Source organism: Cheilinus undulatus, linkage group 6 (assembly GCF_018320785.1).
Source record: "Cheilinus undulatus linkage group 6, ASM1832078v1, whole genome shotgun sequence".
Classification (NCBI taxonomy): Eukaryota; Metazoa; Chordata; class Actinopteri; order Labriformes; family Labridae; genus Cheilinus; species Cheilinus undulatus.
In genome coordinates this window covers 26,920,507-27,204,273 of record NC_054870.1, presented here as the reverse complement: position 1 = coordinate 27,204,273, position 283,767 = coordinate 26,920,507, and the positions used below count along the sequence as shown (strand labels likewise).

The 283,767-nt window shown below is 38.2% G+C and overlaps 7 protein-coding genes across 33 annotated transcripts in view; 3 read left to right on the top strand and 4 right to left on the bottom strand.

Moving 5' to 3' along the window:
- The first annotated feature begins 8,333 nt into the window (after positions 1-8,333).
- Positions 8,334-25,923, top strand: cfap36 (cilia and flagella associated protein 36). 3 transcript variants are annotated; one of them, XM_041790139.1, is made up of 12 exons: positions 8,334-8,663; positions 9,132-9,196; positions 9,331-9,432; positions 13,452-13,566; positions 13,661-13,748; positions 17,336-17,495; positions 17,737-17,826; positions 19,945-20,035; positions 20,246-20,430; positions 20,680-20,850; positions 24,972-25,076; positions 25,494-25,923. In XM_041790139.1, exons 1-12 carry the CDS (start codon positions 8,558-8,560, stop codon positions 25,575-25,577), a joined length of 1,362 nt encoding a protein of 453 aa, XP_041646073.1. In that variant the 5' UTR covers positions 8,334-8,557; the 3' UTR covers positions 25,578-25,923. The 3 variants fall into 3 exon arrangements, with proteins under 3 accessions (XP_041646073.1, XP_041646074.1, XP_041646075.1); XM_041790140.1 differs by lacking the exon at positions 17,737-17,826; XM_041790141.1 differs by lacking the exon at positions 24,972-25,076.
- A 3,604-nt stretch (positions 25,924-29,527) lies between these two features.
- LOC121510984 (serine/threonine-protein phosphatase 4 regulatory subunit 3-like) lies at positions 29,528-40,660 on the bottom strand. 2 transcript variants are annotated; one of them, XM_041789434.1, is made up of 16 exons: positions 40,216-40,660; positions 39,580-39,635; positions 39,209-39,307; positions 38,417-39,040; positions 37,389-37,466; positions 36,795-36,911; positions 36,592-36,708; positions 34,797-34,928; positions 34,017-34,119; positions 33,888-33,929; positions 33,474-33,632; positions 33,212-33,381; positions 32,083-32,222; positions 31,840-31,991; positions 31,607-31,746; positions 29,528-30,840 (listed from the first exon to the last, which is right to left on the bottom strand). In XM_041789434.1, exons 1-16 carry the CDS (start codon positions 40,355-40,357, stop codon positions 30,736-30,738), a joined length of 2,376 nt encoding a protein of 791 aa, XP_041645368.1. In that variant the 5' UTR covers positions 40,358-40,660; the 3' UTR covers positions 29,528-30,735. The 2 variants fall into 2 exon arrangements, with proteins under 2 accessions (XP_041645368.1, XP_041645369.1); XM_041789435.1 differs by having other exon boundaries at positions 31,840-31,988.
- Positions 40,661-41,048: 388 nt separating this feature from the next.
- Positions 41,049-53,408, bottom strand: LOC121511585 (polyribonucleotide nucleotidyltransferase 1, mitochondrial). Its single transcript, XM_041790354.1, has 28 exons — positions 53,207-53,408; positions 52,885-52,945; positions 52,219-52,293; positions 51,884-51,989; positions 51,707-51,756; positions 51,533-51,596; positions 51,400-51,447; positions 51,158-51,271; positions 50,244-50,430; positions 50,002-50,053; positions 49,710-49,767; positions 49,467-49,563; positions 49,264-49,366; positions 48,746-48,816; positions 48,489-48,525; positions 48,333-48,399; positions 48,135-48,224; positions 47,932-47,985; positions 46,367-46,476; positions 46,119-46,190; positions 45,603-45,666; positions 43,967-44,050; positions 43,659-43,742; positions 43,420-43,526; positions 43,225-43,280; positions 43,017-43,095; positions 42,863-42,910; positions 41,049-42,775 (listed from the first exon to the last, which is right to left on the bottom strand). The coding sequence occupies exons 1-28, from the start codon at positions 53,323-53,325 to the stop codon at positions 42,620-42,622; spliced, it is 2,313 nt and encodes a 770-aa protein (XP_041646288.1). The 5' UTR covers positions 53,326-53,408; the 3' UTR covers positions 41,049-42,619.
- Positions 53,409-63,847: 10,439 nt separating this feature from the next.
- On the top strand, positions 63,848-145,860 carry LOC121510878 (girdin-like). Of its 7 annotated transcripts, XM_041789206.1 has the most exons (39): positions 63,848-64,520; positions 64,657-64,757; positions 77,206-77,314; positions 100,233-100,302; positions 107,481-107,539; positions 108,034-108,117; positions 108,315-108,455; positions 109,343-109,515; positions 118,207-118,288; positions 118,839-118,997; positions 119,714-119,860; positions 120,040-120,184; positions 120,788-120,966; positions 123,786-123,923; positions 124,750-124,933; positions 125,038-125,168; positions 125,319-125,612; positions 125,974-126,156; positions 126,726-127,004; positions 127,126-127,250; positions 127,477-127,615; positions 128,296-128,472; positions 128,596-128,757; positions 130,491-130,768; positions 131,012-131,155; positions 131,334-131,520; positions 131,840-131,985; positions 132,118-132,210; positions 132,706-132,908; positions 133,215-133,262; positions 135,298-135,375; positions 137,021-137,233; positions 137,426-137,479; positions 138,433-138,510; positions 139,120-139,209; positions 140,923-141,194; positions 141,743-142,187; positions 143,941-144,044; positions 144,714-145,860. In XM_041789206.1, the coding sequence occupies exons 1-38, from the start codon at positions 64,458-64,460 to the stop codon at positions 143,994-143,996; spliced, it is 5,709 nt and encodes a 1,902-aa protein (XP_041645140.1). In that variant the 5' UTR covers positions 63,848-64,457; the 3' UTR covers positions 143,997-144,044; positions 144,714-145,860. The 7 variants fall into 7 exon arrangements, with proteins under 7 accessions (XP_041645140.1, XP_041645139.1, XP_041645134.1 ...); XM_041789205.1 differs by having other exon boundaries at positions 143,941-145,860; XM_041789200.1 differs by having other exon boundaries at positions 141,743-145,860.
- Positions 145,861-149,877: 4,017 nt separating this feature from the next.
- Positions 149,878-245,046, bottom strand: camk2g2 (calcium/calmodulin-dependent protein kinase (CaM kinase) II gamma 2). 18 transcript variants are annotated; one of them, XM_041789155.1, is made up of 23 exons: positions 244,864-245,046; positions 242,265-242,359; positions 200,899-200,958; positions 195,603-195,657; positions 194,173-194,238; positions 189,903-189,975; positions 186,120-186,222; positions 185,521-185,604; positions 185,289-185,383; positions 182,595-182,717; positions 177,806-177,889; positions 177,676-177,718; positions 176,784-176,843; positions 172,075-172,115; positions 167,614-167,688; positions 164,873-164,917; positions 162,705-162,759; positions 157,039-157,143; positions 156,488-156,613; positions 155,362-155,437; positions 155,066-155,160; positions 153,196-153,446; positions 149,878-152,177 (listed from the first exon to the last, which is right to left on the bottom strand). In XM_041789155.1, exons 1-22 carry the CDS (start codon positions 244,926-244,928, stop codon positions 153,214-153,216), a joined length of 1,857 nt encoding a protein of 618 aa, XP_041645089.1. In that variant the 5' UTR covers positions 244,929-245,046; the 3' UTR covers positions 149,878-152,177; positions 153,196-153,213. The 18 variants fall into 18 exon arrangements, with proteins under 18 accessions (XP_041645089.1, XP_041645090.1, XP_041645095.1 ...); XM_041789156.1 differs by having other exon boundaries at positions 162,714-162,759; XM_041789161.1 differs by lacking the exon at positions 156,488-156,613.
- Positions 245,047-257,970: 12,924 nt separating this feature from the next.
- Positions 257,971-261,482, bottom strand: si:dkey-174i8.1 (arylsulfatase I). The gene is made up of 3 exons (XM_041788988.1): positions 261,211-261,482; positions 260,142-260,474; positions 257,971-259,051 (listed from the first exon to the last, which is right to left on the bottom strand). The coding sequence occupies exons 1-3, from the start codon at positions 261,480-261,482 to the stop codon at positions 257,971-257,973; spliced, it is 1,686 nt and encodes a 561-aa protein (XP_041644922.1).
- A 16,594-nt stretch (positions 261,483-278,076) lies between these two features.
- The window catches only part of synpo2la (synaptopodin 2-like a), a 10,913-nt gene continuing 5,222 nt past the window's right edge, over positions 278,077-283,767 (top strand). The window contains exons 1-3 of the mRNA XM_041790361.1: positions 278,077-278,461; positions 281,909-282,060; positions 282,216-282,934. Of these exons, the coding sequence (XP_041646295.1) occupies positions 278,360-278,461; positions 281,909-282,060; positions 282,216-282,934 (973 nt within the window). The 5' untranslated portion in view covers positions 278,077-278,359. The remainder of the gene's footprint in view (positions 278,462-281,908; positions 282,061-282,215; positions 282,935-283,767) is intronic.

Here is a 283,767-nt window from a genome sequence, read left to right as displayed (position 1 = left end):
GCTTCACAGCAGATTGAAGCATGAAGCGATCCAAAATCTTAAGATGAAGTATATACAGATAATGTAACATTCAGTAAAGGTTACAATAATTAATGGGTTTTTTTCTAACTTTGACATATTTGGTGTGTTCAGGATTATAGCACTGGTTCTTCTCATTTGTTATTGAAAATTTGCAGTTAGGAGTCAAACAGAAACACACTAAAAGAGCAAATATTGCCATGAGTGCATTTTTTCCCCAGCCCACAGTTGAGGAATAGTGGCACCAAAGATATTGATTCTGTCCTCTTTTATTTATCAATATCCCAGGATTTAAACGCTGTACAGAGAGTGGTTACATAATCCCTGACATGAAACATCATAAATCTCTCCACAGCAGGATGGTTTATGTTTCATTTTATGGTAGTCATAATTGGATTACATGATGTCACCATTGTACTCTGTTTATTACATAACACTAACCTACTAAAGCCCGAATTTTCAATTAGTTGCTACTGACAACCAATAGCTTTCATTAGTTTAAGTCAAATGTTGGGATTTCTCCCTTGAGTAAAGGGGGATATTGATCCTAAAGGGACCTTATTGATATCTATTTCAGTGTCCAATTCTAAAAGTAAAAGAAGTGAATGATTATCTATAGTATTCTACTAAATGCAATGTTGTGACATATTGAACAAATACTGAAGGAACATTTAGAAGAAGGGGCCAGAGGGTCTGTGCTGTCAGACAAATCAATGCAATGAATTTTTAAATGAGCCTGACAGTTGCAACTGCAGCAGTTTAACCCTCAAGGACAGACTGGTCTGTAATGTCATGCTTGTGACTGAATATATACATCACCTTTACCATGTGAAGATGAGCTAAAAAAAAAAAAAAATACATGATTGTCAGGGGCTTGTTTATCCATGTGCTTGATGGAACTTTAATTTGCATGGTTAATAATTGCATGGCACTAAAGAACTTTGCACACCATTTACTGTGTGCAACCTTTTGTATGTAGGTTTAAAATGAAGTGGTGTATTTAAAAAATCTGAAACCATTAATCACAGAGGCAGAAGGTCACTTCCAGAGAGAGTGGCAACATATGATCTTATAAACAACATGTATGGTGTAACTGTAAGTGTTTTAACATGAAATCAGCAAAGATTTAAACTGAGGTCACTCTACTGAAAGAACCATTTAATGCTTAAACTATGAATTTGTTACATTAAGAATGATGAAAATGAAAATTTAACTATCATGTAGGGTGGCCTACAAAGACAAAGATTTAGTAAACAGCCAAAACATGAAACAAGGAATTCTAAGCATTACATGTTTAACAGCAGATGCTAATGTCCAAAACAAATGCTACTACTTATGTGATGTGGAAAAGAAAGAATCAGCTGGAAAATGATTAAACAACTGCATTACCAATGAAAATAATGCAAATTCATACACTTAAAAAACCAAACAAGTTGAAAATACTCAAAGGTTTTGTTGAAATTGATTATGTCAAAGGTTTTAAGTAGTGGAAGCAGGTATTGGGTTAACTTGGGTTAACACCTTTTCAGTGAGACTACACTTTAAAGTATTTAATACACTTAAGTTATGTTTAAAAAAAAAACTCAAAACGACATGTTTAAGCATTTTTCATAAAGCTGTATGTCCTTCCTCCACTGCAATTTTCCCATATTTCTATCACATACTTTAAACTTGAACTTTAATGCCACTCAAGGTTGGCCTATGTAGGTGACAAAAAACTGAAATGTGCACACTCAACTAGGAAGCCCCCTTCTAATATGTTCAGTATAAGTCTTCCATTATATATTGTGATTGTCCTTTTAGGGTGGGACCTCTCTAACTGAGTCAATAACTTCACTCGTGGTGCAAAAGTGTCCAAAGGTATTCTGGGAAAACACTGCAGATTAAGGGATGATTGTTAAATAATTTGAGTACAGTGACAAAAAATACTAAAAAAAAATAAATAAAATGATTGAGTACTGTTTACTTCAAGCTAAAAATATTCTCTATAAACTCAGAAAAATAAAGTTGAAACTGTTATTTTGGATTTTAAGTTAACACAAATTTTTTGAACAATCTTCTGCTGTTTGGTTGTACAATGTAGACTGTTCAAAATCAGAAACATAGATATTCAAAACTAACTCCATTTAGAGAGACACTGCAAATCCATCCATCACAACAGAGTTTGAGAGTTTGAGACTTCTTATTTGCATCATCTCTGATAATGCTGCATACTTTCTTTATATTCCTTCTATTTCCAATGTACTCTTAAAACAATTACGAGGAAACAACAAAAAATATTTAAGTAACAAGTTTCACAGCTTTTTGAGTTGAGTGGCCCATCTTAATACTTCATATTGCCATTTAGTTGACATAACATGCTCATAGCTAAAAATCTCAAGATGGCAGAAAATGTTCCCATTAAAAATACAGATATATTTCAGCTGGCTCTACTATAATAGTTATAATAGTTATATAATTTGTTCACTCAACATTAATCACTTTGGATATTTTACTGTGTATAGCTATTGTTTCTGCCATTCCTCAATGTTTGCCCCTGTCAGTTACTATAGTAACCAGACTTACAACTAGACATGGTTACAACTAGTGGTGTAGTGCCGAGTATAAGCAGGTATACAGAGTATACCCATTTACTTTTTGTCTCTATAGAGTAAAACCACCTCTAAATGAACAGTATAATCAATGAAGACTGCAGTATACCTACTTCTGCGTGGTCTATAATGGTTGAGGAATAGATCTCACGATGCTTCATTGGACACCACAAGTATTTTACTTTTCATTAAATGTGCCTGCTCTATTGTGCTATATCAAAAAGTAACAGAACAGATGAAGAAGTTCTGGCATACATACATGAGCAGGTCTTGCACGTGTAGCTGAACCCTTAAACAGCATTAGAAGTCAAAAACATTTTACTGTGGCATTTGGTGTGATGGAAAAATTCTGCCATCTAGAGGACAAAGGCAGGCAAAACATTGCAAGACTTATTTTTTTTATTATTATTATTATTCAGCCTTGAACAACAGTACCTATGGATCCAAAAATATGTCTATATATCAACCCTTGTGAATTAAAAGAAAGAGGCATGGGAGTTTGAGAGATTTTTGAACTGGAATCAGTATTTTCTGATATGAAGTGAGCAGAAGAATGCTGTTTTTGAAAACAACAACTATTATACTCACACTATATTAAGGGGATTTGTTATATTAATTTTTAAAGCAAGATTAATGTAGTAATAATGTATTAACAATGATATATTATGAACATAACATGCAAAAACAAGAGAGTAGTTGCTGCTGTATCTGTGCTATTCATCTATAAACTAACACTGAAGTGAGGTAAAAACAGACATTTTTCCAATGTTTTCCCACATAAAGCTGTAGAACTTGACCACATACTCTCTTGTGAAGCACTGCATCACCACACTGTAACGCTTGTTATCTGACAGCTGGTCTGGAGTCAGATTTACTACCTTACGCTGCTATAATCAATGATTGTTTTAATAAGAGGGGACAGGGTGCTCCTATTATTTATGATATTTCTAGGTTCCTGGTATTTACTGAATGACTTGTTTATCTATTCTAAAAGTATTTTGGTAATTTTAAATAAAAGTGATACTGTTTTTCAGTTAGCAGGGACTACTAGACTACACCTTTAATGGCATATTTTCAGACTACACAGTTCACAGATGCCAAGGTTCAAGATCAACAACAGTTTACAATCTGCTAGCAAAAAAAGCAAAAAAATAGCAGGAATGTTTTGGTTGAACGCTGTCTGTCTGTCCCACAACATTAATGACAAATTAAACATTTTTACTGTGTGAGAGATGTGTTGTTCTTTTTCCATACAGATGGAGAGAGAGCAGAATGAAGCACTGCTGTATGCTCAGTGTAAACGCTTTTTAATGTCATCTATCTGTTTTTTTTTATATTCTTCGGCATGATCGCTGCTTGCATGCCCTGCCTTTATGAACTGTGCACATTAGAGCCTTTCTAGAGAGTATGATGATGTTGAAATCTTATATACCTTTAAAGAATATAGAAGGAATGTATATTTATTGAATCCTCTTGTCAATGCACACTTCTAAATTACCTGATTACTAAGTTTTTACTCTTAATAAAAAAAATGTATGTTCTCTTAGCTTTGTGTGTCAGTGTTTGAGTTTAAGAATAATTGGCTTTTGTTTCCTTATCACAAAGGCTGTTAATTAAAGCACAGAGGCTTACCTCAGAAGTTAATCCTGTACATCAGTGCATGGTGGCTGTCACTCAGGACCTATATGCAGCCTACATGGCCAAGCAGAGTTGAAAGAGTTCACAGTTGGACTACTGACATCAGCATTGTCACTGTGTCTTTTTGGTTTAATCTGAAGCATTAGCCAATATTTTGAGAAACATTTCACTCATCAGTATATTTACAGGAAGGTATGGAGGAATAAACTGCACTTACCTGCCACTTTATTAGGTACACTTGTTTAACCAAGGATCTAATCAACCAATCATATGGTAACAACCACTACATTTAGGCATGCAGACATGGTCAAGATAATCTTTGACTGAGAGAGACTGCTCTATACTTTGCTAAACTTGTCCCAGTAACTCAGAAGTGCTGTTGAAGTAATTTTAAAAGAAGTAACGATATAATCGCAGAAGAAGACATTTTTTCTTTCTATGTGTACCTTCTTATTGGAGTTTATCTTACTCTGCCCCTGCTGTCTTCCTGCTTTGTATTCATACCATGAAACTTTATCTGGGTCCCCGCAGATCCTTGTAAAGTCTTAAATAGCCTTAACCCTTTAAAGCCTGATCCCTCAAATAAAAGCCAGACAATCCTCTCTTCTTTTTTGTTGGAACTTATATGTTTATTAAGCCTTCTACTAGAATCTAAAGAAAGCAAAATTACTGTATAATTTCACATTAATATATTTTTTGTATCACATTTGATGCATTAGGCATTTCTGGCAATTGATAATCAACAGGGGGCAATTTTATTATTTATCAGATAAATAAAGTTTTTAAGGAAATTATTGATCATCTTCATTAGAGAGATGTCTCACAAAATCATGTATCAAATATGATAGGATTGGCTTTAAGAGGTGAAATTGCACATTTGAAAATTAAGGCCATAAAAAAGTCAGATTTTTATTTATTTATTTATTTATTACTGATGAGAGGTCTTAAATTTTAGAAGACACACTGACTAAGACATGGCAGGTGGCAGTCCTGCATTGCATTGCATACCTGTGTAGGTTTTACACTGTCCATGATTGCTGATACTAAGCTTGATCCAGATTTCAATGGGAGGAAGCCAAAACATGCAGGCTACACAGAGAAACGCCTTTGTAATGGTTTGAGCCAAGAACAATCTTGCTGGTACGTGACAGACCACCACACTAACAGGGATTACATGTGTGGTGTAGTTTATTTACCTTCCAGTTCACTGTGGGGTTTTTTCCAGAATGTGTCCTATCCTTCATTTGCTAGAACAGTGCTTCCCAAAGTGTGGCCATTTAGAACAAATAAAAATCACAGGGAATAAAAATAATCTTTTAATTTTCTGTAAAATACTTGATTACTTTTTATTATTTTAGCCTTGAGATTGGCAAACAGTCTATGATGTACTCTACCTCTTGACCAAGGGCAGCTGGGATAGGCTTCAGCACCCTGGGACCCCAAAGGTGATAAGCGGCGTAGAGAACAGATGGATGTCTAGGTGTTATTATCTTAAGTCTCAGGAGTAACAAAATAGAAGTTTTAACTCATGTCCCCATATTTTGTCTGATGTAAACAGCTGGTGTCCCAGTGTAACTGGTGTTGGATTAACTGGAGAGACTTACGTAAAAATTTACCAGGCCACTCGTCTCCTGATTTTAAGAATTTATCAGTGTCTTCAGAGACATCAATGTTACTTGTAAAGATTTTGCTGGGCCACTAAGTACATTTACAGAAATGAATATTAGAAAAGAAAATGTAAGTGACTTTGCGGATGCCTAATTAACAAAATTAATCGCAGTGGCTCATTAATGTACTTCTGACCCCACAAACACTTACTGATTAATGTGAATGTATCAGAAAGGAAAAACATTTGCATTGAAATTCCCTGTTTATGATGAGATCTATGAAGGTAAATATTTGAGTCTCATGTTATGCTTGTATGAGGGTTTTGATAGTCCTTAGGAGATTTTCAGGTCAGAAATTGGGCCACAGTGTACCAAAGTTTGAGAAAGACTGAGCTAGAACATTTAAGCTACATAGGAGCAGCTGTCTACCAGGATTTAAAACCCTGTACAACTCTCTGAGAGGTGGCAGTCCTAACCACCACACCACTGAACTGCCATGTAATGCTTGTCTGTTACAATGACCCCCCCCCACCCCCATTCCATTCTCATACATAATTTGATCTGAAATAAATGGTTCAAACTCTATTGGGATAAGGTCAAACCATTCAAACTACACAGTGAGTGGCTCCTGCTGGGATTTAAACCCTGTGAACCTCATTGCCCTGATACAGCAGTTCTAACACGCCACTGTCCCAACTTGCCCTACTAAACTGGAACCTGTTCCCTGAGAATAAGGCAGTTCAAAGTAGTGATCCAACTTACCACCTTGCAGAGTTTTCTTGTTAAGGTTTGTGTACTTTCAGGTACATTTTGGTAGTTTGAACATGTAATGAATACTCCAATGGGCAAAGACTGCATTATGCCCACACAAGAAATCCCATCCTAGAATTTTAACCAAGAACCGAGGTGCTCTGAGGTGATAGACCCAATCACAACACTAATGTTCCGCCTTGCAGCCTAACAACAGATTTCAGACTATATATATATCCACTATACATTTAGTGGATAACTTTCTTAAGGTTAAAGATCTTTATTGGATCATCTTACCTGACATTAAAAACAGAACTGACTTAAAGGTCACATATTATGCAAAATACGCTTTTTCAGGCTTTTCTAGCAACAATATGTGTCCATAGACTGTCCACAATCCCCCAAGAATCAGTTGATTTTTAATATTTATTCACTACTTAGGTCACACAGTTTTGACCCTTTTTGTCTAGTTTTTCACCTCTGTAACTCATTGTTGCCAATTTTCACCAATTTTTAAAAAACAATTTTTGCCCATTTTGACACATTTAACCCTTTAGCCTTTTTAAACTGCTTTCTGCCATTTTTCCAACCACATTGGACTGTGTTTTGCCTTTCTTAACCCACTTTTTCCAAATGTTACCCATTTTTTTTTCAACAAATTTTCTGCATTTTTTTTTTTTTTTTGCTACTTTTGGGTATTTTTTTCCATTTTTAACCTTGTTTTTTTGTTGCATTTTAAGGTCCATTTTCTTCTTTTGGTGCTCATATTTGCCTCTCTAACCCCTACTGCCACTTTTCACCCATTTTATTTATTTTATTTTATTTTATTTTTTTTGCCACTTTTACATTTTGTTCTGCTTTTGACCATTTTTACCATCCTAATCTCATTTTGCCATTTTTTCAATTTTTGCCACTCTGTTATTACTTTACACCATTTTTGGCCAATTTTTGCTGCTGTGTGACCCATTTTGTCAATTTTCACTTTTTTGCCTTTATATTCAATTCTTTTATTATTAGTATAATACATTATTTCAGCTCCTTGTACATTTGTGCAAACCATAGCTTAGCTTCAGCATTACTTTCCAAGTGGTTTTAAACATTACCAAAACAAGGTAGGGAAAAGAGTTTGACATTTTGAAAAAGGTTATAGTTCACTGCAGCATAAATCAATAAAATGTATTTTTGTTCTCTGATCTCTGAGTGGTTATTATTCAGGTAAAATATGAAATATTGGTATTGCAGAATAAGTAAAAGTGGACCATGATTTTCCATGGGGCCCCTATCTGGCTGAGCCCCAGACAGCTCTCTCCTTCTGGTGGCTATGCCCTGTGATCCTGGATAGTAAATCCCACTTTACCCACTCAATCAGAGCCAATTCTGCATTAAATGCGGATATTCTTTGTAATGTTTATATACCAAACCCCTAACCATACCTACAGTGGTGTTTTTGTAGGAGCACAAAGGCGGATAAGCCTTTGTTTACAGTGGGGCCTCACCAAAATAATTACGGCATGCCCGTCTGAGCATAATGATGTTGCATGAATATAACATAGCGCTGACGGCAGATAGAACTATGAACTATATAGTATGACAAGAATTGAAACTAGGAGACACCAGCAGGGATTCCCGTGTCTAGTACCTGCCTGGACCCGAGCTCCTACAGCAGTGGGATGACGTTACTGTTACCTTAGCAACCGAGTAGGCGTCACCACTCTGTTCTGCAAATTCATGAGTGAGCTCTTCTTAACGAGGTCTATCCCGTCCTGTCAGGAGAGGAAAAACAGCCTCTGTGATGCGCCATGGGGACCAGTTTATAAGGAGAAATAAACCAGATGTGTTTTTCCAAATGTCTGAGTTGGTGTAATACTGGAGGTGGACGCGCAGACCTGAGCAACATCGCTGTGTTGTTGTTGGAGCTGTTGTCGCTAACATTACCCAGCAGCAGCAGCCAACATGGCTGAGGATGACAGCGAGTGGGTGATTGAGAGCATCGTTGGCTACCTAGGGAGCCCGGAATGGGTCATCCCTGTCACGGACTTTATGGAAAACAAATGCACAGGTAAAAGCAGGCTGTCCACCATGTTCATCCATGGATATCTGAGTATGCTAAAGGCAGCCGTGAACTGAGCGAGTTGGCTAAGCTAACTACAGAGGCTAACGTGTGACTGCGATGCTTATGTTGACCTAAATATGTTTACAACGTGACACTTAACCGCTTTATAACTCTGCATGTCATTGCACAAATAGTATATCGAGTTCATCCAAATTTCTGAACAGTTGTCGTTCTTTGCAGCTATAAAGACAATAGATTACGATAAAGACAGTGAATCCTAGCGGAGTGTGGATCATAATAAAAAAGTTTTTACATTATCTACGACAGAAGTGAGCACCTTTTGAGTATAAAACAGTATTATTGGTAAGGACAATAAGTATACATGTGGAAAGTATAATAGGGGTATTCTAAATGCCTTAATGTTAGTCTGCTGTATCATTAACATGTAGATGTTATTGACTTGGCCTTTTTCAGTTTTCGATGACGAAGATGAAAATAAGTTATCTTACACAGAAATCCACGTGCAGTATAAGAAACTGGTAAGTACTTATTTTTAAACATGTACCTGACAGATGTATATTATTCCACAGTACATGCCTCATCATTACTCATCACTGGCTTTATGTTGTTGACTCATTAAATAGATCTCATGTAAGCTGCTTTTCTTTTGCAGGTGGAGAAGCTGTTAGAAAATTACATGCAAGAGGTAGGCATCAACGAGCAACAGTTTCTGGATGCATGCACCTCTCCTTTTGCCAAGTCCAAAACACTGCAGGTATGTTAAGCTCTCTGTTGGCACAACACTGTCAGCCTTCAACTTAACCTGAATAGAGAATCAGGGCTAGGATTTGCTTACATAACTGCAGCTCTGCCGCTCTTTAACCATTGACGAGGTTTGCTTGTCTCTGTCTCTTCTTTAAACGCACATTTGCGTTCTTAGAAGAATTCATACAGTGAAAATCCAGATTCTCTTCTTCAATTAAATTTCTCTGCCTGGAGTACGGTTAGACAGGCTCCTGCACTGCATTTATTTTAAACTTAGCAGAGGAGAGTAAAGAAGATTTTCATTCTGTTTTTATCAGCCTTGATGTTTCAGTACCATCTGTCCTATCAGCCATACATCTTTGTTTCCATATGGCACATTATCTACAACTGTTTTGGTAAATAGACAAAACAGAACTGGGCTTCCCACTGTTTTCAGATTTTTTTTCCTTCTAGCTGATGGTGATGCCCTGTTTGTCTCCTCGTAGCTGGAAGTGTTTGATTATATGACATCAGTTACTAACCTTAATGTCATGTTGCTGATTTGCTTACAGTAATGAAAATCAAGGCCATAATTAAGTTGCAGGGAGATTGTGCAGCCCAGTTTTAACCCCCTAAATTTAGATGGTTGTTGTGGCTATAACAGACTTGCAGTTGATGAGATTCTGACCAGTTGGAGAATAAACTTTCTGATGAAAGGTCATTGGTAAACAGATGTACTCTTTCCCTCTGTGTTAGGTGCATGGCATGGAGAAAGCATGCCCATGATTTTGTATAGCTACTGTTGACAAGTAATGCACTTCAGAAATTCAGGTGCTATTACATTTAATTTCTGTAACATCAAATGCCTTTGGATAAAAGCTTTGTTTTATATGTGTGTGATGTTAATCTGTAATTTTACAAGTCGTAACTTCACACAAAATATTTGAGGAAAGAACTTGCAATAAAGAGGACAGTGGAGGCAGAAACAAACACTTGAGAGTGAGGAGTGACAAGCAGGGGAAGGAGCAGCAGACTGGACTTAAACCCAGGCACAAGAGTAGTGGGCTGTGGGCTGTGACCTAAACGCTAGGCTATCTGTACCCCATTAACATGAATTTCTAAGATTGAATAAGGATGTTAAGATAAAATTTGTTGCAGTTTAAATGATAGCATCTAACAATAGATCCTTGGCCTTGATCAGCACAGTTGTGTTGCAATACAGCATTGGCATTAAGGTAGATCCGGATAACATCACAGTATGCAAGAGACTCTGATCTCATTAATAACTAAATTTAGTAGTAGTAATAGCTACAGCCACGTGACAGCCGAATCAAAAGTGGCCATCCAGCATTGCAATTATGAGTTATATTGAAATTATTTTGAATTTTTGGGGGTGGGGGTTGTTGAAAGAATTTTTTGAGGTTTTGCCTTTATTTAGACAGAACAGCTAGAGGTAGACAGGAAGCACTGGGAGAAAGAATGGGTCATTGCATCAAGGACTTAAGCTCTACTGTATGGGCACCAGCTCTACCTGCTGAGCTAAACCAGCACCCATTTTGAGGGGAAAAAAAAGACATTAATCTGAAACTCAAAATATTTTCAGCAGCTGGAGTTATCCTTGATGGTTGATGATCATTTTTTTTCTTCCAGGAGAGTGTTTGTGTTTGTAAACTACTAAAAATACAGTTCAATCATATCGCAGTGCATTCATATCTTTGAAAATAAACAGGGTGCTAACATTGCATGTCTGTCTCGACTGTCTGTCTTGACAAGGCAGACAAATGCTAATAAAAATACAAACTGCCATGTCCTAAGACGAACCCGTAGACTGACACTGACACTGAGCTGTACTTTTATCAAGGTTTTAGAATGGTTATATGCTTATTTCTCCTAATATTGTCATTGATGTTATGGAGTTGCGTAAGATGATTATATTTGAGTTTTTTAAGTCAGCTTTTTACAGGCTTCAATGTCTGTACATTCTCCTGTTTTATGGGTTAGCATTTTTAAAAACAACAGGTAAAAGAAGATGCCTGCATAAAAGTTGAACAATCATTTAAGAACAAAATCTTTTTTGCTATGTAGTTACAGTGCTTTCTTCAAATTCCTTGTTAGATTTTTGCCAGTGTGTTATTTTCTTGCTTAAGTCTGTATATGGTAAGACTACATTTACAATCAATATCAGAGAACAAGAAAATAAAGGGATGTATTTAAACTTTTACTCTTGGTTCTCCAAGTTTTAATGCATTTTATAGTTACTGTTTATGACAGCAGGTTTGCCTTGGCGTGGTGTGATTTATGTTGAGGGAACATAGAAAGGTATTAACTGTAGTCCTATCTATACTTTATGTTTTGGCAGGCACAGGAAAAGGAAAGCTGAGCATTAAGAAGCTTCATCACTAAGAAGCTGGTGACACGGTTGCAGTTAGAACACTCAGCATGTATTAAAATGTGGTCTAAAAGATTTTCAAGCATTAGCCTAGATGTTTGACAGACCATTGACTACAGGCTGGAAGCTAGTATAAAAGGTGAGGTCTAAGAGCTGTATCTTAAAGCTTGGGGCTACAGGTGTGTTTTACTTTCCTTTTTCTTAGGGATGAACCACTTGTATCCACATTGATGCCCGTGTTTAAAATAACATTTAGCATCTGCTATGCATAAAATTTCTTATTTGATTCAGCACATAGGTGCCAGCATTAAATTGACTGAACACAAATAAACATCAGCTACTCGTATCTCTGCATGCTATATTATTTGCTGATGTCCGATGTTTGGGAACCGGGGCGATATCAGCTGCACAGATATTAAACCCTATTTTACTGTAGAACCTGTTGGGTCCCTCAGGGAACCATCCTGGACCTCTTTCATTCCAACCATATATTCTCCCTTATTGAACATTAGATTTATGACATACCCTGTCACTTCTATGCCGATGATTCACAAGTACCATCTAAAATACTGTGTCCTCTTGGATTTTTAAGTACAAACGACTACCTTCATTTAAACCAGTGTTTCCCAACCATTTTTCCCCGGAGCCCCCCTACATGTACCTAAGAAAAGTGGAGCCCCCCAGGACCCAAGAGAGAAGAAAAAGTGACAGACTGCCACCAAAAATCAACATAGATTTTGATTGTTTCACTGATAAAACCCTAATAAAGGCCTATGCATGCTTCTCTTATCAAAAGACCTTTGTATAAAATACTAAATAACTACTTTATCATAGTTTTAGTCAATATTTGGAAATGTAATTTTGGCAACCTCAGAGCAGACAAAGCCTCGGGCCCCTCTAAGATCTTTGGTGTCTCCCCCCAGGGGAGGCACCAAAGAGTCCGGATCCTCCAGGATCCCGGACCCCAGGTTGGGAACCAGTGATCTAAACAATAAAAAATGATGTCATTATTTTCATATCCCAAAAAGTCTTGAAGCCAGCCCACCTCTTATATGCAGCCAGATGTAGAACAAATTGTTCAGATCTTCAACTTTGAGCTTGAGAAGCTAAAATTGAATAAACTTTTATAAACGTAAGCCAGTTTTGTCTTTCCATCAATCTGAAAAGGTGAATTACACCTTTATTACATCACAGCTGGACTACTGCATTTATTTAGTTGGCCAAAAAGGCAGCTCAAGGATGCTGACTGGTTCTGTAAAGTGTGTGTTTATATTTTGTTCCTTTTATTCTTCATTGCTGGTAGGTTTTGTTTTGCTTTGTGTTTTTTAACTTTCTATTTTATTGAGAATTTTAGCCTGCTTAAAATAAGAACAGTTATATAGATATAAACTTAGACTGTGCTTTGGGCTATTAAGTTGATTCCAATCATTTGTGAACCAAAATAGAACAGCTTGTACTTCTTTTTTAAATTAATTCACTATTCCTAAGACTTCAGTTAGCTTTAAAATAGTGAGGTTCAGTCTATAGGATACTTGGAAAAACTGATTCAATGTTTCAGACAATTTTCTCTACTTTTTCCTATCACAACCCATTCATTATTATATAGTACAATGTGAGGTTTCATAGTTTTATGTAATAATTTTGTTTGTTTTGCTCTTTAGACTGTGTTTCAGCCTGTCCTGGCTACAGATGACTTCCAGATTTTTCGCTCTCTAATGGTCCAAAAGAACATGGAGCTGCAGCTTCAAGCCCTCAGGGTCATTAAAGAAAGGAATGGTATATACGCACATATATACAGCCAAACACAAATTCACAAGAAAGACGACACCTCCCTGCCCAGTAACATGCCCTTGTGCGTGTCTTTGTATAGGGGCCCTCCCAGACTGTTTGACTGATGGTGTGGATGTGATGACAGAGCTCCAGCAGCAAGAGATGAAAATTCTGCAAGAGGTTCTCAAGTAAGTCATGCATTCTCTCTTTCCATTCCACACTCTCTTTTCTTTAGTCCTGCACTTTAAACTGGTGGTACTCATCCTCGCCTTACCAAGGACACAAATAGACAATATTTTTTGCAAGAGTCAGTATCGTGCCCTTCATCACGCTGTCTCTTTACATAGCTTTTTGCATGGTTTTTTGTGTTTCTGCTCTTTTTTCATTTATGTCAGCAGTTCATTGAAGACTCTCAAATAAGATTACCTGTGTTTTAACATTTTTCCCCTGATAGTCCATTATCATACCAGGTGATCCATGAATGTGGAGTGTTGTTGCTGTCAAAGCATCACAACAATCATACAGTATGAGTGCAGAACAGCATCAGCAGCTATCAACTGAAAAAACTGAAACAAAAGGCATGAGAAGCTTCAGTTTTAACATAAGACATCACCACTCAGTCAGTAAAGTTACTGTGAAGATGCTCTTTCTTGCTCCCTCTGGCTGTCTCAGCCAACACACAATGGCAATAATACATGGTATAAAAGAGGGAGGGCAGTTTTACTTGGGTAGCCTAAGTATTGTCAATATGTGAGAAACAGACTGATTGATGTGACTCTGCTGACAATACTTTCCTTTTGATTTTAAATATTTTCTGAAGCCTTTTTAGACTTTAAGGAGACACAACTTGTCACAAAAGAGCTGCATGTGGCTCTAGAGCCACAGGTTATGTACTACTGCTTTAAACCATCACCTTAGACCTTTGGGAAGTCTTAATTTATTGACAATGCTTCATTAAATTTTTAAAAGAACCAATTCCTGAGTAAAAAAAAACAAACTAAAAGTCATAACAGGAAGTTCTAGCTTTCTGTCATCAACAGGAAATTGGCCAGTTGTTTGGCTGTGACGACACATGAAGGTCAGTAGCTCGTAGTGAGAGAATGATTCCACATCCCAAAAAAGTGTTTGCATTTCACTGTATTATAAAGGTCTGACTTTATCTGAACAACATGGCTTGGGATCCATATTCTCATGTTGTTATTGACAATACAGAAAGATTATACTTCATTGTACAATTCATGAGCAGCTTCCCAGTGTTTAAAGTAAACTTCAAAAGTAATACTTTTAATTTTTACTGGAATGGATTTAGAGGCCAGTAATTTTTACTTCTTCTTTAATACATTTTAACCAGAGTAATAACTACACTTTTACTTGAGTACAGTAGTCTTTCCCTTTAACACTTATGAAAATGGGATTAATATTATGACACCTAAGTTACAGACTTGTGGTTTTATGGGTAATAATGTTGAGTGAGATCTTGTGTTTTTACTCTAAATCCCAACAAAAAATCAGCTATATATGATGGCCCTCATTTATACTGTTTATGAGAATCTGCCTACTTGGTTGTTCTAGTCCTCAACTTAATACCACCCTCTTATATAGATGCCATTATATTCTCCATCTTTTCCCCTCTTAATATATAATACATTTTTTTGATAGCTGAAATATCATATAACACCCTAACATGGAAAAGTGCTGTTATAGTTAAGTCTTTAGATGTGTATTTTTTATTTATTTAATCAAGTCTTCATTTAATCAAACCAGATTTTATTCCTGATTATACTCTCCTCACATTTCCAGATTTTCTTTATGTGCACATTGGCCATGTGTGTCCAGCTTTCTAGAAGCTCCTGCCCCTGCTCCCTAATGAGATTTTGCAGGCAGCCAGGCCAAGTAGAGCACACTGAGTCTATTGGGACTGCAGTTAAGCTTCTTAGGGTTCAGCTAATTTAGGCTGGAGGGATTGACACTAAACAAGCAACTGAGAAAAAAAGTATTTTATCCCCTTTGTCTTACCAGGGTATGCTGGCTGCTAATCACCACTGTCCTGCATTTCCTCCCTTAAGGGTATACCTTCACTACGAGGTTTCACTATAATCACCTGGATGCACCATGAAGGAATTGTTTGTTTGTTACGAATAACTTACCTTGCAGTAGAAGCATCCCTTGAGAATTTAAAGGCAATGACATGTTTGCTGTGATGGATTAGGATAAGAAATCTTCAGTCAATTTTAGGTTTTCAAGTTGATATTCACTCTAAACTGATGGATTTATCCCCCTGTGATTTATGGGTCTGTGTAAATGTTATGCCCCAAGAGTAAGTCTGAGTTTAGGTTAAAAAAAGTCTTCTTATATGTTACATGGAGAACTTGTCTACAGAAACTGAAAAGTAGTTGTGCTTTTTTGTTCAAGCAATTTATTATTCAAATTCTTTTGTGCAAACGTTTTCTGTACTTTTCTATCGTTGAAGCCACATTTTATGATCCAAAGTAATGAAATATGCCAAAGAAAAAAAAAGAAAATACAGATCTTTAGTCCTATTTTTATTGGTGAACAAATTTTTATGTATCAACCAACATATTTGCACATCTTCGACACTATGAAGGTGTTTGACTGCACATAAATTACCTTATATTTGTGGCTTGGGGCTTCTATATTTGTCACTGTGGTATTAAAAGTGATTCTTATTGTACTGGAATTATAATCCCACTAAAGTTTAAAAATTTGGTGTTTTGATGACCCTAACTATGACAAAAAAAATCTGCTATCTGCTTCATAAGCCTGCAAATGATTTCATAGCTTACATTTGTAGATAATTGAGTAGCATTGAAAACAAAGAGGTTACCTGCTTCCTCACAAGGATCTGCAGCAAGGGTATACAGATGTGTCATTATCAAATGTCTGATGATGCCTCATCATTTAAGGGATATCGGATTAAGACATTTAAGTAATTGCTTTAAGCTTTAGTAGCAGAACAAATGTATTACTGCATTAATGAATATGTCAGTCAGTCCCCTTAGATGCAAGGTTTTTGTTAGGCAAAATAACAGCTTGAATGTAATGTATTATTCCTGTTAATCATTCAGTTCTGTTATGGCTTGTATTTCTTTGCAAACAGACAAATGAGAGTCAATAAAAATATTCTCAAACAAGCAGACAATTCTAATTGAATACTTTGGCATGGCAATTCTCTTCTGAAGTATACTTAACTAGTCACATATGATTAATTGTCACAAAGTCATTAAATCACTCTGAGTAATGATCACATTTCTGTCTAATTATGGTGCAGTTTATCTCCATATTCTGTTATATTACTCATCTATAATAATAACTTTTTAATTTTATATACTGAACCATGTTTAAGTTGCTTTATTACAATCTTGCTATGTATGTGCCAACTGGTTAATGCGTTCATGGAAATCTGATTTAATGCAATTTAAGTTGTTGAATCAATCAAATTAAAGGATCTGTGTGTGGTGCCTGGTGATCCCTTTGAGCTAGCTAGGCCACAGCATTGTTAAAGGCTAACGAGACAATGGAATCTGCTTCTCTATAGATTAACTTGGCTTTTATTACACCTGGGCTTCTAATCATACCCTACTCAGCCTAAGTTAGCTCCTGCATGCTAAAGAGCATGAGCTGTTAAGGCCTTTTAGACCTGCAAAGGTCAGAAAAAAACACATGCTTGTGTTTTTTTATGCAAATTGAACAATGCATTTTCCAATTCAAATAATCTGCCCTGAAGTGATCTCCTCTGCTTCTACTCTCTCCTCAGGAAATCAAAAGAGGAGTATGATGAGGAAATGTCCAGGAGGCTGCGATTAGAGGAAGAGGTTGGTTCCACCTCCAGCAGCTGCTCTGATAAACCAATGGCAGAAACCAGGGAAGCCCATAATGCTGTGCCTGCTCCCAGCCAACAGAGCAACGCTGCCAAGGTTAGGCATGATGAGATCAGGAGCTGAAGGAGCCAAATTAGACTTTTGGACAAGTCCAATTTAGAGCCTCAGGAGAGCTCTGTGAGACTTTGTGTAAGCAACAAAGTACCTGTAAAACCCACAGGCGATGCATTTAGTTGAGTTTTATTTAATATCCAACAAGGTAGACTTTTCAGGTGTAGTTCCTTTAAACCCCATCTCTGTAACACTGTCTTCAATGTGTTATTTATTTCATTTAAAGGCCAAAACCAAGGGGAATGGTGACAGCAGCAGCAGCAGCAGTAATGATCACCACATCCCTCTTGTGAACGGACACATTGAATCAAATCTGGTAACTGATTGATAAATTTAGTGAGATTTTACCCATTGTTACTGCCCAGTCTAAGGATGCATTCATACCCAAACAACATACCATCATAACTCTACGTAAACAGGTGCCTGAAGTGGAAGACAGAAAATATGGTTACACTCACACTGCAGTTTAAAGTGATCCAAATTTGATGTTCTATTTTTGCTCATGTCACCTTTATCAAATTTTTTTTCTGACAGTGTGAACAGCACAAGTCACATTGAATCTGACATTTTTAGATGAGTAAAATATGCATTTGAGATCATATAATTTACTCTTGCAAGAAAGTTTTGAAGTTAAATAAACTAAACGAGAAGGTTGGTGCATTTTAGCTAAAATGCACAATTTTTAGATGCGCTTCTTTTTTTTAATTTACCTAAAAACTATTTGTGATCTAAGATAAAAGCTAGCATGGACATTATTCTTAGGCCTCCATCTAACTGCATGCTAAGTGAGAACACATTGCTTTTTACATAAAGTAATGTCTAAACCTAGGTATTAGTGCATCCTTTGGGAAAGTAGAAAAGTGTTGTTTAATTTCATGCAAGCTGATCATGTAGCAGCTTTGTAGTTTTAAGTCTTATTAATTAGGTGGCCTGTGTGGTATCAATAGAATAGAAATATCTGCTGACTGCAGGGTGACAAATACAGTAGTAGTAGTAATAGCAGCAGTAGTGGTTCAGCCCACATGGACTCGTAAACAAAACAAACAAGAATGACAACAAAAGAGGAAAACAGTGCTACTTTCGTTAACTATAAATTTGACAAAAAAGTACATTCTTTCCACAAGGACAGCGAGACTAAGGCCAGCTAAAAATAGATATTTGATCATAGAAAACACACAAAAAGTCATTTTAGGTCTTGTGAGGCAGACTGAAATGTAAGTGCTAGACTGCTGGCTGTTCTAAGTCCATGATGTATCTCCACTGTGCATATAATCAGTAAAAATTGTATGCAAATATTTTCTTCAGTTTATTTTGAATCAAATCATTGACAGTTCTTTAATATGAGTGTTTTACATTTACTTTAATTTGATATGTCTTGTGCTTAACAAATTTATTAGACCGCCTGTCATAAAACGAGACAACATAAATATTTTAGAAACTTTTCAAAAGCTTTTTTAAAACTAAAACTAAAAACTTTTTACCATTTTGAACGGGAATGAGGAATTTCAAACTGAATTCACTTTTTTATACCCAGATTTGAGCTCGCTCACTGAGCTTCTCTGAGAAGTCAGGAATTAATCAACCATAACATTCAACCACTAAAACTATTTTTTCTGTTTGGGAATGCAAGTAAACAACTATAATTTGACATATTAATCAAGAAATAATAATGTGCTTTACTATGTTTTCATTTTTTTGTAAATCAGTAAATTTGAAAATTCATGGATAGCAATAGTAATAATAATTCTATTTTAGCATTATAAATATCATTTGGGTTAAAGAGCTTCTACATATTGGTGTATTAACCATTGCAGAAACATAAAAAATGAATTTGGTAATCAACAATGCTGTTAATTTAGGGCAGCTGTGTTATAAACCTTTCTTTGGGTGGTGGTCTAATAAATTTGTTAAGCAATATATATATATATGTATATACCACATTATTACATAATATCTTTTCAGGAATGCACTAATATGTCAATTCATTTATCCAATGCCTTGTTGGTGGTGCATCTGTAGATTTCCAATTGATTCGGATGTACCTCTTTGTTGCAGTGCTAGAAAGTAAAATGAAATATTTAATAAAAATGGAACTCAGATCTCCTAGTGTCCATATTTGTATGTTTCAAGGTTGTTTCTATCACAGCACACTCCAATACATGTGAATATGAATTCAGAATTCATTTTAATTTAAAGAGACTAGCATGGCTCCACTTAGAGTTTCAGCAGAAAATCTTTCCCAAGAACCATGGAGAAACATATGAGGGAGTGCTTAAGTAGCTAAGGACAACTAGTCAAAGATAAAGGGGTTTTCCCTCACATATTGAAATCCTTATTAGGATTTTATGCTTATTTTCTTAGAAATCCTAAAGGCAACCTTAGCCTTTGTGGCATTTCAATAACCTGTATTAATGCCTTGGATCTCCTCTTCCAGGTAAATGGCAAAGCTTTAAAAAAAGAAGAGAGCAAGACAGCTGCTCCTGGAGGTGCAGCTAAGAGCAGATCCACCTCTAAAGTCAAAGCAGGTAACTCAGAAGAGCTTCCAATGCTGAACTCCTCCTGCCTTATTAGATCTCTTCAGCAAATTCTGAGAAAACAATAGATTCATATCGTCAACACGTTAAGCTCTGAATGGAAATATGGGTTACAGGCTTCTTTTTGACAGAATATTGCATTTTGTGCCCTGAGAAAGCCACAAGTCATCACACTGACATAAGCTTGTATTTTGTATGCAGACAGTGACAGTAACGGTGTGGAGTCCCGAGTCCTTCCGGCAGTGAGAGCTTCATCAAAGCCCTCTGAACCCTCTGTCAGCCTCAGTCCTGAATCCAAGCAGCAAAGCAGCAGCAGCAGCCAGAATGCAGCTGAGATGTGGCTAGAAGAGGCACACAGGGAGGCTGGCTTCTCTAAACCATATACGGTGAGTCTGTGAGCTTCATACATACTCTACATTCAGATTGAAAGATGGAATACGGGAAGATAATGAGTACTCAGGGTGTGTTTAGTTGACCTGATGTGAAAAAAAATATTAGATCATCCAACCAAATGTTTGCTTTTCTTTTTAAAAACTGATACACTCCTATGTATTCAGCAGGTTTGTTCATCTCCTCTTCTGTCATTGAGTTTCATCATGACCAATTAAAGTCTCAATATGTCCTCCTCCCTGCAGGAGTTAACAGCGTCTCAGCAGGAGCAGCTCCAGCAGAGGGCGACATATCTCCGTCAGCAGCGAGACAAGCTGCACGCACTGAAAAAAGAACAGCAGAAAAGCAAGCAGAAGACGACCCCAGAGGAGATAACTGCCACCACCACAACAACCACCACAACCAACACTACCCCGGTAAATACTACCTGCTTCTGTCATTCTTTACACATCCATTCACAAACAGGTCAGGATCAACTGCTGTAGTCAGATTGTAGCTCATATTTGACTTAACATACCTAATTATACACTTTTTTAACAATATGACCAGTGATTTTACATTTGCTTATGCAAAGCCCCTAAAAGAGCATGTAGACTCCCTTTAAGGTCTCCCACATCACACTACTCTCCACTTAAAATAAAGGAGGAAACAAAGATGGCTTTGAAGATGAAGATGGATTTAAGCACTGCATATGTTTGTGTCTTTTCTCATTAAATAATCTACAGTAATGTAGAAATAGCAAAAGGAAGTTATAAAACAAATATAAAGTATAAGCATTTTATTCAAGGGCATTTCTGAAGTCGAATAGCAGTGCACAGTCTGTTAATTGTCCATCAGTGTCTTCCCCAGGTCATAATGCTCTAGAACAAAAAAAAAAGGTCTCTACATGTTGTTCGATCACTTTGTCTCTAAATGTGTTTGCAATTTGTATCCCATAGCACCTATACTTTGTCTTTCTGTTTTATTTGAAAGTTCCCACAGCTATTTAGTGTGCAGCGAGCATATCTAAGACATGAAATGTCTTTCTTAGGAGAATTGAGCCTTAAAATAATTGTCTTTGGTTCCAACGGCCCCTTTACAGACAGTGTTTTGTCAATCTTAGACATCACGTTGGCCTCCAAAAGGTCTTACCTTGTAAAGCCCTCAGGGTTTTATTTGTGGTACTAAGTATTATAGTCTTTGAGTGGGAAATGCAGAATGTTCATTACCTTTATAATATTTCTCATGTAGACTGCAGTCTGATGAAAGAGAGACAAAAAAGCCTCTTGCACATTTGTTTCTGAAGATCCTTAAGGTCTGGCCATGGTTTTTAAACCATATTTGCCTGGCGGTGGTCACTGGTTTAATCCAAAAAGGTTTAATGTTTCATGCAGTTAGATCTGATAGAGATTGGTTAATATTCTTACTACAAAACAAACCACATCAGGGTCTGAAAAATGGAAAGAGACCTACCTTTTCAAGTGGTCCTAGTTCTGTTGTGTAGTCCACACCAGAGTTTGGTTGACAGCTTTCAGACCAGCACAAATTTACTGCACTAACTCTGCAGACTGACTTGGTTAGGGTGCAAAAAAAAGAATAAGATTTTCTTGTGATTCACTTGTGATTTTTAGGGATTAAGGTAGGAGAAAATGACATGATGCAGATTTTAAAATGTAAAAAGTTAAGCTTCCTCATATCTGTCCTCTAAAGGAAGTGCACAATTATGAAATGTTGATTTGTTGAATGGAGGTCAAAACAATGACTTCTACTTTTCCCAGGTAGCTGAAAAATCAACACGCTGATCGACTTTCAAGCCTGAGCATCAAGCAGATTTGTTGCTCAATTTCAGAATATATGCAGGGCCTTAGGAAGTATTAAAAATTGACAGATCAACTAAGGAAAACCAAGGCTTTTGAAAGGAATTAAAAGTCTTGACTGCAATACCACAAGGTCTAAATTTTGAAGCTCTTTTCATATTTATATCAAAACCTTTTCATAAGAGGTTCCGTGCTAGTATTTCCACTTTTGTTTTTACATTTAGTTTAGCACAAATGAGATTCTGTTGGACACCACCAGATCTGAAATCAGCCCGCATGCTTGTTTATGTTCTTGCCTGTTAAACTTTCAGTGCATCCTTAAAGTTCTGCTCTGTCCCTAGCAAGTTATTTATGTGATAAAGTGATGTGTGCATATAAATGTAGATTTAATGTAAATGAGAAGTGGTCGAAGGAAAACGTGTTAGAGCTGAGGCCTCTGTGCTGGAATTCTACGAATAAAAAGCAGCTTCATTGGAGCTTTTGCCTAATGTAATACTAGCATAGAGTCTGTTCATGTTAGCACTGCTAGCATCTATAAAAGCTTTATTTGTATACTACAAGAACAAAAACCTTCTGCATTTTCTTAACTATGTTGTCACATTTTTATCTTACAATTTGCACAAAACATAGACATAACTGTGTCTACTGGGCCTTAAAAAGATCTTAAGAAGTATTAAATTTGATCTCAGATTGTCTTTATATGCCCTGATTTAGAAATGTTTGCTCTACAATGGATAGTGGCTTTCATTTAGATATCCATTACTTGACAAAACTCATCAGAAAACTGCCTATGGGAACAGGCATGTCATTAGTGTGTATTTTTGATCTGCCAGATTTTGCTGTCACCAAAAACGGTTTCTCCTGCATACACCAAAGTCTGCTTATATATGACTGTCCAAAAAGCGTTGACCATGAATTTACTAGACTGAAATCAGATAATTTCCTTGGTATCTGTAAATAGAGATTATAGTGTAGGCTACTTTGCTGTAAATTAAGTAGTTAAATCAATTCTGCACTATTTCCTCAAATTTTACCTTTTTCTTTTTCTGCAGCTGTCTCACATTTTACCTTCTTCCCTGTCTTTTAGTCTGACACTTTGGAAGTTGATATAAAACATGGTACCATAGAAATGTTTATGTAGAAAACCCACAGCTATCCTGACCTTAAATAGTTCTCTTTAAAAGGCCACAAAAACTGATCAAAACAACTTATTTTTCATGTTGGTTGGCATGGCCGCCCATTAGAGGGGATAATAAGTAGAGCTTTCTGGGGCCCAGGCAAGTTGGGGGCCCATGGAGGTCAGGAAAATTATGGTCAGAAAAATTATGGAAAATTATGGTGGAAAGTCTAATCTGTGTTAACCATATTTCATATTTAACCTGAATAATAACCACTCTTACCAAAGAAACAATAAAACACATTTTATTGATTTTTGTTGTAGTAAAATATAATCTTTTTCCAAATGTAAAACTCTTTTCTTAAATCCGAATGACCTTTTTGGTCACATTTAAAATATGGACGGGCAGAGAGAAGAAGAAATTGAATTAACTTAAAGGGGAAAATAACAAGTAATAGCAAAATGGCAAACAAAAAGGTTGCACAGTAAAAAAAATGGCAGAGAAATTGGTGACAAGTGGTAATAGAGTGGCAGAAATTTATAGAAGGTGGCAAAAATATGTGAAGAAAAGCAAAAGGGGTCAAAAATAGGTAGGAAAAAAAATGAAAAGCAGTTAAGAGACAAAACAGGGTGAAAAGTGGCAACAATGCATTACAAAGCCAAAATGGGCAAAAAGGTGGCAAAAATGGGTGGCCAAATTAGTGTGAGGGTGTTAAGCAGCAAAAATAGGTTAACAAGGGCAAAAAGTAGCTAAAATTGGCAGGGAAAAAAAGTGGATACACATTGGCAAGAGTAGTTAATATGTGGCAAAAATGGATTCAAAGAAGCAAAAATTAGATAAAAGTGGGGAAAAAGCTTACTAAAGGCAAAACAGGGTCCAGAATGGGCAGAAACATGGTGAAAAGCAGTTAGAAATGGTAAAAAGGGTTAAATGTGTCAAAATGAGCAAAAAATAGGTCAAAAGTGACAACAATGGGTAAAAATGTGTAAAAAATGGGTGACTTAAGGAGTGAAAAGACGTTAAAAAAGCAGCAAAAACAGGTTAAAAGAGGTAAAATGGGTCAAATGTGGGAAAATGGGCAGAAACAGCAATGAAAAAGGGTTAAAAAGTGGCATGGGTAAGTAATTTGACCATCAGAACCCAATAATTGCCTGACATGCTTTTCAGCTCCAAAGTGAAGTAACTGTTAGCCAGGATTCTAGCAACAATGCTACTGATCCTACACACATGCATTGATATCAATAGATCACAGATGTGGAGGGTCCATTCTCTGGGTCTTTCAGCGGCCCAGCCAATTCTGTGGTCGGGCCTGGTGGCAAGTAATATTAAATATTGACCTGCCTCAGCCAACTTTAAACCTGCATTCAGCAGGTGGCTGGTTGTTATTTTCTCCTCGTGTTTAGAAGTTCTTGTCATTTCAGGTCAACTCTGTTGTGATGTTCTCACAGTTGCCATCGTTTTCATCTTGGTCATATATTTTACCCTTTTAATCCTCAACTGCATTCTTTATTTCTTTGTCTCACATTTCCCTGCCCTGCCCCCAATAATTCATCTGACTTATTTATTGCCTTTTTGTTTTTCATTTCCCTCTGTCCTGTTTCTAACATGGTCTTGGCCTATCAGGATGCAGTGGGGCAGTCCCAGAGGAACGGGGCCTGTACCCCTCCTGCTCCTCTTCCTCCTCTCACTCCAGCACAGCACTCAACTGCTAACTCCTCCAAACAGAAGGTGATCCATCAGCAGCCCTCCTGCCTGGTGTGAACACGTGTGCTCATTCGTGTGGGGTGTGCTGCCTAGGTTGTGCTGTGTAGTGCTCTCTGGGCTTTGTCTCTGCCTTAGACACACACTCCTTTGTCCTGAGAAGAGAACAACACTGTTGACTCCAGTGAGAGATCTGTAGAAAAATAAGGCTGTGTAAACGTTTGATCATGCTGTGAAACCCCTAAAATTGTAGATAGAATCCCCAGACTGACTGCTTTTTCTTAGTAGTCTTACTCTTGTATTTGTACACGTGCTTTGTTAGTTTTAGAACAGTTTCCCAGTGCTTTTTTACTCCCTCCATTTTTTGTCCTTGTCAATGCTAGTGTTTATTATCTTCTCTATCTGGATGTTGACCCTGCTGTCTGGTCTGTACTCTTTATACAGGAGATATCTGCTGAGGAGAAGAAGAAGCTGCAGAAGAGAAAACATCTGGCTGACAAGCTGAAAGAGGAAGTAATCAAGAAATAACTTCCTGCTCCAACTGCAATATTCTCATCTCTGTCCTATCTGTGTACTTTGATAATCAGACATAAAGGCTTCCTTTACACCACCTCCTTCAGCCAGATTACTCACTCTATAAGGGAGTTTTTTTTTCCAAAGAAATAAATAGTACAAGGTCTTCCTTCTTCAGCATTCTGTACATTGCTGTCTTTGTCGGAGGACAGTGCATCTCCTTTTACCTGTTCAGTATGCGTCTGTCTTCTCTCATAAGGGACCACTCAAGTATTGTAAGACCTTTTAGACTGTTGCACATGTCACTTCAACTCAAAAGCACAAGAACTAGTCAGGTAACATGCTGACACTATTGAAAGCTGAAAAAAAAAGCCCCAATAAATGTGTCCAAAGCATAAAATCTTACAGTGCAGTGCTTCAGTCTTCATAGATGTACATGTTTATTATGCAACACTACACTGGTCAGTACTTGTGTGAAATCATTACTCATTTTCAGCTCAGTATAGAGTAAAATATTTTGTAGAGAACGGTGACTGAAGGATTGGTTATGGACTCATCCCTCACAAAGTTTCTACAGACTTAATGTCAGGCAGGCTGGCCTGGTTTAGGATCAGTGAGTTGAGGGTTAAATGCTGAGGGAGGCTCCTATGTTGACATGTGGTAATGTTAGCTCACACAAGTGTAAAGTCTTGTTTACGTTAGCATTCTGAGCGGGGCGAGTCAGCTGGTAATCATAAAGCTGATAACACGATAAGAAAGCCCTGTGGGAAGATGATCATAATGAAATGTGTTTGTGAACGGGGCCAAGAGAACAGTGTGGCGCTTTCTAAGAGGAACGCAGTATTTCCTGTACGCTGTTCAATAAATCACGTTTTATAGAAATGACCAGAGACTCTGTGTTTGTTTAATACTCCAACACTGTCTATATAAAGTGGTGTCAGAATTATCTTCTCATTTTAATACAAAAGTTCAGAATTACTTTATGTTCTTACAATATTGGGAACTTTCCCGAGGTCTTAAAAACTCTGCATGTCCTTAAAGGCTGTCTAGTACCAGATTATTTAACTTTTAAAATAAATTCTTATTTTCAGTCAAATATTGCTAGGAAACTTCTGACCACTTTTAAACTGAACATGAAAAAAGGAGTGATATATTGAACATTTAGGACAGTGTACCCTCTCTACCCAACAGCTGGTCAAAAATTGGGCTGTAAGATAATTACAATTTTTTACTGTGATTGATCTCATAAGTTTAAATAATTGCTTAGTCTTCCCTTTGTAATGTATTGAAATTCAACTATTTTGTATTTTAAACCATTTTTGATACATTTCAGGATTTTTTGTCTTGTAATAAAGGTAATACATTTACTATTTGGATACAAAGCTGCTTTTTTTTAAATGAATTAAGGAACTTTGGGTAGATTGAAGATTGTGACATAAAATTGACTACAAAAAAAGGAACTTGTTATGGATCTAACAGGAAATACCTGAACAGGAAAGGGAAATATTTGACAGCACAAGGTGGGGATGACTTTTGATTTGTCCACTAAGCTGAGTTTTTTTTAATCTGAAATGACATATTAAGGAGCAATGGTGTTTTTATTTATTTCACTGGCTAAAGGGATATGCAGTGGCTTAACCAAAGTGTCCTGAAAGGAACAATATGTCATGCAATCTTTAAAAGAAATGCAGTAATTATGGACCTTAATTAGTCATGATTGTATTAAACCTCAGAAGTCCACAATCATGCACTATTAGTCACACAATGACATGTAAAAAAAAAGCCAAATTTTGCACTGGAATCATTTTGTGTTGAAAGAGTGATTCTTAAGTGATCTTCTTTCAGTTTCGTTTAAAGTCAGTAGGTGAATAAAAAACAGTAAATACGGTTGTCAGAATTTGATCTTAAAATTAATTTTACACACAAAGTGCAGTGTTCCATGCGGTACAGGGCTTATGCTAGTAATTTTTTCCTAGCTTTGGCATTTTGGAAAAAAGTCTCCTTATATTTTTATCTGTTTATCACTGATTCTGTAAAAATGAAATCCTTGTAATTTAATTTACCTTGAATTTGTGTTCATAGGTTATTTGTACAGTAGGACAGTTAATGAAAAAAAATCAATGTAAATCATTTCTTTTAGCATTTAGCTTGATTTTGGCTCTCTTGTTTATCTTTGTTTTTAATTTGCACTGCTTGGGAAACCCTCCTCTTGGAATGTAAAGAATACCATATTGATGTCTGTAAACAGAAGTACAAACATTATTTTAAACTGGGGCATTGATAAGCTGGCAAAAATGTCTTTAGATACATATTGTTAGCCTCATAGCATAAGTAATTTTGTTTTGCCAAATTGTGGTATCTGCCTAACTTTAATCTAGCGCTGCTGACTTATTGTGCCTTATTTCTCTAAAAACCATAAAATATGACCTAGACAATTATGCTGTGAAGCTAATGATATTTATTCTGTGCCAAATATTCAATTATATCTTGATACATGTCATTTTAACACTTTATGTAACTTTAAGATTGTAACTCTTGAAATGAAATTATCATATTTTTATATTCTTTTAAATAGCAATTTAATTTTGTGTTTTTTGGAGGTCTTATATCTAATACAGTAAGCTCAGTTAGTGTGCTAAAAAATGAAACCAAACCTGAGCATGGTAAATATTTTCTGTGGTTTAAATTGGCAAAAGAAAATAACTAACAAAACGGTAAAAAATAGCCTGTGGACTTCGAAGGGTTGATACTGACAGCCCTATTTAAAATGTTACTGTAGATCTCACATTTTTTATAGTTTAAGAATTTCTAAATACTAACAGTTAACATAGCAGACTTTATCATTTTAAAACAAGACAAAATCTAACCTTTGTCCCAATGAAAAACAAAAAAAGGAGTAAAACATCCTGCTATAAAATGTGCAAGAGTGGCGACTGCACAAAAAAAAAAAAAAAAAAAAAAAAGTTTCACTGTATAGATTTCATAATAATTTTACTCCTTAGTGTCTTGTATCTGAAATTTCTGAAGACAAGTGTGGGTAAATAAATGAAAAGCAACCATATTTTGACTCTTCTAGCTCTTACTGCCAAATCAGTGAATTGAAACAGCTAGATTCAAAAAGTTCAAAGCCAGGGTCACATTTAATTTCAAAACTTATCAAATAAATTCATACAAATGTTAAGAATGGATAGTGGTAGTAAATGCACTCGATACAAATTCATCAAGGGAGAGCAAAAACAGTCATTTAGTTTGATGTGATGCCGACAGACCATGAAAGAGACAGTTGCTGCTCATGTACTGCTGCACTCCTGAAATGCACACTGGACATAATGAAGTCTTGTGCTCTAACTCTGCTGCCTGTGGTCTGTCTGTGTATTGTTGTTTTTAGCTGATTTTGATTCCCTTCCTCAGTTTCTGTGTGAGCTTGTGGTGTGACCAGGAGAGAGGAAACAGGAGAAATGACCACACACTGATATGTGATAGGTGGCTCTTCATCAGACCTGCGTTGTGTCACAATGACTTCAACACAGTTTGATTTTAACACTACTGGGAGCTGGGGCTGTAATTAAAAAGTGTATCCAATCGATGAGATTGCAAAAAACAAAGTTCTTTGAGTTTATTTGAAGCAGCTTTTTAATTTAAAGACAGGCCAAATGCATCTTTAATTTAGGCAGCTGAACACTTGTGAAATAGATCATTGGGCTAAACTGGCACTTCAAGCTCTTTATGAACTCGCATCAATAATTCTCCATGGTGAGATGTTAATGTTGGGGGACTTTTTCTTTCTGATGCTGATTGAACTCTGAACCTGAGATCTGTGGGAGACAAACTGAACCTCCTGAAATGAAAGAGTACAGAATCTGCTCTGAAACACATTGACAGCTCAGGTTTTTCACTCAGTCACAATAATGGGGCCAATAAATTCTTGAATCCATTGAAATACAAACTCAGACATCCTCAAAATGTTGGCTGCAAAAAGGACTTTACTGCAGTTTTTCTATGTTGTTTAAAACCAGCATTTGCAACGCATCTGAATTTTACATTGAATCAAATGAACTGGACTGAAAAGGGTGAACAGTGACCCCACCTTTTGTGCAACAACAACAAAAATACACAGGTTGGTAGGAATTTGTCTCCCCTTTGAAAATCATGTTAGGGGAAAATGATTAAAAAGAAAAAAAAACATCTGTACAGTACTTTTTAACAAAGTCATGAAATACAGGATTTCTGGCTGATGCAGTCCTTTGTGAGACTGTGTTTGTGTGTTATGTAAGCCTTGGTCATACTGACTCCACGCCTTCTAAAGGTTTAAGTCCTGCTCCTCTGGATGTAAGCCACATTACGGCCGAGTTTTCATCCTGGTACATTTTGTAACCTCTCTCTTCTCTGAACAGTTTGTTAAATTCCTCTACGCTGCCTGTATCGCCGGCTACAGTGAGCAGTTCTGTGGCAGGGTAGCCCCACACGCTACTTCAGCCAGTCAAGCTTTTTTCTATCACTACGATGGCTAGTCCTGCTAGCCTGACTGGCCCGCTCATCAGTTCATATGCTGGCTGGTTGTGTTCTGGCTCCCTCAGTCTCTGGAGCTCATTGGTTCCGGTTTGAGGAGGATGGAGAAGAGAGTTCAAAAGGAGGACACGCAAGGGATCCTGTGGGGCTGCTGTAGTACCGCAGCTTTCCTGCTACTGTTGCTATAGCAACAGGGCAGAGTTGGGAACTGCCTTGGCACTGTTACTTCCAGTGCAGCCTCTCTGGCTGGTACATAGAAATGAGGATGAGGAGGATGAAGTTATTAAGAAGGAGGTCAAACAAAGACAGGAGAGATACAGAGGAGCAATGAGATTAAAAGACTGAGTTTCTCCTCAGGAGAAAGAAAGGAGAGTTTGTTATCTCCAAGAGGAGACTGCCAGAGAAAAAAGGGATAAAATCATTGAGATGAAGAAGGAGACAGATGTGTCTTCATCTCTAAAAGAAGGCTCTCATCTCCTTCACTGAGGGAGAAAAGAGGAGCAAAGATCAGGTGGGAATGAGTGAGGTGGGAGCTTGTGCTTGTGCATCTCCTCAGTGAGACAGGTGGCACAAGCAGGCCAAGGACCAATGAGACAACCAGAGGAGGGAGGAACTGAGGGACGTAGTGTCCACCCACAAAGACCAAACAGACGACAGTTAGCCTTTAAGAGCTCAGTCGGGGCCGCTTCCTCGGTGACTGCTCTTCTTCTTCATCTTCTTCCTCGTCATCTTCATCATCAGGGTAGTCCACCAAACCCACCAGAGCCGTCTGAAAAGAGGCAACCAAAGGATCAGCAAAAACACACGACTGGCATGCACAACAAATGCAAAATACAATGATATTGAACATACACTGAGGCTTAACAACATTTGTATCTAAAGACTGTCCATCATGTATGGTTCTCATTTCTACATTCAGAAGAAACTAGTTTGCTGCATTGGCTGAAAAAAATCTTGGTTAAATCTGATAACTCACAGCATATACTTACTAGATGAATACTGCACATTTAACATTGTTGCAATTGCCTGCAAAACCACAGACAGTTAAGATAGTTTGAGCATTTTGCTTATACCGAACAAAGTATGGATAAAAAATATGAAATGCAACAAGTGTCTCTCCACAGAATTGCTATTGCGTTAAGTAAAAATCTTATCTTTCAGGAAAACAAGCATTAAATATGGCAGGTAAGACAGATCTGGATTCACTGTAAATCTATCTCTAAGAAAAAAATAAACATGATCAGTAAAAAAATAGTTGTTTTTTTGCTTGTAAAACTGCGAGGTGTGTTGCTGCCATCTGTCTGAAGTGTTAAGGACAAATAAGCCTAAAATGTAAAGGCAGAGACTTGCTGTGTAACAAATGGAAACTTTTGCTTCTGTTTTATGCTTACAGCAGCCCACAAATATGGATGTTTTTTCCCAAAAACTTTTTTTTACAGTCCAACAGTGGTGATGATGCCGACTGTATGCCAACAGCTGATTTTAGTTAATAACTTGATTAAACAGATGCAATCCAATCTATAGAGATATATTACCTTCACTACAGGTGTGGCAGGAAGAGCAACAGTTTTGACAGAGGAAGTTGAACTGCTGTTAGGAGTGACGGCTGGTGAGGCAGGCGGAATTACAGCAGCTTTCCCATTATTATTGGCACCATTAGCTCCATTGGCAGCTCCTGTTGCAACAGAAAATATTAAACTTGAAGGAAAGTTTCAAATGGGGAGAGAAGCCCAATCAAGAGACATATGGTAAAAGCAGAGCAGCATACCTTTTTTGGCCTCCATGTACTTGCCATAGCTGTCAGAGAAGTCATCCTCCATGCGGCTCTTCTCCACAGCCTCCCCATCATCATCATCATCATCATCATTGAACCACAGCTCTTCATCCTCATCCAATGATCGTGCATCTCTGCGATATCTACTGGAAAGTAACAATGACATTGTATTAATAAAAAGGTCAACACAATGACGGCTCACAGCACAGATATGAACACTGTGTTTTGTCCACTCACCTGTTGAGTCTCTGACTTTGTCGATCTTTCTCCTGCTCATATCTGCCTTTAAGGCCCTTGAAAGTCTGGACATACTCAATGGATTCAAGTGCTTTGTAGAAGTTATCCACAATGTGAGCTATGAGAGACTTAATGTCCTCCTGCAAAGACGAAAAACAAAACATTGTTTATCAGTCACAAATAACTCTTTTGCACGGTGGCCCTGAAGGACAACAGGATTAATATTTCAAAAGTGCAAAATACATTTCAAAAATCAAAAAATATTTCACATAACACAATATATTTCACAGAGCACAAAATGTACCGGATTTTCCGGACTATAAGTCGCACTTTTTTCATAGTTTGGCTGGTCCTGCCACTTACAGTCAGGTGTGACTTATATATCAATATATATATAATTTAACATGTTTTTAATGTTAATTCATACTGACTAACATGCACAAGGAGTAAACATTACCGTCTACAGCCACGAGAGGGCGCTCTAGGCCTGTGACAACTATATGCTATATGCTCCTGTACCACTGAAAAAATGAACAAAAACGGTTATCGAACAGCAGAAAGAAAGTTTGGAGTGAGTGAGAAACTTGTGAGGGACTGGCAAAAAGCGATGTTACTCTTACTGCAATGAAGAAAACAAAGAAAGCTAATAGCGGGCTGAAAGCAAGATGGCCAGAACTGGAGGATCGAATTCCCAGATGGATGCTTGAATAACATGCTGCTGGGAGAGGCTTGTCAATGGTGCAGTTACGTCTCCACACCCTGGTAGTTGCCAAAGAGAGGAATATAAATGATTTTGCAGGCGGGCCTTCTTGGTGTTACCTCTTCACGCAACGCAACCACCTCTCTATCAGAGCGCGGACAACGGTGTGTCAGTTTCTAAATAAATGCGACTTACAGTCCAGTGTGACTTATACATATTTTTTTCCTCTTCATGACGCATTTTTGACTGATGCGACTTATAATCCGGAGCGATTTATAGTACGGCAAATACGGTATTTGTGTTTTGTGAAATGTATTTGTGCTCTGAAATTTATTTTGCACTTTTGAAATATTAATCCTGTTGGCCTTCAGGGCCACCGTACTTTTGCACCTACGCAGACTTTTAACTCAAGTCTTTGTGTTTACGCACCACTTTAATGAACTCAAAGAGCTCAATGATGGCTGAGTTTAGGAGGTTGTATCGGGTGCCGTTGTCCAGCAGGGCATTGATGACAGGCTCAAAGAGGTTCCCTTTGATGATGTATCTGTTGTAATACTCATCCTTCAGACCGATGATCCTACGCATGAAACGCAGGGCACCTTAGACAAAAACAGAGAAGATGGTTCCAACCATTAGAAAATGCACAGAAAAAAGGTGAACATATGAACCATTTGCAAAGGTTGGGACTTACAAAGGGCAAGGAAGGTGTGTTTGGAGTTCATGAGTACCAGCACTCTCCTGAGCAGGTCTTTGTTCATGATGTAGGTCTTGATGTGATAGGTGTGGTGCTCCACACAGAAAGTCAGTAGCTCTAGGATCAGAGCCAGCAGCTGAGCTGTCTGGAAGTTGTCTACACAAAATAAACAAAGTTTTAAACCTAAAGCAACATGTATGCGACAGTCCCAGAATTTACAAGAAGGTGCTGTCTATGCCCTTCAATCAAGTCTTTATCTAAAGGGCATAGTCAGTTGTAAGGTTGTTGGTTACAATCTTTGTTGGAGCATGTGACAGAAATGATCAAATAAAGAAGTGATGCCATCATCTGATGGACAAAGTTCTTGACTGTTGAGAGTTTTACAGTAAATGCTGAGAATTTTAAACTGACCTGGACAGACTGGGTTGATTTTAGTAGATCCCTCTTGCAAATCTGAAAGGCCACAACAGAAAAATCAGCCAGAAAACTTCTGTATCAGTTTTACAATCTGGAACTTCACAGTATAGAAGCACAGCTCACCCTTAGAGTTTTTGTCATGTGCAGTGTTTGCCAGAAGAGGAGCAGTCAGGACATGCATGCAGTACTTGTAGAAGAAACTCAGGAATTCTGTCTTCTCAGTTTTCTAAAGTGAAAGAAATGCAGAGAGCTTTTAAGATAAACTGATGTCTGGGGAACAAGTGATTTGTACTTAAGTGAGTCTGTTTTAGAAGTAGGGATGAACAAATAACAGGTATCGGTATTTATACAAAGCCCTAGTACTCATACTCAAAACATCACAGACACTGTACACAATATCATTTTAGAGCAGGATGTTCACCTCTCATTAATTTCAACAATAAAGTTGAAGCCAGCTCTGCCGATATTGTGTTTTTTTTTTTATTTTTTTCGTTTTTTTACAGAATTGAGGGTGAAGTAGAGCATGTTGCAGACTATGCATTGATAAATTATCAAAAGAAGAGGTGATAAGATTAATAAAATAAAATTTGCTTTCAAAATCATTTTAAGAACTGTAATGTTATCAATATAATGGTATTCTCAGTGAGTACCCAAATAAAAGAACTTTGGTCTGAATAAAGTGGCCGTAATGCATCCCTTTATAGAAGCATTCTGAATGTTAAGAGATCAAACCAAGAAACCATATTTCACAGACTCTCGGTTTTTCTTAGCAGATTACTCTGGACTAATAAACCTGGCATTCATATTACAATCTAAGGAAAATCTATTACAATCTAATCATTTCTTTGTTTTTTTTAATGGAGTCGGTCTCTATTAAAATTATTCTGTGTTAGCTATACTCACATTCGTTGAAGCCAGCATGTTTTCAGGGTCAATGAGCGTCCTGAGCAGACCCATCAGCTGGACAGCTCCACCTAACTCTGGGTCAGAGTCACAAATCATCTGCTTGATCACAACATTTATCAGCAGAACATCCTGAAAAGACACAGGAAAAGACTGAGTCAACTACAGAAAGTTTATACCTGACTGTACATTCCAACTTGAAATGAACAAAAACTCACAGCTAGAAATGCAAAATGATGAATAAAGACCACAGATTCTCAGATCAACTGATTATTTTATTAATTATAGTGTAAGTGTAAAGAAAAGACCTTATTGGTAGGCACTAGGTGAAATAAATGCAGAATTAAATGCTTCATTGCCAGTTTTAGGACTCCTGGCCAATTTCTTATGAGCATCATTTCATTCCATTACATATCATAGACTGAAGTACTACATAAGGGGCTTTTCCATTACATGGCGCAGCTCAGCTTGACTTGGCAAGGCAGCCCAGCGCAGCAGGGAATCTGCTTTTCCACCACAACCGAGCTACCCGTTTGAGGGTGCATCTAGAGGTGATGACGTAGTATTTTGAGCCCTCCTCGATCTCGCTACACTGTCTGGTCTGATTGACTTTACATTGTTTTAAAGTAAAAATCAAACTGTAGATGGACAGCGCTTCACTGCCCTTTTTACTTTCTTTCTCTCTCCCCGCCTGTCTCTCTCTGTATCTGTGATAAGTAAACAAACAATAATTCACACTTAGCATCAAAAAGAGAATTTTCCTGCATACAAGTTAAAGAACAGTCCACTGATGATTAATGTGTGGGCCTCTAAAGAGCACAAAATAAACACAATCATAGTTTTGGATTGGGCGGTGAGAATGGCGTGATTTACTAGCACCAGTTAATAAATTTAAGACTGACTCTGTCATGGGGTAAATGTTACGAATATCTCCAGCATTTTATTATTCAAAAAGTCTAGAATTTATTTGTCTTTAAGAAGGGAAAAGGGTAAAAGTTTTGTTATTAGTAGGTGCAGAAAAAGTTGTAATCCTGGATCTGTGCCTGGTCCTTCCTGATCTCACTCGTCAGTGTGAGAAGCCGTGCACAACAATCAGGCCGTAGTATGAACAAAAATCTTGAGTTTTGCTCTTGTGTCATAAACGTTTAAGTCATACAGGGAAAGCTGACATTAGACCACAGCTGAAACAGTTGTGTGTGTGTGTGTGTGTGTTTGGGGGGGGGGCAGTAGAAGAAGGGATAAATCCTCCCAACAAATCGGACCCTATGAAGCGCTTCGACGTCAGCGCAGCACACTTGGAGGTGGGGCTGGCTTGCGTTGGCCACGCTCTTGAGCAGAGCCATTTGAGCACCACTCAACGCAGCCAAACTGGTGATGGAAAAGCAAATCAGCACAACTTGGTATTGCTCGGCACAGCCAAAAGCCGTAGTGGAAATGCCCCAATAGGTCCCCCTTTTACAGCTGAAGTTTGCCTCCATGAACAGGTAGAAGCAATGCTATACAGCCCATCTGACTCTACAAGCTCAGGAATTATAGGAAAAATTAATTCAGTGCATGACTAAAACATCGGTATGGGGAAAAGGCTGTAAGTCATGAATTAATTACTGTGTATTTTATTTTATTTTTTAAAGCATGTCATGCACACAAACTTGGGGACAATCTTGCATAGTTTTTATCTTTGATTCTATCACTCTTTTAGTTTGTTACTAAATAGATTAGACATGTAATCCTGTATGAACCAGATGACTCCACAACATCAAGTGCTAACAAGCGTACAGACTGTTTATGTTCTTACATCGTCTGTCTGCTGTGGTTCCTGCATCACAAACTCCCTGACCATGGAGGGGCTGAATTCCACCAGGTAAGAAAAAATGTCTGTAGCTGCCGCCCTCACCTGCAGGTCATCCATACCCTTAAAAAGAAAAAAAATCTGTTAAAACCTGTTCCAAAGAAGCAGGGAAAAAATTGTCAAACCATGCTTTCACATACAGCACTCACCATGACTATTTCAAGAGCAGGTAAAATGCCTAGATTTGCCAAAGTTTTGAAGAAAGCATCCCTGTTTTGAGGCTGCAAGGTTTGTGAAAAAGCACAGAACTCCTTGACAAAGTTTACCTGAGGAGCAGAGAAAAACAGAACAAATGCATCTGTTGTTCAATGTTTGATAAAAAAAAAAAAAAAAAAATCAGTTTAAGGCAAGTGACAAAAAATGACAGCCCACAAGCATTATTCCTTACATGAAATTGTAAAGCAGGGAGACCTTTTTATCTGTAAATGGTCATTTTTTCCAAACACTAAACATTAGGCCTTTCAGAAGTTGAAAACGCATTAATAGAAATTATTTGTATGTAAGTTGCCTAAGTTGTTGTAATGTAAACCAACTGACAAGACAGTGAGCATCATAATCATTTAAAACCCTGAATTCAAAAGGTTAAAACGTGAGCTCTTCTGGGGAAAAAAAGAATGCGCTCCATAATAATACACACATTTTGTCTCAAAGAAATGACTTCAGATAACAAATTAGGTTTCAATACTGTGAATTATTAAACATCATCAGTCTCTTACAGGACAAACTGAAACAATTTAACTTACAAGTTCTCTTCTTTTACTGTCCTCTGTGGCTTCATCTGTAAGCTGTGCGAAGACCTCTGTTAGGAATTTTTCATCCTCCTGTGACAGGGAAATAACACGGTAAACAAATCAAGCTATCAAAAAAAGGGATTGAATACAAAGAGACAATGGGTCAACAGTCAACCATGTCATGGTAAACAGTGAAACCTGAATTATCATTCTTATTATTTTCATTCTAATTTTTGCAGTGATAAGAATCATGGCATTACATCAGTTAGCTTCTGTGTTGAACACAATTTTCAAATAACCCATTTTTACATGAGTGTCATGTAAAAATATTACTATATGCAACATGTTCAGGGCAGGCTAGCACAATACGTCACCACAGAGATGCATGATATTCTCAGCGTGAACTTGGTGTAAGCACATATCTGCTGAAGGAATTTTGGTTAGCAAAAATTCGGCAGATATTTACAATGAATATAACAGCTGTAAATGTCTGCCACATGGAATTATTTTATGGAGTATGAGTCGGGACCAACAGACCCATGTCTGAAGTTTTTATCTTTGGTCATCCTCATTCTTTCATCCTTACAGTGTGTTATAGGGACTTAGTTTTAGGTCTGAACTATATTAATAGTAGTATGGATATTGGAATGGCCAAAATGACTTTTTAAACATCTGCTTAACAAATATGGGCAAAAATCCAATATCATGCACCCCTACTTCAAATTACTGAACAGAAAAAAAAGCCAGCATCTACAATTCACAGGTAGGAAATAAAAACATGTAATGCTGTGATGAGGGTTATTCATTTTTTCTAAGTCATGGATGCACTGTGTTATATCCTGAAGACAATGGGACAACAAAATCAGCTGCATGTATGAAACTTTTTCTTGTCTGTAGTTACTGAATGAAGATTCTGGCAAACTGCAGATTTGACACATTCAACAAGAGAGACAAGGAATACAGAAAGAGCTCTTAAAGTGATGGTTTACAGATTCATTAATCCATAAAAATAATGCAGGTTACCTGGTTTTGGCCCTTACCTGCAACATACTGACAATCTCCACCTTGTTGAAGAAGATAAAGGAGGTGAGTGTGGACAGAAAGTTCTCTTCAAAAACAGATGGTGTGGGAAGGATGATGTCCTGGATGTACTGCACTCGGTAAGTCTGGTGAATCTTCTGCCGTAACTCAGAGTCCGTGATAGGGATCACCTCCTTAAACTTTGCCGTCTTGGTCAAAAATTCCCGATGTCTCTTTGGCTGAACCAGTGCTGGGTCATACTCTAGGCAGCCCACCACATCCATGATACAGTCATCGGAAAACATAACCTCAAAGAGGGCTGCTTTATTGAGGAACAGGACTCCCCGGACAATCTCATAGAGGTGATGTAGACCTTCCCTGTTGTCCAGGTCTTCACATACTCTGAAAAGACCTAGAAGTTTCTTGATATAGCCCTCGCTCATTAAGGCCAGGGCCAGCTTTTCCCTCCGGATTGGCGAAGACAAAACAGAGGTGACCAGGTCTGCAATCTCCTCCAAACGACTTAGCTCGCAAGGCGGGAGCTCCACCAGGTGACTTGTCTCTGGAATCTCCTCAAAGCGCTCCTCCTCTGACTCATCTATGGGGTCCTGGGTGATGTCCAGGGCAGGATCCTTGCCTTGAACCTGGAAAGCACATATTAGGTGGAAATTTATTTAACTGCAGCTATCAAAGCACTGCCTGCTGATGCAACATCAATGAAATTTCTACACCAGCTTAATGGTATTTGTGTACTCCTAGTAAACAAATTTTTTAGAAGATACACAAAATTGGATAAACATTGTTGACTGTACCTGGCAAATCTTCTCCCATATCTCATCACAGCCAGCCTTTTCCTGGAAACTTAGGGCAAGGTCATAATTATCTGCTTCAGACCAGACGATCAGTGTGTCCTAAAAGAGGGAGACAGAAACCTTAAAGTATGCTCAAAGTAATGCTCACATTAAAGGATGCACGCAGGAAAGATCTTGCAGTCATGAACGAGACTGGTGGTTGAAAGAGCAGATGCTGGTTTATTGTCTGTACAGCCCCATTGTTGAAGCAAAGGAAAAGCAACAATTCTTAATGTTGCTATAAACCGAGCAACACAGTCTACTTGAAATGCTGGGAAATTCAATCTAGCGGGTTTACAAGTGCATGGCCTGTGTAGCTGATCGGCTCTTACCTGTTGTTTCTGATATGCAGTATTCGGACTAATCTTCGACTCCAGCAGAAGAGATCCTAAAATACAAAGACAGATTTGACCTCTACTTCCAAACGTATGTAAATGAAAACAAAAGATATAATCCAAAGAGAACGTAGCTATCTCCCGGGGGTTACCGTCGTTTAATCAGTTAAATTGAGAGCAATTATCTTACAGACAAAGTAAAATGCTTAATAATGCAAAGTTTCTGGAATAGAAAGTTTAAGTAATAACATTGGGGGTAATAAAACACCACTTGCCCCTTAGAGTTATTCTGAACAACTTAAAAAGTCCATATACAGACCTACTTTAATGAACAATGAGAAGTTAGTGCGTTTCAGACTAGTCTTCAAGGCCCCCCATGCCAAGCTCACGTCGCCTGCTACAGCAACAAGCTTGCTAGGAAAAGCTACTAAATAATTAACTTTTATCCGAGGACAGTGCCAATATTTACTTGACAAAATATATAAAACCATTGGTTTACAAAACTGCAGCAGGGTCAGTGCAGTCAGGGAAGTAAAATTTCACAGTGTGGCGAATTGAAGCCTTCTATCCGAACAACCAGGAGGTAGCATGCAAAAGCTAACGTCAATGTGGCTATGCTAACTGAGAACTTACCATCTGATTCCGCCCGAACTAACAATGATATTCCCTTCAACCGTTCAACAAAGGTAGACGAAACGTGTCCGGTACCCCGATCATCCCACTGTCGGTCTTCATTTAGCGTATAAACTTTCACTCGCCGCCGAGTGTCCGACATGGTTAACCGAGTCCGAGCTAGCAGGCTAGCTGGCTGCTAACAGGCTATCACCTCACCCCGTCTGGTGTTTTCCTACCCTCGACCTGTTAACTTGGTTCCCAGCCGCATGTTATAAAACATGCACTTCCAAGTTAACTTCTCAACAGTAATAAAATACGTCTGTAACTATCTCATAAACACATTACGTGTACGGTGTTAAACAACTTCACAAGAGGCCTGTTTTCAAACAGTAAAATTCACAGAAAACACAACAACTCTAACGGCCTTCTTGCTAACGTCCACAGACCGCCATCTTGTAATCCGATCTTGTGTTCTTTTTCTTCTTCGACGTCAATCAAGCGCTAGCTGCCGCGGGGTCTCCTCCTCCGAGCAACGTTGTCCAATGGCAAACCTGCAGCTCAACGAGCTCAGCGCGCCACCTAAGGGCGAGAAAAGTAATAGCAGTAACAGTTGTTTGCAGCTGGCATGATAAAGACGTGATAAATGCCACTTACTGCATTTTGATTATTCGATATTAAACTGACAAAATATGTTTCAATAAATCAATAAAATCAGATATTACACAGTAAACAACAGTTGCTAAGCGATAAAAAGAAAATGACATACATTCAACTTTCTTTTCCTTTTTTTTTATTTTTTAACAAAATTATTACTGAGACCAGGGAACTTGACATGAGCTGTACAACTTTTTTATTTTTGCATATTTTTTTCAGCCCCTTGAACCAAAGAGCCACAAATATTTATATATTATCACATTCATCACTGCTGTAGAACAATGATGGTGTTTTTTTCAGCACTTGTTTCAGCAGAAAGTTCACATTATGTTCTACATGGAAAGTCATTTCCCTTCATATAGTTATATTAATAGAACAGAATTATCTCTAATGTTTTGCAATTTAGGTCACGTACTAACTCAGTGCATATTTCTGCAAGAGGGTTAAGAGCCATAAATGTTATCTCCTATTTTTTTTTTTACCAGACTGAATTATAATGTCCATATACAATAATCATGGTAGTAATAATAATTTAAAAACTACATTATTATTATTGTCATTATTTTAATCAGATAAGCCACCAGTGGGGTAGTAGGTCTAGCTTACGCAGCAGCTAAAATTGATATTTCCTTTTTTATCTTGACCCTAAGATATTGTCTTCGTTATTGTTATGGAAAGTTGTAGTAAGATCTTAGTGTTTGTTCCTACTTTAGCCTGAGAGACGTGAATTACAGACATTGTGCATAAAGTCAGCATTTTCTGCTCTGTATCGTTGATGGAAACATCATTCTTTAGGGAGGGGAGAAGTTTGCTTCAAACTCAAAAATAGTGTGACCCCCTCACTGGTGGCAAGAGAAGAGTGTATACCTCAGATGATGTAGCACATAATGATAACCAATCTATGAAATATAATTGGTTTATGTCCCCAGTATATCTAATATCCATTTCATAATTATTTGTCATTTATGTGGCACGTGACACACAGAAATAAACCTAATGCCACTTGTTTTAACTGTTATCAACTGACAATAGACTATTATACCCAAATATTATACCAGAATCAGGTTTGTTTCTTCCTATGTGCATGCTTCTTTTTCAACAAAAGGCGAATATTTACCCGAAAAACAGACGGCTATTGTTTATTTGAAGATGACTAACACATACTGTCAATAAAACATACAAATGACAAAAAAAAACTGTACACCTTGACCAAATTTATAAATCAATTTTCTTGATTCTGAAGCCAACAACACACACAGGACTGCCAATAAGAAGAGTCATATCAGGCAGTTTTATCACATATTTAAGAAGGAAAAGCATTGTTGGGCTGCACTGTGTTGGTCTGATATAAGCAGTTTGGTGACTGTGTTTTGGGGAAACTCTTTTCTTGATTTGGACATAACAAGCAGAGGTGGATTCCAGCAATAATAAACACCATAAGAGGGGATTTTTATAATGAAAATTGATTCATAATTCTTGAAATTGTGTGACTGCTACTCATTACTACTGGAGTGTGTGCTCTATATCCAGTGGAGCACAAAGACAGCAGGATGCTGTTGATGAGCTACAGTTCACTCAAGAGCAGTTTAGCAACCTCTGTGCACACAACAGGAGGGTAAAACACCTTCATGTGTAGCAATGTGTCAGTTTGGACAACATCAGATGCTCTTGATTTGGCAGCTTTCTCCACAAGAGTGTTTGTAGCCAAATCTCCTCCGTTTAAATCCACTCTGATGGCAAAGCCAGACATTAGTCTGTGGTTTTTGTGTCACAAATCCGAGCCGGTTGTGTGGCTGTGGATAGATCCCATGGAGATGCTCTGTTTGTCACTCATTGTCTTGATGACTGTTGCAGCAGGAGACTGGAGCACCTTCCGTGAAAGTCTCATTCTGCCGTCTGTTGGGTCCCGTCCAAAGTACTTGACCTGTTAGCATGATATCAAAAAGAGACAAATAAGCCCTGAGCATTAACAGAGGAGATTACTTCAGAGTCTGCAGTTACCAACATTTACCTGAATCTGCTGTCCCACATCTAAACCTAAAGCACTGGGATGCTTGATCTAAAGGAAGATAATGCAAAGAAATTAGTAAATAGTAGTGTAACTGGTAAAATAGCATGGAAACATGAATGCAAGGATGAACACAATGCACAGTTTATTTACTGACCCTTTTGTGGTCCAGTTGTGAGTTGTGAAGCAGAACGGCAGTCATGTTTGGGTAAAGTTTCACCATCACTCCAATATCCCTAAAGACAGCAAAAGAAACATAATAAGCTGTTTGAAGACTAAATATTTGAACTATCTGCAGCTTTATGACATATTTCTCCTCTTATTGAAGACTATTTTACAGTCCACATGGCATTGTGTAAGTTCACCTTATCTCAGTGATGGTAGCAGTGTAGACAGCACCAAACTCTAGCTGCAGCTCTTGCTGCAACACAACACAGAAATATACATTCACACACTTGCAGCATTGAAAAAGCAGAGGCATGTATCTATGTAAAATAAGTGCAGTTTTTACTGAAGGTTTTTATTGAAATGCATTTTTTTATTTGTTCTTGTAGACTCACATCATCTTTGCAGATTTCACTGATGAATTCCTGGGCTTCATGCATGGCTCCAGGAGTTGGAGCAAACACAGAGAAAGTCTCCTCGTCCACCTGATTTATTGTCACACCTTAACAGAAAAAAAATGCACTTTTAACTTTATTTAGTAAAGTCAGTGTACAGAAAGGATAATTGCTCTTCATTTCATGTTCCAGACTGACTTTTTGATTCTCTTAGATATGACTTAAATGCTGCATCGCACCTGTTTGAGCCTGCAGCCTGCGAAGGTTATAGCCTCCTGGACCAACGAAGCGTGCTCGCTTTGAGACAGGCACCCGAACATTTTCTGAAGACAAAACACTCTCACATCAGTTATCACTACATAGCATAACAAGATTTAAGCAAGTATACTTATAAAAGACCAGTCATCATGCCAAGAATGTCAATGCGTTTAGACCTATTGCAATGTTGGCAGTCTGTATCAGTGCATCTTTTACAATATGTAAACATGCACTTCCTTTTTTGTAATAGAAAAATAAATGTACAGGATGTTCCTAAACACAAACTTACCAACTAAAGGTCCATTGTCTTTCCGTGCCTCCCTGGGTTTTGCAAGACATTTGCTCATGATGCCCAAGATCTCCTTCTTTGCCACTGGAACATTAGATTTGTAAATCGCATATTCTATTTTTTGTATTAAGTACTCAATTTCATGGCAATGCTTCAGTCTAGGGTCCACAAATGATGAATGAATCATCATCATTTCCATTCATACATTCAAACATAAAAAAGGATGAATAAATACATGGATTCCTGATGAAATACATTGGTATGGTATGGTATGGTATGATGTATGCCTGAATACATTTAATAATGGTTTTGAAATCATCACGTCTTATTAGGGGCTGAACGGTGGTGCAGGGGTTAGCTCACAACAAGAGGGTTCCTGGTTCGTTTCTCAGCCCAGGGCTTTCTGTGCGGAGTTTGCATGTTCTCCCAGTGCATGCGTGGGTTCTCTCTGGGTACTCAGGCTACCTCCCAATATGCTCGTTTGTTTAATTGGTGACTCTAAATTGGCCACACGTGTGAGAATGAGCGTGCCTAGTTATTTGTCTCTACAGTGCTTAACAAATTTATTTGACCACCACCCAAAGTAAGGTTGATGCCACAGCCACCCTAAACTAACAGCACTGGTGATTACCAAAATCATTTTTTATGTTTCTACAATGGTTAATACACCAACATGAGGAAGCTCTTTAACCAAAATGATATTTTTAATGCTAAAATCTAATTATTATTGTTATCCATGAATTTTCAAATTTACTGATTTACAAAAAACTGAAAAAATAGCAAAGCACATTATTATTTCTTGATTAATATGTGAAATGAAAGTTATTTACTTGCATTCCTGAACAGAAAAATGAGTTTTAGTGGTTGAATGTTATGCTTGATTAATTTCTGACTTCTCAGAGAAGCCCAGTGAGCCAGCTAAAATTTGGGTATAAAAAGGTGAATTCAGTTTGAAATTCCTCATTCCTGTTCAAATGGTAAAACATGGAGAGGTCACTGAAAATGAAAGAGTCCGCATTAAAGCACTTCATGATGCTGGATGGTCTCTGAGACAAATATGACAGGTGGTCTAATAAATTTGTTAAGCACTGTATATGTCAGCCCTTTGATTGACTGGTGTGTGCCCAACCTTGCTCAGTGACAGCTAGAATAGGCTCCAGCCCCCCATGACCCTGAACGGGATAAGTGGTGGAGAATATGGATGTATGGATGTCTTCTGAGTTAGTAATGATGTTCATGATCACTCTAGTATTACTGTCCCTTTAAATGCTGAATTACATATAATGACATCATGAGGTCATTAATCTACTTTGTTGTTCATCAGTTTATTCCATTCAAAGACTAAATAAAACAATTTAATCCAGACATTAAATCTCTAATTTTGAATAAAAAAGGAGCAAAAAGAAGAATTATCTTGTGTAATCTGCTACTCTTTCACAAGACATTAATCAACAAAGCACAAAGACAAACAACATAACTCATGAGGTCACAATGATCTAATCACCATTAATTGGTTTACAAAATCATGCATTATACCATCTATCATTTTGTAATTTTTCCTGCATTAATTTGCTGCTAGTTTGTGGACCCTTAATTAAAATGTTACCAATTTCATTGCCATTTCAGCTCACTGTACCTGTGGCCTGTTGGATTGCCTCCATGACCAACTTCAGAGGAAGACCTGGGATCTTCACATCGGCCTGGAGGTTTATAAAAGTGTGTTAAATATCAACTAAAAGAACTTAAAATAGCTTTTAGAGCATAGCTGTGATATCTGTGTGCTTCAGTCTGGATAGGATAATAAGCCTACATATGTAAAGCATCAAAGATCACTTAAATTCAGCAACATTGCAGTTTGCCATTTTTGCCTGTTTTTTTATTGTCCATTTTAACCATTATCATAGTATTTCCAGACATAACCATTTATAATAAAGATGATTCAACGCTGCCTGGTAGTATCTTAAAATGAACAAAAAACCTAAATATATACACTAATCTCCTTTGTTGGTATTTGACACTATTTATCAATACAGTGAAATGGGACTTGTTTTTCTATGCAAAGGTGTTACATTACTTTGACTTATTTTCCAACTATGGGAGATACCAAAACATTTATGAGACATACAGAAACATAAGACAACAGAAACATCACCTGTAGAGCTGTGATACCCTTGTTTGTGCCAGCTAACTTGAAGTCCATGTCTCCAAGGTAGTCCTCTATTCCCTGTTAACAAAGTAATAAAGTCATATCAAACATTAGTGTCATTAAATGGATGGAAGCGGTGGCTTTTCTGAAATAATTCATTTTATTTTCTTGAATGCACAGTTCTCAGATTTTCTGCAGTAGTGTGATAGAGGGTTTTACACACACAAGCTACAATTACTGTAGTCATTATGTACCAGAATATCTGTTAGTAGTCTGTAGTCCTGGATCTCCGTGGGTTTGTGTGCATTAGCTTTAGAGATGAGACCAATTGCTACGCCTGCCACAGCAGAAGAGATGGGAACACCTGGGAGACACACATTTACCAACATTAACTGTACATAGAAATAACAAAGCTAAAAATACAGCTGCCTCTGTTATCTCTACATTTTAAAACAATGAGTGTTGATTTACTCTGTGTGCAAATTGGGAATGTGTTGGGAAATAGTAATTTGATTTATTGGGCTTGGATATTGTGTTCAAGCTTTAATATTACAACTGACTTCTCCAAATTGAAATCAAACAAAAATATTAAATACACACATAGAAGTAATTTGAAATTACTAGAATGAGTTTGACTTATAACATGTCCTTTATAAACAAACTAATAATTTTCATTAAAGCTCCTTTAGGACCATTACACTGGAGCTCTTCCTGTGCTATCAGAGAACAGAACCCAACTACAAAAATCTAAGTATAAAGAATAGTCACATTGTGACTGCAATATTTTTAAAAGGAGTGCAATAAGTGACCTTATCATTGGTTTACAGGCAGTGCAATACTGACAATCTATGAGTTGCTGAAATCTTATTTGTCTATATTTTCAATCCCATGTGCTGCTGAATGAAGATGATTTTGTATGGTAAAATGCACTACTAAGGAGAAACACCTAACACTGTTGTATAGCTGTGGACTCTCATTCTGATTTTTAGATAGAATTTATTGGGTTATTGAGCTATCTTACTGATAATCAGAAGTCATAATGCTATTGTATGTATTCCTGCATGTATTCATTATAGTTATCATTGTAGTTGCTAATGTTAATATGAGAATGATTGGTCATTATCATACATGGTTGTTCTTGCAAATACCAAACAAACTATCTGAGACAACTATCAATATCAGCCTTACATCGACAACATTATCATTAGGTCACCCCTATTGTAAAGTGTCTTTAAGTTAACCTGACATGCCAGGTAGACTTTTTCATATATCCATTGCAAGGGACAAATTTCACATTCATCTGGTAAACCTTCTATCCAAAGTGTTTGGAAGGACAGGACTTGTCGCAGGTTGCAAATGGCAGAACTTGTTGTTAGATAAAGGTCATGCAGAGGCCAACCAGGAAAAACGCAAAAATATCTTCTCGACCAAGAGAACCTTTCAGTGTGGCACTGTGCTCTTGTTTTAATAAATAAATGTGGCCCAATTCTAAAAAACTGCCACAATACTATAGCTACATCCAAGCTAACTGCTACACTGGCAGCAGCCATTGCTGTCAGCTTCCAGTACAACTAAACTCCACCTGTAGCTACCACCTCATTCTCCTCAAATGATGCTGATTGGTCAGGCCTGTTTTCAGATCTGACACAATCAATTCAGACTGGAGCTTTGCGAAATGGAGTTGCCTGGTGAAAGACATGGAATCTGTCCAATCATTCTTCTTTGCAAGGTTATCTGGAGATAACATTTATTATGAAATCCTGTGGGTGAAATCTGCTCTATAGACAAAGTTTGACATGACCTGACTGCACTGCCATACCTGCATCCATTAAAGCAAGGCTGCCTCCACATGCTGACGCCATGGATGAGGATCCTGATAGGAGAGAGAAAGAAGGGTAAAAACAGCAAAGGAATTCAGATATCTTACATTTCCTCATCTGAGATCTCATGTCAGACAATATTTACATTTCCTGTGTTGATCAAATAGTTTCTGCATTTTATAAACTGTGTCATCACTCTCACCATTTGACTCAAGCACCTCAGCAGTGACCCTGATAGTGAAAGGAAAGTCTTTTGGAATGACTGGTCTCAGGGCTTTCTCAGCCAGAGCCCCTGAAAGAACAACATAACATGAAAAAAACACCAAAACACATTCACACAGATCTTTGTCAATAAGACTCTTGAAAGATACATGTCAAGGATACACATTTTAACACAAACCATGCCCAAGCTCTCTTCTGTTGATGCCCCCAATCTTCCCAATCTCATTGGTTGCATATGGAGGAAACTGGAATTAAGGTTGAATTGTAAAAGTTTAGTGTAAAATCTAAACTATACAAAATATACATTAGAAAATGAGAGAGGGATTTTACTCACTTCGTAATGAAGCATGAAGTTTTTGTCCTTTATGCCACTGTAGACAAGAAAGGGATAAAATTGTTGTTGTGAAAACTTTCAAAACCATTTTTTAGCTTGCGTAGGCCAGTTAGGACACAGCACTATGAAACAACATTCAGATATAGACAGAAAGGTAGACAAAAAAGAGGTTTCATGCTCAAAGGAAAATAATCTAGGACAATCTAATTTGCTAAAAAGTTAAAGGATGTGTTTTCATTTAAAATGAGAGCTCATACCTTAAAGCTGTGGTGATAATATCTGCTTTAACACTTGATTCCAGTGAATCAAATGTGACACTGCACAAAACCTGCGCAAAAGCAAGAACATAAAGAATAAGCTTGCAATTCAAAAAAAGAGCATAAAAGCCATTTTCATAAAAATCTGAATTTAGACCCTTATTTGTTGCAATTCTGCCTTTTCTTTTTTATCCGTGAAACTTGCAGAAACAATCCTAAAAGCACAATGTAATTTTAAATCTGTTTTTTCATAACTTTAATTCTGTTTGATTTTTGTAATTACCTGCCCTAGGACTGATCAAATTTATCTATTGTCCAAATTCCAGCATCAGCGTGTATTGTGGATATGTTAATTAAAGTGAGTTGTCCTAATCCAGTAAACTTCATAAATAGAAAAATTAGAAACAAAAGAGGCCTCACAGTATCTCCACATAATTCATCACAGTCATATTCTTTTTTCTCTAATAGTATGTATTCATGAATGAGCTTTAGAGGTCTTTCTGCCATCCTGTCCCCACCTGTGTTTGTCCTCTCTGGAATACAGCCGAGCCATGTAGAGGTTTAAAAAGGTCTACATCACAAGAAATGTTCCTCAAAGCAGTCAAATCCCTCCCATCACATCTACAGAAAAAACACATTTGTTGAATTAAAAATAAAGGTTAATCAAGGTTAATCAAGTGACATAGGAATACTCATTCAGTTCACCACGGATGCTCCTTACCTCCTATACTCATGAAGGACTAGGTTGCGAAAGATATCTTTGCTCACAACGTTAAACGATTCAATGATTTCAAATGGCTCAGCTTGTGGAAATTTCTCTGCACATAAAAGGTATCAAGTGACACAGTTCAGCTGACAGAGCAAAACAGATTATGTACATAGTCTCTATCTGAATCTATTATTGTGTGAACCACTAATTTATTTTAAAATTAGTTCCAAAGAACAAAAACTGAACAAGATCTACCTTTAAGGCTCTCTTCAGTTTCTAGTCGAACTTTGTTGATAGCTTCATCTCTTGAAATCTAGGACAAAAACGCAATGAGATTATTAATCTTGCTTATCTGTAGGTGACGCAATCTTCTGAAATCCACAGACATTGCCATTTCACAGAGGGGAGAATATCAGTGGTTATCCCCTCTGTGTTGGCACAGAAAATGCCTTCTATTACAAGTTTACGTGGTCATTTTAAATCCATCTTTCTTAGAATCAAACAAGAAAACTTCAAATCAATATTTGGTGGACACACCAATTTTTACCTTATCGTGGGTGTAGTCAGTGAAAACAGCATAGATCTGCTCAGAAGCTAACCTGCAAGCAAGAAGAGGAAAAACTGATTATTACTACATGCTAAAAAAATTAAAACATATATTTTCATGACTATTTTTATTGATGATTTAAACCCAAACCATGTTAATTAGGGCTTCTAGTACATATCTCATAATCATTCTACTTTATATAACTCCTAAACTATGAAAAATGGTTTCATAACCGGACTTACTGTCGAACATATTCCACCATGTCAGCCGGGGCACAAAAAAGTTTGGCTGGGGTACGCTTGGTGACCTTCTGTTCTCGCACCAGCTGCTGAATGCCCAGAATGATCTGCTGGGTTTGTTTGACTCCCATCTTCACTGCCTGACAGAAGTCCTGCTGCAGGATGTTCTCAGCTGACGCCTCAATCATCACTAACAGATATACAAGAACATCAAAGAAGTTTTTTAGAGTCAGTAAATAGACAGGAGGAATCAAGATTAGTTATTAACCTGGGAAACGATGCCTAAGGTTTTAGATGCTTACAACAGTTATATTGAAACTTTGATGGCTTTCTGCTATCTAGCTCATCATTTCAAACATCATGACTAAAGTATAAGAAACTATCATAAGGAAATTAGAAGCATCTTCTAGTCATTAAAAATGTCATGAATTTCATTTGGCCATTATTGCATGAACTTACTGCCCATAAATGTGGCTGGCATCACATTTGTATAATTAGCACTGGATTTCAAACTGTGACTTTTCCATAACATTCTAAACAAGTGCTTATATATATTATTTTCATATTTACACACAGCTTCTTAAACATATTACACTAATTTCTAAAATGTAGATTAATAACCTAATGATGTATACCACTAATTAAGTAGAAGTTATTTTGTTTCATCTACATCTTTATACAAGGATGAGGATTTGAAACCCCAAGGCTTCTACATTGTAATATTTGTATATTCAGATGTAACAACTAAAAAAAATCCCGAGTCTTGGGATTACAGCAAACTTATAACCAATTTCATGAAGAAGTCACAACTTGTATAATTTGACATTTTACTGCATTACCAACCACATTACATTTGTTTTGCTGAATTTCTATTTTTAGTCAATGAACATCCAAGTTTCTTAGGTTGGCTAACTTACCCACTTGACTGCTTGGGGCTCCAGCAACAATCAGGTTCAGACTACTAGACTGCATCTCTGCCCTGGTGGGATTTACCACAAGCTCCCCATCGACCATACCCACACGCACAGCTCCTGAAAAAAGGAGTCCCAGGCTACAATTAAACCCACCAGCAAGCATATAGCAGATAATAATCTGAACATAAGTATCATAACCAGGATTAAAAGTCAGCATGAATAAAAAGGCCTTAATTTGATTTTACCTATAGGTCCATTCCAGGGGATGTCAGAAAGGGCCAGAGCAGCGGACGCTTTAGAGAACAGAAATCTTGTTTCAGCTTAAGATCAAAATTGCTATACATGATGAAAAAAAGACACTGTTGGGCATGAACTAACCTGCATTTATAGCCAGCACATCTGGATCATTGACACCATCAACTGCTAGAAGGTTACAAAGGACCTTGCACAAAAAAATAATAATAGACTAACATCAACACCATCTTTCTTCATAAAGAAACAGAGGAAAAACACTGCAGTAAAACAGTGATAACAATTCCAGTATGAACTGACCTGAGTGTCATAGAAGTATCCAGGAGGGAACAGCGGCCTTATCGACCTGTCTGTGAAACAATGACATGAGAAACTGTTACTGAAAGCACTCAAGTAAACAACATACACAGTGTTGCATCAGTTACTAGACCTTGTACACCGAATGCACAATAACATCCCCTCTTTGTGTGAGCTCACCTATTAGTCTGCTGGTGAGGATTTCGTTGTCTGTGGTGCCAAGCTCTCGTCTCAGATAGTTTGTGGGGATTCGACCTGCAGCAGCTGCTTTCTGTCTGTAATCCACCTGTAAGAGTGAGCACCTGTACTCAAGATAACCTGGAAATATGCAGCCCTAACGCTGTTCTGTTGGGTATGACTCACAAGGTCATTAAATGACAAAGATGCAACAAGAAAAATACATCTGAATGGGACTAGTCATAATGTGAAGAATGAATAATTACAGATTTTTTTTTTTACAATTACAGTCATTAAACAAAAAAATGTGTTTTTTCTGTTATGTTAAAAAGGCATACCACAAGAGGCATGAACTGTGATGAAGTAGCTTTTGTCTTGCTCACAGCAGTCACCATTACAGAGGTCTCTCCCAGCTTCAAAGAGAGAAAAGGACAGAATATGTTTGCAATAGTATCTTATAAAATCCCTCATTTGAATACCAAAGACTGGGTAAAAAGTCAGCAGGGGAGATCAAAAACGGATTAAATTTTCAATTACACAAGCTTCATTTTACCAAGGATGTATTGTCACTTAAGAACAATATAAACAAAGATAATAATAATACTAGTTTGTGTTATAATCTGCATTATTACCTGTCTTTCTATATAGAATGGGTAAAAAAAAGTGAATGGTTTGTATTTTTTCATCTGTGTGTAGTCCAACACAATAAAAAAGGGACCAGGGCTTTCTATGTATGGACTTTAAAGGGGTTTTATAAATAAGGGGTACACTGCAGAATAAAATCTGTAAACTTAGAAAAGTCCTTCCAAAAGTCCTTGATATAGCTTGTATAAATACATTTATTGACTTTAAATATTAGACTGTTATCTGCTCATGCTTTATATAAATGGAATACTTAGAGTCAAACCATGTAAAGAACAAACAGGCACAACATGGCAAAAACGAATCAGTAGGACCCTGTTGCTTAAGCATCCTTATTGAAATTGTTGTTAACTTTTCAGTACCTTTACTACAGCAGATCCATCAGCAAATCTAGCAAACTTCCCTGAGGAGATCTGAAGTTTCCTGTGAAATCATAAAGAAAAACATGGAAATGTCTGAGCTGTTTAACTGATGTCATTTTTTTACATAATGATACTCTGTGTTGGATATATCCCCGCATAAAAGTTACCGGTTTGGGGTGTGATGCAGAGCTACACATATAAGAATCAGAACTCAGACGCTATGTTTACATTTAAGTAGCAAACACAGACACCAGACTGGGGTTAAAACAACATTCATTTCTGGGTAATTGAAAGTGAATGAGAACTGGGAAAGTCAACTCACTTTTCCCCAAGGTCCACCACCAGGCTGCGTGGTGCAGAGTGGCTGCTGTAAACACTCTGGTGACATAGACGGACATGAAGGCGGGCAAATGAATGCCCCAGTCGGAGCAAATACCTCATATCTAAAAACTACGAAAACAAAACAAGAAACGGTAAGGTATGGGAGTTTACGGCGCTGATATGCGCGTGGGGGCTTCCATGACAGTTGGTAGCAAGTACGGATTGACGTTGCAACTGCGCGGCATCTGATTGGACCCACTGAGTAGATGTGTAACATGAAATAGGTCCGTTCATACCTATGCGCAATAGTTCCACTTCGGCGGTCTGTTAATTTGGGGGATGTTGCCTCTTTTTATTGTTATTTGAAGTATTATTTTACTAGAAGCGGGGTTCAGGCTGCCTTATTTCGTTCATCATCAAAAAAAATGTTTTAAGAGAATGCTAACAAGCCCAAAATGAAGAGGTTCCCCAAAAATAGCATTATTATTCACTATTATCATCATCCATATTATAATAACTAACTCTCTCTGGACTACATGTTAAATGGTGGTAAGGTTTAACTTTATTTTCATTTCATCTTCACCTTAATGTCGTCTTTAATGTCTGGTGTGGATGAACACCACACGTTGGATGTTAGTGTCATTTCCCTGGTATCTTTTTGGGGATAAGAAGACAGAAAACAGATATTGCGATTCACAATTAATGTTACATGTTACACATTTACCCCAAGGGCTACCTACCAGTAGTCCAAGCTTGTTTTTAATTGCAAAAAAAACGTGCAGGTATTTTGGCATTGGAACGGAGTAAACATCTTCAACAAAAAGGCACAGTAGTGATAAAATACTGTCATGGAAAATTAAATGCCCAAACTTTTCAGCATGTAGACGAGTTAACAGCAAAGTCAAAACAACGTCAGAGCATCACCGCTAGGTGTCAGGCTTGCATCATAAAGGTCATACCTTGGTTCGGCCAATGTTGTATTTGAATGAAGAAGTTCACTTTGATTATGCACACGTCTATGTACAGTTAAAAATGCTGGAGAAAAATACCTTAGAAATTAAGTTTATTTTGGACTTTTACCCCCACCGGTCTGTTTTCCATTTGATTAACCTCTACACACTTTTCATGTACTGTACGCTGTATAGACAAATGTATTTGGCTGCCTGACCATTGCACCAACAGGGATTGTGATGACATTGCATTCAACTACATGTACTTTAATAGGGAGTTGGTCCATCAGGCTTTCCATGAGATCGGGGTGTTTCTGTGGAAATTTAGAGCCTGATAATTCTGTTGAGCATGTATGAGGTCAGGCACTGATGTTTGTCAAGAAGGCTTTCTCACAATCTCTGTTCCAGTTCATCACAAAGGTGTTGATGGGGTTGAGTTGCAGTTGTTCCTAAATGCTCCCACTTTCTTATCTGGCTTAGTTGACTGTGGAATATCCAGCAGGGATGACATTTCATGAGCCATCTGATTGCAAAGGAAGCATCCATCACAGTAGCACGCTTGAAGTCACTGAGCTCTTCAGAGGGACTGACTTTGAATCACAAATGTTGGTAAATGGAGACTGCATGACTAGGTGCTTGATTTACACCTGCGGCAATGGGTGTGATTGAAACACCCAAATTCAGTTATTAACAGGTGTGGTCAAATACTTTTGTCCATATAGTGTATATTATTCATGATGTTTACAGCTTCAAAAAGAAAACAGTGTATCTGTGCATTTTTTTACATTATCAACAGACCCTTCTTCCCCAGCCAGCTATTTCAATTGTTATACGATTGAAACTGCATGTATTCCAACAGCCTGTTTGTTTGTGTCAGTACATCAGACAGTCTGTAAGTGGGTGACCTTGCTTCCTCAGTCTGAGAGTAAGCTTTCCATCCAGAGAGCCCTCCTGTCAGCCAGTGAGCCAACTCACTAACAGTCAGGCTGCCATGGTTGTTATGGCAACAGATGAGCATTAACACCACCTCTAGCACTCTGGATTACTTTTGCACATGTACATACTTACACATCCACACAAACACACAAGTGCACACAGAATCACACTGACACACTCCTGTTAATTGCAGGGAGGAATAGCAGGGCTTCACATGAGCTAACACACACTGAATAAGAAACACAAGCACTAGGCTACACATTGCTATTATTACAGAGGTTTCTAGCTGTATAATCGTGTTTCCATGGCTCCAGGACACACTGAGATCTCATTATTACCAAACAGAGCCGGGGTCTATTAGTGCATAATGGACCAGTCAGTGTTTTGAGGTAGACTACAAGGATCATCAACAGCTCAGTGGAGAATGCTGTGTTAGTTTGTGTTTGGCTTTTTAGGGAATATTCTTGTTAATCAACAAACATTGACATCTATAGGTTTTATGCAAAAAGTCAATCTACATATCAGTCCATTGTGAAACCATCGTCTACTCAACCATTACAGATATCTCTGATAATTGAAATTAATTGCAAATACACAAGACCTCCATGTTATTTTATTAATAACCTGTTGATGTTAATGGTTGTCCACTGCTTTCGTCAGTGTTTTTTCCTTGTCACTTTTTTTTAGCCTAAGTTTAGGAACAGTGCCAAAGATAAATTTGTTGCGTGTTTGTGCATGTTGTTTTCATGCTGCAGTGTTTCAGGAGGTGACAAAAGTAAAGCCTGCATGAGTGCAGCACTGATCTCTATTGCACACACATGAACACACACATACAACCAGATTTAGTGGGATTTTCAGCAGGGGTTAGCCTCTTTTTTGGCTCCTTGGCAACCAGACATGACTGTGTCTTTAAAGGGAGATTATCTGTCATCCTAAACGTCCAGTAACAGCTCTGCTGAGCAGACCTTTTATACCAGTAGAAAACCTGCAACAAATGGAGTTATTTCAAGTAGTTTTTGCAAAAATGTTTATGAATTTAGTATCAACAGAGAATCTCATCATCCTTCTTTGTGGTTAAAAGACTATGAAGAAAACTACAAGTAATTTGATCAATCATCCTCCGGCGAATATTGACATGCAAAAGGGTACCCGCACGTAGACGGCTCATAATGACTTGAATTACAAGATATTTTTTCTCTTACAAGCAGGGTAATTACATTTAGGTACGTGGCTGGGTTTATCAATATTAATGGGATGGCATCCCATTCTTAAACCAGCATTTGTTGCTAGTCAGTCAGTGTGGTTGTGTTGGTCACTCTGGCATGAACAGCACATCCAAGCTGATCCCACAAGGGTTGAGGTCAGGACTGCTAGCAGGCCTTTCAATTCTCTCTGCTCCAACATTCTGGAGGTAGTCTCTGATAAATCCAACTCTGTGGGGGTGTGGGTTGACATCTTGGAGGATAGAGTTCAGTCCCAGACTGTGGAGATATGGGATTTCCACTGGTTGCAGAATCTCATCTCCATCTCTCTCCACATTGAGATTGCCTCCAGTGATGACAAGCCTCATTTTTCCAGTGAGGGGCACCATCATACCTCCACCAAAGATGTTACTCAGTATTTAAAAGAGAAATAAACAGGCTTTCCAACACTGTAAGATTTGATTTCCCAGACACATTGTTACAACAAAGAAATAATATACCAAACACAAATTTCCTTACTTTCTGTGCTAGTTTTAGAAAAGAATCTCTCCATGCTTTGACAAAAGGTGAGCACTTTCAGTACAAGGCTACTCTAATATTTTTACGGTACTAAATTAATATGATGATTCTTTGTGTGGAGACTATATCGAACGAAATTCAAGATGAGGGGTTTACCATCTAAGCCTGCATTATATATGCTCAGAATCAAGCTGATATAGAGCTAATCAATCAAATCAGAGTACAAGTCCTCATAATATCTGCGTCAAATGCAATGAGTTGACCTTTCTATGTCCCCCTATGATCTGTTTCCTGAAACACAGTGATTAAAGTTTGTTTCATTAAAACTCAGACCCCTGCACTCCCAAATATTGACCCCCTGCAGGGTTGTTGAGCTAAAAGCCTCTCAGACAGGGGCCTGATAAAGTGATTTAAAGTCCTTGGGCCTGGAGTGCAAAGACCTGATTACTTTTTTGGTCTCAAGGCTTGAATCCAGAGAAGCCATTAAGACTCATCTTGAGAATCTCTGATCCTATCCCTCAGCAGTCTTGATAAAGCAATGGAAGAAAACAACAGATCTAGAGAAACCCTGAAATGTGATGCAGAAATATGACAAGCCTTGATAATGAAATAAATAAAAGAATTGGGTTATGTAACCGAAAATGAGTCTTAAGTTTGCTGGCAATGTTTTTTTTTTTTAAATCTCTATTGTATCTTGGCATTTAAAAGGAAGTGAATGGAGTTGAATTAAACTGCTTTTAAAAAGAAATGAATGTGGTGTTTTTCTTTGCATCATACAGCAAATATTCTGTATGTTTATATTTAATGAAAGCATTTGAATCACACACTCATCTATTTATTGTTTTGTAATGTAACTAATGAAGCTTTGACCACACCGTTGAGGCCTCAATCATTCAAAGAAGATAATTGAATTGATTTCCCATAGCAGCACCACAGGGCAGAGCCAGACTAAGACAGAGTGGACGGTCTGAGTGACCTCCAATGTGATGACAGAGGTCAAACCTTTAAATCCCTGACGATCTGAGGAGGCAGATTTAATGTATGGCAATCTATGTGGAGGGTGTGTTGTTTTTCTGCTCATGAAAATATGTTTATAGGTGTCATATTCTGGATTTAAGTACACATGTGGGATAAATTTACTATGGGGAAATTCACCTAACCATATAATTAGCAGTCAACAAAGGAGATATTTCCAACTTTTTCAGCAATGGATTGCAAAACAGTTGAAGCAAAGTAATTCTACATCTACTGACCATTACAAAATAATGATGCATTGTAAAATAATGATATTTTTTTTGTTTATCCTTAACATACTGTTGAGCAAGGCCTTGGCTAGTGTGACAAAACACCAGGGTGTTGCCAGGATGTCTGGGTCCCATGAAGAAATGTCACATTGTTGCCCCTCTGTCTCAGTCAGCCCTGCAACATTGTTATAACCACACATCCATAACACAAATGATGTATTAGAAGCATTGAATTCAGGTTGAATAAGGCAAGATTTCCTCCTTCATGAATTTACAATAGTGGGTGTATAATATTTCACACTGTCTATTGCATAAAAATGCTGAAAGCAATTTCATGCAAGTGTTGCTGTTGTATTTATGCAATTTAGACAGTGTGCAGGTGTTTGCCTACAATTTTGGTAATTAAAAACAAGAAATTACCCAATAAAGGTTGTCAATATCATTAGCACTATGACTTTTGTAGTTTTGGTCAAAAAATATGAGTATTATCTCTTTTGTCCTCCCTGTTCTAGTGATCAGCTGATTATGGGTGTTTGCATTTACCTATCAAAACAGCCATTTCTAGACACAATTTTTATGGACAATCATCTTGCTGCTGCCAAACTTTATATTGAATCTCCTCTTCATTGCTGGCAGTTTTTCTATGGCCTCCACAGTCAACATCTGTCCAGATCTTCAGTGTCCAGGTCCTACTTTTCCAGTGCAACTGTTGACTGCCAGGACTTGATCATCAATGCTCCAAGTTCAGCTCTTCTGATGGCCAACCTGCATCATGTCCTGTGTGCTTTTTTTCATCACCACCAACACTGTCTAGACTCTACAAGGGGGTGTCTTATCCTGCTAGGCCTCACCAACCTTTTGACATACAAGGACATCTCAGTGAAGTCTAATCAACAAAGATGTTGCACATTTCTAATTCCTTCCTGAAAGTGAACTACTAATAATGGTTAACTAAAACTGAAGTCGTTCTCAAGTGATTTTACTCTACTCTAGAATAACAACAACTTTCTAAACAACTTATCAAACTAAATTTAGTACAAAAAGTAAAGAAATGTGTGTTTGATAGATTATTTCTTTGTTGTAAAGATACTTCTTGGCAATAAATCTTATACTGTTGGAAAGCCTGTTTATTTCCCTTTTAAGTGTTGCCACATTTCTAAGGAACATGCGAACATGCATGTGTGGGATGAGCAGCAGAGCTGAGTATGTGGGTTGTACCCATGAAAATTTTGCCAATCTTCTTCCTCTTCTTCTTTCTTAGAGCTTAATCAGTCACCTGATTGTCAGCACCTGCGAGCATGGGCCCTGCTACAGTGTCTGCTCCAAGAATTGTCATGCCACGTTTGACTGATCTGGATAGGGCCCATGCAATAGGGCAACTTCAGGCTGGTTTTCTGCAAAACCAAGTTGCAGCATTATTTGGAGTGGGCCGTATTACCATCTCCAAACTGAAGGCCAAGTTCCATATAACAGGGATGTCTTGTTTCTCCAGATTTCGATCATCAAATCCACCAAACAACAAAAATCAATGGCAGAATAACCTGTTTCGGGTTGGCAGAGAAAATTTGGCAAATTTTCACGTGTGCAACCCACATACTCAGCTCTGCTGCTCATCCCACAAATGCATGTTCCTTACAAATGTGGCTCCATTTAAAAGGGAAATAAACAGGCTTTCCAACAGTATAAAATTTATGACCAAGACACACTGTTACAGCAAAGAAATAACCTACCAAACACTAATGTCCTTACTTTTTGTGCTAGGTTTATGCATCTTATGGCTCAGAATCGCCTTTATCTAACGGGTTTTTACACTACTTTCTCTTTTTTTCCAGAATAAAGAAATAGTTCAGAAGCATGTCTGTTTGTTGAACCAGTGCAACTGTTACTAGGAGTGTTATGACTGAGAAAAAAATCCAAAGACTCCTGCTTGGTTTTGACCTGTGCATGTTGTCTGTTATATGTATTACCAAGAATGAGGTACATACATTTTTCTCACCCACAAATACTTTGCTATAATACAATTCATGTCATCTGATTATTTGGGATTATCACTATGAGTGACTTTAAGAAGTGAAAATGGTATTTGCTTGAACAAATGTGTCAAGCATTAGTCAGACCATGCTGCATTCAAGGCCACAGTACAGCTCCAAAGGAAAATGTTTGTGGTCACTTGTAAATTCCAGTGAAATAACTAACAGGAAGCTGCATTCATACTATGAAGTTGAAGAAAATATAAGAAGCAAAGAGCTGAAAAAATATATATAAAGCTGTTGAAAGAAGGAATTTGTTTGTTTCCGCTGAGGAATTCTGAGAAAGAGGGAGTAGAATTTTTAACCCTGAGCTAGATTAAGGACACATTTCAATGTGTTTCCAAGTGTATGCTGGTTCTGTCGAGTTTGAGCCAAAAGAGGCGGGTGGTGGGCGTCCTCTGGAAAGGTTTGCGTGCTTTCATAGCCGAGTGTGTATGAGTGAGGAATGCTGCTTGAATCACTGAGTCATTAGGTGGAGGTGGATGCTGCTTTGTGACACAAAACTTCTTAAAAGCGTCATGAATAATGGATGGTTAATGAAACACAGAGGAGCACCCTGTTCAATCCAAGGTTAATGAATCCCACGCGGGCACAATAAGTGCAAACAGATAAACAATCCCACAAAGCAATATAAAATATCCATCTAATCCCCTGCTGCAATTGTGTGGAGTATAATTGTGTTCAGGCAGCTGTGTGGGTAAAAGCACCATACAAGTAAAGAAAGGTTTCATTTTCTGCATCAGCATTGAACTTGCTGCTGAGGTGATTTCATTTGAAGTAGATCTGGAAGAAAATTCTGTTTTTGTTCTACTCCATTGAGATTATTTCCTGGGGTACTTTTGGGAGCAGAGATGGAGGTAGGATCTGTGAATATAAAATTTGGTCTAAAAGCAATAGAGTCTAACATAAACACAAGTGGTAGTGTCCCCATGTACAGAGGCTGTTGTCCTCAAAGGAGGTGGCCTGGGTTCACATCCATGTCATTTCCCACAGTCTCTCCGCACTCTTCAATCTAAATAAGACCAGATAAAATTTCTAAAATCTCATTCATTCTAATTTTATGATTCTTTGGATAAGGCTATTATAATTTCATCTCCCTGTTTTGCCAAAACTTGATTTTATAAATTCGTGAAATCAGAGTTTTAAGCCAGTTGGCCACACCCACATGTTAGAAAAAGGATGGAGGAGAGTGCAGCCACACTTGTTTTTTGCCTCTATCAGTGAATTGATTGTTGCTTCAATTTTTTGTTAAACGTGGAAATAGGAAAATTTGTACCACCTTTTGTTGTTTTTGAAGTAAAATTTTTTAACCTTTTCCAGTGGTTCTTTGTTGTGGATCAAGGCGAGGGAATCATCACTGGAGCGCCAAGCTAGATACTTCATTCGGTGGACCCTACAGAAGCTTTCCCAGATGAAAAATATTCATGCAATGGTTATATGAAACAGTCTATCTGGCGTGTCAGGTTAGCTTATGTTAGCTTATGCTGGCAAACTCAAGAAAGATGCTGTAACGTGCAAGATTTGACTTCATGACTCCTCTCAGTTTGTGGCCCTTTTATGTTACATTTTAACTAGGCTTCAGAATTTAAACAATATCAATGCTTTAATGTAAGTGTAGTTAAAGCTCCTGTGAGAACCTTTCAGATTATGTCAAATCTGGCACCCCCTCTGGACAAAGCATTACCTTTTAATATTTTGCTGATCTTGATCTGCATGTGCAAGTAGTGTTTTCTTTTTGCAAAACACAGTAGCCAGCAGGTAAGTAAAATCAAAGCCTGTTTCTATAATCCCCTTGTCTGACACCTTCCCTGCTGTCAGGGTTTCAGGCTTCAGAATTAATTCTATAGAAGAGCTATCTTTGTACTGATGGTCTTGATTGGCATTGTCTTCTATCATTGAAAAAAAAGAGTTTAAGGCTAATGAAATTTGCCAAAAATGAGCCTTTATACTGAATTAAAATATGGGAATAATCAACTAAAAGAAAAAGGGATTTTACATCCATAATAAATCGGTTCTCTATTTTCAGTGTGATGGTTTTTGCAGGTTTTTCTGGCAAACCTACCCTAGAATCTGGAAAGGCTGATATTCTTGCTGTAACCTCCTCTTGTGCACTCACTGATCTCACATCAAACATGTTTTGCAAAAAAACAAGACACAGCAGGTCTATTCAGGATACTCATACTGTATTGCCTCAGGCTGAAGCACCCACCGCAGCAACCGTTATGATAAATGCAAATGAAAGCCTCCATTTGCCTGACAGACCTGCTGTTTCTGCTGAAATGCGCTTATTCAATACTCACAATTATCTATTCATTCTAACCTAAAAGGTGACCCAGGTCCTTGGCTACCAAATCAATTGGCTGTTTTAATTAGCTCTGTGGCCACATCGCCTTTACTCCCCATTTACACCATCCAAGCCATTCATCAGTTGTTGATTAGGTGTCTCCTACCTTTGTAGTGAAAGAGTTTGGGTCTGGACTTATCATTCAGAGATTACCAAAGTACTGACAGAGAAGCACCAAAATGCTGTGTGTTAAAATAAATGGTTGCTGTAGGGATAAACTGAGGTCCATCATGTCCTGTTTTGTTCCAAATTTGAGGTCAAAAACTGCAATTTTTTACAGAGCATCCCAGTTGTAGAGTTTTATTCTGTAAGACGTTGTTGCGCGATTTGAGTTTGGTTTTACAATTTTTCTGTGAATTATTTTAAAGTCTTGATTAATTTCAGCTTGCCCTGATTTAAGATGGTTTTTGAAGACAGCTGATTGTTTCCCTTTTTAAACCTTTAGAGACAGGACAGTTGGTAAACTGGGAAACCAGGAAGGAAGAAAGTGGGTAATTAAAAGCTGCAAAGACGCCACAGATTGAACTCAAAGAAGGGCAGCTGCTTCAAGGACAACAGTCAGCCTCTGTACATGGAGTGCATGAAGTGCAACCCATGCCCCTGGCCATAACTGATTATTTTCCTACAACATAAGTTCTTTTCTCCTTTCACTGGTGGTCACAAAATGTCAGATGACAGCAAATTGTACCATGCATTTTCCCAGACTAAAGGTTATGTCTACAAATGCCTTTTAATTTTTTTCCCCAAAAAATCTTCAATCACCAAAACAATGAAATGAACCTGGGAGTATACAATATCTTTGAGTTGTGAGCATACCCAGAAAATTGAGGACATTCTATTTGTCTTTAGAAATCATATATCGATTTTTCACCTCTATCTGATAATTCTTATTTTACTGTTATTTTTTACCCTGAATCGTCCATCTATTCAGCTATTTGAGCTATTGTAATTTCACAGTGGTCTCTTACATTACCCACCAGGTGTCAGCAGCCTCCTACTTGCCCCTCTGATCTACTGCACTCAATGCAGTAAATGCAAACAAAGGTATGCATGAAACCCCAGAATTCCCCTTAAACAGGTATGGAATAAGGATTTTTGTTAAGCATGCATAAGCATGAATAATCACAATATGGCCTTAAACTGAATTGAGGCCTATTAACATCCCGCTTGTATGAGAATTATTCATAACCCCCTTATGGTCATACTTGTTCAAACAACCTACTGTTTCCTAAGAATCATGATGGACTCATGGACCTTCAAATAAATCAAAAAAGAAAGATATGCTGTGATCAGTGCCCTATTTTTCTTTTAGAGCAAGGAGGCGGAGGGAGATGCACATGCGAGGCAGAGAGGAGGCGGTACTAAGTGTCCTCCAGTCATCCTCTCTATTCCCTCTATTCATTTGAATACCGCATTTGAAGGGAGGCAGACAGGGCTATGAAGGGTAAACGGTTAAAACAGTTCAACTAGTAATATGATTAGTTAGTTTTTTTCCAACAAGGACCTCAGAACCGCTGGATTTTTCCATACTGGATATCTTTTTTTATTTTTATTTTTTGTCGTGGCGGAGGAAAGTTTGCCGTTAAAATTCCCTCTCTCATCTTTTGCCAGTAACGGTTATGTGGTTTTTTCCAGGGGTAAGCCGCTAGCATAAACGCATACCTGGCTCAGGTCTGATGTAGTCCGGTCTATCCTCGCCTTCGTAGATAGCTAGCTAAACGCTGGGACGCTCAAACAAAGAATACTTTTTTTTTTTCAACAAAATGTAATTTCTCGTCCTCCCGTGGTAGCCAAGCCCAGCAGTTGGCATCTTGAAACAGCTGGGTCGTGTCGAGAAGATTGTGGATTAACGCTTTTCTCCCCCTGAAGAAACCCCGGACGCGTTTAAGTGGCCGCTAGCCAAAATGAGTGTCGTTTTAATTGTATCAACGACATGAGTGGAGCCTAACCAAACACATATTTTTCCCAAGGAGTGCGCTGTGGTTCTTTTTCCATATCTGCTGAAAAAAAACGGTTCCCTGGAAAATATGGAAAGCGAGGTTTTCACTCCTTTACTGGAGCAGTTTATGCTCTCGCCTCTGGTCTGCTGGGTAAGCGCCCTTTGCTAATTAACTATTCAAATGTAGATTAAGCTCGCTAATTAAACACCACTGCCATGTGAAGGCATTTTTTTGAGAGTTTATTGATTCTAGTAACGCTTATTTGTATTGTCCCATTTATTTTCAGGTAAAGACTGTCGGGCAGCCAACAGTGACCGATGGCTCCAAACTATCGGAATATGTTGAATTAGTGGATGGGATTTACCTGAATGAGGTCATGCTTGAGATGTGAGTAATTCAGAGATGTTACAGACAAATCAGACCGTCCCCTGCCTGTACCACAACAGTGCAATGTCCGAATAAGGGCATGCAGACCCTATTTGGACATCAAACTCAATTAAATTCGTGTTTACATATACCAAAACTGTATTATTGAGAAGCCACTCAATAATTAGACATAATTCACTGTGTTCCCTATTTTCTGCCCAACTCACAAATTGCCTGCTGAAGTGAATGTAGGCTAAGCACAAAGGGACCTTGTATTGGGGGCAGTGATGGGTCACACAATAAGATATCTCTGATATCTCAGCAGACAGTTATTGTTGGCATCCCTTTGAGCTGTGAGGTTCAGCTGACCACAAGCAACCATGGTTGCAAGGAGGGAGCCCCACTGCTTCCAGTAGCTTTTTTTTCCCCAGTCACCCCTACTGTCATCTGCAGCAGACTGTTCGACACCCCGCCCCAGGAAGCTACAGCATTCATGTTTCCCTGCTGTGCTGAAGCTTAAACCAGAAAGAGTAGCCATGAGAGGAGACATTTGCTAGTTGTAGATCATACGGCAATGCAGATTCTTCATTGCAATAGCACAAATACATTTTGTATGTTTATAGTGAATCAGAAGAGAAGTGGATGCTTTGGCAGAGTGGTTCTTGAGGAAGATGAGGCTTTATATAGCAAATCTTTCCAGTTTTCTGACTTAAAGCATTCCAGAAGAAGGGTTTCCATTCTTTTGTCTGGCTTATAGCTGCTGCTTCCCACTAGCAGGGTGGTTTTTAATATTTTTCCACTAATACCACACTTTACACTGTCAGCATTTACTCCTCCATTTTGCCTGCAAAGCAGTGCTTAACTGAGGATTATAATGTGTTACATTTTCATGAGGCAACTCGAATAGCATCTTATTCTGAGGTTGGATTATCAATAAGAGGAGCAGAGGTTTATTTTCTGCACCAGGCTATCTTTGCCTTTCTGTTTCTGGAGTTTCTATATGTAACTTGATGTAAGATGGTTAATCTATTTCTGTGTTGCATGATGAGCTGATTAATCCTGACTTTCCGTTTCCTGTCTTGGTTTGTTTTGCTCTTCCTTCCTCTCTGACCTCATGCTGCTTTGCTGCATCACCCTACTAAGCTGCCTACCTTCACATTGCTGCTATCACTTCCACCTCTTTTCCCATGCTTGTTTTTCTTCCTCTTCTCCTCCTCCTCCGGGCTGAATCCACAGTCTCAGAGGAGTCCTTTTAAAAGTCAAATATTTAGGGAGGCCAGTGCAGGTTCATTTGGCCAACTTCAGTGGCCTTACTCTTCCACACACAGCCTCTGAAAAATGATGAAAAATCCAGCAGTATTTTTAGAGAATCTTCCCCTTTGGGACACAGGCTACTGGATAGACACCAGAAAGATGTGAGGGGGAGGGGTTCGAGGAGTGAGCAAGACAGAAAGTGATTTGCCAAAATCCTTAAACATGACAGAAGAGGTGAGGGAAGGAGCCAGAGGGTGGCACACAAAACTCAAATTTGAGACCTCGGTTTGCAGAGGGTGACATTACTAGGCACTGAGTGAAAATTCTGTCTGCAAATAAATGGAATGAGCTGGACAGGGTTTGTCCATGGTTGGTTTGGTGCTTCTGCAAAAGGGGCCAGTGCTGAGTTGAAATGAACTGGCCTAGTGATCGCCTGACAGGATGTTGGGGATTGCCAGTCACAACCAACACTGTGTGTTTGTATGTATGTGTGTGAATGTGAGCTCTTTTCTGCAGGGCTCATGTGTCTGTGTGGGAGTATGTGTATCTTGGGTGTTTTCTTGTGTGAGGCAGCTGTTGGTAGTTGTCTTGCCCAGCCACCCTCCCACACAGAAGGCCTACAGTACTGGTCAGATGTTATGTTAGGGAGACTACTCTTTGTCTGGCTCCCCCCGCCTACTAAAATAGATGGTATCATCAGCTTAAATACATATAAAAGCTCATGATTCATCCAAACACTGCATCAGTAACAGGGAGGATTGCAGTTGGTTGTTAATGTAAGTCATTTTGGCATTAATAGAATGAAATGTAGTCACAGTGGTTACTCTATCTGAGGTTTATGCACATTTGAATCTGTATGTTGAATAGATTTACAGAACTCTTTGATAAGAAATCCTTTCCTCTCCCAATAAGAAGGGTATCTTCATTAAAACTAGCTAAAACCATGGATACATTTAACAGACTTTTTCATGTAGGGTATGATTATCTATGATTGTATTCATTCCTATTTTGTGACTTCTTTACTCTCTCTTTTCAGACAGTTCTAAATAAATTGTATTGGCTGCTGGTTGGCTTTGTGCAGCGTGTGATTGATCCAGACACACTAAAATGTGTCTGCTGGTGAGCCTCCAGCCAAAAGGAGCTGCTCTTTACACCTCAAAAAACAAAACTCCCCAACTCTGGCACTGCTGAAAAATGTTACACCAAAAACACACCATAGAAACTCGTATGTAGTAGATGAAGGCCAGAAAACTCCTGCTTCCAGTACTCTGTCTGAAGAAATTGAGCTTAAGATATTTGCTGGTGATGTCAGTTGTTGTACTGTAAGCTGTATGGCCTTACTTCAGACATGGCAGACATGCTGGCAGCAGTTGTCAGGACACCATGGGAGAAAGAAGGAGAGAGAACCAGGGATTATCTAACGGTTTGCTGACACCCAGATGGCACCATGTCACCTCCCCCTCTGCCCTCTTGTGACTGACATTACCCAGCCAATTAGATTGCCCTCCTCTGCACTGTCAAACCAATTAGTTTTCCCACTCAGCAAGTGGGAGCCAATTAAATTTTTGTCAGGGTGACAAATGTCCAGTTGAATTCTCTGTTTTGTTGCCAGTCCTAAAGACCCATACGGACTGGTTGGCCTGTATTTATAAACGGTCAGTCTGTCCTATGTGGATTGCTGGGAAAGTGAAATGTAGGTGACATGGACACTTTCAGCGTTAAAAGCAGGGATGTCATGTCTCATACATTTTTGTAGGGCTGTCAAAGAATTAGAATATCTTTAGTTAGTTGCAGTAAATCACCCATTTTGTCACACAGAAAGATTCCACTATTTTGAATTTAAAACGTTTTGTCTTATTTAAGATTTTTGTACTGTTTTAAACTAAGGATAATTAGGCAGTGAAGCATATGTGGGTATGAATGGAATGCTGTTGTATTTGGTAATGTTTCTCATAATTTAAGTATTCAGACAGATCCATGCATGTCTGTTAAACTATGTAAGTAGTCACACATAGAAGGGTAAGAGTGTAAAAGCAACCTATAGCATTTTCAGCTACATATTTTTATGAAGACCACATGAAGACATGGGTGCTTAGAAAGCACTAAAGATAAAAAGCAATATAACTAAACTAAAACACATTTAGAAGCCATTCTGTTTTTTTCTGTCTGTGTCAAGGCCACATTACAGTAAATCCACTGTGTAAGCTATTATACACAGGATGTAGTCCTCACTATGCCTGTCATCACTACTTTCAATGCTGTTTGCTTTTCAACACACCACAAAACACTAGAAATTCAACCAGTGGTATTGAAGAAGAGTTTTGGTTTATTGGGGTGAAGCTAAAGCTGTGTTTGGTTAGAGACTGAACTTAGTTGGTATTTTGTTGAAATGACTTTCTTTTGTTGTACACTATCAGATCCATCATTTGACTTTATTTAATTACCATTGCAACGTATTGAAGCACTATTATCATTTACTTTTGATGGTGATTGTGCTACTGCGGTATATTCTAAGGTCGGAAAACCATCTGGTAACATTTTATTATCACAGGCGGAATCTAGAAAAGGCAACTTGCAAAGACAGCTTTTTTCAATGTCTTTTAAGCTTTTTGATTTCACCTTATAAATGTATCCATTTTACTTAATTAAAAATGCAGGACTCCTGGCTGATTGAGAAGCCTAGATTATAATAGAGGGAGCCATTTTAATGTAAAAACAAGACTAGGTTAAAACCTAGTATATGGCTGACCACAACTATCTGGGATGCCTGTTGAAATGCCTGACTGAAATGTGTGTTCTGGCAGAGTGAATTTGTCATGATTGTTAGTAGTTTATTATTTTTAGCCAAAGTTAAGTGGTCACTGAAATGTAAAAAGCTACATGTTGCCCTGTCTCTCTATCTGTCTCCTTCTGTGTGTGACGAAGCCCAGAGCAGTGTCATCCCCGCTCCCCTCCTGCTTTTCTTCTACTGTTTTCTTCTGTGATATCTAAGCTAACAGTTAACGGTGGACAGCACCGGACAAGCCCACAGCCATGATCGGAAAGCCATGCCGAAACAGACCGGAGAAGAGCAAGAACATTATTTTCTGTCACAGAAAGCTTTCAGTGTTGCTTTCTAAGCTTGTTTGGATAAGACTCGTTGTCCGGTTCAGACAAATGCACCGCTGCGGCTCAGTCCCAGCTAATGACAGGCCTGCTAGAGTCATTAGCTGGGACACAACAACTCATTAACTGTATACAACAACTAACCCTTTCCCTGTAACGATCACATAGTCATGCGAAAGCAGAATGGTAGAAGAGCGTTTTTCTGTCGCAGAAAGCTTTCAGTGATGCTCTCAGCGCTAACTGATGAAGAAATGTGTTGGTCTGGCTAAGGCTAAGCTAACATTCGACTAGCAGGCCGTAGATACAAGCACAAAAAGTAACCCTTTCCCCCTTTAACTATCACACACTAATGCTGAAGCGGTTTGGCAGAAGATCAAGAACCCCCTTTCTGTTACAGAAAGCTGTTAGTGGTGCTGTCTTTGCTTGTTTTAATTAAGAACTTTCCAGTTTTGACTAAGTGCTGCTGTGAATAGTTCAGAGCTAATCGCTCCTCGAGCAGCCAGCGTATACAAGCATTTACAAGTTACCTTTTCCCCCTCAACTATCACAGTCATGCCAAAGCAGGTCAGCAGAGGAATGAAAACATCTTTCCAAACATGAGAAGCTGATAGGGTTGTCTTATTCTTTGTCATACAGAAATGTGGCCCAGTTCTAATTAAACAGAGGCCATGCTAAAGCTATATCTGCGTATTTAGAGCAGTGGAGGGAGTGATTAGAGGGCTTTCAGCACAAATAAACCCCACCCATAGCGCAACTCTGTATGTATGGCTCTAGTTAACACAGTGGAGGCAGCCATTACTGCCAGCATTGAGTACAAGCAAACACAACTTTGTATTCTGTGGCTTATAAATTAGCGTCACTCACTCAGTCAGTTACTTACTGAGTTAGTTACTTACTTACTCAGACACGGACATTGCCATGACCTCAGTGGTCAGCCAAAAAATCTTTAAGCCCTGCATATATTATTGTGGGACAAAAATCAAGCATTTTTTCTCCTTGTAGATCCAATCAACCACATGTAACAATTGATCATTAAAGACCTAATATTCACTAGATATTTTTAAACCTGAAGTTAACTCAAGAAAAAACTGGTCAACTGAAATCATACCCCTGCTCCAACCAATAAATTAGTTGTTTAAAAAACACTGCAGGCTATCTCTTGGTCAACCTCATTAGCAACAGTTTCCTCCTTGCACTCTCCTGATAGTCTTTATGCAGCATTAGAAAGGTTTGTAATCACATTATTTTATACTGAAATAACAACTGATTTATACTTACTTCATTTGGCTGCACGAAAGGTCATCTACCAACTAACTGACCATCTGATTGGAGAGTGCCAGACCTAGATATCTGACATCCCCACTTGAACAAATTATGAGAATTTGTTCTTTTTTTTTTTTAACAATGTGGAAGTTAGTGGGCCATTTAACATGTAACACCATTCTAAAATTGTATTTGTATCTGTATTTGTAATATTTCTTCCCTTTATCTTATTAGATCTGTGATGCTACACATAATGGTTTAGCAATCGAAGAAATATAACTTGACTGATTACCCCTTTGTCATTTAAATTACATGTCGGTGAGCTTTCTACTCCTTTGACAAAGATATTTGAAGAGGATATAACTATTGGTTCCATTAAACTAGAATTTCATTGACTAACCAATTAATTAGGCCAAAAAACTGTTGTCATAACAATGTTCAAACGTTGTTGCCCTGGATTGGACTCCTGTTTCTTGTAAAAACCAAATGGTTACCTGTATTTTCTCCTCATCTTTCTCTTTTAACTCCCTCTTATCCTTCTTTCTGTCATCATCCCTGTTTTTCATGAAGTCTCAAGAGCAGCTCCCTCAGCACCTCTTGCTTGTCCCCTCTTTCTCTCTTTCCACCTTCTTCTTAAATCATTTTCTTCTTTATTGCTGTCCTCTGCTTGCTGTTCATGCCTGACCTTTCCCACTGCTCTTGCCCTCCTCTGTTTTCTTTGAGCAGCATGTTGAAGCCTTTGTTGGCTTTCTCTTGGGCTCATTACAGCAGACATAGCTGGGATTCCAGCTGAAATAGAGAAAGGAGATGGGCAGAGCTGCTGCTGGGTTGTTGGTGTGTGGGCTCTGCCTGGGTTGTGGGATCTTCCCTCATTCACATCAAAGTGTAGAATTAATCTGGCACCTCTCATATACTTCTTCATGCCGTGCCACACTCTCTCTGTCTTTCTGGCAGGAGGATGTATATCGAGTCAGACAGGAAACGGCAGCTGTGACCTTGAAAGGACAAAACTTTAACAAGGCTGTGTTAATGTGAGGCACTAAAATCCCAAAATTAGAATCTTGTGTAGGATTTTAGATACACTGTCCAGTTTTTCAGCCCTAACAGCTTAAAGTCAAATTGATTTGAGGAAATCAGCTTTCAAAGAAATGTATTTGTAGTAGTGCTGTCAATTGATTAAAAAATTAATCATGATTAATCACAGCAGTTCTTTAGTTTTAGTAATTATTAGATTTTTAAACTTTCTTATTATCAACTGTTTATTTTCATTATTTTAAATTTATGTACAGCTCATTGAAAGCGCTTTTTACGAAAAATGTATTATTATTATTATTATTATTATTATTATCTATAAATTAACATTTGAAATACTACCATTTACTTGTATTTTTGGTTGAGATAAATGAGATAGTTTAGACAATTTGTACAAGTATGGTGTTTAAATTAAGAAATATTAAACAAACTGGAGTTTTTAGATTTATTTGTGGTTTGTAAATCAGAGTGTCTTAATTCACTGAGCAATGATATTTATACACTGCAAATGAGCTCAGAAGACAAACACATCAGGTACAAAATAACTTCTGCTGTAAAGTGAATGATCAGGTGTGCTGTTACCCTGAGGTGGCTGAAGTTGCTGACTGATGTCCAGTGGTCTCTCGTCAGAGTAATAAATGTAGCTCAGGCCAGCGGCTCCACTTCAGTTGCCTTTTTAGCTGTTATACAGTTCACGGATTCTTGTGACAGTAGTTCTCGTTGGTGCTCTGTGGTACAGGTCATCCAAGGCAACATGGATGATGTCTTGAAGCCCCTTGCTGTCAACGCTGTTGATGATCTGCAGTCTCTGGTGACCCATTAGCGATTGCAGTAGTTAGGTTAGATGTTGTCATTTGGGGGACAAATCTGGGTCTGATGGACTGCGCAGGTGTAGCTTGGCATTACGGCTTGATCCCGTGTTGCTGTTATCGTCTTTGCTAACATTAGAAAAGATGCATTTTTCCTGGAGTTGGTACTTCAGACTCATTGTACTTCGGAGTAAAGACAGTTCATCACTGCAGTATGTATACACAACTTTTGTTTCATCCAGACTTCTGTTAGGCAGCTTTTTAAATCGAAATTTGCTGTGAAGCAGACTTGGGTCTGTCTCCTCACTCATCACTGCTCGCTGTGTTTGACCCACCTTTAACCTTTTCACCCCAGGGATGTAAGCATCTGCGCAGGAGGACTGCGGGAGAAAGTTGTGGTCAAACTTAGTCATATAATTAAATTGTGTTATTTTTTAAACGCGTTAAGCTTTCCAGATTAATCACGAGCATTAACACGTTCATATTAACAGGTCTAATTTGTAGATTAAGTCAAACTGCTCCATATTCAGCATATCACAAAATGGAGCAGCTTACCTGTAACCTGACAGTTGTGTTGAAATGATCTGTCTTCAGTTAAAAATGACAATTGTTTTTTGTATTGGCTTTTGGCTCAAATAGTTTGACTTCTTTGTTTGTTTTAACCTAAGGGTGAAACATGCTTTTAAAAATGGGTTTTAATACAAACAGGAGTTTGTAATGCATTTTCCCTGCTTTATATTAGGTTAAAATTGATCAAATTTGTCTGATCAGACTCCATTTTCGGGCAATTTGCTGTTGCGGTGGCTCTAATTGATGCTAACTCAAAGTGAGCACTTCCTCCTCCTGTTTCATATTACTGGGCCCTTCAGAGGCTCAGAGGACACAATCCCTTCTGTTCTCTTGAAAGTTGTAATCTGTGATACATCATGTGTGTTGAGTTTCAATAGGAGCAACTTTCCACTGAGATTAAAATTTTCTCTTAATAATCTGTCACCAGCTATACAGTTTCCATTTTAGGAGGAACAGCTAAGAATTGCTATGGCTAAGTTGTCCAAGGAAGAGAATCGTTTACTGTCTTCCATTTTCTTAGTGTGTCATTATGATGCAAGCATTTTTTTAGATTTTCTATGAAAAGCCAAGACAAGGAAATAGGATGATGCGATACACATTTCAGCTGTCAGATTTTTTTTGGCTTGCATATACAGTTCACATGGTGGGAGAAGGTTAGGTTTGCATGATGACAAAATATCTTGGAGAATTAAAATGCATGTGATATGGACATGTGAAATTTTTTAACATCTCTGTAAACTGATGCACACTAATAGTTGATGCTGTCCAGTGTTTTACAAACCAGTGTTTATTAAGTCCGATACTAGAATAAAATGTTGTTACTGCACTCACAAATGTCCATGGTCAGTATGTTAAAACGTAATCCAGTATAACAAGATTTTACTTTAACAGGATCAAGGCAGGATTCTAAGTATTGCAACTGTCAGGTGGACATTTAAACAAAGATGTCTGGCTTGTATTAAGGCTTTCTGTGCACATTTTAGAATTGGATTTACACAGCAAAATTAACAGTTGCTCTCCTGAATTACTCTTTCATGTTTGTACAAATTTTTGAGTTGAATCATCACTAAGAGTGGTACTTATTTTTCAGGATTTATCCTTATTGGTCTTTAAGCTGACAGGAAACCTCACAATAAAAATCTAGGCACAGCTGTGTTGGTAACAGTCATATGAATTGTTAAAAAGGTATTGATCTTGGTATTGAATGGTATAGTTATGTGGTGTTTTTGGAAACAGTTTACATTTTAGGAATTTTAACAGTCCTGCCTGTATTTCCTTGTATGATGATGACTCCTCATGATTGCTGTTTTACTTGATAATGAGAATGTTTCAGACACTGACCTACAAACATATCCTGAACTGAACTGTTAACCTTAGCAAGACTGCTAATAAGTGCTCATCCCCAGATTTGTATTACTGTTAGCGGTTTGGCTTCCCCCGAGTAGCACAAACAGACGCAAACACACACGCTCCCCGCTGTGTTTGGACTGTACAGCTTATAAGCTCTTAGCCCTACACGTGGCTGAATGTAGTCTGTATTTTTGGGGTGGATGCAATCTAGCCTACTTTGCACGTGTGTGTGTATGAGCATTTGCCTGCCTGGCTGCCCATGCTGACTGTAATGAAGCCTGTCATATATAGGTTAGCACTACTCCCCAAGTTATCCAGCCAATCAAATCCAGGAGAAGAGAAGAGAAAGCCCAGTAGCCCCAGGCACTACGTGAGGCTGCAGTGGCCATCGACAACACCAACGGACGGTCTTATTGACTGGCTGTCTGGCTAGCTTGCTCCCTAGCAGTCTGCCTGTCTATCCATAATCTATTTGTTTAAAGTCTCAGGTTTTCCATATCAGCGGGAACTGGGAGGGAGTCAGTAAGTAGGATTTTTGACCCCGGTTGCCGTTTAAAGTCGCTCTATTTATTCTCCTGCTGATCCACGGGGGGAGTCAGCCTGTCACACGCTTGTGCAGGGGGAATCAGAGACAAAGCTAGAGAAATCAGGAGTGGACTGTATGATGTGGTCATGCTGTTTTTTGCTGCCATGTTCTTGGCTGACGCTTGTGATGGAATGTGTGAATGGGTTGAACCCTTTCTTTTCTGTCTTTCTCCCTTTCAGCCTCCTTCCATCCCTCAGACAAACCCTTCCTTTCTCCGTATCACTGTCCTCACCCTGACAGGATTACAGCCTCCTCTGTGCTTTTTAATTAACGAGTTAAATAGACCCCCTACTATGGACCTCAAAAGAGGCTAAATGTGTGTGTGGAGGGGGAGATGGGAATGTCACATGACTGTTCATTTAGACCATTATTGAAAGAATCCTCTGTCCTTCTGATTAGCATGATTGTTGCGTGTGTGTCAGGGTGGGGGCCTAATCAAAGGAATAATTAGCCCATCCACACTGCAGCAAGTTAATTTAGAGACAAGCATTTTGACTTTTTCTTGAAAAGTGAACTTGATGCAGCTGCATGTTGTAGTGATAAGAAGATGCCATTCCACTAGAATCCCTCCCTAAAAACATGGTCCATGAAAGAACCCTGCTCATTTAACCTCTATCTGAAAAAGACCAATAAAAATCCCATCTCTATTATTTTCTGTTTGTAACATTTCAGTAATAAGCTTCATGAGCTGTTGTCTCATACAGACAGGGCTGTGCCTTCAAGACCACAGATGCAGACACATGCATGACTACACATGTGCTACACACTACATGCATGCATGCATACATTCATAAGCAGCCAGGACTCTCCTCCCCCATACTTAGAGCATGTTGACCCCCTTATATAGGTCATGCTATGCATGCTTTGAAGTCTGAGGTGCATATAATGAAAAAAGAGCTGCCTTCAACAGAGTTGATATCAGGCTCTAAAAATCTCAAGTACACAAGAAGTGTTGTTTTCCCAGACATTCCCAGGGCAAATGTTTCATAAATTAATTACAGGAGTAGTTTTTTAGGAAGAGAGTGGGTCGAATTTTACTAATTTTCTCTCTCGAGTTCTATGCATGGTAGACACAAGGATGCCACTGTGCAAACATCCTTCCTGCAATATGACAAAGCAAATTTTGTAGCTAATGGTTTTACAGATAGTTTTGGAATGTCATTGAGATAAAAGGCATGTGCTTGATTCATTACTTAAAATATTATTATTTCCCTAAATGTAAGGGGAAACAGGGCCTTTATTATGTATGAGCATTGTTAGCCTGTGTTAAAGTAATGGTTTGTTTGAACCATATCTAATACACAATCAATTTGATTAGAACATTTTATCGGGATCTCCTGGGAGGTAAGACATCTTAATTTTAGGCTGAATGAACCCTAGCAAATCTCTATCCCATGCTTCTAGTCTTATTTCAGTGAACTGTATGAGAACATTACAGATTCACCTGAAAGATAGATGAAGTTCAAAGTCTCGCCTCTGCTGTCACTTACTACCTCTTTTTTTTAAATGGGAAGCATTGGTAAAATAGGAATTTCCCTCAGGGGATCAGTAGAAAGCAGTTAAATAACTTGCATGGTATTAGTATAACATCTAAGTTCTCCTTTATACTTCTATTTCAACAAGCCTTTATCAGTATTGCTCAGGTTGAAAGGTAGTGGCCTAGAAGCCCTGACTTACAGGCAATGTGGGAAAGTAATTAGATGATAAATACTCAGATTGCTGATAAGTACTACTGACAATATGCCTGACAGATAGTTGGGATGTCGAGCATTCCACAGAGTCAGATAAAGAAAACACAAATTGTCTGGAAGCTCATTTTTTAATGCATCGACTAGTTACATAACTTGTCTGTAAATTTTATTCAAAAATGGCGGCGAGAGGAGAAGTTTGGTATAACAGATGAAATTGATATGCAAATGTTGGTTTTGTAGATAACAGTGGCTGGAGGGGTGGTGCTGTGTGAGTTTGTGGAATGTCTATGAGCCTCTCTAAAACATGTTGACACCTGTGATAGATCAGTTGTTGTGCATGCTCTTTCAGTGTTCATTGGGCTAGACAAAGCCTGATAAAATCCCACAGGCTCTCTGTTTATCAATCAGTTACCACTTTTTGTTGAGGCAGTTGAAAGATATACTAGCCATGGCTTGAAGACAAGGAATCATTTCAATACTTCAACTCTATATTAAATTGAATTTTCACTGTCTGAAGCAGATGGGCCTTCAGTTGTATAAGGCCACATGTTTGGAGTCTTTCAGTGCATGGTTTCTTTAACATGAGTCTAGGACTGATCCTACTCAAACAAGGGTTCTTTGTCACCATGCTGTTAATATCTTTAGACAAACACAGACACGTTCCTTCGTATGAAAGCTAAATGGTGTCAGACTGAAACAAAGAAACCATCCAACCACCAGAAAGAAATTTAATTTTGAATTGCTGCTTTCACTGATATTTATCTTTCCTACAGAAATGATACTGTAACATTGTGCTGTTTTTTTCACAGAAATCCCAAATCCACAGTGCAGAGGACCAACAAAAAAGTCAACAATGACCCTACACTACGCATTCAGAACCTCTCGATACTCATCAGACAGATCAAAGGCTATTATCAGGTAAGATATCTTTTTGCTGAGTGAGCTGGAAGTTGAAATCACTTTCTCAATTTGCTCTGTCAAAACTTAAAGTTTCTGTACAGTGTCAGGAAGTCCTCTTATAAAAGTGGAATCAGATCTACTGATATAGATCAAAATAATTATGAATAACTTGTATAAACACGTGATTGTGTGGTTCAGGCTAAGAGAGGCTAATGCCAGGGTATGGTTAGTTCCCCAGCTATCCTATGCCTGAACTACGGTGGTCTGCCTTTAAACAGTGGCTTTTCCCCTAAGGTTACAGTGAAAAATATGCAGCCAGAGAAATGGTTCTCACTCACACATTTACAGCACTAAATTTGTCCACACATGCACATGCCACATGAAGACTTGGCAATGTAAACACACTTGATTTTCCAATGCCTATGTGTGCCTGTGTGTGCCTGTCTGTAATGTGGAATCATGATCCATGGCCAGCTCTCCGAGAGGGCTCTGTAAATACCCACATGAGGGATGTTATCAGAAAGCCGCAGATCTGTCTCTTCATTCGAATTCAAATTCACACACTTTGCGTTTTTTTTTTTTTAGCAATTATCTTGTACACTAATACTGATCTTCATATGTCAGCCTTGGTAGTAATAAGGTGTCCCCAGAGAACAACCCTGCATAAAGCAGTTTATGGCATTGCTTTAATGCCTACAAGATAGATTTGGCAGCTTTAGTCAGAGAGCTGTGAAGGTAGTTGAAGCCAAGTCACATGAAGCCTTTTCTTCTGTTTAGTCTGTGTTTACTGTTTGGCAGTTTGCAACTCACCCAAGATAATCATTACTTTGAATTGAAGGAAATGATTTATACTCCTTCTGATCTGAGCTGAAAAGAATGCTAGAGAGGAAGGGAGTAAACAGTGGAAGAAGGTGAAAGACAAAATGCTATGTAAGACTTCATATAGTGAGCCCAGCATTTCTGGAAATGATTTTGGGTATCAGATTACTTGTTGAATACTGTAATAGCAGGTGAAAATTGTGTATTAGTACGCATTAATGTGCATCTTGGACCACCTCTTGACTACTCATCACTATGCACATACTGCATGCAACATCTTTGATTTGCCCGTGTAAAACAACTTTGACAGAGTTTATAGTCCATATCAGAGGCTAGATGCCAATAGTCTGTGTAATCCTTATCTATAATCCATCTCACTCTGTGTGCGTATGTGCAAATTTGTTTCAGTTGCTGCCAAGTATTGCACACAACTTTCAAAGGCAACATAAAAGGGATGGAAGCCTATGATGACTTCAGTCACTCTCAATTAGACCTCAAACACTGTGACTACCCATAATTCAATGTAAATTAACAGAAATAACATGCAACACAAATGGTCTTAACACAAAGTCAGAAATAGTCGAGCTAAATATCTGCTTTTTGAGGAGAGCATGTGTCTTTAATGTTGTTGCATTGTACGGATTTAGAGCAACCAAATTACCAGCTATGTTAATTTGACAGCAATCCTGAACCTTTTTGAGCATGTGAATCTTAATCATGAGAGAAAATCTCAATACATTGGAAGTGTTACACCAAAAGAAGTAATGAAAAACGATCGACATCAGCTGAATTGTCATTCCTTGTCGGATGGTTTTTGAAATGTCTGGAGAAAAAATGGTCCAAATATCTGCTTGTATGCCCTATAAAGGTGACTATAGCACAGATGGAAACAGAAAATGTAGACACAACCGACTGTCATATTGCTGTGCCTATGGTGCAGGTCTTTAAAATTACTTGAAATTTAAAGTTTTTGTTATGTCTCAGTCTTTATCAGTCTTTAATTTTATAATGCAAATTCATAACCAGAGTTTCTTAAGGCACTTCACAAAAAGGAATTGTGTGATGTCAGGTATTGCTTGAAAGCACAATGTCAGTTCCTGTATGTAACTGTAATGCCAATTAAGAAACTAGTAGGCAATACAAAGTGAAAGAATCCAGAGAGAATATGATTCATTACATTGCTTCAACAGTGTCTCTGCTGGGTTTATTGAAGGAATTGAGCGTGACCTAGCATGCTTTTGCAACAATGCAGTCAGTCAAGGAATGTTATCAGGGCCAAGCAGTTGTACAGACAGAGACAAAGATTTCCCACACTCTACTGTGACCCAAATTCTTAGAAGCAGTGGCTATGCATGGCTTTTAAATAACCTCACTTATCATGCAATTTGATGTTAGTTGGATAATGAATTAAATGGACAAAAGGTTAATTTGAAGCTTATGTAACAGTATCCTTACCCGCTTTCTTTCTTGCTGGGAATAAAGCTATCCATTTTGTAGTTAGTCTTTTTGTATTAAGATGGTAAATGGACTGTTTCTAGGTCTTAAGTTTGATCTTTAATTTTGCCCCAGAAGTCAAGTAAAGAGTACAGCTGAGTAGTTAAATGCTTTGTTAGATCTGGTTTGCCTTGATTCTAAACATCCTGTCAATCCCTCCTGGATCATCTTATTTAAACAGTCAGCCTATTGTGTAGACTTTGATGGTTTAAGCCCACAAAAGCTCAACTAGGCTGCCTCAAATGGCAGCCAACATAATCGCTCTCAGTCAGTCATTAGGTCAGTGACCACTTTGGTTAAGTTGTGAACATGGAGTATGTATCTGATGAGATAATGGGAAAAGTTAAGGACATTACCAGAGGGCTGCTTAGTGGCTTTGTTGGTGAAAAGACAAAGCCTGTATCTTAACTATCCCTGTGCCAGCTTGTTTAATCTAATCCCATTCCCCTTTTTTATTCAAGAAAAAAAAAAAGATTTAAATAGTCTTTTTGCCATTTTAATTGTTTGCATACAACACCCTGTAAAACCAGAGTCAAATCCAGTCCATCTGCATGATTTCCTGTTTACTTATAGCTCCATTTTTAGTCCTTTTGGAAGGAAGTGAGGTCACCTCTGCTCAGCATTTCGGCAGATATTGAAAATAAACTGAAATTTACTGCAGCTGAGTTGAAGTTGAGTCAGCTTTGGTCCATAAGGTCAGTGTTTAATTCATGGACATGAGCAGAGTATACACATTTTCTCCAGGTTTTTTGTATTCACTTTAAGAAAAAAATTAAACCTTTGAATAACATAAGGCTTTCCACTCGTATCTCACATAATACATTTAAAACTTTTTATAAACACAATGCCAGTGATTAGCTGTTTTTCTGGGTTAGTACAGGGGAGTAATTAAAGCATTTATTAATTTCAGTTCTGTAAACATATACCATAAGGTAATCTGTTAGCTTTAAGAGGATAGGGTAAGCCAAGTATAAAACTCCTGTTAGTCTACAGGGTTTTTGTTAATCTTTTATTTGTCCCTGCATTGCTCTTTTAACCTGCTGCCATACCATTGTGCAGCCAGTTGTGTCCTTGTGCTCACAGAGACCACCTACAAGCTAAATGTATGTGTTGTTTTAGTTGTCCTTTCTACAGAAAGTTTGTAGTTGGATGGCAAAAGCATGAATGTTTCAGAATCTGTTGATTGTTTGCACCTTGAGTCATTTCCATTCTTCAAAGCGTTTCTCTTTAATCCTCTACATGCTGATTTACTGGTTGTAGACCATGAGTTATGAGTCTTTTTGATGATTAGCTTCTGCAGTAATTGTATTACTAAAAAGAACTACTCACAGTGTAGTGAAGTTGATTGTGTGTATGTCCAGACTAACTCACTGACTCACAGGGTGTGGGGAAAATTTTGAGGAAGCCAAGCAAGAGATGGCAACACCTTAAATATACAAATATACTGTTGGGGGTGTATTATGATTTGGGGGGATATGTTACATGATAAGATGCATGATTAGCTCCTGATTTACACATGATAATACAAATGTAAAACTTGCACACACCACATTACACTCATGGTACCAAAATAGCAGGCTTTCTCTCTCTCTTTCTTTTTATCTTTCTTTGCAAGTTACACGAAAGTAATCAAACACACAAACCTTGTTTCAGCACTCAACATGCTCAAGTAATTTTAGGGATGCATGATATTATTGGTATGATATCGGTATTAGCAAATATTTGCTCAAATAGTGAATTATCATATCGCAGCCCTAATAAATTCAGACTATTTAAACCACCAATATTTTGGCTATAAGAATCTTTCTGTGTCAGCTGTACATATTGGCTGCACAAACAAAAAAGTTGTGTAAATAAGTTAAAAAGGTGTTTAAGGACTGAAATTTGTGAATTTAAACTTTAAATTGTGAACTGAAGTTTTAGGTCTGAACTACATTTTAATATAGGTATCAGTATTTATAATATATATTTTTTCAATGGGAATATAAACTAAAAGCACATTAATATTGTGCATCACCAGAATGTGGTACCTTCTACTGTCTGCTTGAGGAGAAAAGATGCTGCCTGCAGATGCATGCAGTCATATCTGCCTGCGCTAAGAGTAACAGGCTCTCATACCCCTCTCTTTAGCTGCTTCAGGACTGTTTTCTTCACTTGCTCAGATAAATGCTGAAAAAGGCTTCAAAACTTGTAGCAAGTCCTGTTTGTTAAAAGTATTAATCCAGGGGGCGCAGGTGGCCAAGTGGTTAAGGCGCGCCCCATGTACGCAGACGGCACAGGTTCGAATCCGGCCTGAGGCCCTCTCCCATGCTCTCGTCCCTGTTTCGGACTATCCACTATCCTCCTCTATCAAATAATGGCACAAAAATGCTCAAAATAAACCTTTAAAAAGAACTGTATTGTATGTTTTGATGTGTTCAAATGTCTCATAAAAATGGGAAAATTTACTTTTTGAGAAACCTTAATAAATACAGTTGTAAATATGAAGAATGTGCTTGTATTTGAGGGATATAAAATAGATGTTACAGACTGAATCATAGCTTTTGAACTCAAGCACTACTCAGCTAAGACCACTTAAATGTAAATATTTGTCTCCATTTTGTTTTTCAACCAAACTAGGGGTGTAAAGGTACGTGTATTCGTACCGAACCGATTCAATATGGGCCTCGGTACAGTGCAGACGTGTACTAAACGAATACATGTGGAGCCAAGCTCATACACAGAAGGAAAACCAGAGAACAACTTACTGTCACACTGTCCTGACAACCACACAACCACAGCAAACGACAGCAACAGCATGAATATTCCCAGATAAAAGTGTCTTGTTTAGGAACACTTTGTTTCCCAGTAAAATACAACAGTGGACAAAGACAGCGACATTAGCTCTGACATTATTCAGCAGCTGTGTCGCTAAAAGTACGTCGTCCAGCGGACCAATCAGGGCATTTGAAAAAGCACCACTCAAACAAGAACGTCACTGTAAGAGGAGGAACAGCAAAGTCTCACCAGCCAGTTATAAATTTCTTATTCCTCAAGATTGTTGTTATTGTAACAATGGTGCTCTGGCTCTGTGAATCAAATTAATTTTATGTTTGTATGTCAGCCTCGGAGGAGTGAGAGAGGTACTCTGCAGCTGCGTCCTAGGTAAAGTTATCCTCAGATTTCACACAGTGCTAACCTCTTTATCCCGCCAAGATGGGCTGTGAAAAGTTCTCCCAAACTTTGTAGTAGGTCCCGTTGATTAAAGAAGTAATCCAGCGCTGAAGTCCATGTTGAAATCAGCAGGAAAGACGCTAATTAGCATAGTTAAGCAAATGCACGGTAGTATGATGATGCGTTGGCTGGGAAATTTTAGTGTTTGAAGAATGGGTATAAATATGTCAATCTATCAATGAAAATAACCTAGTAACTCAAAAATATATTTATTTAGTAATATTTTCAATTATTGAAGAACTTTTGAAAGGAGGCTGCAGCATTCTAAATAATAAAAATGTAATTTTTAATGCCTATTTATTTTAATACACTTTCATTTAAAAATCAAAATTACATTTTATTTATTTGCTTCAATTACCGTACCGAACACGTGACTTCAAAACCAAGGTATGTGCCGACCCGAAATTTTTCTGTACTGTTCCACCCCTAAACCAGACTATAGAAAAGTAAAGATAGTGGTATCGATAAGTACTTGGATCAATAAGAAGTGTTGATAAGGGTATCATATCAATAGAAATAACGATCCCAATCCCTAATTGTCATCATAGGCAACTTTACCTGAATCTGGTCATTTCTGCACACAAACAACCACGGTAACCACTCCCCTCTCTTCACTGCAGGACAGAAAGATTTAGAAGATCTTTCATACCATCAGCAATAAGACTATATAATTCTACCATAAACAGATGAGACTCCAGACAAATGAATTTCCCTTTGGGGATAAATAAAGTCATTGTATTGTATTGTAATACCACTGATACAGTAAGCTTAATATCACAGACAGGGAAATGCAGACGAGTAAATACAGCAGTTCAGTATTCCCATAATTCTGTCATTAAAAGTCAGCCTCCCTCCATGTCTCCTCTTCGCCATCATCAGATTTATTTTTATTTTGCCGTCGTAGTGGCAATGTAGTAAAGTTCCTATTTAAAAAAAACCCTATCTTCTGCCTTTGGGCCAATGTTGTTATTGGCAGTCTGAGGGCAGTCTCCGGTTATTTCAGTCGTCACACTGATGCCATGCTGTGATTTGATTGGTGTAAAGCCAGAGGGCAGCTGGCTTTCTTTGGCAGAGTCCCAACTAATCACAGTGTGGCAGCATCATCAATATAATTGGCTGATTTTCAACATTTCTTTTACAAAGGGGTGCCAACTTCAACTAGCTTCCCCTGATATATAAAAATTGAAAAAATATTCACCACCTTAGCTTCACTACACATCAACCATGTAACATTTAGAGGGATGCTGTTTCACACATAATTGATAAACAGGAAATATATGACGTGGGAGCAACAAAAAGGTAAAGTCATTTACACTGCCAAAGAAAGTTACCAAGAAACGTTCACAGTGTGAAAAACCTTTGGAAGCAGTGCTTCTCTTGGCTTCCGAGAGGAAAGGTCACTGCTGACTCAGGTTAGTAATAATTGCTAGATCACAAAGACAGACGGCAAGAATGACAGATATATTTACTAAGTGAACGATTGATTAACCATCATATGCTTCTCATTGGTTAATAAGCCAGAAGCACACAGGGCAATGTGCTGAAATGAAGGGCAAAAAACGCTAAATACTCTAAGCAACCATAAATGGTCTATATGGATCAATCAGCACCTACTCAAACTGGGTTTCAATTAAAAGTGAGAAGCAACAAGTTCTTGTTTTGGCTACCTCTCTTTCCTGTGGTTGTTTTGAGTCTCTATAGCCATATATAGACGAGGCTGCTCAGGCCATAGGCTAATGCACTTAGCAGGTTTTCAATATACTGTACTACTCAGCACTTTGTCTGAGGAGTTTGTGTGAGTGGGTGCTTTGTATGGTTGGTTGCCTCACCTGAGTCAATAAATTGATCCCTCTTAAAAGTCTTTAAATTCAATTTTAACTGCAGTCTCAGATTCGAAACGGTTCATTAGGCATGGAGATGGATATGTAAATGTTTACCATGTTTTCTTCATTGTGGCATTAGAAGGAAGGAATATGTAATGCATCACCATAAAGTGGATTCACATAAATTTAATGTAAACCCACACATGCTTTTAACACCCATGCAACACTCTGGGAGGAAGAAGTGGGAAGACATTATCGCATTGGAGCACTTGCTGACTCGCCAAGAATCCTCTGGTGTCAAGAGATGGCTAATTCATTAACCTTTTTGAACTACTGAGGTTTAACCTCCTCCTCAGTCTTTCTGCCACCATTTTTCCACTGCTCTGTCTTGCTCCTTTACTTCTTCAAAAGATGTAACCCTAGCAGCATGTGTGTGTACGATTTTCACATGGGAAAAGTGAGGAGATTGAATTAATACAAAACTTGTGATGAAAGAGAAGAAATTCAGTAATAATTGTTTTCATTTCATAGCTCTCTTGGGCTGAGCTAACATAAGAAGTGTGTCAATTTTCATGCTTGTGTATGCGTGTTCAAAGTCTGTATTAATGTCCTGGTGCAGTAGATTGTGTAGGAGGAGGTCAGTGTCTAGACAAGCAGACTTCAGCATCTGCAGAACAGATCAAACAGTTTAGCATGAGTGTGCTTGCCTGTTGTAATGCACTTAATGTTTTTATTGTTGGATTCAAACAGACATGAGTGCAGTAACATGTTTTTTTCACATTTCCATTCTCTGAGAAGGATATTCACTTTTTCACTAATTGAGTCAATCTTCATTCCACTGCAGGTTTTGTTTCTCTTCTTGTCAGTCTAATATATGCTAGGGCCTTTTTAATTTGTTGTCCTTGGTTTGGCATTCTTAAGCTATGCAGCCTCGGCCAGCTGAAGCAATTTTTTATGAAAATCCATCTCATTGAACAATTGGTTCCACTGGGTTGAAAAATTCATTTAAACAGGATATGTGATATAATTGTTTTCCAATGAAAAAGTAAGCATTTTCATATTCTTATAAAGATATGCATGCTCCAGCAAAGGGAATTTAATGTTGACTTGTTTTTTTGCAACATTTTGTGCATTGCTTTGCTGTTAAATGAAACGGTTGCTCTCCTTCCAATGCTTCTTTGAAAATAAAGGGAGTTCTGTCCTCTCTTTGCTTCTGCTTTGGTTTGGGGTGTGGTGTTAAGGCTAGGAGCTCTGGTTTGAATGTTTAAAGGCTAACAGAGGCCACCATTCATACTGGGTCGGCCTGCCCAAAAGTTTTCCGTGTTTGGGCTCTGTAAATGGAGGACATATGATACGTTATCAAGCCTCCTTCAAGAGAATTTATTTTTCCATTCTTGAATGTTTGTCTTTTGTTACGTGGTCACAATCTGCAATATCTTTGGTAGCATTAAACCCATAAAACATGGTATCACTACTTGCTGTCTCACTACCTCAGCTTGTTTGCCAGACAGCGGGGACACATTTGTTTAGCACTGACGTTAACTGGTCTTCATTACCACCTACCGGCTAAATCACATGAGTTATTTTGTGTTATTTATTTTTTGCAAATGTACTCCCTCATACAGCATTCTTAAACTTGAGGAAGAATTCAAGTAACCTGAGTAGTGCCTCCTTTGGGGAGAGGGGCTGTTTTTCCCTTGTTTACCTAAGCCTCACAAAGATGCTCTGTTACACAGCCACACTGTAGCTGAATCACAGACTCATACATGACACCCTCATTCACATGCATGATCTGCTGCAGCATTCTGTAGAGATATGTTTTTTTTTTTGCCTGTTTCTGAGTTCTTTAGAAGGAATTCTGTGTCCCTGTTAAGACAAATACGTGCTTCAAGCCAGTGCTTCTTTCTTTAACTGGAACTTGGTCTAAATAATAGAAATAACATTTTTTTTGCTCCTTCTCTCTGTTTTTATGCTTCTGGAATTCCCCAGTCATTCTTTGGCTTGTTGCTTCTCTCAGCATCAGTCATAAGCAAATCTGTTTATTAGGGCATGTGCTTCTAGCTGCCGGCTAAATTTGTGTTGTCATGCAGACTCATATGCTACATACTCGCATCTGAATTTCCTGTTGGTAAAGTAGCATCTTACTAGCTATAGAGGATGTTAACAATGATATGAGCATTTGGCAGTCGGACATCTCTTAATAGAGCTGAGTTGTAGAGTATGTGATTTAATACAGAAGTGAATAAGATTGCCATGTAAGGCTCAAGCTATAGAATAAATGTCTTGCCTTTGATTTGGTTGCCAAAAAATTCCTGTGCTGGGTTGTTAGTTTAATACAAGCTTTGACAAAAGATTAGTAATGGCTTTATTCAATACCTCCCTATATCTAAAGATGATCATTTATGCTTACCATGCAGGGTTCTGACCGTTTCTGTCTTGTGACCATTTTTTTTTTTCTGTTTGAGGAGAACCATAAAAACCAAAAGGCAGGCTACACTATTTAAGAAAGAAGCTGTTTCACAACCCATTCAAGAGATATTTATGATTAATGACAAAACTAAAAGTATAGCTCTGCTCTCAGAATCGGTTTTCTTATGTGATAAATCTTCTACGGTCATACTTTGTTCTTGTTCTGCTTGCAGTCAACAACATGGTGTATTGTAGTAAATGTCATCCAATTCCATTTATTGCTGTTGGCTTTCTTCTTAACCTCTTCCTGTAAACACTCACATATCTTGGATATATTTGCACACAGACATCCACACTTTTTGAATTTATAGGCTGTCATGCTATCGGGTGTTCCCTCTTATACTCTGAACAACTTGCCAGTCACATCATGTAATGACAGCCTTGAGTAGCAGCTTTACCAAAATAACACAGGGTTTCACTTACTGTGATTGTTTAAGCATTTGCCTGCTAATGTGAAAGTGTATGTGCAAAGGAGAATTTTTGCCTGTGCTGGTGTAGAGTGGGTTACCATATGCTAAAAGGGAGCTATTTTTAGACACAACAGTACTGTATTAAGGGAAGCTTGAAGCTAGGTTCTTGTTTTCAAACACTGAATTAGAGCATATGAAATGTAGTTGCAGCAGTCATAGCTTTGTGATAAAAAACACAAATGACATGAATTCTATCCTTAAATGCCATATGAAGAACTTTGAGATACAAAACATGGATAAGATGACACCTATTTCTAATCCTTTCTGCTTTTTTCAAATTCTAGTGCATAAAACCTTTTTTGGAGGTTTTTCAAACAGTTTGAAAAGAGCCCTAGGGTTATTTGGGCTTGGTTGAGAGGTGGTGGTTAGGCCTCCCCAGCCCACCTGCTTCCACCTTTTTCATACAAACAGCAGGATCAGCCCAACCACTGGTTCAGCCTCGGGGCTCTGCTGTAAAAAGCACTCTAGCTGATAGATAACACCAGAGAACAAAAGAAACTGCTAGTAATGGCTCGTTCTCTCCTCCGCCTCATGTAAAGAGATGATCTGTCCATCTGGCTGACAGTAGAACCAGACTGCTGTTCTTTTCAGTTGAATTTACTTTTGAGCCAAGAGCAACAGTTCATTTCTTTGTCAGGGCAAACAGAATTATTTAATGGTTCTATGTCTCTTCATTTTTTTGGATCATGTTTTCACAAAACAAGGAATTGGTAGAACAACAAACACAAGGCCATGCTTAATTCTCCATTATTTTCTCTATCAAATACAAATCTTTCTCATCACTATGTAATGTATGAAAGACAAGTTTCTATAAACAGTCCAGTGTTTCCCTTACTATTCTATTGCCCCACTCCCTCAATGGCACCCCCCCCCCACCACCCCCAACCCCTTTAACATCAAGTCAGTTTTATTTAAATGTATTTTATATACAGTGCCAGATCACAACAGAAGTCATTTAAGGACATCTTTCCTGTAGAGCAGGTCTCTACCTGGTCCCTTTTTTAAACAAACTAAATAGCCTTTTAATTTATTTATCTTGTTTACATGAATGTATTTAATTTCTGAGTCCTGGTTTTCTGCTCGTTCCCTCTGACTCCATGACCAGAGCTGAGCAAACCCACACACTTACTGACCAGAGAGCCCTGCCCCTCCTCCCCATGTCAGAGCTGGGTCTAATGTTTGCTAGGATGCTTTGACTCAGTATCACGAGAGAGTTCTCCAATGCAACTGATTTATCCTCTAAACTTGCGTATGAACCAATGCCCTGCTTGTTTTACGTCTGAGATAGTTAAATGAGCACTGGATTTCTGTACAAGATTGTAGCAATTGCGCACATTTTATTAAACATGTTTATTTTATTAAACAACATCAAACAAGTCTGACACATGTAACGCAGGAAAATCCTGCAATCCCCTGTGGGCTATATCATGCTGCAAACCGGTGGGAAACGTGGTTAAAATCAGCAACAGTGGGCCATGTGACATGTCTGCACTGGCTCCCTCTTGATCTTCTCACCACAGCAGGCGGAAATACGCAAAGTCCCTCACAGGTGTGTTGGGGGCAGGTGTGCGGTGAATACTGGGGAGGATCAGTTCATATACAGACTATGACTGAGCAGCTCCTCCGTGGGTCACATGATGATCATTTTATCATTTTTAACATTCATTCATCAGGGATCAATAAACTGGTGGACAACCCCTTGTGTCTTTTTATTCCTCGCATGCATGTTTCTCATAGCATCTGGTGCTATTGGCAATATTTATGATCGTTATTTACGCTCGTAAATAAACCTCGACGACATGCAGATTACGACAGGAACTCTTCATCCTTTATAAACGTAGGAGTGTTGACAAAAGAACGCTCGGGAATACAGACAACAGGAGGAGACAGAGACATGCAATGTGCGCGGATAATAATAGTGAAGAGAGAGAAAATGAGTAGATAAAGTCAGTAGAGGACAATCGATCATCATAAAGAACATTTACCAAAATACATAATCTTTCCTATTATAAATATGTTATATGTTACAATAAACGAATTCCTAAATAATTTTTTGGTTATTTATTTGTTAAATCTTTCAGATGTCAGACTCATTTGCATGTGGAAAGGCTTTTTTGACAGCATAGGTCAACTTTACACTTGATACTGGTATCATACAGTCCTAAAGTTACTCCTGATGTGGCAGGAAGGCAAAAAGGGTCGTTTCCAACCCTGTCATTCATACATGCATAAATAATGATAGATAGATACATACATACATACACACACACATACACACATACACACATACATACATACACACATACATACAGTTGAAACCAGAAGTTTACATACACTATATAAAAAGGCACATAAACTTTTTTTTCTCACCGTCTAACATTAAATCAGATTAAACTTTTCCTGTTTTTGGTTAATTAGGATTACCAAAATTATTTCTTTTTAGCTAAATGCCAGAAAAATGAGAAAAGGTTTTTTTTAGACATTTTTTATTACTTTCTTCAAAGTCAGAAGTTTACATACACTAAGATTAGTATGCCTTTAAACAATTTGGGAAAGCCCAGATGATGATGTCATGTCTTTGGAAACCTCTGATAGGTTTACTGACAACATTTTAGTTAATTAAAGGCACACCTGTGGATGTATTTTAAGGCACACCTGAAACACACTGCTTCTTTGTGTAACATCATGGGAAAATCAAAAGAAATCAGCAAAGGTATCAGGAAGAGAATTGTGGACTTTCACAAGTCTGGTTCATCCTTGGGTGCAATTTCCAGATGCCTGAAGGTGCCACGTTCATCTGTTCAAACAATTATACGCAAGTATAAACACCATGGGAATGTCCAGCCATCATACCGCACAGGAAGGAGACGGGTTCTGTGTCCCAGAGATGAATGTGCTTTGGTCCGAAAAGTGCATCTCAACCCAAGAACAAAAGCAAACCTTGTGAAGATGCTGGCTGAAGCTGGTAAGAGTGTGTCATTATCAACAGTCAAATGAGTCCTGTACCGACATGGGCTGAAAGGCCACTCTCCCAGGAAGAAGCCATTACTCCAAAAGAAACATAAAAAAGCCACATCCCAGTTTGCAAATGCACACAGGGACAAAGACCTTAATTTTTGGAGACATGTTCTGTGGTCTGACGAAACTAAAATTGAACTTTTTGGCCATAATGACCATCGTTACATTTGGAGAAAAAAGCGGGACGCTTGCAAGCCTGAGAACACCATCCCAACTGTGAAACATGGGGGTGGCAGCATCATGTTGTGGGGTTGTTTTGCTGCAGGAGGGACTGGTGCACTTCACAAAATAGATGGCATCATGAGGAAAGAACATTATGTGGAAATACTGAAGCAACATCTCAAGACATCAGCCAGGAAGTTAAAGCTTGGGCGCAGATGGGTTTTCCAAATGGACAATGACCCTAAGCATACTGCCAAACTGGTTACAAAGTGGCTTAAGGATAACAAAGTCAATGTTTTGGAGTGGCCATCACAAAGCCCTGATCTCAATCCCATTGAAAATTTATGGGCAGAGCTGAAAAGGCATGTGCGAGCAAGGCGGCCTACAAACTTGGCTCAGTTACACCAGTTCTGCCAGGAGGAATGGGCAAAAATCCCTGCAAACTATTGTGAGAAGCTTGTGGAAGCATATCCAAAACGTTTGACCCAAGTCATACAGTTTAAAGGCAATGCTACCAAATACTAATGAAATGTATGTAAACTTCTGACTCTCAAGAAAATAATAAAAAATTGTCTAAAAAAATGATCCCTCTCATTATTCTGGCATTTAGCAAATAGAAATAATTTTGGTAATCCTAATTGACCAAAAACAGGAAAAGTTTAATCTGATTTAATGTTAGACAGTGAGAAAAAAAAGCTTATGTGCCTTTTTATATAGTGTATGTAAACTTCTGGTTTCAACTGTACATACATACATAGGTATTTGCCCCCTTTCTGATTCCTGAGTTTTTTGCTGATTTATCACACTTAAATGTCTCTGATCATCAAACCAATTTTTATATTTCACAAAGACAACCCAAGGAAATAGAAAATGCCCTGTTTCAATGATTATCTAATTTTTTTTGGGGGGGGGGGATCCAAACCTATCTGGCCCTGTGTGAAAAAGTAATTGCCCCCTGAACCTAATAACTTGTGCCACCCTTGGCAGCAATAACTGAAATCAAGCATTTGCGATAATGGGTAATGAGTGTTTCTCATTACTGTGGAGGAATTTTGACCCACTCTTCTTCACAGAATTGCTTTAACTCAGCCATATTGGAGGGTTTTCCAGCATGAACTGCTGTTTAAGGTCACACCACAGCATCTCAGTTGGCTCTAAGTCCGGACCCGGCCACTCCAAAACCTTAATCTTGTTTTTCTTGAGCCATTCAGAGGTTGACTTGCAGGTGTATTTCGGGTTGTTGTCCTGCTGCATAACCAAGGAGCGCTTGAGCTTGAGGGCACATACTGATGGCCAGATGTTGGCCCTCAGGATTTTCTGGTAGACAGCAGAATTCATTGTTCCATCAATCACAGCGAGTGGTCCATGTTTGACTATTGGCGTGATGTTCTTTTTATCAAATGCTGTGTTATTTTTACGCCCAATGTAACAGGACTCAAACCTTCCAAAAAGTTCAACTTTTGTCTTGTCAGTCCACAGAATATTTGTCTAAAAGTCTTAGGGATCATCAAGATGTTTCTTGGAAAATGTGAGACGAGCCTTTGTGCTCTTTTTGGTCAGCAGTGGTTTTGGCCTTGGAACTCTCCCATGGGTGCCATTTTTGCCCAGTGTCTTTCTTAGGGGTGCACCGAAAATTTGGCCACCGAAAATTTTCGGCCAAAAATGGCCCAAAAGTGCATTTTTGGTTTTCAGCCAAAACACTTTTACCACCGAAACAACAAGGCCGAAACACAACGTTGTGATGACACAAGCAAAAACCGCGGCCAGCATGCGCTTGGATCAGTGGTTCTCAAATAGGGGTACATGAAGGCACTCCAGGGGGTAGGCGAGATTTTAAAATACATGCAGACTATTTAAGAAAAATAGCGCCTTTCTTTGCATGTCAGGAGCGACACGGTTTTGCGTGTGTATTACATTCTAAAATCACATTTGTGCTGCGAACGTCTGCGGTGTGTTTTCTCTGTCCTCTGATAAACAGTGATATTTATTGAAGCAGAAGATAAAAGGAGGTTTGTCCCTCTCTGTCCTTCACTCCGTGCATAACGTGGCACTTTTACGCACAGCCAGGATGTCAGTGCCGTTTTGTTTCACGGTTTCGTTCCCTGTGCCAGCCAAGTTTGTAAGAGGAGGGACTGACTTTTCATTCATTCCATGTCAAATATGATCAATAAGAGCTATAATATTGCACAGCTGAGGCTCACAGTGAGAGGAGTTAACTCTCTCCACAGCTCACAGACTGGCTCACCTGTTTGTGTTCCAGACTGTTCGGAGAGTCATTTAGCTGGTTGATAAGGGGGAAATATAAGTCGTTTGTCTGAGGTCAGAGGAGACTGTGTTGGTAAATATTTCACTAAAGGCCCGTTAGTTTAGAAACAGCTCCAGCTGTGTGAGTTTCGCTCCAACGAGCGCACGTGGTGGTGGTGCCGATTTTTAAGGCAGACGGAGGAACAAAAACGTCCTCCTCTCCAACACCACCTGATGTTTGATATCTCCTCATACCTGTCTGTATCAGTGCTTGTGTTTTTGCCTCTTTTTTTTAGCCTGGTAGAGTGAGAGACAGGCAACAGGCAGCCTGACATGTCCATATGAGCACAAATGTGCTACTTAAATATCCGCAGTAATGTTAAGCTGCGAAATGATGTTGCAGGTGTGGAAACTTGCTTTGACTCGCTGCAGGTGCTAAATGTAATTATTTTGTGTAAAGAATTTGCATGAAAAAATTGCGTATAGAGTGTAAGGACCTTAAGTTTATAAACTGGAGTTAATATTTTGTAGGCTCTTTAATTTAATGACCCAAAAACCTCCTGAGTCTCCCCCCATGGCAGGATGGTTTGACCCACACTGGCACATGCCTGTCAATCACTGTATTTACAACCTCTCCATTCATAAAACGGTTAATTATTTATTTTTTGTGAAGAAATGCTGATCTATAACTAAGTTCACTAAGTCTTTTTTATATTTTTTTTATTATTTACAGGTTTTAAGTTCTCTCTAGGTCTATGTTTTTATTTCCAAATTGTTCCAGAGTGACCACTGCAGCCAAGCAGAGTTTTGCACACTTCTGGGTTTAAAGCCTTTCCAGTCACTGTTTTCATTAGGTACATTAATTTGAATTCCCACATTTAGAGATGAGAAGATGTTCCATGACTTTAGTCATGCATTTTTGATATTTAAAATGTATAAAAAAAATTCTAATATTTGTTACTTGAAATTGTTTATCAGTTACAAAGTTTGATAAATCAGACAGCTGTCACAGCACTCTTTAATGTCTTTCTTTATGGCCAAACAGCTTTGCGCTGTTTAGGGGGTACTTGGCTGAAAAAATCCTTCACAGGGGGTACATGACTGAAAAAAGGCTGAGAACCACTGATATAATGTATACATGAGTGCAGTCAATTTAAACATTTTATTTTGTATTTTTTTTTTTATAATGTGTATTGTTGGAATGAAGTGCCTAATAAATATTTACATAATTTTGTAATTGATTTATTCTTTGAAGCATTAATATTAATTTTTGCAATTGCAATTGAGTTTAGTGAGGTTGGTATACAGTCATAGCCACAAATGCAATGGTACTAATAATTGTCATAATAATTTCTTTTGGTGTTTCGGTTTTCGGTTTTCGGCCTTGGTTTCCTCAATTCGGTTTTCGGTTTCGGCCAAGAATTTTCATTTCGGTGCATCCCTAGGCTTTCTTATGGTTGAGTCATGAACACTGACCTTATCTGAGGCTAATGAGGCCTACAGGTCTTCGGATGTCATTCTAGGTTCTTTTGTGACCTACTGGATGAGTCGTGGTTGCACTCTCAGAGTGATTTCAGTTGGCCAACCACTCCTGGGAAGGTTCACCACTGTTCCTTGTTTTCTCCATTTGTAGATAATGGCTCTGACTGTGGTTCACTGGAGTCCCAAAGCCTTGGAAATGGCTTTGTAACCTTTTCCAGGGTGATTAATTCCAATCACTTTGTTTTTTCATTTGTTCTTGAATTTCTTTGGCTCGTGGCATGATGCATTTCTTTTTGAGATCTTGTAGCCTACTTCGCTTTGTCTGACAGTTTCTATTTAAGTGATTTTTTGATTCAACAAATCTGGCAGTAATCAAGCCTGGGTATGGCCAGTGAAATTGAACTCAGCTTTCCAAAAACTGTGGTCAATCACAGTTAACTCATGATTTAATGAAGGGGGCAATTACCTTTTCACACAGGGCCAGAGAGGCTTGGACCCCCCCCCCCCCAAAAAAGTGAAATAATCACTCAAACACTGCATTTTTCATTTATGTGGGTTGTCTTTGTGAAATATAAAAATTGGTTTGGCGATCCAAAACATTTAAGTGTGATAAATCAGCAAAAAACTCAGGAATCAGAAAGGGGGCAAATACTTTTTCACACCACTGTAGATAGATAGATACATAGACAGATAGACAGATGGTTAGATAGATATTGATAGCTGGAATTTAAAGAATCCCATGAACACCATGATTCCTTTAAGTGTTTGTGTTGGTGTCCCGCTGCAATCCCCCCCTCCCCAAAAGCTGTAAACCTAGGGGAAACACTGCAGTCAGTATTTGAAATTACTCGAACCTTAATGATGTCAACATTTAAGCACCTATGGCCTTATTCCCATTACAAAATATTGTTGTTTGGTTGATAAAAATTCCAGTGAATGTGTCTGAAATAAAGAGGAGAAAAGGAGACCACAGATGATGGACACCCATCCAATAAGCTGCTGAAAGGATGCTGCTTTGCTCCCTGAACTGCAGCGTGCAAAGCTCTTTTGTGTTCTCATGGCTCTGTTACAGTGTTGAACAGTGGGAAAGGCTCAATCTGCATTGATTCTGTTCATGAGGATGCATTGAGATCTGGTTTCAGTGTGTGTGTGAGGGAGTCTGTTTTGTTCGATGTAAGAGGAAGAGGAAGCATGCTTCTTCCTATTGTTGGTGCTAATAACCTTTTCAAGTTGATCATCTCTGCAGTTTTTCAGCAGGAGAGAAGTCCGCAGTGCCAGGCCCAGGAGAGAGCCTATGTGTGTATGTGTGCGAGCATGTGTGTTTGAACATTAACTGTACTATGTGTGGCAGACTTGCTTGCATGGGGGAAAATAAACCCATCTCCTCGTTTCTATGGTAACGCTCCATGTCTGCAGAATGGGTGTGAATCAGGCTTTCAGGGTTCAGACAGGATTTTTGTGCACATACGCACCATTCATAGACACACGAAAATGCGGTGGTACAATTAGCCCCCTGTTTAAGCTGTGTTGAAGCGGAACTTGTGCTCGGTCGGAAAGATGGGGAGGAGTTTTGAGGAGGTGTGTGTGCATGCGTGTGTTAGGGAAGCCTCACCAAACAGACGAGGCTCCTGTTAAATACAGAAACTCAGCATCCTTAAAACCTTTCCTCTGACATCATAACACAAAATTACGCAAATACCTTATTTACCCTTGCATCGGTCCTAGTTGTGTATTGCAGTTGCAGCTTGTGTGTGTAAAAGAATCATCTGCTCAGCCGTGGGCAGATCAGATTATTATTCTGATTATTTTTGTTATTATAGTCATTTAGATTGTGTGTCTGTGTCTTGATTAGCTGCAGCTGTGTCCATGAGCTTCACAATGCGTATTTGAATTAAGTTATTTAAAGATCTACAGAGCTAACTTTTACTGTTGCTTGCATGTCTTTAAAGGAGGATACTCAATAATGACATTCAGACAAAATATATTAAATGAGAAGATGTCATTTCGTTAGGAACTCTCCCTCTGACACCTCATTTGGTCAGTCTGTCTACTTGATCTGTGGATGGAGGTTGAGCTGGTGCTGAAGAGCTGTGAATCCTGTTGGAATCAATAATATAGCAATATAGTGTCTGTACAGGGAACTGGGGGATGAATGGAAAGCTATTGCAAAGAGGAAAAAGCGAGGGGGGCGGTGGCTCAGTCCTGCTTTCATGGGTTGAAAAGTGATGGAATCAAAGCTACAGTTGCTCTGAGTGTTTTCGGTACAGTGACCTGACCTCTCCGTATTTCTTTTTTTGTCATTCATTCCCCTCCGTGTGAATATTGTCTCTTTTGAAAAAATATAAATGAAGGATAACGTTCTATTTCTCATGTATGATTTTCACAAATACAAAATAGATGATGCATATTGAATGAGTAAGCCAAGGCAGTCTGCTGTTAAAGCTATAGTGAAGGAGGGAAAGCTTTCCAGTTTGAAAGCCTTTTTCTGGGTGTTTGTGCATCTGCAGGCTTCTGTGTTTGTAACCCATCACCACGACATGATAGGCATGGTTGTTGGTCCCCCTCCTGCAGTGTCCATCATATTTTATGTATGTTAAGCCTCACCAGCTAATCCAATAGACATACTAGTCTGCTTGCAGCTAATCCCTAAACCATATTATTGCCTACATCTTTCAAAAAGTCCTTTAATGTGTGCACACTTCTGGAAATGCACCAAAATGAAGTGTTCTTTTCATGGTTTATTTCTTAAATGTGATAGAAATTAAGTTGCAGTTACAGCTTTTAACATGGAGTTGGTTTTACTGGTATTTTTTTTAACCATTTTCCTCTATCTCCAGCCCCTGCAGCAGTTAGAATCCTACATTATAATTGGAGAATAAATATCCCCTTGCCATATGGTGAAACATTTACATGGAGTAGCACACTACTCTATGCCTTATAAAGGAAGAGATTAGATAGTGAAACTTCCATGTGCTGCACGACACAGTGGTTTTCGCCTGTCTTAACATCTCAAGCATATGGTCTGCAATAGTTCAGTAACACTACAGTCTTTCCCTTTTACGTGTTATAATGTCAGCATTAAAATAATAAAGAACTAGATTAAAGTTCCAAGCAGACACCCGGTTAGAACAGAGTGACATGTAGCGTAAGGGACCCTTGAAAATGGAAGCAAAGGAAGGAAGAGTGTTGCTAAACAGACAGTATTGGACTAAGCTCACGACTTTGTAGTGAAGTATGCACATTTTTTTGCACACTGACAAAAAAAACGACAAGAGTGGTGGCATTAGAAAAGTCTTACCATCAGAAAGGAAAGCACAGCGTTAATGTTGTCTTGTCAGCCAACACATGCTGCTGTTGAAGGGGACAGGTGTCACTGTTGGTCAGAGCAGTGGTCAGAAGAATGACAGGTGCTGGTACAAAAGTAGAAACAGGTGTGTGTGCATTACATTGCTACTACCAAAAGATCTGTTCATGGTTTTCTTTTCTGGGGTGACCAGTTTTATTTAAAGCTTAAACTGCAAGTAGCAGTTTGTAGAAGGCCCAAGAGATATGTGAAAACAGTGCTCTTTCACTAGTGTTTGTCACCAAAACCCAACAAGCTACGAGAAGCCAGCCTTTTTTTGGCCAGGCCTACAGCAGTGTATTAAAGCAAATCTCTTTGAAGAACAAAGCTCAGCAGATGTCTCAAAATTCAAAAGTTGTCCGTGATGATTAAGATTGTGGATGTTGTTGCCTGTTTATGTCTAAAAAGGCTGTCAGGAGTTTAACACTTTGGTTTGGCTGTTGGGCACGCAAAATGCCTCTCAGTGACATGCCAACTGTGGCTGTCTGAGTCATTGTGACTATTCCGACTGTCTCACATGTGGGGAATCGTCTGTCTCTGTCTTTAGATGTTATGAATGTTTGGTAACTTCTGATTGAATAAGACTGATTTCATTTGTTATCTGTATAGGGGGTCTCCATATATCATTACATTTATTAAATGTATCATTTTTGTTTTGCTGACATCATACCTACTGTTGTCCTAAGTTGGAGGAACAGATTACAGTAAAGGCTGAGTCACTTTCAAGACCAGTGTAATCCAACCTTGTTAACACCTAGTAATCTGTAAAGTAAATTTCTTATATGTTTTCTGTTGATTAAAAAAATGGCTTTCTTGTTTCAGTAACAGAATCAAGCACAGATATGGACAGACTGGGCAACTTGGGTCAATGATTTTGCCACCACTTAAAAATAGAATGGTCGTAGCCATACTCCTGACTCTAACTATGATTGACAGACAGTCTGACCCAAATTTTGACCTCCACCTCAGGTCAGAGAAGCTTAATTAATTTGTTAATTTGTGTAAGTCAAAGCATGGTTCTGTTCCACATTAGTTTTGTCTACCTTTGTTCTGACCTGTTGTTAGAACTGAAAATGCATTATTGCAAAAATATGAATCACGATTTATCTTTTTCCTTGATAACGAAAAATGAACTATTATCCACAGAGCCAAACTATTCCCCATAATGTCATATTTTTAACTAAATAAAACCCCCAATTGTCAGATTTCCTGCCCCCTTTCCTCCTCATATGTAAAATGTATAAGACAGATGGTTGCGGCAGGAAAGGGTAGGGGGTTGAAACCTTTCACTTAAGCATCTTTTGCATGACATCAGCAGTACCCTGCATAAAACAGTCAGATTGTTGGGTCAGATGAGCTCAGACTTGCTACCATCAGGTAAACATAAAATATTCAAGTTACTTGACCTTCATGCCCTTTCTGCTGAAGAAATCAGGTGTTTCTGCCTTACCACAGTGTACAACAACTTTGGAATTAGTGCATTCTTTTCTAAAGGATAGGATTTCCAAAATATAACGGCAAATTGTTCATGAGTCGTGGTCTCCGTGTATGGTGTTGAATACATCGGTAAAACAAATGTCTGTCCTGGTTGTGGTTAAGTGGCCGAACTTAGCAGCATGTCAGCCATGGCAAATGCTAGATAATGTGTATGAAAGGGTTTATAAATCCTTGGATGTTTGGAGCTGTGATTTACCAAGGACCTAGACAACAGTCAACAAATTCTGCCCATCTTTACTGATTGAGTGTCTGCAAATGTGGAGGTCTGTTGTGCACATGGTATGGATATGTCTGCATGAGGGCTGTAAATTACAGCTCATGGTTTCATTTTTGGTTTAGTGATTGACGTGTGAAAGGAGGGGGCCCTGCAACAAAGCCCACGCCAGCAATTTAACCCACATAAATACCACTGTCACTTGTATCCTCTCACACACATAAACACAAACTCATTGGATAGTATCACAAGTGAACATAAGACAATGGCATTTGTCTGCTATGGATGATCATGAATGTTAATTTTGATGTCCCTTAGGCTATGTTAATCATCCTTTGAGTTTAAACCATGCCTGTAATCTAACATTGTTACTTGTCTTAACTTCTACCTCTGCTGACTGCCTTTAGGCTTTCACATTGCCAAAGATGTGAAGGCAACTGTTATAATTTTACAGTCTAAATGTGTTACTGGAAATTGACTAGAAGAGGGATGTGATTGAAAATTCTGCATAATCCTGCCTAATCCTTTTTATTAGGTAACAATAATTCAGACAAAAAGCAATTATTTCAGTTTTCCCTGTACCTTAAATTTCACTTTTGGCCTGGCTAGAGTTGTGTGTTAATTGGGATTCCTTCTCATATCTACATATTTTAACCTGATCAAAGACTTGTATTTCTTTTTGTTACAGGAGACTCTCCAGCAACTGGTGATGATGCCTTTACCAAATGTACTGGTGCTAGGCAGGAACCCTCTGTCTGGTAAGTAACAATACACTTAACAGCATCATTACACAGAGCAATATATTCACCAATCAAAAATGATTTCTACCTGCTTAAGAAATACCTCGGATTAAATTTGAACAGAAATCATGCCGTGATTGTTTATACTAGGGTGTAACGATCCATTGATGTGGATATATACATAGATTGATTTATCAAAGATTCAGTCAAATCAATGCAAAGTCAAACCATTTATCTTCATTGTAATCTTTAGGATGTGTCTTTCATGGTAGACGTAATGTTGTCCAAGGTATCAGTATCATATATCGCATCTTATTGTGTCTTATTGTATTTGTTTATATATTAATTTGTTCATTTGATTGGGATTCCCATTAGGTGTACCTTAGAGCATTGGTTCTCAACTGGTCCCAACCCACCAGTTTGAGAACCAGTGCTCTTGGTAGAAGTCCAAACTGCCTTATTTTTCTTTAAAAACATTTCAGTATCATTGGAAAATGTAAGTATTTAGGGCGCGATTAGTAATTATCGAGGTAGTGGTGGATCCTGATGCTTAATCAGTTGAGAATCACTGCTTTAGAGCACGGCTGCTCTTCCTGGGATCCATATGTTGTGTTGTGCTGTGCTGTGTTGTATATCGTCACCCTAGTCCATACTTCCCGTTGTTAGCTTTATATTTGACCATATAGACCACAACAGGCAAAATCTGCAGACATCTGGATTGTTCAAGTAATTGTCCCTTTCCGTGGCAGAGCCTTGACCTGCTGAACCCAGCCATGCTATTTGATATGTCTGAGCAGCAGCCTCCAAGCAACAGTAGTGCAGTGTCAAGTGTTAGCAGTTCTTAAAAAAACATTTTGAATCAACTTGACCTCTGCAGCCCCAAGAGCCACTCAATACCTTTGTGTGACCTTGATGATGCCAGGAGAGAAGATAATAAGTAGCAGGCCCATTTAAGACATTGTGTTTTTGTTGTGAAAATAATAGCTTGATATAAATTAAAGAACTGTGGGGTGAAAAAAAGTTACTAGTTTTGCCTGATGAAACTTTTAAACACAGCCCCTATGGCAAGACTTGGTTAAAACTGCTACAATTCATGTTTTGAATATTGTTATTGGAAGTGTCCTCACAAATATTCATAGCATATGTGCTTTGTGTTCAGTTCTGTAACTGTTATCAGCTTTCTAGAGAATGGTTTTCAGGCTCAGCTGGCAGAGCATGTTGAAAGATATCTACTAACCTTAAAAGCAGATGATGTCCCTTCTAAAACCCCGGTTCTCCCCCAGCTGCTTTTGTTAGAATTTCAACACAGGTATTGCTATTATTTTGAGGTTTTCAACACTTTTCAATGGTCCTTTAATAAAACCTTTAAATAATTCACACACTCAAGCATGCATGAGGGGTAAATAAATGAACAATGAGAGGCTGCAGTAAGTACACACGTTCTACACCAAAGGCTTTCATTGATTGGCAGGGGTCAGGACAGTGCTAGTTGTTCTTACCCTAAAGTAAGTCAATAAACAGGCTATCTGTGTATGAAAAAGGGCTGAAGTAACAATTAGTACAAGTTTTAATCATTTTATAACCATCAATTACTTTGCCCCTTGTTAAATAATACTCAAATTTTATCAAATGAAATATTCAACATGTTTTTCAATCACTTTGGATTAATACTTCATTTCTCTTCAACAGCCTTGTTTTAGCATTACATTCTTTCCTTTAAATTCTTCTTCCTGAAGTGAATCAACATGAACATGAAGAACATGAATCACTTGATGCCATTTAATCAGGTGCAGAGGACTAATGTTTCAGTCAAACCTTCTGATATCAACCTGTTTGACTCTGATGAAGACACAGTGCGCGTCGAAATGTTAGTCCTCTGCACCAGATTAAACGGCATCAAGTGATTTTTGTGCTCCAATTTCTTCCTTGGATTTACCTGTTAGGTAGATCCATTGAAACACCCTTGTATGGAATAGAATGCCTTCATTGTCAGTCTTCATTGACCTAAACAAGTTGCTGTGCTTCTCCATAACAAAAAGCAAAGAAGGAAATACAACAGATTCAGTCATGTACATATTTTAAATACTGTATTAAACATGGCAGAAATGGATATTAAGTGACTACTTAAGTAGACACAAGGCCGACATGAATAGAGTGTTGCTCAAAGCAAGTGGCCCAGGGCAGGCATAAAACATTACACTGCATTCCTCAGGGTTTTTTTGCCCTTTACCCTGTAGCTGGTCAGATAATCATTAAGTCAGTCTGACCAGTGGTGGCTGTGGAGTCTGGCTATCTGGCTCAGCGGCTGCCAGCTGAAAGTCATTGGCCATGTGGCTTTTATTGTGTTCTCATTAGGGGGCAGGGGATGACTGTGTGTGTGAGTGCATGCACGTGTTTGCATTTAGTGGCAGTTGGGGGAGGGGAGTCTCCAAAACAGTCAACACTGGGAAACACTGTAGTGCTCCCATGTTCTGGTTTGCCTCAGCCTCAGTTTTCGAGTTGTCACGATACCACAGTTTAGCTTTTTAATTCCATATATTAAAAATCAGCAACAGTACCGATACCTTTTTTTAATGCTAGAAAAATTATTTTGTAGACGGCCAACACGGGTTAATTTATTTTTGTTCATTTCCAGTCTGCACATTAGAAATGGTCACTGAATATTATACCCAAAATAAAGTATTTCCTCTAATTTTCATATATAATTAAGAAGAAGTACATGCCTTATGCTGCATTTTGTAATATCTAATAATTCTTATTTTGGCCGTTTTATGGGGCTGTGTGTGCGGAGAGGTAAAATTTTCTTTAGTTTTTGGATGATCTTCCTTTTGCTCTCTGCTGGTACTGGAAAGGATTGAAGTGTCAAATTTTGACAACTGTACTTCCCTGTTTTCAAATGCACTGTGAGATAACCATGCACATACAAGCCTGTGGATTTGCTGTCATCTTCTTTTTTTCCGTACAACTTATTGCTTCTTCACTAATTACCTGAAAAAGTCTATTTTTTTCAACAGTCAAAATACATTCCTGCCAAAAAACAAATACTGCACAGCTGTCTGAGTTGATGTACTGAAATTGCTAGTGCAATCAAGATTTTGAAAATCCTTCTACAATATAAATAACTCTGGAATCATTTTACATCTTGGAATGACAATAGTCAAAACATAGTTTAAAACTACCTGATATTAAACAGAAAGCAAACAGAAAGCTGTTGACAGATTACAGAAAGCATAAAATGGAGGTCTTGACAGTTGTATATGTTTGTGAGTCTTAAGGATTACATTTAAAAAAGTCATTTTTTTAGCTGAACAATTCTAAAATGTTCTGTGCATTGACAAGTTTTCATAGTGTTTACACAGTCTATTTTCATATTGTTGTGGTGTCAGGTGTCTTGATAAGATGTATTATGATGTTCAGAACTCTGTGTTTGTGCATGTGCTAGGTTACCTGAAAGGTAAGGACAGTTCAACATTATGAATGAACTGAATGAAACACCTATTTGACCAGTATCATTCTTTTAAATCATGTTTTGACAGTTCTTTGTTTAAAATGCAGATTTGCCCAGCCTTTGTCATCCAGGACACAGACCTTTACTTCTTGGTGAATGTCTTTGATGGAATCTGACACTGTGTAGTTGTGGGGCGAAATACCCGAAAATAATGTGAAATAAAAAGCTTAAGTCATATCTGTCCTGTGCTCAGGAGGATGGGTTGAATGCACTCTGGCATGCCATCAAAGCAATATCAGATTGCTTGTTCCATTTTCCTAACTGACATGTAAGTCATGGAGTCCCCGGTGACTCTATTAATACTGACAGGAGTGCTGAAGCAAATAATTGTACATGCTCTGAAACACAAAGTTTTTCCTCATATACTCTCACATCCTCTCACAGATTAACAATAGCATCACAGGAAGAAGGATTGCTCACAGTCCCTCTGACCTTTTGTTTCCTGAAAAACGGGTAAAGCATGGAGTGGATAAAGGAGGTGGAAAAGGAAGCACAGCTAAGAGAATGCAAACACTCAAGAGGCTCACATGATTTGTCACAGTTTTGAAGGAAGGAAGGGAGAAAGAAAGGATGGCTGTATGCATGCTACAGAGAATAAATGGATGAATGAAGCTAATATGAGAAAAAGAAGACTGTTTAGAGAGATGGGCGGCACCTCCTTGAAGCCCTTCTTGCTACTGCTGGAGGGAGATTCCTCTTTTCTATTTTCAACCCTGCCTCTTTGCCTTCCTTCTTCTCCCTCATTTTCTCCTATTCTATCTATCTTTTCCTTGTGTTGGTGAGGATTTTGCTGTTTTCCCTCTTTCTCCTTCTCTAGATGTATTAATTATTTATTCAGTGAGGTTCCTTATCTCTCCTACATTACTCCAGTAGGTTTGCAGAGCTAAATCCTTTTCGCGACTGGAAAAGGTTTCTACAGATTTAATAGAGTACCACTAAGCCCTGCAGCTGTGGGAATTAAGTTTTATCTGCCTTCATCCTTCAAAGTCAGAATTTGCTCATATTCCCTTTATATTTCGTCTTACACGGTATCATGATTGCTGATGATTCTTATATTTTTAGACTGATTATCTACTATGATGGATATTTTGTGCATATGTGCATGTTTAAGAAAAGTAAAATTGATTTTAAAATAATCATTTCTAATATTGGAGGAATAACATGAAAGAGAAAAAAACTGAGCTTTTCTAACATCCACATCCTTTTATGTCTTTTTGGTTCTTCTCCTAAGAATTTCTCTATAGGTGAAGGTATTTAATAAGATAAATAATGGCTTAGTTTGCATATTTTCTTGTTCACTGCCTGAACTAAAAATGATTGCTTGTTTGCAACAGTAGGCTAAAGTATGATGTTATGGAGTAATAAAGGTCTTTGCTGAGCAGAAGTTTATGTACTGTTACGCTAATACTATGTTAACATTGCTGCTGCAGTATACCAACCTGTTGACATAATCTTTTACTCATTCTGAATTTTCCATCATATGTGGCTGGTAGATAAAATTGATGAAAGTACAAAGCTAGTGTCATGCTACATTGAAGTACAACAAGGCCAACTGAATTTAATGTCATCACCCAAGCATACAAGTGAGAGACGGGCTCAGTTGCTGTGCTCGAGGTGATGATGTTTAATGGTCCCTACAAACACTGTAGTCTTAGTTAGCTGCTTAGCTAGCAACCACCTGTATTAAGATGTGTGACGATATAAAACTAGAAAGTGGGACACTTTTCAGATGTTTTTTATGTTGTAGAAAAAAACATTAAAATCCAATCAGCGTGTGTTCACCACAGGCTTTATTTCAGGAATTTCACCAAATACCTCAAAAAATACAAAGACATCCAGAAGAGAGAGCCGGACATGGTAAAATGCTAGCTCACTTCTGTGTTTAAGGACCACCTGCAGCATTCTATTTTATCAAACCCAGTGATGGATAACACGGTATCCCCAAAAAGTGTAGCTACAATATGTCAGCCGCCCTCTTTGGGCTGGTTGCAGTAAAGGTGGTAGGGATTGATATTACTGATGATGCCTAAGATTTACTTACTTTTTGAAGGAAAATGAAAGTACTAATACAATAATGTCTTAATTAGACCAAAATATTTATTTCAATATTCAGTTTAGTGTAATTCTAAGTCTGGCCCCCACAGCATCTTCAAGACAACTACACAAATGTAGTTGATGACCCCTGCCATAAAACATGAGCTACATCCACTTGCAAATCTGCAGTAAAATCCAAACAGGAGAGAATGGCTGCTGCAAGATTTTACTTTTCCAGCAGTTGTGGAAATGACCTGTTGTTGTCACAGAAAACATCAGAGTGCCAGTCTTTACAGAACAGCATGTCAGCAAGATTTGGTTTGTCCTTTTGAATGAAAGAACTGCAATTACTTTACCCATAATCAATTACTAATTGTCATTAGTAAGATATTGGACTCCCACTTAAAGGATGCTTCACCACGACCGCATGGACACCTCTGTGCTCAATAACAGATTGACTTGTGTAACCATATTGATTGAAGAGAAATGAGAGAAGGGAGACTGATTTGATTGTGTAAAGTTGATGGATGAATGCTGTCAATGGGATGTTTTCTTTTGGCACACTGAGCTTCCTAAGGGAACTGCCTGGTTACATGTTTGTCGTTCTTGAAACTGGTGCTCTACACAGACAGTTATTCACGTTTCAAATCAAAGGCTAAAATCAAAAATAATTATGGCCTGCCTGTGTGCCTGCTGTTTGGCTGGCCCTGCTGTGATGACTGGCTCTTTGAACTGAGAGGCAAACAGACCACCACCCAACACAGAAAACATGCTGTCACTAATCTGGATTTATTATTATTAGAGCCGGACAGTGTTAGCACTAACTACCCCTGGGCCACATGATGAGCTGGCTTATCACACACACACACTGCTCCAATAGGAAGAACGCACAGTCCCAGTATAGAAACAGACTCAGACTCACACAATTTGCATATACCATACGGATTAGTCACTGTAACACACACTCATACACCACCTGGATTACTATTATTCATCCCAATTCTGACAGATGAACTCAGACCTGCTAAGCACTCCAGCAGCTGGTTGTCAGTTTCAGCAGTGTCTGATAATATGTCTTGACAAGTGAAAGAGTACTGGATGCTCCTCCAGTCAGTTCATGACACTGTGCAACACATTGTTGCACTGTAACTAAAGTAAGGATTTTTGGAGAATATCATTAAAACCTAAGAGTTAAGTTCAGGGGTAATTCTGAATATTTGTGTATCCAGACTGAAAAGAAGAAAACTGTGCCATTCAAACCAACAAAATCTTGATAATAGGAGATTCAGTATGTTAAAATATGTTAGAGTAGGCACATTTAAATGACATCATTATCTAACAAGCTTCTATCAATCACCAGATAATTTTTTTCCTGCACACAACTAGCGGTAAAGGGTACCCCCACTATCAGTTAAAATAGTCTGAATTTATTAACAGTGTTTTTTTTTGTTTGTTTTGTTTTTTTGTTTGTTTTATTCCTGTTTAAACAACAAATTGTGACAGAAATAAACAACACAAACCAGTTACAAGAGAGTGATGGACTGGTTCCAAGTGACCTTTTTCTCTGCTTTTCATTGACATTTTAAAGTTGGGCATGCTTTAAGTGGTTTGGCTGTAGTCATAATACTCTGTGTCTTTGTGCTTCTCTCTGTAGAGCAAGGCCTGGAAGAGATGAAGAAACTATTGTTGCTGCTGCTAGGCTGTGCTGTCCAGGTAAGAGTGCAATATGTGTGCTTCTAAATCAGTGTTCAATCAGTTAATCCAGGATCCAACAGCAATCCAAATCCATCATTGCGTGCCTATGCTTTCTGATTTAAATCATCTTTGTGAATCCTTATTGATAAAATGAATTGATCAGCATTGTTATACAGCTAATACTGTTCAATGAACGGTGTAGCAGGCATTTGCAGTCTTGTGACAAAGCCCTATTCAGCTCTTACTTACTACAATTGTAGTGTAAAACTGTACTTGCCTTCACTAGCAGTGTTGTTAAAGGAAAAAGTCATTAATGCTTGTAAATCTGACTGAATTATTAGCACATAAGAAGGCTTACATACAGACTCCAGTCTCGTTTGTATTCCTAAATGCACCTGCTGATTCCAAAAAAACTTTTGCATCAGAGCATGGATTTTGATCTACTAACCTCATCCTAACCTCCACTTAAGCTTTAAACATTACAAAAATGTCTTTTACCCCCCCCATTACAGTGTGAGAATAAGGAAGACTACATCGAGCGTATCCAGACTCTGGACTTTGACACCAAAGCTGCTATCGCATCCCACATTCAAGAGGTACTTTTACTCAAAAGTAAATAAAGCTAGGGAAAAAAATTAGTTTTGTTTCCTTTATGATCAGTCATTTTAAGCTCAGAGTGCTTGTGAGGTTGAATTTTAAGGAAATGTCTAACAAGGTATTAGGAATGCTAACTTTTGATTGCAGAAATTAATTTCAACACAGCTTGGTATTAATGGTTTAATGTTTCTTTTAGGTGACTCACAATCAGGAGAACGTAGTGGACCTGCAGTGGTTAGAAGGTGGGGAAATGCCTCCAGAGGACACAGAAAGCCTCTCCAGAAACCTGGCTTTTCACCTTAAACGCCTGGTGGACGAGAGAGACACACAGTTGGAAGTAATGACACACTTTAATAAAGCTTTGTGTGTGTTTGACCAGTTTTTGTGTGTGTTTATTGAGCTGTGCTGGGATTTCCTGGAACAACATGCCAATAAGACTAAAGTATTACTTTTAATATAACAGCACAACTTCAAAGCTTTTTTCATACCCTGTTTTTTTCAGAGGCATTGTTAATAGTGTGGTTACTAGTGCTTATAGTGTACTTGTATATGTGTCTTTCAGTTCTACCAACAAAATTTTCTAATGGAATGAGGGAAAACTTCTACCCAGCTTAGGTGGAAACTTTTCTCTTTTTATGCTGTAACCACAAGAGAGCAGCCTCAGGAAGGAAGGGTTGAAACTGTTAACTGTCTCATGGATGTGGTGTGTGTGCGTGCCTGGGTGTGTGTGTGTGTATTTGCATACATTTCTATGGAAGTTTGACTTAGTTTATACTTCATTAAATGAGTTTCCAACCCGTGGATGCAGATGCCCACCACAGATGTAACTGACGCTTGTGTGTTTGTGTATGTCAGGGGTTCTAATAGCCTCCAGATTATCATTGTGTTGCCCAGCCGCTCTCAATTAAAATCCCATTTCCTCTCACGGACCATAGATCAAAAAAGGCTGTCTGTGGAACAGAGGATCTGTTTCTTTGCCCTATTGCATGTGTTTCTTGCTTTGGGTAATGTGGTGCCCTTGAAGAATCCATGGATCTGCTATAGTTGTTAATTCTTTTGTATTTATTCAAATTACACAAACAAAGTTTTGCTCTATTTTGTGTGTATTCACGCTTTTTAAATCTGGCTTTGAGGAGTCAGATGTTTACTCACATAGACTGACTTCTGCTAAAGCCCCCTTGAACTCTTGTCCACTTGATGCCCTTTTTCCCTCTTTCCATTCAGACTATAGTGGAGCTAACTCAGGAGAGAGACTGCGTGCAGTTGTCTCCTCTGGCTCCCTGTCCAACCCAGTCTCCTGGTGACTCCCCTAGTATGAGGAGGACTGAAAGCCGACAGCACCTCTCTGTGGAGTTGGCTGATGCCAAGGCCAAAATCAGACGCCTTCGACAGGAACTGTGAGTGCCCTGGCTTTATCTGCTACATACGTTTTTACTGAAATAGGGTAAAGAGGTAAAAAAAAAAAATTGCTTTTTTGTCTGTTCAGGCATGTTAGATTGCCCTTAAAAGCTGGAGAATTACAGTAAAAAACTTGTTCTTTGTAATAAGACGGAGAATTATTGACTGTTTAGCTGAGGTACCCAATATTGCTTCTCTTTTGTCATGTGTGTCAGTTTGAAATGGAAAAATAAATTTGCTATGAGTTTGTTGTTTATCGTCAGCTTTATGTTAACTAAGTTTGAATGACCTTACTAAAGCCTCAAATGCAAGCTAACAGTACAATTAGGTTACAGAGACCAGCAACCGATTTCAACAGTACATCTTCATTACTCAATCAAATCCAGCTAGTCTGATGCTCAACTATAATCCAAAAAAACTGGCATATGCTCACTACTAGTCCTGTGCCATACCACATCATCCTTGATACCAGTTAAATTTTTATGATTTAGTATCACATCACAATATCTATGATAAATCCCTGTTATTAACACCCGCTAAGCGCCAAATGTAGGTAGATTTTCCATTTTCTGATTTGAAACAATTCAGCCAAGAAGAGTGTTATTGCTGCCAAGGGTGGCACAACCAGTTATTAGGTTCAGGGGGCAATTATTTTTTCACATAGGGCCAGATAGGTTTGGATTTTTTTCCCTTAATAAATAAACTCATCATTTAGAAACAGCATTTTGTATTTACTTGTGTTGTCTTTATGAGATATTGAAACTGGTTTGATGTTCCAAAACATTTAAGTGTGATAAACATTGCAAAAAAGTCAGGAATCAGAAAGGGGGCAAATACTTTTCATGGCACTGTATGCGTGACATGAAAACACTCTATATCATTAGGGCAGATCAGCCTAAATAATCTGCTTGGTCGGTGTATTTTGCGATCCACTTGCCACTTGGACTTAGAAGTCAAAAAATCAATTTAGGACCCTGACAGATGTGATGATGCATTTACATTTCCTCACATGATACAAACCCAACAACAACAGCACATCCTAAACATGTCTGAGGTTGAGAGCAGCTGATCAGCCTATTTAAATAAAGAGAATCTACATGAGGTCAGATGTCTAACAAAACAGTACTTCTACAGTACTTCTGCTGCACATTGTAGCAATAGATTTACACTGTGAATTTGGTAGTCTCATCAATAACAGTAGCTTGTTAAAAAAGAAGGATGAAAAATGCCCTATGTTTTATCTGCTCTTGTAAATGCTGTTGCCTTCAAACTGCAATCTCCAGTATAATGCTCAACATTTTTCTCTATCCTCATATATGTTGTTATTGCAAACTCCCTTGAAATATTGTGATCTTATTTTGAGGCTGTATATTGCTCCCACTACTGTGAACCTTAGTGAAGCGTTTTAAAACTTCTGACTTTTTTAACGTGTCATACTCTCTTGGCAGATAAAGGTTTAAAGAACAAGACAATCTAGCTAAAAGTTAAGTAACCTTCTCTTAGGTGAGAAAGTATTTTAATTTTGCATACTAATAACATCTGATGTTACAGACTGTCGGGTGTCATGGGGGTAGATTCTTACTGAATACTTCATCTGGTGAAATAAGAAAGCCATCATGACTATCCTAGTCATTTTTAAGATCAAGTCCTAATTGTAAAGAAACTTGGATAGGATTTACATGGTCTCTGTCCAGCCAGATCACACAAATCCAAATTGAAGTCCACCATCATCTCAATAGCATTAAAACGAAACAACCACTGCATATCAAGAAAACGTCTGACTTTTGTCTGAGCTGTTTAATTGACACAAAAACATGCCAAACTTGGAGCCTAAGATAATATGTGAATGCTTGTGTTCAAGCCCTGTATTTTGCAGAAGATATTGTGTTACCTTTGTTGAATAGGCACGACCATGTGTGAAGGATGAATGTAAACACAAGCTATGGTTTTTCAACAACTGGCCATGACTCAGGATGATAAAGTGCAGGTCACCCTCTGCTTGGTCTCATAAAAATAGTGCAAAGCACTTCTGCTTTTCTTGAGAGAACCTAAACTCAATCACAGTGACTCTTGTGTTAAAGGTCTGACATGCATCACACTAGACATCTGTTTTTATTCGTTTGACCTACATATGAACATTTCCTGAGCAGATCTAAATAGTGCTACAGAAAAACATCCAACAAGCCTGTGAGTTGTTTTGTTTGTTGGTTGCCATGGTTTTGTGTACTTTGTACTGCAATCTGTGGCCATCACATGAAAATATCTGTCCATCACAGAAGAGGAACAAAAAGCTTTGATTCTGTCCATGAAGAAGTGTTCTGGTCACATGGTTTAAATGTTTGCTCTGAGGCATCAGAGGAGTGTGCTTGTGTCTGGATGCATGCACAGATATCGTCTCTATTTGCAAACTTAGATGTGCCTTTTTACAGTTGGGCCTAGTGGTGTGTGTGCGAGTCTATTTGGGGTGTGTGTGTGTCTAAAGGAGACCAGGTCAGAGCCTGGGGTTATGGTTCAGTATTGCTGTAGTGGTCTGTTTGTTAATTTTTCTCTTTAGCTACTGTGTCTTGGCTGTTTTTTCTCAATCTGTTCAGTCCCAGACACACTCTGAGTTTAAAGGTCACATATTTAACCCCTTTAAGACAAGTTTATATTGGTCTCAGAGGTCCCCAAAACATGCCTGTGAAGTTTGTTGATGAAAAAAACACTTAAGTATTGGATTTTTGCATGTCTGAAAAGCCCTCTGTTTCAGCCCTGCTCAGAACAAGCTGTTTCTGTCTGTGACAATAATTTTGTTTAGGGGTGGGGGAGAAATAGATTCAGCATAGTATCGCGATATTTTGTCTGGTGATATATTGTATCATCTCGTCCACCAAGTATAGATTTTTTTCAAATGAATTGCTAATAAGAACTGAAGTCTATGATAATGGAAAAATAAAATCAATTATTTGTCCAGTGAGATCGGCAGAGGTGACGGTCATAGAGCAGGAGAAAAGTTAGTACAACAAACAAGGCAGCACCAGGGGAAGGACTTCAGAAATAAAAGCAGGCCACAAATGAGATAGACATGACATATGAGGTTTGCAAGCAGTGCTACATGAAAATAAAATACTGCGGAAATACGACAAACACTAGGGCAAGACGAATGCAGAATTAGCTACACAGTTAAAAACATGGTTTATATCGCAGTATATAGTATCGCAATACTCATTGCATTGCAAATGTTTAAAACTGCAATAATATCCAGTCGTGACCCAAGTATCATGAAAATATTGTATTGTGGGGCCATGAGTGATTCCCAACCCTAGTTTTGTCATGTGCCGTAAATGTTTGTGTTTCTTTTTGTATTTCTGCAACAAGAGCACATCACCAGTGCTTAAAAATAGTTTATTTGTTTTTATATTATTATTTTGTTTTTTCTTATTTTTATGTATTGCTTTTCCTTTGTGTTCTGAAGGAAAAGAATGTATTTGATGTAGATGTTGCAAAATCACTGAGTAATCTTGTTTAACAATCATGATCTCAATATCAGTCAAACAAACATAATTATCATTTTTGCCATAATTGAACAGCCCTACTTATTACTCATCAATGTAGTGCCCTCTCCACACTGATGAAATAAAGGTGAACATTTCATGAAGGGACCACCTCACAAAATCCCTCAGCACTTGTCACGTTGGAGCTACAGTAGCAGTTCAGTTTTGCTATTGTAAGCATTAGCTAGCTTGTTATCACATGGCTAATGTTTCTGTGTTGGGCCACATGCTTGTGCAAGTATACTTGCTTTAGCTATTTAGGCTCAAAACAGGAGTTAATAAGCTCCATCTAGTGCAAGCAATGTCTAAATAAACTCACTGAAGAGGCTGAAGTGAATTGCACTGATAACAATTTTCTTTGTACCCAGATAAAAAGGGATAGCAAGACGGAGCCCAAATAATCCAGGCTGATGCACCTTCACTGGTCTGTCTGTCCTGTATGTAGGGTACTCTCTGTTTCTGCTGTGTGACACTGGATGGCATTGTAAAGATTATTGTAATTTTGTGCAGGATTTTCTGTAGAGATACAAAATATTGGAATTTTTCCAAAACCAATATGCTTATGTTCAAAAAATATTTTAGCTGATCTTTAAATGGATGTAAGATGTAATACTTCTGTCCTCAAAACATACATTTTAAAGTTTGAGGATGAAAAAGTTAACAAATTTCAGTCCTTAAAACACACTTTAAAGTGTAAGGAATGATAATGAATAAAGAAAAGACTTAAGCTGATGTAGTCCCTTGGTCCAGCCCAAACTTCCCCTAACGTACTTGATCATAAAGCCAATTTTTACAGCTGATATTGGCTTGTTTATATAGCCAAAATATTGGCTATATATATCATTAATATTGTACATCCCTAATTGTCTCGTATGACATGTGCCAGTCATAATGGTAGAACATCTCTTCCTTTTTCTTATCTGTTAGGCTAAATGACAGACAACATTCAGCGTTTTCACTCAACATTTGAAAATCATGTAAAAGTTTAGAAAAAAAAATCTGTAAAAAACCTTTTGTAAATGCTGAATAATGTTAATTATCTGTTGTGGCAAATGGTTAAAAAGCATAACAAACTACATCTTAGTTTATGCATGGTATGATTTAAGCATGGCTGAACAGAAACCTTTACTATAGCAGTGACTAATTATTAACCTTTTACCATTTAGACTCTAAGTTTTGAGTTGGACATTTAAAACTAATTTGATTGTCAGTAGATGATTTACAAATTCAAACTAAGCCTCTGAGATACTTTGAAGGAATCTTGTTCTAGCTCAAAAAGGTGATCCCTACTCTTCATGTGCACAGTCTCTGCGCTGGGTTCACACTGATCACACATTTTTATAGTGGGGTAGTAGCACTAAAAATACATCTTTAAGACACAGTCTCATTCCCCTTTTCCTTTAGAAACTATTTTAATTTACAAAAAGATACAGATGAAATATTTGATAATGTGGACACAGATGCTGTGACTGTATGACCACTTAGTCTTGAATAAAATGAGGAAAAACAGTTACTCTGAGACCTTGGTCTTTTAAGTATAGCATACAAGTGTCTGTGTCTGTGCCTGCGCAGATGCATTGTGGGCCAAACCATTAACATAAGCAGCAGAGCCAGCTGCATTCATAATATGAGCCCAAAGCTAATCTGTTACGCTAGAGTTGACAGGTGTTTGTAATCTGGAGATGGGGAGGTGAGGGGAGGAAGGGGAAGGGGGGCTGTCTGATGAAACCAAAACAGAAATGGGTAAAGGAAAGCCCTGAATGCATGTTGTCTCTAACTTCCCGCTTATTTTTAGCTTTGTGATAAAAGATGCATAGATATAATGGGAGAGGAATATATTTTCAAAGGGACTAATCATGCATGCCTTATTTTGCACTAACAAGAGTTCAAAAGGTGTCTGCAGAAATTGTTTTGTGTCTTCAGCTTACTTTTTAGTAACCCTTTTTAGTGTGTTAATGTTTCAAAATTAGCATGATAGTTGATGAATAAGCAAGAAAATAAATCCAAGATACTCTCTTCAAACATTAAAAATGCCTTTATTTTCATGGCATGGTCACAAATAGGCCTTAAGGTCTCTAAGATCAATTTGTGACCATGCCATGAAAATAAAGGCATTTTAATGTGCTTTGGAGGTTTTTTTTTTTTTTTTGCTTATTTATTAACTAAGATATTCCTTTATTAGTCCCACAAGGGGGAATTCCAAAAAATGGGGTGCATTGTTACGCTTTGTCTCGAACTCGGAAGCCTGGGATCGAGAGACGAGTGGCATAGCCACCCAGCCACTTTGATTGTGGCTCAATGAATCCCGTTGCCAAAGAGCACCTCAAACTAACTTTTGAGCCCATGAGGCACTCCTTTCTATATTATTTTTTTATTAGCATGACAGTTGTTGATCACTTATTATAGTCACAGCAGCATTAATTTTTGCCATACATCTTTTCTACCAGTAGAAACGAATGATCAAAAAGATAGAAAACTGAAGTTTATCTCTCACCTCCTTAGAAATACAAACCAAAAACTCTTTAAGGATTTCTTTTTTATGTCTACAGCTGACTCCTCTATTCAGCTCGGTCATATATGTCAATACTATAACACAGTTTTATGTTCTACTTAAACTCTGCTCATAGTTGCTTTACTACCCCACTTCTAAAAAAGTTGGGGCACTGTATGAAATGTAAATTAAAACAATGTGATGATTTGGAAATCTTAGAAATCCATATTTTATTCACAATAGAACACAAACAACAAATCAGATTTTGACACTGAGACATTTACCATTTCATAAAAAAAAATATTAGCTCGTTTTGAATTTGGTGGCACCAACACATCTTAAAGTAGGGACAGGGCCATGTTTACCATTGTGTAGCATCCCCCTTCTTTAAGAAACAGTCTGTAAATGTCTGGGAAGTGGGGAGACTCTGTGGTGTTTTGGAAGAGGAATGCTGTCCCATTCTTTTTTGATGTATGATTCTAGCTGTTCAACAGTCCTGGAACTTCTTTGCTGGGTTTTTTATTTTAAGATGTGCTAAATGTTTTCTTTTTGTCAAAGGTCTGGACTGTATGCTGGCCAGTTCGGCACCTAGACTCTTCTACTGAGAAGCCACACTGTTGTGCTGGATGTAGTATGTGGTTTAACATTATCTTGCTGAAATATACAAGGCCTCCCCTTAAAGAGATGATGTCTGGATGAGACCATATAGTGCTCTAAAACTGTTAGATACTTTTTTCAACATTGATAGTGTCTTTCCAGATGTGAAAGCTGCCCAAGCCATAACACTAATGCAACCCCATACCATCGGAGATGCAGGCTTTTGAACTGTGCTCTGATAATAAGCTGGATGGTTCCTCTCCTCTTTAGTCTGCAGGACATGACATATGTGGTTTTCAAACAAAAATAAAAATGAAAATAAGATCAAATTAATTCAATTGGATTGATCTGACCACAGAACAGTTTTCCATTTTGCCTCAGTCCATTTTAAATGAGCTTTGGACCAGAAAAGTCTGCAACAATTGTGGATCATGGCCTCATCTTTGCATGATACAGCTTTAACTTGCTTTTATGGATGGAACAACCAACTGTGTTTTAGGGGTGGGAATCACTAGTGGGCCCAGGATACAGTATTACGATACTTGGGTCATGAGTCGATATTATTGCGGTTTTAAAAATTTTTTGCAATACAGTAAGTATTGTGATACCATATATTGCGATATATTGCAATCTACACCACTTTTCAACTGTTTAGCTGATTTAGCCGTAGTCTTGCCCTCATGTTTGTCATATTTCTGCAGTATTTTATTTCCATGTAGCATTTCTTGCAAACCTCATGTCCTTTCCATGGTGTTGTCATGTTTGTTGTACTAACTTCCTCTTGCTCTATGACCGTCACCTCTGCCGACCTCACTGGGCAATCAATTGTCCAAGCAGTTGATTTTATTTTTCCATTGTCATAGACTTCAGTTCACATTAGCAATTAATTTGAAAAAAATCGATACTTGGTGTGTGACGATACGATATATCACCAGACAAAATATCGCGATACTATGCTATATCGATTTTTTCTCCCACCCCTACTGTGTTGATAGATAATGAATTCTGGAAGTGTTCCTGAGCCTATGCAGGGATTTCCATTACAGAATAATGCCATTTTTTTATGCAGAGGCCTCTGAGGGCCTGAAGACCATGAGCATCCAATACTGACCTTTGACACCGTCCCATGTGCATAGAGATTTCTCCAGATTCTCTGAATATTTTGATGATAATATGTACAGTAGATGGTGGGATATTCCAAATTTTTGCAATTTTATGAGGAGGAACATTTTTTTTAAATTGTTCCAAAATTTTTATACACAGTTTTTGGCAGTTTGGTGAACCTTTGCCCAACTTTACGTCTGAGAGACTCTGCCTCTCTAAAATTCTCCTTTTATACCCAGTCATGTTACTGACCTCTTGTCAATTAACCAAATAATTTTGAAAATGCTCAAGCTGTTCTTCATTAGTGCCACTAACTTTTCCAGCCATTTGTAGCCCTGTCCCTACTTTAGTGAGATGTGTTGCTGCCATCAGATTCAAAATAAGCTAAAACACAGTATTGAGTGAAATGGTAAAATGTCTGAACATCTGGTATATTGTTTATGTTCCACTGTGAATAAAATATGGTTTTATAGGATTTGCAAATCATTGCATTTTGTTTTTTATTTACATACTACACAGCCTCCAGAGTAATTATAGGACACAGTGTAATGATAAGACTTACATTACGAATAAAACGTACAAAATGCCAAGCTACTAAAGAATATCAATAGTCTAATATACTAAAAACCGTATCAGGATGGGTGAGGTTATGCAAAGTATAACTATTCTATGCAACAATGTATGTCAATAGTTTGCTGCAATTAAATGATTTATCTGCAAGCTTTAAAAGGGAAACAGCCCTACAGGAATGTCCCTAATAGACTGAACTGACACACGCATGCACACCTAAAAACATTTGCCAAATGATTTTTTGATATAGTGCACCAACCTGATTATATAAATCTTGATTAAAAAGGTAATTTCTACTATTTCTACTTCATTCTGACATATCTCTCCCAGTGTTGCATCTTACATTTTTTATGTTATTTACTTTTCATGTCCTCTACCCTCACATCTCTTTTCAGAGAGGAGAAGAGTGAGCAGCTGTTGGATACCAGGCAGGAGCTTGAAAACATGGAAGTGGAGCTCAAAAAGCTTCAGCAAGAGGTAAAAACACAACAAGCACTCTCTTTTTACAACTACACACAACTGCATCCATATAATGTACATTATTTGTATCTGCAGCACTGCCAGTCTTTCTTTTAGCCAGCTAGTGACTTAGCTCATTAGGAGCTATTAGAGCTATCTTTAGTCCGGCACATGGCTTTTGATTTGGACTGTGTGGCAGGCTGTCTGGCTTGCTGCCAGACTGGATGCTGTGAGCAAGGTGGATAAGTGCAGGGCAAGGAGGACAGTACGTGTGTGTGAGTGCAGGTACTTGTTTGTGATAATTAAGAGTGTGAAGGGTTTGTTCTATACTTTATCCCTTATGTAACAGGCACCTCTGAGGCTGTCAGTTGTTCACAGATAATCAAGTAGACGTACAAGATAACAGTCACTGAACCTACTGACTTGGAAAAGAAAGTTTGTGGTTTGGTTCATCACAGAACATCTTTGTGAATTTGATTTGTTATTTAGAGATGTGCTTTTATTAATCTTTTTCAGAGAGGTTGAATGCATTCTCTCATAATCCTACTCTTTATTTCTCTCTCAACAGAGCTTTCAGTTGCTGTCAGACGCTCGCTCAGCTCGGGCCTATCGTGACGAGCTGGACGCACTCAGAGAGAAAGCAATCCGTGTGGACAAACTTGAGAGCGAGCTGAGCCGTTATAAGGAGAGACTTCATGACATTGAGTTTTACAAAGCCAGAGTGGAGGTACACAAATGCACATGCAGAGGGGTATTGCATAATAGTAGAGAGATAGAACGTGTTTGAAAAAGTTGCTCCTGAGAATGCTTATCTGATTGAGGAGAGGAACTAGCTCTTAGTCGTAATTATGTTTGATCAGATTGAAATGTAGTTAACAGCATTCAAGCAACACGTGACAAGCATTTAAGACCTGTGTCCTCTGCAAAATGTGGTATAGTTATAGTTGCTTTGTCATACAATGCAAATGCAAGTTTTCTTTCATCAAAATTTCAGCATTTGAAATAATCAAAGTATTTACAATTGTTTGTTTGCTTTGTATACAAAGCATTAACACAATTTAAATTGTACAACTGACAAACACTTTATTCAAGACAACCAAATTGTATTTGGTGAAACATAATGAATTAATATTAGAAATGATGGTTGAATTTGTACATGTGTATATTATGCATTGTATGTGCATGTATGTTATTTGTAAATTGTTTAATAATGTCTGAGCCCCTATCTACAAGCTTCACATAGCTTCTGAGGAGTCCCATTTCACGAATGAGTTTTTTATGGATTATTATGATGGATTGTATTGCATTTTTTATTGGTTTGTGAATAAATGGATTGATAGATTGATTGATACTGTATTAGGTTCAAACCATGTACAAATGTACACATGGAGTGTGTGTCTTGTTGTTTATTTTTATTATCTGCTGATGTGGTTGTCTCTGTAGGAGCTTAAAGAGGACAACCAGGTAATGCTGGAGACTAAGGCAATGTTGGAAGAACAGCTGGAAGCTAGCCGGACCAGGTCTGACAAACTGCACCTCCTGGAAAAAGAAAATCTGCAGCTTAAATCAAAGATTCATGACCTGGAGATGGTGAGATCAGTTTTATAATGTTGAGTTCTGACATGTCATTTACATTTTTTGATGAAGGATAGAGCCAGATGAGTTGTTTTCAGTTGTAGATGGAAAAGAAAATGTAAAAGGGATAAGGATAGTCAAATGTGTCAACTGTTTGTTTATCTTATCATACCATTTATGTGTGTTATCTTTAGGAGAGAGACATGGACCGTAAGCGCATGGAGGAGTTGTTGGAGGAGAACCTTGTGCTTGAGATGGCCCAGAAACAGAGTATGGATGAATCTCTGCACCTTGGCTGGGAGCTGGAACAACTGTCCAAGACACCAGAACTAACAGAAGGTAAGAAGGTGATGGAGCAAAACAAGAGAAGATATAAAAATATTATTGTTTTGACTGGTTGTAAGATAAACAAAGACAAGGGCCTAAAAAAGCAAAGAGAAAGGGTTATCCAACTAGCATTCTTTATAGCCAATAGTTAGCTTAATTGAGCCAGTTGAAGGCTGCAAAGGGCCAGCAAACCATCGGTCATTGGCTTTTGGCCCTGGCATCTTCCCCATGGCATTTACCAGCCTCCACTGGGTTTTCTTTCCACTTGGTTAAGACCTTTAATTAATATTCAATGGCTCCTGGAGGATAATCTGTGCGTTTGGATCATGAAAGCTGCTAAGAGGTTTAAGTAGCCAGGGATCTGTATAAAATCATTTTTGTGTGTGGGAGGGGTTTGTTTATTAAATGGCACTTTAAAAGCTTCAACACCTACTGAATAAACCCCAGGGCTTTGTATTCATTAATTCTGATGGATTTATGGTTATCTCAGAAGTATTATGTTTCTTTCGAGACAGTGGCACCTGTTAATTTCCTCTGTGGTCTTAAACAGCATTTGTTTACTGATGTATTTTTTATATGTAATGTAAAATCCTTTTTTTGCTGTCATTTATTCAGTCCCTCAAAAATCTCTTGGTGAAGAAGTGAATGAGCTGACCTCGAGCCGCCTGTTGAAGCTGGAGAAAGACAACCAGACCCTGCTGAAGACAGTGGAGGAGCTTAGAGGAGCAGGCGGTCAAGATATTGTGTCGAAACTATCAAAAGTCAGCCAGGAAAACCAGAGATTGACCCAGAAAGTACGTAATGATCTTGAGATGTGGTTTTTTTATATGGTTTAATAAGGGTTGTAGTTCTTATTTCCTGTTTTTATCTCAGGGAAGACATGACCCATATTTAATGGAAAATCACACAAGTATATACTAATACTTCCTCATTTTAAAAGTCATCCATTTAAGGAAATCATTTTTTGTCCTCAGATTGCTTGTGAAATAAGTGTGCACCAAAAGAAGTACAGTACTTGCAGTTTATCAATCGATAACACTACTGACTACTGCTGTAATACAATTTAACTGAACATCAAGATTTTTAAATGTCTCTCTCCTTAAATCGCCTCCTGTTCTGCATTGACACATCGCTGCATTCAGGTCTTCCACTGATCAAAACAGTGCAGTAGGTCTTCTTTGGACAGTTGTCTCAGAACCTGTGAACTTCTTTTCTTAACTTCTAACACAAACTCAAACACTGAGCACAAATTTGGTCTTAGTAAAAAAGAAAAAGTCACACTAGATCAGGGTTTTCAAGCATTAGGATTTGTTTTTGGGCTAGAAACTGCTCTATCGAAAGCACAATGTGAGCTGGCGCGTTGTCTTAATGAAGAAATAAACTATTTTTCTTGATTTGGGTTCTCCTTCCTCTGACTTTTTCTCACATTTTTCTAGAACCTGTTCGTAATAGTGTTGATTCATTGCTGACCCTTCTGGAACCCTCTCCTCCAAAATTATACCCTTAATGTCAAAGAAAACAGTCAACATGGCCTTGAATTTGGACTTGCTTTGTCGTACTTTCTTCATCTTTGGTGATGATGGTGTTTTCCAATGCATTGACTGCTGTTTTGTCCTAGGATCACATTGGAAGATCCAAGTTTCACTGCATGTAATCACTCCTTCTAAAAACAAATTGGGTCTCCTTCAGTTTGTACCAAAATATCTGTACAAATTTACTGGTGTCAGACGTTTTGGGACAACTTGGGCACACACTATTGTCATGTTCAAATTTTCATGCACAATTGGCTGAACTGGCTTTTAATCAATAGCAAACATTTCTGCTATCATCCCTATACTGAGTCGTTGATCATTTTGGGTGATTTGCTCAATTTATTGGATGTTTTCTGAAGTTTTGATGGGCACGACCGCCCAGGATGTTCATCGTCTTGAACATCCTCTCTGACTTCGCAATATTTTTGGTGCAACTCTGATTCATGTGCACGTAACATGCAGTGTTCCTCATACACCTCAGTACATGGGATCTTCATTTTGTCTATTATTGATTATGGCAATGTTCTTTACATGCATGCTACCTTATCCTCTATGAAAATGCTGGACTTAGTGTACCATGCTGCCTTGTGATTTGTCACGCGTCTGGATTTTCGGACCCATCATTGTGTTTTGTATGAAAACTTGAAAACTTCCCTATACAGTAGAAGTATGTAACATTAGCATATCTTTCTATAAGGCTATTTTACGTGAATTACCGTCTTATCGTTGTTCTTTAATAACTCCAGAAGCTGTCAGTAGCTGTAATCGTCGTTCTCATGGATTTATCATGTATGATATTCCTCAAACTCACTTTGTCTTTGGTCATGAGCTCTTAATGCTTTTGCTCCGTCGCCTTGGTCTGAGCTACTGGGCCATCTCAAACTTGAGCGTTGTATTAGTTTAGGAGACCTCAAAGCTAGAATTAGGGAACACATGGCCGGTGTGTGTGCATGTTTTTCTGCTGAGAGCTGCTGATTTGTTGATTGATGTAACCTTTTGTTCTTATGTCCCGTTTAATGTCATATGTGTGAAACTTATCATGCTGTCTTGGCAAGGACTCCCTAGTAAAAGAGATATTTGTATCTCGATGGAAATACTCCTGTTTAGATAAAGGTGAAATATAAAAGTAAATAAATTTTTAAAAGTTCTTAAAGAAGTTAAAGAAGAATGTGTGCACTGTGCAGAAATACTGTAGTTTACCAGCACTCTGTCTTTCGTAACACAATTTACAGCCTCAAATGCAATTGCAGTTTAATTTCCGGTCCCCATTAGGGTCACCCCTGAGATTAGCATGTTGCACCAACACTCCTCATGAAATATATCTTCCTAAGACTTGACTTTAGGTCTTTCATGCAGTGACAGTGAGAAATAAAAAAGAGAAAGAGGGAGAAAGAGTATACAGGGGGTGGAAAGGGGATGAAAGCAAAGCTGTAAATCCAGGAAGCCCAGCACTGCCTCCTCTTTCCCAGTCTCTGACACTTGAATGCCCCTTGCTAAGAGAGGTCTCTCAGCTATTTTCAGAAACATAAGCCTCTCTCTGTGTCCTCTGAATAAAACCTCTGGAATTGTGTTTTCCTCTCACAAAGGAGAAAGCCCAGAGAGAGAAATTTATTTCTGAGTTACTTGAAGCCTTAAGCTGAAACACAATAGAAGGTAAATGCAGCTTCTGGTAGACTTAAACAATAGAAATCCTCTAATGTGCATTTGTGCATGTGTGTGTGCATGAAAATTAACGTGTGTTTTCTGCTAAGTTGAGAATGAGATGCTGTGTTATGTTTGTGTTCTTTGATCAATAAATGTACCAGCCTCTTTGTGAGAGGAAATCACAGGGTATCTCACACACTAGTTCTTCACAACAATAATAGCATCACAATTGAGATGCAATAGCGAATAGGATATGATACAAGAAGAATATCTGCTGGGAAAACAACCCTGAAATGACTCACAAGAGCTGACAGTAAATATTTCACAGCCATTACAAAGCTACTGTCAGTGTTCATTATCAACACCAACCAAAATACGAGAGAGAGAAAAGAATTAAATGTTGTTGTTGTTTTTTTTTTTGTTTTTTTTTTTCCTAGCTGGAGCAGCTGGAGAACGAACTTGCATCAGACAGAGAGTCACTCCGCAGTGCTGAGTCACTCAGTACGGACCTAATGAAAGAGAAAGCTTTACTGGAGAAGACTCTAGAAACACTAAGAGAAAACTCTGAGCGGCAGGTAAGCTCATTATTGATTTATTTTAAACATGAGTTGGCAATTTTAAGAATAATTATACCGTATCTTTTGAGGAATAACTGCTTTTATGCCTTTTCCTGAATACATATATGCTGAATGATACATAATTGGCTGAACAGGCTTGTTTTTATCAAGATAAAACACATTAAAGTGCATATCATTCATCACATCAGAGAATCATCCTCTTGTTTCTGTGTGATTTCATGAAGTTTATTCCAGGGAGCAACCTGTCTGCCGTATATTTGCATTTGGCTTAGTAGACTATTAAGTGGAGCTGCAACTTTGTTTTATTGACAACACGGATTTCTGGCTCTCTAGCCCAGATGCAGTCTTTTTCTGTGTGTCTGCTGGGATTTGATAACTGTTAGACCTAAGTCTTAAGCCTCTGATTAGTTTAACCATCTGATCTGTAAATTATGGTCTTGATGAACTTCAGAAGCAAAGGAAACAAAAATGCCCTTACAGATTACTGTGGGGAAGTTTTTTTTCCTCTTCATTGTGAACATAATGAGATGTAACTAATGCAGTGTTGTTCTAAATTACAAAGTATATTTGAATGACCCAAAATGTGGGCTTCCTTTTCAAGTCTTTCATCTTTCTTTGAGCATCATATATAAAAAAAAAGTGTTCTTGCATCCATTCTGTAACATCTTTTTCATCACCTAAGTAAAGATGTGTGAGATGCCTGATCTAAACCAATGCAAAAAATAATTGTCTTTCTTACGTAAACCTGATGACATTGATGGAGAATCCTATCTGCTAGATAACACTTCATAATGAAATTAAAACTTCAATGCTATCTCTACAGCTGAAGGGTTTGGAGCAGGAGAACAAACACCTGGGCCAGACTGTGTCATCTCTGCGTCAGCGCTGCCAGGTCGGGGCTGAGGCCCGGGTCAAAGATGTAGAGAAAGAGAATAGAGTTCTCCATGAATCCATCTGTGAGACTACCGCCAAACTCAATAAAATGGAGTTTGAAAGGAAACAAATACGTAAGTGTTGACTTTTTTTATCCTTGTTTTTTGATCTAATGGACTCTAGTTTCTTTGCATTATTCTCCTTTAAATTAGCTATAATAGTTTGTCTTTTCATGCAGGTAAGGAGCTTGAAGTGATGAAGGAGAAAGGTGAAAGAGCAGAAGAGTTGGAGGTTCAGATACAAAAGCTGGAAAGGGACAATGAAAGCCTGCAGAAAAAAGTTGCCAGCCTTGGAATCACCTGTGAAAAGGTGCTCTTTGTTTCCAGCTTTCTCTGTGCATAAAGATGTCTGTTTTTCTATGTGCTCCTTAGTTTGTGAGTGTCAGTTTTAGTCAGTGAAACAAATTAAATTATAATCAATACTTGGTGCTTTGTTATTTCTTTTGCACTTTTTGTGTAGGTGTCTTCCTTGGAGAAGGAGAACTCTGAGCTGGAGGCAGAGGGACGTCGTATGAAGAAGAAGCTTGATTCTTTGAAGAACATGGCTTACCAGCTAGAGGCGTTGGAGAAGGAAAACTCACAGCTGGAGCAGGAAAACCTGCAGCTTCGACGCTCAGCTGAGAGTCTCAGGTCTGCGGGGGCTAAGGCTGCTCAGCTAGAAGCAGAGAACAGGGAGCTGGAGAGCGAGAGGAGCCAGCTGAAGCGCAGCCTGGAGCTGCTGAAAGCCTCGTCAAAGAAAACTGAGAGATTAGAGGTGAGACTTGATGACTGCTGTGGGTAATTTTATGACTGAAGACCAGTAATACTCAACTAAAAGGCAACCATTCATAGCAAGAAGCTTTTCTGAGAAATAAGAAGAGATCTTCAGCTATTTTTAAGGTTTAAACACATCTCCACCACATATTACCTGGTCCCTAAGACAACAACTGTCTTTACACAAGGTCATACAGAACAAAAGTAGAGTTAGAGGCAACTTAAAGATTTTTGCAATTACTAACTCCAATTAAAAATTTTACAGGTGAGTTACAGGGGCTCTAGCATATAATAGCATCAGGGAACAGTACAACTAGTTCATGGATGCTTTTAATATCCCAGTCTGGCTTTTTCTCTCCCAGGTGAGTTATCAGGGCCTAGATACAGAGAACCAACGCCTGCAGAAGGCCTTGGAGAACAGCAGTAAGAAGATCCAGCAGTTGGAGGCAGAGCTGCAAGAGGTGGAGACTGAGAATCAGACCCTACAACGCAACCTAGAGGAGCTCAAAATCTCTAGTAAACGCCTGGAGCAGCTGGAGCAGGAGGTTGTTCTTTAAGCTTACTGATATGCCTAAATTCAGTAGAAAAATGTATGTGTTCTGATATTTGGGTGATGGCAGTCTGAGAAGTGCCACCTTAATTGTGAGTCAGTTCTAGGAGGGCAGACTTGCCTTACCCAAGTCTTTCCTATAGCAGAGCAGATACAGTATCAAGTGGGATGGCTGTAAGTGGTCACTTCTTAATTTTTTTATTTAGATGAAATTGATTCTGCGAATCAGATTGGCCTAAAAACCACAGACCAGTCTGACTGGAAATTGTAGTTTGGTTGTAGCAATACAGTAGCGGAAAGAATATAGAATGTTAAATAAATAAAACTTTATAATATTGTTATTTGGCAGTAAACAACAGAGCTGCTTTTTGAGTTAATGCTGATGAAATGCCTGAATCTTTCCAAGCAGAGTGTGGACTGTACAAGTTATTTGTCCAAATTGATTTTGTCTCCTTTGTGTAAGTCTGTATCCACTTAGAAACCAACATGTGTTTGGCTGTTACACTAATTGTAAGCCTGTAAAGTTGTCTTTCAACCTAATATTTTTTATCACATCTCCACCAGAACAAAACTCTTGAGCAGGAAAGCTCCCAGCTTGAAAAAGACAAGAAACTTCTAGAGAAGGAGAACAAGCGTCTGAGGCAGCAAGCGGAGATCCGTGATGCCAAACTGGATGACAGCAACCAGCGGATCTCTTCTTTGGAGAAAGAGAACCGCACTATGGGCAAGGAGATGATCTTCTTCAGGGACTCCTGCACAAGAGTCAAAGACCTGGAGAGGGAGAACAAGGAGCTGGTCAAACAAGCCACCATCGATAAGAAGACACTAACAACACTCAGGGAGGTAAGAGGAGCCCTCACAGTGTCAAAAGCCTACAGTTACTACTTTGAAAAAAACTTACTAGTAATTGGAAGGTGGCATTATGGTTCAGTTTTACTCTTTGTGTGTTTTTTATCGTGTTCAGGAGCTTGTGAGTGAGAAGCTGCGGACTCAGCAGATGAATAATGATCTGGAGAAACTGACCCATGAGCTTGAAAAGATTGGACTGAACAAGGAAAGGCTGCTGCATGATGAGAGTTCAGACGACAGGTATTATCTCACAAAATGGCCAACACAAGCCAAAATATTTCACTGTTCTTTGATGGCTTTTAAAGCCATCCAACCTTAGGGGAATTTCCTAAGCCAAAATCTTCCCCCGTTGCTTCTTTACACTCCTGCCAAGATGTCAGTTGGGCCTAGCTGTCATTGCTAACTTGACACACAAAGAGTCAAATACACACACACATAAAGTGCTAACCTGAGTGTTTATTTTCAGGTTTAAGCTCCTGGAAACCAAACTTGAGTCAACTCTTAAATCATCATTGGAGATCAAAGAGGAAAAGATTGCTGCCCTAGAAGCCAGGTTGCAGGAGTCTTCAAATCTCAACCAACAACTTCGCCAGGAGCTCAAAACGGTCTGTAACGTATAAGACATTACCAGGTTTAAAAGGCAGAGATGCATGCACATACTTATGCTATTTTTGTGCTGCATACGTATTCTTAGGTTACCTAAAGTACAGATAATTTGCTATAAAAACACATTCAACCCCCCAGCAAAGCCAAAACATCTATATTCCCGCCCATCAACGCAGGAACAGTATGTCCCAAAATCTTTCTCCAGCAATCTGAAACACTAGAAAGCACTGAAAACACTGAGGGCATCTCAAGGCCGATGCATTATTAATTCATCCACTCTTCCACTTCTATCACCAGTTTATCTATTTATGAGCTGGTAGGAGTCAGCGAAAGGGATGGAGAGGTGTAGAGGATGTCTGCTTTCCTTTGGGGAGGTGTTTGTGTGCTGAACATGCCAAAACAAATCAGATCCTAAACTGTTGGGTTAAGGGGAAAAGTTGAGACATCTGAATTGAGTTCAGCTTTGAATCTATAATGGATGGTGTCTGCTTTGTACTTATTTTTCAATGACTCCTGTCATAATCTGCTTGCGTAGTATTTTGTTGTTTTGGAATTTTAAAGTCAAGCCTGAAGCAGTGCTTCAGTCTCAGAGATTCTGAATGATTATGTTGTTGAATTCATGTTCCTGCAAAACAGATCAAAATTTTCAAGTTTTGTGTTGATTGTTATGTCTCTCTAGGTAAAGAAAAACTATGAGGCTCTGCGTCAGAGGGAGGAAGAGGAGAGAATGGTGCAGAGCTCGCCTCCAAAAGGAGGGGAAGACCCTAAAGCTGTCAGTAAATGGGAGAAAGAGAGCCATGAAGCCACCAGGGAGCTGCTAAAGGTCAAAGACAGACTCATTGAGGTGGAGAGGAATGTAAGTTAGCTCAATTGAAGGATGAATAATGTCATTTTTCAAACACACAAATTCTGATATTGCCTTTTCAAATTGTATTATAATATGTCAGATTTGTTTATATTTTGTTTGTATTTTGTCTAGAATGCCACACTGCAGGCTGAGAAAGCAGCTCTGAGGAGCCAGCTCAAACAACTGGAAACTCAAAGCTCCAATCTGCAGGCTCAGATAGTGGCTGTGCAGAGACAAACTGCTTCTTTACAGGAAAACAATACAACGCTTCAGACACAGAATGCCAAGCTGCAGGTAACCCCCCACCCCAAATCTCTTCTTTCTTACCACCAAATGATTAAAACATTTTTTAAATGGAAAAGACTATCTACCAATCTATCCATCAGATTAAGCTATGCATAGCTGAAATCTAACAAATCATGCAGCTTTCAGTATAAATTTGAGGGTCATTTTAGACCGCGACTCCTGCAGAGACCCTTGCACTGTTTTAAGTAGATAGTCCAGATGTCACACTCTACCTTCACTTAATCCATATTGGATGACTTTTTTTACCCTTTTGAAGAAGCATTTTAGTCACAAAACAATCTCACCTTAAGGTTCCTTTAAAAGCGGTTGTGAAATTTGTCTCAAGTAGCATCTTTCTTTGTTGTTGTGAAGTATGCAGTTTAAAGTCTATTTTTAGTCTTGGAAATAAGATTTTCAAATTAATCTCACCTCAAGGTCTACATATTGTATTTAATGGAACTTTTAATCAGATGGCATGATCTCTATCAGCAGTAACATGAGTTACCTTTATATGCTTTTTGAAATACTGAATAAGATGTTTTGTGTGTTGTCTTATCTCCAGTGTTTAATGATCTGTTATTTTTGGCTACATTCAGTAAATAAAGGGTCAGTGCCTTTATACCTTAACTTCTACATACATACTTAATTTGGCTTAAAAATGAAACTATGCAGGTTATATGAAGTAATTATGAAAACATCAAATGGATAATAAAAATCAAGAGGAATCAGCAAACATCAGAACACCTAATAGTATCATAAAATGCTACCTTAAATATTTCATCTAACTGTGAACATCACAAGTTAAACATTTCTTTATCACAACATACAAGGCTGTCTTGTCCTCTTTTAGCATAGCTGTATTTATACAGTTGCCTTGCATGGCTGCTTAGCTTCCTGGATTTGATTTGTACTCCATGTTTGGCAGTAATTCAACCCCTGCTTATGAGTGACAGGATTTACACTGACCATACACACTGACCAGCTTCTAACTGTTTCTGCGGTTGTTTATATGTCTGTTTCTTGATGTGTGTGTATTGTTTCTTGGCTAAAGCATGTATCAGTAGGTTATTTGCTGAAAGATTCAAGTAGTTTCTTTAAAAAGGTACAGAACATATTGCCAAGTTTTGTGCGCATAGGAAATTAATATTGGGTCTTTGTAAATTATAAGTACTTGGTCGAGGTCTGCTCTTTTTGTAGTGTCTTAAAATTCCATTTGTTAAAATTGGCACTATACAGATGAAGATTAACTGGTTGACTGATCATCTGTCAGCACAAAGGCAGAATGCTTTTGCGAATTCACATTTTCAGTACACATGACTGAAAAGGAAACTCAAACTAGGATATTGTTACCACAAAGGAAACATGAACAGGATCAGTTTTAGTGCTTTATAGATGCAGCTGAAAGCAAATGGGGAGAATGATCTAAACAGAGACACAGTGCCCCCTATAGACAGCAACAGTGACAACCTGTATTTACTGACCTTTATTTTCTTGATTGGAGGAGCTCAGTAAGCATTAAGATCATGGTAGTTTACGCTTAATTTTTTTAAATCAATTTCACAATGTTTAAATTGAACAGAAAAATACCTTTTTAAGTATTTCCTTCCAATACATTTCACCTGTTTTGCCATGTGTATAACCTCATCGTCTTTCTCACAGGCTTGTCTAATTCTATTTATGGTATACCAAAGTATATCTTTACACCAAGTATAATAAATAAATCTCCACCATCCTTTCTTCAGGTGGAAAACTCCACCCTAAGCTCACAGAGTGCTGCCCTCATGGCCCAGAATGCCCAGCTGCAGACCCAGCAGACCAGTGTGGAGAGTGAAAAAGAAGGAGCTCTGAAGGATAAAGAAGAGCTGAGGTCCACCTATGAACTGCTGCTCCGTGATCATGAGAAGCTGGCAGCACTCCATGAAAGACAAGCGGCAGAGTATGAAGCTCTGATTGGGAAACACGGAGGCCTGAAGAGTTCACACAAGAGCCTTGAGCAGCAGCACAGGGACCTGGAGGACAAGTGAGTTGGCACATAAGGTTTACAGTTCAAATGCAAGTCATAACTTTACATACCAATTTGATATGATTTTTCAGTTAGAAAAGTATTAGGTCTTTACATAATTTGGCACCATGAGAAACTAAAGGGAAACTGTAGACCTCATGGGGTGATGGTAATACATGTGCTTTGTTTTACTTCTGTTTTAAGTTAATATTTCTTACTCTTTAAACAAAATGTAAAACTTATATGTTTGTTTGCATGAAGGTACAAGCAGCTCCTGCACAAGAAAGGGGAGCTGGAAGAGCTTGAGAAAAATTTGAAGGCACAGCAGGAAAAAATGGCACTCGAAAATGAAACGCACCAAGCCACAGCTGACCAATGCAAACTGCTCAAAGAAGAGAATGATAGGTAATCCCCAGTTTGTATCAGTCAGCCATCTTAAACACTTTGCAAATGTTCAACCTACATGTCGTCTTAAATTCTCAAGGTTTTTACTCAGAACAGTCTAATTGTAATGCTTCTTGAATTGAAAAAGATGATATTTTTGGAAACCTTTATAAATTGAGTTCTACTGCCTTTTCCTCAGACTAAATTCCACCTATCGTCAGCTGTTGAGGGACAATGAAAATCTGCAGCAGGACCATAAGAACATAAAGACCCAGCTGAACAGTGCCAAGCTGGAGCAGACAAGGCTGGAAGCTGAGTTTTCTAAACTGAAGGAGCAGTACCAGCAGCTGGACATCACCTCCACCAAGCTCACTAATCAGTGTGAAGTAAAGAGACACAGATTTCTTTCATCTCCTGTTTTTCTTTGTATTAGAATGTCACGTGTAATACCAAGTGTGTTTAAAGGTCACATTATGGACAGGTCAGGGGCACAAATTTTTGTTAGAAAAGCCAGAAAAGGTGTATTTTGCATAATATGTGACCTTTAATGTGTCATAATTGAAATTACTCTTGAATCCATCTGTGTTGTGGATTCCCAATCCCCTTTAATGTATTTTGCTTGTTGCTGTGTCAGGTGTCTAGTAAAGTCTTTGATTTTTTTTATATTTGTGTGTATGTGTATGTGTGTGTGTGTGTGTGTGTTAGTTATTGAGCCAACTGAAAGGAAACCTGGAAGAAGAGAATCGTCACCTGTTGGACCAGATCCAGACTCTGATGCTACAGAATCGCACACTGCTAGAGCAGACCATGGAAAGCAAAGACCTGTTCCATGTGGAACAAAGACAATACATGTAAAATCCTGATGATATTTGTTGTCTTAAAGACAAGGGAAAAAAATCTTACTTGATTATTTTTTGTATTAGAAAAATGTATGAATAGTCACTCTTGTTTGTCTAATCATCCCTCACCTCTTCACTCATCAGAGACAAGCTAAATGAGCTGAGGAGACAGAAAGAGAAGCTTGAAGAGAAAATCATGGACCAGTACAAGTTCTATGATCCCTCTCCACCACGCAGGTAAAAATAGATACATAAATAAATTAAATGGATAAAGGAAATAAATCTCTCAATTTTGCTATAATAATAGAGAAGTAATTGTGTATTATAGAGGCTCTTGAATATGTGAATCATAATGATGCAGACAAGTCTTATGTATCATAGTAAATTTTAAAATTTGATATTCTGTTTGCTTGTTTGCTCTTATCTCTGAGTTAGAAGAATGGCAGCAAAGCACTCTCATTGCAGCTTCAGGAAATGATGCATCAAATATTAATGGTCTGCAGAGCTTTAAACAGCTGTATACTGCAACAGTGTTTGTATTCAGTATCACCAATGAGAAGACCTCAAGCTGAAACAAAGCCTTAAAATGAAAGTTACAAGTCAAACAACATAAAGCTAAAATCCATTTTAGCTTCCATATTTGTTTAGCGTCGGTATATGTTGACTATATACCCTGTTTTCTCCACTCTTCTTAGTCCTTCTGTCTCTCTGTCTGCCTTTACCCCTATATAGGCGCGGCAACTGGATCACTTCAAAGATGAAGAAGCTGATCAAGCCCAGGAGCAGGGAGAGGATGCGCTCTCTTACTCTGACACCTTCTCGTTCAGAGTGTGGTGATGGTTTCCTCAGTTTCCCTCAGGACAGCCAGGACAGCTCCTCTATCGGCTCTGGCTCCAACTCGCTGGATGACACACTTACACAAAAGAGGAGCAGCAGTGAGTACAAAGCACCTATACAGACACAGGGGTAGTACCAGTAATCCTAAGTAGTTTAGTCATTGTTTCAGTCACAGATGAGTCACTTATGTAGCCGCAAAGACATTGATAACCAAAAAGATGCCAGATACAATAGTTTTTATACTGACATATGTTCATACACTCACAGATAGACATACAGTGCAAAAAAAAGACACTTGCTGGGTGTGTGTGATTGAAGGTTTGCGCGATATCTTCTGGTTAAGTGGTTGAATTAATTTTTCCCTCCCTAACTGCTCCTTTGCTTCTTTATCTCTCTCTGTGAAGGGAAGAGAGGGCAGCAGTCACATGCCCAAGGGCAGGGGTCCACCAATGGTATGCTTCGGATGGGGAGGGTGGGCGGGGTTTGTGAGCCGACTGTCCCGTCTTTCAGGGCATGTTTTCGTGAGTTCATTGTCTATGTCACTCAGCTGTTCAAGACATTACAGTTGAGCTGCGCAGCACTCCAAGGTTTACTGTGAACCTGGATCCTGATACAGAAAGTTTTTACTGTTTGAGATGGTGGGAGCACTTGTTTTTCTAAAAGTTGTGGTAGTTTGCTACAAAACCAGTGGCAAGACAAGAATCTTTGTCCACAGTACAATGACTGTTTTCTGTCTTAATAGACAGGGCATTGATATTAGGGCAACACTACAGATTTTCCATCTCTATTTGTGAGAGCACTCCTGGACATATGAAAATTGCTCTTTTGTGGTTCTAGCAGGAACCACAAAGGCTCCAAAATCAATAATTGCCCCAAGTGATGTAATCCTTGAGTATCATCTGTTGGGCCTGAAGACTAGAAATGTCAGCCTTGGTGTGTAGATTAAAAAAGAACTGTCGCAGTCATTCTTCTCAAACTCAGCTCTCAAAAGTCCATCATAACTCTATTAATGTTTTTGTGGAGAAAATGAGGGCAGAACTATTTTAACTATAGCCTGTGTCAAGCTAAATCAAGCGCATCTCATGTAGTTCAAGCTCCTTGGGACTCTTTTGTGACAGGTCCAGTTCACTGTTATTTTGTCTAAAAGTGCATAGAGGTTTTCAGGTCTCACTCACAGTCCTGCCAACCTTCTGATCTGTGCAGTTCATCTGTAAAAAACCGAGAAATGCCCTCTAATGTAGCGTCAAAGCTATTAAAAGGTGCAATGTTGTTCGGATGACTTTTAGTCAGTACAAGATGTTAATAAACGATTGTTGGACTTGTAGTAAATATTGAAAAATGTACAAATCTCAGAAACAAGTAAATATTTTACTTCAAATGCAATCATTGTCGGCACCATGTTCACCATTGTTTTAACAATGTGAAGGAAAAAAAATACAGTATATGCATTTTACTTTTATTTTAAACAGCAATACAAGTATTTTAAGTTAGCAAGTATACAAAGGGGGTTAATGTAATGTCAACTTTGGGGAAACCAAGAAGCACAGAAATGTCTGACCTACACACACATACATTTTTTAAACTTAATTTTAACTAAGCAATAAACACTGTTAGGATAGATGCCTTCAGAGAAGTCTGTAACAATGTTGTGACATGTAAACTTAGATTTAAAAACATATACATCTATTGAAGAAAGATTATTACTGCATGTACATTTTAGGACAATAAAGTTATCTAACAAAAACCTGCTCAAATGTAATGCAGTGAAGTTGATTACATCACACAGTCCATGCTGATGGTGATAATCCCCGCTTTAAACTTTCTAGCCCTTGATTGCACCCTTTAATATTCTTCATCCTCTGTGTTTCATGTAGGAGTGATAATGTGACACTTGTGATGTGGTGTACAGTATGTTTTACCTCGATGTCATTTGCAGAAAAAAAACCCCATTTCATTAATATAAGCGTGCCTGAGTTGTGTTGCTGTGAGCAGGTTAATGTATGGGAGTGTTTGTGGGTGTATCTGTATTACATTTCTGTACTTGTTTGTATTCCATGTCTGTGTCCAGAAGTCTGCCCTTAAAATCTAATTATAGTGTGTGGGAGGACTTGTAGTCCACAAGAATATCATTTGAACAATTTTTCATAATGAAATAAAGAATTCATGGCCAATTTTTAAGAATTCTAGTAGCAATCACTGGGGCTTTGTGATACCACAATCCACCCCTTCTAAGCAATATTTTGTAGTTCTTTTGTCTATTGCACTGCTGTCTGATGTCCAGTTGTGTGATAAGGGGCTCAGCTCTTTCTGCGTCCCTTCCCTGGCTCTCTGTTAAAATGTTAATTACATCCCTCTGTTCTGCCCCCCTTTTTCTTTTGTTTTCTTTTCCTCCACCTCCCTTGGGCTTGTTCTGTCGCTCTCTCTCCCTTGTCTGTCTATCTGGCCATCTCTCTGTCTGTCTGTCTGTCTCTGGCTGCACTCCGACAGCTATAAAAAGGTTGCCTTTCATGAGGAACAGATCCAAGGACAAAGACAAGGCCAAGGCCATCTACCGGCGCTCCATGTGTAAGACCTCCGTTAGCCGCCACTCTAGCCTTCTAGCCGCCCTCCTCTCCCTCTCATAGTCACTCTGGGAGAAACAAAGAAGGACCAGTCACTGATGTCAGGGTGGCTGCAGTGTGGAAGTATGACAGTTTCAGGTTTCAGTCAGAGCTCTTAGGCTTGCAGTCATTAAGTCAGAATTGTTTTTCAGATTTCAGGCTTAATAGTGATATCTGACGTCTCTCTCAAGACGTTGTTCTGAAGATTCAAGTTTAAAAAGAATTATTCAGTCACCTTACTGTTATGCTGCATCCATTAACATCAGTGACCTGTCCTTTTCTGAGATTTTCCTAGTTACTCTCACCATCCTTCACAAGCTCTGCCCTGTGTGCCACCTCCACTTTCTCTCATCGAGTGTGTTCTCTTGGCTTTCACCAGTGTAATCTCATTTTGTTCTCAGTCTCTGCAGATAAAGAAAAATACAAGTTTCACTAACCTAAGCAAAAAGAAAAAAAAAAAATATATATATATATATATATGAACATGGGAGTTTTGGTTGGAAGAAAAATCAAGAAACAACCTTAACAATAGGACTGTTGTTGAGAGCATTGACACTAGTGATGCTCGCTAATAGACCTTTCCTTCTGTAGTGTGGTGCAGTTTGATTTTCATCCCACCTTCAGTTTAGTGTTTGTGGAAATCACTATGCATCGGACAATTTATTGGGCAGCTTTGTCATGTGCTCTGTGGTCTCATTTTGTTTGTATATCTCGAATGAAAGGCTTGAGTGTGTGTAATTGGGTGTGCAAAAGTGTGTTCAGATGAGATGGGGAGAGCGACTGCAGATTTGCCTTTCATGCGCCTGGGGTATTTTTGCTTCCGTCTTTGATTGCAGCATGACTAAATAAGCATCACCAACCGCCTGACCACCGCCATTCGCACTCACCATGGAGGACTTGAAATGAAGCCGTTTCTTTTTGTCTCTTTCTGTCTCAGCCTCTGTCTCTCTCTTTCTCTCCCTGTCCCAGTCTGTCTCTCCTCTGTCAGCGTGCTGCATTTCAGATCTTATTCTGCTGACATGGACTTTGCCTCGTTCTGATTCCGGCTCTGATCTTTTTGTGTGCAGCGCTTCTTCTGCTGCTACAAGGAGCTCTGCATGCCGTCATGCTTCTCTGCCATGGCATACTGAACACTTAAAGTGCATAAAGACAGCAGCCTGTTATGTTTTAATATATTACGTAACCCCCAAATTATGAGAGATGAACCACACATCAAGGTTACAAAAAACAACAAAGCTGTCATCTTTATGTACTTATTATAGTATCTAATGACCATTCTATAACACGGTGTAACTGCATGTGCTCTTAAGTTTTAAAAGGATGTTTAGATTTTTATTTTGGAGATGATTTTAGTACAAAACTGAGCAGAGTGAAAAACAAATCAACCAGTAAGAAAGGCTTATGCAACCTTTACTGACCTCAAATACATCTTTCATCTTTGCAACTTTGTATCTGTCAGTCATATTGTCTAAGGTGATAAGAAATAGAAGAAAACTTTCATATTTCTCAAAAGTAGAAAGATTGAATGACCCAGTTAGCTAATGAGTAAGATGCAAAATATCATAATGTTTCAGTACTCATTTCTGTCTTTCTGTTCCGTGACGATTCAGCCATGAATGACCTCCTGCAGACAATGGCGGTTGCAGGCAGCATTGAGAACCTTGATGGCGTTGAGCCTGTGGATGATGGGATGACTGGTGGAAGCAGGCGCAGCGGGCAGCGCATGAAGGAACTCGCCTTTTCTACTAATGCCATCGACTGTGCCACTCTCACACTGCCCAGTGCGTGTCATAGCAGGGCCAAGCAACGCCTGCGGGTTAAAGGTCTGAACCGTGTTTCATTCTTGTTTTAAGTAGAGACAGGCAGGTATATTGAGTATAACATGACAATTCAGGTACAAGCATGGATCTTTGATATGTTTCCCTGCTCTACATTTATATGTAGAGGATTTAACTTATTTAAAAGAAGAACTTGAAGGTTAAGTCATTACTTCTTTTTTTTTTGCATCTCAACAGAAAATACTTCTTGTGAGGATGTGGTCAGCTCTGTAGACGAACCAAAGAGTCAAGGTAGGCTTTCACAGACCTTAACCTCAAACTAATCAAACTGTAGACCCCTCATAGAAGATGAACAAGGCTGTACAAAGTAGAGATGAGAAAAGATAGCCCTCCTAAAGGGTCATGTCCTCAGGAGTCCCACTTCCAGTCTCTGGGCTTTTTTTCCTGCTCTTCAGTTAAGCCTGATCCACTGGAGGAAAAGCAACTTTAGTGATGTGCAAAAGAGGCAGAGATGTGCCACCATTGAACAGGGGATTGACTCTAATTCAGATTTTCGGATTGTATCCAGAGCTTTCATCTACAGACGGGCAACTATTCATTAGTTCTGTGTCGCACTAATGTAGATGACCCAGAAACTACTGACACACATCTCCAGCCCCTAATCTAAGTTTACACCCTATTATCACCAGTTCTGTGTAATGAAAATACATTTTTCATTTGTGTTTTTTATTTATTTATTTATTTTTATTTTTTACATGAAATTTGCTTTTCTGTAATTAATGACAGTCATACTAATGCACCATGTACCACACTTACACACTATTAAAGTTGACCCATAGTTCCAACAGGTCATTCAACTACTTCCCCATTAATGCCCCACCTGGAGTCTACTTAGCTGATGAGTTTCCAGAGTGCACTCATTACATCCAAACGTTGTTGTGATGTGACCCATTTTCCGGTATGTCTCTGTAATGGCTGGAGGAAGTACACATGCACTCCTGTTAATGCAGCGATCATAGAGTAATGTGTTGCCCTGTAGGTCATCTAGTAGAGTCGTTATCGATTTTTAAAATGGGTTTTATGGCTTCCACAATGTTTCCACAGTTTACTTCTCTCTTTCTACCTGTGTTTGGAGCCACTGAGAGATATTAAACTTTGCTTGTTTTGCCCACTGGGCAGCAGTGATGATGACTGTGAGGTAATTTGTCACAATCAGGTGTGTGTATATGTGTGTTTTATATCAGGCCTGCAGGTGAATAGCAGTGCTATGTCTCCTCCTGCTGAGTCGAGTGTTAGGTGCAGAGTGCCCTGTAGCATCTGTAGTAAGTGACTACTACTCTGCACTGAATGTCACCCTGGGCTGTTTCACTACATTTGAATAGGAACTTTATTTAAAATTCTAATTTAGTGTCAGCCTTGTCCTAAAAACCAGTTTGATATGATTTCACGGTTGTTGGTTTCTAGCTGAGCTTGTCGCTACAAATACAGTCAAGAGCAAGGTCACATTTTAACCCCTCCTCTGCTTTAACTTCCTTTCTTTCTTCTAATTTCTCTCTTAAGTTTAATTTCTTCTTTCAATCACAAATTAAGTCAGTCTATCACCCACTGGTGTTCAGTATTGTCTTTATCAGCTCTCCTTTCCTCTGAGATGGTATGGTTTTTGGATTGAGGCATCCTGTTCTTTCTGTCAGTAGTTGCTTTGTTTGTTTGTTGGACATGTGGCTGAAGCCTGGCACTAAGCCCTTCCTGTCCCTCTGCCTGGCATGTGCCATCTGCTGCCCCAGCGGGAGACTTTCTGTCACACTGTTAGCGCACATAGGTGTTACTCTTTGTTGTTGTGCATGTTTGTGTGGATACATACTCAGTGATATATATATCCTAACTGTCTGTGAATGTATACTTGTGTGTCTTACCTCTTGTCCATTACCTAGCCTCCAGACCCTCCAGTCTCCATAGCAACAGGACCACCAGTAGTAATAGTAACAATAACTCCCACCTCACTTCTCCTCTGGAGGGCAAAGGTATGCTCCTCCTTCCCCTAAACCTCCCTTTCTCTTCCTCCTCCTCCTCTCAGCTAACCACTTTGTTCTTCCTTTTTGATCCCTTTGTTGTTCTTTTCTTTTTCATCCCCAAACTTACTGCACTGTGTCTTCTTGTTTAGTTTAAAGATAACTCCTCTGTCTTGTTCAAAGACCATTTATCTGTGTGAGCCAGCGCTCTGCACAAGATGCTACTCCCGCTATAGTTACATTTATTATAATGTTTTTAATCTAGCAGATCCAAACGGGTGCCAAGTCTCCTTTGACTGAACCATGGTGCAAAAATAATGAAAGCGTAGTAGGTTTGCTATGCAATGCTATTTCTTAAATGTACATTATTATTATTATTATTATTATTATTATTATTATTATTATTTATTTGTTTATTTGTTTGTTTGTTTAAAAGGGACAATTGCACATTAATAAACAAACGTAAAGAATACAATTCGTAAATGTGCCAGAGTTAGCAGAAATGCTAATTTTTATCTTTAGTCCCTTGGCAGGTCACAAGATTAAAACCAAACATTAATTCATAAGGCTTAAAATACACAAATACAAAACAATCAATCAATCAATAACACAAAATGCTACAGTTAAAGTGCTGGAGTTAAAGTGCGTATTGCCAGTATATGAGTTATTTGGAAAAATACAAAGAAGAAAAACAATAAAGAGAATCACATAGATAGCTTATTGAAATTTAATTATGGTTCTTAATAATTTGGGCAGTCTTCCTCTACATTCCAATTTTTGATAGTCAGTCATGGGTGGATAGTGTGAATGAGCGATTTTAGCAACAACAAGACTTAAGGCGTCATGAAAATGCACTCATAATTACGATTTTTATGAGCAGTCTTTATTGAAAAACACAGGATGTACTTAAGTAAACGAGATGACTTCTTCAAGCCACTCCTAGGCATATATGGACTATCCCCATATTTTATGTGTTTTTAATTCATGATATGCTGAAGAGTCTTAAGCCGAGGTTGGACTTCACAATTTTTCTTCGCGAACAGCACTGACTCCCCTGGCTGCTTAAGTGCATCTGCTATTTCTCTACAACATTAAAGTCCTTTGTATCATTGCTCTGCAATGCCACAGAGGCATGGCTGTTGCTGTCAAAGCCCGACAAACTTTTCCTCTTTCTCATAGTTCCATATTACCGCGCAAACGTCATCACTCTTTCACTCTGCAGTTTGGTTTGTTTACATTTGTGAATGCTCCTCACACAGAGCGCTCTGTGCTCTTATTGGTCAATGTCACTGACATTATGGAGCAAACCATAGAAGGCAGGTCAAAAAATCAAACATGAAAGGTTATTTTTAGGAGGTTGTGAGGTGTCTTAAGACACGTTCTTAAATGTCACCTACCGTGACACACCTCACAAGATAAAATAACAGAATTTTGGGGCCGAGAGGTCTCAAGTCCCTGGGACTGCCAGGTCAAGCATAATCATGCTGAAAATGTGTAGTCTGACCTCGGCTTTACTTGGTTCCATCCCCATAAAATAGTTTTTGAAGGTTGAATAAGCGTGGTTAGGAAGAGATAGAACTGTTTTGTAGTTATCTTCTTTACTGTTCATGTTTGATGGTAATAATGCCTAGGAGCATAGTGTTTGATTAACACTGATGCAGTTTCTACCAGTTAGAAACATCCCAGAATAATGCTGAGTCCTCATGGTTACCTTTCCTCCCAAAGGAACGTTAAACGGCAGCCTCAGTAGACCTCACAGTGAGAGCAGCGGAGAGTTCAGCCTCAGCTTGGACCAAGAGGTTTGGTCCAGCAGCGGCAGCAGCCCCGTTCAGCAGCCAACCTCCTCACGTTCCTCCCACCAGAGCCCCCTGCAGCTGCGGAGGTCCCTTGATCCGTCCACTGTAGCTGGAATCCCTGGCCAGGCCCAGACCAAACCTCCAGGGAATGAGGTGCTCTCCCTGCAACAGTTCCTGGATGAGGGTATTGATCCTGCAGAGGTGAGTTCTCTAACTCAGTTACAGTTGATGTCCCACACTGTTGTAGTGTGATGTTTGATTATGCAGATAAAAGGGATCAGATTTTTTTAGAAACAGATCAGGTTTATTTTTCAAGTTGCAATAATTTTTAAATGAGTCTAGAAAGAAAATAATGATAGAGTTTTAAAATTTTAGATATCACATCTTTGAGATTCTTTTTTTGGTTGATCAACATTTATAAACACAAACAAACATGTTTGATTTAGAGCAGTTTCTATCAAAAAGAGGCTGTAATCAAAGAGTATTTGTTCATGAAATAAGTGAATTTATCAGTGTAAAATGATTAGCTAAGAAATTTCACAACAGTGAAGTGACTGACCAATCCGTTCAGCTCTACATCAGTTTATGTCCTGCTAAATAACTTTGCATTTTGAGAAAAATTGAAGATGATTTAAAGACTTTTTGATCTACCAATAAAGAAAATCCCCTTTGATTAAAACAGCTTTTCAAACATATTTTTTTTAATTTTATTGTGTTATTGATGGTATTATTTGCTCTGTGCTCTACAGTCTGGCAGTCAGGAGAACCTCACTGTCGACTCTCCTCGCCTCTCCACCCCTTCTGAGCATGGGCAGAAAGAACGCACTGCAACAAAAGGGCGGGGCATATTACGCTCCTCTAGTGGGAAAGCAACACTTGTTAGCTCTGATCGTCCACCAAGATCTGCTGGACAACCAGGACGCCCCACCCTGCGTAAGGCAGAGAGCACCCGTGTGAAAGGATCCGTCCCAGTCCGCTCCAGCCTGTCCTCACAGGGTAAAGCTACATCTGTCTCTGAACGTCTGGACTCTGCCTCCTCCACGCTGCCCAGGGCCAGCAGTGTCATCTCCACTGCGGAGGGCACCACACGGCGTACCAGCATCCACGACCTGCTCTCAAAAGACCAACGGCAGCCAGTCTCTGTTGACCCCACTCCTCCTTCCAAGGCTGGGGTCCGCTCCCAGCCTCCACCCAGTGAGTACCACCCCAACAGCACCAACCTAAAAGGACCCCTTACCACCACAACCACCAACCCCCCTCTGCCTAAGTCCCTCAGCTTACCATGCCATAGCCTGGAGGATCCTGACCTCTCCACCCTCGAGTCTTTCCTTGGCCCATCTTTCACTGTAGAGTCTGTGTTTATGGACTCCATCTTTAGTGAGTCAGCAGGCAAAAACCTCCCCTTCCTGTCTCTAAACCCAACCCTAGTCAGCAACATCAGTGGGCCTCCTGTTCAAAATAAAACTCACCCTCCTCCTGCTTCTAACCCACATCGCATTCCCTCACAAAACCAGCCACCTCACAGCCAATCAAACAGCCAGATCAGATCCAGTCCAGCCAATCTGACAGAGTTTAATGGGGGCGTTGATCCCATTGGAGTGAATAATTCAGAGCAGTCACTCAGCCCAGAAGAAAACCAGTCCCTGTGGTATGAGTACGGCTGTGTGTGAAGGACGGGGAGGGGCTGGCTCAATTAAACAAGGAGAGAGAGTGACATAATGATTCTCCTTCTCTGCATGCATTTATAAGAGCACTGTCTATCTCTGTGGGGTGTTTTTGTTTTGTTCTTTTCTGTTGGATTTGGTGCTGAATTTCTGTTGTGATTTTTTTTTCCTGACTTTTTCTTTTATCTGAGGTGGGACTATATTGAATGTTCTTCCGTCCAACGGCCTTGAATATGTTTTTCTTTTTTTTTAATTTCATCAGTTTCCCTTCTAACACTATACTATTATCTGCACCTCAGGGTTCATGTGGGCTTTGGCTATTTACTTAAATGCTAAATAAAAGAGACACTACGTATGATGATTGAAGATTCAGTGGAAGTGTCACAAGAACACATTTCAGAAATAGTCATCTATGACAAGAAGTAAAGCACTCTGGGGCTGATGCTCTGGTAGCAACTTTCTAATAACAAATAAGTTTAGGAATTTTGAATTTGCCAGATAATAGATTCACTTTACTCTTGTTTTGGTCTGATGTTTGGATGTATCACTGCTTTGACTCAGGTTGCACCATTAACTGAGTTGCATGGCTTTTTTCTTCCACATTAATTTTGATTGCTGCAATCAAAATGGTCTTTTTGTTTTTTTTTTCCTGATGGTGTGACTTTGGTTTTATGCTTTACCATTTTATTTTACATGTGATGATGATGATGGGTTTTTGTTTGTTCATGGGATGGTGACAAAATGATGAAGCTTCATTCTCAGAACGATGTGAGAGGGAGGTTTAGTGGGTGAAGAGAAAGTTGACAATGAAGGTGGTGGAATATGACCAGGACAGGACTGGGATATCTCAATGGGATAATTTGAACAGGGAGTCAAACTAGTAAGTTGTTTATATTTTTCTGATTGTTTTGAGAATGAAGCTAACATCATTTCCTCTGAAAATGTTATTAACACTTTTTTTTGTCATAATGGATTTGAAAATGACCATGGGAAATATTTAAGATAGGAGATAATATTTGATGATGTTTAGACTGACAGGTCTTGTACAGATTGTAGTAATCTTTAAGTTATAATCAATGACGAGCACTGCTGTATGTGCCAACACTAGTAGTACTTTCTGCCTAAAGCTCCTTATTTATTTCTGCTTTTGTAATCTTTTCTTGTTGTTTTGATGTTTCTTTATTGTATTTATCTTAATCTTCAGTACATACTGGTATAAACTAAATGAATATGTTTTTGTCACAGTCTATAGATGTAACATAAACATTGCCTTTGTCCTACAGATGTGGAGGGCAGAAAGTCTAAAAGCAGGAGCGGGGAGCCGCAGCAAAGCTGCTAACCTAACCCCCCCACCCTCGTCTATCTACTACCATGCTGTGAGCGCGTGGTGAGTGAGCGCTGCTTGAGCGGGAGGAAAAGGGATCGGGGTGGAGGGAGGGGGCTCGGTCTTGTCTCCATGGGAACCTAAAACATGGTGTAACAGATGTCATCCAGCCTGCCATGCACTTGCCTCCCCTGCTTCTCTAAGCCCACACCCTCCTCCTCCTCACTGTCCTGTTTGTCACTTTGACATCCCTGTGGTGCCAAACACCCGTTCAGAGCCTGATGGGACCCTGGTCTGTTTGACATATGGGCCGTTTCACCATTGGAGTGGATGAACGCTTTGCCTGTTTGTGTCCTGATATCCCCCCTTTATGAGGAGTCCTCAGCAGCCGTACCCTTTCCTCTCTGTGATGCTTCTTATTTTGTTGGCTAAATTCACAGCGAAGTGTCAACTGCTGGAGGAAAAACCCAGCACTTTGCTGTGTTCAGGCTTTGTTGTTATTGCTGCATGGCTTTGGTGTAGCGCTGAAATCCTTCCCTCTTCTTACTCCCTTGACGGTGCATGTAGATTCAGGCTGCTTCCTCTGCCTCCTCTTGTATATCACTATCTGCTGATGAAGTTTCTGACTTTTAAATTTCTTGTTTCTCTTTTCTCTCTTTTGTTACTTTTAACTCTGCCTCTTTACTGTCTCCTCTTTCTTCTTTCCATTTCTCTTTGCTCGCCTGGAACCAGAGAGAAAGGTGGCCTTGGAGCTGTGTGTCTGAAGCCTAGTAGATTTAATCTGCTGAGACTGTCTACAGTGAGAAAGATTGTACATCCCAGTTTCCCCCTTTTTTCCCCTTTTGTTTCTGTTTAATCCAGGACACTTGAGTAGAGAAAAGTGGCTTCCTTCTCTGTTTTGTTTTTTTCCTTGAATCAAGGAAACAACAGAAAAGACTTAGAAAATGGTGCATTGACTTTTTTTGTTTTTCTATAAAGAGTAATTTGTGGCAGATTGCACTGCCATGTGTCCTTCTGTGTGACAGACAGTAACATGTGCACTAGTCTCTGCAGACTTAAGATTTAAGTGCCAACGTTCACACAACAGCCTAAAGGGGCAATCTTAAACTAGACTGAAGACTCATTTTGGATCGTCTGTGCAGCCGGACCCTCTTCTATTCATAAAAGTGAGTCTTTTTATAAGCATGAACATCTAGAAACAGCTTTCAGCAAGTCTCGAACAAAACATTCTCAAAGCATGTCAGCACCAACCTGCAATCAGACTCAACAATCACAATCTGCATGGAGCAATCAATCAGCCAATCACCCCACTTCCTGTATCCAATCAGAGAGGAGTACAGTGTTCAGTGGGGAACACTTTGCCTGGATGCCAAATGGACTTGGACAGGAAGCCATGACAGCTGTGAGATATCGGCATCTGTTGCCTGCCAATCATGGGCGAAGGTTGACCTTTCCTTACCTGAGAATGAGAGGAATCATGGGAGGGTTCCAGGTCACCTATATGAAAGTTGGCCTCCACAGACTGACTCCGTGAAACAAACCCTACACTCTGTTCTACTTATCTTCAATCATTTATCACAGATCACTCACCAAACTGCTCTATGTATCAATACTCATCCTGCTCTGAGAGAGAAAAAAAAGGTAAAAACACACTTACTGTACAGTTCGTTAACAAACATCCCAGTGTTGTGTATGTGCTTTCTGAGGAGACACTCAGAGAGTTTCTGTTTGTACATCTGACTCAAGTATAGGTGACCTGTGACCTGTCCAGTGCAAACAGAACATGCAGATTTCTGTTGCTGTGTTGAACATGATGCTAATGATGAGACCCAGTGTTTTCCTTCTTTTCCACTTTTTACATAAACCCATTTGATGTAATTAAAATTCATCAAGATGAAACTGCTCTTTTTCTTTGTTTTTTTAAGAAAAGAAAAAAAAATAGACACAAATGCCAGTGTTTTTTCAAGAAACAAAGGGAGAGGGGTCTTTGAGTTGAAACAGGGCTTTTGTAAGGAACCTGCACACATGTGCCAGACTGAAAAATGTGGAAGAAATCACCACAATCCCCCAGTATCCCCCACTTTGACCTGAGCACTGGGGTTAGGGTCTCTGAAAAAGAGATATAGATCTGGAAGTAAATTTTTTAAAGAGTGCATCCACTATTCTAGCTGTTAAACTGAAATAAGTCAATCATTACAGTGAAAACACCATAGTTGTTGGTAGTCTGGCAGGTTTTCATGTTGTTTGAGTCTAATTTTGATCCATTCATATGTTGTAGCAGAAATCGAGATTCCTCAGACCTTTTTCCAGTCTTCTTTTATCCGATTTTGGTGAGCTTGTTTGAATTGTTGCCTGAGTTTCCTGTTCTTAGCTGACACCCACTGTGGTCTCCTGCTGCTGTAGCCCATCAGCTTCAAAGTTCAACATGCTGCGTGCTTAGGGATAATATTCTGCATGGTTGTAATGAGTGGCTATGTGATTACCTGTTGCCTTTCTATCAGCTCACACAAGTCGGATCATTCTCCTCTGACCTCTGTCACCAACAAGGCATTTTAGCTAGGAGGACGGCTGCCCACTAGATCAGCCTTCACTGAAATACTCAGACCAGCCTCTCTGGCACAAACAACTATGGCACTTTCAAAGTCACTGCAAACCACCTTTCTTTCCCATTCTGATGCTCCATTTGAACATCAGATTATTATGAACATGTCTACATGCCTAAATACATCAGTTGTTACGTTGTGATTGGCTGGTAAGATATTTATATTAAAGCAATAAAAAAGTGTACCTAATGAAGTGATTGTTGAGTATCTAATCACGTTAGGTATGTTTTAATGCTCATAAAATTCAATATTCTAGTTACTGAAACTCCTGTTGGGGTTGGATAGTTCTTTCAGCCTTTAAGCCAAAAGTGTTTGTTGTTGTGTGCTGATGTGCATCACTTAAAACTGAAAAAGTCAAATTGGCTTTGTACAACTGTGGCTGTAAAAAAGTTGTTTTAATCTCTTGTAAAAAGAGGTGAACACAACATAGATTAGTTGATTGGTGGCATCTGGTTCAACTTCAAAACTGTCGCAGTTTCCAGTGTAGTCTGTGCAGAAACATCCTGATCTTACCTCACAACCTTGATGGTACAGTTTGTGCACATCCAGATAGCTGGCTTAAAGGTGAAGACGGACAACATAATTCAAAGGTATGAAAACAATCCTTGCATCATTGACACCAAACTGATAATGATTGATAAACTATTCACTGTGTGAAGTTGTCAATGCGAAAAAAACAACTTCTGCTCCTTTCCTTTAATCCTACTGAAGCCAGTCATCAGTGGCCCCTTTTAAGCATAAACTAATAAGTAATGAAGTTATATTTAAAGCCCAGTAATATTTACATTTATATTTAAGTGTCTATAAAATGAATTCTCCTTTTTCAAGCATTTACATGCTAATTGTATGTAAAAACAAAAAAAAGCAAGAAAACTGAAATCAGTTAAACTCAATATTTCATTCCTTTAAAGTAAAAGAAACAAGTCAAGGTTTTTTAGCTGAAAATGCAAGTGGAAGTTAAACAACAACTCAAAAGGAGGTTACAAACCTCTAAATGTTTTTCATGGCACTCATGAGGACAAATCCTCTGATGAATACTATTTATGTTTAGTATTTCAGACTGCTGTGTTCTTTGCTGTGGGAAAAATGGACAATTAAAAATGTATTTTTCCACAGGAGAGTGGATTTTCCAAGTCATTAACAATGGAGATAAGCTTTTCTTGGATTTGACTGCAGCTGGTTTGATGAGTTACCTCATAATTTTTTTTATTTTTGAATAAAACAACACAAGGTCCAAAATATCCAATTTACCCTGAAGCTCCCCCTAGTAGATGTCATCAAAACTACAGTTAAAAAAAAAACTGTACATGCAGTCACTTTATTAATGGGAACCCAGTCTCAGAAGGACAGAATGTATTTAATTTTCCAGCATAAGCAATATCTCAATGTGCCTGAGCTATGTGGTTACAAAAATGCCTTTTATATTTTGCAGACACTTATAAATAAGACATGTAGAATTATTTCACCAGTAACAGTACTCTAAATAAATAGTCTATACAAAACTTTAAATACTTAAATGTTTGTAGGATGATAAAGCAATGAGGAACAACCATCAAAGCAAGAGTTTTAAATGTATGATGTTTATTAACTGTATGGTCATGCAAAAAAAACAGCATCCAATTGAACTCAGAGTATAGACACATGTAGCCCCTTCGTAGAATAAGGTTACAATGCAATTAATTGACTTACATACGAGCTTGGCTTTTGCTATCTTTTCTGCTCTTTAATGTGAGAGCATGTCAGCTGATTCTCTCACATGGAGCTCTTTCATAACCTGGAGGATGCAAGTAACATAGATTTCCATTTCTCTATCAAGTAACAGTGAAAAATTACCAGAAAGTAGACATGCATATTTCTTCCATTTGTAAAACTGCATATATAGTGCTGCTGTTGAAGATTGTGGTTGTTCAGTATCCCTTTGTTATCTGTTTGAAGCATTTCTTTGAACTTCTTACTTTAACTTCAGTCTGGTGCTTTTTCAACCCATTAGGAGACATCTATTAATGCACAAATGTCTAATTAATGGGAGAAAAACATCAGACAGAAGCCTTTAACCACTGATGAATGCTCTCTCCTGGTAGGTAGTTAGTGTCATCAGCCCATTTGTGTACAGTTTACATTTGGTCCCATATCCTATGTACAACTTTATGACTCTAAAGTCCATACCCTGTCTTATTAATGACATCGATTACATTAAAATGGATTTTAATGATGCTGAAGCAGGGAGTTCATTTTGTAGCACTGCTGCAGAACAAATCATTTACTCTCAATATCTAGGACATATAATCAATGCTTGATATTAAAGTTCCAATTTAGAGATCTGGCAATTCATTCAGACTTTAAAGCTCCTATGAGAAGGTTTTCTTCTGGCTATGAAATGCTGATAAGGTACATGTTGGGGAAGCTACTGGTTAAATTTCCACAGCAAATTCTCTCATAGCATGCCAACTATGACCATTAAAAAGCAGGATGGGAGTACGTCATTAGAAAACACTTCTAAGCACATATGGGACAAATCAGCTACAAGGTAAGACTTTGTCTACAGAAGGCGCCAAATCAACACAAACTGAAAATCTCACAGGAGCTTTAAAAGGTCCAGAGCTGACAAACTTTGCCCTATTCACTCTTGGAAAAAAAAAAAAACCTGAAAACGTCCTGAATTTACCTGACAGAACTGCATGTGTGAAATATTTTCTGCTAGTCGCTTAAACTATCTCCCCTCCTCTACATCTCCACTGACTGAGCTGGGAAGTCATGAAATCTTCTTGGTAGGCTACCCTGGGTGGAAAGGACTCATACAAGACTTCAGGATAAATTAAGAGAAATAGTGCTATTAGTGATGAAACATGTAAACTAATAATGGATCATACCTAGATTTCTGTCCTTGCCCTTCCTTTGCAACGTTGTATTGTGGGAGTTGTATTTGTATTTATGCTTTCTTTTTTTTAAATTCTAATTTTAAAAGACTTAATCACAGTGAGGCTATTTTTGGTTGGATAAATATTAAACATTACTGATAGCCATGCTCCTCTTATTGGCCATATCAAGATCATTGAACCAGCAAACTGAATAGGATGTATCTTTTACCACTGTCATAGCTCACACAGCTGCATTTCTGTATTAAATCAAACTGGTAGACTTTATAACACTTTAAATATATGTTTGTGAACTGTTCCTTCCTTTTAAGATTTACTCCATCTCACTCTTTCAAACATCCCATGACTGTGTGGCACAGTGAAAGAAAAATGTCATCAGATCGCACAAACAGATGACAAGTCACGACAAAAATCACATATTTTCAGCTCTGGTTTCAATGCCTCTTCATCATCATCATCATCATCATGGTGGTGAAGGGGGCACAGTTTTGATGGCATGTTGGATATGTCACAAAAGCACAGGCAACTGAAACAGGAGGGTAGGTCTCACATATGATTCACAATGAGTTTTTAAAACCTGGATCGACTGCGTCAGTGTACGCACAAAGATGACGGTGTCAGATGATTCAACGCCTCGTCCTGGTTTTAACAGGAGTCACTATGGAGCAGCATAGCACACAGGACATACAACAAGCCTCACTGCTCCACTGGTACAAGTCACACACTCACAACGTTTACACGACACAGTGAAAAAACAGTGCACTGACACACAGATATGTTTGTCCTCTTTAAAGGGAGAATCTTTATGTGCTTTTACAGTGCTGTGAATCCAATAAGATCAGCCACTGGAGTGCTGGGTGTTTTCTTCTTTTAGCCCCGATGTGTGCAGCTCATTTTGTACGGGTACACTAAAAAAAGTGTTGTGGCAGTTTCAGCCTCCTTTCATTTTAGTGCCTCATTTTAACAGTTCTGGCTTAAAAAAGTGATAAAAATATCAACATCAAAACACTAACAGCTACGACATTTACAACAAAAAACCATGACAAAAGGGGATAGAATCCTTTGATTGCCATCAGCGATGGTCCCACAGCCCTTTAGCAAGTAAAGCCCAATTCCCACCATGCCATGTTTTTTCAGTCCAATCATTCGGCTGCATTCCCTTTTAAACATGCTGTTTTTTTAAATAGTGCCAGGACGTCACACAGCAAGCCAAGACGGACGACATACAAACTTTAAGAACATGACCAGAACAAGAGACAGGCATAAAGGTGACATCATCATCATCATCATCATCACACGACAGGGTGCTACAAAGACTTCAACAAGGAGGCAGGAATGATGGAAGTTAAGGGACAGAGGTAGTGAGGAAGGGAAGGATCTAGGCTCACTTATCCTGAAGTTGCAAAAAGTTTTGCTCCTACAGAAGGGCAAACACAACAGCACTGAGTCTTAAGTGTCTGTGCAGAAACAGTACAGCCATTAGAAGATTGGATTATTCATGCTTCACCACAAAAACACACAAAACGGATTGAACAAGTCTTAAAATGTTGGTGTGGGCGTGTCCGTGCTTTCAGATTAGGTAGTTTTAAGATATGAAGAGCTTTGGCGCCCTCTGGTGTCTGACTTTAAACACTGCCCAGTGGACAGATAAAGGGCTTCTGCAACTTCAGGATGAGCTGGCCTCATGTTGTGTCCAAAGAGGCTCAACCTTGGACAGAGGATGGAGCACAGGGCCCTTGACTATTTATATGTGTCTGTGTGAATATGTCTCTGTGTGTATTTACATCTCAAGACAACAAAGCAAAACAAAAACAGTAACTCTCATGCTTGAATCCCCCTCCCAGCCCCCTAAAAGTAACCCGTTTTCCCCTTTTCACCTCTATAAATATCTGTTTATACACAGTTCTATTAAATAAAGTCCCCGGTAGATTAAAAATGATCTTTTTTCAACACAAAGTTATTTAAAATACATTATTCAAGAGATAAAAACTTAATAACACATCATACAAAAAGAAAAGTAAAAATAAAGGTCCCTTCAGTAATGTATCACAACGTCTAAACCCCTTTGAAACATTGTGTGCATATGCTCAAACCAGACACAAAAATGGCTGTTAAATTATGATAGTAAGTAAATAGAAGTTGCTCCCAACCCACGCAAATAAATCTGCAACTATAAAATGAACAATACTTTTAAGTAGACTTCCTGCTTAAATGAACAAAACAAAAACAGAAAAAAAAAAAAATCACACTTCCATGTGTTTGACTTGCCGCTCCATTCTCATTGACTGTGTGTGTCAGAGTATTTTTTTCTGTTATATATATATTTTTTCTTAAACAAGTTAATACTTTTCCAGACAGCAGACAAAACAGAGACAGGGAAATAAAGGCCATGGGAGACAAGAACTAGGACAGCATCACCCCTGTGTCACCCCAGAAACATGCACCTTCAGCAAGAAAGGGGCTGACATCAGCCGGGCCCCACCCTCCTCTAGCCAGGGTTCAGACTGGATCAGTGTCGGTCGCTGTGGTCCCTCACTCAGTCAAGCTTTTGAAATAGGCTTCTTTTTTTAAAGTCTGTTTATCTTTTTTTTTTTAATTTATAATATGTTTTCCCCTCTTTTGTGTTGTTTTCAAGCAGCCTCTTCCCAGCCAGGATTCAGGCACCAATCCGACCACGGAGAATAAATGCTCCAAACAGCTTTAGAGTTCAGGCAAAGCTGGAGGAGGGAGAATACAAAGGTTAGTGTGCAAACTGGCAGCGTGAAAGAAATAGAAGAAAAATCATCATTCCCCTGTCTTATAACATTAAATGTAATGCAGGCATTTTCTGATCATTAACCTGCCTTTAAGAAGCAATCCCAACCAAGCTGCTTAAGGATGTATTTTTCCTTGGTAGCATTTCTTTACTAGGCATGGTTAATATCTCTATATTAACAGGATATGTGTAACAGTCTTTTAAAGTAGCTGAAATTAAATCACACTTCCTAAAAAGTCCACTCTTGATTCAGGCATCTTGGCTAACTATAGGCCTGTATCAAACATCCTTTTGTGGCTAAGAAATGGGACGCACCTGAGCTAAGTTTCAAGTGCTTCTGCAAAGGATATTTCAGGTTTTTTAATTTCTAATTTGCAAACATTTCTATAATTCTGTTTTTACTTTGTTATGATGGGGTGACTGGGTGAAGATTAGTCAGAATAAGAATGAAGTGGAAATTGATACAGAAATCTGAGTACTCTCTAATGCACTGACTCTATGAGCAGCTCTACTTTAATTACTATTCTCCATCATCATCCTAGCTGCTAAAGCTTTTACCAGACTGTTCAGTCTTTTATCAAACAGGGTAATTATTGCTAATTCTTCACACATTGTTACCATCATTCTTGACATTATAGCAATATTCAAGACAATTCTTTTTACGATGGGTTTGTGGCCTTGGCAACCATGAATGTATCTGCTTGTTTTTTTGCTCTCTGTATTTCCTTCCTCCCTTTCTCCATCCCCTTTTTCTCACTTTCTCCATTGCCTTCTTTTCTCTTTCTGCACCTGCTTCTTCTCTCTTTCTGCATTTCCCTCTATCCCTTTAAAACCTCAACAGGTTCAGTAAATCACTGTTCAATGCAAGTCTGGTTCTGTTTAAGGTTTCTGCCTGGTAAAGCGATGTTTTTCATTGCCATGGAAACTACGTTAATACCAGGCTGCAATAATGACGATAATAAGGTTTTATCAGCCAGTACCCGGGCCTGGTTTTCGGTTCACTGCAGGGGTGCAGCCGGTGCTCCTGAGCAGTGGAAGTGCACATTGAGCCATTTAGCATCCCTGCGATGCCACACACGCGTCTCCTCTGACTGGCAGGAGCGTGGCCGGCCCTGGCTGTCAATGTACTGTGTCAGGCGGATGTAGGCGATGCAGGCGGCCTCCTCTCCGATCAGATGGACATGAGGGTTGAGGATGGTGGTGTGCACAGGCTTACTGTTTTTACTCAGTACTGTTGGAAGAAATGTGGATATCAGCTGTTTGTTAACAGACAGGCGCAGAGTCAGCATGAAACTAAGTAACAAAAAAAACAGAGGTTTATCATATTTACAACTATCTCCAGTGTCACACACTGGCAGCTTCAATCAGCAAGAAGAGAACTAGCCATAACTGAGGGATATGTGAATAAATTATTAATCACTTTGGATGGACATAAATGCATTCTGTATTGCACAGATGTTTTATCTTGATTACTAAGACAGTTGAAATGAGTACTTTACTAATGTACAACAGTTTCATGTCTACTTTTGTCTTTGGACAGCGTTATTGTCAGCAAAGTGTTGTGCAAGTTTACACTAAATGAGTAAGCACAAAATTCATTTCGCACAAATTAATTCATTCAATCAACCTTTACCTAAATCTCCAAGAATCACTGTGATCATGCTCTCAACTGAAAATGAACTAGTTAATTTAATAACTAGATCAGTTTCTTTGCTGTTTAGTTTGTCTGCTAGAGATACACAGCATTAGTGGCATGATATCAGTATTGGGATATATTAGCTTAAAAAGTCAAATATCAGCATCAGAAGATCTGAAAATTTCTGCCAGTATTTACAGAAAATATATCAACATGGGCAGCAGGAAATTGTGATGAACTTCCAAACTCATTCCTTCAACTAAGCTCTCTCAGAGATCTGTATGTATTTTTTCTGTATCTTTGAAGAAAAAAAACACCCACAATGTAAATTGTAAACTGAACTTCACCACCACTATCGAGTGTCTAAGGCAGGGGTCATGAACTACATTTGTACAAGGTCCAGATTTTGTCTTGATAGGCGTGTTAGTGGTCAGACTTTCAAATGAAGTAAAATAAAATAAAGATTTTTGTTTAAATAACATATTATTGTATAACTATTTTAAATACCTTGTAAGCATCAATGTAATGTAAGCATTAACAGTGAGATCAGTCCCTATCACCCATGGGAAATCTAAATATTTTTGATATATATTTCAAGGACTGCCATGTTGTTCATCACTGGGTTTGTACTAATGTCATGATTGGTGAAAAACAAATGGAGGAAACGGCTCTTTTGTTTTGATTCTCAGGCAGAAAAATCACACTGAAATGACACAGAAAACTGCAGATTTAATGGCCTGAACTCAGAGGTGGGAAGTAACATAGTACAAATACTTTGTTACTGAACTTAAGTAGATTTTTCCAGTATCTGTACTTTACTTGAGTATTTATTTTTCTGACAGCTTCTTAATTTTAGTCCCTACATTTGAACACAAATATCTGTATTTTCTACTCCTTACATTATCAAAACAGACATCAAACATCAAGTCATTCCTGATAAAACTGTCACAATCTTGCTTATTCTGTGGTTTGATAGCCACAGGGATTTAAAGACAAAAGATACCCTAAAAACCACAGCACCCTTTTTCCTCCTCACATTTTCTGAATTTAATCATCTTTTTGGGGCTGGATGGAAAGCTTTGGGGGGTCTGATATGGCCCCCGGGTTGCCATTTGATGAATCACTGGTCTATGGTTTCGGAGAGGACAAAAGAGCGCAATTGTCAATGGATGAAAACTGCTGTTATGAAACATACAACAAATTGAATTACTTACAGTTTTCAAAGTAGAACTTGTGGAAGTCCATGCCCTCCACCAGGTTTCCAAGAGCTTCTGGCTCAAAAGATGTCAGCCCAGGATCACAGATTCTCCTTTCAAGGGATAAAAACAACAATAATAAACATTAGCTTAAGAATTTATCTTGTGGTTAAGAATGAGGAAAACTAAATGCTGAAGTTAAGATGGTAGGAGTTAAAGTTGTTACAAAGTCAAAGGCGAGGTGGACCAAAACTAAGTATTGTGAGAAAGGAAAAGTGATGGCTATTCATTTTAGGGTGCATATGAAAACTTACGTGTAAGCCTCAAAGTCCCCATTGTTAATGGCTTCAATCAGCTGCTCTGTCATCTTTATGATCTCCTGTTTACGAGCTAAAAATACAAGGAAAGGAAGAAGAAGGGGACAATAGGAGAAGTTAAAAACTGTCAATATAGATTTAGAGTTAAAAATAAGACACTTCATGCTTTCCCTGAACTTCCTTTAAACCTCTGACATTTGACGTATTATGAACACAGCCAATGGCAGTAATAGCACTGACATTTGAAATCACAAAATCACAGCAAACACACTGTACACACGCTGTGTTCAGCACACAATCAAGAGGATTCAAAGCTATATATAACATGTAAGTCACTGAAACAAAGGCATGTTCTTTTTTTTAGTTCCTTTGTATAGAGCTATGTTTTTTCTATTTAAATCCTCTGTGATATTTTACACTTAAATCAGTCATTTCCATCAGTCTGCAAAACAAAAGTTCTCTATTGTTGTTGCACAGCAGAACTACTGACACAAACTGTTTGTTTTTTAAAGGGTAAGAAACAACATCAATAACTCATATCTAACATATCATCCTCTTTTGAACCATTACTGGTAATATTAGAAATTTCACCTTATATTCAGTCAAAATATTTCTACAAGAAAGATGTCAAACCTGAGATGGACAAAGTGCATGCACCACACTAACGATCAACTCAGAAGAGACCAGCAAAAAAATAACTCTTTATTAAAGGCTCCAGGCTTTGTTTACTTTTTCAAAAACATGTTGCTGAATGCTGGTAAAGCTCAGCGGTAACTGCAGGCGCCCTTAAACAGACTCACAGTCCTCAAAACACTGGTTGCAGGATCAATCCCTGGTATCGGCGCTGTTTGGTGCATGTCTTCCCCCCACTCTCTCTCACCATGTTTCCTGTCTCTCTTCAGTTATCCTATCTAAATAAAGTCAAAAATAATCTAAAAAAAAAAAAAAAAAAAAAACCACACACATGCAGCTGTAAAGCCAAAAAATCCAGCTGAGGAATTCCTTCACACCTGTATGTAAGTTATAGAATTAGTATATCCTCCAAGTTCCTGAAGTTTAGACAGAGTTGAAGCCCTGCTTAGGAAGCAAAAGCAGCACACTACACAACCTGCCTGACACTTACTCTGCTGCAGTTTGCTGCAGCTGCCTGCAGGCGGCGACACAACAGACTCTGGTTCAGGACAGGAGCTCTGAGGAGGACTGGTCTGAGGGACAGCAGGGCTGATAGCAGCCTCCTGCAGGGGACGAGCTGCAGGCAGTCATCCCAGTAAAATACAGTTATATTTAGCAAACTGAGAGGCCATGTTCATAACTATTCACATGGCATTAAATGTTGCTTATTCTGCACAGAGTAAATCAAGAAGTCATTAAAGGAAATCAGACTCCAGACTCTAAAATATAAAAAGAGGACAGCATCTTGTAGTTAGGCTTTAGTGCCAATAGATGGCAGCACAGGAGGGCAGAGGAGACACATGCAGTGACTTGGTGAAAAATGGAAGTGAAGAAGTCAAACCTTAAATCCGTTTAGTGTGAAGTTTTTTAATACTAAAATGTCTTGCTCTGCTTAAAGGGTGGATTTGTTGCTTAAGAAACAGGTGCTGGGTGTGAAGAGGAAAGGTGAACACACAGCGGTCAGAGCAGAGAGGTGAGTCAGATAGACTGCTACTGACTTACAGGTGGCTGGTATGCTGTGAGGAGACAGGGTCTGGGTCTGCTCCTCACCAGTGCTGCACAGGTTTACCACAGCACTGTCGCTGCTGGTAGACTCACAGGCAGCCACTGCACCGTTCACAACACAAAAACATACACTGACAGAGTGCCTGTGAGGATGTGTCTACCACCAAACTATTGACTGAATAAATTAATAAACACATAAAAACATAACATCTACTGTTATATATATCACATTACATATTACATACATATACATACATACAAATTAAGTCAAGAAAACACAAATAACAGCAAAAAAATCAATTTAACTTTCAACAGAGAAGGGGAAATATTCTGACAACCAGGCCTATGAATAATATTTGATAGTAAACACTACACTAACGTGATCACTACATTTTTTTGTGATTATCAGTAATAAGACTAGCTCAGGAGTTTAAACTAATGGATACGATAGTTTAAAAGAAAAAAAAACAATAGATTTATTATTTATTTAAATAATTTTTTGGTGCAGCTAAGACAGTGTCAAAAATTTGTTGCCACAGGCCAGCAAGACATCTCAAAATTTTAAGATAAAGGGTCAAAATTAGATCACACTTTTCTTCCAACAAGACAGTCTGGCTGCAGACCGTACATCTCTGATGTCCGCTCTCACAGATCGTTTATCTGAGACGCAGACTATTTCAGAATGGAACTGCTGTAATTTGCCGGTAAAACATTTTAGATTTTTTCTAATTCAATGTTTTATTCATAAACAAAGTCTGGCAGTTACATTCATGAAACAATCACATTGCAAACATTACAGACTATGCAACATTTCATAAATAAAACAGAGAAAAAGGTCAGAGATCTGATCCAGGATCAGATTATGTAGACCTGTAGATAGACGTATAGTGGCTCGCTTTAGCTTCTTTAGTTTTAGATAGCTACATAGTGAACATTACTATAGCCAATGTTTCTAAGTTAGCTTTAGCAATATGAGCTTTAGCAAACATGGCTAAAGCAAATGTAGCTACAGGGAGAACCTAGATAGTTTACGTAGCTGCTTTTAAAGCTTAGCTTTACCTATGATAGCCGCATTAGCTACGTTATCTATGCAGCTTACACAGCTAACTGAGCTACATGGGCTATGTTTGCTGCATAAGAATGTTTTCATGGAGGAAAAGCTTTTTTTTCTTGTGAACAGACTGTTTACCCGGCTTTATGTAACGTTTTGTTATTAGTTTTTGAGGGTCAGGTTTTTCACATTTAACTTTTGGTATCCTAACAATTACACTAACCAAACCTTAATAGAAGTTTATAATAATTATAATAATTTTTTCTTTAAAAAGTTTAAGCTTGTATTTCCATTCTGAGACATATGGCTTCTCTGATAAATGTTTTGTGAGAGTGGCAGTCAGAAATGTATGGTCTGCAGCCTGACCCCTCTATTTTGTTCAGAGAAAACATGAAGAAGTAAATGTTTCACTCGTGTTGTTAATTGCCCTTGGATAACAAGCCATATAAAAAAAAATCACAAACTAAGAAAAAAACAATAAGATGAACAAGCCACAGACACAGCCAAACCGTTCAAGTCACTTGTCCTCTAAATTAAATGACATGCAAGAAGCTTTATGCATAAGTCCAGGAGCACAGAGGGATCAGTGACCTGCTGCAACAACTACTGTCGTTAATCTCGAACACTGCTTAAAGTGAAAATGTTTTGGCGCTCAGGTGAAAGTTTACACACAACTTCACATGCAGCTACACCTCTACGAGCAGGTTAAAGAGGGACAGAGACAAACTACAGAAGTCTACAGTGCTCTGCAGAGCCCTTTTCAATCTTTAAACCCTGCCAACACACAAAATAATACTGTTTATGTACTTGACTGACACTGTTCAGTGATCAAGAGAAAAACTGTATTAGATAACTTAAAGAGCAAATTGCAAACTGATGGTTGGTGTTTTTGGGCTCCTCCGCCCAAATCACCACTGATTGTGGAAACTTCACACTGGACTTTAAGCAACATGGATTCTGTGCCTCTCCACTCCTCCTCCAGACTCTGGGATCTAGAAGCGTGGAGAGGCGCAGAATCCACGTTGCTTGAAGTCCAGTGTGAAGTTTCCACAGTCAGTGATGATTTGGGCTGCCATGGCATCTGCTGGTGTTGGTTCACTTTGTTTTCTGAAGTCCACAGTCAACACAGCCATCTACCAGGACATTTTAGAGCACTTCATGCTTCCCTTTGCTGACAAGCTTTATGGAGATGCTGATTTCATTTTCCAGCAGGACTTGGCACCTGCCCACACTGCCAAAGGTACCAAAAGCTGGTTCAATGACCATGGTGTTACTGTGCTTGACTGGCCAGCAACCTAGCCTGAGCTGAACCCCGTAGAGAATCTATGGGGTACTGTCAAGAGGAAGATGAGAGCCACCAGACCCAACAATGCAGATGACCTGAAGGCCGCTATCAAAGCAACCTGGGCTTCCGTTACACCTGAGCAGTGCCACAGGTTGATCGCCTCCATGCCACACCGTATTGATGTAGTAATTCATGCAAAAGGAGGCCCAACTGAGTAAGGAAGGCATAGAAATCAACATACTTTTAAGAAACCTGACATTTCTGTTTAAAACATCCTTTTTCAATTGATCTTATGTAATATTCTAATTTTTTGAGACACTGAGTTTTGGGTTTTCTTATCTGTAAGCCAAAATCATCTAACCTTGCAAAGCAGATGGATACGCTCGTTTCCTTGTTTTTCACTGGCGAATCCATCTTGCAAAGCTCCATTCTGAAACGTTTGGGCCCAGTTAGAAAGTGAGAGGACCAATCAGCAACAAGGGGCAGTACTTTCAGGCGCAGCAGAGTCATGATGTAAACAAGCAGCAGCAAGAGCTGGTGCAGTTATGGAGGAAGAGATTAGCATGGATGCTGCTAAAGCGCCAGTTTTATCAGAACTTGACGACATTTCTTTGTTGAAAGAAGAACAAAGAACAAAAATGAGTTGTTTTCTTTTCAAAAACGACAAAAGTCGAGTACTTACATGTCTATAGTTGCCATGTTTCGCGTTATTCCTCAGTAGCTGCGCACACGCAGCTTGATAGGGGCTATGTCACGTGTTTTGTTGCTCTGATTGGGCCATAGAGATGTGACAGACAGAATGTTCACCCAATAACACTCCGAGTTTTTTTAAATCATCTGCCTTTTCTCAAACGTTTCCTATTGAAGCTTTCCCAGATGGATGTGAAACAAATCCATCTGGCGTGTCAGGTTAATAATCATCAACATTTCAAGAAATAAAGGATTGAAATATTTCACTCTGTGTGTAACAAGTCCGTACAATATATGGGTTTCACTTCTAAAATGAGTGACAAAAAAAATACTAAACTTATCCATGACATTCTAATTTTTTGCGAAGTACCTGAAGTTATGACCAGTATTGCTCCTTCTTCCATTGTGAGAGCAGTAAGATACTCCCCTGTTTAAGTCTACTGTATTCTGGTTGGTTTGAAGGATGATACGCACATGTTTTTTGATTACTAAAAGATACAAAGCCTCTTGTGTTAATTCACACTCATTTGTGGGACTAATCTTGCTATCAGTTGATGCAGCAGGCTCTTTAGTATTTGGTGATAGTATGGAAGCTTCTGCATACCAGTCTGTGCTTCACAGTTGTAACATTTCTTATGTTGACCATGGGAGGAGGAGGAGGCCATGGAGGAGCTTAATTATTCTATCAGTTTAAGTTTGTATTTCAGAGCTGACAAAAATAATTACCTCATGTCAACAAAGCCATAAGCCTCAGAGAATCATGAACAACAACCTTTCTGTTGCATGTCAGCCTTGAGCAGCAATAAGATCGACTGCTGGTAAACCTGCAGAAAGCTGCCTTCAGTAACTGGATTAACTGTGTGCTGGACCGCTGCAGGTAGTGCTGTCCTACTTCACTCAACTGAAGACACTGAGGGTCATCTCTGACCTGAAGACGACTAATTAAAGGCTTAGGTGGAACATGTTTCTGTCAAGCACATGCTCACATACAGCAATAACCAGAAGTAGGCACTGGTAGACGCACAGTACAGTACAGTGTGTCAAAGAGAACCTCAAACATCTCAAATTAAAGAGATACAGTTTTAAGACTTAAAGATTTTCAGATAAATAATGTTTAATAAAGGTTTTATACAATCCTGGCAAATTTGCCAGCTCCTCTCTGCTAATGCCATACTGCTTATTTTTCTGATGCTATCAACACTGGTTATGAGTTTCTGATACCTCCAGGTGCTGACAATCAGGTGCCTGATTGGAACCTGATAGTCAGCACCTGTGAACATGGGCCCTGCTACAGTGGACAGTAGGTGTCTGCTCCAAGAACTGCATGCCACGACTGACTGATCTGAATACAGCGCATGTGACAGGGCAACTTCATGCTGGTGTATCACATAACCAAGTTGCAGCATTATCTGGAGTGTGTACCATCACCACACTGAAGACCAAGTCCATATAACAGCCGCAAAATGGTGGCCCCAAGAAGACCACACCCCAAGAAGACACTTTCCTCACCCAGTCAGCACTTAGGAACCATAGACTTTATTCTACAGTCAAGGTTTGCAGGATGATATGGCCGACATCTATCTGACCAGACAACCAGAACAGACTGCACGCAGCTAATGTCCTGTCTCAAAGGGCTGCCATGACTGCCCTCTACAATCAGGCCCATTTGCACTGGTGTCAGCAACATGTGCACTAGAACCTGAACACGGGAGGAACGTTTTGTTCAGTGATGAGTCCTGATTCTGCCTACAGTAGGGAGATTGTAGGGGTGAAGTGCAGAGAAGACGGAGAGAACGCTATGCTGATTGCTGCACCGATAGAGTAATATCTTTTGTAGAGGTAGTGTGATGGTGTGTGGGGGCACCTCCCTCACTGGAAAAATGAGGCTTGTCATCATTGAAGGCAATCTCAATGCAGAGAGATATCGAGATGAGATTCTGCAACCAGTAGCAATCCCATATCTCCACAGTCTGGGCCCAAACTCTATCCTCCAAGATGACAATGCTCGCCCCCACAGACCGGGGTTTATCAGAGACTACCTCCAGAATTTGGGAGTGGAGAAGATGGAATGGGCTGCCAGCAGTTGTGACCTCAACAGTTGCGGGATTAGTTTGGGATTAGCTGTTTGTGTCACAGTGACCAACACAACCACATTGGCTGACTGAAGAATGGGATGCCATCCCACAGCAGTCTGTGACCAGGCTGGTGACTGCCTTAGGAGGAGGTGCCAGGTTGTCGTTGCTGTATTTAGTTCTCCCATATGCTACTGACGGTCCTGTTTGTTAAATGAATGGATTGTTTCTTAAAAAAAATAGAGACTAAATTCTTTGAGATACTTACAGTGTTCACGTCCAATTGTTCACAATATATTTGTCTTTTCTGTAATACTTAAAGGCATCTGTCATCTTTCACCTGCTAAATGCTTTGTATCTCCAAGCTTTTATTAGCCTAATAGGCTCTCTTTTGGAGCTGACAGCTGCCTGAAGCCTCCTCCAGCAGGCATGCATTACCTTTAATATACAGTGAAGAAACAAAGCGCAGGACTTCTTGCTGTATTTCTCTGTCTTGTCAGGAGTTAGACTAAATATATAGTGAAGGTAAACAGGCATGCAAAGTAGGTGAAAGTTGGACAAGTACCTTTCCTACCTTTCATCTCCTCCTCTTCTGTGTTATTGCAGCTCTCTGTAGAGCCCTGTCAGACAGAGAAGAGGGATGGAAAGAGAGAAAAGAAGTTTCGAAAGGAGAGGGAAAGAAGAGGTTAGATACATCATTTGTTAATTTTTACGTGACACATTGTTGGGGAAGCCTTGGGCCCTTTGCGCATACAAACGCACAGACAACCTCACAGACAGATGGATGGATGGATGGACAACTCCCTCCCAGGAGCACAAACCAGCTGGGAAAGCAGCGCAGAGAGCCACGCGTATCAGAGTGACGATGTGTGAGTATTTACTTATCCTGTGGCTTATTCTAACGTAAAGGAGAGTGTTTGAGTGTAAGTGCTCCTCTAGAGGACGTACAGACGTGAGTCTTAAGGAAATAGTGAAGCTGTGTTGGGAATTAAATATTTAGTGATACTAGCAAAGCAGGCTAATAAACTAAAATAACAAGCACAGGCAGTTAGTAATTTGGTAAAAAGTCAGATAGGAATATTTGAAGACACCATTGTTAAGAGTGCATTTATGCTTTTGAAGATGCTACGTGCAGGATTTTCTGTGTCATTTAACATTAAAATCTGGAAAAGTATAGCAGGTTTACTGCAGGGTGCCACCAGAATAACTGCACATTTCTACTGTATTTTTATCAATGTTATTCTAGTATGGTATATGTTATAAGCTATGTTTCCCTTAACATTAACGCTCCTTTGAGGATTTTTTAGCTGGTTATGAAACACTGTTGACATAAGCAAATGAGACCAGTATATAAGGCTATTCCTTTATCATTTTAATGCCTGAAACTTCCTGAAGGTTTGGTGTCCAAGTTATTTACTGCATATTGGAATGGGATTTAATCTAATAATAATTCAAACATCAATTAATTGCCCAGCCCTGATTTCTATATTGGTATCAATGGCTACAATGAATTTGTAAACATCCCTAGTTGAAACAGACTTACTAGTTTCTCATCTAAGCTTTACAGAGTGCTTTCATAACTAGAGAATATTACCACATGTAAGGCTACATCAAAACTTTGACAGCTCTTACAAAGTTGAAGAGAGTTTAAAGTTAATCTTGCAGGGGAACAGATAAACTAAAGAGCAGAGGAATCAATACACCTTAAAATGTAATTTGGGGATTTGGATCATAGTTTTTCATTATCAAACTCAAAGTTAAATACACTGCCAGACCCTCCAATAAATCACTATTCTCTTCTACAAGCCTCTGAATGGCAAAGCCTTCATTTGAATTTTTTATTAAAAACTGATTAATAAGCTGTCCCATTTTCAGTCTTTTAATTTCTATGACTTCCATTTTATTTTGTTAGACAGTTTTGGTCAAGATAGTGAGCCCTATGGCCTACTACGGAGTTAACTCAACTATTTTCCTGTTTTTTGTCCTGTATAATCTTCTGCCCTGTTTGGCTTCTTGATTATGTTTTTTAATTAAATTGTCAGTAAAGCTTGAGAAATGCTATTTTCACCTCAAATCGTATGCAACATTCCTGTTGTCAGTGGTTTATTTGTATTTGTATTAACTGTTTAAAGAAGCCACCACAATCTGAAGCAACAGTTTTGTAGTGAGCCAAGTCATTAAACAACTGGATAAGAAGTGTCAACACTTTATGGACCATTAACAGCAGCTCTGATTGGTCAGGTCTTTGGTGTTGAGTAATTGTAGGTAAGACCAGACTAATTTCAGTCCATGAATGAAGTCATCATTTAAAACTATAAAAGTATAAAGCATGAAATTTTATAAACCTCTTGTTGAACTCATTCATGCACCTTATATTAAGGTCAATGTTTTTTCTGCATAAATTTATAACAATAGAACAGTGATATTCTACATTTATTCCAGTGGCACCATAAAAGCCTTTACTACAAGCAGAAGCTGTTCTGATCTGCCTCCAGATTTTAAGAGTTCACAGGATTTAATTCTCCAGTGAAATCCCTTCTGGTAATCAGGAAGAGAAATTACAAAACACGCTAACAGAAGCCAGCTCCCATTAGGTGCACAATGAGGCATAAAGAGTCGTTACAGTCATTTTTGACAGAGATGTATGGAGTAAATTTAGAGAAAATCCTCCACATGTTCCCTGCTAGTGTTAGTAGAGGCTGGTGGCTTGTGGTGGGAGAAAGAAGGGCTTACCTTGGTGCCGTCAGCTGGGTTGTGTACAACAGTTGTCTGGGCTTCCTGGAGGGAGGTAGGAGACACTTTACCATGCAGGGAGGGGATGAATAGATGGGGTTGGGGCACCGGGAAAGATGCCAGGGAATACCAATGTATTCCATGACAACAAATACACAAAACATGTGCGCACACCAAAACAAAGCGACGCTACAGAGGCTGAGAAGCACTGATAGTGATTAAGCAGATGAGTGTAGAGGGTGCTGTAGAGGAGAGTTTTTTTTTTAACCTTTCACCAGCACTGTGGCCTAAAAATGTCTCCAAAATGCATGAGTACAGGTCTGAACACTTAAAGCTGCTAAACACAGATTCTCCAATCAGGGTCAAGACTGAGAAGAAGGTAAGTGAGGGAACACACACTATGCAGGTTTAAGGCAGATTTTAAGCAACCTTTATGTCACATTAAAGAGTCAAATGCAACATCTGCTCACTCCAGTGATTTTCAAGTGACGCTGTAGGTACTCTTGGATGATAAGTGGAAATCGAGTTATGCAGTGTAATTGTCAAAATGGTAGGGGGTTGATTCGTTGAAAGGTCCTTTGGTTTTGTATTATGTCAGCATATCCTCATCAGATATGCATTTAATGAAAAGAAAAAGTAATACGAACAGCCATGGACACACGCACAGCAGAATTACCTCTCTAAGCTAGGTAGTCATGGATATTTGTCTCTCTGCAGTAACATTAACAGATTGATTAGATATGGAGAACTGTGGACTAAGGCTGCCCACAAACTACATAGTTTCAGTCTGATTTAAGTCCAGATTTCCCTCCCTGCTCATAGGGGTGTATGCCGAACGGAGGCTCATCGCAAATGATTATTTGTCTGAATAACCCTAAACAATAATAAACAATTATTCTATTGCTCCAAATTGCGTCACAGCCTCCGAGTCCCTGAATTTTAAATATCAAACATCTTAAATATTTATGGTTTGAGGTTGTAATGCCTCTGACAGACAACCCACTACAACCAATGCAACAAGAAGACCAGCATCATCACCAGCCAGGTGTATGTACTTTCACCATACACAAACTTCAGCACAACTGTACATTAATTTCAGTTTGCTCAGAGGATTATAAGACAAAAAATCGTTTGAATTTGTCTTCATGTCTGTGGTCTCCCTCGTTTGTAAAATTGCTTAAGATTTGAGGATCCTCTAGTGTGAGGCCTCAGATGCAGATGCAGTATGGCACGCTCCATACTGCATCTGCATGGTGCTCATTTTTGAGGACGTGCACAGGGGACAAGTCAAACCAACGTGTAGGGGGTGTATCATACTGTGAGTTCAAGGCCAATAAACAAGCAATCATGTTTTATTAGTTAGGAGTGAGAAGGTGTCATATTAACCCTTTCTCAAAATTTAAATGCAGAATGTTTTAATATTTAAGTAGTACTTACAAGTTGAAGATAATGATATATTCAATTTGGTGCTTTATAATGAGAAAACTGACCCAAAAGTAATCCAGACATATATATTTTCATGAAACAGCTGATTTGTTTTGGCAAACAAGTGTTCACAGAGGTATGGCAGCTGGGATGCCTCATTTTATCCTTATTCTCAATTTTGACCCTTAACCAAAAACATTCAGCACAAAACAGTTACGGAACAGCAAGTTCTGCATATTTGAAAAAAACAAATCCACCGTAATACTTAAGACTTACACACTCAAGCTTCAGATACTGATCAATACTAGACCAAATATCCAGGAAACACAGCGATAGAAAATGCAGCCCCTTTAATGAAATTCTGAATTATGTGGAAATGTGTCTTGGATTTCTTTTTCTTACTGGCATTTTAAGCCTTCAAACAGTGAAGATATGCAAAGTTGTTACTTTGCATATCTTCAAATTATTACATTTTCATCACTCCCATCTTTGCTACTTCATCTAACGTAAGAGGGACTGATGGGCAGAATTAGTACAATGTAAAAAATAAAGGGAATCTACTTCGCTTCTCGCATAGAGTAACAAGATGAGAAGATTGCTACCTTTCCAAGTGTTTTACAGCATGTGCTTCAGTGTGCTCTATATATCATGAAATGACATGATAGGGGCTGCATCTTCATACAACAATGGTCTCTCCTTGTTACCCATCCCCTCCTGCCCCTGTTTTACCCAGAAACTTCATCATTAAGAGGTCATAAATAAAAGTGACTTCTTAATGGCTAATGTCTGATGCAGCCAAGGTTTAAGTTTGTTCTGCTTTAAAATACATTGCAGAAATCCTTCTCCTTTTAAAGACAAACCATCAACAAATCTCACGAGACACATTTGAACACACAGGGGAGTTGTCAGGATCTGGCTGAGCAGAACTTGATTGAAGTGTCTGCTGTTGTATCCCAAAATGAAACTCATTTGTCTTCCTGTCAGAGCTGTGCATATAAACCTGTGTGGCTGCAATACATCTGGGTAAAACACAAGCTATGAGAGACGCTCTAGGGCCCAAACCAGCAGTTCAATTTCAACATTGTCAAATCCACCAGCAACATCACAGTTTGTGCTCAATACAGAAGCAGAGAGGCAGATGATGAAGCATGAGAGAGAGTGAGAGAGAGAGAGAGAGAGAGGTGGTGACGTACAGGGAAGAGTTCACTGAACATGGGATGTGACAAAAAGATGAGGAGGAGACAGAACTAAATACTAAAAAGATGAAATGATGCCATTAAAAGCAAAGTGAGAGAAAACAAATAGAGATGAGATACCATTGGTGCTGTAGATGACATGCTGCTGTCTTTGGTGCTGCTGCTGCTTACTACACTGTTATTACTGTTGTTCCCCTATGACAGGGGCAAAGAAACACAACACAGATTGACTCCTATAAACCGTCCTATGTAAATCCAAAGAGAGCAGGAATATGGCCATTACACAGCCATTATGAATGAGCAGGAGATAAAGCTACACAGTCTGGGAGGAGAGTTCACTACTAAACATATTTCAACAATCTGCTCTGTTCTGCTTTCTGCTTAGATGTTTGTATATTCTCTTCTATGTAAAAAAAAATCAAAGATAATCTCTTTAATCTGTAACATGATCCCTATTAGAAAAGCTTTCTAAATTGTTAGGTGACATGAGCCCCTTTTTCTCTAATAAAGCTCTTCATCAAGGGTTTAAAGGGCTTTATGAGTGTAATATTCTCAAGTATGCCTGCATTTAGAGTCTATTACTTTTCAGACATTGCAAAATATAAAAACATGGAAATAAAAATTAGCTCAACTACAGAAAATTAGAATGATTTTTTTTCAAATTAGTTTCCTAGAACTTTTAAAGTCAGTTAAACAAAATCATCTTGAAAGGAGACAACCCAGCCTTTGTATACGACACGCAGTATCCTGGCAGAAACATAGCCAAAGCATGAATAACTGAGTACAAAATTAATTTCATGATTTTGTTTCCAGTCCAGGTCTGTGCATGCAGTGAAAGGCCTTGATGACAAGTTTTGACTAGTGGAGTACAGCAGTATGTGCGTGCAAGGGTATGCTCTGTACTTTGTTATTTCCTTAATTTTATCTCATGCAAAGCCATAACTAAGACAAAACGTATGCCACTTAGTCCCAGAACTCTGAACAGTTCTTTACTGCTTTGGCTTAAATTTGATGATGCAAGCTTTAATCTGACCACTAAACTAAATGAAAACTGGATTTGTTTCACACATCCATCTGGAAAACCTTCAATACTAAGTGTTTGGGAAAGGGCAGAGGCTTTGAAACGAACTCGGAGTGTGATTGGATGACAATCTGTCTGTCACATCTTTACGGGCCAATCAGAACAACACGTGACGTAGCTGTGACCGAGGTCCAACTATCGAGGAATAATGCGAACCATGGTGACTATAGACATGACAGTTCACGACTTTTGACGTTTTTGAAAAGAAAACAACTCACTGCTGTTCTTTGTTCTTCTTTTAACGAAAAGTGTCGTCGATTTCTGATAAAACTGGCGCTTTAGCAGCATCCACGCTAAGCTCTTGCAACATAATTGCACTCACTTTAAAGAAATAAAATGTGTTTAATATGGTCTTGGTGCACAACTTCTCTCTGTAGGTGCAGCTGTGCTAAGCCAGACTGAATCAATATATTTTAATTCAAACATAATGCCCGGTGAATCATCTGCACTCATCCATTTGAACTGAAAACTGCTGAAAAAATGACCACACATTTAAAATATACATTATCATCATGTTGATTCCTAGTCCGGATCTTCTCGAGGTTTCCCCCTGTTAAAGGAAGTTTTCCTTACCACTTTAACTTGCCAAATGTTGCTTAGTGCTCTGCTCATGGTGGATTAATGACAAAAACAATCTAACAAAGAGTACGGTCTTCACCTGCTGTTTTTGAAAAGGGTGTTAAGATACTGTTGGTTATGAATTGGTGCTACACAAATAAAGATTGATTGATTATTGATTGAGTGTATGTGTTTAAATTGAAACTATACAATGAAAATAATACTCATCTACCACTCAGCCTGAAGTTCAGTCTGGAAGAATAACACACGGATATCTGTGACTATTCTCAACAAAGAGTGTTTTACACGCTCTTTGTTGTGTAGAGTTTAAAATAGATGGGCATGTACGTGGAACAGGTAACTTTAAAACACAGATTTTGATATGGGGGTTATATTTTAATTGTTAGTTCGATCACAACTAGGAAAAAAGCTAGGATATCTGCCTCTGCAGCCTTTGATCATTTTTAATCTCCTGCAGGTCTCTTTATTTTATGAAAATGCACCAAAACTACTTGAGTTCTTTTTTTTCATTACTACTTGGTCACACAAAAACTAATCATAATTTTTGTTGGAAAATTTAAGCTCAAATAGAGATTCAGCTGCACATGTCTGTGATCTAAACAAGAAAACCCAGTTTGAGCTGGACTCTCCCTTCAGCTGACCAGAGGGAAAAGAGAGACGCTTCTTCTTGAATGCAAATCAGTTTTCCCAAAAGAAAGTTAAGAGGTGTGGATGGATTACATCAACAATAGGTTAGAAACAAGCGCTGCAAGCTTTTGGGCTGTTTTTCTGCAACTTTAAAATGAAGGATTCCCCAGCAGGGATCTGCAAACTATTTTGGTAGTCTCTGTGGCCCTAAGCACATCTCCTAATGGAAAAAGTAATGCACAACACTGAAAACAACAAGCAAAACGAGTCTCTTTATGAATAGGTGGGCTTTATATTACTGAGATTAAGCACAATTGTAAAAATCTGTCTGCGTTGAGTGAATCAGAAGTGAAAATGCTGTGCATGATTTTTGTTTACTGCCTTTATCTTACTAAGGACAACATGAGAATACAAAACAGTATTTTCATAACAGCTGACCAATCAATCCTTTTCTAGTTTCACAGGAATATTTAAGAGAATGATGAATTTATTTATCTTTCCTTGGTTGATCAAAATAGTATGATTTGTCACAGCACAGGAGTTCTCAGACATTGGTGCAGTTTTCTGAGGGCTATAAAAATGTTAACATGAACTTATATCTTCAAAGAAAAATGTTATTTATAGCTGGGCATCAAAAAATAACCCATGTAAGCTCAAGTTTGAGAAGTGCACTTTTAAATCATATTTTTATGGTATAAATAATCTATTTTCTTCAGAGTATGGCACATAAAAGTGCCCTTTTGGTACCCATACTTAAACACAACTATAATATGGCCTCAATAAGGCTTCTTGTTATTCTTAATGAATGGTGGTTACTTGATTACTTTTGTAAAAAAATGCATTTACTACATGTGTTGTTTTCTTCAAACATTGCCAAATTCTAAAATAAGAACAGATATTTTTACACCAAAATGTATCAGTGCCTAAATTTATTGACTTCATGCTCTCTGAAGTTTTATATATTTTGGGAATAGACTGTCTGTTGTTTAATAGCTTACTTTCAAATAACCAAGACAGCTTTTTACAAGGAAAAGTTCAATAAAAGCAATGATGGCACAATAAATATGGCATAAATTACAAAGAAAAAGGGCTGTATTTTATGTTTTTTTTTTTTACAACTATAACAGCCCTTACTTCCATGGTGGTCAGAGGATGGCTTTGGCACAGAGAGAAAGCCAAAGTGTCTGATCTCATCCAAATCACAGCTGAAAGGCGAGGATAACTGGACATGTGTCAGTGTGAGTGTGTGTCATTTGTTGAGAGCTGAAATGGTTTTGGTGGCGTTTATGGCAGAAGGAGATGCGGGGATGTTGGATGGAGCTGGGAAATCCAACAAATATCAAACAAGATGACAAAAACTGTCATAGATTATGCTTCAAGCATCTCTGCCCATTAAAAGGAAAATAAAAGAAACAAAAAGGAGGGACGGGAGGGCTGGGAGGGATACTCAGAAAAATGGGGAGAGAAGAACAATGAAAATGAACAAAAACAAAACAAAAAAAAAGACGAAAACCGATCTCACCATCAAACAAACACTCGAGCTGGACTTCCTTTTCTGACAGACAGCAATGTAAAGGAGGAGGAAAAATAAGGGGTCATCGGGAAACAAAGAGCTAATCAAAACAGTAAAAGTGAAGCTGCCAGAATAATCCCAGATAAAGAGAGGAGGAACCAAAGAGCTGCATAAAGAAACAGAAATGAGGCATAGGGATACTAAAAAGGGTTTCAGAGAAATACTAAGAACCAGCAAGAAAAACAGTCAAGGGAGTTTTTTTTAACAGACGAGCTGAAATTGTTTTAATGGATGTGTAATGTATTTGATTTTTTGGGGGGTGGGAAGGGTCTTAATTATTGAAGGTAATTGATACGTTGTTTTGGCTCTTGTTGATCATGGCGCTTCACTGCATGCATTTACACTGACTGTGGGCTTAAAAAGAAAAAAGAAAAAAAAAAAGAGTTAACTTAGTATCGTATCTCTTAAACCTGCATTTAACTGCAAAACATAAGAAAGCTTTTACTTTTTCCTGTATTTCTTCAAGATCATTTCTTTCTCTGACCAAATAAAAAACATGTGATAGACAAAATTTACACTAATAAAAGAGCACCAAAGCACATGGGTTATTAAACACAAAAACATACTGCTTATTATACACTTATATCAAATAAAGAGGTTAAAACAGAGTAGGTCTGACAGGTGACAGACTTAGAAGGAGGAAGCAGAGGACAGGAAGAGTAAGACAGTCAATAAGTTAGACGGAAAAGTCAATAAGTTCCTTATCTGTGAGGGAGCTTACCTTCACTCCGTCAGACTTTTTGTTTAGTAAGGTTTTGCATGCTGAAAGAAAGAAAAGATGGTAAGGGCACAGCCTTAGACAGTAACTTTTATATTTTTATTTAGTGTCAAAAAACAATTCTCTTGTTTTTGACCAAGATATTATAATTTCATGAAGTACATTTCAATCAAAAAACAAATTATAAAATAAAATTAAATAATCTTAAAGCAAGTCTAATGTTTTATTTAGTGGCTAAAAAAAATAGATCATATTTTATAAATCAAAATTAATTGAAATACAAAATCTCAGAGCTTCAAGGGCTGATCTAAAAACACCACCATTAACTACAAACAGAAAAAAATTACAATTTCTCACCCTCCTCCTAAAAAAGTATAGAATCATTTTCATCATTTCCCCCTTTCAATCTCTTCTTCATTTGAATATTGTTGTCTAAAATGTTTATAAAAGTATAAACCTTTCTAAGACCAGCTGAAACACTAAACATCGATAGCAGTTTAAAAAAATGAATTCCAGTGCCGTGTAAAGCATACACAATATGTCCAAGCTTTGCCATAAACAAGAATAAGTTGATCTTTGATCTCTGTCGAGTGAGCTTTAGTCTATCTTGAGGAAGAATGGATGGATGAATAAAAAAATCAATTCACTGATCGAGTTACTGACACCATGAGCTACTTCCATCCAAGACAACCTGTTGCTTATGTCTCTGAAAATAAAAAGTGACTTTTTAAGTGTGATTCAGCTAACAATGTTAACTGTGGCATGAAGAGAACACATTAAAAACCTGCTGCTGCAGGTCTAACACCACATACTTTAATCGTACAAGTTCATTTCAAGACAAACTCTGGTAGCCCACAATGATCACAAGTCATCTGCATGCATCTGAAAATCTGACCACACACACACACACACCCACACACACACACACAATAAAATAATTATTTACAAGTGACAACAACACACACTTTTCACAGGAAAGTAAAGGGAAGTGTCCAAAAGCATGCCCACCAACAAGCAAATTACAAATAATAAACCGTAGCATATAAACCCATAAATATAAAATCACATAATAGCATAGTTGTGTTCCATTGATCCTCCCTTACCTTCCATTTATAAAGTAGGAAGGAGGGCAAATAGAAAAGGCAAGAAAACAGCACTGCTTTTAACATCTGCATCTTAATATCTGAACTGACAAATGATGATGACAACTGCAGACACAAACACCTGTCAGGCTTTTAGGTAAAACTAAACAAAACCTTTAAAGCTCTAAACTTTATCTCAAAACCACATTTTGACCTTAAAATGTATACAACATCATAATCCTTAGGTTAAAAAAGTCCTTATCAGAATCAAGCATATGAGAAAGTTGTCATACCCAGCATGGTGTAGTAACATCTATTTCTAGATAAAAACAAAAGGGGCATTAAGCTAGCAGCTCCCCTTGTCACATCTTTTATCAACCTGTAAAGGGCTCAGTATGCTTCAAACCATCTTAGGAGTATGACAGTTTAGGGTCCACTTGCACTGACATTATTAAAGAGTAAAAACAGAGCACAATGGATCAGACAGCTCAAGGGAACAAAGTGTGGTACCTATTTAAAATTCTCAATTCTTTTAACCACCCAACAAATGGGTAAAATAATCAGCATAAGGAGTCCCTCATACATAAGTCCTAAAAGTACCCATGCATTTTATTGAACCCTGTGAAAATGCAATAAAATATAAAGATACTTGCATTATTTGGGCTTCCATACCAGTGCATACAGCAGCATGGAGTAATATGTCATTCTTATGAGACAGTTCCCATGGAGTAAAAGCAACAGAAGTCCTTCCTCTTTATGAGCCAACTATACATAGTTGATCATGGTCAATACAATAATAATTTTCTGCAAGCAAAGAAGAAGCAGTGCAGATTTTCATGTGTTAGTTTATAGCTATGAATCCAGAATCATAGATTTAAAATACTGAATATCTTAAGATTTAAGATATGTAATATTGTAATAAGGCTGCTTGAGAGAGAGGAGAGTCCCATTTCCTTAGGGCTGCAGACAATGAATACATGCTCTCAGGGCAAACATTTACTTTCTAATCACATATTTTTTGTCTAATCTATCATTTTGCTGTTTTTGTGTATCTATAAGAGTTCTGCAATAACTATATATCACTGTATATAAGATTTGGCCAGCTATGCCTCTCAAGAGTAATTCTGTTACATAAAGTTTGGTAGGTGCCTCCTCTTTACAGACACATCTAAAAAAAATAGAATATAAAGTATAAGTTCATGTTTTCTGTGATTTACTTCATAAAGTTTAATTTCTGTGTAAACAAGATATATCTCATACAAAGTAAAACTTTTGTTGTTGTTTTAAGCTTGATGAGTATGACTTCCAGCTCATGAAAATCAAAAATCTACTATCTTAGAATAATATTAGAGTATTTTGGAAACATCCGATTTGCAAAGGTTTCCTGAGCCTTCATTCTCTCACTGTGGTTCAGTTCACACAATCACAATCATGGGGAAGATTGCTGACTTGAATCTTGTCCAGAAGACAATCAATGACACCCTTCAAAGGAATGGTAAGCCACAGAAGTTGACTGCTGAAAGGTCAGGCTGTTCTCAAAGTGCTGGATCAGTGCATATTTAAAGGAATGTTGACTAGAAGGGAAAAGTGTGGCAAAAAAAGGATTAAAGCAACAGGGATGAGCTCAACCATCAGAGAACAACGCAGATTCAACAACCTAGAGGAGCATCGCAAAGAGTGGACTGAGGCTGGAGTCAGTGTATCAAGAGCCACCACACACAGATATGTCCAAGAGATAGACTACAAGTGTTGTGTTCTTAGTCTGGAGCCAATCCTGAACTACAGACAATGTAATCAGTGTCTCACCTGGGCTGAGGAGAAAAAGAACTGGACTGTTGCTAGGTGGTACTACGTCCTGTTTTCAGGTGAAACTAAATGTTGCATTTCTTTTGGAAATCAAGGTCCCAGAGTCTAGAGGAAGACCAGAGAGGCACAGAATCCAAGGTGCTTGAAGTCCAGTGTGAAGTTTTCCCAGTCAGTGGTGGTTTGGGGTACCATGTCATCTGCTGCTGTTGGTCCAGTGGCAACATTGTCAGCCGTTGATTAGTACTTAACATCTGCTGAGAAGCTTTATGGAGATGCTCATTTCCTTTTTCAGCAGGACTTGGCACCTGTCCACAGTGAAGCCCAAACTGCCAGAAACTGGTTTGCTGACTATTCTATTACTGTGTTTGATTTGCCCGCCAACTGGCATGAACTCCATAGCGAATCTCTGGGGAAATGTCAAGAGGAAGAGGAGAGACACCAGACTCTACAATACAGATGAGCTGAAGGCCGCTGTCAGAGCAACCTGGGCTTCATAAAAGCCCAAAAATGCCACAGACTGATTTGCTCCATGTCACTTCACATAGACGCAGTAATTTGCGCAAAAGGAGCTCCAACCAATTACTGAGTGCATAAATGAGCATAATTTTCCAGAAGGTCAACATTTCTTATCATAAATCCTGTTTTTGGAATGATGTTTGGGCATATTCTAATATTTTCAGATAGCAGATTTTTGATTTGTGTGAGCTGTAAGGCATGCTCATCAACATTTAAAAAAAAAAACCTTGAAATATTTTTCTTTGTAATGATGGATGTAGAACATATGGAAGTTTCACTTCTTGATTTAAATCACGGGAAAAAAGGGAACTTTTCATGATATTCAAATTTTTCGAGATACACTTGTACTGTGCATCATGAGGCTCCTCCCTGACCTCTGCAGTGGTTTAGAAATATGATTAGTCTGAAGCACCATGACAATGCTGGCTTCATGTTAAGACATTCTAAAGTGTTGCTCTAGTTTTGAATTCTTTGGATGTAAGTTATGCATAATGAGAATCCAGTTTGAATACAGCCCTCCCCTAACTTTATGTTTGAAAGGACTAAAGGAAGGTGGGTCAGACACTCAAGACCATGCTAGCATTTAGCTTAAGCATACTGACACTTTCAGATTTGGTCTGTTTGCACACATACATTAAAAAAACAGAGCAGGCAGGAGAGAGGAGACAGAAAAAACAGAGATAACACAAGACACTTTACATTCTGTTTATCCAGCTTCCCATGCAGGTAAGCATATTGTGCTGTACGCTCATACACATGCTTGGCTGGCTGTTAGTGCCAGAGCCATGCGGTTGGAAGGTTGAAGCGATCACAGGCAGGCATCGACTGGGCATCCGAATACAGAGATTGTATGTTGATGTGTCTATTTTCATTTACTAGATAAAAGGTTAAACTTGCAGAGGCTTGTTGTGCTGATGCAGAGAAGTGTAAACAGAGCTTTACTTAGTGGCAGCTGCAGTCCTTGGAAGGAGCTTGGAGGGTCATGCTGGGTGTCAGTTAAATGGTTGTTGTGTTCAACACAGGAAATTAAATAGCCCGTCCTGGAGAGGAGCTCAGTTCATTAGAGCATCAAAACACTCAGCAGTGCTGAAAGGTCAAAAATGGAGCTGCAGTTGTGGTTTCTATTTACATGTTTATGTGTGTTTGTGTAGGATGCCCCAGTGCAATGACAACCATTCAACAGTGTTCATCACTGTGCAGTAGCAGCAGGCACGAGGTGGAGGGGTTCAAGCAGCCCAGGCTGCATGCCAATAGCCTGAGTCTGAAGTTGGCAGTGCCCGACTCCAACACCCCCTCGAGCACACGTACCTTCCTGTGCCATTGCGGCCGTGCTGGTGGTAGCGGCAGGGCTGGTATGCTGCCGTCCCACTATTGGACAGAGAGGGATTCAATATGGAGGCACAGGTGGGGCAAGAGCCTTACTAAAGCTCAACAGCTGTCAACAAACTTTTGGACAGGAAAGATAAAGATGGGGTTTCAGAGATGCAGCTGCCAATCTGATCCTAAAGATGGGAAATCCTCTCTGATACACAAATCCTGTACCTTGAACTTCCTAATCTTGTTTCTAAGGAGTTTCACTCAAAAAATATGCCTACAGTTATGAACAAAGCCATATGGAGGTCTGGCCCCTCTTGATTCTTCAGCCTATGTTGACAGGTTGAAAGCAGCTGGCTGTTATCCTGAGGAGCTGAATGGCTTCCATGAAAGCACAGAAACACAGAACCAAATGCATTAATATATTGTATATAGGCCATTGTATTCCCCACAAATTGGGTGTTCAATCAAAAAGACTCAGTGATTGAACTGCTTACGAGAAAGAAATCCAAGCCAAACCCCTGAGTAAAAAATCAAAACTGCGGATGAGGCTGACAGGCAAACGTGAACAGGAATAAAATTCTGTGGTTAAGAAAAGTAGATTCAGGCTAAAGAAAATATTGATCCCAGACAGGAGGTAAGTAGGAAATAATCAGAGGTATCTATTCCTCAGCCTCCATGAGAGATCAGATCAGGAAACAGTGTTCTTTCAAGTGACACATAACGAGAGTCTATTTTTGCACAAACTAATTCAGTTTCTTTATACCCAGCTGCTTCTTTGTGTTGCTTTTAAAATCCTTATAAGAATAGCACAGGTGTTGTTTGAAGTAAAAGGACCAGATTAAAACAGTAGATTATGTGTAATTAGTATCAATGCAAAGCTCACCTGAAAAGTTCCTGGACACCAGCATCGTTGTGAGGATAGCTCCCTAAAGGGACAAAACAAAATAACACTATAGGGATTTGTGTCACATGACCATAGATGTTTGTGTGTTTAAGTACGTGTCCATACTCACTTTAAGTTTTCTCCTAGCATTAAACTTGCGCAGACACTCCACAGTCTCTTGGCGGTGCATCATGGAGGCCACAGTGGAGCGTTGCTGTTTGTAGGAGAGGAAATCACATTAACTATGGATGAAATTTCATTTCAACATCATGGGCATGCTTTTCAATTCATATATCACTTCTAAATGACAAGTCCTGATTAGATGAATGTTTGTAGATATTAAAATTGCGTGGCTTTATTCAGACATGGTAACATCACCATAATTTAACACTGACTCTTACTTTGTTTTTGAATAAATTTTAAGATTTTACTGATTACTTTAATCCCTTTGATGGCCCTTTATTGCCTTATTTTGAGCTCTGAATTCAAATTAATTTACAGCTACCTAGTTCAATTTACTGGCTTATTTCATAGATCATATAAAAATTCATCTTAGTGATCTCACATTATATCTAACTGATGTTGCAGTCTGGACATCAGATGGAAAAAACATAACTGAACAAATACCCACAACAGAACAAACATGGTTTAAAATCACATCAATACAGAAGCTCTGAGAGGACAAAATGCATAATGCTTTGTTATTCCGATAAAAAGGATTAAGAGCTACGTCAAAATGTAACGAAAAGCAAATTTAACTAGGGCTTCAAGCAGCACTGAAGAGCCCTCACACCCCAACATATGTCCGGGTGTGTCTCCAACGCTGGTATGTGTGAATAGTTGGGTGAGACATCCTTTGACGAGAAATCGAAATATTGAGGGTGTTCTTTCAAAATCAGAGCTTTAAAGGTTAAGTACATAAAGGATGAATGAAGATATGACTCATTTGTGTTACTTCCCATTGCCAGTAGAGGGCGCTTTGTATGTAGTTGAGTTCATTGTGACACTGCTATCTTTCCACAGAATGTTGAAGAACATAGAATAAAGCTTTTAAAAAGTAAGAAAGAGTAAACTAATAAGAAACCATGAGATTCTACTTATTTTGAAATTGCGACGAGGCTGGTGGACTTCCTGTTGGGTTTTGGGCATGGGTCTTTGAGGCTTTTTTGTTGGTCTCATGATGCCCTATACCCACACCAAAATTCATAAACCTGGGTTGAACGGTGTGCCGGGGCTAATTTTTTGTGGTAACACATGAAAAACACATTAAAAATCAGTGGTGCAAATGTTCAACTGGCAGAAGGGGGCGCTGTGAAAAAGTAATGATACTGATGCATGGATGTATTCAGGACCAGTGTGTAGAGGGCTGCATTAGGATTGTGTCCCACCAGTTTCCTGTGGGACCCAAAGCAAATCTCGCGGGAGTGGGCGGTTTGAACTTTGCTCTGGGCGGGAACGGGCGGCTGAAAAATAAACACTGCGGGATTTGGATGCAGCCGAGCGACAGGATGATGGAGTCAACAAATTATGTAGAAAAGAAGCTCAAACAATGTCTTTACAACAGAAAAAGAAAACAGAGCAAGTCTGACAAGTTTTGTTTCTGCAGACAAGCTCTGATGGAATAACAGATTAATATCTACTACTAAATACTAAATGGCGAGACAAGTACAGTTTCATAAATAATTATTTCAACTGAAAAAGCGGGTTCTTGTGTTGTAAGAAGTAGTAATGTTTATGCTGAGAATGGCTAAATGAGCTGCCCTGGTGCTGAAACGCGGCAGATTTGACTGACAGCTGCCGCTCAGAGAGAGAGAGTGAGGGAGAGAGATGCTCTCTGTCGATGGGCAATTGTACATGCTTTTCTGCAGCTGATTCTTTTTTTAATCGTTTAGATTAATAGGTTGTTTGCACTCGCATGATCTTCTTGGCTCGTTTTTGCCCAAAGCACTGTTTTCGTTTTTGATGTATTCCTTGACACTTTTGTTTCCCCTTTACCGCCGAAACAACACCTGGTCTGAATCTCTATTAATGGCCTATAAAATGATGTGTTTTCTCCTGCGGGACGGGAGAAGACATAAAATCAATGCATCTCTATTATTGTGCAGGCATGAATTCTCAGGGTTTTGCAGGTGCGGGCAAGAGTGGACATACACATTGCGGGTGCGGGCGGGAGTGCAACACACACATTGCGGTTGCGGGCGGTAATGGTCAGAAATTCAGTGGGAGTGGGCAGGAGCGGGATGAAGAACACAGTCCCACGCAGGGCTCTACCAGTGTGTGATTATCCTTGTGGAGTTTGGTGATGATTGAAATAAACACCAAAAAGTTCTGAGGTGATGTTTGTGTAATTTTACAGCCAAAAATTGACAAAAACGAAGTTTAAGTTTGTGCTCTGATAACGACTCCGCCCTGTGGTGAAAACTCACAGTTCGCACAACTTTGGGTCTCAAGGTTGTCTAGTTTGGGTTAAACAATTCTGGAGTCAATCAGATAAAATCCCTCAGACTAGTTTGTTCAAATTTGCAAAGTGTCAATCAGTAAAAAAGGCCCAAAAATGCTAAAAGTTGACATTTCGCTGTCTGTAGTTTGGTTCTTGTACAGTTTAAAGGATGGTCATAATGTAGTTTTTTTGTCACATCATGATACATATGTGTACTGAGTTTCATGCATGTACGTCAGGGTTCCTATTGGTTTTACCCGAGGGCCAAAATATTTCAAGGACAGGAAGCCGAGGGCCAGACATGGATTTTTTTTTTTGGACACCATTAAAGTTTCTTGGATGTTCGCATATATATATATATATATATATATATATATATATATATATATATATATATATATATATATATATATAAATACACACACACACACATTTATACACATATGTGTGTATGTATATGAATATATTAGCTTCTTCAGACAGAGGACTTACTTGCAAGTAATCTAAACAGTTCAATCATAAATATGCTGTTCTTGTATCAGGTGGCAATTCTTTTTTGCATTTTTAATGTCTGTATGACCCACTGATGCTAAATTTATAAGACTTGAATATTTATTATAAACATTCATTCAGCATGACTGTTTATGGCTTTAAAATGGCAAACTGTTGTCCACAATATCAGATCTGACCCTGAGATTATTTTACCTGACCTAGGATCAGTACACAGCGTCAAGAGAGATAGGAGGATCCTTCGGAGATGTTTCCCCAACTACTGTGCTATTACTGCTCAAAGAGCTACAAACCCTCACCTACTGGTTGAAAACTTGACTTATAAACAATGTCTGACCTACAACAGTCATTCCTGTGCATGTCTGTTCTCTCTGAATCCCCCTGACTTCCCTGCGCGCGTCATGCAGTGGCGCATCTCTCTAATTATGTCTTTTTGCGCTGCATCAAGACTTAAATGCCGACCTCTCAAGTCATATGACAGCCTGTGTCCAGGTTAGCATTAAATGTTCAGTTATGAAGAATTTGTTTTATCATTATGAAGGTAATTTTTACCGTTTAATGCCACCTGGGGTCAAATACACCATAAGATTTACAATGTCCCGTTAAAACGTAAGTGATCAAGACCATAATTACACGTCTTGTTGACATAAAATGAAATTGTATGTAAATAAATTTAATTATTAGTTTGGCATCACACATTTTCATAATGAGGGGTTAAATCAGGCTGGAGTTTGAACTAAATCACTCACCAAAGCGAGATACGATGTCTGCATTTGGGGCTGACGGACAATTACGCAGGGAAAGTGTCTGCTATCCTGAGAGCAGCTGTTTTAATCCCCCATGGGAATAGATGTTTGGTTTTAAAAGGCAAAAACCTCTGACATTTGTTATGGTCTGAGATGCAGAAAAATTATCAGAGGTGAGGGCAGGGCTGGATTCAATGAGAGTCTGTGCAGCTGCGCACTGTGGTTAAATTCTTTATCTTAAAAACAGAGAAATCAAAATTAGACCAAATAATCCCTCTCCTTCAGTCTTAAAAATCATGCAGTCTGTATCAGACTCTTTTTGGGCAACATGTTTGAGGAGCTGGGGTGAAGCACTAGCGCTGCTGCTGCTCTGCGTCTTTTTCAATGTTCCTCCCTGCTCTAAAGAGAGTTCAATATAGCATATCCAATTTATTTATTGCATCATATCATAACCTTTCCTTGCTATAATTGTAGAAAGATCATGATAAATGTGTGAAAATTTGTCTTTTAAACACCCAAGAAGCTTAATATTGAAAATGAATATACTTTTAAAAAATTCTGTCTTTTTTCTCAAATGTCTCACGGGCCAGATGACACCTGATGGCGGGTCAGAAGTGGCCCACTAGCCGCCATTTGGGGATCTGTGATGTACGTGTTACCCAGGGCCCTATCTCACTTTTGGCACCCCCTAGAGGAAACTGTCAATGGACTGGACTTACACCGTTCCACCATCAGATGGCTATTTCCGAGGGGGACAATTTTTGGGAGAAAAAAAAAGAGAGTTTTCACATATGTTAAGGCCCCCAAAACATACCTGAAAGAGGTGAAAAAAATCAAACAAAGCAAAAATACAACAGGGCTCTTGCACTGGTCAGTGCTCGGGCCCTAATTATTTTTATGGGAAAACAGAGTAGAAAATAAAATATGGCATATGTCTGCTTAGGGCTTCTGTACGTACATCAAAGTTTTTCTGCCACATTTTTTTTTCCTCAGGCACACTTAAATGACTAAATGACATCAGCATCAGCAGTGACCTACTTTTAGGTCCTGACCCACCAGTTGAGAACCACGGTTCAGGAGCGAGGTTTTATATTTATTCAACTGTTTCTGGTCTATCACTGAGCAATAAGGTTTCAACATGTTGCTGTTTGAATTTATTATACAGTTTTCTGTCAGGGTGTGCAAGCTCCTGGCTGGATGTGAAGAAGAGAAGTGTGACTTACGCAGACCCAGGGATGCTTAAGCGCCTGGTCGGCAGTGATCCGTTTGGCAGGGTTAATTGTTAACATCTGATTGATCAGATTCTTGGCCTCAGGGGTCACTGTGTCCCACTCTGGAGAGGGAAACTGGGAGAAGGGAAATAAAAAAGAAGGAAAACCCATATACCATATCTTTAACCAGTCACTAATAACAGGCATACTTCCCTTTGTCAATAGACTTTATCACTTCACAGAGAATCACAACTTACTTAACGAACATCAATATGGCTTCAGATAAAACCGTTTCACATCAATGTCAATCATAGACCTCACAGAAAAAATAGCCACAGCAATAGGCAATAAAGACTATACAGTAGGTATTTTTTTAGATTTTAAAAAAGTATTCGACACAATAGATTGTTACTGTCTAAATGACAAAGATACGGAATCAGAGGGATAGCACACAAATGGTTCAGCAGCTACCTGAAGAACAGACATCAATACATGCAAATAAACAATAACAAGTCTGACATGTTACAGGTCACTTGTGGGGTCCCACAAAGGTCCAAATTGTTTTATATTGGATATTAATGATATTCGTGATGTGTCAAAATTGTTTACTTTAATTTTGTTTGCTGATGACACAAACTTGTTTTGCTCTGGTCAAAACCTTGATTAGCTTCTGGATACAGCTGTAAAGGAATTGGACGTTTTGAAACGATGGTTCAGTGTCAATAAATTATCTTTAAATTTTAATAAAACTAAATAAAATAAAATAAAATGATATTTGGAAATCTGAAAAAATAATACTAAGGTAAAAGTCATGATAGATGATATTGAAATAGAACAAGTTTATGAGAATAAATTCTTAGGAATTGTCATAGATCTCAAACTATGTTGGAGACCTCATGTTAAATGCATTAAAACTGAATTCAAAGTCTATTGCTATATTGTATAAAACTTAAGATGTTCTTAATTTAATTTCATTGCCATTTGAAAAAATTCATTCAACAATCACAAATCCAATTTTTTTGCTTCAAAAGAAAGCAATCAGGCTCATAAACAAAGCTAATAATTGAGAACCAACAAAGAAATTATTTATAAATCTAAAGGCTGTCAAATTTTGTGATCTTGTAGGTTTGGGAATAGCCTAACTAATGTACAAAGCATACAATAAGATGTTACCAGACTGTATCCAGAGGTTGTTTCAGATCAGAGAATGTGAGTATGAACTGAGGGGGAGCTGTGTTCACAAAAACAAAAAGCAGAACTAATGTTAATCTAAGATGTGTTTCAGTTTATGGAGTTAGTCTGTGGAATGGATTAGAAACAGAAATGAAAGACTGTCAAACACAAAGTAAGTTTAAAATTTATTTAAACTAAAGATGATTGTAAAGTATAGAACCGTAGTATGAACACGTGTCTGAGATTTTGGATAGACAAAGGGTCTATATATGATGAATATGTATTTAGTTATGTTTATCTTATTGTTTTTATAAATCTAAAGGGAGTTAAGTAAAAGATGAGTTTGAAAAGGGTAGGTGAAATAAGTGAAGGCTTCAGCCTACACCTTTTCAGTCCCATTATGTTATTTCTTTATGTTGATTGTTTGGTGTTAATGTAGAAATAGCATTAACTTAATGTTTGTTTGCTTGTTAATTTTCACCTTACCAGTTTAATTGAGTCTACATGTTTACTGCCACTTATATCCAATTCCTTAAGTTAGATTAACATGATAACATGATTTCTGCTTAATAAATATACAACTTGACATGCAACATGCATTTTAAACATTACTAAGCAGCTGCTGACTGACAGAGAACATCTAAAAAATTAAAGTATCTGTATGACAGTGATAGCAGTGTAGATTATAACCATCACAGTCTCTTCATAACAATGATCATAATATGAACATTTATTAGATGTGGCTGCTTCCAATTATGGAAATTAATATGGGCACTAAGTTCTCATCTCCCAGAGGGCTATGCCGAAATCTGATGAATAAACCTGCTCTCTGATAGTGCATCAACTTTTTTACAGCATGATGAAATTTAAAAAATAAACAAATGGCAAGCAAGAAAAAACACTTAAATCTTCTCTCTGATCTCAGGGTTTTGTTTGTTTTTCTTGTTCATTTTTTTATTCTGATTGAGATTAGGTATTACAACTTAAGTTTCTTAAAGTGGCTAAGTGTTGAACATAGAGGAGCATTAAGCAGCTAAAAAGCATCATATTTTCCTCAGCAGGTGGAGAAGAAAAAAGAAAGGAAAAACAAACCTAAAATGGAAATGAATTTCAGATTTACATTTGTCAAATGGTCATAGTGTCTGCTAAGAGAATAAATAAGCAACATTTTTCTACAACTTTCACTATATCCAAAATCATTTCAATGATATGCACGCTATTTGTTCAGCATCTTATGGGAGCCAAGTTACAGAGTATGTCTTGTGCTAAAACAACTGTGATTGTTAACTTAAAGCTTTCTAAAACAAACAAAAACTTTCCCCTACAAGGGAGAGCTCTGTTGGCTAGGAGACTGAAGTTTGAGGGCTTCTATCCCTGCCATGATGCAATACTTAACTTCAACAGCAAAACTGTGGGCCATGTTACTCCTCATCAACTGTTTTTTCTAGTTTGCTTGTTTGTCTGTATCCTTACAAAGCTCAAATGTACAGAAGAAATGGAAGAGGACAACAAATCTATCAATGATGAACTTACATCATAAGCACCAGCCTTGATTTGTTGGTACAATTTATGTTGGTCCTCGTCCCAGAAAGGAGGGTAGCCCACCAACAAGATGTACAGGATCACACCTGATAGACGCACATAATCCAAATTAGCACAGAGTTTGCAAATAAAGAGTAAACAAAAAGCAAACTGAATGAAGCTTTATAGACACATCGGTCCTTATTATTCATCGTGAGAATATCATTAGTTTTGAATAACTGACCACATGCCCATATGTCCACTGGTTTGCCATAAGGGTCTTTTCTCAACACCTCTGGTGAAAGATACCCTGGAGTTCCTGCAAAACCTGAATAAAAATAAACATACTAATGTGAGCTTTACTTTCATCTTAATGTTCGTCATTTAATAAAAAAGCAACACAGAGTCAACTTCTATTTTCAGTTTATGTTATCATTCAAGAAGAATAATGGGTTCAGAGGCTTTCAGAATTGTATATCAAGGATTACAAAAATGTTAAATGTGCTATACATTATTCATTGCTACTTTGAATATATAACAACATTACCTTAATGTAACAAAAGTTAAACAATTTAAAAGTTTATCAGCTGGAAAGTCTTTCAAAAGACTAGGATCAACACAGAGCAACTATAATGCTAAACAGTTTTTGCAATAACTTAACCAACAAATCTATTCATTTCCTTGTGGGCAGGACAGATAAATATTTTCTGAATGATGTATGCACTTATCACTTTTATTCAGAAGTCTAAAAAGATTATTGTCTCAGCATATAGGTTGTTCTGCCTTAAAGAAATAAAGTGATTAAGCCTAACAAAGTTGTAAGCATATTTTATTATTTCTTACCAAACCATGCCTGTTGGTCCCCCTGCACCTCGATGGCTAGACCAAAGTCTGCAAGCTTCACTGCTGCTCCCTTCATTTTGCTGGCCAGGAGAAGATTCTCTGGCTGCAACACACAGAGAAAAAAAAAAAGAAGATACAATATTTTTACTCAGGCTACAACTTAAGACTATGTGAAATGTTCCATTTGTTTCCTTTCCCATAACAAGATAGTTCTTGGATTAAGTTTAAAACACCACAAAGAGTAAGGGAATAAAAGACAGGCAGCTCTTTACATGAAAACATTTAAATATTAGAGTATATTTAATTATCCCGTTAGAAAACAATACTTCACAATCAAAAACTATACATACTATACAAGGAGGAGAACTAACATTTAATTAAGAGCAAAAGAGATCAGCATGGACATTGCTTCAAGAAACCGTCCAAATATCTGCATGACTGGATGAGCTGCAGGATCTGATGACATCTACTGTAATGAGGCATTTGGTCAAACAGGCTTCAAAGGGTTCCCCCAAAGGAGAAACCTTTTCAGTGAGCTGTCAAATTTTGAAATGATCCTTCTGATAACAAATCATGCAAAAAGGCAGGATGTCAAAATGGTAAATGAAAACTCATGCTCAACTCAAATCCCCTTAATAATATAGAACCCCAAATGTTGTATTTAGGATCGGGATTCCTGAATATCAGAGATTTAGCCCACAGATGCTTTTGGCTATCTGTAACTCTACTACTTTTAATTCACTGGCTCATCTTGGAAACAGAGATGAGAGAGTGGGGTGAGACATGCGGGAAAGGGCCACAGGCCAGACTTGAACCTTGGCCGCCTATGCCTTATTCACTAGGCCATCTGCAACCCATGACATTAGCTTCTGTCGACAATGCAGGTAGAATTGGACCATCACAGTTCTTGATCAGAACTAAGTCGCTGCTTAGAGAAAGATTTGGTGTGACCTTCTGCTCTGAGGCCTGGGAGAGATCCAGGACTATAGCTTATCAATTTCCCTTGATAACCCAATGAAGCAAAATTCCTGTACAATGTTCAAGTCTCTATGTTGCTAGGTGTTTATACTAAAGCCCCCAATCATGCACTTCTAGATAATAGAACCAAATAATGGTAGGTTCATAGTACAAACAGTACCTGTTTTTCTTTCCCAGTGTTGTGGCCTTACATTTCACACTAGATACATCTAGACAGACAAACATTCTAATTTTATCTTCATGCGTTTTGGCATGATTTTTTAGACAACCAAAGTCTTAATGTATTGCTGCCTTTATGGCCAAAAGCTTGGCAAGGTAAACAAGTGGCCCTTGTACCACATGAAATCCTTGCCTGTTTCTTTCTCATCTGAAAGTCTTGATGTTTCCATGTCTCCATCTCATTATCAATCAATTCATGCATTCATCCTGTCAAAACCTACTTCAAACCACAGTTTTTATCAGGCTGAAACAGTTGGGAGGGGAGTTTAAAAAAATGGGAACTGCATGGGGACAGAGAGCAGGACTGGGGGCAAGAGAAGAAAAAAATAGAGAGAGTGAGAGACAGATAGAGACAAATAGACGGGAGGTGGCATAATGAGTCCCAATGCTGGTGCTGCAGCAGCCGGGTGACCTCACCCCCACAGTTACCATGGCAACCCAGTCTGCCACCAGCCAAGAGCACTCAACTCTTTCTCTCTAATTCCTGCTTTCCCTTCAGCCAGAGAGAGAGGCCCTCCCAAGATGACTGAGAAAAATATGATATGCGCGAGGTCACAACTCTCCATGGCACACTTTTGTTGGCATCATTCGGATTTTTACGGCTCCAATTTTGCTGCTGAGTAAAAAATAAATCAGATGTTGCCTCTTTTTTGGAGAAAGAGGGTTTGTTTTTCTAAACATCTTTCTTTCAAAAACTAACCCCTTGAAAAAGCTTTAAAAATTAAGCAACGTAAGCTGTAAACTCAAAGCTGACTATATCACTTTCACACAAATGCTACTGACATTTCCAGGATATTTCAGGACCGCCTGCCCCCTAAAATTTCTGAATGAAGACTTTCACATTAAACCACCAATCGTGGGAGATTTTTTTCTGTCAGATGGGAAGGGGAGTCTCAGGAGGATGGGCATGACTTAAAAAAATTACCATGTGTAAGTCAAAGTGTAATTTTTCAGGCAGATCAAAGATGGCCATGATGGCAATTTTTGCCTCATCACCAATATTACATGCAACTAGATGTTTAAGTATAAACAGAAAAATGAAAAGAAACAAAAAGGCAAGCTGAAAAGAGTGTGAAGCAGTTTCGCTATGCACATAAAGTCTACAACAGTTTCACACAAGTCACAGGATATAAATGTTACAACCTTCGCCCAAAGGCTCAATGTGAATTTCCAGGATTATACTCTGCTGTATTAATACATGGGCTCACCCTGATTTCTTGCAGACATTTTACTAGGGGGCTTGACGAGAAAAAAAATAAGGAATTAAATGAAATTGAATGTTTGCGTTCCCCAAACAACTTGAGATCTTCATGAGATTAGTATATGAGACAGAAATGTATGTCTGTAAATCACTAAGTCCAGCAGATATGAAGTAACATCAGAACATTTAGCTGTGAGGTCAAAACAGTTAATGCCCTCTTAAAACAGGGTTTCTCATTAATCCACTATGTTCTATATTCTGCATCAGCTAGTTACAGCCCTTTATGGTGGATGTAAATAAATAAATGCTATATCATGTACTAGTGAGACTGAGCCACATATTAAAAAAACAACTTTATCTTATGCTTCTTGTTGTGCATCATTTAACACACTTTCCTCCATATTCTGCCTGATATATTTGATATTTTTGGGGACTACTTGAATTAAAAGTACATTTCAGTGGGTGTTAGTGCTCTTTGGCCTAACAAGTTTGTAAGCAATGATGCAGCATGGATGCAGTTAATATATGAGAGCTGTACATTCAAAACCAATATAAGTCATTTCTGTCCTCTGCCCACATCATTCATCAATTTCATCATCTCTCTCAAACTTCTCTGCCTCTCTGCAACTCATCTGATATCAAGATCTATATGCAAGCTAAAAAAATCAATGAAAAGCAACAAAAGTCCATTTACACCACTCTCACAAAAACAGATGGCTTATTTCCTAATTATGTTTGTCTGCTTACCCCAGAGAAATGGTTTAATCTTGTTCTGTCTAATAAAGTAAGAAGATTGGTAAGTATACGTACGATCAAAATTTATGACTGTGCAGTCAGCACTGGCAATAAAAAAATGTGGTGCAATTATCCAGCTGTTTAAATCTCGGCTCACTCACACTGCTGTCTTCATTCACAATTCTGCTAAAATCAAATATTAAACAGCTGTGGAGGTCAGAAGGCTGTTGCTGTCTGCTCAGGGTGAACAGTTTTGCTGCAGGGAAATCACCACTTGCCGTCATCTCACCCACCGACATACTATTAATAGCATCTGCTTTCCTTTCGTCACTCCTCAGCAGTGCAAGACGGGGGAAAGAGGGAGAGGGAAAAAGAGAGGGAGAGGGATGGGAAAGGAAGGGAGGAGGTGGACAAAGAGGAAAATAGATGGAAAAGCAGGTGAAGAGACAGAGGGATGACGTCCATCTCTTAATTTGGTCTTGAAGTTACACAGTGTACTGTTCGCTCACGTGTATGGTTGTGTGTATTCAGGGCTCTAATGAATCTCTAAATGATCAGTTCTATATTTAATATCTCAGTTTCTTGTACTATTATTTATTGCCTGAGGTCCTCTCATATGTTTTTTCAAAAACAAGTGTAAGATAACTCACCTTGAGGTCCCTGTGCACTATGTCATGCGAATGGATGTGACTGACACTCTCCAGGATCTGATTGATGCAGTGGCTGCAGGAGACAGAGAAGGAACAGATGAGAGACCGATCTGTCGGGCCAAAAACAGAAGACACTACACCAAATACTTGAGACAAAGTAAAATTTAGATCCTTATCACAGATCCTTTACATTCATTAGTGGTTTTATGACATTAAATAAAAAGAAATAAGTGCCTCTGCAAGATACCAAAGGATACTTTTAGCATAAGTGCCCACATTATGGACAAAAAGTCTAAAAACAATGGATTTTGAAGGTTGACAGGGCAGGGAGAGATTGAAAAGACAAAAAAATATGAAAACCCAGCAAAACAAAAAGAGTGAGGAAAAAAAACCTGCGGTGCACATGGTATCTTATCTTTAAAGTGAATGGATAATAACAAGCTAAGCTTCTTTACTACATGACTGAAAAAATATGGTATTGACCTCAACTAAAACAGTTTGTTCTGTAAACCAGGCCTTAAATGAGATACTATAGGTGCCTTTCAGGGAACATATTCTGAAAATGTACCCATTATCTCTGTATAAACAACATGCTCATGTCATTCACCTTCTTAATGTTGGGAGACTTTTTCCTATGCCTTCCAGTGTGGTTGTTTTATGCAGCTTTAAACACGTATTATTTCCTACAAATGGCAGAATAAAAGCCAATGCCTGTGACAGAGTACCTGTTTCAGCAGGTCTTGAGGGTGGCAGCATTTCTGTCTGGTCAAGGTCCCACTATAATCCACACTATGTAATTCGGGTCTAACCCAGTTGGCCTTAACATGCTGAAGCACAGTTGTCCTCCTCCCCAATCCCCAGGTGGTCACACTGATCATGATCCAACCTGAGGCCTGAGGCCTGAGGATGTTTACTCCTTTTACATCTGACATTAATTCATAAGACAAAATACACGTGGTTTTATGTCCTCATGAAGCATCCTTTACTTTACAAGAAGTGCAATCCAAGAATCAGCAAAATGGAGAACAACACAGAGAACACGAATGCAACTTGACTGACTTTGTGGCTGTCTTAGATTGTTTTAGCCTGATATGTCATTCTTATACTCCTAGATTTCTTATTTATGCAAATTATTGATTTTGAGTTATCCTTTAGATGCCATGTCCATGTTGTGTACTCATGCTTGTGCTTGTACTGTGCTGAAGTCCACCTCTTCCAACTGTGCAAGGACCACAGGAGTATAACATGCCTGAGCACAGTAAAGAACACTAAATCTAGTCAAACAAACTGGAGTTTGGGTTCAAACATGCTTGGGCATGGTGCAGACTGTCTAGTATGAGTGCATCCTTAGAGTGAATGCACCCAAAACTAAATACATGTCGGATCAGTAGCATTTTTGCTAGCGACCTGGTTAACAGTTACCTCATTTTGGTGATAAAAGTATGCCAAACTGTTGTTGGGTTCTGATGTTCATATTACTTACCTGTGCCACTTTCTAACCTCGTTTCATCACTGTTTCCCCCATTTTTTCCACATTTGAAAAAATGTTGCCTCTCTAAACCACTCTTTGTTGCTTTTAAATGCCTTTACACCTATGTAGCTGCCTGTGTCTGCTACTTTTTGCCCATTTTTTCCTCAGTAACCCATTACTGCCACTTTTCACCAATTTTTGCCACTTTTTGCCCATTTTGGCCCAATTTCTTTTTTCTTTGTTGCCATTTTTAACTGCTTTTCAACATTTTTCTGTCTATTTTGGACCATATTTTGCAATTCTTAACCATTTTTTCCCACTTTTATTCCATTCTGCTTCTTTAAATCCATTTTTACTTCCTTTAACCTATTTTTGCCACATTTCAGGCATTGCTGTGTTTTAACACCTTCTCACTACTTTTTGCCACCCATTTTTGGCACTTTTTTGCCTCTATAATCCATTGTTGCCACCTCATCCATTTTTGCCACTTTTTTACCGCTTTTCATAATTTTCATCAGCCCATTTCTAACCCTTTTGCCCATTTTGGCTTCTTTGAATTATTTTTTGCCAATGTCAACAAATTTTTGCCCCTCTGTTACCACTTTTCACATTTTTTTCAGCCAAATTTTGCCACAGTGTAACCAATTTTTGCAGATTTTCACCTATTTTCTTTTTTTTTTTTTTTACCTCCTTTCGCACTTATTTATTTTTGCCTTATAGTTATTTCAGTTCCTTCTACTTTCTTCTCTGGCATCCAGACGCTTGCTAACATGATGGCTAAGCTTTGAAGTCTGACATTACTTTCAAAGTGGTTTAGTCAATATGTTGATTCACATTTTTGTGATTTAAGAAAAGAGGTTTAAATTTTGAAAAAGGTTTAATTTTACAACAGTCTAAATCAAGAAAATTACTATAGTTTGTTTCTTTGATAAGAGTTGCTACTATTCAGGTTAAATATAAAATATGGCTATCACAGATGAACTCTACAATAGACCATAATTTTCCTCACCTCCAGGGTACCCCATTTGGCTGGGTTCCAGAAAGCTCCCCCCTTTATCCCCCCTCATGATACAATCTTGCTAAATAAAATATTACCTTTTTATTTTCAAATGGGATAAATAATTACAGCAATGCTTCTGTTTCCTTATCATGTGAGATTCTCCATATCGTAGCATTTCCTCTCCGGAGTATCTGACACAATCAAATTGATGGATGTCTTTATAACCCAGCTGGGAATATGGCGCAGCATTTGTGAAATGTCATTATGATGCCATTTGCTGTCGGTATATATTTTAGAAGAGGATAAGTGGTGTATGAAAGAGGAAAGTGTGGTGTATTTTTTGTGTGAATGAATGTGGGGAATAAAGTGGAGCAGGCAGGATGACTGTGTTGTTGAGGCTGTGAGGGTATCTTATGTAAGCTTGTCCTCGGTTACAAATCAGCAATTTTGCTGGTCTGATGCACACTCAAAATAACTACATTTCTTTTTAAACAGAACACAGTTTGACATTAGTGGAGGTGAAGTCAGGGTCAGCAGCAGGGGTGTTATTAAACTTTAAAAGAGTGGCATCCTCTCTCCGCATGAAAATTTACATTATCTGTTATTGCAGCTAATCTAAAGCCCATCAGAAGACATTTTTGGTAATCTTACTTTCTTGAGCATTTTAAACACTTTATCACTTTCATGCTACTAGTCTTTTACTCAAAGGTCACATATTTTACCTCTTTAAGACAAGCTTATATTGTTCTCAGCTGTCCCCAAAACATGCCTGTGACATTTGTTGCAGAAAAAACACTCCACTATTGGATTTTTGCATGTCTAAAATACCCTCTGTTCTAACCATGCTCAGAACGAGCTGTTTCTGTGTCTGTTGCCTTAAATGTTAATGAGCTGTCTGACTCCACCCTAGCTATACCCCTCTCAGGAAAAAGATGTGACTCAATAGCTGAGAGGAAGATCAGGAGAGGAGGACTGAACTTTACACCAAGACGGGAGGGCCAACCGTACCTAGGGACGTTGCTAACTCCCCACATCACATCATGAGGTGAAAATCTGAGAATGGCTTGTTCCAGCACACATTTTCTGAAAGTTGGAGAAGGTGGGGGTAGGTTTTTCTGATTCTTGGGGGATTGTCGACAGGCCAGGGGCACATATTTTTGTTAGAAAAGCCTGAAAAAGTGTATTTTGCATAATATGTGACCTTCAATCTCTCCTTTTTTTGCTTTCTTTTTTTTCTTTAGAATATACAAAAAAACTCTTCTGAGTATTCTGTGCAGTCTATAAAGATCAATATCAAATAGTTGGAAATCTGTTTATTTGATTATGTAGAGCTGGCTTATATAACTGTTTCTGATGTTTCAGCCATAAAGTTACTAAGTCCAACATGTCTCCACAAAATCTGCTTTAGTCTGCACTGGTGACAGTTCTGTGATGCAGTGCAGCTGCTACTTCAGAAGAAAGTCAAAATATGAGGTTTAAAAACATTTTACAGCTTTGTTATTATTTATTAATGAAAATAAATTTAAAAGCCCCCTGTGAAATATTTAAAAAATAAAGTGTTCACAAAAAACAGCCTCAGAAATGAAACTGGGAGAAACCACTAGCACTGCTTCTGCTGTGAAAGCACTGAGTACATTAACGGAGATTCACATGGCATGCTTTCAAAAAACAACTTAACTGGTCTGGCAGCCTGAGGGTCTATTTAGTGGCTTTTACAGACATTCTTTGAAGGAAAATTGAAAAAGCACATACATTCATCAGTTTTCATGTTCTCATGTTTGCATGACAATATAATGTACCTGGCATCGGCCTCACTGTAATACTCTCTAGCAACAATGTCCTCAAACAGCTCTCCTCCAGTGACACTGCAGACAGAGACAGAGAAAATCAACAACTGATATCCTCAAAAATAAAAGAAAATATAAGCAACCAACAACATAACATTATCCGTCATATTCTCTGGTTATTTCTATAGTCTTAATATTCTCTCAAGTTACTGCTACAGTTGAAGATTTTTGAGTGAGGATGTACATTTTAAGATGATGTTAGAGTAAAAACAGAGCTCTGAATGCAACTTGATTCATGTAAATATGTAGTTCTGTGCATCTAGTTGTTGGTCTGATCCTCAATCATATAGCTTAGTCAAGTATCAGGGACAATGGGCTGATCCATAGGGCTAATCCTTAAGGCTGATATAAACAGCTTAGTTTCTATGCTGTTCTGTGTTGATGGCAAACTTAAACGTGTGCTACATCACTGTTTTCAGTGTACTGATAGGTTTGTGTATTTCTAGGGGTAGCCAATATAGTAAGAAGGAGCCAACAACAAAAGCCAAGTATTTGGAAGGATTTTATGCTTGTTACTCCAAGAACTTTATGACTTCAAGCAGTTTCTGCAAAGCTAATGTGTCAACTGATGAAAAATCCTATTGCAACTTGACTTCATACATGCAGATTTGTGATCAAATTAAAATGACCCTATTTGGAGTGCTGGAAAAATGGTCATCCTAACTAAAAAGGAGCACCTCACCCTCTCATCTGTTTACAGGGAAGTTATCTATGGGGGACATAGAGCTGTTAAAGATGCAAAAAAGGATTTTTTTAAACAACAAGAAGTGATGCTTCTAGCCAGCACGCTTTTACTCAGACCTTTAAGACTGTTCAGTTAGGATTCAGTTCCCATGAAGGGATACACATGTCTAATTTTGATTTTCTACTATAAATAAAGCTGTTTGTCCAGTAGTGAAATATCCCTCCAAAAAAAGCCATAACATCTATGATAGGATATCACCTTGTGTGCAAGTCAATGCCAGAATTTCACACCGTAACAAAATAGTCTGTTGTTACTCAACTGTGTAATGTTAGTTGAAGCTGGCCAAAGTTAGCAATCACTTTTTAACAGTTTCATGGATATTTATATGAAGGTAAAGTCCCAACCAATTCACAAGAATATGTATTTGAATCAGTACTGGGAAGGAAAGGGGAGTAAAACATTACAATTGACCTGAAAAAATGGGTATAAATCATTCAAATGATACTGCACTTAACACCTCTGTTTGGTATTACTAAATTAGGGCTAAATCACAGAGCTTACTTTAAACTGTTTAAACACCTGTGAAAAAATGAGTCATGATCTCGTGATACTAAACAATTTTTCCTGGGGCTGAAGTCCTGGCTGACCCGTGACCTTCATGTGTTTGTGTTTGTGTAGGCTAATGTGGTTCACTTACAGGTCAAAGACGAGGTAATGGAAGCCTTCCTCTGAGATGCTGTCGTGGAGTCGTACTAGAGGGAAATAAACAAAGAAAGAAAGTTTGATAAGAAATCAATGATGCAAAAGCTTTTTGATAATGTAAGCAAATCATTATATGAAAGCCTACAAAAATCATTGCAAGGATCCCATAATGCTCAATTCCTAATATGTACTTTTATTCTAGTATTCAACTATAGTATCACTGGATGATCAAAAGTTTTAAAAACTGTTTTTATATCAGACTGGCACAATAAATAACCCCAAAACTCCTCTAACTAAATCAAGATGCTTCAGCTGTTTTGTGAATTGAAGTCTGACTTTGCTCAAAAATTGCAAATGTAAAAACTTTTCTTTTTACATTTGCAAATCCATACCCAGGGTTTATCAATAGGCTTGAAAGAGTTCCTCAACCACGTTCAACTGTGTGATTTCATTGGCTGTAGATGCAGACTTTTAATGCAGAGCTATGTGTAGAAACAGCACATTTACGGGTATGGATTATAAACTAGTTAGAAGATGCAAGCAATGTTTGAGGGGTAATAAAGTGGGGTAACTAATAAAGCTGGGACACAGGAACTTCACAGCTAAAACGCACACTTGACACACACTTGTTTCTTTATCCCAAGTAATACTGTCATTGTGATGTTGAAAAAAGTTATTGTGCAAAGCACATTTTAATCATGCAGGCCTATCCTATGAGCTTTGAGCAATGTTTGTTGTGAAACAACAACAATAGAGCTAGTCTTCCAGTTAACAAAGTATTAGAACCACCACTAGATAATAAAAAAGTTTTCTTTAAATATGTCGCACATTATTAAGTGTAACAAACAAATTAAGTTGAAGTAATACAAGTTCTACTAAGAAAACAAGGTTTCCTGCAGCTGAGGTTTCCCTGCCTATCTTTAATGATCCACTCGAGGGCTCCACATGAGGTTTTACAATAGCCACCCGACTTTCTGGCAACCAGTAATCAGCTCTTGCATGATTCAGCTGACAGAATGTGTGCCATATTTTAATCTTTCATAATTAATTTGATAGTTTTAATTCCTTTTTAGGATTTCTCTCTGTTAAGGGAAGCACAAAGGCAGGCAGGGAACAGAGTTATTGCCAGCAGGGACAATTTAAGCCAACAGCTCTTGTTTTCAAACATAGAAGGCCACAACACTGGCCACTCACATTGAGATTAAAAACCTGCTCATGTGAAGGAAGGTGAAGAGGTTTGAGTGCTAAAATTAGGTTGGAAAGGTTATGATATTACTCTTTTCTTGCTTTAGATGATTTGCATTTGTAGAGAAAGAAAACTTGACAAGCTCTCCCGTGAGAATGGGATAAGAAAAAGAGCAGCTGAGGGAGAACAGAAAAGAAGAAAAAGCAATAAATAAGCAGAAATCAAGTGGGACGAGGAAGAAAAAGAGAGTCCAGTGAAACCATTCTTGTTATGTTGTTATCATGCTGTACATGTGTTGCAGTGTTTGTGTGTGAGTAGATGTGGGTGTATAGATTACATTGGGCAGCATACAACAACATGATTAAGAAGTCCTGCCACAGAAACACTTAGCCATTTCCTTCCTTTCTTAAGACACAACTGCTTATTGTGTGGGTGTGTGCACACACAAAGTGTGATGAATTTCTCTTTTAAAATGTGATGAAACTCTGGTGATAGAGACTATCAAAGACAGTTGTTTTAAAGGCAAGGAAGTTTAAAGTCTGACACATGTCTGTTCCTAAAATTTAACAGAGGACAACACATTGTATTTGTTTACAATTTACTGAATTAGCACCATACATAACGAGGAATAAGTATCTGTATCTTTTGATATAGTGGAAAAAATATCACCGTGCTCAGAAAAGTTAAAGTGATGATTATTCAGGTTCTGGACTTAAAATAAGCATCTTTGCCATGATTTGTTAGCATGTGAATGCACAAATGTCCACATCAGACACCAGAGATAATGATATCCTAAAAAATGTCAGTACCACTGAAGCTAAAAATATGCGCTATGTTTGTGTGCTCATATTTCACATAGTTCTGACTCAGAGAAGGAGTATTGAAATTATGATGCAAATTTTAGTAATCAGGCGCTAACTGACTCTACCAGCTGTGTGTCACAGCCTCTCCTGTTACTAGGGATGGGAAGAAAAAAAAACATACAGCATAGTATCGCAATATTTTCTTTGGTGATCTATCGTATCGTCTCGTCCACCAAGTATGGATTTTTTAAAAATTAATTGCTAATATGAACTGAAGTCTATCATAATGGAAAAATAAAATCAATTGTTTGGACAATTGTTTGTCCGGTGAGGACAGCAGAGGTGACGCTCATACAGCAGGAGAAAGTTAGCACAACAAACATGGCAGCATCCGGGGATGCAAGCAGGGCACGAAATAGATGGACATGACACATGAGGTTTGCAAGAGGTGCTAAATGAAAATAAAATACTGCAGAAATCTGACAAACATGAGGGCAAGACTAATGCTACATCAGCTAAACAGCTGAATAAAATAGTATAGATTGCAATATATCGCAATATATGGTATCGCAATACTCACTGTATTGCGAAATGTTTCAAATCGCAACAATATTGAATTGTGACCCAAGTATCATGATAATATCATATCGCTGGGCCACTAGTGATTCCCACCCCTACCTGTTACTGATGACCGTGGGGGTGAACAGTCCAACAAATATCCTGTAGTTTATACTGCAGCAGCAACAAATCATTGAGTTGTTGTTTAGAGGAAAAGTAAAGTTTAGGAATTCCTGGTACCTTAACAAAAATCATAGTTTCTGTAGTCAGTGACAGTAAATGCAGTTTCTTTGGGTTGTAAAACAGTTGAAGATGCCATTTTTGGCTTTTTGAAACAGATATTGTTGTTATGTTTGTTTTCTTGGTCATGCAACAAACAAGCAACCCACCATGCAACTTAATCATGTAGAGTTTGGTCTAAGAATGGGACTAATTACATAAAAAGGTAGTATTGTCAGTCACACTGTGAATGCCATGCTTTTGTTTTTGTTGTTTGTTTGGTGTTGTTGTTTTTGCTTTTTTGCTCTGGGCAAGAATGTAAACACTGTTTGATTTGTGAACTTATTGCATTAATTTTAGAAATGTATATAATTGTAAATATTGGGTATAGGGTATGTTAAAAAAAGCATTAAAAAGAATTAATAAAAGGTACTATTGTGAGTTGCATGTAAAAGCAGCCATTTGTGTAATGGTAGCCAATGAGCCTCCTTTCTTATGAAGACATTTGTTCTACAACCCACTTACAAAATGTTTAAGCAGTTTCTGATATCGGCTAATGTTTTCTTATCTGTGATTTGTCTGTCATTAAGAACAAAATCAAAAATCACTCCATAGCACTCTTGTGCACAGCTAAGTGTCATTATGCGGGGAAATGATCAGTGTTGCACTTTTCACTCAAAATTGCTGAATTGTGAAAGTCACAACAATTAAAAAATATATTTAGTTTATTTTTAATTAATTTAGCACATTAATATTATTGAATAATGTGCACAAATCCATGACTTAACATGTAATGTTTGATCTCAACACCAAAATATTCAATTATGAATAGAAATTAAGCCCATTAGGAGTTCTTTCATTAAATACTGCTTTAAAACAATAAAATCTAGCTTCACTGTAAGTTTATTCATTCATTTGTTTATTTGTAAAGTACGGAAGAGTATTAGGGCCACTGAAAAAAAAATATTTGAGACAAATTTTTTTTTTCACTTGTAGGAAAAAAGTCAGAATTCTGAGATTTAAGTCAGAATTCTGAGATTAAAGTCAGAATTCTGACTTTAATCTCAGAATTCTGAAAAAAAAAATTGAGACTTTTTTTTCATTTGAAGAATAAAGTCAGAATTCTGACTTTCTTTCTCAGAATTCTGACTTTAATCTCAGAATTCTGACTTTAATCTCAGAATTCTGACTTTTTTCTCAAAATTCGGACTTTAATCTCAGAATTCTGAATTTAATCTCAGAATTCTGACTTTTTTCTCAGAATTCTGACTTTAATCTCAGAATTCTGACTTTAATCTCAGAATTCTGACTTTTTTCTCAAAATTCTGACTTTAATCTCAGAATTCTGACTTTAATCTCAGAATTCTGACTTTTTTCTCAGAATTCTGACTTTAATCTCAGAATTCTGACTTTTTTCTCACAAGTGAAAAAAAATTTTCGTCTCTCATTTTTTTTTTCTTTTAGTGGCCCCAATACTCTTCTGTAGTAAAGGGACCATGTACAATAAAAACATAAATGTTTCCATTTGAGGCATTGTACCAGAGTTAGCTTAGAGCTAATTTACATCTTCAATCCCTTGGCAGGCCACAATTAAATAAATAAACATATTGCTACTTCTCTTCTTTTCTTACTACTGTGTGTTCTGCGTGTTTGCTCACAGCCCTGCAGTCTCATGCTTGGGCTTGAAAGGGGTATTTCTCAGTTCTTGTAAGAAAAGATGTGCACATGGCTTTTGTTAATTTAAGATCACAGGTATGAACGATTCAGTAATTTAAGAACATGTCATGAATCCAACGTTGGTATCGCTTAAAACTTTAAGGGCAAATTTATGAAAAATGTTTGGAAGATAATGGTGAATGAGGCTCAATACCCTTACTTTTAACCTTCATTATTCTTATCATACTAATCAAAATACAGCCAAAACATTTGAATAAAAAAATTTATGCATCTAAAATCATCCCAGATCCCTAATTAATCCTCAGAAGTTTTTCCATATCATCTGTTTCCATGTGTCCATGACACAAAGGGATTAAAATGGAACCACTTTGTGCAAAAAGTGGGCTATTTAAAAGTTATTTGCAAAAACTTGTGTCATTCAGAATAAAGTACTTGACAGCAAAAATATTTAGGGTTAAGCTTCTGATAAGTATTTTCAGTTATTTTGGATTGTGGCAGCACTTACAGACAAAACAGTTCTTATATCATTGCTGATCCTGACCTGTACATAAGTTTTGTTTTGTGCTCAGGATTACATCCTTGTCACACGAAATCTAAGTGAACACTGTTTTGGCAGTGTCTGCTCCTTAACCTGCAAAAAATCCTCAACAGATCTTTATTTTGCTTTCATATGAAGCAAACATACCATTAATGTGATTACACACACACTGAGCAAATTAATTTGTAAACATCTGCTTTTTGAAAAACGTGTGTGCTGTGACTGAAACTTCTTAATTCTAAGCATCCTTTCCTCCTGATGTTCTGAATTAATGAAGCTATTTGTCTGCTGGCTTTCAATAATGACTCACCTATGTTTGGATGTTTGAGCAGACGACAGATTCTTGCCTCCCGCTCCAGTTTCTGGTGATCTAAGAGAGGGAAAGAACACAGAGAGAAATAGTAAGGACACAATGTCAGTACCATAAAAAAACAATTAAGATACTTTACTTTTTCAAATATTAGGTTACAGTGACTTAAAAAAACAGGAAAATAGCACTTCTTAGAAAGCCAGCAGGCAGATGGACCCAGAAGAAAATAAAGCTGGGATAAATGTAAAACAGAGACAGCAACAAGAGCAGCATCATGTTCTTGAAATCTACTCTAAAGTTTGTGTTTTATTAGCACTTCTGCACTGCTGCACTTAAAAAAAGTGTCTTCAACTTAACTCTTCAACTGATATAGTAAAAATTTTAGTCTTCTTAAGCAGGAAATAATACCACAAATTAAGCGCTAAATATTTTTTCTTTAACTGTGCCACTGTCAGACAAACAAAACTGAAAAACAAACAAAAAGCTCTCTCTCCTCCTCTGCGCACGTCAGTATTTTTTTCTCTAAAGCTGACACTTTGTGACCAACATCAAGTGGAGATGAAGTGAGGGGACAGCAGGGGCAGGATGTCAAAAAGGTAAAGCACAGCGTGAGCCAGATAAGCTGTGAGGGCCAAAATAGTGGCTGTCAACTTGTCTGACCTTACACAAGTGGACAGACAGCAATATACTGTACACAAACACACCCCACACTCAAAAAACAACCTCTGGCACAAGCTTTTTGCACTTAGTGAAATTAGTCTTGTGGGTCTGGCCTTAATATAATCAGTGTCCAGTTAATGATTCTAATGGCAAGGGAGGATTTCCGCGTGTATGTGAGAGAAAGAGCGAGAGCACAGCTGCATGTTCACACAGCAGACTGGTTGTGGCACACAAAGCAGACAGACAAAGTCGATGATCTCTCCTGGGTGTCAGAGGTGAAGTTCAGACTGGATTCTCCTGCCACTCACCAGCTGCTGGTCTCAGAGGACAGATGGGTTGCTTACGTGAGAGAGTAACGCCTGTGTGTCTTTTTTTTAGTGAGTGTGTGTGCGTGACTGTGTGTGTCTATGTGACAGCAAGGGAAGGTCACTGGACATCCCTAATCCCCTGTTCCAGCCAAAGTTTCTTGTGGTGTCATGGTGTCTAGATAACAGCTTGTACAGCAACAAGCCATGGTTTTAAATGTGAAGTAATCTGATTGCTATCTCCTGTAATGGATTAACAGTTCAGGCTTTGAAATGCTGGAATTAAGTGGAAAATTCCTTAAGTTGACGAGTTGATGATGCTTGTTAAATCCAATTCCATAAATTGTTTTTTCTGGTGTCAGAGAAGATTGAGACTACCATAAAACTAATAATATTTTTTTTTGTTTTTAGGCAGTGTCATGGATCTTAGATCGCACATTTACATAGTAACATACTGACACATACAGTAGCGTGTACTCCAATGCACCAGTAAAACCACTCACAGTGTAAACACATTTGCATTTACAATGGAGACAAGAAAACACAAAGTATTCGCTTTAGGTTTTGTACATGGGTGAAAGAGAAAAGAGCTCAAGACCCAAAACTGAATTTTCCATTTTATTTCTATTGTGCATCATCAATAATAAGGAGCAATAACATTTTTGGCTGGCACAAGCTAGAAAATGTATCAAATTGATAAATAGGCTAAACCGAGAACCAGAATCCAGATTTCCTTTATTTTCACTGTACCATGGAAGGAACTATGAAAAGTCTAACAGCATCCCTCTGTGTATTAAAGGAACAATATAAATAGGTTTTACAAAATATCAAGTAATATCAAAATATGATACAGTATAAATGATCATAGCCTACAATACACCTAGTAAGTGAGCAGGTAGGAAAAAAATGAGACATCAGACATCAATAAACTCCTGCTCAGTTCAAACATCTGTAAGCTCACGTGTAGTTGACTTTCATTGGCACGTGATAGTGTAATCATTCATCGTCATTCACTGCTTTCAGCACTAGCATTTGGTAAAAAGTACAAGAATTTAAATAATTGGCAAACTTCAAAAAATATTTAGAAAGTAACTTGAAATTCGCCACATCATAAGATTGGTACTTCTCACAGTTTCTCGGTTTTAAATATCCAAATCAATTCAAACTCTAAACATCTATCCACCTTATTCATTGGGGGTCTACTGTAGCTATGAATGTTGGAGAAAATTCCAATGAAGTAATGTCAAAAGCATGATTCTATAGCTTACTAAAGTGACTTGGTGCCAGCAGCAGTTGTTTTGAAAGGAAAAAGTCTTCCATTAAGTAAGTACTGCTCATCTTTTTTATCAAACATCCAGCTAAATGTTATTATAAGCTGAAAGTTATACAGCATGTTATATTTTCTAAAAGGCCCCAGTTTTGGTACCTGTTGTTCTGCATGTGGTACTAATAACTAGAAATTGTTAAATATGTCTTAAACAACATTTTTAAACATGCTGTTTACTGTCTGAATGCATTAGAGATATGACTCTTTTCTCCAAAGAGTTGAAGAGCTGACCAAGTGAATCATGGACAACAACATAGTTCCCTTAAAGAGGGACTAGTTGGTAAAATAAAAAATTCAGAAATCCACAAACTTTCTTTACTTTTCTTTATTTTGTCCTCTCCTGTAGAAGGCAGAGGAATGATATTATCATCTAGAGTCAGGTGTAATAGATGATGATTAGATAAATATCCAAATTGCTCTAATAATCAGGTTAAGCATCTCGATATCATTAAAAATCTCTGTCTGACAGAAGGCACTGGAAGTTGTACCCACATTTAAAATGAAGTATCATGGGGCTATGAATAAGATGGATTCATTCTTAAAGGGATACTTCAACATTTTGGCAAATTTGCCCACTGCCACAATTCCTATAGTCTTCGTAAAAGGTTCGTTACCTTTAGTTGTCGGTGCAAGTTATTTTTAGATCAGCTATGCCGAGTTCAGAGCTGCTGTGCCAACTCAATGTAAGTAGACGGTATTTCTGGCTTTCCCTCATCAAACTCATCAAATACACAATCCAACAACTCCAAAACGCTCTCGTGGACAAGTTGTGACCTGCACATTCACCAGGCTATGAAATAATCATGGAACATTACGAGATGGAGAAGTTTTAAAACTAAATGCAAAGCCGGAACTACACTCCAGACATGGCTGCTGCACTGTCACTCCGCCCAGTGGTTTACTCAAGAAATAGTTCAGAGTATTTGCTTCATGTGCCGTAATGTTACATAATTATACGTTATTATTTCATAGCATGGTGAATGTGCAGGTCACAACTTGTCCACGTGTGCGTTTTGGAGTTGCTGCATTGTGTATTTGATGAGTTTGATGAGGGAAAGCCAGAATACCGTCTGCTTACATTGAGTTGGCACAGCAGCTCCGAACTCGGCAGCACCGATCTAGAAACAGCTTGCACTGACAACTAAAGGTAATGAACCTATTACTTAGACTATAGGGATTATGGCAATGGGCGAATTTGCCAAAATGTTGAAGTATCCCTTTAAAGCTTGTGAAAGAGACACTAAGGAAACAACCTCCATCAGTGACTTCTCTTAACCTACTGATCAAAAGCTGAAACCTAAATGCACATGCACTTACAGATATGTCAACTACACGTGTCTGATGTCTGCAGCCAGGTTCTCTTGAAAAAAACTTGTAATATGAAAATTGTAAGCCTGACAATAAAGCCAGATGTCCCACTTACATCATCCATGCTATCAAGCAAGCTACAGCAAATGTGCAAAGATAATTTTTTTTTAATGCAAAATGCTACACATCTGCCAATTTTGTGGATAAAACAATCAACATATATATTATAAATTGAAAAGTAATTGGTTAATTAATTAGACAAAAAAATCTTTGGTTGCAGCACTTGTTATCATGAATCAGGACACACACAGCTACAAAGCTCAAACACTGTACTTTGACGAAACTTTGTTGCAGAAGTTATGGTCAAAACAAGAAACCTTATACTAAAAGGAAACTAATCAAGTTTGATGTAATGGATGAACACTGAAGCTAACAGGGTTGAGGTAACACAGAGGTTAGAAAAAAGCGTCCCAGCTGACTGGAAAAACACTCACAGGAAAAGTGAATAGAAAACACTTCCTTCCTTCATAGCAAACACTAAGGGGGCATTAAGAGGCAGTGGAAAATCAATTTCACAACTACCTTGTTGACATGTTTGTGTGTACAGATCAGTTATGACTAACTTCACTTGTGTTTCATAAGTGTCTGCTATAGTGAGGTATCTTAGAGTCTAAAGCCCATCAGTTATTTGCCCTTCATAATAATTCCTAGAGTTATTTATTTGTAGTATGATTTGTAGTATGACATTACAAAATTACCTCAATTATTGTCAAAATGGTGAATCTGCTGATTGTGAGCAGCTTTGTCTGCAAGACAGCTTGAAGTTGAGGCAAAGAGGGGAAAGGGTGATTAGTTCTTTGAATGATTTGTCAAAATATTAATATGCCAGTCAAGAGTAAATCATGCTATTTACTGATGGAAATGCCAAGTATTTCTTGTTTTTTTAAGATGCTAAGATTTGATGTGCTTCTTTCTTTATTTCAAATAGTTGATTCATTCTTTCAGATTTTGACTCTTGACTCAACAACTCTAAGACATAGTCTCAGACACTGAACACTCCTGACGGATACCGGTATTTACTTTTTGGACATTACATTGATATATAAAAAGGAAAAAAAAGGAACGTCCTCAAGTTTTAAAAGCTACAGAGACATAGAAAGGAGTAAAACATTTCTTGAAAAAACAACATTCATCTAAGACACCTGTAGGATAACTTTTTCCTCATTAAACTATTGATTAATACACTTATTATTTCATGTCAGCATTTACAATGAAAGTCAAATTTGAGGCCTGACTAAGGCTAACGTCACTTGTTAGTAAGGTTGGTTAGGTTATGTTTTGTAAAATCAATTCTTACAAAATCCAGTGTCTTCACAACCAAAACAGTCATAGAGGAATACAAACTGGGAAGACTAAAAGAACAACCCACTGAAATCTCTGTCCCGTAGGACAGAGCCACTCAGCTTTCATCCTGCATGACTCTGTTTACATTGTTTACAAAAATGTACATGTAGGTCTATCCTGTTTGGTTCAGTATGCATGCTTTAGTTTTAAAGCTCACACATTACCACACACGGACACACAAACACACATAAGATTTAATCTGACCCGTGTGTTCAGAGGATGTGAAATCAAAGCATTTTTTCAGAAATTCCTTAGCCTTCCTCTCATAGCCATATCAGGCTATTTTGGCTGCTTGTATTCTTAGAGGTTGGATCTGTGAGCTAAAATGGGACTACTTTTCTATGCTGGCCTGAGATGACTGCTGTATTATGCCTGTGAAAGCAGACAGTCTTGACAGCTGGATGCTTAGAAACACAAGAAACTGACTGAGGGGTTTAAGTGAAGAGATGAAAGAATAAATACAGAATTTAAAAGGACATGGTGTAAGAAATGAGTAACAACGTACATCTACTCCAGATTAAAAGAGACTCGTCAGTTATCAAATACACTTGGTAACTGTACAGGCTCTTCAAGGACCAGTAGAGGATAATAACAGGTGAGATGAGATCTAAAGGCTGATTCATGGTGCAACTTCAAGCTGTGATATTTACGCCCATGTGACATTTCACCTTTACTATCAAGGTTGCAGAGGTATAATGGGGGCACAAAGTGATCCACCCTCTGTGCCGGCTTCAGCAGTAGTAACACAGGCATTAGGCAAGAGGAGATAAGTGGAGCCAGAGTGAAGCACAGAACTGTGTGTGTATGTCTGACGGAGTGCGTCTATGGAGCTCCCACTGTGTTTTACTCCCGCACACTCCCACAATGCAGTAACACACTGTAAATTAACAGATGGGGTTATCAGATATCATGACATTTAGGATTCAATTTGAATATCCTAAGGCACACTGATGATGGATCGTCGTCATAGTACTGTTGCAGAAATCAAGCATAGAGTTAGTTCAGGCAAGCCACAGAGTCGAAAACCGCCACATATTTGAGATCAGCTGATCTCACACAAGCCCTCATCAGCTGACAACCAGCTGAAGTGCACTAAGCATGCTTTAGGCCCATGCTGCCATATTTAAACTGCTCTAACCTAGCTATGCTTTGCTGCTCCCTCTGAAAGCTGCTTTTGCAACCCTCCTCCACCCCAGCTCCTCTTTTATTATTTATCTGACTCAATCAATGTCTCCTTGTTGTCATTGATGCGAGCTCTAATCTGAATTTCTTGCTGCTTCTCACCCTGGCTCAGGCTTTCCTATTAGGCAGAGGAAGAACAGGAACGGGTGCTGTTCCTGCTCGCTGCTCTCCACATCAGCTTGAGAAAGATGGACATACAGACGGACTGATGACAAGCCGAAAACATAATGCCTTTAAACTTTACCGTGTCTGAGGAAGAGAGTGTGAGACAAAGCATGAGTTTTAATACTGCATTAAGAAAGCAGTTATAATCAAAACAATTCTCTACATTAACAAACTATTCATCCATACCTGTTTCTTCAGTAATTTAAAACTGTTTATCTTCCGGGGGGGGGGGGACACCTGTCCTAACAAAGATTGGTTCCTATTCAGAAACTAACACTCATTGGCTCCTGCATAGCCATTCACTTAAAAAGTAACTATCTGGGAAAAAGTTGCTTGATTACTCTGTTCCTGTGTTTGTACCTCTCAAACAGAAAACACAAATGTTACTTCAATGAAATGGACACAAAATGTAATGAAGAGCATGGATACCACTTTTTAAAGTACTTAGATTTTGGTAGTCACTGATACCAAGAATGAATATGAATATTTATAATGCCTTTTCAGTTCTTGAAATTATTTTCAAAGTTCGTTTAAATCTTGATCAAACATCACTTAACCCTCCTCTTGTTACTTTAGTCTTTCGTTGTTTGCAATGTGCTCTTATTTTGAAATCCTTATTTATGTTAACATATCATTGAATTAAGACACGGCTAAGTACACTGCCTGTAATGTTTTATGAATACAAGTGCTTTGGCTTGGTATTGGCCAGAAACCCAATGCTTGTATCAGTATTTGTGCATCCAGACTTTTTTGGGACATTTGATATATTGTTGACAAATCTGATATTAAAATGTATCATAATATTGCTGTATTGTCATATTATTGTAATATGGGCCACATATCATGTATAGTATCATATCACGATTAATTCTTTGGTTTCGGTCACCATTGTTGCATGGCAAGTTGCAAAAAGAATTTTTTTTTTGTAGCTCTTCTGTTTACTTATAGTATTAGAAAGATACTGAACCACTGCTTCACCAATTCAAACTACACACACAAAAACACACACCTCTTTTACAGCTTTCCAAAGAGATGCTATATCATGTCTACTCTGAAGAGAACAACACACAGCACTTAGCCCAATTGGACTGAGTGATGACTGATAGCATGGCACATCATCATATTCATTTATCCACCCAGCCTTCCCCTTATTACTATCTCATCTGGATGTTCTGAGCAGACAGAGTAGTGGATGGATGAATGGTCGGATGGATGGATAGATGGCTTCTTTCAGGCCACATACACTGTTTAAAAAATGATCCATTCCCCCTCCCCGTGTACATCAATTAACTGCAGCCAGCAGGGAAAGAGACAGACGATACATTACAATAAATGTCAACGAAGCAAGCACAGGGAGGAGAGACTGAAAACAGCCAAAAACACTTTGGTAAACTCTGCTTTCTGTTTCAGTGGCTGTTTGCTTTTCTGTAGCGTTGTTGCCTTGCATTGTCCGCTGAATTTGTTTTTGATATATGTAACTGATGACGCACAACTTCTATTGAACCAAATTTGCTCCAAACGTTATTTCTTCCCCCACACAAGTCTGGTCATACCAGTAGTTTAAAATGTTAAACATTTTATGACCCAAAAACAGTGCACTACCAGGTTTTACTAGTAACAAAACATTTGTTCTCAGGGTGCATGTCACAGGTTCGACCGACTGTGTCAAGATTATAACTGTCACTAACACGTCTTTAAATAGTCAGCGTGTCAGTCTGCAGTGCCGTCAAAGCCCCCACTCCTCGAGCCCTGCCAGAAACAGAGCAGAGTCAACAAAAGAGTCTGGGTTGCCATGTTCTGTTCTTCATCTACTGACTGAAGCTGACCTGGCAACCTGCACCCTAAGCAGAGCGCCATATTAACATGATGAGAAGCTGATTAGACACAACCAGCGCACACGCAACAGCTTTTAAAGAACTTTTATTATGAGGACAATCCTGCATACCGAGCTGCTTTTTGTTAGTCATCCAGAACTTTCTTTATGACACCACCATCATAATACAATGGTCCATACTGTGTCCATGTCAATGCAACACTGGGGATTGTGAGATGTGTCATTCACAGAAAACGTTATTTAAAATATATCTAAAATTAAATCTGCATAGCCTATGATGCAAAATTATATAAAAATCAAATATTTTAACTTAAAAGGTCTTACTAACTCACGACTCAGGGGTCACCTCAGGGGTTGACCGATACTAGTTTTTCAGGGTCGATACCAATTATTAGTAGTTCATAAGGCTGATAACTGATCTTGAGGATGTACTTACTGTAGCAAAAGCAAAATTACATATCAAAAGAGAAGGAAAATAAACAATAAATCCCTAGCTCTATCAGCATTAAAGATGGCAATAAGCAACACAGTAGAAACAGGTCAACAGGAGATGCTATACACTTACTATGTCAGTGGCACCCAGGATTAGCTGTTGATTGGCTAGTCCTTGTGTGACATTTAGACAATCTGATTGTTTTGTATACAGGACATTTGGTGCAACTATGGAGAGTGATTATAAAACCAGAGAGGTAGAGACACTTTGCAGTGGAACCAAAGCAGCACACTTTTTCACTAATTAAATTTATTGATTATTGGTATTATTGGATTATTGATTCAGTCATTAGGTCTACTAGACGCTAGCATTAAATTTAAATAAAACTCTGGCTACTGGTATCTGTCCAGGCCACATTATTTGCTGATGGCCAGTGTGTGTGTCAACGGGGCTGCTTATAGCAATGTTAAAACAATGCATCGGTGCATACCTAAGTACCTAATTACAACCTTCTGAAAATTATCTGAACAAGACTGATGGAGATGTTCACATTTAAAATGCATGTTCTACCCCTTAAAACTCTGTTGCATATCAAATGAGGCAAGTCCAAGAACACTTCTGTGTTTATCTACATGTCAAATAGAAAAAAAACCTGTCCCCTGTAATAATACATTACTGTGATTAATAACAGTAATCCCATCAAATATTTGTGATAATTATTTTGTTGGTAATCCTGTAGCCCTAGTCTGATTTGTTTGACAAATAAATCTCTGTAAAACTTCAACAAGCTTTCACAAACGTGGACAAAACTGTTGGTATGCTTCCACCAAAGAAAAAACAAACCCACAATGGTCACTTGAATGAACGAAACTGACAAAAGTAATAATCAATAAAAATTTACTGAAAATAAGAAAATTAAAATCAGACAATGCTTCTGAACTGTGGTTCAACAGAATCATTAAAAAAATCTAATAAATGAAACTTGCCTGAACAAAAATCATGGTACCCTTGACTTAATATTTTGAAGCAATCTCTGCAATCTAGCAATTTCTGTAACTCTCAAAGAGACTTCTGCACCTGTCGAAAGGTATTTTGGACCACTTCTCTTGAGCAAACTGCAGATAAATGAAAATCAACTTGTTAATATTCCCACGGGTAGTAAAGATAGCACTAACCACTAGTATTTCAAGAGTACATACTGAAACTAACAAACAGACCAGTCGTACATTGTGTGTGTACATATGTGCATGGAGATGAGGTGTCATTTACCAATGCTGTAGGATTAGACGGACATCTGTGGCCCGCTGTGCTACTTAATAGCTTAACACAGCGAAATGTCAAACACCTAATCTTCAGACCCTTGTACTTCATCTGTGTGAGTGTGCATGAAGGGTTGATTGATGTGAGTGGATTTTCACGGCAAAAAATTTGAGCCAAACGTGATCAATACTTAGGCTGCTCAGGTTAAAATCATGAGTACATTGGTCAGACTTTAATTTTGAAAAGACATGATTCAGGTTTCATGTTTTTCAAAATGCACTCACAAGTGTACTACACTGCATCTGTGTGCACTTAGGTGGCTGAAGTGAGCTGTTGTTGTTCCACACATTGTTTTCTCTTAAGTAAAGCCATTTGATAAATGACTGATTTCATCTGAAGCCTGAAGGGACATTACAGTCAACGATATGAAAACTGTACTGTGAGCACAACTAAAAGGCTGGCTTTCAGCATTGTTTTCTCCTGCACACACAGACATACACATTTATTACACTGACCACTTTTGGATGCTCTGATTTCATTCTCAGAAACAAATGTATATCACAAAACTGGGTGTATCCCTGCCCAGAACCTCAGTCTTCTTCTACTCGAAAAAAAAAAAAAAAAAAAAAAAAAGCTAAAATCTTGTTTATGTAGATCAAATACTCCCAACATAACTTTATTATTCATCTTTATATAATCACACTGACCTGACTTTTAAGAGTTCATAGGAGTTTTTTATCAATAGGTCCATTTTTGTGGAAGGATGATGAGATTTACCAATGATATCAAGGTGTGGCAATGACTATGAGTCAAGCGCATGAGACAGTAAGGAGTCAAGACGTGATAATGTGAGGGGGGTCTGAATACTTTCTGAATGTACTGTATATCAAAAAAAAATGACATGATGTTGATGCATTTGTGCTAAACTCAAATATGAAGCAAGAGTTGATGTCTATCCTAAGCTAAAGATAGCCAAAAACCTTTCAAAATGTACGTGTTAAGACAATGGAAAATAGAAAGCCTTTATATTTTGTGCTACAATCAGCAAAAAAATTGCACTACCTGAGTGCCTGAGTGAGGGTCAAACACTTATTTAAATTCAACAAGAAAAAATCTTTATTTTTCCTTAAATCGTCTGTCAGATCAGTTAAATAAATGTTCTCATCTATCTTGATGAAAGCACAACTTATCATTTTATCATTCAAAATATGACATAGTAGTAACAGTACATATGGAGGTTGGAGGCTGTATATAGCTTTCCTCCTAATTTTGTAATGCTCTGATTTTCATCTGAAGGTGTTTTGATGCCAAGTCAGGCATATCAAGAATTTTACATAGTAACTAATGCCTCAGATCATGTTTTTTCAGATTAAGATCTTATATAACCTTGCAAAGCAGATGGATATGCCTGTTCCCTTGTTTTTCACTGGCGAATCCATCTTGCAAAGCTCCCATCTGAAACATTTGGGCTTGGTTAGAAAGTGATAGGACCAATCAGTGACGAGGGGCAGTACTTTCAGGCACAGCAGAGTCGTGACGTAAACAAGCAGCAGCAAAAGCTGGTGCAGTTATGGAGGAAGAGATTAGCGTGGATGCTGCTAAAGTGGCAGTTTTATCAGAGCTTGATTACATTTCTTTGTTAAAAGAAGAACAAAGAACAGCAGTGAGTTGTTTTCTTTTCAAAAACGACAAAAGTCGAGTACTTACATGTCTATAGTCGCCATGTTTCGCGTTATTCCTCAGTAGCTGCGCACGTGCAGCTCGATAGCGGCTGTCATGTGTTTTGTTGCTCTGATTGGCCCGTAGAGATGTGACAGACAGAACGTTCATCCAATCACCCTTCAAGTTTTTTCAAAGCCTCCGCCTTTTCTCAAACGTTTCCTATTGAAGCTTTCTCAGATGGATGTGTGAAACACATCCATCTGGCGTGTCAGGTTAGATCTTATATATATATAGATCGATATTGTTGAATAGTCAATATCCAAGTCTTGCCCTTTTATTAAAGAATTAAAATTCTGTATTGGTAACTGCAACTCTAGGATTGTGGGTAATGTAGTGCAATTGAACAAGATTACTAATAAACCACGTTTTTTTCTTAAGATGGTCAATAATACACTGACCTGTGTTTTCTACTGGCGTTGGGTAGGCTATTGCCTTTGTTTCTACCAACACCTTTGCAAAGAGGATACTTTTAAATAGAACCTAGGCCTAGATGGTGTGTAAAGAAAAAAAGTGTGTTCAAATTTAAAGGGTGTATAAAAGCTGTCTCACTATTGTAAATGATTCATGTGTCACTCAGTGTGACTGTGTCTTTAGTAGGATCACGAGCAGAGCAGAGACATTCTTCCAACAGCAAAATGGATCACATAATGCAGTTCTTGCCTTTCATTTGGAACGACAGGGGTCATGTAGGGGTTGTGGAGCACAAAAATGAAGCACCAAAATCTGTGTGTTGTAATTCAGTATAGCAGGTATCCGATCTGTTGGTACCAGTGCCGTGCCAGTTCCAGATTTAAATAACCAACCTAATTTTCTAACATAACCTTATATCACTGTTTCCCCATTTAAACCATCTTCTGTTGCTGTTACATTCACTAGTATGGAAACATTAAAGTTTTATGAGCAAAAGGGGGATCAACCAATTGGAGACTTCATTGTGACACTCTAGGATTGTGGGTGATGTAGTGCTGGGGACCAAGATCACAAATGAACCTATTTTTTCTTTAAACAGGGTTTATAATATACTAGTATAGTGCATACTAATGCTACCATATAGAGTCATTTATCATTGAGGTAGCTAATGGTAATGGTTATGAATGGTTATGACATTATAGCTACTAATCCACTCTGAAAAGCAGCACAGACTGAATAATGTTGTGGCTGATAAGGGACAGCTGATCAACACTGATTTTGAGAATCAGTGTTGATATTAATAGCAGTGTTGAATTTAAATTTGAGATGCATGATACTGAAGTTTTGCTGATATCCGATGTGCCAGTATTTCCAAACCCATTTTAACTAATACCAATATCAATAAAAATATACCTGTTTAGAGTAAAGAATGCCAAATCTTTTCTGTACAAAAGTTTACCTGTTAGTCTACCTGGGTCAGTCTATTTGCCTGTATATCTCGCCTGTTTGACTCTATTAAGATCGCACCCTGACAGTTTAGAAAAATCTGCAACAGTTCATATCTGCCCTTAACCCTTTTAAGGATGAAATCTTATGTTTTCAGTTTCAGTTTCAGTCCCTGATCCACTGAAGCAGAAGGGGATTCATGGCTGAGTGAAAATAGACAAGTCAAACAAAATGCGATTTTCCCAACCTCTCAGCTTTAGCAGATCACTAGAGCTGTGAAAAAATATCGATGCGGCAATATATTGTGATACTTTGACATCCGATACAATATCAATACTTTAACTCTTAATATCAATTTTTTGGTAAAAAATAAAAATTCATATTTTTGCTGAGTTGTTAGTAAAATACGACTTGCTCACACATTTGTGTGAGCACAAACAGTGAGTTAAAGAAAGGAAATGCCGCTTGCAAGCTCTGTCTTGCTGCCGTGAAATATAACGGGAACACCACCAACGTATTGTGTGATTTACATATACATTATCTTTATATTTTTCTTAGTTAACTGTGCAGAATATCGCAATATATCACAATATCATGATATCCTAATATATCATGATACTATCGTATCCTCGTGAGCCTCGTCGCAAACGATTATTTGTCTGAGTAGTCTGCACACAATTCATTTACTGCTCCAAATTGCGTCGTAGCCTCCCTGAATCGTAAATATCAAACATGTTTGATATTTATGATTCTAGGTTGTAGTGCCGCTGACGGAGTACCCACAACAACCAATGAGATCGAGCACACCGGGTAGCGTCACCACACGAATAACATGTACTTTCACGGCTCACAACCATAACTGTACCTTAATTCCAGCCAGGATTTCGTCCTGAGTCTTTCCCCTGTTTTATGATTGCTGCTGCACATGTAACACACGCCAGGACAGCTTGTTGTGGAGACACAAGACTGTATCGACAGACATCCGTGTTTTGTTTTTTTTTCTGAAGTCACGTGATCATGTGAGGTCATGGCAGGTCGGCAGGTGTGTGGTCTCCAGTGATCTGACAGTCTGGCTGAGTCATCTAGTGTATGCGTTCAGAGGATTAAAGATGAAAAATCTTTGGATATCATCCTGAAGTCTGTGGTCTCTCATGCTTTTAAAATAATTTCAGATTAAAAAATCCTCCGGTGTGTGGCTGGCCTTAGTGTTGAACATCCTGAAGTAAAACTTTTCCTTTCTGAGAGTGAGACAGAATGGAAAGGAGACCAAGGAATCTTAGATAAATGAGTGACAGACTGACAGAAACAGACAGACAGAGACTTGGGTCAGTGTGGCCCAAAGCAGACACGACTATAAATAGAATCAATCCTCCTCCAGCTTGCAGCCCTGAATCACACTGACCCGGCCCAGCCTGCATCAGCAAGCACAGAGACAGAGACACAATGAGACAGAAAGTGAGAGACACAGAAACAGATACAAAGAAAGTCTGACAGACGGAGGCGTACAGAGGAACAAGAAAGGTGGAGAAGAAGATGTTCTGATGCTGATTCTTTCCTTTTCGTCACCGCTTCAACCATCAAGTGACTCAAGTCAGACGTCCTGCGGCTGTGGGAGGTCAGTCTGGTGTCAGTGGGCTGATGATCATGTCGCCTACTTGGAAGTCAATAATGATGTAAACACAATGAGGAGGAGGAAAATAGGGATGAAGATGAGAGGAAAGACAAAGACAGTGTTTATAGCGTCACAATTCTTGTGACAATGATACTCATGACTGTTTAAAAACATGATTATTCTTAACTTTGGTTTTTAACTCTGTATGTCCACTACCTAGTCCAGCTGTTGCTGCAGTATGCTACTTAGACAGAGACAGACACCAGTTCTGCTCTGCTGGACCCTCGAGACAGACACAGTGCACTGCCACAGCTCAGCCAAGAGGAGTAAGACAGTAAGACGAGTAGAAAAGGAAAAAAGCAAGACTGAGACTTTGTTCAGATTGCTAGCAAATATAATTTGTTTCTTCTATCAGATCTTTAAGACAGGCTGGCTGCACTGTTATCTCCAACTGGTAAAATAAGATTCATGCATCCAGACATCACCAACTTATCTGCATGGGTGCTGCAGTAAAAGTCAGTATCACTATCAGAAGTGACATATGCTTGAGATGGGGCATTTTTAACATAAAAGCACAGGGAGAAGAAATGTATTATATCATCCTAGAACCAATCACACTGTAATATTGCAGTGAAAAACTTGCTGATGTAGCAAACATGCAAAGAGGATGTCCTGAGTAAGACAGTCTGGTAACTATAACTTTGGTGTTCAATGAAGACCGAACTAATTCTCATATCAAGATAATTAACAGAGCTGCCCGCATAGTCAGACAAGGGGTGGGTAAAAATATTGATTAATCGATGCATCGCAATATTTCCTCCCCCAATTCAATATCAATTCAGCAAATCCTCTGAATCGATTCACCTCCTGGCCAGTGGGGGTCACTGTGTGTGTGATTCGCGTTGTATGGATGGAGGCCGCACTAGACCAAACAACAACAACAACCATAACCATGTTATGTGAGGTTTATCACAATTTCCAAGAGGACAGAAATAGTCTTTAAGTTTACATGCACTTTACTTTTTCAGTGTTTATACAGAACTGTCATGTTTTTTACTTTTGTACTCCATCTGCACAATTAAGTTATTATTGTGCAAATTTTTATTTTCAGATGTTCTATTGCTCAAAAATGTGAGGCGACTTACCAAATATGTTCACATGGGCATGAAAATAATTATTAAAAAAATTGTCAACAGGTTATTTGTGTATTTCTACTTCTTACTGAATCGACATTGAAGCATTTAAATCAATATCGAATCGATATCGAATCGCAACCTAAAGAATCGAAATCAAATTGAATCGTGAAGTTCTTAACAATACCCAGCCCTAAGTCAGACTGAGACTTATCAGAAGAAATCTAATTACAATTTAGCATAGATTAGATTTTTTATGCTATTTGTATCTGTTAAAACATCCACAACCAATCCAAGAACTGCTAAAAATCTATAGAGATTGCAATGTAAAGTAATACACCCCCCCCAAAAATCTAAACTCTCAGTGGCTCCAAACAACTGTATAACAATCTATTCATAAAGGTGCTTGGGTCTGAGAGTGATACATCACACTGCAAAACAAAGAGAGAAAGATGAGACATAACGTTGTCTGTTCTATCGAGCAGGCTAAGGGGCACAGTCTTAGCGTGTGGTGTACTTTATATATACATTTGAGTCATTAAATGAATCTTAGACATGCTGACCTTGTAAGAAAGATCATGAATTCTGTAAGTTAGTGACAAGTAGAGATGTAACTACTAAAATTTCCTACCATGATAACAGTTACCTAAAATATAACAGCTATCATTATTATCACACCATTGTAGTTAGATGGAAATCTTCAAAACTACTGATTCAACTTTTGAAATCATTTAATCACATTTTATATACATAAAAAAACAACAACAAATCAAATTAGTAGCACAGGAGACTAGGCACTTTTTGGTTGCATAATCAATTGCTGCACAAGAGAAATAACATTAACATGCTTGAATAAAGTAATGTAGACCTTGGATGCAGACCCAACTTGATTTTTTGCTTATAAGGTTTTCACACACTCTCTTTATGTCAGGTCTAAGGTAGCTCTCTTCAAGTTGTGTCTGCTCTGAAAGGTTGACAGTGTTTACAGTGAAAAGACTTATGTTCACAGTACAAACACAATGTGAATTTACTGCTGCCAGCTAGCCCCAGTTAGGTCAGTGTTGTTAAAGGATAATCAAGACATATATTGGTAGTACACAAGACCAGACTGGAAGGTGATGTTTTAAAACTGAACCAAGCTGGCAACAAAGTCATCCATCCACACCATAAGGTTAATGACCTTAAAACATGAACATTGAGTACATCTCCGTGGTTTCATCAAATATCTTAAGCTTGAAGATGAACCTAGGGAAACACACATCAGATGTTTCAAATGTTTGCAGATATACAGTGCTTAAAGGGACAATGTGTAGAATTTGGCATTTTAGCGACATCTAGCGTTCAGATTTCAGAATGAGCCGATCTGTTACCAAAACGTCACATCACTAAGCGACGAGAGCCTGTGAAGACCAAAAAGGATCGTGAGCCGGACATCATTTACAGCAGTGACGAGGTGAGGGTTTATTCATTCCTTTTTGTAACCATTATTTTTATAGATTATAGGTCAGTCTTCTTCCCCACCTGCCTTCCAGGTAGCTTTCAGGACCTGCGGGCAGGTTCGTATTTAAAAATCGCGTTTCGCTCTTTCTGTCCCCAAAACGTTGCCGTAGACAACATGGCGGTTCAATATGGCAGCCTCCGTGGGGGCGACCCACGGTAATGTAAATTTATAAAGCTTTTTTCTAATTTTGTAAAAAGAAAACGAAAGTTTAAAGGGGATGATTGTGCACTTATTTTAACATACTTCACATAGATATATAAACATTATATCCCATGTACACCGTTTCTGTTTGGCGAAATGCAGCCAAATTCTACACATTGTACCTTTTTATGTTTATGCCACAGCTGCCCTAAATTAACGGCACTGGTAATTACCAAAATCATTTTTTTATGTTTCTGCAATGATTAATACACCAATATGTAGAGGCTCTTTAACCCAAATGATATTTTTAATGCTAATATAAATATTATTGTTATCCATGAATTTTCAAATTTACTGATTTACAAAAACACTAAAAAATAGTAAAGCGCATTACTTCTTGATTAATATGTCAAATTATAGTTAATTACTTGTATTCTTGAACAGAAAAATGAGTTTTAGTGGTTGAATGTTATGCTTGATTAATTTCTGACTTCTTAGAAAAGCCCAGTGAGCCGGCTCAAATTTGGGTATAAAAAGGTGAATTTAGTTTGAAATTTCTCATTCCTGTTCAAAATGGTAAAACATGGAGAGCTCACTGAAAATGAAAGAGTCCGCATTAAAGCACTTCATGATGTTGGATGGTCTCTGAGACAAACAGGTAAAGACATAAACTGTTCTCACAGTGTGGTCAAGTATGCTTTGGAGTCAATTGCCGAGACTGCTACTTACAAAATGCGCCAAGGAAGAGGCAGGAAACAAAAGTTAACTGAAGCAGATGTCAGACACCTCAAGATTTTAAGTACTAGAGACACAAGGAAGACCACTGCTGATCTTCAAGCAGAGATGAATGCTTCTAGATCAGAGTCTGAGAAGGTCTCCAGAATGACCATAAGCAGAAGACTGACGGGACAAGGCCTAAAGGGAAGAATAGCTGCTAACAAGCCATTAATGAGGCCTGCAAACACCCAGAAACGCCTCAGATTTGCCAGGGAGCACAAGCACTGGACTGTTGATGACTGGAAGAAGGTACTCTGGACGGACGGGTCCAAGTTTGAACTCTTCAGTCAGCATCGTCGTATTTATTTCCACAGAAAAGCTGGAGAACGTTTTGATGCCAGATGCACTGCACCCACAGTGAAACACGGTGGAGATTCCATTATGGTATGGGGTTCCATTTGTGGATAGGGCATAGGCAAATTAGTGAAAATGGACGATATCATGAACAAGAACGTCTACCACAACATCTTAGTGCATCATGGAATCCCTTCTGGACTGAATCTGATTGGTCGTGAGTTCATATACCAACAAGACAATGACCCCAAGCATATTTCAAAGCTGTGCAGACACTATTTGACCATAAAAAGCAATCTGGAGTACTGGAACTGATGGACTGGCTAAGTCAAAGTCTGGATTTGAATCCTATGGAACAAATTTGGGATTTAGTAGACTCAAAGATTGATAGCACAAAAGTTTCATCTAAAGCAAGTCTGTGGGAACAGCTAGAAACTATTTTAAAACCAATAACAAAAGAGACTGTGAAAAAGTACATAAAAAAAATGGAAGCAAGAATGCAAGTTGTTATCAAGGCCAAAGGAGGCAATATGAAATATGAAGATTTTTCATTATTCTGTGTGAAAAAGGACTATTTAGTTGTTTCAGTTTGTTATTTGCCAAATAAATTAAATATTAATGAATAAACATTTTTAGTTTTAAACAAGTTTTTGAAATATTTCTAAAATGTTTATGTTTTCTCATTTTTATGACAGGTGGTCTAATAAGGTTGTTAAGCACTGTACATATATCCATGTTCTTAATTAATGCTGATTTATTCCTCTTCAGTACCCAAATTATCAAATAGTTGCAGTTTTCTTTTCCCATCTCAGATAATTATTTTACTGATAATTACATTATGTAATCAGCATTTGTTACTGCCCCTAAATTACTATTTAATATATAGATATCTTAATAAAATAACCACTAAAAAATAAAACGTTTTGATCCACTTTATAACAGGACAGACTTTCAACCTTGTGCCGAACATTTGCTTTCCTACTTAGGCAACAAAAAGTCCCACCATCAGTGTCAGAATCTCTGGTGAAGACAAACGTACGGTCAAAGCATCCTTCCTAAAGTTAATTCTTCCTACACCTGTATCTCAGATTCCGTTTAAGAATCTAACAGTTAAAAGTGTTACCATCTCTCTTGTATGTGTTCACTTGATTTTCTATTTTGTCAGTCTCTTTCTGCATCCTTAGATTTTCTCTTGCCTGTGACCTTCATCAGTCATACAAACATCAACACCAACCTGTTTCAAATCAGACAAACACTGAGGAAACCAGTCAGGTGCTGACTCAACACTTACGCAGACACACGGACCCTTCCTACACAGTACATCAGCTCCTCTGAGGACATTTCTTTGACAGCTACCTAACATGACATGTATGATCTGTGTGTCGACCAAAGCTAAAAGATACTGGAAAGAAAAAATGTTTCCATGAACAGGAAAAATGTAGCGCCTATGTACATTCATCAAATTCAAATCATTTTAGTTTTTTCCTTATGGGGATATTTTCAGATTTCAACTATCAGTGTCAACATTCAATAGAAATAATTTTGTGTAATACCTAAAACAAGCTGTTTATTGTAATGCCACAATATTTGTCCAGTAACCCCATGTTCATGTCACCATGACAGTTTTTGGCTGGCTGCATTCTAGATGATTTGAAGCCAGATTTTAGGCCCAATCAGAGAGGCGTGACCCCATTCGAAGCTCATTGACAGCAATTATTTGTCCACAAAACCTCTATTATGTAGTTTCAATAACACAGTTATTTAACTGCTCCTGATCAAGCCTGAGCTCATCTGACTAATAGATACAGACTCATAGATACCAAAAATATTTGGGCAGCCTCCAGACTGTCATTGCTTGTGTGGCCAGCTGAGGAAGTCAATCATCCTACATGTTTGTTTTTGTCTTTAAGCTCACATGAGTTTCTGAGAGAACTTGGGTCCCACGAATCTCCACTGTCAAAGTCTTTTAATTTGAAGAAAATGCTTTCATCTCTTTGCTCCATTTTTTAAATTTCATGTCTTAACTGCCCCATGGTACATATGATTAAAAAATTCAAGAAATTTGGTTCACGATTTGTCATTGAAGAGGACATGTTGGGTCCTGATGCTAAACCAGTTGAGAACCACTGGTCTAGAGGGTTATCTTGTTTAAAAAAAAACCTGTCCTCATGTCTGGGGTCTTTGAAATTGGTTAAAACTTTACAATTGAGTCCTGTGTAGCCAGCCATTCTAAAATAATGGATCATTTCTGTTGTTGCGTGTCATGGTTTAACATTTCTATCACCAGTGGAGAAAGAAACATTCACATATATCACATTCAAAGAGTATGTAAACAAAAGAGACCTTGATCACTCCAGGTTTTTCAGTTTTTACCGGAACTTTAATGCCCTTTTGCTAAGCAAATGCATCATAAGATTAAAGGTAAATTAGATTTATCACAGCTCCTCTGCCAGCTCATCATGCCACGTCATTAAGCACATTTGAAAGATTATCAGCATTAGAGCTGTGTCAGCCGAGAGCATGACCCTGGAGCTGCTATAAATGACTATAGAGCTTACTGTATGTTGGGTCAAAGCATGAACACAATACAAGACTTGTCATAAGTTTTCAAATAATCTAAGAATTTCATGAAGCAATAAATAAAAGGAAATAGTTTGTTGCAACAAAAAAACTGGTCTGTCAGTGCAGCTGTGTGATCATTTAATTAGATTTAAGGGTCAATTTTGTAAAAGTAATACTGCCCTTTTTCTCCAAATGCAGAAAGAAATAAAAAAAAGTTTTGTTGCTAATTTCATTTCTTTTTTAAAATAACATTTTTAGATGTTTCAGCTAGAATTTCTATTTTTAAGGTTTGGTCAATATAACTATTATTATTATTTTTTTTTTTAAGATTTATTTTTGGGCTTTTTGTGCCTTTATTAGAGATAGGAGGACAGTGGATAGATTCAGAAACAGGGAAGACAGCGGGGAGAGACATGCAGGAAATGATGCCACAGGTCGGATTCGAGCCCGGGCCGCCTGCGTACATGGTGCGCGCCCTAACCACTCTACAACCGGTGCGCCCATAACTATTATTTTTATGATATGCCCTCATTATCTAATTTGAAATTAACAAAAAGTACCAAACCAGAGTGGAAGGATATGCACTGAGTAAATAAAACCCTAAGCCCAGATGTGCCCTTAACATTGACTCCCACGAGTCAACTCCAGGCAGCAAAAAGCCAGCACTTTTGCAGGGTTATCAAGTGGGAACCTACTACCTGCGTTTCGTTCATTTAGTCCCACAGCACCTCCACAGGACTATTTCAAATTATTGGCATTTCCCATTGAAATCAAAGCAGAAACAAAAGGGGCAGTTATCAACTTGTTTATAAAGACTCCTCCACTAAAAATGAAATTATTTTAAGAAAGTCTATTAACATGCATATATATATGTATATATATATATATATATATATATATATATATATATATATATATATATATATATATATACATAAACATATATATATATACATATACATATATATATACATATATACATATACATATATATATACATATATACATATACATATATATACATATATACATATACATATATATATACATATATATATACACACACACACATACATATATATATATATACACACATATATATATCTATATATATACACATATATATATCTATATATATACACATATATATACATACATACACATATATATACATACATACATACATATACATACATACATACATAAATATATATGTATGTATATATATATATGTATATATATATATATATATATATATATATATATATATATATACATACATATATGAAAGGAGAGGTATGACACCTTTTGTGGCTCAAGAAGGATCTCTCTGAGACCTAATAAAATGCTTTAAGCGACATTAGTAGGAGCATTAGTTGTGAGCTATTGTGACTCAAACCTTCCTTTTTAACCTGGTTGTAAACTGTTTATTTCTGCAGTAAGAACTGGAATATCAAGTTGGGTGTTCATTTTAGAATTTATTTTACCTCCACCAAGGAGGTGATGTGATCGGCAGGGTTTGTTAGTTTGTTTGTTAGTTTGTTTGTTAGTTTGTTTGTTAGTTTGTTTGTTAGTTTGTTTGTTAGTTTGTTAGCAACATAACTCAAAAAGTTATGGACGAATTTTGATGGAATTTTCAGGAAATGTCAGAGATGGCATAGGGAAGAACTGACTGGATTTTGGGAGTGATCCGGATCACCCCCTTGATCCAGGAATGTTTTTTAAGGATTCTTTACTATTGGGAGATAGGGCTAAAGGTGGAGGGCTGCGCTCTCCTAGTGCTTTTCTAGTTTTAGGATATTTTACTGAGGGTTTTGGTGTTTTATTATCTTTTAATTCTTTATTACTCCATTTTATTTCAACATTTATCCTAATCTCTTGTGTTTTCTTATTCTGAATCCAAGATAGTATTTCCTCAGTTTGTAAGCTCCTGTTTTTTTTGTTTGTTTTTTTTTTACACAGTCCTTTATTCATGGCATATTTTCTAACCCTGAGGTCATGTAATCGTTCCTTATCTATTTGTAGGTACTGCACTTTTTGCTACATTATTTGCTATACAAATAACGTTTGATTACTTGATTGATAATGGATTCTCTAGGGTTTTGCACCCTGCATCAACACGAAAAATTGCCATATTTGCACTTATCTAATGGCTTCATTTTCTATCACTACAGATGGTCACTTGCCATCCCCTGAGTATTTTGATTTGTGATTGCAAGAATGACACAGACAATCTCCCATGGTGAGATACATTTGTGAAAGTCGGTTTTATCATTTCAGGACTCGCATATTTTTAGATTAAAATACTAAACACCAAAGATAATCTGCAAAAGGGGCTTACATAGGAAATATCTCAAATTATGGACTTTAAAAACAGAAGTGAGCCTTTTAATTTTCCAAGCTTTAATTAACCCTTAGAGCTCACATGGCACCGATCTGTGCCACAGGCACACCCCTTTGTAAATTGCTTGGTAACTTTTGAGCCTTAAGTTGTAGGCTCTAACTTGTTTTCTCCTACGAAAGCTCTCCGTTGAGCCTTTCTAATCATGTCTTCCATGCATTCATAGCTCTTACAGAACATTTGGGCTTTTCGTCTCTCCCTGCACCTCATATAATTTGTCATCTTTGTCTTTTGTGTATTTCATAATGTGCAAAATAAATAAAATAAAAATAAAATACAAAATATCTCGTGAGCCTGGAATTTGACTGACTATCCAGGGTCTCTGAGGACGGCATTGTTGTATACAACAAGAAGTGACACAGTCTATAAAAACGTTAATAACTTTTGAACCATAAGTCATAGAAACTTACTCTTTCTTTCCTCTGAAAGCTGTTGTTCGTTTGCTACCATCGATGTGTCCGTAGCCCCAAAGGACGCCATTGTAGCGAGCCCAGAACTTTGGTGACTTTTCAGGGTCTTTGAAGACTAAATCCACAGCATCACATCTGATAATAAGAGTCTTTTGATCCATTTTTTATCCATTTTTGATCATGTACTTTGGCTTCCTTCAGTAGGCAGCGCCATGTTTGTTGACATGCAATGCACTGTGGGAGGGGCAGCTGACCAATAAGAATCTTTGAGTTCAAATTCTGATTTGTTTTTTTCTTTTGTCTTTAGAGTCCTATAACTTTTTTTCAAGTTAAATTATTGTAGTAGATATATTTTTAAAGCCCAGGTTGTCCCAGAAAAAAAAGATGCTTTGAGCTTGACTGTGCACCACAGGGTTGATGTTTTCTAAGTTTTTTAAGACAAAAAGTACAGATGAGACATGATGGTGAAAAAAATAGCTGTGAATTCTAAGGGTTAACAAGCAACCCTTTGTTTGTGCTGTCCATATTTGAATAATGGGTTTCACATGTACTGTTTTCAACAGCGCAGAGTGGAGCTTCTGCTTCAAAAATTGCTAAAAACAGTGTGATGTTGACACCCAAATTAGCACCAGGAATAGATCTGGAGGCAAACACTGGCACCTTTTCTCCCGGCACATAAATAACACTGTCTGGGTTTGCAGCCTTGATGTGTCGGAGGGCAACCTTGGTCAGCGTGTATTGATAACTAATCATCAATGAGACAACCCTGAGAATGGCCTGCTCTGAAAGTTGATCAAACATTCACTCTCACTTTTCCCTTAGTAATTCCCGGATAGATGAGATAATGACCTCATTTATGTGAACGCACTTTCAGTCCTTTAGGTGAGACACAAAGAGGCACACATGAGCACACATACAGAGTTTAAAGAAAAACTGAATGCAACCAGAAAAATTGAGGGAAGATTGCTTTACCATTTAGTTCTACAACAATAGATTATATTACTTATTAATTTGATAGCAAGTGGAACTAGCCCTGCTTTTTATATGCAAAGTAGGACTGTAAAGAGATTGAATATTTAATCGTGATTAATCTCACAACCTTTATAGTTAACTTGTGATTAATCATGCCATTTTTATGTGTTCTAAATGTGCCATACAGGAATTTTACTTTATCATTCAAAATATTCAGTTTTGGATAAGTGACAAAAAAGTGCTGGCAATAAACTCCCTGATAATATGGCAGCTCATTTTGTAATGTAATCCACTGGTGGTCAAGTGGAGCTTTCACAAAACCTGCTTCATCTACAAATACTTAGAAAAGTGTCAACACAGCCTTTGACAGTGTTATTGTGCCAAGATTTCATTATGAAAAGGTGTTTTGATTGTAACCTTGGAGGCAGCCAAACTGTGTTGTCGCTGTTTTGCAAGCCAACAGGAGTACGCTCTCCATCTGAGCGATAAGGCCATAACACACTTGACTCCATTGAACACATTTATTGGGACACTACAAACTGCTGTCAGGGCTGCACCGAAACTTTTATTGGAGATAATTAAATGATTTTGACCTGGTTAAGAGCCTGCAGGCAGATGTCTATTGTTAAGGTAGAACCACTGTTAAAACACACATCTGAAAGCATCGCACAGACAGGACAACAATAGAAGTTATAGTGTGTGTGCATATGTGATAAAGCTAAGGTGTGTTTGTGTGGCTGGTTAAACATCCTCCTGTTGGGAAACCAGCAACCTTGTGCAAAGAGACCTTAGTGTACATGGAGATAATAGTGACAACAAAAGGTGAACAAATATTTGCACAGATCATTTTGCCATAGGCTATGTTTCTTTGTGTTTGCAGCCAAATTGTGATGTCAGTGTGGCTTCCCGGTTCTGGCTATGTTAGTCCTGCTTATAAAAAGAGCAGATAAAAGTATAGCCAGTAAAATGATTAGACATGCAAAGTAACATGCTGTAACAGAAAAAGTGTGGTCTGGATAAGTATTAGCCACCTTTTAAAGTACATTGGTGTAAGAGATGTGAGTACAAGAGCAATGTGATGATAGAGGGCAAATGAGACAGGAAAAGTTGTGTTTAAAATATGTAACTAATAATCATTGTGGAGATATTGCTTTGTGTTAATCCTTTTTAGAAATTAAAGTATAATCAAGAATAATCAAACAAAAAGAGATTGAATCATTTTAGCCAAAATCTGCTGTCTACATTACCAACACTGCATCTCAGTACCATAGTGTGTCTTGAGTTCACTATGTAACTATTTATTGTACAAGACATCTGATCATTTTGGTTGTCAGGTTTGAAGAATAGGATGCATGTAAACCAGCTGTTACCATGGAGACAAGCTGCTTGACTGACAGGATAATAGAGAGGGTGTGATCAGGAATAGATTATCCCTGGCCGGTCCTGAAAGTTGCAGACATTTTGCGCACACACATTGCAAACTTCCTTTTTTAACACCTTATTTACTGTTTTCTTCCATCCTTCTCTCTGACCTTTTACCTTACTAACTTCCTTACTACATTTCTTCCTCAGTTCCAATCCCACCTCTTTCTTCCCTCCTTAAGCAGGGAATATACTTAAGGAAATCATGCCAATTTCTGCCCGATTCCCACCTTCTTCTTTTTTTTTTTTTAATTCTTTTTAAAAAGAAACAGGTGTACATCCTCATGTATCAGTGACATTTTCTGAATTCACAATTAAAATCAACAGAGGTACACAAAACATTATACAACATAAGACTACAAACTTGTAACTATCTTTTCATCTTAGTTTCGGGCTTTACCTCCACACCCACACACTTCCAAATAGTGATGGGCAGCGTTATCTGCAAGATATAAGTATAAGCAGATTTTAGTTTAAAGAGTGATTTATCGCATTGGTAGACATAAACCTTTCTGCCAATATTTTGCCAAAAACAATCAGCCTAAATGAGCTGTAACTTTTGGCTGTATGAATAAATATTTCAGTGGAGTATTAGACTGGACCAATAGACCAACATCAGCTGAAGTCTTTTTCTTTATCCAACATCATTCCTTACACTTAGAAGTGTGTTTTAAGTACTGAAGATTTAGTTCCAAACTATATTTCAATGTCAGTATCAATATCGACTAAAATCCAATATCATGCATCCCTACTTCCAAACTTGTCCTTTTCCTTTAATTCTCCTCCTTCTTTTTCCTTCCCTCCTTTCCTATCTCCATCCTTTTTTTCCTTCCCAACTAACTTTCCAACTTCTTGCCTTCCGTCATCTCTTCTTTTGTCGCTCCCTTCCCCCATCTGGACACACCCTACCTCACAGTCTAACTTTCTGCTTCTTCTTGCATCCTCAACCCCTTAATTCCTTTCATTCTGCACACTTAATTCAATCTCTTCCTTTCCTCCTAACAGGTTTACTTCCTGATGCCCCTTATCCCTCCCTGGTTCTCTTCTCACACCTAAATTTGTAAATGCACTGACTGTTGGTTAGGTAGAAGAGCTTTCTTGGCTTGATGTGACCGCATTATTGCAGACACAGACACAAGAGTACACTTTATTGCTGGATGAATCTCTCGTGTGTTTGCTGCTTTATTGCCTTCTCAATCTTCCAGTTGTCAAAATAAATAATCTCAATATATATCTCTTGTTTTAGCAAACAGCATTACTGCAATGTTGCCAACTTACTTACCAATAAAGTGTAATCACAGCATCCCACAATAAAGATGAATATGAGTGTGTGTTTGTGGGCTCATAGAGCCACGGAGACACACATAGCTCTGATATTGCTGCTCCTGCATGTTTTCATTGCACACAGACCTAAATCTAAATCTATACATACAATACAAGTTTGTGTACATTTGCAGGACCATTTTACTGGATCTGTGAACAGATCACAATATTTCTCATAAATTCTGCTCAGTGCAATAGTTATTAATGCTAATCACTCCAGTATTACTAGTGGTGAAATCTGTGGTGATGAGAAGTCAGTCACTGTGGTAAATGTCCTACTTTGTCAAGGAGCCCTGTCAAAAGCAAACAGTTTGGCTTCTATTTGTATTGTTCCATTGCTACATAGGTTAAAGAGGCAATACATGAGATCTGAAGAAACGGTAAACAAGTGAAAGGGACCTACAAAAAGGGGATTTCTTACACATAATAAAGCTTTATCTTTGCAGCACAATACTTCATTAAAGTACAAGCATTCAAACACCTATTCATTCTGTGCAATATTTTTCAGTCAAGGGTGTTATTCAGGCTTGAAGCCACACATGAATAAATGTGCCGCCACTGTCAGAAAAGGGAGATTTAAACAGGACCTCCTGCATGACTCACACTACATTGATGTGACAACAACTGATCAGGCCGTGCAGGGATGAATACCCATGTGCACCAGGGCCAGTATATGCTGGTGTATGGTCAGTATATGGCCAGGGGAAATCATGCCAATTGTCATAGTGAATAATTACATATCAGATCTAAAAGATGTGTTGCAAAGAGCACTTCAGTATGAACCCAAGGTCATTCCATGGATCTACTTTGATTTTGTGGCTATGCTACTTCCTGTTCAGTGCTGAAGTTAGTTTATCTACATAACCCGTCATGTGGCTAATCCTGGCAGTCAGTTTTCATGTGATCGAGGTAGAGGACATCAAACAAAATTTAAAGTTTATAGCTGCTGAAAACTACGCAGGCAAGGTGGAATCAATAGTAAGGACACATTTTGATCTTGTTGTCAATGCAGATAACAATATAGCCAATACCAGGAGGCCGGCCATCCCACAGATCTGGCTGGGCCCTAAAACACCCAGAACAGACCCTCCCCAGTTGTGAATTATTGATGATGTCAATGCATTTGTTGGATCAGTAGCATTGGAGCGAGCATCCTGGCTAACAGTTACCTAATTTTACAGCTCAAAATTCTGTCCAACCATTATTGGGTTCTGATCTTGAAACTATTTATTTGTGCCACTTTTAACCACTTTTCCATCAATTTTGTAACTTTTATTTGGCACTTTTTTAATCAAATTTACATGTTTTTTTTAACCAATTTTTGCCCCATTTGAACCATTTCTCACTTTTCCTGTTTTTTTTTTTACCACCTTCAGTCTATTTTCATGTAACCTTTTCATTTTTACTTTTTAAACCTAATTTGTTATTTCTAATTTTTTTCCACCCATTTTTCCAAACAGAAACAATTCCGCCAATTTTTTAACCCATTTTCACCACTTTTTTTTGCCCATTTTGCCACTTTTGGTCCATTTTTGCCACTGTAATCCTATTTGTTTACATCTGTTAAACCATTCTTGCCACTTTAAACGCATTTGACATTTGTTGATCCTATGTCATTACTTTTCTGCATATTCTGTCAACCTTTACACCATTTTGCCACTTCCCAACAACTATTCCAATTTTTTTACCCTTTTTTGCCACTATCAGACACTTTTTCACCATGCACATTTTTGCCAAATTTAACCAATTTCATGCCCTTTTGTCCACTTTTCACCTATTTTTTGCCTCTATCAAACCTTTTTTTGGCAACTATAACCCATTTTAATTCTGTTATGAGAAAAGGGTTTACATTTGGCATTTTGAAAAATCGTTTTCCACAATTAACTTTACAATGAACCATGATTTTCTGATCTCCATAGGACCCCCATTTGGCTGTGCCCTAGAAAGCTCTCCCCTTTATCCCCTCTTATGGGCAGTCTTGCCAGGAGAACTGCAGACAGCTGAGCGACATAAACACTGAAGCAGCATGCTTATTCTGTAATTGAGTGTTGTTTGCCAAGTCACCATTTTAATGCCCAACTTTGACTATAAATGAAGATTAAAAAAAAAATCATTTGTTGAGTGGAAAAAGGCAGATATATGCATTAGATTTATTTGAGGGTACTGAGCAGGACAGTCTCTGACACACCACACTTCAAAGACTGTAGGCCTTAATTAAGGGGGCATGGCCTATACCTGTCTTCCAGTCTAGACACAGGCAAAGAATATAGCTGTAATATAATTAAATATATAAGTGATTCAAAAAACGCTATTGCAGTTTTCATCAATAAGCTATTGACACCAATCTTTTCTAATCTACACATGCATCAGACTGTACGAACATGCTCATTTCTGCTGTAAATACAGGCATTTCAATATGGGACCTAACAGCGATTCTTGGGCTTTTGGAGCATGCCTCAAGTGGACTTTCATGGAACTGCATTTTTTGTACTGAGGCATTCAGCTTTACTGAGAAGAGGCTGGGCTGCAAGACAAAAGTGATCAAAGTGCTATTTTACAACCTGCTTTGTATAATACTGACATTTAAAAACTTGTGTTTGGGTTTTATTTTGTTTTCTGACATTTTATGAACCAAAAAGTGCAAAAAAATAGAGATAATTACTGATACAAGAAATATACTCTTACTACTCTGCTTCAGACTTCAAATGTTCAGTCACTTACTTGTAGAGTGACTTCCTTATGATTGATCACTCTCCTTGATTGCACCTACATTGCACAAGATGGTAAATGAAAATTTAATTCAAACTGGCTCCCTCATGATGCCATATGCTTCGGACATGCAGAGGGGGATAATTATGGACAGATTAAGCGAGAAAAAAAGAGGGCAGTATGTGATAACAAGAGGGGGGTCCTGGAAAAAAAAATACTCCACCTCAGGACACACATGATAGTCAGTTACGGTGCTGTGTTGTTTCACAACCCTGATGAAAGAGGAGAAGGACTCAGGTCATGCATGAGTTATAATGCTCTATTTCAACATTTCAAGCATATAACCCTAACCATCTCACTCTCTTTCTATATCTGTACCTCTTTCTTTTCCATATATGACTCTCTCTCTTTCATCAAATATTCACAGTTGGTCCCATTAAACATTCACTGTGCTGCACTGCTACGTTTATCTGCCCTCCGCCAATCTGCCTCCAGCGAGTGCACTAGAAGCCCACCAAAAGCCTAACAGCACACTCAGACACACACGCGTGTTGTCTGCCTGCATGGCCTGAGATGTGACAGCCTTGCATAAAAGGAAAAGGGATGAGTATGACTAAGAAATACAAAAGACAAAAAAAGAGACGTTGACTGAGGGAGAAACTTACACATGACAGAAAATCTGATAAAGAAAAGGAGGCACAGAAAAACAAGTGTGAGGGTCCACTCCTCAGCTCTTGTCCATGTTCAGTAAGAGCCGAGCAGCCTTGCACCTCAATAATTCAACAGTGGGACGAGTGCCGCCAGCCTCTCCTCCCTCCTTTCTTCTTCTCTCTTTCACTGACATCACAAGGCCTTACCTAATGATGGTGTAAAAATACACACAATACTCCACACATAATTGTAGCTAAAAATAACACTAAACAATGCCAAGATAGATTACATCATCAAAAGTGCTTCTTTTGTTTGTTATGTCTTTCCAGAAATTCAGACCCATTTTTTGCTGTGTCTGATGCACATTTAATGAAGGAGATGTGCTCCTCCTCTATAATAAATATCGATTTCTGTACAGAACTCCTAACAGCTTATATTTCACTTAAAAGACACATAGGAAACATTTTCATTACTACAAGTTAAATTTCCCTGTTTTCCTCAGTGTTATGTTGGTAACTTCCAAAACTTGGGCGACCAACATTAAAACTCTGCCTGAATTCAATCAACTGATCCTCAATACACAAAACATAGAGGGATATTCGACCCCTCTTTGAGGCTGATGGATGTAGGCTAATTCTTCTGTGACAATTTTTCACAAGATCCATAGGTCTCCCATGTTGTCTTTGACATATTTTGTGTCATTAATGGTAAAAAAAAAAAAAAAGAAAGAAAGAAAGAAAGCAGATGATGACAGAGAGCATCAAAAATGAAAAGCTGAGAGGGCAGAAGCAAATGCTGATGGGCATGCAGATGTGCAAAAAACATGGTTCTTAAAATGGGATTATATGAAACCGGCAGTCAGAAAGGAGATCTGAAAATATCTCCCACACTTCCCTTTAATTGTTCTGTTCTGCTTTCTTTTGGTTTAACAACTGTCTTTTGGTTATTTTTCTTTATACAAAATGTATTTAAGCCTTCACAAAAGATAAACAGAAGTTGTCTCTCATAAAAGCCAGAAAGAGGAGGTCACTTTATCCCCTTTTTCTATCAGAGAGTGCACTAAAGCCTGTGAAAGCCCTCCATCACTAAAGTAAAGGTAACGCTAGCTTACAGGCACACTTCCCTTCCTTACTTCTGCTTCCGACATTTTTTTTGTCAGGTACTGCCTCAAACAGGCTGACCATGACTATCTACTTCTGTAAACTGGTGCTATAGTCACTTTAATTCTAATATTATAGTATCAGTGACCATATGCGCAGTCTAAGGGTGCTTTCACATGAGACCCAGTTGTTTTGAACTGTGCCGCGGCGCGATTCCTCCCCCTTCCCCCTGCTGGCTTGCTTTCACACTAGCAAAATTGAACCGTGCCCAGGCCCACTTGCATATTTACTCAATTCGAAACAGCAGGTGGCGGTATGCACGTAGCTGGTTTACAACCCCGCAAAGGAGGAGAAAGAAGAAGAAGCTACCATGGTAACCACTGGGGTCATGACCTGAGCAAAGACTGTTTATGTTTTGACCCAGCAAAAAAGTCCATCCTGCAGCCATGGATGATTTAAAATCACTTTTTAAGATGCCAGCAACGTTGCTCTTCGTATCTGCACATCTACGCGCAGCTCAGAGGATTAACTGGGCTCGTGCTGCACAGATACAGTGGTTTTTGAGGTGACAGGAGACTTTTATTGCCTTTGCACCTCCTCTCACTGACTCCAACTTGTGTTCATCTGTAAGGTGAGTCACAACAGACCGTTTATTGACTGGATTCTGATGATTTCCGCCCTTTATTGAGGAAAAAAGTGAACAAACTGCCGCGCCATGGAAAGAAGTTTAGCTTTTATGATGACTTCATAAAGCTGATTCATCGCTCTGTCCTGTATCTGGGCGGGGTTGCATTCACATCTCATCCGAACCGAGCCAGAGACCACCTTGGTGCCTGGGCGCAGTTCGTTTGCATTCACACTGCCAAAACAAACCGGACATTGGGCTCAAGTGCACTCAGATTTGTTATTATTAGCTCCAAACTGTTGGCAACTAGATCAATTTGGAACAGGGATACTACAGTATATTATACGATACATGGTCCACAACAAAGATAACATCCTCATAAAGCAAATCTGCAACGATGCAATATATATTGCAAGACAATCATATGATTAGAGATGTAAAGATAACAAAATTTCATATCACAATTAAAGTGACCTGAAATATTACAGTTGTCATTATCAAATTATTGCAATAAATTGCTGAAAATGTTACTGATGCAAAATTTACTGATACATTATGCACTCTTTGTTTTAAAAAATATTGAAATAACAACATGTTAAAAGTAGACATGGAAACTTTATTAAATTAGCATTAATAAAGGTATTTATTAGTAGTAGTACAAAAAAAAACAAAGTTAGCTCAGAGAAAAAACAGATATACTCTATCTATACTGATGATTTATATATATATATATATATATATATATAAGTCCTAAGTTTTTGTTTGGTGAAAAGAAAAAAAAAACAAGAATATACCTTTAGCAGATGTGGTAGAAGCTAAGTTGGGCTTAAGTTAAGTAACATCAAAAAGGCCATGATTCCATCAGTTATGTCTGTTTTATTTTGCAAAAAAAAAAAAACATCTCCTCCTTACAACTGTGGTTTTTCAAGTTTTTCTTCAAAAACTGAACTTCCTTTTTCTAAAAGTTGTATTTGAATATGTAACATTTTATTGACGTTAACCTAGTAGTAATTTTTACTGCGTTGACCTTGAACACATCATAATATAGCCTCACCATCTGTGAGCTCGTTAAGTGAGGTAATTAACTTATTTTGCTGATTTCAACAACAGCTTTATATTTTTAACTACTGAGACATGTGACGATGTTTGGGAGAACTTTTCAGACAAATAAGAGCAGATAAGGGGCAGCTAAAGCCAGTAAATGCATGCTATTACCACAGTTAGTGGGGGGGGGGGGGTTTAGCTGAGAGACAAAGGTACAGTATTTTGCTTTAATTTGATTCATAATTTTAATGTATTTTGAGTTTATGTAGTGATCAGCGTACTGCTCAGCGGCTCCTTATACATGATGTTTGTGTGCTCTGCACTCTGACAGAGTGGTACTATGGTGCAGACAAGAGGGCAGATATTGACTGAAAGTTGTTCAGTGAATTAATTGTTAAGCTGAAACTTTCGTAAAAACATCTTATTATAAAATATTTTTACTCTTGTCAGTAAAGTGTAATAATATTTATTCATTCTTCTGAGGCTTTTACGGCATGTTTGTGTGAATAGAACAGTGGGATGTTAGTGGAAGTGGCAGACCATGTGTGTGTGTTTGTGTATATGTGTCAGTGTCAGCTTGAGCAACTGTGCACATGCATGTGATGCTACACAACCCACCCGTAATCGCTGACCTCACCACCAGCCAATGTGGCCTCCCTCAGCCAGAGAGAAAAGGATTTAATCCCACCCACGCACAACCGCACAAAACCATGCACACATCTCGTTAGTGCAAGCAATACTCGAAGTTCCCCTGACCTGAAAGCACCTATAGGATTGAACAGAAACAAAACATAATATGTATAACATCAGAGAGCAAATCAAACCTGTTCTCTCAAGTTTGTATTATTAAGGGGATATTTTCACTTTTGAGGCACTCATTTTGATTTGTTGTAATTGAAGCAAAAGCTGACTCTTACAAATACAGCACTGTCCAAAGGAGAGGATGAAACAGGTGAGGGAGAAATCACACAAGGGACAACAAAGTGGGGTTGGCAGTCAGTACTATAAGTGGTAATTAGGTCAGTAGTACCAGAGTACACATTCAAGTCAAATAGTGATGTCATTTGATAATACTGCTGTGTGCATGTTGGAGTAGTCGCCTGGTTATACTGAGAAAATAAATGCTCATACAGGCCTGTTAAATTCAGCAGTCAGCAAATACAAGTATTAAGTCCAATTTTCATCTCATTAAAACATAAAATTCAGCATTAGTGTCTGTTACAGACAGAGAGCAGAAGAGGAAAAGATATATATAGATATTCTGGTCATCCAGTCATGACACACAGGTTTTTTATTTGCTTCACCTCAGTAAATAAATGCTGCATGAGGTCTGACATGCTTGTAAATTACACTGTGGGAGCAGTGAAAAGTAGGTGCATGATAGGACGATCTCAGATCGCAAAGAAATAGAATGTATTGGCGATCTGCAAAAGCTGAGAGATCAGAAGAATCACATTGTACTTGAATAGATCTACTCTCACTCTCCCCCTCCACTTCTGCTTCAGTAGAGCTGGGATTAATGTCTGAAAATGAAGAAAAATTAAGATTTAGTCCTTAAAAAGAACAAAAACTGGCCAATTTGAAACTGCTTTGCGTCGTAGGGCCCAATGAAATCAGTTTTGGGTTTTTTTTTGCCAAATTATGTTTTTTTCATTTAATTTTTTGGAATTACGTTTTTTAACTTTTCCACGAATCTTACCATTAAAAAAAGAGTGTCCTGTTCATACAAATGAATAAAATGTTCCCTAATTAAATAGAAATAACCTTAAATTTATTGAAAAAGGGCCACAGATTGCCCAGGAGCAGTTGTTTGGATAACCCTGATATAAAATATTTGTAACCAGTGTAACAGTCAGATATTTCCAACATGTTAAGACACATCCACGTGGATAATCACATCCTAACTGATGTTTATAATGTAAATGAAGAAATCTTTCTGTTCCCTTAAACACAGAGTGATAGTAACTTCATAAGAAGATTAAAGTTAGATAATTAAAAGTAAACCTTTTACCTAAAATGTCTTTACTCTCACAGTCTGTAACAGTGCATGCAGTGTAATGCTGCCTTTTGTTTTACTCCTGACTGTAACAGTTTTCTCATCATCTCTCTCCATGCTGTCTGTCCATCTGCCTTATATCAGACCGCTACGTTAATGCAGACAAGTATTGGCTCGTTAAGCAACCGAAGGGAACTACCATATCTACAGGAGGAATTATTAAGCTTGAATGTAACATCATTTAGACTACGGGACTTCATAAAATTTCTAGCCTGTCTGACTTGAGTTTGAAGCCCTCAAGGGATTTGCAGGTCTTCAAGTTGTGACTTCAGCGGTGTGCCTCACGCACAGACACACCTCTCTCTGTGACTCTCCGGTGTGGTGAGGTAAAATAACTCATAGCACGGATGAGTTTTCTTGTAGGTGCGACATTATGTCGCACTGTACTGCCCCGTGTTGAGCTACGTGATGTTTGCCAGTGTTTCGTGCAGCTGCTCTTACATGCTTTGTATAATTTAGGAGGGGGCGGGGTGAGTGTTTGTGAAGTGAGGCACAAGTTGTCCCCAGACAACTTGTATATTCCCCAGATACACGTTCCTCTTTCCAAAAAGCACAGCATTTTAGTCAAGTTAATTCAATTTCTGCTAATCCCAGGTTAAATAGTAGATTCCGTTTTTATTGGCCAATTCCGCGATTCCGTTAATGCGGAAATCTAAGGGCCTTACAACAGGTGAGAGGAGTTCAGACACACCACTATCAGCACTGCATCCTTTATGGCATGACTATGTATCACAGAGAGTGCAGCAGAGGCAGCTCTAGTCATGTTGTTTTAATTGTTACAGCCGATTTATTGTTAAGTCAATAACAAGTCCATTCAACTCCCTAGACAAGCTAAAGCTGTCGAGACAATGTCATCACAAGTGAAACTTTGTAAACCTCAGTCTATTTACTGAGGGATGCAGTGGTGTCTGGACATCTGTCGTTATTTGAAATATTTTGGTCAGAATAATTCTTGATTTACATAAATGATGCATGCAACTCCCTCAGTCTCTCGTTCAATAAATGATTCACAGACCCCTTTATGAATAAAGATCTTGATTATATTCAAATAAAATTAAGCCACTTCTGCATGCACATGCATCACATAAATAAATCTAATTTTAGGTTATGTTTAAATCTGCTCATTTTTGTCATTCTTACCGGTCTATAAACAAAGCTAATGCAACTGTCATACAAAACTGCATATGAACAGGCCACTTGTATAAAAAGTACAGCTGTATTAATTCTGTTTATAGTCTATGTTTTAAAATAAACATTACTGAGGAAAACTGTATCTGCTCAACACTTAAATAGATTTAAAAATACAAAGCATACAAAGTACAAAGTCATAATCTTATTGTGATAAATGCAGGGAGATACAAAATTTAAGGTGCTTCAAATATTGGGAAGAAGACCTACAGACCCCCTTTACCTGGTGGTGCCAACTATAAAATGTCAAATATTGAAATGTTTAACGCAATGACCAACAGGTTGTTGCTAAAGAAAAGAATGACTACTTTTTAAACTTGCTATTTGTGCATTTTAAAAATATATGCCGGGAATAAATTTTGTTTTGTGGTCAATAACATAAAAATCAAAACCAGAATGAAAAAGACTGATGATAAAATCAAGATTGTGATCCAGCACAAAAAATATTGTGATATGAGTTTTTTTTCCATACTGCCTACCCCAAGGAACAAGTGAATTTGGTCAATACTTATTGTTATAAATTTATACAAACAATTATCTGAGGATATTTTGTAGGCTATTTGATGCTATCTCTCTTGTTTTTCTTTAGTTTACTGCAGGTCTTCACATGACTGAAACCTGTGAATACATGGAAAATTGTCTTTAACATTCATCATTTTTGGTGTGTCAAAGTTGAACCAAGTTTGTGAACCGTGATGAATGTTTTCAATGGAGACTTTGTTTGTCTTTGTTTTCCATTCAGATCCCTTTTGGCTACACTGCAGGCTAGCCTGAAACTTGTCTGACTACTCATCTTTTTTGTCTTCTTAACAAAGATTCTGCAATTCATGACATCATTACTAACAAGCCTGTGATAACCATAAGACAAAAACATCCTAAACTATAAAAAAACAGAAAATGTACAAAAATCCCCAATAATTATTCCTCCTGATTACCATTTTTCCTCGTCTTTCTTGCAGTTCTTCAGACGTAGTAAGTGTGTGTGACATAGAGAACATGTTTCTTTTGTTTGTGAACACACACTGGCATCACCAGCATATTTCAACTCTGATTAAGGACATTGCGCAGTGGAGGACTGACTAATATGTGTGTATTTCACAATGACAAACTCTACACAGACTGGCCTTGTACACATTCAGTGTGAGAACCGTTGAGTAGGTGAGAAAAAATGTGAGCAACTGTGTTTGTGCTTCAAGTGAGAAAAGAGCAGTCGGCTGTGTGTGATAATTGTGACCACGATTCAGCGATACACACACATACACACACAACATGATGTCTCAGCCAGACAGCCTATGGGATGAAGAGTTTCACCCCTGCTGTTGCCGGGTTACTAGCTCCAGACCACAGCCAAGACAGAGACACACAATCACTAGATGAAATCGCCTGGTGAGAGGGGTTTTTAAGATCTTTCCTCAAATCAATCTTTTGTTTACACCGATCAGAGAGAGAGGAAGGAAGAAAATTACTTAAAATGGAGGGAAATGACTTGGGTGGGGGTGTCTGAGACTGAGAGATGGGCACAGAGCAAGATAGAGCAATTCAGCTGGCGTCCCCCTCTGAGAAAAGAACAGCCCAATCAGTCCAGAACTGGCCCTGATCTGCAGCTCATATCATCACTCAACCCTTTGGTGGCCCAGCTCTGACACTCATTCAGACAAACATGCAGCACGCACACACAGTCTGCAAAAAATTCACACACAAAGTTGAAAAGAGATACAGTGACAGAACCACAGAAACCATGTGCAAACACAAAAACATGTGACAACCCAAATAATCAACAGAAAAAAGATGGTTGGATTCAGATACATGGCAGAAGGAACGCTATGACACAGCAGACACTGTTACAGGCTGATTAATGACAGCGACAACAAATCTGCTGCAAATACTAGAGCACAGGTGGTGGTATTTCAACAAGTGTTAAACTGCTGCATGGACACACTTGCACACACTCACATACACACACAAGCTGGCTGACACTGCAAACATCAGAACTCTGAACAGAATTCTTAATTGCTATTTTTGCAGCAAAATTCATAAGCACTTTTGTAAACTGGGATCACTGCTTTAAGTAACTGTAACTAATTAATTTATGTACAAAGAAGAAATACAATGACACAATTATTTTAACCGATATCTGAAGTGAAATTTTAATGATATCAACATTAATGCAAGCAGGGATCAGTGAGAAGTATGTCGTACTTCAACTGCCGTGTTGACACTTGAATGTTTGCATAATGTGCATAAAATCTCTGCTGCAAAAAAGATGAAAATATCAAACTGGTATTTTGACATTTCAAGTTAAAGAAATATTGCAACTTCTGCGATTTGTGGATTGCAGCAGGCCATACTGCAATTTAATCTAATTTGCAATTAATTGCCCAGCCCTAATGCAGACACAGAATTACTAGGAGTGGGAGAAAAAATCGATACAGTACAGTATCGCGATATTTTCTCTGGTGATATATCATATTGTCTCATCCACCAAGTATCAATTTTTAAAAATTAATTGCTAGTATGAACTCAAGTCTATCATAATGGAAAAATAAAATAAATTGTTTGTCCAGTGAAGTCAGCAGAGGTGACAGTCATACAGCAGGAGAAAGTTAACACAACAAACATGGCAGCACCAGCAAAGGACATTAGGAATGCTAGCAGGGCATGAAATAGATTGATATGACACATGAGGTCTGCGAGAAGTACTACATAAAATAAAATACTGAGTAAATAAGACAAACACGAGGGCAAGACTAATCATAAATCAGCTAAACAGTCGAAAAAATGGTATAAATCGCAATATATGGTATCACAATACCCACTGTATTGCAGAATGATTAAAATCACCATAACATTGAATCATGACCCAAGTATCGCGATAATCTCGTATCATGGGGCAACTAGTGATTCCCACCCCTAATAATTACAGCAACATCTACAATGACAAACTGTTTGAGTGTATGAACTTGCAATCAAACATATTTTTTCAGTATTATGATTTCTAAATTAGGAATCTATCTATCTATCTATCTATCTATCTATCTATCATCTGCAAGATCAATAGTTTTACCACTTAGAGAGCTGGGAGCACAGCGGCAGAGTTTGCAGAAGACGGTTCAGGTGATGTCAGAAAAAGCAGTCAAAACCAGCCAACAGATTTGGATGAAGAGGAATAAAGCCAGCTGGGGGGCAAACTAAAGCTAGACAAAACCACTCTACTCCACTACTTTTCTCCTCTCTCTCATCCTCATGAAATTAGGGAGTAGGGGGAGGTAGAGAATCAGCCCAACCTGGCAGGGGTGAGTGATCGTCTTAGTCAGGGCACCTCACCCTGGCTCTGCTTCCCCTGTCCTCTTGCAAATCGGTCTCTTCACACTTTCCTCTCTTTTTGTAGTGGCAATTGTGTGCGAGTTCTAGGGTAGGTAGTATCAACACTTTGTCTACCTGAGCTTGCCTGTACAGATATGTTGATGGTGGAGCTGCTGTTTGAGCTATGATGGCCATGTGGGTGATGAGTGCTAACATGGAGAGGTGGATCTGGGACACTTGAGATCACCGTTCAGTCCTCTGGAGGAGTCTTGAAACTTATGGAATGAAACACAGTGGGAAGGAGGTCCCAACTTGACAGCCCTAGTGAAGTGCTGGCTTCTTGCTGCATGGCTCTGGTCTGCATGGTTAACTTTTGGGGACAACATTAAGGGCATAACTGAGTATAGAGATTTCTTCACTGAGCACTTGTCCTTCCAGTAGGGCACAATTATCATGTGCTTACTTCAAATTCAATACAATTTCAATGTAATGTATTCTGGATCTTGTTTAAAGTCAGTTTTGGTCGACTGTTCAAACACTAACATCCCTAAGTGTTAAAAGTTCCTCAATGCAGAAGAAAACTTAGGCAAAATTTATGCAATCCTTTATCAAAACATTAATGTTATTTATCTTTTTATGTATTTTCTGTGTTCATCCCATCACCAGGAACTATAGAGTCAAAATGACCTAGGAAGTCCTGCTTCTTGCACTGTTTGATGCATTTTTAGGAACAACTGCATTGTTTCTATAATCTCATTATTTTTAGGGGAATGTTGTCATAACTGCAATAGCTGTGGTTAGTACTTTAAAAGAAGAAACAAGTTATTGTAAACCAGAACTTTTCTTATCTCATCCTAGGAGCTGCTGTCACAGTTGAGGATATTTTCAGCTAAAAGGTCAAGCTGGCACACCAACAAGTTCAACAGTAACCACAACAAACCAAAAATGGTCACACTCACAACTACCAGGGATCACTGAACCTCAGTGTGTGTGCAACAACAGCAGACCTCCAGCTCTCAGGAATCTGCTCTGACAAGACTAGGACAGAGCACCTCGATTACTGCTCTTGAGGAAATCAAGCCACAAACCTGCTGCAGAGTGGACTTCTCTAAGCAGCAGTCTGAGTAAATTTGGCAAGTCCCCGACTGTAATCTTGAGCTACACAATGTGTATCAGCTGCACTCACCTCTTGCTGAGAGCTTTTTTGTGTTAATAATTTTAGCAGCATACTCCTGGCCGGTGGACTTCTTGACGCATCGGCGGACAACTGAGAAGGCACCCCTGAAACAGAAAATAATCAATAACTTAGATGACTGATCAGAGAAATCACGTCAAAAACATGATGCATACAAGTGTTGCATGTATGTGTCAAGGGGGGGAAGAGATTAGTCTGTATGCTGGATGTGCCACACAAAAAGGGCACACATTAATCACACACAACTAAAGAAAAGGCAGAGGGAGTCGCATGCATAATTAATCCAGTCTGATATTCTGCGTATGAGATGTAAGAAGAGGTCCTGACTGCTGCTGGTGCTTGACAAGAGAGGGAAAGGCCTTGTCATTATCTTTGCAACAAGAAACGTGAGTGGGGTTTGAGACTGAATGAGATATGCAGTGATGCAGCAATCTGTACAAGTGCAATAGTCACAGTGCAGAATGTGCAAAGTCAAGCAAAAAAACTGAAACATTTTATCTAGTTATGTTTTACTGCTGTATATTTTTGCAAACATGCATGAGACCCAGATGATGACATGGGGAGCAGTGTTTGGTCATGCAAGGCTGCCTTCAGTGCATGTATTTCCACTACTACCTGAAACTCATCCATCCTGTTCCTGGTTCAAATGTAAGTAAAAAAATAGATCATTCAGGGTGATGATGTGCTTAATGTGGATGCTACACCTGCAGTACATCTACAGTGTAGGGATATTTATGTAAATAACAGGTGGTACAAAAGACTAAATACAGTTCTGTAACGCACCCAAAACTCCTGGAAATATTCCTAATTTACTGGGTGAGCTGCATGTCTGAATGCAAACTTACAAAATGTTCACCCCAACTTCACCTGAAATTTTTCTTGCCAGAAACCTAGTAAATTTTCTGCTGATAGAATATCACAGCAGCGAATATTCAACAACATTTACTGCAAGCAAATGGAAGGTGGTGATGACATCTCTATTCTGCAACTGTTTCAGTGATAGGACCAGTCCAGTGCTATCTCTGTGCAATATATTAGAGGTTTCATGTATGTCCTTTTATATTCTCTTGTTGATATAGTGAATGTTCAACTACACGTAGCATCATATAAATATGAAAATCATCATAGTATTAGATAAACTATGTTCCTTCAACCACCTCTGTTGTTTTTATGATATGACGGCATCCCAAGACACAGGTCATTTCATAAAAATGCAGCAGAGGCTTATTGTAGATAAGGTAGCATATCAAAATCATCAAGGTCAGAGGGAGATTGGAGGTTGCAAGAAGCTGCAGAAACATGTTGAAATGATGGCAGAAGAGATCTACAAGTGGACAACCTTCTCATGCATGCAGATGGTGATTATTTACAATTTAAATACAGGAAGAAACAATAAAAGAAAATGGGGTAGACAAATATACTTGGGGTTGCTGTTAATGCACCTGAGTGTTTTTATCAATAATAAGAAAAAATCACTTATAAAGAACATAAGTGGCTGAAATTATTAAGTGTAGATGATTATATGTACACTTACATGTACATCCATTGCTCTTAAATGTCAAAGCTGCACACACTATGCCAATTTAAAACTATGATAAAAACAATACTCTGTCTTTGAATGTAACCATTTTAAATATACTGTTATCATTTCTCTATTTTTCTCTGTTTAATGCAAATCTTTATTTTTTTATTTGTTGCAATTTCAACATCTTCAAAGTTGAGTGCATGCCCTTAAAGGTTTTTCAATATTAACTATAGGTCGAATTAATAAAAGAAAGAAGAAAAGAAAATATACATTTTATATCACAATATACGTGGCAAGAAAATATTTCGTAATGTCAGTTATTTTTTCCTGAAAATCGTGCAAAGCCATAATTTTACCGTCTCCAAGCTGACTGGTATTATTGCACATTCTGATCCTTTAACCTCATGCTGTCGGCTGTATTGGTAGGCGGAGCAGATCTATCAGACACACGCAGAGATTAAATGTTACAAAGTGGCTTTGTAGCCAGGATATAAACTGTAACCTGTGCGTCCTCTCGTTTTTAATCTCGAACGTAGTAAATTACCGCATATCCGAAAAGTGTAATCAATACAGTGTTTGTTTGCAGCACTAATCGTGCCTTCACATTTTTTTCTCTTGGCTTGACATATACAGTAGCCCTGCAGTGTGCTCAGAAATGCACAAAAACAGCCCTGGCAGCAGCGCGAGGATGCCACCAGGCAACGGCGCGTGCTACATGCAGATGAATTGACAAACAAGTTAGTCCCAAACGCGGGTGACTCTCACCTTTTCTGTCATAAAGAGACCCCAAAATGGTGCGATATACCTTTAAATACGCATTCAGGGATTAAATAAAAGCCCGTGTGGTGCTTACATGAACCTGCCTACAGCTTACTGTTGCTAAGGGTATCTCTTAATACCCTTCCCTGTATATTTTTTGACAGCCCCTCTCATGCCTTGTCAACACTGAAGTAAACGCGCACAATGGCAGCAGAGAGGAGAAAAACGTGCAAGCACATAGACACACACACGCACACACACACTCTGAATGCAACAAGAGCAGCAGCGCGGGTGACGGTCGCTTACTTTCCAAGCTCCTCGTACAGCTGATACTCGTCTGTGAATCTGGTCGAGGTTACCACAGTGGCCATGTTGACTGAAGTGACGAGGGGAGAAGGGGGGGAAATCGCCTCGCGCTTCAGTGGCAGCCTCGCGCAGGTTTCAGGAGGAGAGCCTATGAAGGTAGTGAGAGGGGGAAGAGAGGCTCGAGCTTACAGAGAGAAGCAGGGAGTGGGTGGAGAGAGGGAGGGGTGGAGAGAGGGGAGCCTAGCTGTAGTAGCGGAGATCTTCTATTAAGACAATGAATCACTCTGTTGCAATATTATGAAAATATTATGAAAGCAATATCTGCAAAAGTGGGCGTTCACTATCTAATATTATTTAACTCCTGATAGCGACAGCTATGCCAGAAAGGCAAGGACTATGTAAGCTCGTTCCTATAATTGTAAGGGGGAAAATATGGAGATTAGCCTTGATAATTTAATGTTCATATCATAATTGAGACAAAGCAGTTACAGTTTGGCGATGGAATTAGTCATCACTTTGTATCCAATACGAAGAAGAATAATTATGGCCAAATGCATTCCTAAATTTCACTTTGACAATTTTTCCAAAGGTATATATTAAAAACAGTCATAGTAATATGGAAAGATAGCTTACAAGGATTAAATATGTTAAGAAAATGGTTCCTGACAAGAATGTCATTGGTTGACAACATATGGTTTTCTAAATTATTTCTTTTAAAAAAGTGATTGCATCCTTTAACCAAAGCAATGGATGTATGAAAAAAAAACTGATGGTGGAACTATGGAGGGAATGCCGTGTGTTTTGCAAAGATTATACAATTTTAATCTTTGTACATAAACGTTACAAGACAAAGTAGTCATGTTTTGTGTTCTTGAACTTTAAATAATATCAGAGTGAGACCTCTTCCTTGTTTCTCGTCTATGGCAGTTGTGGTGGAGGTAGGATGAAAGCCACGCGAGATCTTTTCTGATGTACACCGAGCTACAGATCCAGGTTCAGTTTTATCATATTTTTTCTCATTCTTTTGAGTACATGTAAAAATAAGAAACTGACTCCAGAAAAGCTGATAAGAGCAGCATCATTCGAAGGAACGAGTCATGTATGGAGATGTAATGCCGCAATATTTTAATATTGGCACAGAGCAATGAGCTGCATGCCCACTACTATGGATTACATTTTCAAACTGAGCCTCTTCATAACAGAACTCCATGCTCAAACTGTGGCTTTGTTTGGATCTCCTTGCCCACATATTATCATGCTCTCCCTATATTTTTTTAACAGTTGTCTTATGTAACAGGCATATACTGTCCATACAAAACCTTTCAAGAAAAAGCATTTCATTCAATCTTTATTTTTATTTGTAACGTTTTCCTCAAGATTTGAAGTTTTTATTGCAGAAACATCTCCAAAATTGGTATTACAGTGACTCTGTTGCTAATGAATAATTGATAATTTAAAGGAAAACTAAATTGAGATGGAGAGAATGAAGATTGACCTGTTTGTCATTTACCATTACAATACTTTGTCAACAAGTTTTCAAATTATGTCTTTCACTTTCTTTATTTAGCATTTTAACAACAATAAGTTTAATCTATAAGGCCAAAAGCAGATCTCAAAAACATCAAAATATTACATTAGTGACAGAGTATGTTCCCTATTTTCCTTACTATTATTCCTTATGTCCAGACAATGTATTATCCAGCCCAATACCACATTATTTTTGAGTTCTCCTTAAGGCTGCATTCTTTAAACATTGCAGCTGCATGCTCAGCTACACTCACCTTTCTCTGAGTTTAATTCCTATGCTTCCTGTCCGCCTGCATTGTGCTGACAAAGCTTAATCAGAATTACAAAACTCATCATCATTATCACTGCATTTCCACATCTTTTTTGACCCTTATCTAATTACCATCAAAACTGTATTGCCGTTGGAGTTTGTCAAAATGTTCTTTCACCTACGAAATTTGAAAAAAAGATGCTTAAAGACAAACTAAAGAGAAAGAAAATGAGCAGGTTTCAATTTTGACGGCATGTAGAAGCATCAGTGTATGAGACGGAATTATATATGTTACGTGATGGCCTGCTGTACTGTAAAGGTTCATGTGAGCTTTCATGAATATAACATGAAGAGTATTAGCCACCATGTTGAAGTATGTGTGTTGGTTTGTGGGTAATTACACCTGCTCACACTTCAGCAAGATAATGTGGGAATCATACATTAGGAACATGTTTTAAATGCTCTTGTGTTTTATCAACACTTAATGCTAAAAACATACAGCAATGGTTGTGTAAAATGATCTTAAATGGAGATGCCAAATGTTCAATGGAATTAAAGACAGTACAGTTTTCATCTTTTCAAGAATTGTGTTTGTTTAACAAAGTAATGTGATTAACATACTTGCGGGGTCATAACAAAAGAACAAAAAAGCAATGTGCAACCCAACACACTGGCTTCACAACCTGACATTTGCAACTAATTTCAAATTAAACAAGCAAATACTTAGGCACATGTTACTTTTACTCTTGTTAGAAAGTTGATATGTTCTAAAATAAAATGAAGAATTTCATGGTAAAATAAAAGTTAGCTGTTTTTATATTGGTTGTACCATCTGACATGGAAAATGTACCCACTCACCTAAGCAAAAATGTAATTAATCCATCATTAATCCATCATTTTTTAATATGCAATACCTCCTTTACCTAATAATAACCTAATGTATAGCACTTTTAAAAACATGGGTTTACAAAGTGCTTTGACAAGTGCAGAAGCAAGCAGAAAAACAAAGCAATAAACCCAGACAAAAGACAAGAAGACAGAACGTGACGTGTAGACACATCAGCAGAATCCAAACATATAAAGAAACCAACCAAAAATATGGATGAGATAGTAATTCATCAACATCAATATACATCAAACACCTAGATGTCACATGATGCCATGCAAAATTAAATATTCTTCAGTAATTATCTTTGGTCGGATTTACTCAATCTGTTGACATAATGGGGAACTATGACTTTTTATTCAGGTTGCATTTAGCTCAAAAACACATATGACAGAGAAAGAGATTCTGTTCTTTCAAATCTGTTATTTTTTTAGGTCAAGGGTGTCAAAATCAATCACAGCAGGGGCCAGATTCTGAATTTGGGTCTAACCTGAGGGCCTAACAGGGTCAATATTTAACCATTGAGTGTCAACCCTAAATGATTTTGAGATTAAAGGGTCAACATGATAAGTTAAAAACTCAAAATCTGAGATAAAAACTGAAACTTAAAAGTTTTAAAGGTAAAAACATGACATTCAAAGTCAAAATAATGTTTTAAAAGGAAAAAAAAGATAAAAGTGAAAATATTAAATAAAATTCAAAATCATGAATTATAAAGGTAAACAAATGAAATAGTTAAAAGTCACCGTTAGGAGTTGAAATGGTCAGCAAAACTGAGAAAAAACTCGAAATCATATTTATCAATCAAAACATGAGATAAACATTGCAATAGTAAGTTTAAATGTCAAATTATGAGATTAAATTTCAAATTAATGAGTTTTAAAGTCAAAATATGAAATTTAAACTAAAAGACACGAGGTTTAAAGGTAAAAAAAACTAGATAGAAGTCAAAGTTAGGAGTTGGAAAGGTCAAATTAGGATTTAAAATTTAAAATGATGAATCTAAAAGGTAAAATATGACATAAAAGTAAAAGTTAATAGATATAAAGGTAAAACTAGTACATAAACAGTCAAAACCATAACTTGTAGTCATAACTGTGATGCAAAATTAAAAATACAGAGAAGACACAAATTTCATCTACGTTCTTGACTTTTATTAATTATTTTCGATTTACTTTTTCTAATTTTTATGACTCAGCAAGAATATTATAAATCATCAAGGTTAAGTTTACATCTTTCTACTGGAGGAAATCTGCAGACCTCAATGGTTGGCCAGCTATAATAAAAATATGATATGATCTGGTGGGCCGGCTATAACTGCACACAGGCTGGATTTGGCCCCTGGGCCTTGAGTTTGACACCCCTGTTTTAGGTTGTTAGTTACATGCTGATCCTTACATCCTGAAGCAGCAAAGTTCAGTGCAATTTGATAATACTAAAGGTACATTTTAAGATGTTCTTACATGGCATTGCTTTTTATACAATGCAGTTATTTTTTTATGGTTATGTAAAGCCAAAAATGCATGTTTTATTGAAGCCTATTTCCACCATTCTCTTTAATCATGGTTCAGAAGAGATAAGCCAAGGGATGCTAAATGCAATATTTTTTATCAAATATTTGCAAGGTTGGAAAGGTGCATTGTTAACAAATGCAAACGATACATTCAGTACATCTGAGATAGGAAATATGATTGACCGACCATACACTTTCATTTTTTAGATCAGGCCCTAAAAAAATATGATGATGACAACTAATAAATAATGGATAAAAATAACAGGTTAGGCAAAAATCTGGGCTAAACACAGTAAGATATTAACTGTTTTAGAGTGTATTGCCAAATCTATTGAGATCCTCTCCAATCAAAACTCCACACCACGTTCCAAATTATTACGCAAATTGGATTTCAGTGTCATAAAGATTCAATTTTTTTGTTTCTCAATTAAACTCATGGATGGTATTGTGTTACACCTGTGATAATTAGTTTGCCAGGTGAGCCCAATTAAAGGAAAACTATTTAAGAAGGATATTCCACATTATTGAGCAGGTCACAGGTTTCAAGCAATATGAGAAAGAAAAGGATCTCTCTGCTGCCAAAAAGCCTCAAATAGTGGAATGCTTTGGACTAGGTATGAAAACAGTGGATATTTCATGAAAACTTAAGCGTGATCATCATACTGTGAAGAAGTTTGTGGCTGATTCAGGGCACAGATGAGTTCGTGCAGATAAAGGCATAATGAGGGAGGTTTCTGCCAGACAAATTCATCAGATTAAGAGAGCAGCTGCTAAAATGCCATTACAAAACAGCAAACAGGTATTTGAAGCTGCTGGTGCCTCTGGATCCTCCAGAGGCTTGTAGTTGTGCTTAAACCTACTATTCAGCCACCCCTAACCAATGCTCACAAGCAGAAACAGTTGCTGTGGGCCCAGAAATACATGAAGACTAATTTTCAAACAGTCCTGTTTTCTGATAAGTGTTGTGCAACCTTGATGGTCCAGATGTAGGAGTAGTGGATGGTTGGTGGATGGCCACCATGTCCCATCAAGGCTAAGAGGTCAGAAAGGAGGTGGTGGAGTCATGTTTTGGGTCGGAATCATGGGGAGAGAGCTGGTAGGCCCCTTTAGGGTCCCCGAAGGTGTGAAAATGACCTCGGCAAAATATATAAAGTTTCTGACTGACCACCTTCTCCCATGGTACAAAAAGAAGAACCGTGCCTTCTGTAGAAAATTTTCTTCATGCATGACAATGCACCATATCATGCTGCAAAGAATACCTCTGTGTCGTTGGCTGCTATGGGCATAAAAGGAGAGAAACTCGTGGTGTGGCCCCCATCCTCCCCTGATCTCAACCCTGTTGAGAACCTTTGGAGCATCCTCAAGCTAAAGATCACAGGCAGTTCACATCAAAACAGCAGCTCTGGGAGAATATTCTGACATCTTGCAAAGAAATTCAAGCAGAAACTTTTCAAAAACTCACAAGTTCAATGGATGCAAGAATTGTAAAGGTGATATCAAAGAAGGGCTCCTATGTTGACATGTAACTTGGCCTGTTAAGATGTTATTGATTGAAATACTTATGGATTTCAGTAAATATGACCTCCTACTCCTGCAAATTCAACCAATGAACATTTTCAGTTCTTTACAGCCTATAAATGTTTTGATCTCTGTTGTGCATCATAATTTGGAACAGTGCAATTTGAGTTCTTTTATTTTTGAAAAAAAAAATCATCATTGGGAGGTTTGCTCAATAAAATTTGAATTGTGCTCTAACAGTTTATGACTTGAAAATTATACTGACTTTCAATTGCATCGACTATTTAGGAAAATCAGAGGAAAAATATTATTTGCACAATAATTTGCAATGTGGTGCAGAGTATGCTCAAGGTTCAGGGAGACTTAAGTAAGAAAATAACTTGAAAGTAGGGAGGATGTGTCTGATTGTTTTTACTTGAAGCTCCTATAAAGAGGTTTGTTGGTTGTGAAACAGGCTGGAATTTATCTAGGTTGCTCCTACAAAAGGAAACAAGACTATCAGCAGAAAGATGGACTATGTAGACTATTTACAATGTTACAATGCCATTTAACAGCCACTTTTGTCTAAAGTGAAGTACATTTAGTGTTTAGTTATTTTCAGTCTCTGAAACTGTCCCCAGGGTAAGAGTCATACGAAGGCAAATATTCTTCATGAGTGATACCTTGTTGAAAAAGCAGGATGAGATTTGTAGTTAAAGAGTAATACTTAACCATGGATGGGGGAAAAAATCAGCATCAAGATAAGAGCTACGGCTTTAAGCTACATTATAAAATATGTATTTACAACTCTATGGATCCTTTAAAAAACTCTAGAAGGTTCATTATCTGTCAATTACAAGTTTTTCCACTATATCTGGTGACTGCACCTTCTTATAATTGTTCTCAGTGCAGTCATTGGCCTCATGCTTTTAATAGATTGCTGTTCTCCTTTTGTTTGACAGATCATTAATATGTGTTGCAGCCATTGTGTTCCTGCTATTTATACCTTCCCTTCCTACCTACCCTTTAACCCCTTATACCAAACTGTAGGTCAGTTGTGTTTTCCGAATAAAAAATATTGTAAAATACCCAGAGTACATTGTATTGTCCACAATACCCCCTTTCTGATGTTATTTGAAACAATAGAATATCATGAACATGTTAAAGCAAATGTGCAGTGTTTTCTCTCTTCTGTTCTTCTTCACTGAACTTTGCCTCTGAACCATGAGTATCTAGAGCAGTATGTTTAGAGAAGCTCTGCTGGCGATTAATGAATGTTTGCAGTGAGCACAGGAGCGCTGCGGCCACTTTCTGTCATAATTACAGGGAGCCGCTCTGATATGAAAGCCTAATTAGAGAGAGTTCAGAGGTACCGTCGTATTAATTGCTGAATCGCTGTGTTTCTATGTGATGTGCCTGTCTGGTGAGTCTTGGACAGGCTGTGCGGTGGCAGGTTGAAGGGTGGGTGGTAACAGTGGTGACAGCAGTATATAGCAGCAGTTATCAGACTTGTGAACCCTTGAAATGAAGCAAGTTTTCTACAAAAACATGTTGCAAGATGTATATTTTATAAGGTCAGAGTATTTTCACCATAATGTGGTTTCCCCTGAGATGCTGCTAACCAAACGATTGGTTATTGCACCATAACAAGGCTAGAATATACAGAAGTAGGTTTTTTTTATTGATAACAAACAAGAAGAAAACTCTCTTTAAGCATTAAAATGCCTTTATTTTCATGGCATGGTCATATGTAGACCTTAAAAACACACTTCAACGGGTTTCAGCATCCAGCCTTCATCAGGAAGTCAAACAAACAGAAGCCTGGAAGCTGTAGGTTCTTTTAAAATGGTCCTAACCAATAGGAACATGCCAACTGGGCATAAAAGTGATGGCCTACAGAGGGTGTTTTTTTTTATTGTCTAACAACTAGCCAAATCATATCCTTATAATGTCAGTACAGTGAAAGGAAAAGATTGTGATCATTCTGCTGAAGAAAACCCCTCAAAGCATTCTTTAGATATTGCATTAACAAACAAAGGGTGAACATGAGGCTCTGTGGCATTGACTTTTGGCCCATAACCTCCAAAATCTAATCAGCCTATCCTTGAGGCACAACAGACATTTGCTTAAAGTTTGAAGAAAGTCAGTCTTAGCATTCTTAACATATTCTGTTTGCCAGGGATGACTAAAAGTACCACTGACTTTGACCTAAAACATTCAACCCCAAAATCAAATTAGTTCATCTTCGATTCAGATTAGACATTTTACAAAGCTGGTGGGACACAAGCAAGGGGTCAATATAAGGCCATATGACCTTGACCGTTGATGTCCAAAATCTATTTTTTTACCTGAGGTGAAAGGTAACTTTGATGTTATATGAACTTAGAGAGCAACTTTTTAAATGTGTTACAAAGTAGAGCTTGTGCATACCCGCACAGCTCAGTCTTGCAGCTGTGCAAGTATGGATTAAGAGAGGTTGTAACATCCTTCTGAAGTTCTTAAATGTCAAATAAAACTAATAAAACATATATATACAGTACTGTGAAGAAGTTTTAGGCATGTTTGAGACGAAATTTGAGGCTGAAGTAAGGCGTGTAATGGCAAGGGCCCCATGGGGCAGGAAGGAGGATTGACAAGGATTGACACAACCCAGGTCATGCTCTGGACGTCTTTGTACATTACCAAAGGCATGGGAAAATAATCTGATGAAAACAAAACAAAAACCACAGCTTTAGGGCGGAGTTATGGGTAGATGTGGCACTTAAACATAGCCCAGGGAACTGTTAGGGCGGGTAGGAGGGTTGCTAAAACCTCCTGGTTGTCGTATCTATGTTCTAAGCACCTAAAAACTGTTGGTGGTTGCTGGGCGTATTACCAGGGGTGCAAAGACCCGCACAAAAGAAATGCTGTTAAGCTCGACCTTGGCTGCTGAGCGACACATGTACATGTCAAATGTATCGACACTGACTCTGGCCACACTCCCTCCTCTCTTCAGCCAAGGGTTATGAAACATCAGGACCTGTGAAGAACCGTTAGCGCTCTACATGCAATCCACACAAGCAAAGAAATCGAACCATAGACGTCCATAAATTAAGTTATGTGGAATAATGTGGAATGACAGGGAAGAAGTATTGAAAATGCTTACTGAAATTTATGTAATACTTCGTACAAAAGCCTTTGTAGGTAATGACAGCTTCAAGACGCCTCCTGTATGAAGAAACTACAGTAGTTGCCTGCATTGTTCAGGTGTGATTTTGGCCCATTCTTCCACACAAACACTCTTCAAACCTTGAAGACTGTGTAGGCCTCTTTCATGAACTCTGATCATAAGTTCTTTCCATAGAGTTTCAACTGGATTCAAGTCAGGTGATTGGGTGGGCCATTCTAGCAGCTTTATTTTCTTTCTCTGAAACCAGTTGAGAGTTTCCTTGGCTGTGTGTTTGGGATCATTGTCTTGCTGTAATGTCCACCCTTGTTTCATCTTCATTATCCTGGTTGATGACAGCAGTTTTTCTCAAGAATGTATCGGTACATTTTCCCATTCATCCTTACCTCAATTATATAAAGTTTGCCAGCTCTGTATGCTGACTTAATTTGATTTCATTTGAAATGAGTTGTAAAAGTCAGGTGGCTAACCAGTATGTCAGGGGGTGCAACACGTGTTGACTCTATTAGTCCTTAATATGGGTGATCTGTATCTGTTGCCTGAGGGTAGGAGGTTATATTTACTGTAAAGTGTTTGAGTGCTGTCTAAGGCCATGTGCTGCCCCTTTTCTTTAGTCCAGCCTTATTCTGCCCAGTTACTTTACTGCTTATTGTTATGGTTTTGTTTGATGGATTTAAATGAATGTAGGACATGGACTATAACTAGGCTGTTATGTGGAAATAGGAAATTAAAAATCAAGCGATAAAATAAAAAGAAGATATTTGTCAAAGGAAGATGGACAAATGTGATAAACAAACTCAACATTTAAGAAGGCAGTGTTCATGCCCTGTGTAGCTTAAATAACCATAAACACTGATTCATCTTTCATTATTACATCAAAATATCACTATTGTCATTTCTGTTCAAATACTTTACTTATTTAGGTAAGTTAAGTAAAAAATATTTACAACTTAAATGTCTATTTGTATATGCTTTTCTTTCATTTGTTGCTGGTCCAGTATAAACTTAATAAATATGTGCCATTTAGAGTTGATTTACAATCAACATATTCTATTGCTTGTATGCTCTTTGCAGTGATTAAATTGTCAAGCAGTGTTATGGAGCCTCAGAGGCTGAAGGGGAGTGACTCATTCTGCAAGAATTTTTTTAACTTGGCCCATGGCTGTGCTATCTTCACAGAATCTCTCCTCACTCACACTGACCAGTGGCATCACAGGACTTTTAGGTGCATACGTGTGCTGGCATGTGCAAGTCAGGGAGGGTCATTCCCTGGCATAACGCCTACATTAGACCTTAATGTCTGCTGCTGAACTGAACCGAGATACATAACTGTATTCCAGTGGGGTTTTTTTCAAGTTAGAACCTTAATAGTTTTCTTGAGAACAGTTTGTCAGATACAGTATATTAGACTGGACATATTAGCAGTCTTTAATAGCACATCAGGGTGATCTTACAGGGAATTTATGATGCAAGAGACTCCGGTGAACGTACCCCAATTGAGTTGTTGATACCTCTCCGTCTGTGTACGGAAAAAGATCTGCATTTAGTTTCAATGTGGGGTAGCCATATAAAGATGACAATATAAAAATAAAAGTTGTGTTCACATAGTTCCACTAGTCTATTGTTCAAAACTTCACGACTTTACCTTCAGCTGATTATCCAACAGTGGATATGACAGCTCTCTCCCACGCACTGGGTTGCAACGTGTATTCTTTTGTGTGCATGTTTGTGTGTGTGACACCTCCTTCGTGGTTTATATCATCTGATGGTGCTGTATTTCCACAGGCCATCACAGCATACTGGGAATCAGATGAGTGGGCATCTAACGACTGTCTTCTGCAGTTTCTCACATGTATGGGACTCTGAGGGTCTCCAAGCAACAATCCTGCTGTTAACCCTCTCTGCTCTTATCACATCCCATCACCACTGTCTGGTTTTGATGCTTTGAGGTTTTCTTAGTGTGTTTTTTTTTTTTTTTTTTTTGCAAGGACATCTAGAGGAGGTGAAGTGCTTTCAGCTCCAGTGCTCCTTGGAGGGATGTCATTCTAGGCATAAGCTGCGCAAACGGGTATTCTGTGAGAATAGAAAGCCTGTTAGGATTCCCATACATGGAGGTCACAAAATAGATCTTCGTTGTGTTTGTGAAATGATGTACTGTGTATAACAATGAGATGCTGAAAAAGGAGGAAGCCTGGTACCATATCCTAGTCTTCATGTTGTCCTCTTAACTAACAAGGGTAAAATCTTCAAGCATATCTTTTAAGCTTCTTTCCATTTGTAACATTTTAGGAGACTGTACTTTCTAACAACTGTATTTAACACTGTAAATGTCTTCTGTCTGGGACCATAACACCCTGAACCCCCACCACCCCCTTCAGCTCTATTCTGAAGTTTGCCATTCAATTTACATATAATCACTATTTGATTTCCAACTTTCCCTGATAAAATGTTATACATAATTACTTTGTAGCACATTCTTAATCCCAGTATATTCTGCTATGGTGATGCTGTGAATGTTCACTTTATTTAACATGCTGATTTTTGCCTACATTTGCATGGTAGCACATATAACAAAGCCGTGCCAATGCCATTGAGGATGACATTAGTTTTGCAGGTAGAGGGCGAAGTGCCAGGAGACGGTAGAGGACTACCACAGGACTGGACGGAGTTCCAGGCACTTACCAGTTGAGGTGGGCCGAGTCATGCCCTTTGTAAGACTCATAGATTCCAAGGCGTCACCAGGCAGGAGGGGACTTCTAATTTAAAGTAATGTGTTTAGTTTTCATTGTATTTCTGATTTTCTGGGTTGATTCTTGTCTGGCAAAAATAAGCCCCTGGCTTTAGCCTGTTCCTTTTAAAGTTACTTATCAACAAATTTGATTTAAAATGATCTTGTTTGACACTTGCTTGTTAAAATGTATATAACCAAAACGAAAAAAAAAAAGAAAAAAAAAAACATTAATTCATTTTTAAATTGTCATCAACTAAAACTAGTCAAAACTTTAAAGTTAAAAAAGTAAAAAATTGACTGTAACCAATGATTATTTTAATCTTAGAACTGAGACTACATTTAAAATAGTTGTCAAATTTTACACTGGAATAATTTTCATCACACTTCTAGCAGGCCTTCTTGGAGCCAGAAGTGTTTTGAAAATCTTATTTAGACTAATGCTCAAATTGGCTAACACATATCATCTCTTAATCATATTTAATTTGTCATGACACTAAAGAACCATAAAGGCATAAGGAGATGACTGGCTGCTCAGCCATTTAGCATTTAGTATAATTTATATGAAACCTTATATCAATACCCGTTGGCTTGTATGCTTTCCTAGAGACAAATTTCACCTTTACAAATAAGATAAAAAGATAACAGATAAAAATTAACTAAACTTAGCATGTTCCGTTTAATCAGTACACATGATCATGTATGTGCTGAGAAACACTTGCAATATTGTTATTCTACAGAGACTGAGTCATGTAAGGGTCTTTTTGTTTGCATTCAGAATTTTATTCAGAAAACCTGTTTTGGTTTCGCAGCATTTTTTAACACAATACACAAGTTCAGTAACATTTACAAGTCCAGAAAGGTCTGATAGTATCAGATAAGCTTTGGTTGAATGGCCATTGCTATAGGGAGTGGACATTGTGCTTTGGTCAGAGGACTTTCAAAGGCCAAGCCTTGTGCTACAGAAGGGAATCTATATGACCTCTAAGAAAAAGAGAACAAGGTGACATTTGACAGAAAACATCCCCTGTGGGTGTCTTTGTGTCATCCTTAAAGGGTCCTCATGGATGATTAGGAGATGAGACATCCAGAGGTCATGTTCCGCGCATTTCTTCCACTCCATGTCTCTTCAGGCCTCACCTCTACATTCACACACTCTCTTAACTCATGAAACTACTCATAAAAACAGGCACACGTACACAGTGACACACACTTTTTCTCCATATGCACTCCAACAACAGCCCAAAGTCACCCTGCTGCAGTTTGGCCATAGGACAGTGAGTGAGTCAGCTTGTTCAGTCAGCCGCAAAGTCCTGTCTGCTGTGTCTTTTAGGCTGCCTGTTATCACCCAATCTTCAGAATTTGATTGTTGGTCTATCCTGTTAATCTGAATGACCTCCTTTTCTGCTGTTTTAGTTATTTTCTATCTATTTTTCTTTTTCTTTTCATGGTCAGGGTGTCAGTATGTCTCAGATAGATACTGTCACCTTTTGTGTGATTTGCCATGCCTCCCTGAACCCTTTAGTCAAAATTTACAAATTTAGAAAAGGGGTTTCCTCTGCAGGCGTGATCCCACCTTCTTAAAGAGAGCTTTTAATTTGCATAGTTTGCAGTGCCTAATCTTCATTATCTTTTCCTTTCTGCCATCGTCCTCTCCGTTCTCTCTCTCCTGCCCCTCCAGGCCCAGCCAGGGGCTCCACACCCCTCCATGAAGCTCAGGGTCAGCCATAGGATCATCTGGAGGATTCCTGGCCATCACAGCAGTCTGGTTGTACTCTGCCAGTCTGCTCAGGAGACGCTTCACCACCTCTGGATGTGCTTCTGCCAGGTCTGATCTCTCATAGGGATCTGCATTGACATTAAACAGCCACACTGACTTCCCTGGCTCATTTCTTCCCTTCTCAAGTCTCTGCCAGCGTTCTGGACCATCAGGAAGAGCCTGCGGAGGAATCCAGTCCCCGTCACCCACATTCCCTGTCAGTAGCTTCCAGTCCCCGGCCCTTATTGCTGCCCTTACGGCAGTGTCCCAGATCCCAAAGCCATTCAGTAATGCCTTGTCATATGGCTCCTCAGGCTTCCTGGAGACTGGGTCAATGTTGAAAAGTATTTCAGTGCGGGGAGAGACAAGACCCTCACTGATGGTCTGCCACACATCATGACCGTCTAGGCCATGGTGGGTCTTAAGGGCCCCAGCAAGTCCCAGTAGTGTTGGAAACCAGTCAGAAACATGGATCATTGCCCTACTGACTACTCCTGTTCTCTTCAGGAGGGGACTATGGACAAATCCAACCGCCCTGATGCCTCCTTCCCAGTAGGTTCCTTTGCCTCCCCTCAGGGGCCAGTTACTCCCTCCAGAGAGTGGCTGACCACCATTATCAGAGGAATAAATCAGAACTGAGTTTTGATACAGCCCCCTAGTCTTTAGTTCCTGGACAACTTGTCCAATCCCATCATCCAGGCAGCTCAGCATGGCTGCATAATGGCGCCTAAGACGATTGCTTTGAGAATCATAGTTGTGCACGAAGTAGTCTGGTGCCTGCAAGGGTGTGTGGGCTGCCTGGAGGGACAAATAAAGGAAAAGTGGTTTATGGGGGTTGTGGCGCCTCAGGATCTGCTTCACTCTGGTTGGACAGAAAGGAAAATTGAAAGTTAGTAAATGTCTTGCAAGTTTGTCTTACTGAACCTTATTACTTGGTTTATACCCTGACACACAGCAAAAACTGGAGTGTTGAATTCTCAGTTTTAAACATTCTAGAGTTGATTTCAATGCCCCAAAGTGTAGTTTTAACTCCATTATGAGTTAAATGGCCTGCAGTGTTTGAGTCATTTTAAAGTGTTGATCCACTCAGTTAATTCAACTCACTGCCATTTCAAATCTGGGGGGGGTAGAGTTTCCCATCATGCTGTTGGGCAAAGGTTTTTGATGTGTTTAGATGGATTCAAATGTGTTTAGATGTTACCTATTATCACTGCTGGGATTTCTTTGCTCATGTTTCTGGTGGGTTACTGTTGTTTTTTATGTTAAACAATTCTGCACCACGGGTGTATTGATCCACTACATCGGTGAGTTCCTGCCTGTGGCAAGAGATGTTCCATAATTAACTCCGCCGAGGAGGATATGTGATCAGCAGGGTTTGTTAGTTTGTTAGTTAGTTTGTTTGTTAGCAACATAACTCAAAAGGTCATGGATGGATTTTGATGAAATTTTCAGGAAATGGTAGAAATGGCATAAGGGAGAACTGATTAGATTTTGGGAGTGATCCGGATCACCGTCTGTATCCAGGAATTTTTTAAAGGATTCTTTACTATCAGAAGATAGGGCTAATGGCAAAGGTCTGCGGTCTCCGAGTGCTTTTCTAGTTGAGAATGGAGTGCAGAATTTCAACTTAACATGTATTCTACCCCTGTGTCTGTCTATTTATAATCATCATCGTCAAAGGAAACCTGACTGCCACAGGTGTTCAGTGTGAACTGGCAATTTGCTCAGTGTAATTGATGAAAGTTATAAATACCCCAAATTAATTTTGTTAAAAATTTACTTTAATGTGTAAAAAATAAAACTGTGAGTATTAAAAACTAACACTGTAGGAGAGTTACAATATTGACATTTTACAAGATGTTATTTTAACTTGGGACCCCTGAGAATTATATAGACTAAAAAAAAGTGTTAAGGCTAAAATTACTGGAGTTAAATTAACAGATCTTTCTGACCTTTCGACGTAGAGCAGAGTGGAGTAGTTTCCAGTCATCTCCCAGGCCGGCCTATCACCATCATGCAGGTCAAATCCACAGGCTTCAGCCCCATCGCAGCTCTGATAAGAAAAGTGGTCTCCACTGCCAGTGAGGGTGCCTAAGAAACTCTGAAAGCCACGCCCCGTAGGTAGGCAGCTTGACCTACAGAAGCCAAGATGCCATTTCCCCACCATGTGTGTGGCATATCCAGCTTCAACCAGATGCTCTGGTAGGGTGGGAATGTCTGGGGGCAGGCAGAGAGGTTGACGGGATCGGATGATTGAATGCTGGAGCCCAGTGTGGATTTGATACCTGGTAAGATGGAGGGTGAGTGAGAGATGTTTAAAAAAAAAGCAGTTTTGATTGATGTATGGTAACACATCAATGGTAAATTTCACAGACGGTGAGATACCCAGCATCCCTTGCTACTCTTTCAAGGTTACACATCATCAGATATAGCTATCTAATTTAATAGGAAGTAGTGATGTGTTGTTTTTACTTTATTTTGCAACCCATTCCCATCATATGCATAATATGTGTCAAACTGTATCAAATTTAAATAATTACATGTCAGGTTTAGGTCTCTTTGGCAACATTTCACTATCAAACCAAAAAACAGGGAGAAATATGGGGTGTTTTAACCATACCTGAGAAAGTAAATGATAGAACGTTCTTTGTCAAACCTTTCTTGCCATTTACACAGTGATAAAGTCAAAAGTGACATTTCTATTAATCAGTCTATTATTGATTATCATTAAAATAAACAATAATTATTTACACAGAATTTCATTACAATCTGTAATCTTTGTTTCTTTAACAGCTATCCATAAAAATATTCTTGTTTGCAAGGATCTGATAATTTTGTACTTGAACAAGATGGTGCCTTAGTTTAAGGTCTAACTTGTATTGAAAGTCCCCCCTTTGAGAAATCCTGTAAAGTATATACATACTGTAATTATGATTCTAATTACAATAATCAAATGACAACAGATACCTAAACTAAATGACTTTCCCTTCCGATTGATATAATAATGAGGTTACTACTCACCGTCCTGTCATGAGTTGACTGCGAGAGGGTGAGCAGATAGGCTGGACGTAATAATTTTCAAGTATGACTCCCTCTCTTGCCAGCTGGTCCAGTAAAGGTGTGTGGATGTCTGAGCCATGGTAGCCGATGTCCCCGTATCCCTGGTCATCCACCATGATAAATATAAGGTGAGGTGGCCGAGACCTTTCAGCCTCCGCTGTGCCAATGTTGCCATTCACATAGTCATGTTCATCCAAGCAGTCAAGGCCATTAAGCAAGGTCGCCCCAACCATCAGGGAAAACAGATAGCAGATTTCTCCCTTCATCATCTGCAATGCTGTAAAGTAATCCACCAAACTTTGATTCTGTCTGTAGTTTATATTCTGTTTCATCTGCAGTCAATAAATCTCAAAGCAGATCGCTCCTGCAGAAAAATGGGATGATCTGTGTGTCCGCTGAACTGGTCCAAAAGTCTAATCTGTCCATGAAGTATGACTTGTCATCTTTTTCTGTGGGTAATTTTGGTTTTGTGAGATGGGGCTAAGCTGGTGCCAGCTCCTGTGGTGGGTGGAGAAAAACGCTGTGTAAGAGGGGCAAGAGGTTGGTAGAGGTGTGTGTGTGTATGCATGTGTCAGCCAGGGGAGAGACACTAAGAAGGGCTTTCCTTTTTGCAGCACCTTGCTACATTCCTCAGTATTTGCAGGCACCTGGGAAGCTTAAATACATACACTCATATGCACTATACTATATAGAATATAGGAAGACATTGTTTTCTTACATTTACATGTTTTCTACAAAGATGAAACTGTTTTAAATTAAAATATATTATTAATAGTATATTAATATATTTTGATAGATTAAAAAAACAACTATGACAAACTTTCATTTCACCTATCACATACAGTGCCTGTAAAAAGTATTCACCCCCTCTGATGGTTTTGCCCTTTTACTAATTTTAAAAATCAATCATGGTCAATATAATTGGGATTTTTGACATAAAAAAGCCTTTAATGTCAAAGTGAAAACAGATTTCTACAAAGTAATGTCAATTGAATATAAATAGTTTAGAATAAATGAGTGATTGCATAATTATCACCCCTTTTAAGTCAGGATTTAGTAGATGCACCTTTGGCTGCAATCACAGAAATGAGTCTGTGTGGATAGGTCTCAGTCAGGCTTGCACATCTGGGCACTGCAATATCACTCCATTTTCCTTTGCTAAACTGCTCAAGCTCTGTCAAGTTGCACTGGGGTTAGGTGTGAACAGTTTTTTCAAGTCCAGCTACAAATTCTCTATTTAATTGAGGTCTGGACTTAGACTCAGCCACTCTACATCATTCACCTTGTTATCTTGAAATAATTTCTTTGTAGCTTTTCTATACTATATGCTTTGAGACATTGCCTCGCTGGGAAATAAATCTTCTCCTAAACCATAGTTCTCTTGCAGACTGAAGAGGATTGTCCTCCAGGATTTTCCTACCTTTTGCAATATTAATTTTACCCTCTACACTAACAAGCCTTCCAGAGCGGGCTGCTGAGAAGCATCCCCACAGCATGATGATGTCACCACTGAGCTTGGGATGGTGTGTTTGTGGTGATGTGCTAACATGCTAACTCCGCTAGCTCAGTGATAAATGAATTTAACTGTGCGAATCCCTATTTTAGAGTAGTCATAGGTGTCTTGTAGTCTCTCTCACTAGTCTCCTTCTTGTATGATCCCTCAGTTTGTTATGATGGCCTAATCTAGGCAGATTTACGTATGTGCCAAATTCTTTCTATTTCTTGATGATGGGTTTAACTGAACTGTGGGGGATGTTCAGTGCCTTTTACAAACCAGGCTTTAAATAATAAATCAGGTAAAGACTCCAGGGGGTATATATGTTTATTAAAGTGCCCCTGTGAACAAACTTTTTTTTCTTATCCCTCTATCTTTAATATGTAAAAACTGTGATTTTTAAGCAATAAAATGTCACCCCACTGTCTTTTACAGTTAAATGTAGCTTTCTGTGTTAAATTTTAAATAACTGCTGTTTAGCAGCAAGTGGTTTATCACTTTGAAACTGGTTCATTGTAGTCAGGCATTAAAAATTACTTTAAAGATATTATCAACACAGCACAACAAATTTCACTCTTTTCCATAACCAGTAAAGGATTCCTCTCAAGAGTTTTAAGTTCAAAGTTATATTTTCCATTTGTATCTTTGCATCTGACTTGAGTTAGTTATGTTTCTCTAATTTTATTGGAAGAACGAAGAAATGTATCAAACATGAACAATTAAAAAAAATCTTGAAACCACTGGAGGTAGTAAAAATTTATTTCAAGATGATCCACAATTAAGCAATATGTATTACTTTTTATCCATATTCCCTCTAGTACCACCATTAATGTTCTGAGGGACTAATGCCTTTTTTCTCTGATTGCAGCTTCTACTAAAGCTCTTTTACAACCACTACACAGTCAATAATTCAGAAGAGACTGATCTTCGTATTTCAAACTCTACCTTTAATCCTTAATGACAATCTAATTACCCAGAGTCATATTTTACTTCTTCCTTTCTGTTGCTCAATTAATTGAGGCCAACTGATAGTAGGTCAGTGAAATCAATCCCAACAAAGGAGAAACATCCGGTGTTGTGTTAGAAAATGTATCGACCGCTGAGCTTTTAGCCTTCACCTCACTTCCATCTCCTTTCCATAAAACTCAGAGGAAATCACAGCCTCACATACAAGTCAATTTCCTTTATTATACAAGTGAAATGGTGGTGTCTCCACTTGTGAGGAAAAAATCACAGGTTGATTTAAAATAAGGGTGGTGTAGTGGAGGTTGGCATTGAGGTGACATGATTAACAACAATGACCAAAAGAGGTGATATGCACATAAGGAAAGAAAATATTCTCAATCTCAGATTAAGTACAGTATAAACAGAGTGGCCGTAAAGGAGCAGTCACTTAGTCTTGTGTGTGTGTGTGTGTATGCCTCAGTCTCTTGGTGTAGCCATCAGTTTGGCTCAGGGAAATGCAGGGCGACATGAACTCTGTTTTAATGCTAAGAGGAGGGAGGAGAGGGAGGGAGGTTGTTAAAATGGAAAGTGACAAATGTCTTCTTGAGGAGTAGAGAGCATGGGCGATTGTGTCCTTTCTTCACTGTATGTTTATTTCACAGGCATCACAAAGAGATCATACCGTTCAAATAAAACTAGTATCAAGATACTTGTGCCATCAGCTAGGGTGAACTCTGAAGGTCTAAAATGATGAAAGTTTTATTAGAAAAGGACAAAATGAAATATTAAATATCTAAAAGTTAATGTTAAATCACTTCCTTTCAAGAACAATATTTTCTGGGTACAGTGGACTTTCAACTAGGTAATCAAAAATGCAGAACACTGGAAAACACTTTCTTCTTTGCAACAAAGACAATGTCAGTGTCTATGTAGGGCAAAGGATGCAACTTATGGCCAAGTGTGTATTTCTATGGTGCGTTTGTAGGTGAACATATATGTGTGTTTGTGAATACATCTGAGTGTGTTTTGGAGAAGGCAGTGGTGCAGAGTAGAAGAGAGTAGCAGTGGGTGTGATTTATTCATGACAACGAATAAGTGACTCATTCGATCTGGAGCCACTCTGTTGAGCAAGAACTAAAGCGTGTGTATGTGAGTGCGTGTCTGCCTGTCTGTCTGTTACACAATGTGAATAAATCACTTTGATTTTTATAAACAAAAAAACCTAATATTTCTATGTTAAAATTTACAAGATTTTTCTTTCATATTACTAATGTAATAATGGTACACTTTAGGTCAATCATATGATATGATGTCACTGATTCACTAAAATAATTCAAAGCTTTAAAGCTATACCTGGAAAATCTGCTGACAGTGTAATTAGATAAGTTTACACTGAGAGAAGTTTAACCACTGTTATTGCAATATTACATGATGGATGTGATCATGTTACCAGATAAGTGGTCTTTTGACAAACACTGTATTGATGTATTGATGAGCATCTTCCCACATTAGCATCACAGCAAAAATAGACTCTGTCTTAATGGTATTATGGAAGAAGTACATAATGTAGCCTATGAGATGCACAAATATGTTCGAACCTTAACACATACAGCCTGTTGAAACATTGTTATGCATTTCATCATCGTTAAACTAAAGCAAAAGTATGTAGTTATCTAAAGTCAAAATAGGTGATCTAAGGTCAGTTGGCTTGGTTAACTGAACTTGGAGGAATGTGGCTGGTCTACATAGCATCCCAGTCAGGTCTTATTCGCTGGCATTGCTCTTGCACAGCAGCTCAAATTATGCCCACAAATAAGCAAATAGTTACTCCTAGTGCCTTTTATCAAACAGCTAAAAATGCATTTTAGCTGCTAGCATCAACCACAGATTGTTTCTTTTTTGCTCAGCTTACAAGTGTAAGTGATGATGTGTTAACTAGAAAATACTGTGTTGACATTTTCAGAATAATGTTTGTCAATGCCTATAATGGTACATATAGGAGAATTTAAATTATTACAAACCAGATGTTTCTAGGGAGTAGGTGGAGATCAAAGTAGAGCCCAATGGACAGGGCTATGAATCTTCATAAAGTGTATGCCTGTTAAGATTCTAAAAAGTGAAAATAAACACTTATTGAGCCCAATGAGTAATTCCTTGCACTTAAAGAAGTTATTCAAATATAAAAAAAAAATTTAAAATACAAATTGAATTTGTCAATATGATTTTTAACCTAATTAGATTTCGACCTCTTTTTGAGGCAAGACATGACAAGCTTCAGAATACTGTATAAGTAATGGTGGTTCATTTTATCTTATAGTTCCAACAGGACACATATAATAATCACAAATATTGAATAAGAAGAAGTGATGAGGCTCACTTTAAAAATAAAACATCATTTATTTCATTTAAGTAGTATAAAACTGTTATACTGTTGTTGTGCAAATATTTCACTATTTACATCACTTATTTTCCCTTATAATTCAATCAGAAAACTTAGGAGACATCACAAATATTAAATGTCTGAATATATTTTAGAAATTAAAGTTTAAAAGAGAGATTTAAAGCACCAGTACAATAAAGCTGTTAAAACTTATAAAGCTGACCAAATATCACACCTATATTACTATTTATACCTTTCTATAAATAAATAAACTTTCAAATTGGATTGATCTTTAATTTTTTACAAACCTGTGACAAAATTCAACAACACTTTAGAACACTAATATCCTATCCTAATAAGTTATATGTCAAGAAAATACCCTTAAGGTCACATATTATGCAAAACACACTTTTCAGGCTTTTCTAGCAAAAAAAATGTGCCTCTGACCTGTCCACAATCCCCCCAAGAATCAGAAATGTGTAAAATGAAGCAGTAGCCAATCAGGAAGCAAGCTAACCGAAGCACAACAAACACAGCCATAACAACAATAGTAAAAGTAAAGCATAAAGTTAGATAGGGGTAAGAAATGGAGGGCCAATTTGTCTTGTGGCAACAACATGTTTTGTACAACCAGTACTGTAAAAAAATATCACAATAAAATAGACAAGGGAGGGAGCTGGACCGATACTGCTCCTGCAGTGGATGTAACAGGTAACTAACAGCTAGCCACATTTAGATTGTTTACTCTGAAGTTGTGTTTGAAAGCTCAAGATTTGGAGTTTAGATAATGTAGACCAGGGGTGTCAAACTCAATCCTAGTGGGGGCCAGAATCTGGATTGAGATCTAACCTGAGGGCCAACCAGGGTCAACATTTAACCAAAAACTGTCAACCTCATTTCCACCAGTGATGAATTATGGGAAGAACAAAACAACTTAGCTTTGGTTATAAAGGACTTTTTAGTTTAAAAGGTCAAAACACAAAATTATATATAAAAAAAATAGAATAGAAAAAAATAATAAACAAGTCAGAAATACAAGACTGAAAGTCAAAATCATGAATCTAACAGAACAAAATATAATACAAAATTCACAACTGTGAATTTAAAAGGTGAAATATGAGAATATGAAATAAAAAGTTGTGAGTTCAAAGGTCAAATATGAGATAAAATAAAAAATCATGAGTATTTTAAGGGCAAAATGTGAGGTCAAATTTAAAATCATGACTTTAAAAGCTAAATGTGAGATAAAATTGAGAACCATTAGTTTGAAAGGTCAAAATATGAGGTAAAAATAATAGTTGTAAATTTAAAATGTAAAATATGAGATGAAATAAAAAATTGTGAGTTTAAAAGGCCAAAATATGAGTGAAAGAAATTCATATCCTGCCTTAAAAGGTCACAGTATGAGATAAAAGGCCAAAATATGAAACAAAAATTCTAAATCCTAAGTTTAAGTTGTAACTGAAAGATGCAAAATTGAAAATTGGGTGTAAAAACACAAATTGATTTTATGTAATTATTTTTAATCTTGACTCTAAATTTGATGACTTAAGGATATTTTTAATTATCAAGGTTTAGTTCCCATTTTTATACTGGAGTACTGGTGGGCCAGTTATAGCTAAAATGTGATGAAAATGTGATCTTGCAGTAGGCCTGGGCGATATTGCCTAAAAATCATATCACGGTATTTTTCTCGCCTTTGACGATAACGGTATTATATCACAGTATTACAAAATTAAAAAGAGATAATGATTTTTGATCCAAATTCAAGTGTTATTAACCCCCTTCTCCCCTTAAAACAAATCTTTGATGGCATACTCAATTTATCTCTATGTAGGGGAACACAGAAACCATGTTTTATTTTCTTAAGTCTCTCTAGGTTTACATCTGTCTAACTGCACTCCAAGTTTCGCATTTCATCTCTAACCTGATGATGTGTGTTAAGCTGCTAATGACTTGAAGACATTTCCTAATGAAGGCATTCACAATAAAAGTGTTTCAGAAAAATAACAGCTGCAGACTTTTATTTTGAAGAGCTTGACGGAAGTATTGTGTTTAGCATTGAGTTAGCTTAGCTTTGGCTGCCGTACCGGGGAATACAGCTAGTTCACAGCAGCTTTTCTTTGACCTCATTTAACATCGCAGGCTGGATCTTTGATTCACTCTGGACTTAGAAAAGAAAGTCATAAGTTAAAATAGACTTTTAAACGGTTATTTATGCTGTTGTAAGAGGAAGAGCTGCAGCCCTGGGCTCTGAGACCAGCCAAAGCAGCACTTAGCTTGTGTTAGCCCCAGGCAGGCTGCCACAGCACACTGGCTTAGTTGCGGTACAGCCGTCAGACTTTGAGAGGAAAAAACACTAACTTGCTAACTCACACTGAGGCAAATACGATGACAAGCATTATCGCGATTGGTCGGTAGAGTCCAAATCTCTACTGTAGGCCAAATTTATGTCGTTTATACCCTCTACCGCATATACCGCACACCCCTATCTTGCAGGCTGGATATAATTGTACCACGGGCCGGATTTGACCCCCAGGCCTTGAGTTTGACACCCCTGGTGTAGACTCTAGTTGTTAGTGAATTTATCTGTTAGTGTGTGGCACGCTGTGTTGGTTATCTCGATGAACACCACAGACTACAAAAACAAAATTCCGAAACCATGTGTCAGGCATCTCACATTATAAAAACCCTTTAAGATTTCAAGAATCTTTTAGAGTGTGCCAGGTGTGAGGTAATGATAGCCTAGCTTTAGTTATGTCTCTCTACAACCTTTCTGATATTTTGGGGGGGAAAAAGGCAGATGATACCACTATATTATATACTTCAAATAAATCAATAAAATGTTCTTGATTTGAATTGAAAGATGAAAGTTCACATCATAGGATAGTGTTTAACATGGTGATTCTGGCAAATAAGTACTAAACATGAGGCTAAAGAAGTTGTAGATTAGTTATGTTCATGGGGATCTGGTCATAAAAAATGTATAAAAATGTCAAAATGTAGCTGTATGATCGATCTAAATTTAATTTTACAAGATCTGCAAAACTGTAAGGAGAATATTAATTTAATTAATTGTACAGCAATCTATCTGGTAGCCTGTTGTTGTAGCCAGACGCTCACATGTTCTAAGGATACTAACAGAGACTGTGGCTCTGATGCTCCTGAAATACACAAAGATCATCTTCCAGCCAGCAGAAACTCAATCCACTCCCCATTCTTCTCATCTTACTCTGTGATGGATTGACAAGCTGAGGCTGTGGGTGGGTGGCCACTGTGTCTCATCACATCAGACAAACAAAGAGGATGCTGGGGCCTTGTGTCAAATCCACAACCTTTAGGTAAACTTTTCCTCCTCCATCTAAAGGTACCTCCTTCGCCAAGGAGTTTCTGCCAATCAGATATTTCCCCTGAGGTGACTGAGTGCTGACTTTTACTCAGAGTGATTTCAGACTGCTCATTGTTCTATGAATGTATGCAGCTGCTGTGTTGGTACTGTCAGTGGAGAGTGCCACCATGAGGATTGAAAAAACAACACAAGTAAAATTAAAGCGAGGCTGATGAAAATTCTTTCTCCCTCTGAAGCTGGGTTTACTAGAGGCGCTAACACTAAGGGATAGAAAAAGTCAGGTTGAAATGGAGGTTTATAAAACTTCCGTATAAGGTTCAAAATTGCCAGATAAGCTACAAGACATTTTCTCCCAGTTTCAGGCACACAAAGAAAGTATGCTGATTACTGACGCTGAGTATTAAAAACAAAGATGGAGTGTGAACATACAAGCATATGAGGAAGGAGGATGGTAGAGACTCTCTTAGTTTTTAATGAGGCAATATTTCAAGGTCTAAATCAAACTATAAATCATTCATCAAAGGCAGGGAATGAAACCTTTTATAACAGTTAATTGTTTGTACAATGGGACTGATTCTAAGGGGTCTGTAAATCTTTGTTTTCATATGCAAGTAGATATTCTAACACTACGTTTGTCTCATGAAGATTTTTATGGTCCAAACATTGATGAAGATGAAAAATCTTAATCATTGAATCCCATCGTTTTTGCACAATGTATATGATGGAATTATTGGTATTTTGGGAAATTTCATTCTAACTATTGGTTCAGTTGTCATGAAATTAAACACATTTGTCTGTTATAAACCTGCAGTCTTTGTTGCAAGTAAGCTTAAGCATTCTACTAGCCACACTAGGATAGTTAAATAGTACAAGTTTTATCTGCAAGCAGTAATATGTTGGCTTTTTCATCTTGAAAGTAAAGCCTCTTAGAGCAGCTGACAGTGCAGTAGACTGTTTTTTAAAAACATATTTCACCCCTGTTGGTGAAGAAAACCCTTCTTTAGCCTATAATTCATGAAGCAGAGTTTGCTCTCAAGGCCACTGTTAAAAAAGGTGAGTGTTAAGATCACAAGTGTCAGCCCGGTAAGAGCTACCTGTTGTATGACATATTTTATGCTATTGCTTTGTTTGAGTTGGCAAGTGCATGTGCGTAGGTGTGAATGATAGCATGTGTGTGACTCACTGGTGACAGAACATGGAGGTTATAAGGGCCACCTGGCTCAATGCCGCCTCTGTGTTATGAAGCAGATGACACCGGACTCATCTCTCGGAGGACAGTAGGAGCCCTAGGAGAGATGCAGCACAGTCTGTCACAAACTGGGGTCAGGAGTTCAGCATATGAGCTGGAGATACAAAATAAGTTAGTGGTAAAGTACAGATGAAACAGAAACTTTTTACTAAAATACACATAACAAGCAATGCCGTAGATTGACATAATGGAAAAACAAGAAAAGGAAGAGTCTGCCATTTACACCAAGAATCTTAGATGTCAGTCTGTATTAAAACAGATATGACAGAATTTTCATGATGTAATAGCAAGCATCATACAATATAGTGTATTTACCACACATAAAATGACTTAACTTTTATATAAAAAGACAAAAAAAAATGGTATTCAAAGGCATTAAAAGGAGGGCAACACTATGTAGTTAAACTTTATGAAGTAAAACTACAGTTACTCTAGTTAAATTTTACTTAAATACAAGTACTGGCCCATGCATCTACTCAAGTAAAAGTAAAAATATTTAATTTACTATTGGCACCTAAGTGGCAAGAAGAACAAGAGAATAGATCTCAAACCAGGTTATTCAGGTAAAGTCACAGCACTATAATGAGGTAAAATGTACAGTAAAATTAACAGTGCTGATTAAACTCACATTTAACACAGTTAACTTTAACACTTTAAAAATGTACTAAACGTCACAGGTGGGAACTCTAACTCAATGGAAAATGTCACTCATGGTGCAAATGAGACTCACATTAAAAAACAACAATCTACCAGAGAGATGAGTAACAGAATCGCGGCAGGGATCTCTGCAGAACAAGCAGCATCCAAATACATCTTAAGACATACAAAACACATCTTAAAAAGCTGCTTTGGAAAGTGATGTGGAATTATTCTCTTGCTATGAGCTGCAGTGCAGTCAACAGAAGTGGAAAGAGTACAAGAGTATTATACTTAAGTAAAAATACAGTTACTCTAGAAGTAACATTACAGAGCCAGGCAGTTGCGCTCTGATCAGAAAAGTTATTATCAAAAGAGGATCATATTTCTCCTGAGTAGGTGTGACTTTGGCTCATTCAACCGACAAGCCCACACCATCCGAGAGTAGATTTTATGGCCTCATTGTTCATGATTTTGAACCTAACTTTACAATCTAGGAGATGTTTATCATGACTGAAATTTGATCTAGTGTTTCATAACACAGTGGCCTGTCATACAACAAACCTAAATTAAAGCGCTTTTTTTAAATCACTTTATCACTCACTGTTAGTATTTGCTGTGGAAAATGTTCCATGTTCATGTTGATAGGAATAAAGCTGTAAAGGGGCATTACTATTAATTTCTATCTGTGAAAAGCTCCTCATAAACGCTTTCAAAAGAAACCTCAAAATATACATTGGTTTCATTCGTCTGGAACATTAAAATGTATGTTTGTCAAACTGAGGAATGTCAGTACACAGCGATGATGCAAACTGACTGTTCATCTCCATCACGGGGAAGTACTCGCTCACTGGCATCCAAACAAAAGCCAGATTTAAAAAACATATTGAATTCTCAGATGTGGTCACATAAATTTGAGGCCTTGTGAAAAGGACAGAGATTAAAATAGACAATACATTTTAGAATTATGCCTCCTTTAGAGGGGAAACCAACCTTTTAACTTGACATTTTAAAATGCGAGACTCTCAGGGGTTTCAAAAATTTGGCCCCTAAAAGGGTACAGTATAACGTTGAGACACTGGTATCCCAAGATATCAAAAGAAACTAAGGTCAAGGATTTTTCAAAGAATGCTTTCATTCTCATGAAACAAACACCATCAATTTTAATTGCTTTTTTTCTGTATTCACTGACATTAAACAAAAATGCTGTTCATTTTTTGCACTGTCTTTTCTTAAAGCTCATTATATCAAGTTCATTAGTATGATTTTTTTTTGTTTTTCCACCTTATCTAAGCCGAGGAGCAGATTTGGCAGAGAATGTCTGGCAGTGTCTGCCATGCTGGCACAGATGCCTCAGCTAAAGGCCACTCAGTCTGTGCCTGCTGCCTCTTAACAAACCTGTCTGTCAAAGTACTCTTGGGAGGCAAGTTAGCCAACAAAAATATTATTATATAAAATATTACATAAAATTCAAAAAAGAAAATAAAGAAAGTAGTCAGATCATAATTGGACAAAAAAGAAGAGAAAGAGAAAATAAAACCATTTTAAAAAGAGTTGGGTAAACCTTGAAAGGAGAGACAAGGAGAAACAAGCTAATTAACAAGAAGAACATGAGAGGGATGAGACTGTCTCCTTACTTAACAGTTCTCTCATGTCCACAAGAAAAACACTCCGCTTCCCTGAGTAAAAACAAAAATCCTCAAGGCTCTTCCACACTTTTTTTTTTTGCTTCAGCATGATGGGAAGCATATGGAACTAAAAAACATATGGAGCCACATAGGGAAATAAAAGATTTCAGCCATATGCTGCTGCATATGGATTGTGACCTTTTCACTGTTTTTGAAGGACAGCCAACTTGTGCCCAAGGCTGACGAAGTTAGAAGTCCTCTTCCTGACTCGAACCAGCAAATTAGTAAATGTCCAATTTGGATATGATTAGTGCTTGTGGCATGCTAAAAACTGTGTGTAAAAAGTAAAACAACAAAAAAAATGCATGAAAGATAAAAGTTTTTTTTTTAAACCCAATCAATTCTTTTTAACTCAAAAGATTATAATCAAAATCAGAAAAGCTTTATGGAGCAAATGGAGCCCATTGTGGCCTTCATCTTGCCATCTTTAACCACTAGGGGGAGCAGTTTGCACAACTGATCAACAACTGCAAATTTGCCCTTGTTTCTGTCTAGTCTTTTACCTTTGAAAATTCAGATCTTCCATGGATGGGATCAGATGTGTCAGTGTAACCAAGCACTTGCCATTACTTTGATATTTGTTAGATCAGAAAGTGTCTCCAAGAAGACAGAGTGACATTTTTACTGAACGTCTGACCCGGGAGTGATCTTGGTTACTATCCTGAGGTCTGGAGACAGCTGCAGAGCAGGGCTGCCAAAGGGAGCAGCTATCATTGGTAACTTCCAGCAGCATTGATAATGGCAGTGTTGCTTCTTTGGCATTGGATCATCCAGCCTCTGTGTACAGGTTTAAAGGCCTGACTATGCCAAAAATGAAAAATAAGGTCTCAGTCTCCTGAGTTTCAAGTATTTCTATAGGGTAAAGTTAGTTTTAAAGTTTAATTAGAGATGTTCATACAACAGGAAACATAAGGACAAGAAGGGAAAAAAAGACAAAACGCAAACAGCAGAAAGCCAGTATTACACACAAATGCATTTGACAAATCTGCATTACCAAAAGGTGGAAAAAATGAGGAAGAAAGAATCATGTTTAAATAATTGCATTAATTTATTTTAATGAAGTTATTTTAAAGTCACAATCCATGAAAATGGCCATACATCCTTGTTGTGGCTGTTTGAATCCTCTTGAATCTTTCCTATATAACAACAATAGCCTTTTTCATGTCTGTAATCTTAAAAGTAGGACATGCTGTAAAAAGACTGATGCTGATAAAGCAAAAGAGTGCAATGCGATAACTATTTTGTCTGTACATCAGTGCTCCTCCTTCAGCATATTTACTGGATCAACAAAAGAGTAAAGAGTATATTAGCAAAGAGAAAACATTTAAAAGCAGTTTCAGAGAAACCATCACAAACCAAAGTGAAATTATTTGAATTAATTTACTCAGATTGTTTCAGGGAAATGAGAGGGTAAATCTATGTTGTAAGAGATCCATGAAAGAACAAAAGCTATCCCAGTTCTGAGTAAACCCAGAGAGTCAGTCAGTAGAGAGAGTTTAGGAAGGTCTAGTTGACCAGTTTAGCATAGATGTTATATTAGATTGTGTAGGTCCAGTAAGGGATTTATGAATAAGGAGATACAGGCGTTTACTGCGCTTCTGTGGCAGAGAAGGCCAACCAACTTTGTTACACAGAGCACAATTATGAGTGTCATCAGGATTTCCTCTTATAAATTTTAGAGCAAAGTAAAAACTTAGTCCAGAGATTTAAGAGTGGAAGCATCAGCATGTCTGTAGACAACATTGTTGTAGTCTAGCACAGACATAAAGACTGCCTTGATAACACTTTTTCCGCAGTTAAAAGGGAAGTAAGACCTGTTTCTGTCCAAGAAACAGAGTTGCTGACAAAGCCTGCTAACTAGGAAATCAATATGGCATTTTAACGTAAATGTAAAAAAAGCAAAAAAAACAAAGCATGAATTTCAGTTTCCTACAGCTAAGAAACAAGCTTTGGGCTAACAAGTGCATTTTGAAAGATATTCAATTAAATTTGTTATTTCTCAACAGCAAGCTGTACAGAATCAGCAAAGCAATACAAAATCATATCATCTACAGAGATGGATATTACAATCATTATAAAAAGGAGACAATATGATTGATATCCACTCACTGGCCACTTTATTAGGTACACCTGTTCAATTACTTATTAACAGAAATAGCTAATCAGCCAATCGCATGGCTGCAACTCATTGCATTCAGGAATGTAGATGTGGTCAAGACAGCTTGCTGAAGTTCAAACAGAGCATCAGAATTGGAAGAAAGGGAATTTAAGTGATACTAAATGTGGCATGGTTGTTGGGGCCAGACAGGCTGGTCTGAGTATTTCAGAAACTGCTGATCTACTAGAATTTTTACGCACAACCATCTCTAGGGTTTACAGAGAATGAGCCGAAAAAAGGGAAAATATCCAGTGAGCAGCAGTTGTGTGGACAAAAATTCCTTGTTGATGTCAGAGGTCAGAGGAGAATGGGCAGACTGGTTCAAGAAGATAGGCAGCAGCAACTCAAAAAACCACTGGTTACAACCAAGGTATGCAGAATAACATCTCTGAATGCACAACACATCGAACCTAGAAGCAGATGGGCTACAGCAGCAGAAGACCACATTAAATGCCACTCCTGTCAGCTAAGAACAGGAAACTGAAGCTTCAGTTTACACAGGCTCACCAAAATTGGACAATAGAAGATTGAAAAAACATTGCCTGGTTTGATGAGTTTTGATTTCAGTGTGGTAGGGTCAGAATTTAGCATAAACAACATGAAAACATGGATCCATCCTGCCTTGAATCGATAGTTAAGGTTTGTGGTGGTGGTGAAATGGTGTGGGGAAATATTTTCTTGGCACAGGTTGGACCCCTTATTACCAATTGACGCCACATCCTACCCCCGTGTTGTTGCTGATCATGTCCATCCCTATAAGACCACAGTATACCCATCTTCTACATTCAGCAGGATAATGCACCATGTCACAAAGTTCAAATTACCTCAAACAGGTTTCCTGAACATGACAGTGAGTTCACTATACTCCAATGGCCTCCACAGTCACCAGATTTCAATCCTTTGGGATGTGGAATGGGAGATTCACATCATGGATGTGAAGCCGATAAATCTGCAGCAACTGTGTGATGCCTTCATGTCTTTGTTGAATGTTGCTAACATGTAGTTGAAACTATGCCATGAAGAATTAAGGCATTTCTGAAGCTAGAACTGGGCCCTGTGGAACACCTTTTGCCTTGGTAAAACTTAGACCAAAAAATTACCAGCTTTCACACACTGAAATCTATCACATAGGTTGTTCTGGTACCATTTACAGGTGACCTTACACATTGTACAAATACTGTGTATTTGCAAAAACATCAAAATGACTCTTCTTTTCACAAACCTGTCTTTCAATTTGGTCATGTCTTAAACTAACCTGGCACGCCAGATGTGAAAGCACTCACAGACAATGTTTGAGAAAGGGCAGAACCTTTGAAAAAAAAAAACTTAGAGGGTGATTGGATGAACATTCTGTCTGTCACATCTTTACGGGCCAATCAGAACAACAAAACGTGACGTAGCCACAACTGAGCTGCGTCCCTACTGAAGGAGTACACTCCATAGAGAACTACATAACGCGAACCATGGCTACTGTAGACATGTCAGTACATGACTTTTGTCGTTTTTGAAAAGAAAACAACTCACTGCTATTCTTTGTTCTTTTAATGAAGAAATGTCGTAAAGTTCTGGTAAAACTGGCACTTTAGCAGCATCCACCCTAAGCTTATCTGCCATTATTGCAATAGGCCTCTTGTTCCTGCTTGCATAGGTCACGACTCCGCCGCGCCTGAAAATACTGCCCTTCGATGCTGATTGGTCCTGTCACTTACTAACCAGGCCCAAAAGGTTCAGATGGGAGCTTTGCGAGATAGATTCGCCAGGGAGAAACCTGGAAACGGGCGTATCCATCTGCTTTGCAAGGTAAGTCTTAAACAGCTCAGCATTTAGAACATGGGTTTCTATTAAAGTTAGTACAGAAAAGAATGGTGCCTGAAGGATTACTAATTTTTCTCATTTTACCCTGACCTGCAAAACTAAAGGAATTTCCAGTTTCTCAACAGTACTGTTTACAAAATTCTTAACATAAGAGAGCTTTCCAGGAAAATCTGACATCCTAGAACTGCTCTGAGGACAAGTTAGCATAATGGTGTTAGCTATTAGCACCAAACATCATTGTACCTAACCCAGACAGCCTCCCACAGCTGTTTGCATGGCTCTAGGCTCCAAATGCTGTTTCAGTGTTTGTTTGGCTCACAGTAAAATAAGTATAAACTTACATGTAAAGATGTTGGGTATGATTGTGACTAATAATAGAGGAAAAATCTGCAATGGAATGAGTATATTATTTCATTAGGACGTGAAATAAGTTTATCTTCTTGTGTCCTTGGCAGCATATTGTGTCTGACTTATCCAAGCATGCATGGGCCGCTTATATGTTTACAAAGTATTTGTCACTCAGTTAACATTGCAGGATTTTAACATAGAGCTTTCATATTTCAGTGTAGCTATGCAGGTTCTTAATCCAGGGCTTGCAAAAGAATTTATCCTAAAGGCTCTGTGATGACAGTCCAGAATGTCTAATGATACTGAGGGATACACAATAGCCTCAGCAACAAACTCAATCAGCTGATTGTCCATATTCATCTTTTAATCAGCACCCCTTGGTGCAAATTGAAAGGATATTTGAATGTAACTAGTCAGGAGGTGGAATGTCATATCATTGCAAATATCAGCCCTGATATCTGAGAGTCTTACTAAAGGTTACTAATGACCTCAGTGCTGTAAAGCCAGATATGAAACCGTGCCATTTGGACGTTCTGAATGTTAACTTTCCCTTCGTCTGCCGGCAAAGCAGTAGAGGTGGTGGTCGTGGTGTCCTATTTTTGGAGGGGCTATCAGCAACCCAGTGACATAGGTCTGAGTGACAGGACAAGTGTTGTGTTGGACCCACCCCTCACTCATTTGGGGCAGGCATTCCTCAGTGTAAGCAGACACAGACCCCCCCTCCAGTTATAATTCTCTCCCCTTCTCGCTCACTCTCCCCCTTGATGGTTAGCCCACTCATGGTGTGGGTGGGCCTACAGAAGCGTGGGTGCATGTGCATGTGTGTGTGTTCAGGTGTGAGTGCCGGCCTTAGAAGTGGACTCAGAGAGAAGTCAGTGCCTGGACAGAGTGGCAGGCAAATAGCAGGTGAGAGCTCGGTAAGGGGGCCCTGTCTGCTAACCATGGGGCCGATGCACTGAGGGCCCCCTGGAAGAAATATCAAACCTAATGAGGGGTGGAAAGTAACCAAGAAAAAGAAGAAAATCTTAAAAAAGAAAGAGCAGAAGAATGGTTGCAGAGGAAGTGATAATTACATTGTCCGGTGGAGCACCATGGGGCTTTCGACTCCAGGGAGGTGTGGAACATCAGAAACCACTCCAGGTGGCTAAGGTAAGGCAGGCCACAGGAAAGGTTTCACAGAAATATTCATTTCATGTGTTGCTGAGTGGAAAGTAGAAAAATGTATTAGTTTTAATAGCCTTGCTATAGGAGAAGGGACACTTTAGCTGAGATATATTAAGTAGAGATTTAAGGAGCTGTGAATAAAGTTGAAACGGAATATTGGCTGTCATGCAAGTTGGTTTGGGGCCTGAATGTGAGTCATCTTCTTGTTTAAGAATGGTCTTCATGCAATGTGCTCTGATGATTGATTGGGTGAAATTCAAACTTCAAGTTCAGCTGAGAATGTAGGGCAACCTTGTCGCATATCTTCCACTGACTTCTGCCTGTCCTACTAAACTGCATGAAGCTAAAAGTCCTTGTTGAGTAACAAAGATACCTGAAGATGTGAATGGCTCTTAATTGGTTTCCTGGTTTGTTCTCAACAAATATCCTTGATTGTGTGCAACTTTCTTAAAATCTTTTTCGTCTTTCGCATTATGCAGTAAAGCGTGCCCATTGCAGAGAGCATTTTGCAATAATTAGATTATTGTTTATTGACTGTGACTTTGTAATGAAACCACTCACTCATGAGCATCATCTGATTTATGCATTTTAACTAGCGTGTTTCCTTTACGTCATGATTTCAGAGAGAAAGTCCAAATACCCTAGCCATGCCAGGTCATCTTTAAGCTGGAATGTTACCTGAGATTTATCTGGGCCACATGGATGGGTCATGATGGCTTTAGTTCCCTTCTTGGGTTCACCATGTTTTAAACAAGCAACATTGGTGTATGTAAAGTAAAAAGTTACAGTTATTTTGCTTTAAAGGGTTACAGAGCAATTCAGTACCATTATTTTGTATAGCATAAGCTGCTGTGGAAAAAAAATACTAATAAAATATTTCACCTCTCAAATCTCATACAGAACCTGTCAAGTCAGAGTCCAGATTTCAATCTCGGTATTATCATTTTTTAATCAAGCTGTTCTAGTTTAAAAGAAATATTTATAAGAACCTCTTAAGCTTTCAAACAGAAAAAAAATACTTGAGAATAAATAAAAAACCCTTTTAAAACACTTACAAAAAGTTATGTTCAAATTAACTAAAAAGTTCCTGGCATCATACTGATCTTTTTTGTTTTATGTTTCTAGTCAGTTCCATGTAATACAAATCAATCATTGGAAAAGCTTATAGGAACATGTTCAATCCATAGCTGCTGCTGCTCCTGGCCCTTCCAATGCTGTCTAAGGAATTTGGGCCTACTCTGTCTTTATAATCTTTGTAAGAGTGATTTAGATAGTGGTTTTTCACAAACCGCACACATATGTTAATGCAAATGTTCATCATTTTTCTTACACATGCATTCACACCCAATTTTCAAAACTGTTGACTTAGCAGATTTACTTTTCTAAGTTGCTATATTTGGTTGAGAAGCAGCAGGTCACTGGCTCAGCCAAGGTGTTTGTTTCAGCTCAGTTCTCAAAAAAGTTCCTCACGAACTATTTTTGTACAGGAGCAACTAAGTAGCTTGCTGCTTAGAGAAGTAGAGACAACATTTTTCTTTTTTATATGCCGTCCACATGAAATTCTGATCACTAATCCTTTGTTGTGCCCTTTATGATTTCTCTAAGGGCCCCCACCAAGACTGGAAAAAATGAAGAGAAAGGAAAAAATAACTTATTTTTGTCAATTTCTTCAGTCCTGATTAAAAAAAAAGTCTCTCTCTATTTAAATTAAGTAACTTTTTTACATCCTTCACATTTAATGACCCTAAGCCATACTTTGTTCTATCTTTGAAAATTTTGTTTGTTTTTCCTTAAAACATGGATTATCATTGTCTCTACTATTGTTCAATATTGAAGAAGTCTGTTTAAGAGAAAGAACTGTGTACATTATACCTTGTTTGGCAAAGAAGAATCATCATTGAGTGAGAATAGAGCTTTAGTTTGTTAGAGATTAAATGTGTATATACACACCTCTGTATTGTACCTCCAAGCTAATAATTTAATTCTTTAAAAAACAAAACTAACAGATTACCTTTGCATGTAAAGAATGACTGCTCTTTAAAATGTTAATACTACATGTAGTTGACTCGTGCAAAATGCGGTAGTGTGTACACAGCGCCACAGGACACCAAACCACCTTTATGGTGGCAGACGACAGCTGTTTCTGTCAAACCACCAAAACAGCATGCTCCTTCACCCCTGAGAGTGCGAAGGTGTAATCTTGTCAGGTCTCATACTACGTCCATAACAGGTGTAGTTTGGTGCTGCACTGAAAGAGCCTGTGTGTCAGTGCTGCGGTTGTGTCTGTGGGCCTGCATTCACATGTATGTGTTTATTTATATGACTTTATGTGTATTTTTGAATCTGTCCGTGTGGTGTGTATGTGAAAGCAAGTAAGGACATTCTAACTGTTACGACTTGAAACCACAAGGTGACTGACTGAATGAATAACTGACATCCTGGATCGCAAGCAGGCACAAGCCACTTAGAAAGGCTTAGCTAAATGGGGATGTGGGATTTCATTACAGTCAAACAAGAATAGCTGAAAGGAAAACTAATTGGGTCAACCAAAGCAGTGTTTCTTATCTCTGAAATCGAACACAAAACCTTCATGCAATAATAGAGGTGCCATCAGAGAGTGTGGTTAAAGCTGGAGTTATCCTCGTGGTACAGTCTAAAACGAATTCATTATGGAGCATGTCAACATGCTTGCATCGACCTGAGGCAATTCAGAGTGGGCAAAACCCCGTGGTCCTGACAGACCTTGTGCACAAATAGCAGAGCACCAATGAAGATGGATGTTGGCTGGCATTTTGCAGTTAAAGTGTGCATGAGTGGCCCACTCGAGCTGCAATATGTGGCCTATGTCTGCATCAAGCTGTCAGGATAAAATCTTCTTGCTGTCAGTCACTATCACAAACAAAGTCAAGACAATAGCATAGAAGTTTTCTTCTCTGTTCCTATCCAATACAGCAATCAAATTAAATAGCAGGGAAAGGGAAAAAAATGAACCTGAGACCTGATACAGGGCCGTTGTTTATGTGTTATAATAAATATGATATCCTAAAACAGTAGACAAACATAAGGAAGCAGGCTCTGTATAGCTGCTTAACTTAAGTGATCAATGACTAAATCTTTGCTTTGAAGAGATTTGGCCAAAGGAAAAGCAATATCGTACAAAGAAGTGAACATGTGCTCTCCAAGTTTATTGATAGTTTATAGTTTATTGTTCAACTGTGAAAAACTTGCACAGGGCTTGGACTTTCTCAAGGTCTTGAGGCTTGACTTGAGATGGGTTAGATGTATGAATGAGTTTGATTACACTTTAAGTACTGAAATGTTGTATTGGACTGGTCCTAGAACACTAAAAATATTCATTTATGAAGAGATTCATACATAAAATATTTTTTATATGACGTATCATAGAGGTTTGTATCTACTTTGCTTGTGCAGGTACGGAAGCGCAGCAAGGCATGTCGGGCTGGGCTACGAGAAGCTGATGAGCTGGTGTCTATTAATGACCAACCATGTGGGACGCTATCCCATGCCCAAGCCATGGACCTCATCGACAGCTCCCCTGGATTATTACACATCAGGGTCAAAAGGTCAGAGTCAAGCAAAACAATCTAATTCTATTTTATATATCCACTGTTGAACTATTGGACCAAAAACATGCACTTATTACAATGTGAATATACTTGATGCCTCGTTACATTACATTACATTTCTTCTGACCACCAAACCATGAAACTGTTTGCAGGGTACCGGTTGGTTTTCAGTCTGTGGTACTCGTGACCCGTGCCCCATCTCCTCGTATAGACAAAGAGTATCGGGCTGCTCTGCGTGCCATGTCACCCACCCACCACATCCATGCACCTGTCCGTGAGGTCCACCGCAGCCGCTCCTCTTTAACCAGTGGATTGACATCTCCTCCTGGTAGTGAAGCTTATTACGGTGAGACCGACAGTGATGCTGATGTGGCCGGCTATGAGCGGCAACGCCGGCAGAAACGTAGAAGTCCCAGCAACTCCAACCCGATGAAACCATCTGGACGAGCATCCCCTGAGGGCGGGGAGACGTCAGAGATGAGTGGCTATGACAGTGCTCCTGATGCACATGTTTACCCTAGTTTGTTGGCTGGACGTGGAGGAGATGGAGATGGAGGAGGGGGGCTACCAGGGGTGGCAAGGAGGGAAGTAATTTACCAACCTCCTGGTCCAGGAATGTGGTCCTCTCAGACATCCACTGAGACATCCTCCATCATCTCCTCAGCAGATGATCAAGGGCCAAGAGACGGAGGTCAAGAGGAGGACAGTGGCTTTCTAGAACCAGCTAATGTGCCACTGGTATCCCCAGAGAGGGCAAAGGAGGCCCTGATGCTAAGTTCCCGCAGCCAGCTGGTTCCCATGGTTGGTCCTTTGAGTAAACCTATTGATGATGAGCTTACTACAACCTACATGGAAAAAGCCAAGCAGGCCAGTAAGTAGATCTTTGGGAAACAATGACACAGGACTCAATCTGATCTGGTCAATGGAGTCCTAAAACATTTTCAGACTCCAGCAAATGGATAAATATGTCTTTACTTTAAATCTTTAAACTTATTACTAGCCACATTTTTTCTTATTTTATTGTGTTATTAGTAATTTTCTTTGTATTTCTTGTTTAATCTTATTTGTAATAGATATGAAAAAAAGATGAGCTAGTATCTGCCATTATACACAGAAAGATAAATTCACTTCAGCAAGTCTCCATAACTAGAAAATACATTTGATTAGTCTGTCATTATGTTGATCTGAATCTAAAAATCAAGAAACTCAGTTTGTCCCAGTCATTTAACCTAATATTCATCTACAGCACCAACTTAAAGGTTTCAAGTAACAAAGCAGGAATAATCCTTTTTCTTCTCCTCTTCTCCCCCTTTACTCCTCTTCCCCTATCTTCAATCTATTACTTTTGGTCTTCCTATCCTTATATTCAATCTTTTTTGGAATGCACATAGCGATAAGTGAGTTCTTTAAGCTAAATGATATCATGGTATGTTACTGATATAAAAGGGTACAAAAACAGTCAGCCTGTCTTGGAGTAGAAGCTACTTTGTTTTTCCAGAGTGTCCAAGGGGAATACTGATTTTTATAGTGTTTACAATGTATTTCACTCTACTATTTAAAGACTGAAACATGAATGCCATGTTTTGTTTGACCTATTTTTGGAAAGAGGTAAAAGATGACAGAAAACCATAGGGAAACAACAAAGAGCACTACAATGGCTATTCTTTCCTACAGCTTGTCAGTCTGTTCATCATCCACAATAAA

Bases quoted from the DNA above. Each gene is read 5' to 3' on its own strand.
- cfap36 (XM_041790139.1), top strand. From the start codon at position 8,558: ATGGCTGAGGATGACAGCGAGTGGGTGATTGAGAGCATCGTTGGCTAC. The intron at 9,197-9,330 runs GTAAGTACTTAT...TTTCTTTTGCAG, and splicing joins ACGTGCAGTATAAGAAACTG to GTGGAGAAGCTGTTAGAAAA. The intron at 20,851-24,971 runs GTAAATACTACC...TTGGCCTATCAG, and splicing joins CCACAACCAACACTACCCCG to GATGCAGTGGGGCAGTCCCA.
- LOC121510984 (XM_041789434.1), bottom strand. From the start codon at position 40,357: ATGTCGGACACTCGGCGGCGAGTGAAAGTTTATACGCTAAATGAAGAC. The intron at 39,636-40,215 runs GTAAGTTCTCAG...TTTGTATTTTAG, and splicing joins AGTTCGGGCGGAATCAGATG to GATCTCTTCTGCTGGAGTCG. The intron at 34,120-34,796 runs GTGAGTATAGCT...CTTTCACTTTAG, and splicing joins ACATGCTGGCTTCAACGAAT to AAAACTGAGAAGACAGAATT.
- LOC121511585 (XM_041790354.1), bottom strand. From the start codon at position 53,325: ATGAGGTATTTGCTCCGACTGGGGCATTCATTTGCCCGCCTTCATGTC. The intron at 46,191-46,366 runs GTACATAATGAC...CTTTGTTAACAG, and splicing joins GACTACTAACAGATATTCTG to GGAATAGAGGACTACCTTGG. The intron at 43,281-43,419 runs GTGAGTCTACAA...GTTGTGTTGCAG, and splicing joins GTGAAATCTGCAAAGATGAT to CAAGAGCTGCAGCTAGAGTT.
- LOC121510878 (XM_041789200.1), top strand. From the start codon at position 64,458: ATGGAAAGCGAGGTTTTCACTCCTTTACTGGAGCAGTTTATGCTCTCG. The intron at 137,480-138,432 runs GTAGGCTTTCAC...GTTTTATATCAG, and splicing joins AGACGAACCAAAGAGTCAAG to GCCTGCAGGTGAATAGCAGT. The intron at 138,511-139,119 runs GTAAGTGACTAC...TCCATTACCTAG, and splicing joins AGTGCCCTGTAGCATCTGTA to CCTCCAGACCCTCCAGTCTC.
- camk2g2 (XM_041789155.1), bottom strand. From the start codon at position 244,928: ATGGCCACTGTGGTAACCTCGACCAGATTCACAGACGAGTATCAGCTG. The intron at 242,360-244,863 runs GTAAGCGACCGT...TTTCTGTTTCAG, and splicing joins CTGTACGAGGAGCTTGGAAA to GGGTGCCTTCTCAGTTGTCC. The intron at 164,918-167,613 runs GTATCTCATCTC...ACCTCCCTCCAG, and splicing joins TGTCATCTACAGCACCAATG to GAAGCCCAGACAACTGTTGT.
- si:dkey-174i8.1 (XM_041788988.1), bottom strand. From the start codon at position 261,482: ATGGTTGGGGCGACCTTGCTTAATGGCCTTGACTGCTTGGATGAACAT. The intron at 260,475-261,210 runs GTGAGTAGTAAC...CCATCTTACCAG, and splicing joins AGTCAACTCATGACAGGACG to GTATCAAATCCACACTGGGC. The intron at 259,052-260,141 runs GTCAGAAAGATC...CTGTCCAACCAG, and splicing joins ACTCTGCTCTACGTCGAAAG to AGTGAAGCAGATCCTGAGGC.